This window comes from Kogia breviceps, chromosome 2 (assembly GCF_026419965.1).
Source record: "Kogia breviceps isolate mKogBre1 chromosome 2, mKogBre1 haplotype 1, whole genome shotgun sequence".
Lineage (NCBI taxonomy): Eukaryota > Metazoa > Chordata > Mammalia > Artiodactyla > Physeteridae > Kogia > Kogia breviceps.
The window spans coordinates 172,518,432-172,788,527 of NC_081311.1; the positions used below are offsets into that span (position 1 = coordinate 172,518,432).

At 38.8% G+C, this 270,096-nt stretch overlaps 3 protein-coding genes across 7 annotated transcripts; 2 read left to right on the forward strand and 1 right to left on the reverse strand.

Annotated features, from left to right (window-relative positions):
- Positions 1 to 18,063: 18,063 nt before the first annotated feature.
- ADAM23 (ADAM metallopeptidase domain 23) lies at positions 18,064 to 178,287 on the forward strand. 5 transcript variants are annotated; one of them, XM_067026671.1, is made up of 27 exons: positions 18,064 to 18,560; positions 19,674 to 19,891; positions 61,958 to 62,034; positions 99,032 to 99,095; positions 110,801 to 110,883; positions 111,930 to 111,993; positions 115,859 to 115,931; positions 116,739 to 116,815; positions 118,423 to 118,488; positions 126,540 to 126,611; positions 128,734 to 128,897; positions 129,907 to 129,991; positions 130,741 to 130,831; positions 133,388 to 133,436; positions 135,747 to 135,846; positions 138,923 to 138,994; positions 139,586 to 139,675; positions 140,983 to 141,063; positions 146,490 to 146,540; positions 147,177 to 147,240; positions 148,517 to 148,622; positions 151,618 to 151,737; positions 153,299 to 153,467; positions 155,457 to 155,568; positions 167,481 to 167,571; positions 174,805 to 174,898; positions 175,275 to 178,287. In XM_067026671.1, exons 1-26 carry the CDS (start codon positions 18,347 to 18,349, stop codon positions 174,851 to 174,853), a joined length of 2,502 nt encoding a protein of 833 aa, XP_066882772.1. In that variant the 5' UTR covers positions 18,064 to 18,346; the 3' UTR covers positions 174,854 to 174,898; positions 175,275 to 178,287. The 5 variants fall into 5 exon arrangements, with proteins under 5 accessions (XP_066882772.1, XP_066882775.1, XP_066882774.1 ...); XM_067026673.1 differs by lacking the exons at positions 167,481 to 167,571; positions 175,275 to 178,287 and adding an exon at positions 163,044 to 163,134 and having other exon boundaries at positions 18,249 to 18,560; positions 174,805 to 174,939; XM_067026674.1 differs by lacking the exons at positions 167,481 to 167,571; positions 174,805 to 174,898; positions 175,275 to 178,287 and adding an exon at positions 160,258 to 160,458 and having other exon boundaries at positions 18,118 to 18,560.
- A 23,312-nt stretch (positions 178,288 to 201,599) lies between these two features.
- FAM237A (family with sequence similarity 237 member A) lies at positions 201,600 to 206,167 on the forward strand. Its single transcript, XM_059054054.1, has 2 exons — positions 201,600 to 202,011; positions 206,028 to 206,167. The coding sequence occupies exons 1-2, from the start codon at positions 201,600 to 201,602 to the stop codon at positions 206,165 to 206,167; spliced, it is 552 nt and encodes a 183-aa protein (XP_058910037.1).
- Positions 206,168 to 208,096: 1,929 nt separating this feature from the next.
- DYTN (dystrotelin) lies at positions 208,097 to 261,284 on the reverse strand. Its single transcript, XM_059054050.2, has 12 exons — positions 261,227 to 261,284; positions 252,411 to 252,485; positions 249,258 to 249,459; positions 247,319 to 247,404; positions 246,706 to 246,806; positions 242,315 to 242,386; positions 241,892 to 242,055; positions 237,015 to 237,126; positions 235,435 to 235,583; positions 217,842 to 218,001; positions 215,542 to 216,049; positions 208,097 to 209,234 (listed from the first exon to the last, which is right to left on the reverse strand). The coding sequence occupies exons 1-12, from the start codon at positions 261,243 to 261,245 to the stop codon at positions 209,131 to 209,133; spliced, it is 1,752 nt and encodes a 583-aa protein (XP_058910033.1). The 5' UTR covers positions 261,246 to 261,284; the 3' UTR covers positions 208,097 to 209,130.
- Positions 261,285 to 270,096: the final 8,812 nt, after the last annotated feature.

Consider the following 270,096-nt stretch of genomic DNA (forward strand, 5'->3'; position numbering starts at 1 on the left):
AGTTTCAAATGTTATATTCATAGAACAAGTGATTTGCTAAATCAAACAGCAATTCAAAGTATTTAGCAATGGGCTGAAAACATCAACTTTGTCATTTTTAGTTTCTGTTTTTCATCATGAATATGAAAAATAGGTGAATTTCTCTATGTAGATGCCTCTTTTTATAGTTGCTTAAATTCATGTAATCATATCTTTTTTAGTCAGGGTAGACTAACTGCTAAAACAAACAATCCCAACATTTCAGTGGCTTAACATAATAAAAGTTTGGTTTTTGCTCATGCAATAATTCAACATAGGTGTTCCTGGACAAATAGTTCCTAGGCAGCTGTCCTCTTTCAGTCCTTATGTTCTTGGGGGCTTCTTCATTCTATTGGCGGGTGAGGTGAGAGAGAGAGAGAGGATTGCGAATGAGAGATCGTTATGGTCCGTGTCTGGAAGTGATGTTCTTTTTTTCTGCCTGCATTCCGTTGGCCAGAACTCAATCACATAGCTCCTCATAACTGCAGGGGAGGCTGGGAAATGTAGTTTTGCTATGTGCCCAGAAAAGAGAAAGATTAGATTGCTATGTGTTAGTTGGTGAGCAGCTAGCACCCTCTGTGCCAGTGTCCATATTTTACTGCATAGGCCTCTGACATTATTTATCTGTATGTGCTTTTATTTTTTACCTTAATATTAGAGACGTGTGAGTAGAGGGAATAGAGAGAAGTGTTTGGATGGGTTTCAAAGGATCTTATACTGTATCAATGAACCTTTGTGTTTATGGTAGAGTGACTGGGGTTATGGCCTCAGAGTGGGATGTGGAGAAGGAGGCTTCTTGGAGAATAGTTTCTCTGATTCACTAAATGCTCCATTAGAAAAAAAGTCTTAGTTTAAAACTGATAATTCATTACCAGCTAAAACACTGCTTTATAGTAATTCTTTTAATTCCCATCATTAAAATCCAAAGTGATTGGCGATTGTAGTCTGAAGAACAGAAAAAAAATAAATTTCACTGTTTGAATGATTTTGCGTCTTGAAAGCTCCCTTGGGTCCTTTCTGTTTTCACCCTAAACAGCCAGAGCCCTTAGAAACACAGAACTGCTCATTTTCTAGCCCACTAGAGGTAGTGCCAGCCAGTACTTTGATGATTGGGCTTCCTGAGGCTCACACTGTCAGATTTGTGAAGCGCAGGAAGGTATTTCAGTAACGGGGCAAAATTCACTTCCAAGGAGGGGAAGTGTCAGCCATGTTGCTAGTTCATGTCAGCATAGATCAGTGGAAAGATAGTCTCCCTGACCATGTGCAGAAGGCTGTGTCCTTTCTTTGGCTAGCTCTCCACATCTGTCACGAATATAAATGAATCTTAGTAGAACATGTTGAAGATGAAAAAGACAAAAAGGAGACATCATATTTTTAATTGTCTTTATGTTAAACAGTGTCTTGTTTCTAGAAATGCTTTCAATTTGAAAACTGACTTAGCTGGAGTTGTTTGGGATGGAGAGGGTACAGAAAATGTCAAAATTTAACTGCCGTCCTCAAGTCTACCAGTGACTGCAGACTAGGTTATGAAAACAGAGTTGAATGGGGTCTTTTTCAAGCTTACAATGAGTCTGTTTTAGTCTCACTGATATTTTTGCCAAAGATTTTTTTCCTTGCATGCTAATTAGATCCTTCTCCGACTTAGCCTTACTTAATCTTCTACTTTGAAAACTCTTATCAAGTATCGTCTAATGGTTGCATTTAGAATAAAAAAATAAGGAACTTTATTGCCGTTATCAACATAAAACTAATGCCTACTACTAACTAGCTAGTTTGGGGGCAAGTTACTGAAATTCTCCGGGACTTACTTTTTCTCCCTCTGATACATGGTGATTCTGAACTAAATATTCTCTGAGGTTCCTTTCAGTTTAATGATCTGTGGCATTTCCGAATCTTCTGAGGTGAGAAGGAATATGGTAGGTTATATTTTTCAGAGGGCCCAATTAATAGTTCCCCAGTTCTCTAAACAGATTCTGTACACATCGAAAGAAGGCTGGAGGCCAAAACGTCACTCTATTCTGATAGAGGACTTCTGTCCTCTATGGGCAGCTCAGTCCCAGTAGGAAAAAGGAAAGCTGATCTGCACATGCCCAGTTTACTCACCTCAAATTTACTCATCAGACAAATCAATTCTGTATCCCAGAGGTGGAGACAGGAAAGGACAGAGAGAAGCCAGGAGCAGAATGCAGTAGACTTCCACTCCCTTGGAAAGCAGCATCAGGAGTGGAAGAATCATTTGCTGCTAATGATATGTTAGAGCAGAAGATACAAGCTGGGTGATATATATCGGTAACTGTGGGTCAGATCATGGATGCTCTTGAAATAAAAGGCAATAGGGAGTCACTGTAGGTACTTGAGAAGGAGCAAGATGAAAACAATTTAAAGAAAAGTACAACTCAGTAATAAATTTATTTATTTTAAATTTTTATTTATTTATTTTTTTGCGGTATGCGGGCCTCTCACTGTTGTGGCCTCTCCCATTGCGGCGCACAGGCTCCGGACGCGCAGGCCTAGCGGCCGTGGCTCACGGGCTCAGTTGCTCCGCGGCATGTGGGATCTTCCCGGACCGGGGCACGAACCCGTGTCTCCTGCATCGGCAGGCGGATTCTCAACCACTGCGCCACCAGGGAAGCCCTTTTTTTTTTTTTTTTTTTTTTCAGTTTTTTTTTTCAGTAATAAATTTAAAAAAAAGTTTGGAGAGTAAAGAGGGACTGGATATTAGAAAAGGAAAGAAGTAATTAAGGCTTAGGCATTTTGGTTTTGGAAGACATACTTCAAGAATGAAAAAGAAATACAGGAACAGGGTTATCATGTGTTGATCCAGAGGATAGAGTTATATAATCTAAAGTGGAAGTTATGTTAATATTGAAAACTTTGGTTCAGTATAAGGAAGAGCTCAGGATTAGAGGTGTTGAAATGTGTATTAGGCTATCAGTCAGGTTTTTCATAGGGAAAACGTCACCACTGTGAGTCACATCTGGTCTACTTTCATGTTTTCTTTGACTTCAGGCAGTGTTTTAAAACATTTGAATAAGCAGTTACTATTTAGTAATTTTTAGAAGTCACCAAAAGTCTGGATTTCAGGTTCTTCTTGAACTAGCACTACTGGATGTACCTGAAGACAACAGTAGGACAGAGCTCTGTAAGGTCTTCCCCATGTAGACAAGGCATGTGCTTTACTGTTTGCCACGGTCCTCACCATTCCTTATTGTGTGGCATCTACTTTTCTCATTACCTGCCTGGTCCCTATGTAGGCATTTGAGTTTTCAACAATTGTTGTATTGGGAATTTCTACAGAGTGGGAAAATGAATTCAATAGCTCTTGACTCACAGATTCTCTGATTCCAAGTTCTTTGGCCATGTATGTATAACTTAATCTCATTTTAAATAAGACCAGTTTCCTTCTGTGATGTGCTATTTTCATTATCATTTTTTCATCCCTTTATTTCATTTTCATTGTTCTGGTAATATTTTTTTTTTTTTGCTTTAGAGCAACTATGTGAGGTTTTCAACTGGCATTAATCATAAAAATGGCGAACAGGATCTGTAGATAGGCCTGAGCCCACGCAAGTAAGAACATGGCCAAATTTGCTAGAGGCACTACTTCTCTCTCGCAGTGCTCCATCACTGAGAATGGGGGCTCCCTTGAATACTTGCTGTAGGTGTATTGTCCCAACTTGCCCTCCCAGGTCACTATTTAACAAGGCCTCACAGCACCCTACATGGTTCCTGGTTGGCCTATTGGACTGCTAAGCATGGCTTAATTTTTGAGAAGTGATTCCAAAGCCATGACAGAGTGGTTATATAGTCCATAGTCAGCACAAAGAAACCTGATCCACGAGGAAGTAGATAAGGCAGGGAATGATTCTAGAGAAGCTAGGAAGAGATGCAAAGGATGTCAGGGGATAGAAACAAGGGGAGGCCATATGGTCAAGGGGGCATCAGTAGGGCAGAGGAGGAACTGGCAGGAGAGGGACAGAGCAAAGTGTGGGTGCATTACAGAGTGGGTGCTGGATACACTTTGTCAAGTAGGGATTCTGATTACTGTTGTCACCTTTATGGATAATTTGGTACTGGGCTGGAGGTGGGTTAATTTTTTGTTTGCCTCATCTCGTTGGCTGACCATGGCTAGTATCTCATTTCTTTATAATTATTGGCAGAGAGCTGATAAGTTGATGAACACTTGATATTATGACAAAAGGAAAAGAAACCCTAGATACTAAGGAATATGTATATTAATAATGATAAAACCACTACAATACAGCATATATATGCAGCACTTTACCTCATAGGGTGGCTTTTCACTCACAAATGTTGCCCCATCTCTGGGATATGTCTCAGAAAATGAAATAAGAATATATATCCTTGGGTATCACCAAACTAAAGCCCATGATCTGTCCCAAGGCTCATGCTACAATAAAGCCTATTTTTCTTCCATGACATAAATATCAAATATCAGAGCCATATGTCAACCTGTTACTTCCCTTTAACCATTTTTAAAAAAATAAACATTATGTTCATGTTAGAGAAGAACTGGATTGTCAAACCTGCATCTTTATTTATTTATTTTTTGGCCACACCACGCGGCATGTGGGATATTAATTCCCCGACCAGGGATCAAACCTGTGCCCCCTGCACTGGAAGCGTGGAATCTTAACTACTGGATGACCAGGGAAGTCCCCTCGCTTTAATAATTTATATCAACCACAAACATTTAACTAAGTGTAAATTCCAAAATATGATAATTGACAAGTTTGCAGTATGTTAGTGTTTATCTAGTGATTGCCTGTATACGCCTTTTAAAATTCCTCATAACACTGTGATGAGACATGACTTCCAATCATAAATTGCATGCTCCTGCTACTGCACTGTACTGCCTTTCTGCTGCTCTTAGCAGTTCCTGGTTTTTGCTAAAATGCATTTTCTGTAAGCCCTTCAATGTAGCAAATCACCACAAAATGGATTGTGTACTCCCCAAAGAATAATGTTATAATTGAGGGTTGCCTTCTTCACTTGAAACATGAAATACTGTATTAAATAAATCAAAGATTAACTACAGTATTTCCTCTTTAAAAGATCATAAAGTTAAGTCCTATAAAATGGAAAGCAATGTCTATACGTGTTGATTACACAAGGGCTCAAATATAGTATAGTTTATATAAAGTTTGGAAAAATTCTAGCTCTCCTTTATCATAAATAACACCCACCTAAAGTGAATATGCTGGTTACAATAACCATCAATTAAGTGTGCAAGACAGACCTATGTATTTTAATGAAACAGAGTACAAAAATATTCAATGACAGGGTTTTAAGGTTCTACATTGCAACTAACCTTTCAGAAACCAACATTCGTGTAGTTTTAGTTTAGCATCAAAGACAAAAATCCATAATTATCTGAAAAGATTATTAAAAATACTCATATATGTTTGTGTGAGTCTGAATTTTTTCATATCCTTTAACCATAATAACAAATTAAATGCAGAAACAGACATGAAAATCCAACAATCTTCTCAAAAGACCGACAAGAATGCAACTTGCAAAAATGTAAAATGTAAAGAGATCTACTCCTCTCACTACACTATTTTATTTTGGAAATAGTTATTTTTATAAAAATATACTATTTCTTTTGACACGTAATGGGTTATTAATATTATTCTAAATGAATAAATAAATATTTTTTTAAACTTAAAAAATGTAACCATCAGTTAAACATTTACTTAATAATTATTTTCTTGTCATTTTAGACTTAGGAGAACTTTTGCAGTATTATTTTTATGATCTGTGTCTTTCAAAAGTTGGGCAGAAGAGTTGGTTGTTGTATTCTGTTGCAGGTTGGGGTCTCTGGGAAGCAGACTCGAAGATGGAGTTTGGCATACAGGATGTTTTTTATGGAAAGGCATTGAGATCAATGCCCTGTAGAAGGGTGGAGGAGGAGGGAGGCAAAGGGAGAAGGAGAGCTGACCTAAGAGCTGCGTTGGCACACCCCACAGGGGGCTGTGGACTGAAAATGGCTCATCAGAGTTTTACTGCGTTAGGGTAAATTATGACGGCCAGATAAAATACAGGACACACAGTTAGATTTGAATTTCAGATTCAAATTCGAATGGGACATACTTCTACTAAAAGATTATTCATTGTTTATCTGAAATTCAAATTTAGCTGGCTGTATTGTGTTTTCATCTGCTACAGCTGGCAGTGCGAGCCAAAATGGGCAGGCTTTTATATCCCTGCCTGTTATTACATGTGGATCACTCAGGGGATGGTGTGACCCTGAGCACCCCTGGGAATGGCATTACTCTCTGCTACTGAAGCAATCCCTAAAAGGGTTGACATCTAAGGGCTGTCTGCTGACACCACTCCCAGCAGCTGGGGCAACAAGTCCTTTCTTAAGTGGCATCTGGGCAGCCCAGCTCCATGTCAGTTGCACTACAGGCAGACCTCTGAGACCTTGCGGTTAGGTTTTAGATCATCGCAATAAAGCGAATGTTACGGTAAAGCGAGACACACGAAGTTTTTGGTTTTGAGTGCATGCTACATCTATTTAAATTACAAAATGTTAAGCAAAATTACAAAATGTTAAAAAGCACTTAAGTCCTCCCAGAACATTTAACTTTAACAGATATTACTGCGTACCTTTCAAAATAAAATGTTGTAAAAATACAGGCATACCTCCGAGATTTTGTGGGTTCGGTTCCAGACCACCACAACAAAGCGAGTATTGCAGTAAAGCAAGTCACATGAAATTTTTGGCTTCCCGGTGCATATAAAAATTATGTTTACACTACACTTCAGTCTATTAAGTGTACAAAAGCACTATGTCAAAAAAAACCATCCAACAGCATACACAACTTAATTAAAAAATACTTTATTGCTAAAAAAATGCTAACCCATCATACGAACCTTCAGCGAGTGGAAATCTTTTTGCTGGTGGAGACTTTTGCCTCGATGTTGATGGCTGCTGAATAATCAGGATGGTGGATGCTGAAGGCTGGGCTGGCTGTGGCAATTTCTTAAAATAAGGCAATAATGAAGTGTACCACATAGATGATCTCTTCTTTTCATGAACAATTTCTATGTAGCGTGCAGTGCTGTTTGATGTTATTTTACCCACAGTGGAAATTCTTTCAAAATTGGAGTCAGTCCTCTCAAATCCTGCTACTGCTTTATCATCTAAGTTTATGTAATATTCTAAATCCTTTGTTGTCATTTCAACAATCTTCACAGCACCTTCACCAGGAGTAGATTCCATCTCAAGAAACCACTTTCTTTGCTCATCCATAAGAAACAACTTTTCATCCATTAAAGTTTTATCAATGAGATTGCAGCAATTCAGTCACATCTTTAGACTCCACTTCTAATTCTAGTTCTCTTGCTATTTCCACCACATCTGCAATTACTTCCTCCAATGAAGTCTTGAACCCCTCAAAGTCATGCTTACAGGTTATAATCAACTTCTTCCAAACTCCTGTTAATGTTAATATTTTGACCTCTTCCCAGGAATCGCCAATACTCTTAATAACATCTAGAATGGTGAATCTCTTCCAGAAGGATTTCAACTGACTTTGCCCAGATCCATCAGAGGAATCATTGTCTCTAGCAGCTATGGCCTTATATTTCTCAAATAATAAGACTTGAAAGTCTAAATTACTCCCTGATCCATGGATTGCAGAATGGATGTTGTGTTAGCAGGTATGAAAGCAACATTAATCTGTAACGTTGTACATTCCCATAAGAGCTCTTGGTGACTAGGCACATTTCCAATGAGCTGTAAGGAATCTTTTTCTACTGAGCAGTAGGTCTCAACGGTGGGCCTAAAATATTCAGTAAACCGTGTTGTAAACAGATGTGCTGTCATCCTTTGTTCTCTCATTTAGAGAGCACAAGCAGAGTAGATTTAGGATAATTCTTAAGGAACCTAGGGTCTTTAGAATGGTAAATGGGCATTGGCTTCAGTTAAAGTCACCAGCTGCACCAGCCTCTAACAAGAGAGACAGCCTGTCTTTTGAAGCTAAGCATTGACTTCTCCTCTTTAGCTATGAAAGTCCTAGATGGCATATTCTTCCAATATAAAGCTGTTTCATCTACATTGAAAATCTGTTGTTTAGTGTAGCCACCTTCATTAATTATCTTCGTTAGATCTTCTGGATAACTTACTGCAGCTTCTACATCAGCACTTTAAAAAAATATTTATTTATTTATTTTGGGCTGTGTTGGGTCTTTGTTACTGCACGTGGGCTTTCTCTAGTTGCGGCTACTCTTTGTTGCGGTGTGTGGGCTTCTCATTGTGGTGACTTCTCTTGTTGTGCAGCACAGGCTATAGGTGTGTGGGCTTCAGTAGTTGTGGCAGGTGGGCTCAGAAGTTGTGGCTCACGGGCTCTAGAGCACAGGCTTGGTAGTTGTGGCACATGGGCTTAGTTGCTCCGAGGCATGTGGGATCTTCCCAGACCAGGACTCGAACCCGTGTCCCCTGCATTGGCAGGGGGATTTTTAACCACTGCGCCACCAGGGAAGTCCCTATGTCAGCACTTGCTGCTTCACCTTGCACTTTTATGTTATGGAGATATCTTCTTCCCTTAAAGCTTATGAACCAACCTCTGCTTGCTTCAAACTCTTCTGCAGCTTCCTTACATCTCTCAGCTTTCACAGAATTGAAGAGAGTAAGAGCCTTGCTCTGGCTTAAAGGAATGTGGCTCTTTTGACCCTCTATCCAGACCACTCAAACTTTCTCTGTATCAGCAACAAGGGCTGTTTCACTTTCTTATCATTCATGTGCTCCTGGAGTAGCACTTTTCATTTCCTTCAAGAACTTTTCCTTTGCATGCACAACTTGGCTAACTCTTTGGCACAAGAAGCTTAGCTCTCGGCTTATCTCAGCTTTCCATGTGCCTTCCTCATTAAACTTAATCATTTCTTGTTTTTGATTTAAAGTGAGAGATGTACGCCTCTTCCTTTCACTTGAACAAGTGTTCAATGGGCCATAGTAGGATTATTAACTGGCTTAGTTTCAATATGTTGTGTCTCTGGGATTAGGGAGACCCAAGGAGATGGACAGAGACAGAGGAATGGCCAGTTGGTGGAGAGTCAGAACACACACAACATTTATTCAGTTCCCTATCTTAAAAGGGCATGTTTTGTGGTACCCCCAAACAATTACGATAGTAACCTCAAAGATCACTGATCATAGATAACCATAAAAATTATAATAATAAAGAAAAAGTTTGAAATATTGTGAGAATTACCAAAACGTGGCACAGAGACGGGAAGTAAGCTAACGCTGGTGGAAAAATGGCACTGATAACTTGCGTGATGCGGAGTTGCCACAAACTTTCAATTTGTAAAAAAAATGCCACGTCTGTGAAGCACAATAAAGCAAAGTGCAGTAAAATGAGATATGCCTGTATCTTGTTGCTAGTGTTGTTGTTTTTAACATTTTGCCATAGCAAACAGAAATACTCCTGGATCATGTCCAATTTATTTATAGGGCTTGTGCATCACAATTTGGTGTAATTCTGATCATATTTTCTATCTGGTTATCAATATTGTTTCGTTGGCATTTTAAAATAAAGTTGTTTTGTTCAAGGACAGTCAACTCCACAGTCTGTTTCCCATGTTGGTGTGAAGGAGTGTGTGTGTGTGTGTGTGTGTGTGTGTGTGTGTGTATGTGTGTGTGTGTGTTATTGCCAGCTGTGATATGGATAATAAGCTACATGTGCCGTGACATTTGAAAGTGGGATGTATAGCTATTTAGATATACAAATAGTTTAGATTAGTTTTTCCAAAACTTACTTGTTGATATTGAAATTCTTTTCTTAGTTTCTTTGGCCAGGTCACACAGCTTCAAAACATTTTGTTTACAGTTTATCTCAGTTCAGCCAAACATTTTATTACATGGAAAAACTTCATGTTTTCTGCAAGGGCATTTTCAGCATGCAATCTATCTCTCGGATAATTTATCAGAATAACAAACACAAAGTCTTAGAATTGGATTCTGGAGAAGACTAGAGTTTATCTTTTTCTTCTAGAGAAGTGATTGTCTGTCTCTATCATTTGTTTTCTATCTCCAAGTCATGTCTATATCCATGACATGAATAGTCTAATACCATGACAGTCTAACAGGAATAATATAGCTAGTTCAGTTTTAATGTATGTGCTGCAACATAGTAAATGACAAAACTGTGCAAAAGCAAATTATATGATCTAAGGAGCTATGTGTTAGCCGTTCTTTTTGCTTCAGAACAACAAAAGGATAAAAATATTTAATGAATGCTGATCAGGGTTTAAGCTTTCTTTGTTATGTCATTAGAAATCTGAACATGCTAATATGCTGGCAAAAGCTAATATTAATTGATAAAGGTAGATTAATAAATGTTGCTAGTTATAATTATAATTAAACTAAATTGAATAGGTGGCTATGTTGGTTAATTTAAAATTTAGAAAATATTAAATTCTCTGGTAAGGGTGGATCTTGGCCCTCTCTTGTGGAATGCTATTTCAATGTAAGAAACAAATATCTGGACCATAATTAGGTTTTGTTTTAGAGTTATACAACTAATTGTATAGAATGGCTGTATTCGAAAATCTCTAATGTGAAGTAAGGAACATAATTCAGAACATTTTGTGCATGAGTCAATGTGTCTGTGGTTTTAAACAGACAGAAATAAAATTTAAAATTCTATTTATAGCCAAGTGCCATGATTTATTTCAAAATGCTTTTGAAGAAAATTTCAGATCGTTTTAAGTGTTTTGTTTTGGGGCTGTGGCCAAATAAATTATACAGCATCAGTGTTTTTCAGCTCCAGTTTCAAACAAAATTAATTTCTAATTAAATGTGGAATGGGTAGAGGATTGAATTTTAGTAATTTTTTGGTGAATTTTATTACTACACTTGATAAATTGATAGGGTTTGTGAGTCATGTTGTGGTTGGAAGTTTATTCTTTGGAGTTAGGCAAACATGCTTCCTCACCCAGTCCTGCTTCATATGACCCTGGATAAATTATTTGACTTCTACAAGCCTCAGTTCCCTCATCAGTCAAAATGGGATAGTGGCTCCTTCATAGAACTGCATGAGGATTAAACGAGATCATTCAGGTAAGGTGCTTAACATGGTATCTAGCACATCTTGCAGGTGCTGCATAAATAATCTTTTCTTCCTCCTCCTTCTCTTTGTTTTTACTTTTTTTGTTATTATTTCCTGTGTTCTGTTTTCTTTCTCACCAAATCTGGCACTACCTAAAACATGATTTAAGATGCTGCAGTTGTTGAATTCTTAGGATATACTGAGGGTATTACAAGAAACTCACTGGATGAGAAAATTGTCCCTTGGAAATATTTGAGACACAAAAGACAAGAGAAGTAGGAGAACAATAGGTATTTTATTTGAATGAATTACCTCCAAAGATGTGTGGCACCTCTTCCCGTAGTTATGCCGCCAAGCTTGGGAACTGAGCTTAGAGCAACTGTGCTGTTGGGACCTAGACCTCGTAGCTATGTCCTTCTTTATCTTTACATAGCAATGTCAAGTGGAAGACCGGAAATGAATTCCATTGCAGACTGACCAGGATTTTTGCAAGTCAATTTTTTTTTAAAACAAACTATATACAAAGTACAATGGAAAGTACTGGAAAGCCTGTAAAAGGGGACTCTGAATCTGGTCCCAAGTCACCACAGATTGGTGTGACCTTGGGCAATAAGGTCTGCATCTTTGTTTCTATAACAATGGGTTTGAACTCCTAGATGACTTCAAAGGTAACTTCTGGCTCAAATGTTTTCTAATTCTGTATTTTCTTAGATTTTGCGGCAATTGTACTACGCTAATTTTTTAAGCTTTCCTCGTTCAGGGTTAACTTGTTATAAAAGCAGAAATAGGGAAGAAGACCTTGGGAACAGCGCAGGACTTGAATTCAGGGTTCCAATTCGAGTTCTTGATGTCTTGTTCTGGTGTGTGATCTTGGGAAATCCCTCTACCTAGTGTATCTTAACTCTGCTTCACATTCAGTTAAGCTGGGAGGAATTGTAAAACACTGATGTTGGATTCCAGCCTTGAAGATTCTAAATACTCAGACATCAATAGATTGTTAAAGCTTTCCAGGTGATTAGAATGTGCAGCCAGGATTGAGGATCACTGCAAAAACCAGGGGGCCTTAGTGTCCTTGCATCCAAGATGGAGCTCCTAAAATGATTAGCAATAACTGTCTTCTCTGGGTGACAGAATTGAAGATCTAATAAAATAAGACAGATAAAAGCACTTTGTGATGTGTAAATGCATAGTAATGATATAAAGCAGGCTTTATTAAAGGGTTTAACTATTGTTATGCAAATGCTAGGGATTAGCACTAGTATATTAATTCTGCTGATGGGATTCTAACCTTTTATATAAAATTTACTTGCAGTCTCTAAAAGTAGTTGAGGACTTCCTTCCCCAATTAGTACATGGCAATTTACTTCCGCAGACACGCCAAGTGCTGCTCTTTAACCCAGAGAGGGTTTAATAATGACGTTGCCTCAGTGATTATTCTCAATAAACACAATTCTTCCAAGTTTTGCACAGCATAGATCATCGCCACAAGTCATCACGACACGCTTGTTTATCCCTTTGTACTACAGCTTGTAAGTGCACCAAACTGGGATAAACTAGCAGAATGTTTGCATAGTGGGGAGAAAAATCAGCTGTTTTAAAAATGTATCCTGTTCCTACTTAACTTTCGTTTAACATAATATCCCTTAAGAACTAAATTTTACGTGTCTCCAGTGGTTATCTTTCTTCAGATATTTTCACGCTTTGACACTATGACACATTATTGTCTGTTCAACTATTCTTTTAGAAATATGTCAGACTTCCCTGGTGGTGCAGTGGTTAAGAATCCTCCTGCCAATGCAAGGGACATGGGTTCGAGCCCCGGTCCGGGAAGATCCCACATTCCGTGGAGCAACTAAGCCCGTGCGCCACAACTATGAGCCTGTGCTCTAGAGCCCGCGAGCCACAACTACTGAGCCCGTGAGCCACAACTACTGAAGCCTGTGCACCTAGAGCCCGTGCTCCGCACCAAGAGAAGCCACTGCAATGAGAAGCCCGCGCACCGCAGTGAAGAGTAGCTGCCGCTCGCCGCAACCAGAGAAAGCCCGCGTGCAGCAACGAAGACCCAACGTGGCCAAAAAGAGAAAAGAAAAAGAAATATGTCTGTGACCATTGCAGTTTTGGTAATGAATACTTTTGCTTTGCCCAGTAGTGTTGAGTAAAGTCACACCTTGACTTCTGAAATTGGCCCACTGCGGTCTGTCCCTCAGAATGAGCAGGTGTATTTAACATAAGACTTGCAGACTTATTTTTCATGGACTTCAAGGCTGCCTGTTCAGCTCTGTATACTGGCTGCCTTGCGGCCACTCTTCAGGATTGAGTTGGAGGAACACAAACGCAGGGCGCTTATAGTGATGGACTCCAGGAAGGGCTGTCACTGGGTGTGTTACTCCATCCTCTGACCTGTCATGACTGTAGCCTTCATTCAGCATCTCTCTGCTCACCAGAAAATACATCTTGGCAAAAAAAAAAAAAAAAAAAAAAAAAAAAAAAAAAAAAAAAATCTGGAATCTTTTCTGTATCTGTATTTTTTTGGCGAATGATTTCTGACATTTCCCTCCGTTGTCTAAGTCTGGAAATGATCTCGAAATGGAAGAATGCTTCTTTCTTTAGGAATCTCTTCAAGTGCTGAATGTTATTAAGAAATATGCAATTACTGATTAAGCAAATAGTAAAGTTCAGTGAAGAGCTAGCTCTTTTGGAGTTAGAGCTATGTATACTGTTGCACATGCTTTTCTGCTCACAAGCATATTAATGCAGTTGATAAAAAAGTTTACCCTTAAATCAATATAAATATATATATAGTTAAAAATGGTAGGTTGACAAACTAGGGCCTGCAGGCTGCATGATTTTTACATTTTTTAAAGTGTTGTAAAAAAAAAATACCAAGAATATGCGTCAGAAACCATACGGCACACAAGGTCTAAAATATTTACTATATGACTCTTAAGAGAAAATGTTTGCTGACCCCAGAACAATGAAGAAAGTACAAATAATAGAGCTCACGTATTTTTGGCTTTTACCGAAAAGTACGCTGTCTTGTGTTGAGAAGCCGGAGCTGGGGGACCGAACTAAGAACATGCAGATTATGACCCTCTGAAAGGTCGGGGCGAGGGCAGCACAAGTCACCCACGTGGGCAGGCAGGTAGCTCTCTCAGCATCCGAGATCCCACTTTGGCGAAGTGTAATCCATAGGGTCATTTGGATTGAAGGCACAGTTTCAATACACCCACACAAAGGAAGCAGAGTCACAAGATTTATTACTTACAGATCCCAGAAGCTGGGGGTGGGAGGTAAGGAGCTGCGGGAAGGGCAGTCCTCTGTCCCAGGTCACCAGTGAGCAGGAGATAAAGAAGGCAGCAAGCAACTATCACTTATAGGAAGGTTGGGGTGGAGGTCACTGACTTTTCACAGGCTTAACTCTAAGTAGCTATGTGAAGAGGTGCCCAGGAAAAGCACAATGCACACTTAAGGCAGGAATCCTAAAGTCAAGCCCTTATCCAAATTGTTCAGACTCTGAGTGTGTGAGCGGGGGTTATCATACTGTAAAATGCCTGTGCAGCAAGTCAGAGAAACAAGAATTGTTTTTCTCATCACACTTTTTCCCTTGGAGGCATTAATTTTCACTTGTAAAATCAGTCTTCACAGCCAGTCTAAAAAGAGAATGAAGAACCTCCTCTAGCAGAGTCTGTAATGGAATTCTGTGCTCCCAGTGAGCTCTCTGGACGGAGCTGCCCTTGAATCAGAGCTGCTGCCCTTTGACCCTTGTTTGTGCAGTTGCTCTCACTCCCCCAGACCACTCCTCGGCATCCTCGCCATCCACCAATTGGCTGCACACTTTCTTTGACCTTGGCTTTTTGGTCAAATGATTTTTCCATTCTAATTGCTGTTGTGAATCTGCTTTGCTACATTGCCCTACTTTTTCACCTGCTTTCATCTTTCAAGGCCCCTCTTCTGTGATCCTTTTTTCTACCTTCTCTCCCAGAATTTCAGCCCTGTTGAGGCAGATGCCTTCCAAGTCTAATATTTCTACCCTTTTACTTGCTCTTGTGCAGGCCCAGTTTCCTCACTGGTTTCAAGGCAGGTCCGGTCTGCCCCCTGCAACAAATGAGAGCAAAGAGGGGACTTCCGGTGTCTTCCCTCACGGCCCAGCTGAACCACTTTTGGGAGCAGCGCAGCTACCCTTTGTGGATGCTGCTGGCACACATCCTTCCTTGTGTTCAGTTGGTATCCATGTTGCTTGCTGTAATTTTCTTCCCATGGACCTTCTGGCTGCTTGCTTTCACCTACGACTACAGCAGTTTTTCGCATCTACTAAGTTTACCAGGCCACTCCAATGGTCCCTGATGCTCTTGGGATCCAGCACACATGTCTAACCAGAGCTATTAGAGCACCCAAACTTCTGGTACATTCCTCCCTTCATTCCACTCCAGCTTGCTGAATCCCTCCCTCCTACCTGTGAGCGCCCCTCTACCCAATACACATTTATCAAATGCTGACTCCATTCTGGGTACTATGCTAGGCTCTACAGATCAGGGGTGAAGGAGACACAGCTTAAGTCTCAGTGTGTTTTGACAGGGGAAAGATGATATGCACAGACATGAATATAGAGCAAAGCAGTAGATAATGATGGACAAAATTACTAAATATTATAAGCACAGAGGAGACTATTTAGAACAGACTCTCTAACAATAAACATTCCAAGCTACCTAATGAGACTATTACTAAATCAAACAAATTAACTGCTTAAAGAATATTTGATTCTGTTCTTAACCTCCCCTTAAATATATGGTTTAAGGGACCAACTTCTAGTATATTCTTTTCTGAGTGATTTACTCCTTCTCTGACTCACTATCTCATTTACTAATACATAATCTAGTCTCCGGTCGAGTCTGTAAACATTAAAGTTCTGTAAATAAATGCAGTTTTTGGATTACAGTGCAAAAGACAACATCTTTTTTGCAAATACTTCTGTTCCTTATTAGAAATGGAATTCAGTCCTTATTCTGTTTCCCAAGTGCATGGGATGGTGGCTGCTGACTGGCTGGTATGCATGTGGTCTGGGTAACTCATGGCTTTATTTATTGGAAGAGGCTTTGAGAGGTTGCTACTCAATTGTAAGAGATGCCTTTTAAAGAACTTTGCATCTGGGCACCTTTTGCCTTTCATTTCCTTTTCCCTTCTCATTCTTGTCCACCTCCTTTGCCCCCAAGCCCTTTTCCAAGATTGTATCATTATATAAAATATAAATTGGGAAAACCTAGCCAGGACATGCTTGTCTTGAGGGAGACACCCCCAAGAGCACTGAGCTTCAAGTAGGAACTATGGGGAAGTGGGCATGCTCACCAGTTTGCCCCATGGGCCTCCTTCTACTGGTACTACTGCTGGTCTATTCATTCATGACATATTTTGAGAGACTTCTCTGTGCCACAAACACCACACTAGGTTCTAGAGACACAAACTGAGCCAAAAGGAAAACTGTTGCTGCCCACATTTGGGGGAGGTAGCATCAATGACAAGTTCACGTTAATAAATGTGTGATAACAAATTGATATCCTAGCTCTGATACAAAGAGGAAGAGCTCATATTAGTGTTTACTTCTCTAACAATTCTGAGATCTCTGGTCTGTGTGTGTGTGTGTGTGTGTGTGTGTGTGTGTGTCTCATCTCTCTCTCTCCCCCTTCCCTCTGTTAACTGGGGGTGGAGAAGACAGCTAACGACACCGAGTCCTATCATTGCTGTGGTGCATTATACCCACATCCTTTCTCTTTATTGTGAGATTCTTGATCCCCCAAAGTAGATGGTATTATCTCCATGTTAAATACACATAACGGAGAAAGACATCATTGTTATTACTCAGACTGTCATTGGGAGGGCGAACAAATGAATGCTTGCATTATGGGAGTTTGGGGGCAGAGATATGCCACAGGCCCTAATTTGAAACCATCGTATTTAGTTGCTGCTGATGCACCCAATTCAGGGATTTTTTTTTTTTCTTTTCATTTTTTACAGCAGCGAGAGAAAAATCTTTCTTTCTCTGCACAAGTCAGGACCAGATCTCAAACTCTGCAATGTGCCCTCTCCGATGCACGCCCGCCCACCGGCTTGACAAATGCTGGATTTCCCATGATGGCTGTCACACACTCGGTTTCTCATCTCCCTATTTCTTCCCCGCCAGAATTTCTAAATCCTTCCGGAACACGTCCAGTCATCCTTTCTGAACTTTTGAGCTCCATCTGCTTTCCACAAAGGCCCCGGGCACAAGCCCGGGAGACAGAGGCCCGGGCGAGAGAGGCCCGAGCGACAGAGTCCAGGGCGGAGGGCCCAGCTCGGGGATGCCTGCGCCTGAGCTCTGCAAGGCCGCAGGGCGTCATCTGGCCAGCGAGCCCGCCACGCGCCAAAGTGCTTCCCAGCCCTCGTTCCCCGCGCTGCCGGCGAACTGAATGAGGAGCTATTTTTACCTCCCCGGCTGCCATCCTTTATATATCAATATATTTGCAGGAAGGAAATAAATAAAGGATTAAGAGGGAAATGCTTGGCCTAAGTTTTCCCCGAGAAGGTGGCGGTTGGAACAGGAGGGGGTATGTAAGGTCTGGGGTGGTGGGAAAGGCAGGCCGATTTCTCTGGCTGGCCGTTTCCTCCAGATCATTCTGTCCTGGAAATCCCCACACTCTTCTTTCTTCCCCTCCGGCTAATCCCTGACTGCCAGCTTCCTCTCTCCCCCGCCCCCAACTCTGGAGGTGCCACCGTCACCTCTGATGCTGCATCACTCTGCTCCCTTTTTTTCCCTCTCTCCTTTCTCTTCCACAATAAAGCATGCGCAGTGCGTCCCGTGCCAGGCAACAGCATCAGCATCAGGACGCGAAGCCGCGCTCGGGCGCGCTCTCGAGGGCGGGGCGCACGCCCGCGCCGCTCGCTCCCGCTCGCCGCCTCAGCATCCTCAGCCCCAGCGGCAGCCCCCGCAGTCACTGGAGCTGCCGCGCCCGCCGCAGGGAGGGAGGAGCATCTGGGGAGGCTCCAAGTTGGCGGAGCGACTGGGACCCCCGGACTCTTCAGCAGCCACCCCGGGAGGGGCTGAGAGGCGAGCAGTGGAGGGGGCGCCGCCCAGCCCCTAGCCCTGAGCTCCGGCCCCCCTGTCCGCGGCCGCACCATGCGCGCCGAGCCGGCGTGACCGGCTCCGCCCGCAACCTTACCCGCAGCCTAGCCCGGCGCTCTCGCTGGCCACACCGAGCGGCGCCCGGGAGCTATGAGCCATGAAGCCACCCGGCAACAGCTCCGGGCGGCCGCCCGTGGAGGGCTGCAGCCTCCCCCGAGCCTCCAGCTGCTCCCGCGGCGGCCCCGCCGGCCCGGCGCCCATCCGCGCCCTGGCCCGCGCGCCGCCCTGCCGCCTGCTCCTCGTACTTCTCCTGCTGCCTCCACTCGCCGCCTCATCCCGGCCCCGCGCCTGGCGGGCTGCTGCACCCAGCGGTGGGTATGGCCCAGGTGCCCTTTGCATTGCCTTGCCCACGGGGCCCTGCAGAGGAGAGCGAAGGGCACGCGGGTCCGTGCGCTCCGGACACGTCCAGGGCTCGGCCTTTCCGAGGCTCTCTCTGCCTGTCCACCTCTCATTCCCAAACCGGCGTTCATTCCAGTTCACTTTTTGAAGTCCGTTTGTCTGTTGCATTCACTAAATCATTGCCGGTTCCACTGGAAGGTATTCAGTGGATGCGGGGTCCCTAACTGATCTCTGTGCAACTTGGGGAAACCGGTGGATGGGAAATGCAGCGAGGGAGCAAGTTTTTGCTTGGGTGGTGGAGCCTGAACGTGAGTGCGGGAAGATGTGACGAGAATAGTGGTAATGTGTTTCCTCAAATTGCCCAGTGGGTTTATTCACTGCTGTTGGAATTAAGGTGGGGGAGGGAAACTTCGGGGATATAAACCTTTGGCTTGTAGTTTCTCAAAATGCTTGTCATTATAATGAAGATACTGTGATGTTCAATACATTGATGATTGGACATCAGTGACAGCAGATAGCTGGCCATAGGCAGGAACATAAAAAGAAATTGGAAAGCTGCCAGCATCTGAATCCCTCTATGGCAAAAGATTTTTGCTCATCTCAAAGTTAAAAGAAAAGGGAATTGTCCATTTTGTTAAATGAATCGGTTAACATTCCGTGTTCATGAGTTCAGCGTTCAAGTTTTCTGTGGAGCGTTCTTAGCACTCAGGTGGGATACTCCTAAGTCCCAGTCCCGCTGAGCTTCTGTAGACTCCCAAGGTGGGGAGGTGAGGGCCAGAATCCCTGAGCATGTTCGTTTAATGACCCTTCCTTCAAGTCCATTCCCCCTCAGCCCCACCACCATACTTACAAGTATAGATTTAAGACTATAAACAGTACATTGTTGTATAAACCTTATTGGCTGATAACCTATCCAGGCCATTTCATTGCTGCAATAACTTGCTTTCCTGTGTCTCTACGCCTTACCTGCTTAAAAGTAGAAAACTTTGTTTTTGCGATTAATGGAAAAATGCATTTTAGTACTTATGTATTTATAGGGTATGTGTGTGTTTGTGTATGTTTGTGTCCCCCCCCCCACCCCCCAGCTCTGCATTGGAATGAAACTGCAGAAAACAATTTAGGAGTCCTGGCAGATGAAGACAACACATTGCAACAGAATAGCAGCAGTAATAGCAGTTACAGTAATGCAATGCAGAAGGAAATCACACTGCCTTCAAGACTCGTATATTACATCAACCAAGACTCGGAAAGCCCTTACCATGTTCTTGACACGAAGGCAAGACACCAGCAAAAACATAACAAGGTAGGCAGGGTCTGGGTATGCAAAAGTGGCTGCCATGAAGAGTCAGTTGTCCTTTGATTTGGTTTTCTGCCAGAATCTGATTTCACAAATGTTACTGCAGCATTTTATTAGGAAACCAATTAATACTATGATAGGGGAGAAACTGGAGGGAATTAACCTGGGATCTACTGGGATAGGGTTGCTGTTTGTCTTTCCTCTCTGACACTAAACTGGAATCGGAATTTTCTTATCGCCTTATAAGTTTAACAGTTGAAATGTGGTCCATTTTTCTTGTAGGTGCATTGAACACTGAACAGTAGTTAAGCGAATATGTTGATGGTCCTGACTTTTATCTGTGAGGCTTTATGTAAGGGTGCAGTAGTCTACCTCCCATGACGAAAACTGCTTTCAATCTGCGCCCAGAAAATTGCTATAAAAAGCTGTTGGGCTGCAGATTCCCCATCAGTCTTTCACTTAGAAATTGAGTGGTTAAGTTTAAACAACCTCTTTCTTTCTTTAGTTGGTCAGTAGGAAAAAAATACTTTTTTTTGGGTTATATTTTCAGTAGCTAAACAATATGGCATTTAAAAAGATTATGGTGAATATAAACAAACAATTTATATAATATAGAGACCAGTTTTGGCCAGCACAATCCTTCAAGACTTCATCTGCATTCATTGTGAGCAGTAGCTTTACTTGCAGATTGGTTCAGAAAGTGTCACTGATTTTTAAAAAGGCATTCAGTGGAAGATGAAGGTGCTTAATATCCAAAGAGTTCAAGGAACCTTTTTTCCTGCTTACTAGTTATTATTTGAGTTAATAAAATTTTGGACCCCAAGCAGATGTCCACAGTGGGTTACCAGCACCTCTTTTCTTTATTAGGAGCAGAAAATAGAGTCCGGATGTTAAATATTTTACTTTGGACTTGTAGGATAGGAAGAAAACTTTCCTCTACCCTTCTAGGTTCTTCTGGCTGGTCCAAGAATTAAATTGACATGAGACAGATTAACAGGAGAAAATCAAATTTAATTTCGTATGTATACATGTGAGGGTCAGAGGCCCCACATACCTGAGAGGTTCAGAGACAGAAAGGTAAGATGAGGCGTATATGCCATCCTGAGCTAAGGAATGGCATAGGGGCCTCGGGCTTCCAAGGACAGGAGGGTCATTCATAGGACAATAAAAAGAGCAGATGTTTGGTAATTAGATGTTTGCCTTGCCATATAGATGGGGCCACTTAGATAAAATTTATCTCTCGTAATAACTCTTTTCTGGGAAAAATCCTCAATTTAAGTTCTGCTGGGTAGTTGAGGGAGGGTCAGTAGTTTCTCTTGAACCTGCAGAGTCTTGATTGTGCCTTTAGTTCAAAATAGTCCTCATGCAAAAGTGACACATTTTGGGGGAGGCTCGTTCTGAACCCTTACAGATTATACCTGTTCAGTTGAGAAGAACAGTCATTGTCTAAACATCTAGAATTTAAGGAAAGTATCTATGGTTTGCATCATTGTTTTTATTAGTTTTCTAAAATATGGGTAAGTGGTAACAGTATTTATTCCTATTTTACAAATGGGGAATTAGAAATTTAAGGCCTTCAGGTGACTTTCCCAGGATTGTAAAACCGCTGATGTAAAATTCAAGAGGCCTGAATATTTAATATTTAGAAGTCAGGCTTCTGAGAAAATGCTTCCTTCATATCGGATGTTATTGGAGAACTTAACTTTGCTTCACCGTGCTGTGAAGCGGCTGCTACCCGCCTTGGCTGAGATGAAGGGATCTCTTTACTCATGGCCCTTTTCTGATCTGTTCATATGTAACTTGACGGCTTGACTCCTGGATCCTGTCTACCCGTTTGTCTTGTTTTTTTTTTTTTTTTTTTTTTTTAAACATCTTTATTTGAATATAACTGTTTTACAATAGTGTGTTAGTTTCTCCTTTACAACAAAGTGAATCAGTTATACATATACATATGTTCCCATATCTCTTCCCTCTTGCATCACCCTCCCTCCCACCCTCCCTATCCCACCCCTCTAGGTGGTCACACAGCACCGAGCTGATCTCCCTGTGCTATGCGGCTGCTTCCCACTAGCTATCTATTTTACATTTGGTAGTGTGTATATGTCCCTGCCACTCTCTCACAGCGTCACAGCTTACCCTTCCCCCTCCCCATATCCTCAAGTCCATGCCCTAGTAGGTCTGTGTTTCATTCCCATCCTACCACTAATCTCTTCATGATAGGAGGAGTGGGTGGTGTCTTTAAGGAGGAAGAATCCAAGGTCCTCTTGATAAAGGCATTGAGGCCCATTTTATGGTTTTTCTACTAATTAATAAGATCCTCTATGGTTAAGTGACAAGTTCTCAAATTCCAGTGCCTTTGCATAAGGTGCTGGAGGAAGAAAAAAAATGGCCTGAAAGCCTATTTTAGAGAATGCGCAAGCCCTCTCGAGTTTGGACTTGAAGGGAACTTTAGTGAAACTTCTCTAATAACTCAGCTGTCGGTGGCTATGGCTAACTCCTGTCTTCTAGTCTAACCTTATTTGGTTGCTTTGTTTGGTGGGACTTAGTTTGACTACAATATATCTGAATTTTTATGGTAGTAAGGTTGTTAAAACTTTACCCACCACTCATGTAGAGGAATAGATTTCTTAGTAGGGAGCACATACTTGCTGTTGGAATGATTTTACCTCTCCACTTCCACCCCCCCATAGTGGTTAGGTTTCTTTTATCTTCAAAAAAAAAAAGTTTATGTAGAAATTATATTTGAAAGCATTTTTCTTCTTCTTCTTATTTTTTTTTTGTGGTACGTGGGCCTCTCACTGCTACGGCCTCTCCCGTTGTGGAGCACAGGCTCCAGACGTGCAGGCCCATCGGCCATGGCTCATGGGCTCAGCTGCTCTGCGGCATGTGGGATCCTCCCGGACCGGGGCACGAACCCACGTCCCCCGCATCGGCAGGCGGACTCTCAACCACTGCGCCACCAGGGAAGTCCCTTCTTATTAGTTTGATTCAACAAGTATTTGTTGCACATTTCTCACGTGCAAAGTAGTATGCTGAAGATTCAGAGATAAGAGATAAGGGGTACAAGGATGAACAAGACAAGGTCTGTCCTCCAGGAGACACAAAAATGAGATAAGCAAGATTCTAAAAAGTGCTTTCATACAGGGATAAACGGTGTTCTTCCTGTATGGGTTCCCTGAAATTTCCCTCTGTGTTCTATGATTTCCCTTGCACTTCTGTTTTGAAGCATCTCTTGAACTAGTTGACAAAAAGTGTTGCATATGCTTTCTGCTGTATCTTTGGATGAGTTGCCTAATCATACTGATGGGAGATACTTGTCAATTCAGCTGCTTTCCAAATGTTTCAGTAAGAGAAAAAGTATGGAATTTCATTATTTTTTGCTTTTATAAAAGAAGTTTTGATTTTAATATCTGGGTATTATGTACCTTTCTTTCTCCCCTGATTTCATTGCACCCAAGCACATTTTAATGAATGCCTTAGAAATGCTGAATCACTGTGCCATTCTCCTGGAATCCTAGATTGGGGGGTAGAGGTGGAGAGGGAAATTCCCAGATATAGGTTATAGGGCAGAGCTCCCTATTTATTTCATAAGTTTTTAAAGTTGAGCAGGCCTTACTGCTTTACAGCTGTGAAAGTTAAGCTGTTTGTTAACTCTTTCAAAAATTGGTAAGTTTAAAAGCAGACTGTGCAAAGCAGGCTGTGATACTAGTGTTTCTTTGTCAAAGATTGTTTAGGAATCTTTTTATCTCCAGATAGGGTTATATATATAACTTATTGTCCAAACTGTGACATTTTTGAGAGTGAAAGTAGGCACGCCTAATAATTATGCCAGGATAATTGGCATAAACCTAGATGGTCCAGAGCAGACTGAGAACATGGTCATCTCAGATCTAAACAGTTATGTTCCTTGATTTTTGTCACTTAACCTCATTCAGGTTTCTTTATAGACAGCTTTATTTTCTGATGATTTATTGTAATTTTTCTCTTACTAACTAGGAGGTTAATTTACCACCATGTAGAAGTAATAGGGTCTGAAATGGAAACATTTTGTTTTGCTTTGTTGTCAAGACTTATCTTCTTCACCTGTAGAACTTTTACAAGCATAAATGGAATTTTATGATTGCTAAACATAAGCATTTTATCAACCTTTAATTCTATATTTTGATAAAATATACATTTAAAAAGAGGCAGAAACAATTTAGGTTAATTAATTCATTCATTCATTCATAGATAATCCTATGAGATCGATTCCTGAGAATGTTAATGAACCTGTGGAGGAAGAAAAATCATTTTTCTTCTAGCCTTCCAGGTTCTTGGCTGAGACACACCCTGTAATAAAAGACAGGTTAACAGGAGAAAATGAGAAGTTTAATGACATGTATGCCTCCTGTGTATATGGAAGAGGCTCAGGAAAACTGAGTAACTTTGAGATGGCCCAGCCATCAGCTTAAATAACTGTCCAGCTATAGACAAGATGTTTGGGAGCCAGTGATGGGAGGCTATCAGTAAAAGCACAGTAAATGAGGGTAAGGTTGTTACACAGATTTAAATCGTTGCCTTTTACACAGGTAATGTGTTTCTGGAGATTTCGAGTATCTTCCTCTTTCTGGTACAGAGAGGGAAACACCATTACAAATGGAGATTTCTGATAAATATAAATGTTTCTTACAGAAGAGTAACTTCTGCTTGGTTTACAGAGCTGCTCCTGTGTCCGCTGTTTCTTAAAAATAACCAGCTTAAAATAATGTTTAGGCCAAAGAGGCATATTTTGGGATAGTTTATTCTGCTGCCCTTCAAACCTTTTCCTGAACTTGACTATAGTCAAAAATTACTTGTCTTGAATCCTACTTATTTAGATTCTCTTCTCTTGCAGTTGGGAAGGGATAGAAGAGGTACATTATGTACAGCACAGGGTCTGGGGAAAGATGAAAGTCATCTCCTTGGACTTGAGATATGGCCCAGTCTTTTGTTACCTTCCCTACTATGTTGGGGAGTCAGACCTGGTGTATTGAATTAAGAACATACAGATTTTGACCTGCTGAATGAGGGGGCACAAACCACCCACACGGATCGGAAAGTAGCTCCCTCAGCATCCAAGCTTCCACTTTGGGGAAATGAAAACCACTGGGTCGTTTTGACTGAAGACACAGTTTCAATACACCCACACAAAAGAAGTAGAGTCACAAGAAAAGGTTGGGGGGCAATGAAGGAGGAGAGAGTGGAGAAGGACAGTCCTTTGTCCCAGGTCACCAATAAGCAGAAGATAGAGAGGGTAGCAAGCATCTATCACTTATAAGGTGGTTGGGTCAGAGGTCACTAACTTTTCACAGGCTTCACTCTAAGTGATTATTTTAAAAGGCATCTGGGGAAAGCACAGAGGGACTTATGGTAGGAATCCTAAAGTGCGGTCCTTATCTACATGTCCAGACTCTAGGTCTGAGCAGGGTTTCCAGTCTGTAAAATGTCTCGGCAGCAACTCAGAAAAACAAAAGTTGTTTTTTTCATCACACCTATTCCCACCGCCCCAGGCTGAAGCGAGAGAAGAGAGAAGTTTAAGTAAATTTAGATCACGATGATTATCATCACATCACTTCCTACTCTGCTTCAGGACAAAGCTGGTTCCACGTTTCTTGACCATCCAGAACCCAGCTGCTCCTCTGCTCTCGGTGTGGATCAGCAGAAAGAAATACTGGGTCCTTAGAACTGGTCGTGTGACAACTATTAGCTTATTTGGTAATGCAAACTTTGGTATTGGCCTCAGCAGCCTTCCCAAGTTTTCTAGGTCTTCCTAAGCAGTCATTACAGAATTGTAGTATGTAGAATTCAGGCTTGTAATGGTTTTCCTTGTAATGCCTGGCAGATAGTAGGCTGTCAGTAAATATCTGTTGAATGCATCGATGGTTGAACACTCCTATGTTAGAAAGAGTGTAGTGCTTTCTGTGAAATTTCATGTTGTAATCAAATTGACATTCAGAAGCGCCTTAAGTTACTGTTAAGCATTTTTGGCACCGTGACAGAGCGGCAGGAGAGAGAATTTTGGTCTCAAGTTATTCGCACTGCATACATCACACTTACACTACCTAAAATCATGAGAATACCTGTATTAACAATTCTTCGATTATGCCTATCACTGTCACCTACCATTAACATGGGTAATCACAAACTGACCACGTGGGAGATTTTGTTATTGCTACTGGTTAATTCTCAATGTTGGAGCCCAAGGTGTCCGCTCATAGAGTTTCCGGTCAATCAGATTGGCATCTGTGAGGCGTTCAGTTCTGTTTGGCAAATACCTGTTGTGAATCAGGCACTGTTGGATTTATTTTGTATCACATGGCTCACCTCCTGCTGCGTCCGGAGGTGAGCACATGACTGGTTGAGCATTGATTGAGTGCCAATTCTGTGGCTCCTCAGGGAGCTTACCTTCTAGTGGGAGGAGACAGGCCATAAACACAACAGCAACAGCAGCACAGAGATTTCAGGTATTGACGAGTGCTTGAAGAAGATAAAAGAGCGTACGTGGTGGAGAATGGTGGGTGGGAGGGTTGCTCTTGAAGAATTGGAAGATTGGGCCTACGGTCTTGGGTGGGAGTAACCTACCTACTGTGGTTCCTCTTTAGATGGGGTGGGCGCGTGCTGTGTCAGGGGCCCCCACCTGCACTCCTTGTTGCCGAACGCCACCCGTCCTCATTTCGGTTATTTGCCCAGCTCCTGTAGGCATTTGAGTTTGGACCCGAGTCTTTGATTCTTCTCTCCCACAAAGTCTGGACTATTTTTGGTCATTTCACCCAGCTGGATTGATTTGATGGCCGCCATGCTATCCAGCAGTACGTCGTGCTGTCCAAGGTCTTGCTTTAGCATGCATGTGTCCCTACATAATATTTTCTGCTCCTGGGTTGGCTCCTTCCTGCTAACTATATAACTACTTGTGTCATTCTGTCTTCACTTATTCTCAGGTTTTGTTAACAGATTGGGCCACTATCCTTCTCTCTATAGCCAGTCAAAAAATAACAAGAGCATTATTTGTTCAGTGGCTTTGCCTAGGGTTGGTGGCATCATGCAGGCTGAGGGTAAAGGCAGGCAGGAAGAGAGCTGTCCTGGCTGCCTTGCTCACTTTTCTCAGTGGTAGTGCTATTTTCCCAGCCACCTAAGAGTGAACCTTGGGAGTCATGGTTGACTCTTTTCTCTCCTTCATCTTCTGTCTAGAAATAGTCACATATTAAGTCCTGACGTTTCTCCCAAATCCGTCCTTCCCTCCTCCTCTGTATTGTGTTCTTGTCATCGCCTCTTGTCTCTCTCTCTCTTTCTCTGTCAATCCATCAGTCCCCCTGCTGACAGATTAATCTTCCTGGAACACTTAGTGCATCACGTGACTCCTTTTATCCACATGCAACAGGCATGATTTCAGCAGATGAATTTTCCTTGTGGAGTGAAGGGGAGAAAGTGAAATGCTCTGGAGGAGAGCTGTTGCCCCTGCCCCACTTCTGAATACTACACACTTGCTGGTCCATTCTCCTTTCAGCATTTTTTCCAGGCCTGTTTACCCAGGTCAGTGCATGGCAGGAGGTCATTTTATCTGGACAATTCCATTGATATCTGTCCAAATTCTGGGGCTAGTTATGGAAAACCTTTGTGATCAGTAGCAGTAACCCAAACTGTCAGTAATGTGTTCTCAGGCTTTTGTTTTAGGTTCAAATACTCTTAAATTCCTGCTTCAGAAGGTCCTTCCTCTCCATCTTTAGGATCTGAGTAATTAATTGTTCCTAGAGAATAAGTTTTCTGAATGAAAATATTTTATTCCTCTCAAATATGTACATAATCATAAAGCTTTATTCACACGAAGTATTCAATTCACAAATGATGTGGGTATCCATGGTCTTATGAAAGACTCATTCATTCACATAATTCATTCATTCATAATCCACCTAACATCTGAATTTTGTAATTTTACAAAGGAGTTTCTGTGTTTAGAATTTATATAAATTCAGTACAATTTTAATCAAATCCAATGCTAGGATTTCTATTATAGAAGGGTAGATCCAGTTATTTTAGTTAGAATAATGAGAAGTTAAAAACAATTATGTTCATTCACAGCAAATCAATATACAGTTTTTGCATTTCACAGAGTACGTGAGTGGTGCATCCTCCATCACTGGGTACCCAGTCTGGACAGAGCCAGACCTGTGAATTAGCTCCATGCTCCAAATAAGGTTTTGTTATATTGTTGTCTTCTCTGGTTAAAGAGTAGACAAAGGCTACTTTCCTCATCTGGAACATTACAAATTAGTGAATTCGAAATCTATGTTCAAGTCTGTTGTAAAAGCTGTTTACTTGTCAACAAGAACTACCTTAACGCTAAATGTTCTCAAAGCTTTCTATTTAGGCATGGAATGGATAGAAATTCAAATAAGTCTCCTCTACTGGTAGATACTAATTACAGAGAGTTAAGTTCAAACAAACCAATGAATAGCGAAGTGTAAATGGGAGCCTATAACCAGTGACTGTATTTCCCTTTAGCTTTCATCTATTATTAAATAGTTGAGGACATTCATCTCTTTCTTATTTGCATGGCAGTGTCCACATGAGGGAGTCATTCTGGCACATTTTAAATCCTAGGTGGGAGGGGGAACAAGATAATCACATGCCCTTGGACCACCTCCATCTGCCCTCAGTGGGGCTAAAGATTAATTTTAGAAGTCAAATCTAAGCACACCTAGAGGCATACCGTACGAAACATTTCAGAGCCATTCATTTTTGATTATGTACTGAATTCTAATATCTGTTCCAGTGCTTCCTTTCCCTTATTGTGGATGTTCAGAAATTTGCTATGTCAAGTTGTAGTCTGGATCACTTAATTGGGTGCTTTGTGCTATCTTTTAATTGCAAACAGCCTTGTGAATACCATGTACCATAATAGTTAATAGTCGTGTTGCAGGTGGCCTCCATTAATAATATAAATCAATCAACACTTAGAGGAGTCTTCCATCCTGCATGTGCCTTCTTGCCCTTTGCTTTTTCAGCTAAGAAGATAGAATGCATTAAACCAACCTGTACTCACTCAACAATACACTGGTAGTAACAAATACAATATTCACTTTGCAGTGAACCTAAACAGTTTTGTTGAGGCATTTTCCTATCTATAATCTCACACGATCCTCACAGCAATAAAACAAGTTTTTAAAATTCTTTTTATTGTGGTAAAATAGATATAACATAAAATTTATCATTTTAACCATTTAAGTGAAATTTTGGGCTTTGCCTCTTAACTGCCTTAACCAAGAGGAGTTCATACACTGACTCCCCTTCTCTTATAAATCATGGCTAAAAATAGTTAGTGAACTCTTGTTAATTACTATGGTCTGCCCTGTACAATGTAGTGGACTTTCATCTCTGTAGAATGTTCAGACCATAGTTAGAGGCATTTATCACTCCTGGGCAACATAAAAGCAATCACTTGTTCCCTTCAGAACCACTGGGACATTGGGATGATGCTGTCTTGTTATTTTTGGCTTTGCAACAGTGCATAAAACATTTTTTGGAAATAGTTAACTATTTTTGTTTCCCTTTCTACAGAAATATATCTGTATCTTTTAAAATTCTTTTAATTGGGACATTAATCCTTTTAAGATCTGCTGATACACTTTAGGATTATTACCCAAATAGTATATTTATAAACTATTCTGTCTGTTTATCAGATCTTAAATGGTTTTTCCATTTTAGTTTTCTAGAATTACTGGCTTTCCCCTGACATGTTTTTAACACCCTAATGTGTTAAAAGTTTGGGAACTTATTTGATTAATTTCTGTGAAACACTTCTTTGTCGTGTAACATTTAAAAATCTTGGTTCTAGCATATGACCCCGCAATCCCACTACTAGGCATATACCCTGAGAAAACCATAATTCAAAAAGAGTCATGTACCAAAATGTTTATTGCAGCTCTATTTACGATAGCCAGGACATGGAAGCAACCTAAGTGTCCATCAACAGATGAATGGATAAAGAAGATGTGGCACATATATACAATGGAATATTACTCAGCCATAAAAAGAAATGAAACTGAGTTATTTGTAATGAGGTGGATAGACCTGGAGTCTGTCATACAGAGTGAAGTAAGTCAGAAGGAGAAAAACAAATACCGTATGCTAACACATATATATGGAATCTAAGAAAAAAAAATGTCATGAAGAGATTAGTGGTAGGACGGGAATAAAACACAGACCTACTATAGCATGGACTTGAGGATATGGGGAGGGGGAAGGGTAAGCTGTGACGATGTGAGAGAGTGGCAGGGACATATACACACTACCAAATGTAAATTAGATAGCTAGTGGGAAGCTGCTGCATAGCACAGGGAGATCAGCTAAGTGCTTTGTGACCACCTAGAGGGGTGGGATAGGGAGGGTGGGAGGGAGGGTGACGCAAGAGGGAAGAGATATGGGAACATATGTATATGTATAACTGATTCACTTTGTTGTAAAGGAGAAACTAACACACTATTGTAAAACAGTTATACTCAAATAAAGATGTTAAAAAAAAAATCTTCGTTCTTTCACAGAGAGCATAATCTCTCCCTTGATACCCAGACTACATATCCAGCTATTTATCTTGTTTCTCCACTTGGATATCTAATAGGCAACTCACACTTAATACATCCAAAATGGAACTTTTGATTCTAATATCTCCTACCCCAACCTGCCCCTTCCACATTCTTCCCATTTGGGTAAATAGAAGATCCTTCTTCCAGCTAAGCTCAAGAGACTTAACCCTTCTATTTCTTTTAAGCATTACCCCAAGCCATGAAATCTTGTTGGTTCTCCCTTCAGAGCTGTTCAGAATCTGACCATTTCTCACTGTCTCCATTGCTGCCAACCTGATCTAATCTACCATTACCTCTCGCTTGTATTATTAAAATATCTTCCTACCTCTTATCCCTGCTTTTGTCCTATTCCTGTCAGTCTGGCTCTATAGTCTGTTTTACACACTTCAGGCAAAGTGATTCTTTTAAATACTAACTGGGATCATGCCACTCTTCAGCTCAATAACCTGCAAGAGCTTCCCATCTCACTCAGAGTGACTTCTTTTCTCTCCTAATCATAATGTAGTCACTGACGAAAGCTAAACTACTGTTAGTTGTTAACTTCATAGCAGGAAGTGCTCTTTAGGTTTGTGTGTTTAAACACACAACTTAGGAAAACTAATAAGATTTAAGCATCACTTTCACTCATGGCTTAAAAATATTATAAAAAATAGGTTTACCTACTTTGTCCCATTCACATTTTAATTAAAATTTTTTGATTTTTCCTATTTTCAAACCATAGACCATACAATTAAAATGGAATTTTTTTTTATTGTAACAATAAAACACAAAACAAGAATAACACCCAAACATATTTGTTGACCTTGTGACAAGTTCAAGATTACCTTGTACTGTGCAAAAATGCTTTTGATGTGTCAATGGCTTGTCAAAAGATTATACTTTATTATTTATTTGAAAAAAGATAGATGATGTTTCTGAGGTCAGTAGACAGTGGGCTGAATAAGAGAAGGGTTATTGCTGTTGTAGCAGTGCCACAGATTTTACTTCCATGAAGAGCAGTGCTTTCTTTGCTAGCTGGGGAAATTGCTTGAGGCCAAAGAAGACAAGCTTCATAGTGGGGACAGGAGTCTTCACAGAATTTTCAGAGGGAGCTCTTAATATCAGAGCTAAAGGAAACATTGTACTGTAACCATTGGATTTCACGGGGAGTGGATGATCACAGAAAGGTGGGTATAAGCTGAAGCTCTGAGAAGAAAATTGCTCAAAAGGAGTATTTGGAGATGTTTTGCTGGAAGCTGAGATTTGCTATTTGTTAGAGGAATAAAACAAATCTTATTAGTTTTAAATAATGTTTAAGAGAAAGAAAAATGAGTAGTTCAGGTTTTGCATGTTAATTCTTTTTATTGTGGTAAAATAGATGTAACATAAAATTTACCATTTTAAGCATTTAAGTGTACATTTCTGGGTATTAAGTATATTCACATTATTGTGCAGCTATCACCACCATCCATCTCCAGAATGCTTTTCATCTTCTCCAACTGAAACTGTACCTATTAAATATTTATTCCCCATTCCTCCCTCTCCCTGGCTTCTGTCAACCAACATTTTATTTTGTTGTCTCTGTGAATTTGACTATCTTAGATACTTAATATAACTAGAATCATAAAGTATTTGTCTTTTCTTGACTGGCTTATTTCACTTAGCATAATGGCTTCAGTATTCATCCATGTTGTAGCATGTATCAAAACTTCTTTCCTTTTTAAGGCTGAATAATATTCCATTTTATGTATATGCCACATTTTGTTTACCCATTCATTTGTTGATGGATACTTGGGCTGTTCCACCTTTGGCTGTTATGAATAATGCTGCTATGAACATGGATATATAAAATCTGTTTGAGTCTCTGCATTCATTTCTTTTGGGTATATACCCAGAAGTAGAATTGCTGGATTATATGGTAATTCTATTCTTAATATTTTGAGGAATGACCATAACATCTTCCACAGTAGCTGCATTATTTTACATTCCCACCAGCAATGCACAAGAGTTCCAATTTCTCCACATTCATATCAACACTTTTTAAAAAAAAAATAACAGCCATCCTAGTGGATGTGAAATAGTATCTTATTATGGTTTTGATTTGCATTTTTCTGATGGTTAGTGACATTGAACACCTTTTCATTTGCTTTTTGGCCATTAGTATATCTTTCTTGGAGACATGTCCATTCAATTCTTTCCCCATTTTAAAATCAGGTTGTTTATTTTCTAGTTGAGTTTTAGGAGTTCTTTATATATTCTGAATATCAGTCCCTATCAGATATGTTTTTCTCTTATTCTGTGAGTTGATATTTTACTCTTAAAATTTAGTTCTTAATTTTGATGAAGTTCAACTTATCTATTTTTTTCTTCTGTTGCCTGTGCTTTTGGTGTCATAGCCAAGAAATCATTGCAAAATCCAGCGTCATTGAGCTTTCCCCCTGTATTTTCTTCTAAGAGTTCTATAGTTTTAAGGCTTATGTTTAAGCACTTGATTCACTTTTAATTAATTTTTGTATATGGTGTAAGGGTCCAGTGTCATTTTTTTTTATGTGGATATATCCAGTTTTTCTTCCATCACCATTTGTTGAAAAGACTGTCCTTTTCCTGTTGAATGGTCTTGGCACCCTCATTGAAAATCATTTAACCATATATGTGAGGGTTTATTTCTGGGCTCTTTAGTCCATTGGTCTTTATGTCTATCTTTATGTCAGTATCATACTGTTTTGATTACTGTAGCTTGGTAGTAGAATTTGAAATCAGGAAGTGTGAGACCTTCACCTTTGTTCTTTTCCAAGATTGTTTTGACTATTCAGGGTCCCTTGAGATTCCATATGAATTTTAGGATGGATTTTTCAATTCATGCAAAAAATATCATTGGGATTTTAATTCAGGGATTGCACTGAATCTGTAGATTGCTTTGGGTAGTATTGACATCTTAGCAATATTGCTTTGGGTAGTACTGACATCTTCCAGTCCATGAATATGGGGTGTCTTTCCATTTATTTGTGTTTTATTTAATTTCTTTTATCAATGTTTTAGAGTTTCAGAGTTCAAGTCTTTTACCTGCTTGGTTAAGTTAATTCCTAAGTACTTTTTCTTTTTGATGCTATTGTAAATAGAATTGCTGTCTTTATTTCCTTTTACGATTTTGCATTGTTAGTGTATAAAAATGAAACTAAGTTTTCTATGTTGGTTTTTGTATCCTTCAACTTTGCTGAATTCATTTATTAGTTCTAATAGGATTTTTTTTTAGTGGAATCCTTAGGGTTTCTTTATATAAGATCCTGTCATCTATAAACCATGATAATTCCCCCGCCTCACCCCCCCACCCCAGTTTTCATGCCTTTTATTTCTTTTTCTTGCCTAATTATTCCGGCTAGGACTTCCAGTACTATGTTGAGTAGAAGTGGCAAAAGTGGGCATGTTTGTCTTGTTCCTGATCTTAGAGGAAAAGCTTTCAGTTTTTCTTAAATGAGTATGATGTTAGCTGTGGGTTTTTCTTATATGGCTTTTATTATGTTGAGGTAGTTTCTTTCTAGTGCATGTTTTATTTCACAGGTTCCTTTAAAAAGGTACCAGAATATGTATGACTAGAATGAAGAATTGGTTGTATATTGAGTGGGCAATTTTGGACAAGTCATTTACTCTCTGGATTTAACTTTCTTCATTTCAGAAATAATTAGATTGGGTTGATTTGGGGAATCTCAAACTTTTGTGTGCATGGGAACTACCTGGGGAGGTTGTTGAAAACATTTTGAGTTAGTAGGTCTGTATGGGGTCCAGTGGTTTACATTTTTATATCTCAGGCTATTTTGATGTGGGTGAGTTTTTTCTCTCCCACCCTTTATTGATCCTAAAATTCTGTGAACTATTCTCCATTGAGAGGTGATTGGGCCTTCATAAGAGGCAATGAAATACATATACTGGTGGTTGAATTAGGGATTATTTATTATTCCAAGCAATGCCTGTATTTTTGGAGTAGCTGCTTCCCGAGATTCTGGCATGTTGGAAAAAGACTAGGAATTATAAAGTGTAGACTCATTATTTGAAAGTGTGAGAAGAATAGCTGACTCCAGAAGTAGTTGGTGTGAGGTGATTCAGGGAGGAAAGAGCTTTTGGGAAATAGAGGCAGAAGAGGGCCTAGGGAACAATTTTCCACAGAGAGATTGCTAGTGGGGTCATAGTGCCCTTTGATTTATTAGCAAGAAGTCCTTGGTGGGACGGTTTCCGGTGGGGGAATTCTAAAGAACAGTGTTAGGAATCAGAGGGAAGAAATGTTACAATAGGTGAAAAACTGATGACCAATGTGCATATATAAACATGCACACCCTCATGGGTAAAATTAGTGTAAATATCTTTGCAAAATTAGTAGCTGCTTTACTATATTTATTTACATGGTCGAAGAACCTAGAGTTCATAAAAAAATAACATGAAAACTGTAAGTCTCTCTCTCATCATTCCCCAAAGGAATAAAAAAACTTTTATTTTTAGTTCTCTTAACATTAAATAATTTATCTGCACTATTTTTAGATCCATCAACCTAAGACATTATCCTTTGTCTGCCTGTTACGAAATGTGAGGAATATATCATACTGTGTTGTGCTCTTTCCTTTCTTCCCTCTATCTCTTGATTTTCATTTCTTATATATTTTAAATTTTCTGGTCGTTTTAGCAGGAATGTACAGTTAAAACAGACTTGGAGAAGGGGGACATAGGTTTAGAATTATGTGGTACTTTGCTGTCTTCTACATCTGGGGAGACCCGGAAGGACAGCTCAAACACATGTACCTCCCTTTGATGAGCTGCTAAGAGCTGCTGTCAGCATACAAGGCCGTGGAAGTGAGGGATGGAGAGAAATTTTGTGAAGGAAAAAAATTGCATTATTTCTTCTCTATTGTTTTTTAAAGGTGAGAAGGGACCAGAGGATGAAGTATCTATTAGAATTTTGTTCTGGTTATAGTGGGAAACCACTGATGAGTTTTAAACAAGGCAATGACATTATATGATTTATATTTTAAGAAGATCATTCTGGCAGTTTTATAGATGGACTGCAGAGGGGCAAGAGTGGCAGCAAGGGATCCAGTTAAGAGATGCTCACAGTTTTCCAGGGCAGAGTCTGTGTGGCCCTGCACTAAGATGGTAGCAGAGGAAGTAGTTGATTTGGTGTATATTTTAGGGGTGGAGCCTCCAGATTGTTGATGATGTGGTGGGATGGGTGAGCTAGAAAAGGAGAGGAATCATGGCAGACAGAATGATGGCCTCCCAAAGATGTCCACATCCTAATCCCAGAAACTGTGAATATGTTACCTTACGTGGTGGTAAAAGGTGGTTCTGATCACCAGGTTCTAATGTGTGGAGGAGGTTTCCCAAGGCAACAAGCAAACCTCAGGGCAACAGCAGGGTATGTGAGACTGCAACTCAGTTCTGACATTATTTACCTGGAGTTAGTGTCAGATCCCACAAGCTAAGGGCTCAGTCCTAAAAGACTGCCCCTCTCCCCGCCACTTCAGATGCCAGTTGCAAACCCAGGTTATCACCTGTGCTTCTGACTGACTGGCTATAAATAAGAGGTTCCCATGACCTCCTCCTTGGCTTCGATTAATTTGCTTAGAGCAACTCACAGAACTCAGAGAGACATTTTGCTTACTAGATCACTGGTTTATTATAAAAGCATACAGCTCAGTAACAGCTAGACGGAAGAGATACAGAGGGCAAGGTATGGGGAATGGGTGTGGAGCCTTTATGCCCTCTCCGTGCGCACCACTCTCCCCGAATCTCTGCGTTCGCCAACCCAGAAGGTCTCTGAACCTCCTTTTTTTGTTGTTTTTATGGAGGCTTCATTGCATAGGACTGGTTGATGAAATCATTGGCCATTGAACCTCCAGCCTCTCTCCCTTCCCCAGAGGTCAAAAGGTGGAACTGAAAGTTCCAACTCTCCCTTCAAGGTTGGTTCCCCAGCAGCCAACCCCCATCCTTAGGTACTTTCCAAAAGTCATCTCATTAACAAAAACTTAGTTGTGGTGAAAAAGGGCTTGTTATGAATAACAGGACACCTTTATGGCTCTGAAGTACTTTCAGGAACTACAGACAGAGACCAAATATTATGACAAAAGATTCTCCTGTTACTCTTATTGCCCAGGAAATTCCCAGGGAGATGTGAGCCAGGAACTGTGGATGAAGATCAAATATATATGAAAAAATATTTTTGTCAACTGATCAAATATACATATTTCTTATAAATCACAATATTTCTCATGGCAGAATAGACTTTGTAGATGTGATTAAGTTAAGGATCTTGAGATGGGGAGTTTATCCTGGAATATTTGAGTGGGCAGTGTCATCACAGGGTCCTTAGAGCAGTCAGAGTCAGAGAAGGAGATGTCATGACGGAAAGAGGTTGGAGAGATGCAAGGAAGGATTGTTACCAAGCCGGCTGCCCGACGTGTACAGAAGCCAGTACTATGGCGCTGGCTTTGGAGGAAAGAAAGAGCTTTATTGCGAGGTTGACCAGCAAGGGGACAGAAAGCAGGACTCAAATCTGTCTCTCCCATCCAGGGTTCAGGGCAAAGTTTAAGGGCGAACTTGGCAAAAGCTGATTGGCTAGTCTCAAATCAGTCCATCCGGAAGCCGATTTTCCTGATTGAAGGACTTCTCACTTTGTAAAGGGGTCCAGTGGCAACATTTCTATTCTTTGAGTTTTGCAAACTCAAGACTCTTGGTTCTGGGGTCATCCTGGAGCCGTGGGTTCCCGTCTTGCACTTGCACAGTGCTGTCTCTGTAAAATAACTACAGATTTAAACAATCAACAACCTGTTTTAAGGAAGCAAAGCCAGTTTAAGCTGGTCAATGTTTTATGTGCTGTTTCAATTTCTCCCTATTTCTTTATACATTCCTCAATCTTGAAGGAAATAGGGTGATATCACTCTAGGTGCTTGCTGCTGATTAGGAGCATGGATTTTTTTTTATTTTTTATTTTTTAATTAATTTTTTATTTTTGGCTATATTGGGTCTTCGTTGCTGCATGCGGGCTTTCTCTAGTTGTGGTGAACAGGGACTACTCTGTTGTGTGCGGGCTTCTCATTATGGTGGCTTCTTTTGTTGTGGAGCACAGACTCTAGGCACACGGGCTTCAGTAGTTGTGGCACGTGGGCTCAGTAGTTGTGGCTCGTGGGCTGTAGAGCACAGGCTCAGTAGTTGTGGCGCACGGGCTTAGTTGCTCCACGGCATGTGGGATCTTCCCGGACCAGGGCTCGAACCCGTGTCTCCTGCATTGGCAGGCAGATTCCCAACCGCTGCGCCACCAGGGAAGCCCAGGAGCATGGATTTTTATAAGAGGAATGAAATTGTTTTGCACTTAATTGTAAAGATTCACAAGTCCCACCTTGAACTCTTAAGTCTTAGGCAATCATCATGCGTGTGGGGAGGCCTTTTAAATATATGAAACAGACAAAAAATACAAAATTTGATGAGTCCTGTGAAGGTGTCTACAAATTCCAGCAAATATCTAATTTCTCATGGCTTTGGGCATAACAGTCAAGTCTATTTGCCAACCATCTCCTGGTTCTGCCCCTTGGTTTTGCACCCCTTTTATTATTGGGGGCGGCCTGGTTTTTGGATTGTTTCTGGCCAGATCAGACAATTTTGTATTACCCTTTCGTTGGTCCTTTGAATTTGTGGACCAAAAATAAACTTCTGTAGCCAGTGATTGGTTAGGTCACGCCCCTAATGGTTTCCTTGATGTAATGGGTAATAACTCTTTCCATTAAATGCTCGGGTATAAGCACTAGTCCCTGTTCATTATAAACCCAGCCTTCTTTGGTTGTTTGGTACTGAGCATCTAAGTCTCAAGTCAGCCCCCCTTCGTCTGCTTTCTCTAGATCCATTTCCCAATACTGAGGTTTAAACAGGGATAGGTCCACACTCGGAATGAGTGCTAGGGCCTTAGAATGGGGATTTTTGGTTCTGGCTGCCTGTTTTGTGCCCTGATCAGCCAAATTATTTCCTTTAGCTACATAACTATCAGTCTTTTGGGGGCCGAGGCAATGTACTATGGCTACTTCTTCCATCATTATAACAGGGTCTAATCAGGCCAGTATCTCCTCCGCGTGTTTAACTTCTTTTCTTCGTGATGTTAGTTAGACCCCTGTCTTCCCATATGGCCCCACGTGCATGCATGACAGAGAAGGCATACTTAGAATCAGTATAAATGGTGACCTTTTATTTAGCCCCAAGGCACAGGGCCCTCTTGAGGGCTATGAGCTCTGCCCCTTGGACAGATGTACCCGGAAGGAGGGCTTCCACTTCTAAGGCTTCCTGATGAGTTACTACTGCATACTCAGCCTTTTAGAGTCCCTGGTCTATGAAGCTTCTCCCGTCTGTAAACATTTCTATATCTGGATTTTCAGTCAGGTTGGGTCTGCTAGAATAGACGTCTTCAATATTTGTGTACAATCCACAAGCCACGGAGTACAGGCAGTCTCTAGAAGCTGGAAAAGGTAAGGAAACAGATTTTCTCCTAGATCCCTCCCAGAGAAACTGCCCTGCTGACACCTTCAGTTTAGGCTCTAGACTTTGATTTTGGACTTTTGACCTCCAGAAGTGTAAGAAAATTATTTGTATTGTCTTAAGTCACAAAATCATAGCAATCTGTTACAGCAGTAATAGGAAATTAATATAGGAGTCAAGAATGACAATAAGGCTTTTTCCTGGGGAATAGTGCTACAATTTCCCAATATGGGAAAGGCTGGGGAGGAAAGAAGGCTAAGAGAAGACTGAACCTGTCCCCTTCAAGTGGACAGTTGGTCATCATACAGATAAGTTGATGGGCGAGTTGGCCCTGGCCTCAGGGGCAGGTCAGGATATGATGGAAATGTGGGAGCCACCAACATATAAATGGTATTTAGAGACCTGGGGTTTACACCCCTGGAGAAAGCATATTACATTAAAATCATGGAGACACAGCTTAGTAACTTCCAAGCAGAGGCCACATACAGAATTATTCCCCCTCATCTCTTGCTGTTTAAATTACAGTTGTTTTCTTTTGAGTCACCAAATGATATTTCAAAAGATAATAAGAAGCTGCCACTTAGGAAGGAAAAAAATAACCCCAACATTAAGCCACCTTTTAAAAGATCAAATGTCTGGAGTGTGCAGATAGTTGCAGTATTTCTTTCTTCATTTTTTTTTTTTTTTTTTGAAGAATACATATGAGCTCATTTAACAGATTTAAGCCTATAGTTTAATTTGGGGGGATCTTTATGGGCATAAATTTTTAAGAATTTGCTTCTTAGGTGGATAACCTTTAACTTTTGAGAGAACCATACTCCCCTTTTCTGATGGTACTGGTTGTTTCCTGTTGTTTTGTTTCAAGGGCTTTGGTGACAATTGACAGTGAGCTTTGAAATTAAGGTTAAATTTTGTGTAAAGGCAACACATCTAGAGGAATCTATATATATTCATATATCTCCTGAACATATAGATTAAGGATTCTCAACCATGGACAGTTTTACATTCCCCAGGGGACATTTAACAATGTCGGGAGATATTTTTGGATGTCCAGATGGGGTTGGGATGCTACTGGCATCTTGTGGGTAGAGGCCAGGGATGTGGCCAAACATACCACAGTGTACAGGACAGCCCCCAACCCTGACCCACATCAAAGATGTGCTCAGCCTAAAATGTCAATAGTGCAGAGGTTGGCAGACCCTGTAATAGAACTTGTAAACCTACAGGTTAGGAAAATGGGAACTATTATCTTTCTGTCCCTTAACACGTATGCTCTTCCTACATAAATCTGGCTGCACACTGAGCTGGCAGACTTCATTTTGCTGCCCTGATGTAAGTACTACAACATTCTTGCAGATTCTATAATTTTTATTTTGTGAGAAACTGGCTAATTTAGTGTTAACTGGAATGGAAGGCACAAAGAAGGATTTGAAGTCAATTTATTTATTTATTTGCGGTACGCGGGCCTCTCACTGCTGTGGCCTCTCCCTTGCTGAGCACAGGCTCCGGACGCGCAGGCTCAGCGGCCATGGCTCACGGGCCCAGCCGCTCCGCGGCATGTGGGATCTTCCAGGACCGGGGCACGAACCCGTGTCCCCTGCATCGGCAGGCGGACTCTCAACCACTGCGCCACCAGGGAAGCCCCTGAAATCAATTTAAATGGCTTTTTGGGGGGCTAAAATGAAAGTGTTAAATTTATTATAGTCATATTTTAGGAAAAAATTTCATATTCTGTAAGCAGTTTTTATTTTGGACTACTTATAAAGTAGTACTAACATTGTGCCCTTGCTAGTCATGACTAATTAAATACTGCCCTGATGTAGTTATTTGCTTATTTCGGGTAAAAAAAAAGTCACTTGATATAACTATAATTGAAATAAAATAAAATTGTAAAAATTGCTTTGCTTCTTATTGTTTGGCACTATTGAAATAGAAACGTTGTGATTTTAAAAAAGTATGTTGAGGAAAAGTCTACTTCCTGTCATTTACTAACTTAAGTAGCAGCCCAAGGAACAGATGTAGGAATGAACAGATTTGTACAATGATCTTCAGTCTTTTCATTCCTAGATTTTGCAGTATGAACTTTAATTACTAAATTGGTTAGAGACTTTGAGAAACTTACATTATTTAGTAGGATGGGGGATATACCTTAATGTCTGCAACTTAAGATTAAACCCCTAAGTGTAAATTGGTGCAGTCACTATGGAACAGTATGGAGGTTCCTTTAAAAACTAAAAATAGTTACCATATGATCCTGCAATCCCACTCCTGGATACGTATCCAAAGAAAACTGTAATTCACAAAGATACGTGCAATGTATATGAACATACAATGTTTATAGCAGCACTATTTACAATAGCCAAGACATGGAAGCAACTTAAGTGTCCATTGACAGATGAATAAAGAAGATGTGGTACATATATACAGTGGAATATTAGCCATAGTAAATAATGAAATAATGCCATTTGCAGCAACATGGATGGACCTAGAGATTATTATATCAAGTGAAGTAAGTCAGAGAAAGACAAATATCACATAATATCACTTATATGTGAAATCTAAAAAAATGATATAAATGAACTTATTTACAAAACAGAAATAGACTCACAGACATAGAAAACAAACTTATGGTTACCAGAGGTGATAGTGAGGGTTGGTGAGGGGGACATAAAGTATGAGTTTGGGATTAACATATACACACTACTATGTATAAAATAGATAAACAACAAGGACCCTACTGTATAGCACAGGGAACTGTATTCAGTGTCTTGTAATAACCTATAATAGAAAAGAATCTGAAAAAGAATATATATACACACACACACATATTATAAGATATATATAAATAACTGAATCACTTTGCTGTACAGCTGAAGCTAACATAACTTTGTAAGTTAGCTATACTTCGATTGAAAAAATAAAAAAGAAATATTTAGAAGTTGTATGTTTTAATTCTCCAGGGGAATTAGGAAATTGAGAAAATGGGCTAAATGTTTCTTGTTAATAAAGAGAAGAAAAATCCAGTTAAAAAAAAGATTAGGCCCCTAAGATGGTAGATACAGTTAGAAAATTAAAATCACGAGGTGTATACCTTTAAAAATTCCTAAAATGAGGTATATGACAATGTATACCTAAAAGCAGTGACCAGTTTGAAATATTAAAAGTAGTTAAGATAGCACGACTTTCAGAATATGAAGATGACTTTTTGGAAATCAGTGATAAGCATCGTATTGTTTCTTAGGAATACTTAATAAGATACATTAAGGCATTTTTTTTTTTTTAATTTTTAATTTTTATTTTTTTTTGCGATACGGGGGCCTCTCACTGTTGTGGCCTCTCCCGTTCCGGAGCACAGGCTCCGGACGCGCAGGCTCAGCGGCCATGGCTCACGGGCCCAGCCGCTCCACGGCATGTGGGATCTTCCCGGACCAGGGCATGAACCCGTGTCTCCTGCATCGGCAGGCGGATTCTCAACCACTGCGCCACCAGGGAAGCCCCAACATTAAGGCTTTTAACCCATGTGATTTGTTAAAGAACTAACATCCTCATTTGCTAATCATTCTTTTGTAATTTTAACACATATATACAAGACATATGAAAATGATGTTCTTGGACTTGAATTCTTTTTTTTTTTTTAACATCTTTATTGGAGTATTATTGCTTTACAATGGTGTGTTAGTTTCTGCTGTATAACAAAGTGAATCAGCTATACATATACATACATCCCCATATACCCTGTCTCTTGCGTCTCCCTCCCACCTTCCCTATCCCATCCCTCTAGGTGGACACAAAGCACTGAGCTGATCTCCCTGTGCTATGCGGCTGCTTCCACTAGCTATCTATTTTACATTTGGTAGTGTATATATGTCCATGCCACGCTCTCACTTCGTCCCAGCTTACCCTTCCCCCTCCCTGTGTCCTCAAGTCCATTCTCTATGTCTGCATCTTTATTCCTGTCCTGCCCCTAGGTTCTTCAAAACCATTATTATTATTATTATTTTTAGATTCCGTATATATTTGTTAGCATATGGTATTTATTTTTCTCTTTCTGACTTGCTTCACTCTGTATGACAGACTCTAGGTCCATCCACCTCACTACAAATAACTCAATTTCGTTTCTTTTTATGGCTGGGTAGTAATATTCCATTGTATATACGTGCACATCTTCTTTATCCATTCATCTGTCGATGTACACTTACGTTGCTTCCATGTCCTGGCTATTGTAAATAGAGCTGCAATGAACATTGTTGTACATGACTCTTTTTGAATTATGGTTTTCTCAGGGTATATGCCCAGTAGTGGGATTGCTGGTAGTTCTATATGTTAGTTCTATTTTTAGTTTTTTGAGGAACCTCCATACTGTTCTCCATAGTGGCTGTATCAATTTACATTCCCACCAACAGTGCAAGAGGGTTCCCTTTTCTCCACACCCTCTCCAGCATTTATTGTTTGTAGATTGTTTGATGATGGCCATTCTGACCGGTGTGAGGTGATAACTCATTGTGGTTTTGATTTGCACTTCTCTAATGATTAGTGATGTTGAGCATCCTTTCACGTGTTTGTTGGCAACCTGTATATCTTCTTTGGAGAAATGTCTATTTAGGTCTTTGGCCCATTTTTGGATTTGGTTGTTTGTTTTTTTGATATTGAGCTGCATGAGCTGCTTGTATACTTTGGAGGTTAATCTTTTGTCAGTTGCTTCGTTTGCAAATATTTTCTCCCATTCTGAGGGTTGCCTTTTCATCTTGTTTATGGTTTCCTTTGCTGTGCAAAAGCATTTAAGTTTCATTATGTCCCATTTGTTTATTTTTGTTTTTATCTCCATTTCCCTAGGAGGTAGGTCAAAAAGGATCTTGCTGTGATTTATGTCATAGAGTGTTCTGCCTATGTTTTCCTCTTAGAGTTTGATAGTGTCTGGCCTTACATTTAGGTCTTTAATCCATTTTGAGTTTATTTTTGTGAATAGTGTTAGGGAGTGTTCTAATTTCATTCTTTTACATGTAGCTGTCCAGTTTTCCCAGCACCACTTATTGAAGAGGCTGTCTTTTCTCCATTGTATATTCTTACCTCCTTTATCAAAGATAAGGTGAGCATATGTACGTGGGTTTATCTCTGGGCTTTCTATCCTGTTCCACTGATCTATTGTCTTGATTACTGTAGCTTTGTAGTATAGTCTGAAGTCAGGGATCCTGATTCCTCCAACTCTGTTTTTCTTTCTCATGATTGCTTTGGCCATTTGGGGTCTTTTGTATTTCCATACAAATTGTGAAATTTTTTTGTTCTAGTTCTGTGAAAAACGTCATTAGTAGTATGATAGGGATTGCATTGAATGTGTAGATTGCTTTGGGTAGTGTAGTCATTTTCACAATGTTGATTCTTCCAATCCAAGAACATGGTATATCTCTCCATCTGTTTGTATCATCTTTAAGTTCTTTCATCAGTGTCTTATAGTTTTCTGCATACAGGTCTTTTGTCTCCTTAGGTAGGTTTATTCCTAGGTATTTTATTCTTTTTGTTGCAGTGGTAAATGGAAGTGTTTCCTTAATTTCTCTTTCAGATTTTTCATCACTAGTGTATAGGAATGCAAGAGATTTCTGTGCATTAATTTTGTATCCTGCTACTTTACCAAATTCATTGATTAGCTCTAGTAGTTTTCTGGTGGCATCTTTAGGATTCTCTATGTATAGTATCATGTCATCTGCAAACAGTGACAGTTTTACTTCTTCTTTTCCAATTTGGATTCCTTTTATTTCTTTTTCTTCTCTGATGGCTGTGGCTAAAACTTCCAAAACTATGTTGAATAATAGTAGTGAGAGTGGGCAGCCTTGTCTTGTTCCTGATCTTAGTGGAAATGCTTTCAGTTTTTCACCATTGAGAATGATGTTGGCTGTGGGTTTGTCATATATAGCTTCTATTATGTTGAGGTAAGTTCCCTCTATGCTTATTTTCTGGAGGGTTTTAATCATAAATGGGTGTTGAATTTTGTTGAATGCTTTTTCTTATCTATTGAGATTATCATATGGTTTTTCTCCTTCAATCTGTTAATATGGTGTATCACATTGATTGATTTGCATATATTGAAGAATTCTTGCATTCCTGGGATAAACCCCACTTGATCATGGTGTATGATCCTTTTAATGTGCTGTTGGATTCTGTTTGCTAGTATTTTGTTGAGGATTTTTGCATCTATGTTCATCAGTGATATTGGCCTATAGTTTTCTTTCTTTGTGACATCTTTGTCTGGTTTTGGTATCAGGGTGATGGTGTCCTCATAGAATGCGTTTGGGAGTGTTCCTCCCTCTGCTATATTTTGGAAGAGTTTGAGAATGATAGGTGTTAACTCTTCTCTAAATGTTTGATAGAATTCGCCTGTGAAGCCATCTGGTCCTGGACTTTTGTTTGTTGGAAGATTTTTAATCACAGTCTCAATTTCAGTGCTTGTAATTGATCTGTTTATATTTTCTATTTCTTCCTGGTTCAGTCTTGGAAGGTTGTGCTTTTCTAAGAATTTGTCCATTTCTTCCAGGTTGTCCATTTTATTGGCATATAGTTGCTTGTAGTAATCTCTCATGATCTTTTGTATATCTGCAGTGTAAGCTGTTAATTCTCCTTTTTCATTTCTAATTCTATTGATGTGAGTCTTCTCCCTTATTTTCTTGATGAGTCTAGCTAATGGTTTATCAATTTTGTTTATCTTCTCAAAGAATGTGTTTTTAGTTTTATTGATCTTTGCTATTGTTTCCTTCATTTCTTTTTCATTTATTTCTGATCTGATCTTTATGATTTATTTCCTTCTGCTAGCTTTGGGGTTTTTTTGTTCTTCTTTCTCTAATTGCTTTAGGTGTAAGATTAGGTTGTTTATTTGAGATGTTTCTTGTTTCTTGAGGTCGGACTGTATTGCTATAAACTTCCATCTTAGAACTGTTTTTGCTGCATTCCATAGGTTTTGGGCCGTGTTTTCATTGCCATTTGTTTCTAGGTATTTTTTGATTTCCTCTTTGGTTTCTTCAGTGATCTGTTGGTTATTTAGTAGTGTATTGTTTAGCCTCCATGTGTTTGTATTTTTTACATATTTTTTTCCTGTAATTGATGTCTAGTCTTATAGCATTGTGGTCAGAAAAATACTTGATATGATTTCAAGTTTCTTAAATTTACCAAGGCTTGCTTTGTGACCCCAAGATATGATCTATCCTGGAGAATGTTCCATGAGCACTTGAGAAGAAAGTGTAATCTTCTGTTTTCAGATGGAATGTCCTATAAATATCAATTAAGTCCATCTTGTTTAATGTATCATTTAAACTTGTGTTTCCATTTATTTCCGTTTTGGATGATATGTCCATTGGTGAAAGTGGGTGTTAAAGTCCCCTACTATCATTTTATTACTGTTGATTTCCCCTTTTATGACTGTTAGCATTTGCTTTATGTATTGAGCTGCTCCTATGTTGGGTGCATAAATATTTACAATTGTTATATCTTCTTCTTGGATTGATCCCTTGATCATTATGTAGTGTCCTTCTTTGTCTCGTGTAATAGTCTTTATTTTAAAGTCTATTTTTTCTGATATGAGAATTGCTACTCGAGATTTCTTTTGATTTCCATTTGCGTGGAATATCTTTTTCCATCCCCTCACTTTCAGTCTGTATGTGTCCCTAGGTCTGAAGTTGGTCTCTTATAGACAGCATATGTCTGGGTCTTGTTTTTGTATCCATTCAGCCAGTCTGTTTCTTTTGGTGGGAGCATTTAATCCATTTACATTTAAGGTAGTTATCGATATATATGTTCCTATTACCATTTTCTTAATTGTTTTGAGTTTGTTACTGTAAGTCTTTTCCTTCTCTTGTGTTTCCTGAAGTTCTTTTAGCATTCATTGTAGAGCTTGTTTGGTCGTGCTGAATTCTCTTAGCTTTTGCTTACCTGTAAATGTTTTAATTTCTCCATCGAATCTGAGTGAGATCCTTGCTGGCTAGATTAATCTTGGTTGTAGGTTTTTCCCTTTCATCACTTTAAATATGTCCTGCCACTCCCTTCTGGCTTGCAGAGTTTCTGCTGAAAAATCAGCTGTTAACCTTATGGGGATTCCCTTGTATGTTGATTGTTGCTTTTCCCTTGCTGCTTTTAATATTTTTTTCTTTGTATTTAATTTTTGATAGTTTGATTAATATGTGTCTTGGCGTGTTTCTCCTTGGACTTATCCTGTATGGGACTCTCTGCGCTTCCTGGACTTGATTGACTATTTCCTTACCCATATTAAGGAAGCTTTCCACTATAATCTCTTCAAACATTTTCTCAGTCCCTTTTTTTCTCTTCTTCTCCTGGGACCCCTATAATTCGAATGTTGGTGCATTTAATATTGTCCCAGAGGTCTCTGAGATTGTCCTCAATTCTTTTCATTCTTTTTTCTTTATTCTGCTCTGTGGTAGTTATTTCCACTATTTTATCTTCCAGGTCACTTATCTGTTCTTCTGCCTCAGTTATTCTGCTATTGATTCCTTCTAGAGAATTTTAAATTTCATTTACTGTGCTGTTCATCATTGTTTGTTTGCTCTTTAGTTCTTCTATGTCCTTGTTAAATGTTTCTCGTATTTTCTCCATTCTATTTCCAAGATTTTGGATCATCTTTACTATCATTACTCTGAATTGTTTTTCAGGTTGACTGACTATTTCCTCTTCATTTGCTTGGTCTGGTGGGATTTTACCTTGCTGCTTCATCTGCTGTGTATTTCTGTCTTCTCGTTTTGCCTAACTTATCGTGTTTTGGTGTCTCCATTTCACAAGCTGCAAGTTCATAGTTCCTGGTGTTTTTGGTGTCTGCTCCCAGTGGATAAGGTTGGTTAAGTGGGTTGTGTAGGCTTCCTGATGGAGGGGACTGGTGCCTGTGTTCTGGTGGATGAGGCTGGATCTTGTCTTTCTGGTGGGGAGGACCATGACCAGTGGTGTGTTTTTGGGTGTCTGTGAACTTATGATTTTAGGCAGCCTCTCTGCTAATGGGTGGGTTTGTGTTCCTGTCTTGTTAGTTGTTTGCCATAGGGTGTCCAGCACTGTAGCTTGCTGGTCATTGAGTGGAGCTGGGTCTTAGTGTGGAGATGGACATCTCTGGGAGAGCTTTCACCATTTGATGTTACATGGGGCCGGGAGGTCTCTGGTGGACCAATATCCTGAACTTGGCTGTCCCACCCCAGAAGCTCAAGCCTGACACTGGCCAGAGCACCAAGACCCTGTAAGCCACATGGCTCAGAAGAATAGTGAGAAAAAAAAGAAAGAATATAAAATAAAGTTATTAAAATAGAAAAAAATTATTAAAAATAAAAAGTAATAAAAAAGAGAAAGAAACAAGAGAGCAACCAAACCAAAAAATAAATCCTCCAGTGATAACAAGCACTAAAAACTATACTTAAAAAACCCCAAAACCAAAAACCAAAAACAGACAGTCAGAACCCTAGGACAAATAGCAAAAGAAAGCTATACAGACAAATCATACAAAGAAGCATACACATACACACTCACAAAATGAGCAAAAGGAAAAAAAAATGATAAAAATATGTATATAAAAAATTTAAAAAGGGAGAGAGCAACCAAATCAATAAACAAATCTCCCAATGATAATAAGCTCTAAATACTAAACTAAGATAAACATAAAACCAGAAACAAATTAGATGCAGAAAGCAAACCCCAACTCTACAGTTGATCCCAAAGTCCACTGCCTCAATTTTGGGACGATTCATTGTCTATTCAGGTATTCCACAGATGCAGGTACATCAAGTTGATTGTGGAGATTTAATCCACTGCTCCTCATGCTGCTGGGAGAGATTTCCCTTTCTCTTCTTTGTTTGCACAGCTTCTGGGGTTCAGCTTTGGATTTGACCCCGCTTCTGCCTGTAGGTCAACTGAGGGTGTCTGTTCTCTGCCCAGACAGGACGGGGTTAAAGGAGAAGCTGATTAGGGGGCTCTGGCTCACTCAGGCCGTGGGGGAGGGAGGGGTACGGAATGCATGGCAAGCCTGCGGTGGCAGAGGCTGATGTGACGTTGCAACAGCCTGAGGTGTGCCATGGGTTCTCCCAGGGGAGTTGTCCCTGGATCATGGGACTCTGGCAGTGTGGGCTGCACAGGCTCCCGGGAGTGGGAGGTGTGGATAGTGACCTGTGCTCGTACACAGGCTTCTTGGTAGCTGCAGTAGCAGCCTTAGTGTCTCATGCCCGTCTCTGGGGTCCATGCTGTTAGCCGCGGCTCATGACTGTCTCTGGAGCTAGTTTAGATGGTGCTCTGAATCCCCTCTCCTCGCGCACCCTGAGAAAATGGACTCTTGACTCTTAGGCAGTTCCAAACATTTTCCTGGACTCCTGCCCGGCTAGCTGTGGAGCACTAGCCCCTTCAGGCTGTGTTCACACAGCCAACCCCAGTCCTCTGGGATCCTACAGAAGCCCGAGCCTCAGCTCCCAGCCCCCACCCGCCCCAGTGGGTGAGCAGACAAGCCTCTCGCCCTGGTGAGTGCCGGTCCGCCCCGATCCTCTGTGCGGGAATCTCTCCGCTTTGCCCTCTGCACCTCTGTTGCTGCGCTCTCCTCCATGGCCCCAAAGCTCCCCGCTCCACCACCCGCAGTCTCCTCCCGCGAAGAGCCTTCCTAGTGTGTAGAAACTTTTCCTCCTTCACAGCTCCCTCCCACTGGTGCAGGTCCCATCCCTATTCTTTTGTCTCTGTTTTTTCTTTTTTCTTTTGTCCTACCCAGGTACGTGGGGGAGTTTCTTGCCTTTTAGGAAGTCTGAGGTCTTCTGCCAGAGTTCAGTAGGTGTTCTGTAGGAGTTGTTCCACATGTAGATGTATTTCTGATGTATTTGTGGGGAGGAAGGTGATCTCCACGTTTTACTCCTCCGTCACCTTGAAGGCTCCCCCTGGACTTGAATTCTTTTGGAGAAATTTATAGTGCGTATTATACCTCTTGGGTTGCAAAGTGATATTGTTTTAGTAGAAAATGTTATTGTAAAACCCAGTGAGTGGGTTGCTTTGTACTGATGTCTGTAGTCCCCTTCTCTCCCGCCCGCTTTCTCCCCAGTTATCTTAGCTTTCTCATTTAAGCCCAAGTTATTTCAGACAATAAGTTATCTGCTGAATGACACTTTCCTCATTAGTTCTTTTACTGGAATTTTTTTGTATCCCCAGCATTCATTCATTTATTCATTCATTCATATGCACAATCATTTATTTAATCGTCACTCAGTAAATGCTAATGAAAAGATATATCTATATGTTTATATCTAACTTCTAAATCCACATATCTATTTGGATATATAATGTACATATCAAACTTAATAGGTTTAAACAGAAGTTCTGGTTTCCCACTGCCACTTTGTCCTCCTGCAGCGTTCCCCATCTCAATATATTACTCGCTCCTTCTGGTTATTTAGGCTAAAAATTCTGGTCATTTCCTTGGTCCCCTTATTTCATTCATAACCAATATCTGATCTGTAAGCAACTCTGTTGACTCTGCTTTCACTGTCTACCCAGAATCTGACCACTTCTCATGAATTCCACCGTTACTACCGAAGTCCAACCCACCATCAGTTCCTGCCTGGATTATTGCAACAGCCTCTTAACTGGACTTTCTGCTTTCTCCCTTGGTCCCTCATCTTTAGTCTATTGTCAACGCAACAGCCTGAGTGAACTTTGAAAAATGGAAGGCAGATATGTCACTCTTTAGCTCAAAAACCTCAGTGACTTCCTATTTCATGAAGAGTAAAAGGCAGAGTTCTTACAGTGGCCTATAAGGTCCTATACATTTGACCCCCTGTTGCTTCCCTAACTTCAGTGCCTATGACACTCCCCTTGACTCACTCCACTTGACCCAAACTGGCCTTCTTGCAATTCTTTAACATACCAAGTATGCTCCTGCCTCAGAACTTTTGCAACCACTGTTCCTTCTGCCAGGAATTCTCTTTCCCCAGATATCCATGTGGCTTGTTCCTTCACCTCCCAATCTTTGCTCAAATGTCACCTTTTCAAAGAGTTCTTCTCTGTCCATTCTATTTAATTTTATCACCTCTTTATACTGTACACTCCCTTTGCCTCTTACTTACTTTATTCCTTTTACCTATAGCATTTATCACCATCCAACTTGCTTTAAATTTATTTGTTGATTCTATTTCTCCCCACTGCCCCTCAATACATACTAAAATGCAAACTCCAGAAAACCAAAGCTTCAGCTTGAAACATGGTAGACACAATAATTATTTGTTGAATGAGTAAATGATTTCATATGTGATGTAGAAGCCAATGAGGTCACATATAATCTGAGGAAGTAGATGTATTTTGAAGTACTATTTTTATTTTTGTATGTCTTCATGGTTCCATCTTATTATAGGTTCTCATGTAGAAATAAAAATGAGCTTTAATGAACCTAAAACATTCTGTAGACATAGTGATATCTATTGTTTGCTTACTAAAATAGTCAGGATATTCTGCATAGCAGTCAGTATTCTAAATTCTAGTTTTAAAAATTGTGTGACTACAGGCTGTGCAGTGGGCATTTTGAAGAATTCTATGGAAGAAGTCTTCTAACATGTTAGAAAAAATGAGATCACATCAATATTAGCTTTTCCACATCTAACTTTGAGTAAGGTATGTGTAGTGCACATAATATTTGTTTTGAGTAAAATTGTGTTACATGACAGTTGTGAGCCTCTATATCCGGAACACACTTTAATGGTGTGACTTAGGAAGCCTAATGGCACCTGCATGTTTGAAAAATGGGAAAATCCATTTTTGGCATGGCCCCCAGTTTGAAAGTTACTCTTTCCATCCAAAAGGGCAGAAGGCAACCGATCCATGGTCATAACTAAGATCAGAGCAAAGGACAGAGCCAGACACAGCTGAGAACCAGAAAACACAGAACTCTTTCTAATCCATAGATGTAGACAGAGCTGGGTTCCTGTGGACAAAAGGAGTTTCCACTCCAGTGACACAGAACTTGTGACCCACATCTTGCAGAGGGTAGTTAAGGGAGGCAGAGACCTCTTAGGAATACTGTTGTCAAACAGCTATGTATTTACCATGAATTCGTAAGCAGAGCCTGAAACATTTCTTCAAATAGAAATAACAGAGCTGGTCTAGAGATCCCAATACAAATCAGTTCTGGGCAAGAACAGTGTTAGATCCACCAGTGAAGATCAATAGAATCAAGGTAACTCAAGAGAAGAGAGATCTGGCCTGGACAGGTCTGCTTCACCTCCCTTGGTTATACATTTCCAGTTGTTTTTTAATGAGGGAGATCTGGAAATTAATATTTGAATTTACTCTGTGTCATTTATGGTTTGCTGTATGTAACAATGCTTAAGTGAACTGTGTAATTACTGTATCATAGTTCTCATTTTGTATTTCAGACTCATTCATTCTTAACTAATCTGTATGTGGTCATCATAAAGATCCAAGCGAAAGAACCTTCTTTTGCTCTAGATAGATATTTGAGTTGACTTGAGTCCACTGGGCTGTTGTACGTAGCATTCCAAGGACCAGAGTGGGCAGACCAAGAAAGTAGGGCTCATCATGGAGAGCTGCCTCTCAAAGGCTTTTTCCTTTCAGGAAAGTATTAAAGTTATATAAGCAAATTTAAAAAACCTGTCGGGTAATGAGTCAAAGCCATTAAGCATGGAGCTTGATGTTTTTTGTTTTCCAAACCTTATACCCTACTTCTGTTCTTTTATTTAAATTATTTAGTGGGTGTTCAATAATTCTGGCTAGAAAGACAGAATTTGTTCTTGCTTATGATGAAAGTGTCAGCAGTGAGAGACGCACTCCTTGGAGATGCACAGTTTGGTGATATAGAAACTGATGAGGAAAAAGAACAAGGTGAATCACACCTCAGCTACTAGATTAATGCATCATATTAAATGTTACTATTCAGGAAAGACAGCAGAAAGAAACCGCTTCCATGGTAACTGTTGTCAGAGTTGTATTTTTACTCATCTTTCGGAAAATATATGAAAGCCAAATAATATAGCTCTAGTGATACTTGTAATGATTTACTCATTTTCAAATAGCAAGAGCTCTGAAGGCTTGATTTCATCTCTCTCTTGAGTTGGCATTGCCAGTTTAATATCCAGCCAACATTAATCACTGAGGGTGAATATATAGAAGACAGTGCGTATAAATGTCCAAAGATGGTTTATCAGTGAAAGTGTATTGTTACAAAGTTCTCCTGGGTTGCTGAGTGATCACTAAGGAAGATTTTAGTGTGACTCCCTCCCCCACACTCAATAATATTAGATGTAGCTTCTCTCCTTTGGCTGGTCATGAGGAATTTTACAAATACATTTTCAGTAGAGAGAACTCATGATTTATTCACTGGACTATCTGTTTGGATTATCAATGCCTATTTTCTCTCTTTCTCTTCAGTGTCTATCTTTTGTCTGTATCAGACTTCGAGAGCACTTCAAACTGAGGGGTAGGGAAGAAAAGGGAGGAAGATGAAATTGGATTCTCTTTAAAACTGGTTTATTTAGAAAAGTGCTCTCGTAAAAGATTTGGTCAGAAATCAGAGTTCAACCCGCTATCCTTTTTTCTGTATTATCAGATTGGATAATTGAATGTTGGCTTGATTTCTTTCAGAGCAGACGTTCTATCTTTCTTGGCTAGGCTGGCCCAGAGAACAAGGTCATACAGTGACCTGCTTCCTTCAATGGGAGATGCTGATCTGCTGTGACCTGTGAGAAGACTCTGCTTTGCTGATGTTTTGGTATTGTTTCTGTAATATCCATCTAGGCTAGGACTTCAGCTTCCTAGTTTCAGGTTAAAGGATAGATTAATTAACAAAATACCTTAGTATTTGTTGGACTTGTATGTGTTCCCATAACTTACTGACCTCGTGCAATGCTTATTTTGTAATAAATTACCATGTGTTAATTCTCACAATTAAATTCTACAATCCAAACTATAGTTTAACCCTCCAGAGTGGAAGACTTCCTGTCTTTTACTTTAAAGGCATGTTTCTTAAGTCTCTATTTGTTAGCAAACACTTGGAAACACTTTGAAATATCATCCTATTAATTCAGTCCTAGAGCTATCTGAATTCTATCTTTAAATGCTGAGAAAGACCTCTCCAGCAAGCTTTTCTTAGCTCTCTCTAGCCCTCAGCATTCTCATTCCTCATATTTAAATGTACTTGCTACCCATACCGTACACTCGTTCATATTAAATTGAGTAGTCAATCATGGTTAAATAATATGTGACATCTTTACAAATAATATTTACTGTTATCATTTAATTGAAGTATTGTATTTCTCTTTGGTTTTTCATTTCATTTCCCTAACCAGATTATAGACTTTTTGATCTAAATACTAATTCTTCTATATCTGTATATCTGCCACAGTATATCACCCAAGGTAGGGAGGGATTCAATGCAAGTTTGTTAATGGGTTAACCAAACCAATGCAAGTTTGTTAATCCTGTGAAATGGAACATGCTAGAAGTAAACTTGATGATATTCTCTCCCACGAGCTACCTATTTAAATGCATCTTGGGAAGAACATTGAACAAATTAATTTGTAAAATTGCCTTCATGTAACATTTGCAGCTGTTCCACTTCTCAGGAAAATGATTCATATTATTTTAAATACACTACAACTTGAACAAGGTCAAAGCATAATACCTAATGGTATTTAGCAATGCAAATATAAAATTTGCAAATTTTGCAGAGTCTAAATGCACATTGGATTTTCTAGGAGGTGTCCAGCTATATTGGGAGGGAGTTTTTAAGGTAGAGCTTGACTGATAACCTTTCCAAAACATTAGTATAGTTTTCTTCTTCTGTTTTTCTCTTCCTCCTTTTACTTTACCCCCTCCTTTCTAAATTATTGAGCTCTTTCTATGTGGCCAACCTTTTCTAGGAACTTTTTGTTACGTTGTTATATAATTTAATCATCACATACATGCTGTTGGTAAGCTATTATTATATATATTTTAATGACCAGGAAACATTGAGGTTTGGAGGTTTAAGGACTTCTGGCATGAACTTGGCACTTTTTCTCACTGAACCTCATCTTTCTTTCTTTGATGTGTGGCCTTGGATAAAAATATCATTTAACCCCTCTGTGCCTTTTAAAAATATTTTTCTTCTATAAGAGGATAATAAAAAAGTCTGCCATACTAGCTTTATGTTATTCTAGATAATTGAGATAAAACACAAGAAATATACTTTAAGACTCCTAAAACATATTCCCATATTTGAGGTTTTGCATTATACAGAAAAAAGATCCACATGCTGGACTTTTATGTTTCTCTAGCTGTGGGATAGACCCAGATTGGTCATGTACAGAAAAGCCTGTATGAGCAAAGAAAGTAACATATTTTCTCATTTATTTATTTATTTATTTTTGCTGATAAATCTCAGCTACACGGCTTTATTCAATAGAATATTAGATCAGTTCGGTTCTCAAGTTGTGATTTTATAAGACTTATGAGAAAATCTGTTGATAGTGAGATTGCTTGACATTTTCTTTTACATTTTGCTCCTTTCTCACTTCTTCTTTTTCTTCTTTTTTTAATATTGGTGTATAGTTGATTTACAATGTTGTGTTAGCTTCAGGTGTACAACAAAGTGATTCAGTTATGCATATACATATATCTATTCTTAAGAAAGTGATGTATTTTCCTGAAACTGATTTCAATTTAAACTTGGCAGTTTATTTCTTATTGCAGTTTAATTATTTGGGTCACCGGATTCTGTATCTCCTGTTTTTCTATGAAGAGAAAAACATACTATGCAACCAAGATGGATGCAAGACTCCCTGGTGAAGGAACTCAACCCATTCTTTCTTCAGCAACTCAACCTGTTACAACAAAGCATGCTTCTAGTATCTGATTAGCTGGTTCTCTTCCTTCCTTCTTAGTTGGGGAATTTCCAAAGCTGTCTTCTCTGAAATACCATAAAATGTTCTGGAACTCAATAGAAGAAGGTCTTTGAAATTGTATGAACTTTTCCCACTGTATTTGAAGAAAAAAGGGTGGAAACTCTTGAAGGATCTAGATCTATTGAAAAATCATTGAGAGTAGGGGAAAAAACCATGAGCAAAAAGATAAAGGGAGGGAAAAAAATTTCCTGAAAATGTTATAGTTTATGCACATGTGCACACACAGACACACACACCATATATGTTTGATATTTTAATGAACATAGAATAAACAATATTATCATAGCAATGAGGGAAATAAAAACAAGAAAAGGGACTTCCCATATATATGGACATATTTTTCTTTCTTTAAGTAAAAACATTGTGTATTTCATCATTTTAATGAAAATCTTTTAAAGTGTTCAATACACCCTCCTGAATTCTTATATAGAGGACCCTCACTGTCATTGTGTACTTTCTAAGGAGGCAATGCTGGAAAGAATACTAAATCAGGAGACCTTGCCCTGGGCTCCAGCTCATTCTTCTACTCACCAGCCATGAGACTGTCCTGTTCATTTCCCCTGTTTGGTCTCAGCTGCTTCATGTGCAAAATTCAGGCAAAATTTAGAAATATATTTTGCCCAGGGGCAACCCGCTTCAAGCTCCCTGTCTGTGAGCCAATATTGTTCTGCATTTCCTCCAATTAACTCTGATGATGTAAAAAGATTAAAATGCATCCGCCATGGCAGAATGGCACCTTGAAATTTTAACATCTGTGACTCCATAGTTCTGTGATTTTCTGCTAATTATGTGGACCAAATTTGGTTAAGTGGGGAAAATTCTCTGATTTTTCTGACAAAAATAAGAAGAAAGAAAATTTTTTCTGCATTAAGATGTACTTTATAATGTGATGAATATAATAGTTACTTGATGGACATATTAATATTTTGCATATCTTTCTGTTATAAATATATTAGGGAACCTTATTTCCCAAAGGGATTGCAAAAAAAAAAAAAAAAAAAAAGGGACTTCCCTGGCAGTGCAGTGGTTAAGAAGCCACCTGCCAGTGCAGGGGACACGGGTTAGATCCCTGGTCCGGGAAGATCCCACATGCCGCAGAACAACTAAGACGGTGCACCACAGCTGCTGAGCCTATGAGCCACAACTACTTAGCCCGTGTGCCACAACTATTGAAGCCCATGCGCCTAGAGCCTGTGCTCCTCAATGAAGAGTAGCCCCCGCAATGAGAAGCCTGTGCACTGCAACAAAGAGTAGCCCCCGCTAGCTGCAACTAGAGAAAGCCTGCACACAGCAACAAAGACCCAATGCAGCCCCCCCCCCCCAAAAAAAAACCAAGAAAAAATTTACCTACAGTCTCATTAGTAATCAACTGTTTACCTGTTTTACATTTTCTATGATCCCTTCTGGCAGAGAAGACAGTTTTATTAATCTGGCTTCTAACTCTAATTATAGCATTTTTCTCTCTCAAGCACCTTCTTTCCTAGAAGCCCACAGCTCTCCTCTTTAGGAAGCAGAGCTTATATCATCCTCCTGGTGTCTGCTCAGGCTTGCTTGATACCTTCCAGGTCTTCTGCTCTCTGTTTGTAAAGCATTTTCTTGTCTTACTGCTATGCCACTCTGGATATGTTTCCTTTGTTACTTAAATGAGTGTCTCCCTAAATAAACTGAATATATCTTAAGAGCAGGGAAACTTCTTCTGAATTTTCCTCTGTTACCCAAACCATGTACCTTATAGAGCATAGTAAAGTAAAATACATGCTCAGTGGATGTTGTGATTGATAGTGTAGACATCTCAATTCAAGTTGCTCATTTTCTACTGAAATATGAAATTCAGTCTTGTAATATTTTCTGAATTCTGAGAAAGTGTAAACTGTTCATTTCCCATATTCAGTTATGCACACACTCTGTAGAATTTACAACTCCTTACAAGTAGTAAAGAATACTAAATGAATACTTCTTATGTATTCATTTTTGCATGAAAACATATATATCCTGGAAATACCTGCTTTTTATTTCCATAAGTAGATAGTCATCTTTTTCTCTTGTTTTCATGTCCATATTAATGTTAACTAGTCTAGACTGTAAGTCCCAAGAAAACATAACTGTGTCTTTCAGCTTATATAATGTACCTTACCCAAAGCCGAGCATTTATGATTGCTTAGTAGCATAACATTGCTGGATAAGATGCAAGGCCAATCTTAGGTGAGGAACCTAAAAGTCTTCTAAAGTTATTTAACATGATACCATGAGGTAAAAAAAACAGAGAAACAAAAGCACACTGTTAGGATGTATAAATTGTTCTTCAGTGAAGGAGGTTTGTGTATGTAATTGAGTTTCGTTGTTTCTGTTTATAGAGCTCCTGTAATTTCCCTGTGCCAGATCCTGAGTCAAAAGAAAAATCTCAAAGTGCTTAGGCAACAGCTGTTCTCAGTCTTTCAGGGTGGTAATTCTGAGCCCTGGCTTGTGCTTATTCTTGTCATGAAATGACGCTCTTTGACTTTAAAACCCTGCATTCTTCCACAGTGCTATTACAGTGACAGGTCTTGTAAAAACATGCGTTAATCTTTAAGTCTGTTTAGCAGATATCCCAATGGAGAAAATAGCCCATTATGACCTTACGTGTGGTTCATGAACTCTTCTCTGAAGTATTCTGTGATTTTGTATCATTGAACACATTCCTAAATCTCGCTGTGCAGGTCCTTCTTTGTAAAAGAAGAGCAACACTCTTTGAGGTAGTCTTTGTGTTTTCAGTGGGTTTCAGTGGTGCTGGTCAGTTAGTCAACTCCAAAATATTTAATAAACCATAAGTGATATGGCTGTATATTATAAAAACTTTCTACCCATCCCAGCCATTCTAATTTTTCTGTCATTTGGAAGAAGTGGGTTAATATGAAATAAAAACAAATAATATCAAAAAATGTAATTTGTAAAACAATAATGATGAGGACTCATTTCACCTGATTTGAAAACATATTTAAAATTGACAGTTATCAAAACTATATGCGTGGTATTTTGTTAAAGAAAAACGGATCAGTTGATATGGAATAACATAGAGATACCAGAAGTTAAAACTTACTTTAATCATTTCTAGGACAGAGCAGAAGTAACAGAATGATAGGGAAAAGTAGCATTTGTCAGGTATTTATTTTGGTCTAGAGAAGAATCTGTACTCTGTGTACAAATGCAGAATGTATAGCAAAGGAAAGAGAAACAGAATGTAAGAAAAATAACATACATCACTGGATTGAAATTACTTAAAATGGATACAGATATTTTAGATGAATATACGAATTCCATTTGCTAACTATGCAAGGAAGATGAATGTTTAAGGAAATCTTAAATCACTTTATAGGAAAATGTGCTACCTCTCAGCATTAAAGTGAATTCAAATGTTAAAACGGTCTTCCCGATAAAGGTAACAAAATCAGATTTCTTTTTTTCCTGTGGAGAAACAAGAATGCTGTTGATGACATTGCACTAATTGTTTCAGTTGGTGTGGAAAGTAATCTGTCAATATGTTTGAATCATAGTGTTGGTATTGATGATGATGATGATGATGACGACATATGCCAGACACTGTGCTGAGTAAGTGGGGGACATTTAAAGGAAAGCTCTGTGTCTTGGCCACACGTGTGTATATGTGAGCAGACACGTCATTGATCATGTCACACAAAGCCCCACAGTCTCCTGCCCACCTTTACAGATTCATTGTTTGACGTTTCCTCCAAAAGCCATTTCTACAGGCCATATTCATTAAATATTTTTTTAAAGTTTCTTTTCCATATTCATTTTTTACTCTATTTTTTATAGACGTTTCCTCCCAGGTCCTGAATGTCTTTTCTTCTCTTGGCAGGAAGATTCTTACTCATTTAAAAAAATTGTGTTCAGGGCTTCCCTGGTGGCGCAGTGGTTGAGAATCCGCCTGCCGATGCAGGGGACGCGGGTTCGTGCCCCGGTCCGGGAAGATCCCACATGCCGCGGAGCGGCTGGGCCTGTGAGCCATGGCCGCTGAGCCTGCGCGTCCGGAGCCTTTGCTCCGCAACGGGAGAGGCCACAACAGTGAGAGGCCCGCGTACCGCAAAAAAAACAAAAAAACCAGACCTACAGAGATTTGCCTAAATTTCAAAACGCTAAAATTCAAAACGCTTTTCTTTGGAATATTCATTTGGAAGTTTTGCTTCATTTGTTTTGCAAAGTGATAAATTATGTGTAGTTTTTTGTTTCGTGCGTACTCTTTTTACCACAATATATTCTTGTTTATAAAGATTCTCAAAGAAGTACATTTTTCACCTCTTTTAGGTCAGGGTGCCGTTAATGAACTCTTCTCTACTAATTAGTATTCCTAAGGGAAATATGCCTAAGGACCTATCTTATTTTCAGGAAGTAAGGTTGTTTGTTTTTTTTTTTTAACTTTTGGGACCCAGAGATGAAAAATTTCCCCTTGTACAAGTTATTCATCAAATAAAAATTTTCATGCAAAAATTAATGCTTTAAGACTTAAGAATGCTTAAGAATGAATTTAGATTAAAGACTCTGTGATATTTATAGTAGATAAATAGAGGTTCTGCTACAGATGACAGAGACCATACCTGACAAGATAGAAATTTCTTTCTCTCTCAAGGAGTTGTCTGAATACAGGAAGCTCACATCAGTGATGATGACCCGGTTCTACTGATACATGGTTGTTTGGGGTAGACATGGCGTCCCATGGTATTAGGGATTGAGGTGACTTCTCTCTCATTGCTCTGTCTTTAAAATTTAATATGTTAATTTCCTTTTAATTTTATTTATTTTACAGAGTGACTATCTGATCAGCAGTTATGCTTGACAAGAAGTAGAAGTCATGGTTCATTTATAGTATTTTATAGGTTTGGCATGGTAAAAGAGTCCTGACAATAAAAATTTGGTTAATTAATTGAAAGTTCATGTCTTTGGGGGAAGGGTTGTTAATGTACAACTGTTCGCAAGACCCTTGTGGTATGAGTTGTGGAGCAGACCATCCAGGGTGGGAAGCAATCATACTCATTGCAGAGGGAGGGACACATGCTGTGCTCCTGAAGTCCTGAGTTCGTTCCCAGCAGGCGTGCGAAGGAGGCTTCCTGGAAAGTAATGGTGTTGGGCTGCCCTTGAAGGAGGAGTAGGATGTCGACGAAGTGGAGGAGAAAGGCCAAGAGGAGCATGGGGTGGCATTGAGGGGAGGGGGAGTGGAAAGTGTCTGGTTGCCATACATGTAGCACTTCACATACGACACCCACTGTACCTCAGGAATGAGGTCTGGAGGAAGGAGGTTTGTGTGTGTGTAGGGGGTAGGTGTTGCATGTATCCTTGTCCTTTTTTTTTTTTTTCTCCCTGATTGGGTGACAAAAGAGAGTTTTATCTTGGATAATACTTTAACAAAACTTCATTGATTTGTTAATTTATGTTATGCAAGACGCTTCTGTGAGCTATACCAATCTTTAATACCTAGAACATATGATTCATGTTTAGATGAGATTATCTTTGTATTTGGATTAAATCACAATGAGGACAGTGTTTGTAAATATGTGACTTTCAAAGGGGGATATAAACTCTCGTTATCCACGAAGGGCCTGGTTTGAAGTGCTTTCTGAAGTTAATAGGTTGTGCTATCCCATTTTACTGGCACATTTTGCTGATACATCATTTAGAGAAAGTTCCAATTCCTGATGAAGAGCGGAGCACTGACGTGAGTTTTCACTTAGGTGTGCAGAAAGAATCGGTTAGCTTTGTGCACAGAATAGGCTGAAATCAAGCTTTAATTAGTCAGACTTTTGCATAATTCATCACGGTCCCTTTGAAAGTTCAGTTGAACCTGCTCTTAATCTTTGTCACGATGGGTCCCTTTTAAAGGACTTTTATTAGTTCCTTGCTGCACAGACATTTAGGTCTTCCAAGTAGGGCCATGACAATGCACCTGATCTCTTCTTAAAGAAATGAATTGTTACATAAGGATCCATAAAGAAATGAATCAGTCCATAAAATTTTCTTCTTATTAAATGTCATTCTTGATATCAATATAATCATCTTTAAAGATAGGAAAGTAAGCTAAGGTTCTTTCTGTCTTTTTGAATCCATAGGCTGTCCATCTGGCCCAGGCAAGCTTCCAGATTGAAGCCTTCGGCTCCAAATTCATTCTTGACCTCACACTGAACAAGTAAGTATTTAGTTATGATCCTGTTAAGAAGTAAGTGCAATAAAACTCTATTTCATGATAATATTTTAGTCAAAATAATGTCTGTTGTTGAAGCAACTGATATTTTCTAGCTGATTATATGTCATATAGCACTTAAAGAAAAATATAAAAGTCTGAAGTTAATTCTTTTAATAATAAAAATATCTTTTTATTACTGAAAGAAGAGGCATTTAACATTGAATTTGTTAAAAATCTCAAATACAGTACTTAGATATTGTGATTTTAAATGGAACAAATATTTAAAGTAATGCTAGTTAATTAAGTGCTAACTATAATCTTTACAATATATAGCAAGCATGATAAATTACTGACTCAAGTATAGTTAGACTTCAGTCTAGAAATTCCACTTTACCTTTCAGTATGCAATTCACACGACTTCTGTATGAAGAACAGAAGAACAGAAGAAAATGATGACTTACAAATACCTATTTTGAGAAGGTTCTTTGCTTCGTAATTTGCTCTAATACAGTTTCTTAGAAATTTTGGTCCTGATGAAGATTTACCCGATTTTTCTCTGAGCATGTGTTTATGTTGATATTTAAATGCTATTTCCCAAGTTGGAACCAATTGCACAGATGTCTTCGTACAAAGCACGAACAAGAGCTGTTGCCTTAAGCAGGGCTCTTCAGCCTCGAATTGAGCCAGCAGTGAGCCTTTCTTTGGTGAAAGAGCTTTCCTGCATGGTTTTCTTTAGTTTAAGAAGCTCCAGTCAATATTTTAAACTCTCATCAGTATTTTGACCAAGACTGCATTTTTGCCAGAAAAATACCACGTAATGCTATCAGACACTATAATGTGGGTGACCACAGTCAATATCTGAGAAATTACAGAAGACTATAAAGAACAACTATTAAATTTCTTGTGTGCCAAATTCTGTGAGCTCTGCAGAAAAAAAGATGCAGGGTCAGCTTGGGTGCTCCTTACTCAAGTGTAATTGCAGCTTTAAGTCAGAATGAATCAGCAGAACTCAGAATTTCCTGTGTTGAAGATATTGCAGGTTTTCCTCTTTGAGTCTGCTGAGCATTGGTTGAGTTCCTTTTCACCATGCTGGGTCAGCACTGTGCCTGCGAAAGGGTCATATGGGGACATCCAGGGTACTTAGAGGTCTGGAGACACATCAGAAAATTATTTACCACTAATATTTAACATGCAGAGGAATCAAATTGAGCACCTTCTATGAGCAGTCCTTGACTTAAGGAGCTTATAGTCTACTTGGGAGAGGTTAATAGATAAACATATAAATTTAGAGCAGTGTGAAATTGGTTGTGCTGGAGATAAACATGGAATGCTATGGTAGCACTAGAGAGAGGAAGCTCTCCAGGCTGGAGGAGTGTGAAAAGGCATCTTAGGAAAGGTGATGCTTGAGCTAAATCTTGGAGGGCAAGTGCTAGTGAGGAAGGGAAGTGTTGGGGATGGATGGAGAGAGAGAGAGAGAGAGAGAGAGAGAGAGAGAGAGAGAGAGAGAGAGAGAGAGAGAGAGAGAGAGAGAAAATGGAGAATTGTGTTCTAGGCAGAGGAGAGAGTGTGTGCTAAGGAGGCGGGCCATGTAGCAGTGTGGCATGTTAAAGGGAGAATGAGTCTTTTGTTGAATTTCTTGGTAAATTACAAGGTTGAGGGAGGTGAGTCAGAAGAGGTAGGCCCAGGGACAGCTCAACTCATGCAAGATCTTGTATGTCATGCTCAGTGCTGGGCTATTATCCCCTAGACTGTGAAAAATGAAGTAAGTAAGTAGATAAACAGAAGTTCTGTTCTCAGGAAGTGCTAAAAGTCATGGAGAGGGAATACTTTTAAGAAGTCTTAGATTGATAAAGCTCATTAGGATTGCTTTGATATGGGTGAAAAGGCAGAAAGAAGAGTTAAAGTTAACAGGTACCTTGATTGCATAGCTGGGTGGAAGGTGGTATCCAGGTGAAATGGGCAGCACAGGGAAAAAACAGGTTAAATGGTGAAGAGAAAAGAATGTGAAATCAGAGTAGGCATAATTGATTTGAGGGGCTTTGGGACATACATGAAGCCATGTCTAGGCAGTAAATGGATATAACAGTCTAAAGCTCAGGGAAGAGGTGGGGGCTAGAGATAGTAGAATATGAATGTTAATGACAAACGTGTTTGTGAATGAGACCATGTTCATTCAGGAAGGGTGGGTAAAATAAGGAGAGCATAAGCTGGGAAGATTGTTAAGGGTTGAGGAGAGGAAGAGGAGACAATGAAGGGACAGAGAATGAGTGATCAGAGTAGCGGGAGGAGAATCAGGAGCATGATTGAATAGAGAGTGTCAAAACAGAAAGTTGTGATATATAGCCTCACATGCAGTAGAATGATCTAGTGAGATAAAGGGCAAAGATTGCCTTTGTATTTACCTATTAAGTAATCACTGATGGTCTGAAGGCAGCAGTTTCCATAAAGTTTGGGGGCAGAAACCAGGTTACAGTGGGCTGGGAGTGATTGAGAGGAGATGGTTTGGAGACAGCATTGCTCATTGGGTAAATTTGGGTGAGAAGGAAAGAGAGCTAGAGTAGTAGCCAGAAGAAGACATTGGGGTCTAGGAAGGGGTTTTTAGGGATAACAGAGCAAGTGTTAGGCTGACAAATGGAGATGTTAAGAGTGAGAGATGAAGATACAGAAGAGAGGAGATAATTTATGGAGCAAGATCTGGGTGAAGATAGAAGGGAGTGAGAGCAAGAACACAAGGGCAACTTAGTTTTGAACCAGGAGAGACAGTTCATTCCTAACTTGTATGAAGGTATTAGGGCATATGCAGGTAGAGATAAGTTTTGCAGGAGAAGGGATGGAGTTCAGCGCATCTCTGAAGATTTCTATCTTCTTGGAGACTGCATTATCTACCATTGGGATGGAGAAGGAGGGTGGGTTGGGCTTGAGGAAAATGATGAAAGTTTAGGCTAACATGGTGAGAAATGGGTGAGGAAGCTCACCAAGGTCATGTTAAAGAATTTATGAGCCATCTGCATTAGAAGTCATATGTTATGTGTCGGTCTTTGTGTCATTGTGTCTGATGGTATTTTATTTTTTTAACCTGGAGTGCTCAGTAACTCCGTCACTGCACTGTGTGGGGGAGGAAAGGAGATTGTAGTGTGGAGCAGCGTTCATGTTTGCTGGTGGTGACTCAGAGGAAGAGCAGTGGAGACAGAGCTCTTTGAATACTGGTGAATAACTAGGGTAGTTTGCTATCAGGATCCAGTTTGGGTAAGAATGGAGATGAGGTCAAGAGGACAAGGAAAAAATGGAGGTCTCTGTAGGGACAAGTAAATGCAGTGAGAGGGAGACCATGAGACCTATAATCACATGGTATCTCCCCTGTTCAGAGTCCTGAGCCTTCCGAGCGCAGCCTGTGTGTGCAATGCTCACATGACCTCCGGAGACAAGGGAATTGGGTAAGAGTGTGACAAGTGTTGGCCAGGGTGGGTCTCTAGTTTAAATAACTTTCGATGGCTGTGATTCACTAACGTTCAATGGCTGCTCCATTAGAATGAACGTAAAGAGTCAAGAGAATTTTAAAAATCAGTCATGGGGAAAGAGCTTCTGAGCAAAGAGGAATCTCATTTTCACCAAAGGGTGGTCGTTGCCACACTATTTACAACAATTTTAAATTGTTAAGGTGGGGAAGGGCAAAAGGTGTATGATAGGTATACGAGCTCAGTGAAGGAAAGAAGGCATTAAGGTGTTAACATAAACTAATCAGAGTGATATCCGCAGAATCTAAATGGTTAATGACCTCACCAGGGCTGGACTGCCAGCTTGTGAAGACTACCCTGATGTGAGTTCCTGGGAGGAGAGCTTTCTGAGTCTGTGCTTTCATGGATTGAACAAGTGAGGCCTTGGCTTGCTGAAGCATCTCATGGCAGAGGTGCGTGTTTTAATTTAGCCAACAAATATCGAGTGAGCATCTGCTCTATGCCTGCAATTGCTGTAGGTGCTGATGCTGCTGGGAATGAAATAGACAAGTTCGCTGTCTCCCCTCATGGAGATTTGTTCTAGGGGAAGACAGACAGTGAATCACTAAATAAAGACAAGTGGATTGAGAAACATATAGCTGGGCTACGTGATGGAAAGAGACTTCAGCTGGGAGTGGCCAGGGTGGTTTAGATGTCACAGAAGCCAGAAGGTCTGTCTGAGGAGGGACATGAGACCTGATCATCCAAGATGAGATACCACATGAGGCTGGAAGGTGAGAAGGTTCCACTCAGCTGGGACTGTAGGTCCAGCTGACAGCAGGTGCTGAGGAGAATGTGGAATGTTCAAGAAGGACCGAGGCTGGCGTGACTGGAGTGCAGCGGGGGGCGGGGGATGGTGGGAGACTGAGGAGTTGAGGTCAGAGAGGAAGCCATGTAGCCAGACCATGAAGGGCCGTTGTCCACGGGGAGGCATTTGGGTAGGACGCCACTGGCGGGCAGGAAGCATGGGCATCACACCGTTCGGTTTACATTTTTTTTAGCCCAAAAAGTCCTAGTTGTGGCTTCAGGGGATCTTTTGTCATACTCCTTTCAGGATACTCCCCTTTTCAATTTTGTTTTGTTTTTTCTCTAGAATGACCATTGTTCCAAGTTACATAAGGTTTAAAAAGGATTACTAGGTTAACTATTCTTTTTTTTTTTTTTTGGCTGTACCCCATGGCATGTGCGATCTCCAGGGATCGGACCTGTGCCCTCTGCAGTGGAAGCACAGATTCTTAACCACTGGGCCGCCAGGGAAGTCCCCAGCAATTCTTAATGTGTATTGTTGATCCTTGGAAGTCCTCAGGGAGTCTGAAGATTATCTCTCCGATATGTGTGATTGGAATTATGCCATATTACCTATAGTTAAATTTGCTGGTGTCTTCAGCATATGTGAATTGGGAATAATTGTGATCAGAGTTACATGATGGTTGAGAGCATTGGTTCTGGAGTCAAACAGACCTGGGTTTGAATCTGGAGGCTGTCATTTACTAGCCGTGTGACCTTGGGCAAATTTCTTAACTTCTTTTTTAGTAATAGTTTGAGATACAATTCACACACCATGAAGTTCACTCCTTTCAAGTGTTCCCTTCAGTGGTTTTTATTATATTCACAGAGTCGTGCAGTTATTACCACCATCTAATTCCAGGGCATTTTTGTTGCCCCGGAAAGAAACCCTGTATCTATAGCAGTCACACCCCATCCCCCTCCTCCCAAGCTTCTGGTAACCACTCATCTACTTTCTGTTACTATGAATTTTCTTATTCTGGACATTTTATACGAATGGATTTATACAACTTGTGACCTTTTGTGATTGGCTTCTTTACGTAGTGTAATATTTTCAAGGTTCATTTATGTTGTAGCTGAATAATATGCCATTGTATGTATATATTCTTAGCTTCTTAAGCTTTAGTTTCCTTCTTAAGCTATAGGTTGTTGTAAGGACTAACTAAGATAATGTGTGGTACTTATACATGTCTGCTAATTGGAAAGGCATGCTCCATGCTGTGGACTGAATTCCCTCTAAAATTTCTATGTTTAAGCCTTAACCTGCAATGTGACTGTATTTGGAGATAGAGCCTCCAAGGAAGTAACTAAGGTTAAATGAGGTCATATGGTGGAGCCTTGATCTGATAGGATTAGTGTTATTATAAGATAGATACCAGAGAGTTTGCTCCCTCTCTCTCTGCCATGTGAGGACACAGCAAGAAGGCAGCCATCTGCAAGCCAGGAAGAGAGTCCTCACCAGGAACTGAATCAGCCAGCATCTTGTTCTTGGATTTCTAGTCTCCAGAAGTATGAGAAATAGATTTCTGTTGTTTAACCACCCAGTTTATGATATCTTTGTTCTGATTTTGGGCGATATTTGATTTAAGATGAATATCTAGAAAATGCTGATTTAAAGAAATATATGCACACAGTAGTTTGCTCATGAAATGTAGTTCATGCAATGCTTTTGAAAGAAGAAAACAGCCACATTGATGTAGTTTCAGCTAGATTAAATAAAGACCCTGGCTTTTGTGCTGATTAGCATGGTTATTTCATTCTTTATTCAGCCAACAGACATTTATTGAGCGTCTAGTTTGTGTAAGGTACTGTGCTGAGCAACCCAGGGAATTCAGAGCTGTGTAAAAGAATCCCTCCTCTCCAAGAGCCCATAGCAGAGAAAAGAGATTAAAATATATACAAATTATAGTAAACATGATAGGAAGTGACTTGGGAAGCCTTGGTGTTGGAAGGTTTTATGGGGAAGATGAGATTAATGTTTTTCTTAAAGGACACTGTCTTGGTTTTTGTTCCCCTGGTAGCAGATCCTGAAGCAAGGAAATACATTTAGGGAGCTGAGGAGTGACAAGTGGAAGGGAAGGGAGCTAAAAAAGGGTGATTTCCCACGTGCCCAACTGGGGCTCATTCCCACTGAGGAAACCCTGGGAGTCCATGTATTCATCCTCTAGAACATGCGAGAATATTATCGAACCGAGGGGTGAGGAAGCTGGAGGTTTGTTCACCAAGTGCCAGTCTGTTGTTGGTTGAGAGCTGTTTCTGGGGGCAATAACTTTTCAGTATGTTCCTCGTGCCTCCTCTCAGGTAGAAAAAAAGCCAGAAATCTTAGGTATTTCCTGTCACCTGTCTTCAGCGTGTTATGCTGAGGGCATGTTATGCTGAGGGCATGTTGGAGTCTGCTACAGATGCTTCGATTTGGAAAGATGTGGTAGGGAGAAAGGTGCATTTTACGTGGGGAAGTGGCAGAGCAAAGGTTTGAGAGCAGGAAAGCATTGAACCCCTGGTATGAGTGAAGACTAGTGAACCCCTTCTCTCAAAGAAGCCTGAACCACCAATCAGCAGATGGAAGGCAAGCTGCCTGTTTGTAGTCACTGGATTCAGAGGGGGAATTTCAGTCTTGTTCTGTTGACTGTTTTTCCAGCTCTGCAAATTTGGAGATTTGAACTGAAAATTTGGTTTGTAAGGAGAAGCATGTGGAGGAGAGACAGGCCTCCTGCCCCATTTTCCTCTTGTGAATGAATAGGAGCAGGAGGTGTGGCTGGAGAAGAGTGAGGCAGGTCCACCTGCAGTGCAGTCCAGGGCGGACTTGTGAGCTGGCTTGACTCCTGACCTAAGGTTGGCTGGCCAGACGTGTCAGTGCTGATCCCCTGCTTCTCTCCTGTTATCTGCCTATCAGTCTCGCTGCTGGAACTCCTCTCACACATCTGGGCGAGGGAAGGCACTGGCTTTGCGGAATTCAGGCTTTTGGTCTCAAACTTGCTGCTGAGGCTGCCAGCTGAGGCGTGTTTTCTGGGTTTGAGTCCAGAGGAGTCAGAAATGACGAGTAACCTTGCTTTCCATTTCAGAATTCTGTCTTTAAGATGCTGCTAACTCATAGGTAAATGCTTTATTTCTCAATTTCAGGGGTCTGTAGAAGGAAGGCTATCTACTGCAATAGTAATGATGGTAATAGATCCTGTGCTAAGCCCTTTACCCATATTCTCTAATTTAAATCCTGTCACCAACCCTGCAAGGAAGATGTGATAATTTCCAGCAACCTGAGACCTGGGGACATTCAGTCACATGCTGATGTGCAGCCTGGGCAGTCTCTGGAGTCTTCTTCTGTGGCTGCTTTGATCACAGCTCTGGACTATAAATTTACAAGGGAGCTGGGCATAATTCTAATGATTGCTCATCTGTTCACATCAGGTGAGAAAAAAAATGTAACTATTTCAGTCAATTTTTAACAGTATAAAGAAAATGCAGAAGGTCCAGATAGGATTTAAAATAGTCCTGTTTTTTTTAAAAAAAATTTATTAGGTAACATTGGTTTATAGCATTATGTAAGTTACTTGTGTACATTATATTTATACTCATGTATACACTACAGCATGCTTACTACCCAAAATTTAGTTATCATTCATCACTACAATTGATCCCCCTTACCCGTTTCATGCCTCCCCCCCTCATTCCTGCTCCTTCCTCTCTGATAACCCCTACTCTGTTCTCTGTATCTATGTGTTTGTTTTTGTTTGGTTTGGTTTATTTACTTAGTTAAGTTTGTTTTCAATATCCTACATATGAATGAAATCACATGGTATTTGTCTTTTTCCGTCTGACTTATTTCACTTAGCATAATACCCTCAAGGTCCATCCGTGTTGTCACAAATGGCAAGATTTCATCTTTCTTTAAAAAATATTTATTTATTTGGCTGCATTGTGTCTTAGTTGCGGCATGCAGGATCTTTGTTGCGGTGCGCGGGATCTTCGTTGTGGCACTCAGGCTTTTCTCTACTTGTGGCATGCGAGCTCTCTAGTTGTGGTGTGCGGGCTCCAGAGCACGTGGGCTTAGTTGCCCTGCGGCATGTGGGATCTTAGTTTCCCGACCAGGGATCGCACCCATGTCCTCTGCTTTGGAAGGAGGATTCTTAACCACTGGACCACCAGGGAAGTCCCAAGATTTCATCTTTTTTTATGACTAAGTAGTATTTCTTTGTTTGTATATATACCACATGTTCTTTATCCAGTCATCTGTTGATGGGCACTTAGGTTGTTCCAATATCTTGGTTACTGTAAATAATGCTGTAGTGAACATAGGGGTGCATATATCTTTTCAAATTAGTGTTTTCTTATTCTTTGGATAAATACCCAGAAGTAGAATAGCTGGATCATATGGTAGCTCTATTCTTATTTTTTTTAGGACTATCCATACTGGTTTCCACAGTGTTTGCTCCAATTTACACTCCCACCAACAGTATATGAGGGTTCCCTTTTCCTCCACATCCTTGCCAACACTTGTTATTTCTTGCTTTTTTGATAATAGCCATTCTAACAGGCAAGAAGTGATATCTTTTTGTGGTTTTTATTTGTGTTCATTAGTGATGTTGAACATCTTTTCATGTGCTTGTTGGCCATCTGTATGTCTTCTTTAGAAAAATGTCATTTAGCTCCTCTGCCTATTTTTAAATTGGGTTTTTAGTTTTTTTGTTGTTGAGTTGTTTAGGTATAAGGGCTATTAACCCCTTATCAAATATGTGATTTGCAAATATCTTTTCCCATTTGATATAGGTGTCTTTTTGTCTGGTTAATAGTTTCTTTTGCTGTGCAGAAGCTTTTTAGTTTGATGTAGTCCCATTTGTTTATTTTTCCTTTTGTTTCCCTTGCCTGAGCAGACATATCCAGAAAGATATAACTAAGACTGATGTCAAAGAGTGTACTGCTTATGTTTTCTTCTAGGAGTTTCATGGTTTCAGAAATTATGTTCAGGTCTTTAGTCCATTTTGAGTTGATTTTTGTATGTGGTGTGAGATAGTGGTCTAGTTTCATTTTTTTGCATGTGGCTGTCTAGTTTTCCCAACACCATTTATTGAAGAGATGATCCTTTCTCCATTGTATGTTCTTTGCTCCTTTGTTGTAAATTGACCATGTATGTGTGGGCCATCAATTCTGTTCCATTGACCTATGTATCTGTTTTCTGCCAATGCCATACTGTTTTGATTACTATAGCTTTGTAATATAGTTTGAAATAGATTGTTTTGGGTAAGATGAACATTTTAACACTGTTCATTCTTCCAGTCCATGAGCATGAAATATCTTTCCATTTATTTGTGTTTTCTTCAATTTTTTTCAACAGTGTCTTAATAGTTTCCAGAGTGCAGGTCTTTCACTTCCTTGGTTAAATTTATTACTACATGTTTTATTCTTTTTGTTGTGATTGTAAATGGCCTTGTTTTTTTAAAAATTTCTCTTTCTTCTAGTTCATTATTAGCATTAGAAATGCAAGGGATTTTTGTATATTGATTTTGTATCCTGCAACTTTACTGTATTCATTTATTATTTCTAATAGATTTTTTTGTGGTGTCTTTAGGGTTTTCTATGTATACAATCATGTCATCTGCAAATAGTGACAGTTTTACTTCTTCCTTTCCAGTTTGAATGCCTCTTATTTCTTTTTCTTGCCTAATTGCTCTTGCTAGGACTTCCAATACTATGTTGAATAAGCGTGGTGAGTGTGGGCATCCTTGTCTTGTTCCTAATTTTAGAGGGATAGCTTTCAGTTTTTCATCATTGAGTATGGTGTTAGCTGTGGGTTTGTCATGTATGGGCTTTATTATGCTGAGGTACACTCCCTCTATGCCCACTTTATTGAGAGTTTTTGGTGTTGAATCTTGTCATATATTTATTGGCCTGTAAATTTTTTGTGTTTTATTCTTGTCTGGTTTTGTTATTAGGGTAATATTGACCTCATAAAATGAGTTAGTAAAAATTCTTTCCTCTTCAATTTTTGAGAAGAGTTTGGGAAGGCTATGTATTAAATCTTCTTCAAATGTTTGGGAGAATTTACTTGTGAAGCCACCTGGTCCTGAACTTTTGTTTTTTGGTTACTCTCTTAATCTCTTTACTAGTGATTGGTCTATTCAGATTTTCTATTTCTTCATGATTCAGTCTTGGAAGTTTATATGATTTTAAGAATTTGTCCATTTCTTCCAGGTTGTCCAATGTGTTGGTGTATGTAGGTGTTTGTAATATTCTCTTATAATCCTTTGTATTTCTCTGGCATCCATTGTTATTTCTCCTTTCTCCTTTCTGATTTTATTTATCAGAGCCTTCTCTCTTTTTTTCTTAGTGAGTCCAGTTAAAGGTTTGTCCATTTTGTTTACCTTTTCAAAGATCCAGCTCTTAGTTTCAATGATATTTTCTGTTCTCTTTTTAGTCTCTTATTTTATTTAATCCACTTTGATCTTTATTATTTCCTTCCTTCTGTTGACTTTAGACTTCATTTGCCCTTCTTTTTCTAGTTCCTTTAGGTGTAAGGTTAGATTGTTTATTTGATATTTTTCTTGTTTCTGGAAAAAGGCGTGTATTGCTATAAACTTCCCTCTTAGTAAAAATAATCCTGTTTGTTGAGCAGACCAGACCATCTCTTATGGGCTGAATTTTGTCCCCCCACCAAACTTATATGTTGAAGAATTAACTTCCTAGTAACTCAGAATGTAACTGTATTTGGAGATAAGGACTTTAAAGAGGTAATTAAGTTACAATGAAAACTTTATGGTGGGCCCTAATCCCATATGACTGGTATCCTTTAAGAAGAGGAAATTTGGACACAGACTTGTGTGTGCACAGAGGAAAGCGCATGTGAGGACATAGTGAGAAGGAAGCCATCTGCAAGTCGAGGAGAGGCCTCAGAATGAAACCAGTGCTGCCCAGACCTTGCTCTTAGACTTCTAGCCTGCAGAACTATGAGGAAATAAATTTCTGTTGTTCTTTGTTATGGCAGCCCTAGCAAACAAATACACCAGCCTCATCCATTTATTGCTTATTGCAGTGGGACAGTCAGCATTAAGCTGCTGCTTGTTAATGGCTAAGTCTGTTTCTGGTAGCTAATTCTGCTGCTATAATTTCAAAATGTTGTTCTGAGAGATTATGGTCTCTTTTGCATTTATGTACTTTAGGGAGAGTAGAACTATTTATGCAATTTTGAAAAAGTTTCTGTGATAATAAGGAACCTTAAGAGGCACAGATCCCCAAAGTTGCGTGAGTATTGATTGCCACTGTGCCATGTGCAATATGATGAAGATAAATATTGCTTTTCCTATGTCCTAGAGGCCCAGTAGTGTTCTAAGGTTTCCAGTGCCGGCAGGAATGAGTTGCTGTGGGGTTTCTCTCCTTAAGTCATCCTTTCCTGTATATTTTAAAGCGTTTTGATTTCATAGTACAAGGTAGTTCTTTTTGCCTTACTTTCTCTGATCAGGTGAGTACCTATCAGGTCTCTCTTGGGCATTTTTGTTTGAAGAGTTAAACCTATATTGAATGCTTTGGATAATATCATTATCATTTGCTTTTGATGACCCATCTTTAAGCTGCTAGATCAGGTCCTGAAACTCTTGAAAAGATTTAAAATAAGTATTGCCTAAATGTTAGGAGGTTCTGGTTCTATTTTTTAGGATGTGTATCTGACCTACTTTCAAAATGGGTTGAGAATGACTTCCACAATTAAACATAATAGCAGAAGCATTAAAAGTAAAATCACAATTAAACCATTGGTATATTGTACTGATTCTTGATTTCCGTAGGTGGATGAGATCTAGTGTAAGTGGTGAAGGACAGTGGATGTTTGCCCTCTACCTGCAGTAAGAGACTTCATTACCCTCTCCCCTTCTTGCCTGTTGACAATAATTATTGTGGGTGAATGGGATCCAGGGAAATTAAACACCAGGCTGAGGAAATCATGAGGACTATCAGAGCTAGATTTAAATTCTCTTAAGTTCTAAGCAATGAGAAGACTGTGATTGCCCAGAAATGAGGAGCTATGGTGATAGCCTCTCACACAGAAAAGAAAAAAAAAATAGGCATCTAAGAATTTCTAGCAGAATCAAAGGGATCTAATTGTCAGTGGGATCACATGGCATTGTTTTTTTAATCTGGGATATATTGAATTAAGAGATTATTACTTTAAAAAATTATTTATTTATTTATTTATTTTTGGCTGCACTGGGTCTTCGTTGCTGTGCACTGGCTTTCTCTAGTTGCGGCGAGCAGGGGCTACTCTTCATTGTGGTGCATGGGCTTCTCATTGCGGTGTCTTCTCTTGTGGAGCACGGGCTCTAGGCACGCACGCTCAGCAGTTGTGGCTCATAGGCTTAGTTGCTCCGCAGCATGTGGGATCTTCCTGGACTAGGGCTCGAACCCGTGTCCCCTGCATTGGCAAGTGGATTCTTAATCACTGCGCCACCAGGGAAGCCCAAGAGACTATTTCTTGACTGATGGATTAAAGGAAACCCTTTGCAGGTGTCCACCCCCATGCAGAATATGGCCAAATTAAACTAGAACTTAGTTCATTTTTCAGACTACTTCTTGGTCTTTATGGTTACCAGGGTGGAGAGGATGGGGTGGGGGAGGGATAGACTGGGAGTTTGAGGTTGACATGTACACACTGCTATATTTAAAACAGATACCCAACAAGCATCTACTGTATAGCACAGAGAACTCTGCTCAATATTCTGTAATAACCTAAATGGGAAAAGAACTCAAGACAGATTAATGATTAGTGAAGAATTACAGCAGAAGTTAATTTTGACAAAAAAATTGAAAAGCACAGAGGATTAGCTGTTATAAGGCATCTGAGATGAGTTAATTGCATAAGCTACTGATTTTGGATCTTACTTTTCTGACAGTTAAGTGGGAAAGGCCAGGTGCTGGGGTGTATAATTTCCATTATCTGATAAAGGAAGTTTATCTGTCTGTCTAGAGATATAAATGTTTTCCTATCAGGGAGAAATTTATCCCTTTGGTGCTGATGTAGCAGAACATTTGGTAGCATAATGGTTAATGTCTGCAACCATGATTTTATGAATGACCAGAAAAGTTACATAAATGGACTTCTCATGTAGTAGCCAAGCATAACATACTTTCTAACCTCAGTGGATTGATGGATAGATTTCTATTGATTGAAGCCTTTTATGAACCATTTCAAACACCTTTTTCCAGAAATGTTTACTGAGTACCTGCTAAGTCCCAGACAGTGTTGAACCTGCCAGAGAGAAACTCTTCCCTCATGAAGCTTACAGAACAATGGAGGAGAAAGACAATCCTACAGGCATCTCAATTACATACAGTCTGAAAAGTGCCATGGTGGGGAAAATTGAGGATGCTTTTATCTCCTTAGGAGGGGTGCAATTGAATAGGAAGCTAAAGTTTATGGTACTAAATGTCTAAGCCCAGACCTAAAGTGTAAGAGTTGGCCAAAGGTTTGAGGGTCAGAGAGTGTGAGGGCCTGAAATGTAGGCAAGAGAGATGAGGCAATAACTAACCTGTATCAAGAGCCCATCACTTGTATACAGACCTTGAGTGTTCCATATCAAACATTGACTCTGCAGGCTTGGAGAAATTGATAAAATCACACAGCAAGTTGGAGAAAAAATAGAAACTTTGTCATGGCAGGGTGGTACGTCTGGGGCAGCTTTGTAAATACACACCTGAAAGTACCACCACTTGCTATTTTTTATATTGTATCTTTTAAGCAATAGGATTTTTTTCTCCTATAGGAGCTGTGGGCAGGAAGGTTAATGAATTCTACATTCTTCTCATCACCTGCTTAAATTGTTTTTTTGCTCTGAATAGACAGTAATTGCTGTTTTAGTACATCCAGCAGAATTTTGTCTCAACAAAGATGGTCCATGTTCCTCCCCATGTAACCTCCACAGAGGAATTGATAGACAATGGAAGCATGGTTGACCTGCCAACAGGTTAGATTTCTTACAACCTCCTTCTGATATAATGGCTATTCTCTGTATAGTTTTCATAATTAATGGAATATTATTTCATGTACTCTGTCCTGGCAGTTTATTTTATGCCATGTTCTGACTTTTAGTTCATTAAATAGTCTTTTTTCCTACTCTTAAAAAAAAAAAATCACACAGTAAGTGACAGAATTGGCATCAGAATTCACGGTCACCCACTGTCAAAGCCTTTGAGAGCTGAGATGTTTTTCAGCAATAAAGTAATCCCATTGAAGTTATGTTTCAAAAGCTCTACAAAGGTGAACCTTAGCTATAAATAAATAGACATAAATTTTATATCACTTGACTTTTTCATCTTGCTTCACTTTCACTACTCCTATATCTTGCATAAATCTAGTCCCAAACAGTAATTCATTAAATTTCCTTTAAGTACTGTAAAATCTATATGAAGTAATGGTTTGACATCAGATAAAAGAGCTCATTAAGATTCTTGGTCATCATCTGCTGCCAATAAGAATTATGTTGTTTTCTAGAACCAATTTTTTGGTGATTCATAGACTAGAATCATCATGTAGGATCATTTCCCCTAATCTTTAAAAATTATTTTAAGAGTAGAATCTCCAATATTAGAACCCAAACTATGGTTTATTATGATTTGTTTATAAAAGTGTTCTAAGTGGTCAGTTCTAACTCGTTTTCCATGATGATAACCATGAGCTTTCATATTTTGATTGTGTTTAAAGACAAAATCTATATAGGCTTTTTCATGTGACCATTTCTGCAAAGAGTTTCAAGTCTTTAATTCAATAAAAATAATTTTAAAATTAAAAAAGAATTATCTATCTTTCTTACAGGAATATTTTTCAAACAAGAGGGTGAAAATCTCTAATATATTGTAGAATGCACATTTCATTTCTTTTTCCTTTATTTTTTTGCCCAACACTTCATATATGTAATAAATCAGACTAAACTATGTGACAAGAAGGATCTCACAGCATAAGGACAAGACTATGTCTCTTATAACTCGGTAGAATTTCTTAGAGACTTAATTGCATCTGAGGCTCTTCCTCATGCTGTTAGTATTTATTCATTGAATTCTGACCGACCTGGTACTTGACCCTAAGGAGATGCTCTGCTCTTTAAAGCTATTCGGACAATGGTAAAGGGTTTCTTTATGTGACTACTGGCACTTGACCATCCTCCCCCGCTCCGTCCCTCTACACTGTCCTAGGTTAAGGGAAAATAAAGAAGAATAAGGTGCAGTCTCTTTATGGAGCCCACAAACTAGGGTGGAATCAGGGAAAGCTACACAGAGGAGGGGATGCTTGAGCTGAATTTTGAAGGATGAGTAATTCAAAGATGAGTGGTTTAATATTTTTGGATGGGCAAGGGGGCAGTAACTCTTTTGGGCACCCATTTATTTTTGCTGGTGAGTCAATGTTTGATATGGAATGCTCAATGGATGTATACCAGTGATGGGCTGTTGATACAGGATAGTTATTTTGCATTTTTCCCCCCACCAGTATCTCTACCTGATACAGCTTTAATAGTCAGGAGCAGTTTTATGGGCTGTGAAAATGAAGTATTGTTATTTTACTGAGGTTAAAAATTCATCTGTGCCCTTTTCTTTGGGGGAGGTTTAATTAACTTTGTTCCCGTGAAATCATTAATGTAATCATGATGGAATGCAAACATTTAGTGACAGCAGTGCTTTCAGAAGTAAATAATACATCTACCTTTTTTCATCCAGCTTTGAATACCTGGGTCCTTTGTGCGCTTTTGATTTGGTGAACTATAAAAAATGAGCAAACTGCAAGACACTATTAATTATTCTTTTTTCATAAGAATAGTTTGAGGCAAGGTTTCCAGGTCTGAGGATAAAAGGCGTCAAACTGTTTCTACACCCGGCACCATCAGCAAGACACCCATATTGCGTGTTCTTTGTTTTGACTGTATAGTTCTCCTCAAGATATGCTGTTTGGAAGTACTTTTTATAATTCAAATATTGCATCACTTATTTGAAAGTAATTTTTTTTCTGTTTTATATGCAGGGTGTTTTTCTTTCTCCCTGCAAGGCTCAGTAGATAAGGCTTGCTTAATATCTGGTGGTGTTGATCAGATACTGATGTCGATGTAGAGTATCTTATAGTATCGTCCCCATTGTCCTATAGTAAAGCTATGTAAAAAGCCAACAGAAAACCAATATTTTTGGCTCTTTCTTTGAAGGCCACTTCCCGGTAAGTAATAATTAAATTACATGGCCCCCAAAGTACAAGCTTCACAAATCCTTAGGTGTTACTCAGCATGTGTGTAGCACAGGTGTGTGGGTGGGTAGCCAGGATAATAGATGATACTACTACATTCATGAAAATTGGCCTTTAAGAAGGACACAAAACCTTTTATGTTACTAAGACTTATCTCTGTCATAGCAGAGGATGATATAGGACTCTGGAATCCAAGTGTTTTTCTTAGTAGAATTTCCCTAACAACTCTGTAGCAATGCTTTTTGTAGAGCAGCTTAGGTGCCTCTCTCCTCTCCTTTGTGCAAAATCCAGAGGGTCAGTGCTATCCTTGCTTTGCTCTTGGCATCAGGGTAAGTCCAAGAACGTGAGAGTGTGCGTCTTTGAGCTGGATGTACTTAGGTCTACTCTGATCTGCCTTCACATGTGAGAGGAGTCCGTGGTTAGCTGGGGGATGCTCTCCTGCCTCCATTAATCACTCTGCCATCTTCCACTTCTGATTTAGGGCTTTGAGTGTAGCAATCCCATATTTATTTTATTATTTTTTAAAAATAGAAAATGTTTTCTTACTTTTTAAAGAAAGCATGATCCAAATTATCTTTTGAGAGTTGGACTTAATTGCGTTATTTCCTACTCTGGTGTTTTTGAGAGTTAAAAGTCAACATATAAATGTCCTTTTTAAAGGTCTTGTTTCTTGTATTAGAAGAGGCTAAGAGCTAGGTGACCTTGCTTCCTCTTTTGATTTGGCTAAAGTGTATGATTTTTGAATCTCCACGTTGAAGGTGGCGGGATTTCCATAGACTGCTGAATTGATTAAAAGGGTTTTCACGGTGTATATGTATACCAAATCATCACATTGTATACTTTAAATATCTTACACTTTTGTCAGTTATACCTCAATGAAGGTGACATTGTTTTCACCTTTATTTGTGATCCCTGAATGAAAACTATTACAGGTATATTTGTGTATTTGGTTCCTGTTTCCAGGAACAAGTTACAGCTTCTTTTATGAGCTTCCTTTGAATCATGAGAAATTGAGGTTAGATAAATTCTTAAAAGTCAAGCAGTCCAGCTCCCTAGCTGATTCTCAAATCCTTTCTTATCCCCACTGAGTAGTCTTCTAGTGTATTCCAGAACACCTTCAGGCCTCAGGTAGCTGATTCTTAGACTGTGCTGATTTATCAAGTCCTTTGAAAAATATCTGTCTGAAATTTTTTACCTCCGAGTCTCAGATTTCGTATTTAAAATCCATTCATTCATGGAGACTAGATATTAATCTACTTCATTCAATTATCAGCACTTTCTAGAAATTGGTTCCCATTGTCCCCCCAAAATAGCCAAGACTCTATTCATAAGGTGTTCACCTAGAATACAAAGTAAGAATGCAGATCATTTTTCACATACTTGAAAAGTACTATTTTTTAAGCATGTAAGAAGTCATTTATGGTTTCTCCCTGCCAGTGTTCAGTATTATTAAACAGCAGGAGCTTTTTGCAGTCTAAAAAATGATATTTTGAAGTCTGTAAGAACTTTCTGCAAGGTGAAAGCAATTCAGGTTGAATTCTGCCAGATTTTTGCTATCTCAACATGTTTTACAGATGAGCTGAACTTAATACAGTCTATTAAGAGAGCAGTTAATAGCTAACTACCCATTAATCGATATACAACCCAATGTATTAAATATAATTTAGTTTTGTTTCTAAAATTGCAGTGAAATATGATAAAACATTTTAGCATTCTGGTTAGAGTTGAAATGCAGTAACCTAAATATGTTTTTAATGTCTTATTTGGAGAAAATATTAGGCTATTTAAAAAATCAAATTTCATGTCCAAAATGAATCTGTATCTGATCTGATTGTACTGGGAAGGATAATATAAAAAACACACTAACTTCCTTTGCCCTAGTTTGGAGAGTGAGGGTGGTGCATAGAAAAATAATCTAAAAACTGTCAGTGTGAAATAACATACTTTTAAATTTAGTATTTATTATGTTTATTATTCTTAACAAATCTACCATTCAAATCTGATTGAAAATTCTCTTTTTATATACACATAGCAGGCACCTGTATGTAAGGCTGTGCCCTTTAAATTGGCTAAGTGTTTGACCATCCTCTTTATTCAAAACAGATCACCTTCTGATGAGTTTATGTTAAAAGATTTCATAAATAACTGTAGTTATTTTCTCCTGTGTTATCTGTGAACCAGCAAAAACGTTTCCTCTGGGTTAAGGGATATAAAGTTTGTTTTTCTAAAGCATGTTCTTTTTCAATAGCATGCTGTTAATTGACTCTTTACCATGTAAAGCAAATATTAATGGTAAAAATCAGTATTTTCCATCAACTTTGAAGAACAGTAGAAAAGAAGTCAAGCACCTATAAATAGCATGTTTTGGTGATTTTGACTGATATCTTGCTAATTTCCACATGAACTTCAGGTGCAGAGGGTTAGTGTGACACAAACCCCAGACCATTAATCATCTTTCTCATTCATGTATTGGAAATACATACGACAATGACATAATATACTGCGTCATTGATCTGGGCAAAGCCCCAGTATTGTTTGCTGTTTTCATTTTGGTCTATCTCCAGTCCCCTTCTTATTCTCCCCACCCCTATCCAAATGAGGCAACCATTTTAAGGTAGCTTACATGATCTTTTATTTGTATGTGTTCTTATCAATATATGTATATTTCAGTTTTGTGGGCGTGTAATTTTATTTTATATAAATGGTGTTATGCTACTCAACACAATGTTTAAGGATTTATGCCTGTGACTATCTAGTCCATTATACCTAACTGTTGGAGAGTACCCTATGGAGTATGTCTAACACTCTTCCCTTCTCCCAAGGGAGAAGTCTAGATTCCCTTTGGCTCTCTACAACCACAAGCCAGGCTGTAATGGACCTGTGGACCCATTGCCCATGGACCTGTGTAAGAATTTCTCTGGTGCATGTACCCAGGAGGAGGATGCCGGATCATACATTGTAGACAGGTTTATACATAATTTGATGAAGTACCGCAGAGTTACCCTGAAGAAAGGCTACACTAGTCTACTCTTTAGCAAGGCACGATGTTCAGTAGAGCATCCTATTCATCTGTGGGATGGATCAAGTGATTTTTCTCCCTCCAGACATAGTTATTTTCTGTATGTTGGGAAACTGATTGCTTGTTTTTATGGGTTAATGATTTCAGAAGTATAAGATTAAACCTTATGAGGTACAGCAGTATCTCCTGTATAAATTAGTTCCCTTGGGATTCATGAATTTGGTCAGGTCACTGTGATCCTTCGGGAAACGGACTTTTACTCTTCCAGTGCACAGTGTTGTCTGATGTTGTCATGGTGTTAATTTGAAAAACTAGCATAATTAAAAAGGAGAAGCATATTCACTTTGTAGAACTGGAATCATATTTACTTAAAGTCAAGTGTCATACCATATGCCAAGAGAGCGCCTGTACCTGTGGCATAAGAAGAAAAGTTTGTGTATATGACTTCTTACAGTAGATGAGATAAAAAGGCACCTGTCTGAAAGTTGGACGAGAGGAGATAAGAGGTGAGAAAAGGAAGAGGGACGAAGGAATACATGGTCCATTAGCACCTAGAACCTTGCCTGGCATGCAGTAGAGATGCAGTCAATATTTGTGGGATTAGTGAATTAGTAGTGTGGTATGGTGGAAAGTATGCTTTAGATTTATAGCTAAATGTTTTGATTTGCATTCTGATTCTGCAACTTGGGGAAATCCCAGAACTATTCTGAGCCTCAGTTTATTAAACTGAACTGAAATTGATGGGAGGACTGACCAAGTTGCCGTCTGTGAAAGAGACCAGTGTATATAATAGACACTTAATTGATTTCCATCCTGAAGCAGGAGTTCATTAAAATGGCAGCTTGCCATGATGAAGCAATGGCTATCCCAAGTAATGGATCTCCCCTGTTACCTCTTAATCCTCCACACTGAAGCTACAGGTGTGCTGTTACCCAACTACCATATGAGAAGCAGCTAATGGTGAATGTTTCAGTTAGTTTCCACTTCACTGTCAGAAATCTTTGTACTTCTGAGACATAGAAGAGTAGCTGTTATATCAAAAGCAGTTTTCTGATGAAAATATTTTGTTGTTTTCATAAAATGATACTGCTCATTATAAAATTTAAAATCAGTACAAAATAAGTGCAAAGGAAAAGTTAAAAATTACCATTCAGAAGTAGCCATTACTATTATTTGTACACTCTATTTCGTGTATGCATACAGATAGAAGGTGTGATAGTTTGCAAAAATGGGGTTATAGTATAATAATATTTTAAATGTAAATGATTACACTTAACTCAATGCAAATATAATGCATACCAAATTTAACAAAAGAAAACAAGTGAAATTAAAGAGATGTATGAAGGTCAGATGAATATTTCTTCATGACAAGAAATGTTACTTGCTAAAAATGTCCTACCAAAGTTGTGAAGAACATTGTTTGGAGTCATCAAAAAAAAAAGAAAGAAAAGACTTATTTCAACTAGATTGTATATTTGAATGAAGATAAAATGAACACATTTATACTTTTTCCACTTTCCTTTCTCACCTGTTAGTTATAATACTTTTTACATCGTCGAGGTGTATAACATTTGCATTTTGCTCAGTAACCACAATTTCCATAATAAACATTCATTCTTTACTTAAGGGATTCAGCACCCACTGTGAGTCCTTTTACCATGGTTTCTGCATTCTTCCTGTATTATTTGTATTTTGCTTGACTGGAATTAACTGAAGAGTACAAGTGCAAGATAGATTTCATGAGTCCTTGAATGCTTAAAAATATTTATTAATCTTATACTTGAAGAGTAACTGGGCTGGTTATGAAATTTTTGCTCTGACATATTCAAATTCTGGGAAGAGGTATGTTGGCTCAGATTTTGCAGTATTTAGCTTCATAGTTTTTAGTAGCTTGAAATTAGGACCATTTCTCTTTATAGGGAAATGCAGTAGTTTTTTGTTCCTCTAATTTTTATTCTTCTGTTGTAATTTATGAGGAGTTTTTAATCCTTGTAAGGAATATGTACATGGAAAAAACATCATTGATAGTCTAAGATGGAAGATGGGAGGGAGGGGAACATTTTCAGTCTTCGGAAGTATTTTGACCATCATGTATTTCTCTTAGGTATTTATAGTGAATTTGTAGAATGGATTTATAGTGCATTTGTAGAATGGATGACTTAGTAACAGTGAGGGTCTATTAACTAGGAACTTCCACTGAGTTATCCAACACTAGGTGGAGATGACTGGGGTTTGGGGTTTGTTTCAGTGACACCTGTGGTAGAATTTAGGCAACTTCAGAAAATGATGCAATGCCTAGAATCCAGGTAAAAGAGCTAAAGAGAACTGAAATCCACATGCTTGTTATCTGAGCTTATGGGATAAAAAATGAGAATTATCTTTTAATTTTTTGTACAAGCTGTTTAATATCCTCTTAAAGGATAAGCAAACTAAAATTCTTTTCTAGTTAAGAATTATAGGAATGATTGCTCCTGAGGCATGGAAAAAAAGGGAAAAAGCCTCATTATGTTATTACTTCTCTCATCCTTTCTGATTTGGGGTTGAAGTTTAGTGTGGGTATTTAAGTTATTAGTCATCTCAAAACTGTTCTCTGGTTTTAGATATTCTTAGTCATCCAAAAAGGCTGTTAAGTGCCATTACATGGCCCTAGGATTTTAAAAATTGTGTATAAAAATAGAGGTACTGATTTGACCCTCAGAGCAGGCATGTGAAAACACTCCTCGAATAACCTTTTTTAGAATTATTGGAAGTTTTAAATGTCTAACACTGTCATACATTGTCTTTGATGAAAAATAGGAACTCTGGAGAAGATTTTTTTCTTGTTGAGCATAAAACATCTGGAAGTGGCTTGTACTGTGTAACATGAGTAGGCCTTCGTGTAGCTGTGACACAGGTCTTGCTTGTTCCTGGAACCACTGTTGGTGTTGTCATCCATAAATTCCACCTTCCTGTGTACAGATAAGTATTTTAAACAATAGGAGAATGTGGGAGTGAGAAAGGGAAGCTACTTGTTGGCATTACGAATTCATAAATGTGATTGTAAACGATTATCAAAACAACTGAGATTGATGTTTTCCAGCGATGTTAGTCTTGGTGATTGAAAATGAGGATCTTTTTAAAGTTAAATTTAAGTTTGAGTATTTCAGTGAAGGGTATAGGATGGTATCTTTTGCCACTTTATTTGGAAAGCAGTCATTTGCCATGGCAGTGCTCTCTATGAGGTTTACTTAACCTTATACCACACACACTCTTCACTTTTTAAGTGTAGTTCCGCAGAAAATCAGTGCATGGGAGGATTTTCTTTGCCTCTCATTTTCTGTTCCTTTAGCTCTTTAGTCTGAGAGTTAAATATTTTGATAATAAAGTCATATATAGTTCAAATTCTGTCTGGTCTATTACATTTTGTTACATTTCTGAACTTTTCTTTTCCATACTTTGGTATCCTCCAGGAACTTCTTTTCCCTTTCTAAGTTTTATTCTTTTAATAGAAATGGACTCCCACGTGAGCACTGGCTCTAAAAGTGGCCTAATAAGCCTGCTATTTTTAGAGAAGAAGAAAGTTGCCTTTTCTTCTCTCTGTGCTTTTCACCTCCCACTTGTTCTTTAAAGTCTTTTTCCCCTCCGGTGTTAGTAGTGATAACTTTCTAAATCCAGGTGCCTTTTCCTTGGTCCATTTCTGGCTCAAGTTGTCTCGTACTCAATTTTTTCAATGTCAGAATTGGACTAGGCTCTTCTGTTTTTATTACTTACAGATATTTTGGATTCCTTTTGCTTTATTTCACTAAAATTATAAAATGTACACATGAAGGAGTGGACATATATTTTTACAGTTTAAAGAAGAATAATAAAATGGATATTCGTATAATGCCCGCCATCTGGGTTGAAATAGAACATGGCTAGTATCTCAGAAGCTCTCTGTGTGTCCCTTCACCAAAACATTTCCTCCATCTCATCCCCCACCCAGGAAACTGCTCATCCTAAAGCCTGTGTAGGAGATTTGGGGTTTTTCTTACATACACAAAAAGCAAAATAGTAACAATGAATAATCACAATAGAGTTTTCAGAAGAAAATAAAGAAAATGTGGATGCATGTTTATTTCTTGCATTCTGTAAAAGAAAAATTAGTTTAAGAGTATGAGGAGAATTAACACTCTTGAAATGGTTCAGCTATTCATGCTGTCTTATTGAAATTAGAATTAGAGTAACATGAAAGGTTCAAACATATGTCATGAAAATATTCAGCGGACTGTTATGCAACATACCCTTGTCTGATGTTATAAAGAAGAATTAGAAATTTCCTATCTTGGCCTATCAAACTGAGAGTACACAACTTCTCCTTATCTTGTTGACTCTTGGTCCTTGAGGATATATATACTTGAGACATTTCCATGTCTTACTGTTTGTTATGGATAAGCCATTAAGAAATGACACACACACACACACACACACACACACACACACACCCCTTTCATAAAGCTCTAGATAGGTGTTGAAATAGTAAAGAATACTGCTCTTAGAGTAATCTTAACTATCACACCTGCTCTCATCCTTAATTCTTCGTTCAGCCATATATTTCCACTCTTCTTGGGCTGACTATCTGGGATTGGCTTTTGACTTCATGGATACTTAGCTATAAAAGATAGAGACATGGACTTCCCTGGTGGCACAGTGGTTAAGAATCTGCCTGCCAATGCAGGGGGCGCAGGTTCGAGCCCTGGTCTGGGAAGATCCCACATGCTGCGGAGCAACTAAGCCCGTGCACCACAACTACTGTAGCCTGTGCTCCACAACAAGAGAAGCCACTGCAATAAGTCCACACACTGCAATGAAGAGTAGCCCCTGCTCACTGAGACTAGAGAAAGCCGATGCACAGCAACAAAGACCCAATGCAGCCAAATAAATAAATAATAATGTAATTAATTAAAAAAAGAGAGAGAGAGACAGAAAGTAGCCTGAGTCTCAGTTTTCTTGTTGCTTCTGCCACGGACTGTCTCTGGCCTCACCTTGCCTACCTGGGGGGCTGAGCTCTGCTTGTAGGACCCTCGAGTTCCTGAGGATTCCTCTGACTAAAGTGTGACGTGCCATCTTGTCTTTTGTTTCTTCTGAGCTTCCTGGCTTGTGGACTCATCAGCCACAGAACTTGATTAGATGCTTCCTCTGTGTAGGTGGCAATACCAAGAGCTATGGATACAGCATGGTACCTGCCATTTCTGTGGGATGGTAGTTTGGAGAATCTCATTTGCTTATCCCTTGTTTACATGCTGGTGTGATCTCTAGATTCTATATGCATTTCAACTCCTGAATATGCTCTTGGCCCAGAGTTTTAACTCTACCAGACTATTAGCTTCTGGATTTTTCTCTGAAGGTAGTCCACTCCATTTTCTATCCCTGTCATGAATTACCAACCTTGGTATGGCTTATGGCTTTCTTGGATGTGAATCAGTTCACTTAGCATCTTTCTTCTTCCGCATCATCATCCCCAACCCTAAGTACTCATGATCCTTGAATATACTATTGATACTCAGTGAATTTGCCCCTATGGATCACATAGTTAATTGTTAGAATTTCCACCAGGGTTCTAAAAATGTCCAGTTTTAGGATTAAACTAAAAATAGTTTCTCTGAAAGAACCTAAATAGAATAGTTTCTCCTTTTTTCTGTGTCAGTCTCTCTGAGATTTGGCTGCTTCTAGAATCTTATAAAGGCTTTGCTGTTCCTCCGAACATTGAGAGGCACTTTAATGGTGACTTTGGGCAGAATTATCTACTTACTTGGACTTAAAATTTTAAAACAATTTAATGAAAGTTGTCTGGCTGGAGGAAAGGCCCATTTACAGAAATTGTCTTAAAACTCTGATTTATAGATTTGTTGTTCTGCTTTTTTCTACCACCACTGACTTGATTTTATTACTGGCACATTATATTTCTTAAAATAGAAGGAAGGTGTCTGTCTATACATTATTCAAAATGAATTTTAAGAGAGAATCAAGTGCAAATAACTAATGATCTGGATAGCTTTTGAAAGATGAAAATTCAGTTTTAGTATTAGGCAAAATGTCCAGATGATATAATAAAACTGGAATAGATTAAATTACACAGGTAGTCACTGTTGTATACATGTCTTTCAAAATGACATCAGATGTCATCAGATTTGCTTATCATAAGCAACTTACACAGGATAGGTCCTTATTCTTCCCTGTTTTGTTTGGTTTGCAATATCTTTATGATAAAGCATGATAGTTGATTTTAAGTTTTTGACTTATTTTTAGTTTCAATCAAGTAACAGTACTGTAATTGTGTTGTCTGATTTTCAACACACCCCTTAAATAGGTTGGTGTTAATACAATGTAGCTTTAGCAGATCTTGATCATGGCTCAGTTTAATTTCTATGTAAAAGTTTTTTGTTCTTTATTAACCTAATCATTAGGAAGAGTTTGTCACTTTCTTTCTTGGAAAATGAGGTGTTCTATTTTGGTTGAGGTACATAGAAATATGTAGAATTAGAAAAAAAAATTACAAAGCAGCTCTTTGCAGTATATATGGAACATGAATGCAACCATTCTTTTAGCACCATTCTGGAAAAGTTGGCCTGAAGTCATCCCAATATACAGACAGTTGATTATTTGATAAAGCAGGTACCAAATATTATAGACGAGATGTGTGTGTTAACAATCCCAAGTCCCAGCTTAGCATAGCTATACTTTTAGGGTAGGAGATGATGGCAGTCATGCATTCACTTTTTTAGACTTGGAAGTTTCCTTAGAGATCCTATAATCCAACAATCTTGGTTTTTGTAAGGGAGAAAACTTGTTCCACAATGTTAGGGACTTCTCGAAGGACTCAGAGACAATAAGAGTCAGGTTAGGAGTTGGATCTCCTGATTTCTGTTACCTGTTCATTCATTAATTCAACCAACAAATGGCTCCTGGGTGCCTGTTTAGTTCAGGCATTCTTCCTTGACTGAGGGTATAACAGTGAGCAGAGTGAAAAACGCCTAGTTAACACTCGAATGAACTATACTGAATCGGAAAGTCCATGCTAGTTGGAAGAAATCCCCTTTCCAAAGAAGCTACAAATTAATGGTAGTTTTTCCAATAAATTCTATAATTTTCAGGGGTCTGTTGTCATTATTTTGGGAGAAGACTGAAAAAAATCTCTTTGGTTAGAGAAATTAGGGAAATCATGACTTTTTAAAAAAATGATTAAAGGCCCATTGAATAATTTCTCAATGCCATGAAATGTGCTTAGAAGTTTGAAGATCATTTTTCTAAAGTGCTAATTTAAAAAATAGGTGTCACTTTGTATAAGAGTAATTTTGTAGTGTCTTGAAGAAACCGCAAAGAAGTTCTCTTTTTCCTTCCTCGTCTTCTTCTTGCTATGTGGTGGTCTTAGTTGCTGTACTGGTTTGATATTACTGCAAAACTGTGTTTCTAATTGCTACATTCTGATAATTTCATAAACATATCTAGTATTTAGAAGGACCACGGTTATCATCTCTAAAGTTCCCTGTGTTCTATGTATGAAGGATCCCACGATTGCACAGAATGTTGTTTTCTGATCAGTACAGAGAAATGACAACGTCAAATGCCTTTTCCTTTATAGGGCTGTGCAGGTTCTGTGGAGGCCTTGGGTCTCAGGTCAGCCAGCAGATACTGTACATGCTCAGACTGTGTCAACAAAAGAGGAAGAAATGGTTAGGCTCCTCCTTGGTAGGGTAAAAAGAGAGGAGGAGAGCACACAAAAGACAACTGTAATAGTTCTACAAAAATCTTACTCTTTACTAAAACAGCATAAAATCGCTGTTCACGCTAGTATTTGCATAACTAAATTTTAGGACAAATATCTATAATTCACAGTAAAAACACTTAAAGAAATTTTGCCATTTGCAGCAACGTGGACAGACTTGGAGGGCATTATGTAACGAAGGAAGTCAGACAAGGACAAATACTGCATGGTATCACTTATATGTGGAAGCTAAAAAATACAACAAACTCGTGAATACAGCACAAAAGAGGCAGGCTCACAGATACAGAGAGCAAACTAGTGGTTACCAGTGGGAAGGTGAGTCAACAAAGGGGTGGGGGAGTGGGAGGTACACAGTATTGGATATAAGATAGACTCAAGGATGTGTTGTACAACATGGGGAATATAGCCCATATTTTTAATAACTGTAAGTGGAAAGTAACCTTTAAAAATTGTATAGAAAGTAAAAAATAAAAAATAAAACTAACTGCATTAATACAAATTAAAAAAGAAATGGAAATTTTAAATAAAAATGAAACAATCTTTACTTTTTGTTAAAAATCATTTCTTTATCTAACCTTCATGTATATTTTTGTTTTTTGTTTGTTTTTTTTGCTTCTCATCCAGTCTTCAGCCATTAATTGAATGAGTGAAGGAAAGTTAAATCTACAGGTTTTCACATGTGGAAAGGCCTTTTCTTAGTGTCTTTGCTGGTCTCATGCCGTTCTCTCCTGCTGCTAACATTAATTACTTTGCAGATGGCTCTAATTGACCCAGTAAAAGAGCCAGTATCTGTGTTCAGTCCTTCTCAGGCCCTAAAGACTTTGCAGCTTCTGAAGACACAAATGCAGTGCTTACTCTCAGCTCTTCCAAGTGTGAGTTCATGGTCCTAGAGTGCCCTTTCCTTCAGAAGTTCCAACTCCTCTGCTTAAATCTGTGTACTGCCTGGTCCCAATCCTGCCTTTTAAACACCATCCACCTGTGATTTATACCCTGGCCACTGGACTTCTATCTGTACCCTGAATATCCTCCCCGGCTGCATACCCTGGTTCCTGTCTATGTGACCTGCTCTTTCCTGCCTGTATTACCCTGTCTATACTCTCTGTCCTGAACCTGCCCTGGCCCTGCTTTCCTGATCATCTTAGTTGAAATTAATTTTCCCTTTGGGGCGGCTTGATGGTTTACTATTTATGATATTAGGGTACATGCCGTCCTGTCTTGTTTTAGCTGTGAGATTATAGTCACCTTGAGGGTGGGGATTGCATTTTGTTTCTTTTTCTGTCCTCACCCCAACCTCCATGTGAGGGGACGGAGGCAGCCGGGCCTGACCACTGCTCTCAGTGAGGTTAGCGGTGCTCGTCAATGACTGTGACTCTTTTCTTTTCCTGGGCCTGAAATTAGTCATTAATTAATTAGTTAATTAATTCATCCCCTTCTGGGGGGATTAGCATCCTAAAGATTTAGGATTTAGCATCCTAAAGAGCTATGTTTCTCTTCCTTTAAAAAAATATAGCTTGTATTGTGGTTTCTCATTTTAAAAGGCAAAAGTATGTTCATTGTAAAAACTTTAGGAATTATGGGTAAACAAAAGAAAGAAAATAAAAACCTTTGAAAGTTCTACAGGAAGCAATAGCCTACTTTTATATTTGTGTGTATATCTTTGCAGATTTTTTTTCTATATGTGAATATACACGTATAAACATACTTTTAAAAAGTTACCAGACAACATCATAACATTCTCTCATTAGCTTTTTTCAATGAATGATGTGAACATCTTTCCCATGTTTCCAAGCATCTGTAACGTAAAAGCACATTTAAATCTACTCACATCTATATCACCTGCAGAGAATAGCTCTGTGTGTGTGTGTGTGTGTGTGTGTGTGTATGTTTATTTGCTCTTGTCTAGCTATTTCCTCAGGAAACCTTCATAAGTAGCTCTTATAAGATTATAAAAACTTATGGATTTAAGGTGAACATGCTTTCAGGGCTTGATGGCTATTGGTAAATTGTCCCCTAGAAAGACATATTAATTCATTTTCCCCACAGTAATGTGTGAAGTGCCAATTTTTCTACACTCTTGCTAAATGTAGCTACTATTACTCATTTTTTATTTTCTGAACTGATGGGGGAAAATGGTCTCGTATGGCTATTTTAATTTACAGGTGTTTTATTACTAATACAATTGTAGATTTGTAAATGATTGATCACCGTTAGTATTTCTGTTTTCTTTTTTCTGTGAATTGTGCTTTGTACATAATATTTTGTGAATCATCTGCCCATGTCCTTTGCCTACGTTCTGTTGGGTTGTTTGTTTTTATTTGTTTTTGGCTCCTTATGTCAAAAAATAGCAACCCTTTGTTTTTCATATACTTGTTTTTTCTCAGTTTGCCTTGCAATTGTTTATGATATTTTAAAATTTAACTTATGGAAATTAAAAAATTATATAGTCTTATCTGTTATTAAAAATTATTTCTGGGTTTAAGATCATGCATAAAATGGTCTCTGCTTCCTAACATTCAACCATATTTTTATAGTAAGTTTATTTTAAAGCATACATTCCTTTAAAGCATATATTATTATTTGGTGTAAGATCTGATGTAGGGATCTAACTTTCCCAAAATGTTTAGTCACTTGTCCCAAACCTACTTATACTCTTCTTTACCAATTTAAAATGTCATTATTTTCATATATTACATTTTTTATATGACCTTGAATCTCTGGACTTTCTGTTCTGTCCTTTGGGCTGTCCATCTAATCAGGCCAGTGCTCTGTATTTCATTTACTGTAGTAGTAATATGAGGTCCTATTGTTACTCCTCTTTTGAAAAACATGTTTGGGTTGTTATAAACATTTATTCTTTAAGATGAACTTTAGAATAATTTCATCAAGTTAAACAAACTTTCTGAGATTTTGTTTGGAATTACATTAATGTCACAGAGTACATGTACATCTATACATATATGTGTAAATATCCGCATGCATAATACGTATATAACCTTTGTTGCCACTGTTGTCATTGTTACTAGAAACTTTTCCCCTGGATTTCTTCTAGGTTATTTTTGCTTGTGCACATAGAAATGTATTTTGCTTTTGCATATATATCTTATAACTGGCTATCTTACTTAATTCTTATTATTTCTGGTAGTTTTCCCATTCATTTCCTTTTTTCACTTTTGACTATTTCATGTATACCTGGGAAGGATGGACACTGTATAAACAAATCTACACTTTTTCTCTATAGACTGAAAAATGAAAGAAGTAGGGAGCTCTTGTCCTGGGAGATGGCAAAAACTAGACTTGGAGGAGAGTTTTTTTCTTCGAGACAAAGTTACCAGAAGGCAGGGCTTATAATAGAGCCATATCTATTTCTCTACGATTTTACTGCATGTAAAGCCTGGTTTGATAATAGTATAAATAAATATTGGGTAGATCAGAAAAGAACCTATATTAGCAATATTCAACAAACTATAATATTCATTATTAGCTTTGAAAATGGTGCACCAAAGCATTTCAGTTATGCATAACTGTGTTCAAAAGGTATGCTGTCTTTATTTGGATTCAGTTTTCCCTGTGTTTAAAATTGTTTTTATTTCATGACATATGGGGGTAAAATTACCCATTTGTGTGAAAGTAACTACAATTCTATCATAGAGGAATCTCAAAATTACTGGTATACTTATAGAGATGCTGGCAGCCATGCTAGGAATGTGTTAGCCACTTCAAGTGGTATGGCTTAAAAGCTGGGGAGGAGAAATTAGACATTCTTTATTTTTGTGAAATTAAAAATGTCTCTGTTGATGCTACTTCCTCACAGGGGAACTCCTCATTGGCTCCTCTTATCAGCTGATCAGGTGGGGGTCCTCAGCTTTTACATCACCTCAAGTTCATCCCTTATTTCTCCCCTAATTCCTCTTCTCTCTACTGCCCTACCTATTAACTTGCAGCCCTGCCTATGTTTCCTATTCTTAATGTATTTGAGTGTTCTTCACTGTATTATGGTGCATGGGCCATCACTTATGAGTGCCTACACATTAAAGTACTGCAACCTCTTAGTGGTTTAGGAACTCATTAAATTCCTGTCGTGACCCTCAAAGAAGCTTACATCTCTACAAGCTGCTTGTGCTAGGAGTAGTCTCCACCTCCAGCTCTGTTCCTATGAAATATGCCCACATTCCCCAGCCCTTGCCTACCATGCCATCTTTGTTTGACTTAACACCAAGCCTCAATTCAACCTATAATTACTTTCACCCACTTAACGTATCATTTCTACTCTCTTAAATCTCAACCTCTCCATGTCTACAATCTTTGAACACAGCTTTAAAACTCTTATTGTATTGTCTACACTCAAAGGAGTGTATATTTCCTAGCTGAACTAACTTTTGGCATACAGATTATTTTAGGTGGGATGAGTCTAACTTTTTCTTAAGACTTGAGAGAAGTGGTGGTTGAAGAATCATCTTACTTTTTTTTTTTTTTTTTTTTTTTGGTGTGTGTGTGTGTGTGTGTGTGTGTGTGTGTGGTACGCGGGCCTCTCACTGTTGTGGCCTCTCCCGTTGCGGAGCACAGGCTCCGGATGCGCAGGCTCAGCGGCCATGGCTCACGGGCCCAGCCGCTCCGTGGCATGTGGGATCTTCCCAGACCGGGGCACGAACCCGTGTCCCCTGCATCGGCAGGCGGACTCTCAACCACTGTGCCACCAGGGAAACCCTAGAAGCATCTTACTTTTTAAGTCTTTTGTGTACAAAATGGAAAGCAGTATAAGGACAGTAGGATAATAGTAAAGTTACAAGCTTCTGCTTGTATGAATGTACTAGTTTAAATTCTGTGTTTCTCCTCATTACAACTTAGAGTGATTATTTAATGAATTAAAATAGTTATGTGTATAAAAGGAAAAATGTGAAGCTTCTAGTGGGAAGAGGGGGCAGGCATGGTGCTTCGTCGTCCAACGCTGTCGTCCTTGCTACCCCATGAAGCTGAGCATCTCCATAGTGCTCAGCATGTTTTGTCACTAACTGAATGAATGTGTTACCAAGCCAGATCCTTGGATCTTTAATCAACAGAAATTGGTAAGAGGGCAGATGACCACATCTTGTGGTCCAGTGTTTGCCATTCCTAGTAGTCTTCCTTAGAGCTCAAGGCCCTGTTCTCGATGTCATCTCATTCTGAACAATTTAGTTTGCTTGATTAACCCACTCGCAGCCTGCCATGACCAGGATTGTCCAAAAGAAGGCATATAGTTCTTTCTTTAAAGCAAGGGATTCAAGTTATCTTCCAAAAAACTAGAAGGCATTCACTCTTCTTGGTTAATGACTTTTCCAGGCACTAGGGATTCTTGGTAAGTTACTTTGCCAATTACTCAGATCCTTGGCTTTTCCATAATGAGCCTCCTTGGAGGAATGTAAGATATAAACTTTGGGAGTTTTGACCACCTGACTATTCATGTACCTTCTTTCATTAAACGCATAAATCTCAAACTCAAGGACTCCAACAAATATTTATATAGGCAAAACCTCTCTTTGTGTGATTTTCCAATGCCTAGCTCTTATAGAAGTTCTCTTTGTATATTGGCTGATGATTCTGAAATTCTTTGAACATAAATTTCTAAAACCTTTTTTGTGATAGATGCTGGAATTAGAATCATTTAGACCATGTTTCAATAGTAAAGATGAAATCTGAGAATTAACACTGTAATATTTTGTCTCTTACCCACATTATGGTCTAATGCAATTTGAGTGGCTTTCCTAAGAAGCTCTTCTCCAGTCAAGATGTAGGAACCTTGGCTGCATTCACCTTGTAGCTATGCCATCTAGGGCATGTGGCTTCCAGGGCATGTGACTGCCAGGGTTCCAGGGAAGAGAGAGCTTGGATAATCAAGCATGGGTTTTAATGGTCAAACTGGAAGAATAGACATTACTTCCCCCCATATCTCATGAGCCAAAAGTCAATCTCTTGACCCCAACCTAACTGCTCTGAAAGCTGTGAAATATAGTCTTACTGTTCTAGGAAGGGGAAGATGAAATGGGATTTGGTGGATACTCAACATTATTTCTGCCACTGTCCCCTTCATTGATCTGACTCTTGGCTCATTTGCCATGTTTTAATAGTCTTGCCATTCTCCTGCTCTTGGAGTTAAGCATCATTAAGGTGCTTATACTTGTTCTTCATATGCTGAGTAAAATCACATTGTCTAGTTTAAGTTCTTTTCCCTACCTTTGTGATGCAGATTCACCATGAAGGCGGTGAGCAAGAGGGTTCCATAACAATAATCAAAAGAGAATTTTCTTATTCCAATTCTTCCACTCTCTTTCACCTTGCTTTGAACTTCCATCCTACATTTATCTCCTTACTTCCCAAGGCCACTTCTCTTTCACCAGATAACCTGCATGAGAAGGACTGTAGTAGCTGGGGTGTATAGCTTTTCTGTAACTTAAATGACTAGAAGAAGGATGTTTATTTCAGAACTTAGAATGTTCAGAAATTCCTTTTCATCTGTCCCCCCAAGTTATCAGACAACTCAGAACCAAACACCCAACTGGCTGATCAAGAAAGTACAATGACTATTTATACTTGGGACCATAATTGCTAAACAGATCACTATTGGCATATTAGAACATTGTATTTTCAACAGGAAGTTCTACTAGGGAAACTACAGAGAGCAGAGGTGGAGGAAGGGCCTTGGAGAACATCTGCAGGTGGAGATTGCCAGATAACTCATCTTCAGGCCTAGAGAGATACAGATGACCTGTTCCTTCTCTGCAGGGTGGAGCTGGGGACATACCACCACACAATTAGCTATTCAGTTCTTCCTTTCTAGTGTTACTTGCCCCTCACTGAAAAGTCTCATTTCAAAATACATTAGGACTTTTGTAATTAGATTACATTTCAGTTGACATTAATTCACTTTCAGGAAGATTACAAATAATATTCTAGGATGAGATGGCGAATCTCATACATTTGTACTGATTTGCTTAGTTTCGGTTTCAGAGAGTTGCATTCTTCATCCTCACTTCCCAGCACGTGGTATGGGCCTGGCGTATAGTGGATGTTGGTAGATGTTTGCTCACTCAGCAAATGTTGATTAAGCATCTGCTATGCACTAGGCGTTATGCCAGGTGCTGTGGACACTGTGATAAGTGAAAGAAACAGTTTTAAGGGAAGAATGGTCAAACAGGAGGGAAGGGTGGTGCAAATGGGGATGCGCTGCTATTTATAGGAGGTGGGAGAGTAGAGTGTCTCTGTGAAAGGGAGGATATGGTCTTATGTCTATCTCTGTCTGTCCTAGAAAAGTAGCTATTTTTCTTCTTTAAGATTCTCAGGGCTTCCCTGGTGGTGCAGTGGTTAAGAATCCGCCTGCCAATGCAGGGAACACGGGTTCAAGCCCTGGTCCGGGAAGAGCCCACATGCCATGGAGCAACTAAGCCAGTGCACCATAACTACTGAGCCTGCGCTCTAGAGCCTGTGAGCCACAACTACTGAAGCCCGCGCACCACAACTACTGAAGCCCGCATGCCTAGAGCCCAGGCTCCGCAATGAGAGAAGCCACCACAATGAGAAGCCTGCTCACCGCAACGAAGAGTAGCCCCCGCTCGCCGCAACAAGACAAAGCCTGCGCGCAACAACGAAGACCCAACACAGCCAAAATAAATAAAATAAAATAAATAAGTTAAAAAAAAAAAAAAGCTTCTCAAATGTGGGAGATATTAGAAATACATATGTCCATGGTGGGGAAAAGGCCCGTGAAAAGAGAGAAATACGATAATTAAAGTGACCTTTATCCGTTTGGTGGTTAATGGTTAGAATGTTTTTATCTGCTTTTGTTATTACAAACAAAAGTAGGGGTCTAAAATAACCTTGTTTTCAACTGTTAGACATGCTCCAGTGATGGTGTGGTTGAGAATTTTGAAAATAATGAATTACCTGTAGAGAGAGGTAATTAAAATGCAGTTAGTGCCACCTCCCTGCCTCTTGGGGTTGTGGAAAGATTCCTCAGAGAAATGTTGTCAACAACAAGCCTGTTTATGTACATTCGCAGTGCTGACTTCATTAACTAGAACTGAGAGAAGTTTCTGTATCTTCTCAGGTATTCTCAAGTATAGAGAGCTAAGAACTCTCATCACTTTTACTATTATTGAGATTTTGAAAAGGGAATGAGTAGACGTCCCATCATTTAGTTTCAAATGTAGAATCATTAATAGACACACATTTGATTAGTCATTTCAATAGGAAAACCTGTCCAAGGTACAAGCACCTGCTTTATTTCCATGTTGTAAAGGTTGTCCCTCGGCTCACACAGGAAACCAGGCTGGACCAGGCACACACGTGGCTCGCAGTTATTCTGTTGACTGGCCCCAAGCCCCCTCCAGCCCTCTGCACTGGGTCATTATAGAACCACATCAGGTGCAGTTCTCAAAACGATGTGAAATCATTGGGTTCTCCCATCCTTATGTTAAAGAAGCAGTGTCAAGTTTTCCTAATAAGAAAACCTACTACTAGGCAGAATTATAGAAAATAGAATGTCAGAGCAAGAGGGACCTGAGGCATCATCTGCTCCAACCCTTTTGCAGATGAGGAAATGGAGGCCTAAATGCAGGGCACACACCCAGCTCATCGTAGAACCCACTGTTGTCCTTCAGTTACCATTAGGGTTAAATGAGTTCTACCTTTAGAGTCCTTAGAACAGTGGCTGGGATGTAGTAAGTGTTCAGTCAATGTGAGCGATCTCTTAGAATCATTATTTTTAGTGGCAGAGCCCAAACAGGAACCCGGATGCCCTAACCATCCAGAGCTGCCTCGGAGGCACATATTTCTTATTTCCCACATTGTATAGGGAGAAATGTGTTGGAAGAAGCTGAGTTAAAAATAGTGACAGCCGCAGTGCCCGTTACCGGGCACATAGTACTGAGTTCTCATGTGGATGCTTTCATTTAATCCTCTTGGTGTGTATGACATTTACACTCTTTGTGACTCATGTAAAGGCTGTAAAGGCTGAGTTGGGTAACTTGTCCACAGTCACACTACTAACAAGGAGCTGGGCTAGACTTTTAAACCCCACTCCGACTTCACAATCTATATTCTTAACTGTTATTCTTTATTCCAGGACTTAGCAAACTATGGCCCATGGGCCAAATCCAGCATTCCTGTCTTTGTACAGACCTCAAGCTAAGGATGTGTTTTACACTTTCAAATGGTTGAAAAAAATTAAAGAAGACAAATTTCCTGACCGATGAAAATTATGTGAAATTCAGATTTCAGTGTCCCTAAATGAGGTGTTGTTGGAACACAACCGTACTGCCTGTGGCTACTTATGTGATAATACAGCAGAGTTGAGTAGTTGTTACAGAGACCCTGTGGCTTGAAAAGCCTAACATATTTTCTATCTGGTCTTTTCTCTGTACTCTTCCTCAATGATTGTTTTGAGATTCCAATTGTTTAGAGAGTAACTGTGGGATTTATATACAGCCTGTCTTCTCCTGTTACCTGCCTTTTGTTTGTTCCATATGAACATCAATCAAATGATGAATGTGTGTATAAAAGGAGCTCATCTTTAAATTATTTGTATTTTATCTTTTTTAACAGACAGAGGAATGATTTGTTGCTGGATAACATTTGAGACTCTTGATGATAACCTGTTCTGTCCTTACTGTGTACTGGAGCTCTTTGTGGTTTACAAGGCTCTCACATCCATTTATTGAGCTGGTTATTTTTAAACCTCCAAGTGTCTTAGATGTGGAAATCACTCTATTTTCTTTCCTTTGTAGTGGTTTGCTGTCTTCTGATTATGTGGAGATTCACTACGAAAATGGAAAACCACAGTACTCTAAGGTATGGTCAATAGCACATGGACATCCTGTAGTATAAATATACTTAATCATAGAACTGTTCATTGCACACTTCATTGCTTTGTTGTCTATCTCACTAAAAATCTCTGGCCTCTTATACAAGGCTATTATTTTTAAATTTAAAATAAGTTTAGGAGAAATTGATTAAAATTTACAAATGTTTGAGGTAACATTAGAGACTCCAGCCAATAAAGAAATGATCATTGTTTTGGTGATACATACAGTATCTTATGTAAGTGAACGGTATCAAGAGCTCTCCAGTTCCATGGCAGCACTAGGCTCATGCGCAGAGAAATTGAATGATCAGACTGGGTGGGCTGTTAGAGTGACTGTTTAGTCCAAGGGACTTTGGTACCCAAGAAGGACAGAGGACAGATGGGGAAAGGAAGATGTCGGGGAACGTTCTCCCTCTCAGTCTTCACAACAATTCTCTGAGGTGGGTATTATTATTCCTGCTGCGCAAAGGAAGAAATTGAAGTGGAAAGAGGACACATAAGCCTTCTCAAGGCTACCAAGCATTGTCATATAAATACAGTGGGGTGCTTGATTTCCTTCATTTGGAACAGGTTAACTGTTCTCTTCCTGGAAGATCAATAAGGAAAAGTGGGTTTCGATTAAAACGAGAGAGAGATTACTTGTGTGTAAGGAACACAGTTGATCTCCACCAGCCCGGGTGAAAATCCCTGGAATGGCTGCATCCGGAGACTCTGATTTGTAAGAAGGCCACAGAGTGCCATGGAGCCTAAGCAGCGTCCATCGGTGCCATGGGAATGGGACACAAACAGGGAAACAAAAAAAGGGGGGAAACATTACTGGGTTTTTTCCTTGATTGCTAATGAGCACTGGCACAAAAGTGGACCTTTCATGTGTGGGTTTGTTGGGTTGTACAGTGTGGAGACCTGGGCTTGTCAGTCTGATAACCTCTTAACAAGTATTTATAGGTGGTGTGAACTGAGATTACTGCCATGAGGAGTCATGGCATTTCTCAGGATTTATAACTGTCCAACTAACAGCTGGGACGTTTGTAGTTTGATGTGCGTTCCAAACCTTTGAATTTTATGCCCTAGATTAAGAACTTCCATATATTATTCTTACTAGTCTGTCAGTTCTCACCTTAGGCTGCATCTGGGGGGGTTGTTGAATCTCCCTAAAAGTTAATGCTGTGGAAAGTGAACAGAAATGCTAAATCAAGCACGGGAACAGTGCTGCCTGGCATTTGTACGAAACAAAGCTTCTGTCAGCTGTGCCAGTGCTGTGAGCACTGCAGATGCTGAATCATGAGTCTGGAGAAGAGAAGATTGCATGAGACCTTTACAGACTCAGCAAATGAACCACCTTTGCAGGCTGCGGTAACCTGATCCAAACTTTTCACAAGAAGGTCTTTTTTTAAAAAAAGAAATGAAATAGCTAATTGGCCTTCAGAGGTCATTTGAGGTCCCAAATGGAGGCCTTATCATGAATAAGACACGTCAAATCTTGCATCAGCTGTAACTAAAACTTAAAACAAAGGGTATTTTAACTCTGACAAAAGAAGTGTTCATTGCAGTTTGTTTTTGTAGTCATTGCTTTTTTTCTTATTTATGACCCGTTTTCTCCAGACAGTTTATATACCCAAACTTACTTGCTTTATATATAATGAATGAATGAATGGTAACAGTCTGTTTTTTATGTGTATGTATCTATACAAACACTCCAAAACCTGAGATGATAAGGTACACATTATCTTGTGGGAGAATTTTTTTTAAAAATAAATTTATTTATTCATTTTTGGCTGTGTTGGGTCTTCATTTCCGTGTGAGGGCTTTCTCTAGTTGCAGCGAGCGGGGGCCGCTCTTCATCGCAGTGCGCGGGCCTCTCACCGTCGCGGTCTCTCTTGTTGCGGAGCACGGGCTCTAGACGCGCAGCCTCAGTAGTTGTGGCTCACAGGCTTAGTTGCTCCGCGGCATGTGGGATCTTCCCAGACCAGGGCTTCCCAGACCACTGCACCACCAGGGAAGCCCCGTGGGAGCATTTTTTAACCTAACAATATTATAGACATTTTAGCATTCATTAAAAATTCTTCTAAACTTTTATTTTAAAAAAATGTATTCGGCTTCCCTGGTGGCGCAGTGGTTGAGAATCCGCCTGCCGATGCAGGAGACACGGGTTCGTGCCCTGGTCCGGGAAGATCCCACATGCCACGGAGCGGCTGGGCCCGTGAGCCATGGCCGCTGAGCCTGCGCGTCCGCAGCCTGCGCTCCGCAACGGGAGAGGCCACAACAGTGAGAGGCCCGCATACCGCAAAAAAAAAAAAAAAAAAAAAATGTATCATATTGTTTCCAATTCATTTGCTATAATTTGTTTAATCCCATAGTGATAGACATTTAGATTGCTTCTACTCTTTCACTGTACAAATAACTTTAAGGAAACACTTCTTTAATAATTGATTAAGGTTTAATTTTAACCCAGAGAATGGAATTTTCTGGGTTAAAGAGTTGGTATATTTTTAAGGCTTTTGCTACATATCGACAGTTGTTTTTTTCTGAAAGTTTGTATAAATTCATGCTCCTACTACCATTACATACACGTTTTTAAAAGCATGTTTTTAAACTTCACATTGCCTTCCATGTTGTTTAAGAAAATCTTGGGCTTCCCTGGTAGCGCAGTGGTTGAGAGTCCGCCTGCCAATTCAGGGAACACGGGTTCGTGCCGCGGTCCGGGAAGATCCCACATGCCGCGGAGCGGCTGGGCCCGTGAGCCGTGGCCGCTGCGCCTGCGCGTCCGGAGCCTGTGCTCCGCAACGGGAGAGGCCACAACGGTGAGAGGAAGAAAATCTTTGTATCAAGTACCAGAAAAGAAAATCAGTATGTAAGAATGGCTAGATTAAATGAGCCTGTTTTTACACCTGTGCAACCTTTCTTCCAAAGATCTCAAACTATTTAGACAAAAGTACATGTGCGTGCACGCGCACTCACACGCACACACACCATTATTCACATGACTAGGGAGGAACAGAATCGCTAAGAGGCAGCTTGGCTTTGAAGTGAAATCTAAATGTGGACGTTTAAAATATTCTGGGAATGAGAGTCGAACAAAATGATGAGCCACACTTTGGAGGAACCTGTCTAGGTCTTCCCATATCACAGCTATGGAGCCCCTACCTAGTTCCGACTTCTAGTTAAGAAGAGGCTAAAGTCTTAGGCTTTTACTTTTATTGGATGAAAGTGGGCTAAGTGGGCTTCTTTCCTTGTGAAGCAAATATAGGAACTGGAGAGATCAACAGATTAAGTAGGCAGTATAGAATAGGTGCCAGGTATTAGCAAACGCACGTGGAAGAACTTCCCTTCTGCACCAACAGAGCGATAGCTTTTGTTAGAGTTCCCAGCACAGTGCTTTGCACACAGTATGTGACAAAACAACTTTGTCGATTTGTTGGTCAACTTTGTTGATGAACCTCTTAAAAATAAGTTAATTTTTAGTATGTCAGTTCTTCTAAAGGAGTTAGGCATCAGTATGATGGTATAATAGTTATTTTCAAATTTAATATATTTCTATTAAATCCCTTTTAGGTGAACCATTAACTTTAAATGCTTACTAATACTTTGGTAAGAACTGCCACCTGGCCAACAGTGTAAGACTGAATAGATGGATACAGTACTTCTGTTCCTACTTCCCTTTATTACTCTTCATCCTTATGGGGTGGGGAAATTGTCCTTTCCTAGCTCTATTTTCTCACCCTGGCTTCTTTCTGTCCCCTTGCTCCCTCTTGCCCAGGGAAAGAAGAACGACTTAACTGGTGGGAAGGAGCTGGGCACGGCTACATAGTCCTTTCCTCCCTTTTTTGGGTGAGATCCACCTCCCTACAGGAAGAGCACATTTTCTCTACCTGTTCTCAGTTGTGCAGTGGCAGCCCTTGTGGGTGTGGGTGGGTTGGGGGAGGGTGTCGGTTATCCCATGTTGTCTGTGCCTTGGTGGGTAAGTCTGGCTAACTTAGGGGGCAGCATTAGTAGACCCACTGGATTCTCAGCTGATCCTCTCCTCCAATGTAGCAACACTAAAATTGAAGGTGATATTTTGATCCCTATTTCACCTGTGTCACTCTCTCTTTTGATTTTAAACTTGGATGGGTACCACTTCACACCCTCTAGGATGGCTATCACCAAAAACATGGACAGGGCTTCCCTGGTGGCGCAGTGGTTGAGAGTCCGCCTGCCGATGCAGGGAACACGGGTTCGTGCCGCGGTCCGGGAAGATCCCACATGCCGCGGAGCGGCTGGGCCCGTGAGCCATGGCCGCTGAGCCTGTGCGTCCGGAGCCTGTGCTCCGCAACGGGAGAGGCCACAACAGTGAGAGGCCCGCATATCACAAAACAAAAGAAAACAAAACACACAAAAAAAACCATGGACAATAGCAAGTGCAGACAAGGATTTGGAGAACTGGAGCCCTCTTATACTGTTGATGGGAATGGAAAATGGTGGATCTGCTTTGGAAAAGAGTTCGGCAGTTCCTCAAAAAATGAAGCATAGAATTATCTTGTGACCCAGCAATTCTACATCTCGGTATATATCCAAGTGAATTGAAAATGTATGTCCAAAAAAAAAAATTTGTACATGGATGTTTATAGCAGTGTTATTCATAATAGCAAAAAAATGAAAACAAACCAAATGTCCATCAGTTGGTGAATAAATAAACAAAACATGGTATATTATTCAGCTATAAAAAGGAATGAAGTACTGATTGATACATGCTGCAACATGGATGAATCTTATAAACATTACGCTAAATGAAAGAAATTAGTTGCAAAGGACCACATATTATGTGGTTCCATTTATTTGAACTGTCCAGAGTAGGGAAATTCATAGAGGCTGAAAGTATATTAGTGGTTGCCACGGCCTGGGGGAGGTTAGGGAGGTATAAGGAGTAATGGGGAATGACTGCTAATGGGCAAAGGATTTCCTTTTGAGGTGATAAAAATATCCTGGAATTAGAAAGTGGGGATTGTTACACAACCCTGTTTTAATATACTAAAAATCACTGAATTATACTCTATAAAAGAGCATCTTAAAATAAAAAACTTCTCAGGTAGGTAATGGGAGTTTATTTACCCACTGTCACAACAAACATAAATCCTCTGGTCCTTTCAGATTGGTCTTGTCACTTAGGCTCATGAAGAAGCCATTCTTATTTATCTATTAAACAGATACTGATTTAACTCACTCTGATCTAGTCACTGATCTAGGAGCTGGATGTGCATTAGTGAACCAAGAAGATAAAAATCCCTGTCCTTGTGGGTTGTATATTCTATTCTCGCCTTTGTTCTTTTGTCATTTTAATCACGTCGCCCTCCTAGAATGTTTTTATGCTTTCCTTATCAAATCATTACCATGGTTCATCTCAAGCTCACTTTGTCCATGAAGGCTTCTTGGCAGAGACTATAGTCAGAGGGGATGGGCTTCTGTGGGCAAGGCTCCTGACTGGGAGGCTAAAAAAATTCCCCAGGAAATTAAGAGAGCAGACCACACTGGCTCCTTACAAAGCTATTTTAAATTTGAATAGTATGATTTGTGTGAACTATTAAAAATGTATACAGCATTAAAATATATATAGTACAGCCAAACTGTTCTCATACCTGAACATGTTTTTCCCCTTGAGTTTAATGAAGGTAAATAATTAAAAGGGTGTTGAATTCTCAAGTTGTCCAATTCTCTGAAATGTTTTTTGTGTCCTTATTCTGTAGTATTCAAATTCAGGTACATGTGTCCCATTATAGATTTTTAAAAAAATTTATTTATTTATTTTTGGCTACGCTGGGTCTTTGTTGATGCACGTGGGCTTTCTCTAGTTGTGGTGAGCGGGGGGCTACTCTTCGTTGCAGTGCACGGACTTCTCATTACGGTGGCTTCTCTTGTTGTGGAGCGTGGGCTCTAGGCACGTGGGCTTCAGTAGTTGTGGCACGTGGGCTCAGTAGTTGTGGCTTGCGGGCTGTAGAGCGCAGGCTCAGTAGTTGTGGTGCATGGGCTTAGTTGCTCCGCGGCATGTGGGCTCTTCCTGGACCAGGGCTCAAACCCATGTCCCCTGCACTGGCAGGCGGATTCCTAACCACTGCACCACCAAGGAAGCCCATAGATTTTTAAAAACATTTCTTTTTTTGTAACCTGCCCAATGATTTATTAAGTAGATTGATATATCATGCTAGCTGACAAGTTTGAAGTATTTAAAGATATGCATATAGAATAATCACTTGAGTATAGTGTCAGAGTTTTTAATGACCATATTCAGAACCTGGAATATCATAATATACACATTTGTGAGATGTGGCCTGTGGAGTTTCTTTTCAAATGTTTATCCAGATGTACAGGAGTTGATTGAAAACATCAGTGCCTGGTCACCATGAATGACCAGGTTTATGAGGGTTTCTTAAGCAATGAAGATAATAAGAATTGGCTGCTTGAACTTTACTGAAGCAGATGAGATAATTAAACAGACACAAAGGTGGGGCAATTTTAAAATAAATTATATTGAAACGATAGGTTCTGTTTCCAATAGGTTCTATTTAAAATGAGTAGGGCTTCCCTGGTGGCGCAGTGGTTGAGAATCTGCCTGCCGATGCAGGAGACACGGGTTCGTGCCCTGGTCCGGGAAGATCCCACATGCCGCGGAGCAACTAAGCCCGTGAGCCATGGCCGCTAGGCCTGCGCGTCCGGAGCCTGTGCTCCGCAACGGGAGAGGCCACAACAGTGAGAAGCCCGCATACCGCAAAAAAAATAAAAAATAAAAATAAAAAAAAAATAAATAAAATAAAATGAGTAAAATCAAAGGGGAAGGTGGGGGAGGGATAAATTAGGAGTATGGGGTTAAAATATACACCCTACTCTAGATAAAATAGATAACCAACAAGGACCTACTGTATTGTAGCACAAGGAACTATACTCAATATCTTGTAATAACCTATAATGTAAAAGAATCTAAAAAAGTATATAGATAGATAGATAAACTGAATCACTTTGCTGTATACCTGAAACTAACACAACATTGTAAGTCAGCTATATTCCAATTTTAAACAAAGAACAAAAGAAAGTGAAAAAAAATAAAGTGAGTAGAATCAAATCATTCCTGTCATTCAGTCAATAATACCAGGGAGCCAAATCTTTTTTTTTCCCCTCGCCAAGTTATCACTAGACTCACAGAGCTGTTATACATCTGATTAGGAAATGTGTTAAAGGAGGCACATGACTTCGGTATTTTATTATTTGCGGGAGTTGCCTGATGGTTTCCAATGGGGTTGTTTGAGCATTATCTGGCTTGTGGGATTTTATGTGGAAGTGGTGGGCTGAGAAAGTTGGGGAGCACACTTACTAGGAATTTTAAGTTCCTTTGACTACCCAGTAATCTTCATTTCTTAGATGTTCCATTTTTGTTGAATATAAGTAACTGACTGACAGTTTTTAATCTGAAAATGCTGATGCCCATGGAGGCACACATAGACTTGTGTCATGTGCTGAATGAGCCCGTTTTGGTTCTCCTGTCTGCTGTTTGCCTAGTCACAGATCTGTGATCCACTCATAAGTGGTGACCTCGAAGGGTCTGGCCAGCGCTCTTGAACTGTCTGAGGCCTTCCTGATTGGAGAAAGAAACACTGGAGCCTGAAGTTGTGGGATTTAGTTTGGCTTTTTGCTGTCTTTGGCAGAGCCTTTTAGCACTTTTTGAGTGTCTTCCTATTTGTACATAGAGATAGCAGTTACAGTGAGACAGTGAGTGTTCCAGATAGCTAGTTCCTTGGGTGGAGGCACCCACAGAGCTGACTACTCAGTGTCTTTGTTAACGAGGCCCTCTGCAAGGGGCCCCTCTGCAGTGACCCGCTCCTGTCATCCTGATATCCAAGAGGGAATACGTCTTCTTAACGGGGATTTATTTAATATGAAATATCCGAAGATGTTACTTTGTAGTGGTGTTAACAAAATGCTGCATAATCTGGAGAGTTGCCAAACAGTATTTTTCTGGTAATGCTTTCTCAAAAACTTGGTATAAATTTAGCAATAAGAAACTCAGAAAATCCTCTAATGCTACTAATACTAACACTAAATTAGAACCTGCCAAATTGCTTATAGTGCTTAATATAATTCCACAATTTAGATATTAAAGCTTTCTTATGATGATAAACATCAGGGATTAGATGTTACCACAAATATCATTTAAAGTCGAGAAAATATGGTGATCCACATCCAGACATACAGGGAACCAAACAGTTCCCTTCAGATAATATTCTGCCTTAATTAAAACAGGTACCAATGACCTTTATATTGAGAGAGCATCAACCTTCAGCAAGTGAATGAAACTGAAATCTAAGAAAGGACTTGGACATATTTTTTGGGGGGAAAAAGATTGTTTGTAGGAAAATCTAAAAAACAGAGCTCTTCTTAGAAAGGTCAAGTAAATATGACAGTGTTTGCTGTGTACTTCTAACAATCACCTGACTTAAGATAGCCTTTTGGTGTGACACAAAGTGCTAAATAACTGGTTTGATGGAATTTACAGTTACCTATGGTTGTCTTTAGAATAATGGGAAGAGTCTGAAATTTAATTGCCAAATATCAACCTGGATTCTCAAATTACTGAAATGTGTGATACCATTTGTGCTTATAAGTTCCAGAGTTGAAAATGCAGATAGAACTTGACATATTATATAGAAGTCAATATTTATATATAGAGTTGCTCTTTGAGAACGGAAAAGCAATCCTTCACAAAATAGTAAAAATACTAGAATACCAATTTTAGAAACCAACATTGAAAGTGTATATTATAGTTACTAAAAGGAAACAAACAGTTCGTTGGGGAGTGGTGATTTGATGTGTGGGTGAAGCCCTTTAGGCACTTAAGTAGCCTCTGAGGCTATTGTAATACACTTTAGTAAGCAGTGATCAAGATGAATGTAAATCATTAATAAAAAGTCATAGTCAGTATTCTCTTTAAGGAATTTGTGATTAACATATACACAGTACTGTATATAAAATAGGTAACCAACAAGGGCCTGCTGTATAGCACAGGGAACTATATTCAATATTTTGTAATTACCTATATGGGAAAAGAATCTGAAAAAAATGAGATATATATGTATGTATAACTGAATCCCTTTGTGATACACCTGAAACTAACACAACATTGTAAATCAACTCTACTTCAATATAAAATAAATAAATAAAAGAAGACAAATAGGAAGCTTCTGGTTAGGCAATGTGGATTCAGTGCTTATATTTATCTCAATTTCCTGGTAATAAGACACTCAAATAACAGTTAAGGAATTTTTTAAAAGGGTGTAAGGGTTTCCCTGGTGGCGCAGTGGTTGAGAGTCCGCCTGCCGATGCAGGGGACGCGGGTTCGTGCCCCGGTCCGGGAAGATCCCACGTGCCGCGGAGCGGCTGGGCCCGTGAGCCATGGCCGCTGAGCCTGCGCGTCCGGAGCTTGTGCTCTGCAACGGGAGAGGCCACAGAAGCGAGAGGCCCGCGTACCAAAAAAAAAAAAAAAAAAAAAGGGTGTAAACTCACAAGGATAAAGACAAGAGAAGAAAAGACAGCTGATCAGAAGTGTCCGTAAAATTGTAGGTGATAGAAAGCAGACGAATGAGGAGTAGTTGTCTTAGGTTTGAGTTTTTTCTTGCTTTGCTAAGTTCCGCTGGGACAAAACCAAGCCAAACAAAGCCAACTTGTGTCCCTGCACCCAGAAAGCCCCAGGAATTGAAGGTTCCAGAAAACAGAAAGATTGGTTGAAAGTCTACATGGAGAGGATACTAAACTCCTGATCTACTCCCTACCCCAGATAGACAGGCAGCCATTCCTTCTCTACTCTGGTAGAAAAGCTCGGCTTGTAGAGAAAAATGGAAAGGAGGGGTGTTATCAGAGAAGTAATAGAAGTTTCCCAGAACTGAAGTGCATGCATTTTCTTTTTAAAAATATTTTAATGGATATATTATTTATTACCTGCGCTGCCACAAGCTCAAATATGTTTCATGAGGAGTCTGAGTTTTTTTTTTTTAATTTTTATTTTATATTGGACTATAGTTGATTTACAATGTTGTGTTACTTTCCGGTGTACAGCAAAGTGATTCAGTTACATATATTATACATATATCCATTCTTTTTCAGGTTCTTTTCCCATATAGATTATTACAGCATATTGGGTAGAGTGCATTTTCTTGATTCAAAGATGCCACAGAGTGCCCAGTGCAATCAGTAAGCAAAGTCCCCACTGAGGCACATCCTGAGATTTCGTGAAAATGGGTGTGAATAGAATTTCCTACAGTCTTCTTGAAAGGGGAAAAATAGATTGTATAGACAGTGTCAACAATTAGAATAATTTTCAGTTCTCAACAGCAGCATTAGAAGCTTTAAGACCGTGCACAATGCCTTTGAAATGCTGAGAGAAAATAATTTCCTGTCTAGAATTCTCTACCCACCCACAAGATCAATCTAGTGTGAAGAGAGAAAAAGGGGTTTTCAAACATGCAAGTTCTCATCAAATTTATCTTCTACAAACACTTTTTCAACAAATTACCAGGGGATGTATACCTCCAGGAAAGGGGACCTTGAATGGAGAAGACATGGGATCTAGGATTCAATACAGAAAGGGGACAGAGGAGTGCCCAGGATGAGGCTACAGACAAGTCCTGTAAAGCGGCTGTGCATCAGGCCCAGCAGGAGGGTGAAGCAAGAGGGGTGTCTCCAGGAACAAAACGGATGTGATAAATTACCTGATGTGTTGGACCATACTAGAAGAGTTGTAGATAATGTTTTAGATAATAGGGTCTATGTACGTGCTAAATACAGGGAAAAGCAAAGAAGAAAATAAAAGTTCTCGAAAACATTTAAAATGGAGCAAAAAAGACAAGGTAGTCAGAGTGGCACAGCTATGAACAATATGTGTATAGTCATAATACAAACACTAAATAACGATTGAACCAAAAGCCTGTGATGTGTGTTGGAATGTATGGGGGGTGAGAGGGGATTTCAAGATTCTATATTAGATTTTTATCTAATATTTTTATCTAATATTCTATATTAGATTCTATATTATCTATTCTATATTCTAATTTCGAAAGTGAAATAAATCAGGACATAACAGTATAAATATTCCATTCAGAAATACATTGGTAAACAACAGAAGAAACAGCTAAGTGTTCAAAATGTGTCGGTGGTGAGAGAAAGCGACAGGAAACTGCTGTGTTTTTTAAAACAGTCCTCGCAGTTACTATTTGCCTTTGAAAACTGAGTTCATATATTATTACTAAAAAAATTTAAAAACTGATTTTAAAAGGTAAGAAAGCAAATCCTCAAGCTTTGTGTAGTTTTCCGTAAAAAATGGTTCTAATCAGCACCTTTGGGGGCTTCTCCTCAGTGACGTAGAAGACTTTATTCCCTAACAATATCTGGTAAGTGTCTACTCCCTCACATGCTTAAGAAAGGTATATAAGTTGTTCCAGTTGCACTGGTGTCTTAGTCCTCTGTTAAAGGCTTTTCTCCTTCATTACATTGAATATACACCTGCTTCTTATAGAAAAGTTGAAAAATCTCCTAGTGCTCTTTGAGATTTCCTATCAAACAGAAGGAGTTTCTAGGATCATCCTTGCCTTTCTTTTTGCTTTACAGAATCATCCCAAAGAGTGAATCGTGATGGAGAAAGCATAATTTATCAATGACATCTTCTTCTGCATTGCAGGGTGGAGAGCACTGTTATTACCATGGAAACATCAGAGGTATCAAGGACTCCAGGGTGGCTCTGTCGACCTGCAATGGACTTCAGTATGTGGGACTGTCATTGGGCGAATGAACTTGGTTTCATCCATTCACCCTTTCCATCTTGTCTTTCATAGTTATTTTAGTGACTCTTCTGTACCAGTCTTGGGTTAGAGAGTGGATGTGGAGTCATGAACAAGGAAGGCAAAGTCCCTGCTCTCTTAACACAGAGTTTGCCGGTGATTTAGAGATTAAACAAATGATTATACAGATAATTATTTAGTTGCCATTTTGGTGGGTACTGTGAAGGGGAAGGACAGGGACTTTTGGGATGACCGACCCTACTCCAGAAAGGTTTCCCAGAGGTATCCCCCAGAGGAAATATCACTCAGCGTAACCTAAGGATAAGCAGGAGGTGGCCAGGCAAGGGTGGGGTTTGAAAGAGAGGAGAACATGCTTCGGCTTTCAGGCAGGCTCTTAAAAACCATCTGTAGGTGCCTTTTAGACTCGAACACAGTAACACTTCATGTAAAGGTCTGTTGTGGCCATGTGATGAAAGGGATCTTGAAAATCCTATCTCCACGCTTTATAAAAAAAATCCTATGTCTCTCAAAATTAAATGCGATTTTCAACACAGAGTCTTAATGGAAATTCGCAACTTGCAAGCATAAAGATACTTCTTTTTTGCCTCTTCAGAATCAGATGGTTTTAGCTTTTCCTTATACATGAAGAACCTGTCTATTTTCTCACAGATGATATTGGATTTGCATAACAAATTTGTGCTAGCTGTACACGGTTCTATAATAATAACTTGAGATACTGGAACAGCATGAATAGTTCTATCCCAGTTTAATCTTCTTATCTGTCCATTTAATTTCAAAAATTAATTATGCCAGGTATAATGTGTATGCACTTGGTGTACACTTTTTACACTCTCTGTAGCCTATATGTTGTCTAGTGCAGTGGTGGGACCACAGTGTGATTCCATGCAGGTATGTGAATTTGATTTGGGACAGTATAAAGGTATTTATTCAGATACAGTCTTTATTTTTAAAGACATACTATGTTTGCTATATTTGTTAACTCTCTGCTCCTGTGGTTTATTTTCATAGTGGTATGTTTGAAGATAATACCTTTGTGTATATGATAGAACCACTGGAGCTGGTTTATGATGAGGTGAGTCTGACTGTGACATCAATTTCCTTATGGTTTCCTTTTCCTTACTTTCCCAGCATCTTTGTTTTTGAGCAATAAAGAGGCAATCTGGTAGATTTCAAAGTGCATTAATCTATAGCACCTTATTTCACACTTGGACTCATACCATGAGTTTTGAAGCCTAAGTTGTACATCCCAGGTCACATACCCGTAAGGCATAGTAAGAGGCATCAAACCTAGGTTTTCTAAAGCTAAGACCAGTTCTTCCCAGTCTACTGAAAGAGCAGAGAGGATGCTTTGTTTTGTACTGACCACCTTATTTTCCTTTAAGCTAGCTTTTATTCTCACGGTCTTTAGATAATTGTATGCTGTAAGCAAGTACATAACTTTTGTGAGTCTAAGAATCTTCAGTGGGGAAATCTGTGGGTTGAACTATGATTACATTATACAATATTTAGTTTTCTTTTGAGATAGGGCAGAAAATAATGTTAGGAGTCATGTATAGGCCAGCAACCTAGATAAGAAATCAAGAAGGCATTATGCTGAGTGAAATAAATCAGCCAGGGAAAAACAAATACTGTATAATTTCACTTACATGTGGAATCTAAAAAAACTGAACTCGTAAACAGAGAATAGATTAGTGGTTACCAGAGGCCAGTGGGAGAAATGAATGAAAATGGTCAAAAGGTACAAACTTCCAGTTATAAGACAAATTCTGGGGATGTAATGTACAGAATGCAACTATCGTTAACAATACAGTATTGTATATTTGAAAGCTGCTAAGAGAATAGATTTTAAAAGTTCTCATCACAAGAAAAAAATGTGTAACTATGTGAGGTGATGGATGTTAGCTAAACTTATTGTGGTGATCGTTCTTTAATATATACATATATCAAATGATTATGTTGTACACTTTAAACTTATCCAATGCTATATTTCAATAAGATCTCAATAAAACTGGAAAAAAGGTAAATCATGTACTCTAATCATGTTGCTCACTAATAGAAGGCAACCAAATTTAATATTTTATATATATATTAAAAAATATTGTAATGAAGGCTTTCTACATACTGGGTAGTATTTTAGGAGCTGGAGATACAGTGGTGAACAAAATAGGCACAGAGCCTGAGCCCAGTAGGGCTTGTAATCTACAGGGGCAGAGACAGGAATAAATAGGTTAATAAGTAATTGCATATGGTATGTTAGATAATGCATGCTAAGGAGAAAAAATGAAGCCAGGAAAGTGGAGAGGAGAGTTAAAATTTATATTTTAACACACAATGAGGTGGTGAGTTTTGAATGAAAACCCTCAGGAAATTAGGGGGCTGGAAAAGCATTGCAGGAGAAGAGCAAATGCAAAGGCCCTGAGGCAGGAGTATTCCCAGCGTGTTCTAGGAACTGTGAGGAACCCAACTAGGTAGGAGAGGAGCAGACAGGGGAGAATGGTAGGAGGTGAAGGCACTAAGAGGTAACAGTAGGGGAGTCATATCAGTGAAAAGAACTGCTAATGGGAAAAGAATAGTTTGAAAGTGATAGAGTCAGGATATTGCAATCATTGATGGGGAACAGAAAAAAAATTTTTTTTAATCTTTAGAGATTTCAAATGTAGACAAAATAATTTTGAGACAGGAAATAGTCATTCAGGCTATTGACAAGAACAGTTGACAAATGTTTATTTTCTTTATGTTGCTGTGTATGTATGAATATGGGATAATTTCAAATTTGAGGCAGAAAAGTCATTAAGTTTTAAATGTTTTATGTTTGAATAAACCAGTATTATTTTTCAACTAGTAATTATAAAAATGACCAGATAATGAAGACCATCCCACCTAGATAAAGACATTTTGATTAAGTAAAATATTTTTCCCCTACTCCAATTGTAGGTAGATAACCTGTACAGAGCAAAATTATTTGACTCATCAAGCAAAAAATTGACTTTGATTTCTGGCATTGATTAATAACCCTGACTCTAAAACAAAACAAAACAAAACAAAAACAAAAACAAAGAGCAAAACAAAAAACCCAAAATAACAACTCCCTAAGCCTTGAGTTTTTAAATAGGTAAAATGAGATAATTTCTCATTACATCCCTAGTAGGGCAATTTTACACATTTGATGAATTAATAAATATATGTGACTATGTCCATTAAACTCTTGAAGAAATTTATAAACTGTTATTATCATAATGTTTAAAGTGTTGCTTTTGCATTGTTAAACCCATAATCATATTCTTTAGGAGCTGATTGTTATATACTTCATGCCTTTTCTTTTTTGCCTTCCTTTTTTACTGCCTGCCTTTCATTCATGATGTAATGATTACATAATCATGTAATGATTTATCCTCATTTTCATCATGGGTAGAGGGAAAGGAACAGTGCTTGAAACTTTAAATTAGTCAGTTTTAAAAATTATGTTGCTGGTTGTGAGTTTCATCACTCTATATCTTTCTTTTCACCTGATACCGGAATTAAGAGTTTAGTCTACTTGAATTTAGATTTAAAAAAAATACAGTCCATTAAAAAAAAAAATTAATTATTTATTTATTTAGACTGCGTTGGGTCTTCGTTGCTGCGCGCGAGTTTTCTCTAGTTGCGGCGAGCGGGGGCTACTCTTCGTTGCGGTGCGCGGGCTTCTCATTGCGGTGGCTTCTCTTGTTGCGGAACACGGGCTCCAGGTGCATGGGCTTCAGTAGTTGTGGTGCACGGGCTTAGTTGCTCTACAGCATGTGGAATCTTCCCGGTCCAGGGCTTGAACCTGTGTCTCCTGCATTGGCAGGTGGATTCGTAACCACTGTGTCACCAGGGAAGTCTGAATTTAGATTTTTGATGTTTAGTTTATTATTATTATTAATTTTAATATGCTTTATAATAAGTCCAGTAATATGGATCAAGTATTTATAGTAAGAATTCATGTTATTTCTCAAGTAATAAAGAGCAAGACCTTTCATTATTGTAAGTCTTTTATGTAATCTATTAAGAACACTTTTAAAAATAACTTTTCTGATTATAAAACACTGTAAGGAATTTGGAAAAGCAAATTAAGCAAATACTTAACCAAATAGTAATTATCCATTATCCCCCAGAGATAACTTCTCCTCACCTTTCAGTGTACATTCTTCCAGTTTTTCAATGCTCCCATATTTTCAAAAATAAATTAGATCATTATTTTGTAATATAATTTTAACTCAACAATGTATCTCTCTGAGCCTCAATATTTTAATTTGTAAAATGGGGATAAAATATGCACTGTATGGAGTTCTTGTGAGGATTAAATTGGCTGACACATACTATGCACTCAGTAATGGAAGCTAATAGTAGTGATGGAAATAAGACTTTGCTAAAAGTATATTATCTAGGGCAAAGGATATGAATATTTTCCAGATTGTTGATAGAACTGCTAAATTTCTCTCTGAACTATGCTACCAATTTCTCCTACCAGCAGTGTGAAAGTGTTTTGCCTTGCAACTATAATTGACTAGAGTTATCATAATTTTTAAACCTTTGCCAACTTGAAGTCAGTAATTGGTATAGCTTTTTATATGCATTTTGAAGGAGTGTTCAAGTAGTATTCACCTTTTAAAAAATATATTCATTGTCCATTTGTGTTTTTTTCTTGTGAATTTCCTATTCATGGCTTTGAAGAAAGCCAAGGTTTAAGAGAAGCTAATGAAACTATGGTTTTATCTAAACTGGGGCAATTGGATGATGCTCTATTTTCTTGAAAATTCAAGTTTCAATAAACCATCTACTTTTCATTTTTGATAACTAACACATCAGCATATAAATGTTTCCATTTTAGGAAAGATATTAGAGAAAGTGCTAACACTGTTGCGTAGAGGTGTGATCACATCTTGCTTTTTAATTGACTACAGTTGTTTTTCTTTCAGAAAAGCACAGGTCGACCACACAAAATCGAGAAAACCTTGGCAGGACAATATTCTAAGCAAATGAAGAATCTCAGTAAGTTTTAATTAAAGAAGCCATTCTATTTTATGTACTAGGAGCCTTGACTTGGAGCTCAGTGGACATGCAGGCTTGTTGGGAAATGGAGTAGGTTTGAGATCTGGAGTGAACAGTTTGGGTGCGCAGTGGAGTGAACTGTGGCTTTCATGTAATGAAGCATGGAGAGTCATTTCTGATGGAAAGACTGAAATACGAAGCCCAGAAGTAAAGCTGTGTTAGGAACTGGAGAGTGTGGCCAGATTTAACAGAGTGATTTACAGGGAGGTTCATCCTTAGATATTCCTGGAAGTTTGCTGCTCTTTAACCAACTTTTAGTGTCTTATGGTCTTGTCCTGTGGCATCTCAAGCATGCTGATTTGGCAAAAGCTTCTTTTGGATTATTGGAGTATGTGATGTTACTTCTATAGATTAATACCCAAAATCTTTAGTAATTTATGCAAAAGCTTATGCAACACATTATTTTTAATTCTAAAATGAATTAAGCATAGTAGAATTCTTCTAAATTTTCAGATATCCAGGGTCAGGTGTTTGTAGATGAAATATGCATGTTCCAAGGAGTCTTGAATAGCTCATATTTTTTCATGAGGTTTGGAAGAAAATTATACCTTTGAATTATATTGATATTTGTGACTATGAAAATGTGAAATATTTAATGATTGGCGTGCTTTTTTCACCTTAGTTTATTTTGATTTTGAGATGACAAATGCTATCAGTGCTACTATTCCTTCATATAATATTTTCAAAACATTCTCCCATCGAAATGCAGTCAAACATAAATTTTGGTATTCTTTTTCTTTTGCACAGGTATGGAAAGCAGTGACCAGTGGCCCTTCCTATCTGAATTACAGTGGTTGAAAAGGAGAAGGAAGAGAGCAGTGAATGTGAGTGTGCGTTGAGTCGTAGGCAGGGCTCTTTCATTCAAATTGTGGGCCTGTCATCAGACTGTGGCTAAGTGTACCTAAAACGGTTTAGATTTGGGCAATTTCCTCTTACAAACAAAACCCCAAACCAAAATACCCTATGATTTGAGTCTTATGGGCATGGTGCTTTTTATTCAGCTTTCCCTGTAAGTGATATAAACTGATTTTGATGTTCTATGAACCCTGAAGGCATCTGAAGAATGTATTGTTTTAGCTCTGTTTTCAAAGCATTTTTCTTATGAAAATTGCAGTGCATTTTTTCTATTGAAAGTAGAGCAGGCTTTTTATTTGTTTATTTTTTTCTGGTATGACTTATCATATAAAATAATCTACTAACAAAAAAGTAGGGGAAGAGTTAGGTTTTGAAATGTTGACTAATCATGCTTATTTGTATTTCTTTTCAAATTAAAAACAGTTATACCACACTTTGAAGCTGGATGTATTTTTCTGAACAGAATAAATCTCTTTGACCGTTAGTATCATGATAGTTACTAAATAAGAATCATGTAATTATATAATCAACAACTGTCATAGAGCTCCCATGTATTGATAAATGTATAGGGGCTTTGTAACTGAAATTATCTTCCTAGTCTATTTCATAATAGATTAGAAAGCTGTAATGATGGGGACTGTTTAGTAATTACATGGTGAATGCTATGTAACCAAAAATTAATTCCATGGCATATAGATTGCATGGTAATTTGCTAGATAACTTAATGAGTAATTATACTGAAAATTGCACACTTTAGATAATGTTTTGCTGAATGTACTTTTGTGAAAAAATTAGACCACCAGCCATCAAAAACTTGGTTGTAGGTCAAATCATCCTCTTTTATGAGTCTGTCTTTGTATTATGGTGATTATGGAAACAATTTTTTTTAACTTAGAGATCTCTTTTTGCTTACTCTTGAAGATGCAGTTGGTAATAAGTTTTATATAGGCTATTGATGTTTCACTACAGCTCGCCCCTATCAAATACAACTGATCAATGATCATGTACTCTTCCAACTATGAAAAAGAAATAAAAGTCCAAACGACAGCTAAAATCCTTAGCCCTTGCTCTTAAAGGATTATCTAGTAGTAATCATGAGAATTTCACTCCACTGAATTAAGGTTTCTATATGATTACATTGGTACCTGTTCCAGATGTACTGTGCTATTCTTATTAAAGTTTTGTACAGTTTTTCTTTGAAGTTTTGAGTAGATGTGAATATTTTTATCATATCTTAATGCCAAAGAAATTGAGATTTATTTTAACAGAATTACACTGAACATTTTTCTCTAGAATATTTTTACATATAAAAATCAAATAAAAGCAACATGAGCTCTATCTGGATGAATACTTTAATGATAATTAAATACAGTTCTTTTCTGAATACTTGTATGTTTGCCCACACTTTACAGTCACTTTTTTTTTCATTTCCCTGACCAAGTTTCTTTGAGGATGTTCGTAAAGTGAGCAGCAAAGAGTTCTTCTGAAATTCAAAGTCAGTCTACCACTTAACAGTCAGCATCAGAGATATTTTCTATCAACCACCATTCTGACCACATATTTTTATTTTCCACAGCCATCTCGTGGTGTGTTTGAAGAAATGAAATATTTGGAACTTATGATTGTTAATGATCACAAAACGGTAAGAATATAGAATCAATGAATTTTAGATCTGACAGCTTACTTAAGAAAGAATAATAATCTTCTGTTAACTTGTGTCAAAATAAAATGTGATTCAGTGCTTAAAAGATATATGAAAACAATTATTGTCGTCCATTGGCCCTTCTTGAAGATAAAATAGGAACTTTCTTAACCATACTCTGCTTAACCATTTCCCTTATAAAATATCTTGGTTGATACCATATGACCCAGCAATCCCACTATTGGGCATATACCCAGAAAAACCATAATTCAAAAAAACACATGCACCCCAATGTTCATAGCAGCACTATTTACAATAGCCAGGACATGGAAGCAACCTAAATGTCCATTGACAGAGGAATGGATAAAGAAGATGTGGTACATATATACAATGGAATATTACTCAGCCATAAAAAGGAATGAAATTGGGTCATTTGTAGAGATGTGGATGGACCTAGAGAGTGTCATAAAGAATGAAGTAAGGGCTTCCCTGGTGGTGCAGTGGTTGAGAATCTGCCTGCTAATGCAGGGGACACGGGTTTGAGCCCTGGTCTGGGAAGATCCCACATGCCACGGAGCAACTAGGCCTGTGAGCCACAACTACTGAGCCTGTGCATCTGGAGCCTGTGCTCCGCAACAAGAGAGGCCAAGATGGTGAGAGGCCCGTGCACCGCGATGAAGAGTGGCCCCCGCTTGCCACAACTAGAGAAAGCCCTTGCACAGAAACAAAGACCCAACACAGCCGAAAATAAATACATAAATAAATTAATTTTTAAAAAATGGGTGAAGTAAGTCAGAAAGAGAAAAGCAAATATCATATAACAACGCATATATGTGGAATCTAGAAAAATGGTGTAGATGATCTTAGTTGCAAAGCAGAAGTAGAGATACAGACTTAGAGAACAAATGTATGGATACCAAGGGGGAAAGCGGTGGGTTGGGAGGAATTGGGAGACTTGGGTTGACACATATATATTATTGATACTATGTATAAAATGGACAACTGATGCGAACATGCTGTATAGCACAGGGAACTCACCTAGAGCACTGTGGTAACCTAAATTGGAGGGAAGTCCAAAAGGGAGGGGATATCTGTATGTGTATCACTGATACATTTTGTTGTGCAGTGGAGACTAACACAACATTCTAAAGCAACCATACTCCAACAAAAATTAATTAAAAAATAATAGAGTTAAAAAAATAATTTGGTTGAAGCCTAGAGCATTCTGAAGGGTCTTGGTCAGTATGCTATTTGCTAATATAGTTGTCTACAGAGGCAGATGGCCGACTGAATCCATTGTAATGTACTGCACCAGATTATATAAGGCTCTTGAGCGTCAGTGGATTTTGGCATCTTTGGGGCTCCTGAAACAAATCCTCTTCGGATACTGAGGGACAGCTGTATACTCACTACTTGTGCTGTGCTGGTAAATGTTTAATACCTGACTCTCTGAAAAAAAGCCTTGATTTATAATGTTTGTTTATATCTATGGTGTAAATACTCCCACCGTGGGTAATTTCATGCTACCAAAGTGAGGTCATTAAATGAGGACTTGGGAAAAGATGCATCCAGTTGAATCCTGAACTGGTGGGAGCTGGCTCCAGCAGCCCACTGCCCCACTTTCCAAACTGTTTAGGCCACTTGTAATTTTTGTTGTAATTACATAATTTGTTTTTTTTTAATTATATAAACTAAGACAAAGAGTAATTTGCTTTATGAAAACTAAGTTACATTTCTGGAGAGACTTTATAAAGGTGAGACTCTTAAGACATACCTAAGAGTCAGGTATAGGTGAAAAACTTGTGAAAGATTGCAGCATAAATTCTGATTGCTTTGCAAATATGTTGAAGTCCTTATTTTTCTTTAAGGAAATCAAAATTAGATTAGTAGACTATAGAATAAGGTTGTGTTTCATACAAAAATGAAAAAGTGAAATTCTAATCAGTAGAAAAGACCTTGAAACCATACATTTCTTAAAATGATGATTTAATTTATATTTAAACTTTTGAGTCTCTACTTTAACAGGTGTTTTCTATTAATTACCAAGCACTGGCTCAATTATGCTGAACATGAAGTTATGCAATAGCATTCCTCTAAGTATGGTATGCAGATTTATTTTCTGTACCAGTAGCTTTTAAGTACATTGCTTGAGATATGTCAGTAAGAACCAGAATTAGTGGAATTACATACAATTTTAAAAAAAATAATTACGTACAACTTAGGACAAATCTTCCCTGATAGGAAAGAAAACCAAATGGGTGGGTAGCTGTTTTAGATAATGAAGGCTAAAATATGAGTTTTTTTTTTTTTTCGGTACGCGGGCCTCCTGCTGCTGTGGCCTCTCGCGCTGTGGAGCACAGGCTCTGGACGCGCAGGCTCAGTGGCCATGGCTCACGGGCCCAGCCACTCTGTGGCATGTGGGATCTTCCCGGACCGGGGCACGAACCTGTGTCCCCTGAATTGGCAGGCGGACTCTCAACCACTGCGCCACCAGGGAAGCCCTAAAATATGAGTTTCTGATGGACATTAATTTCCTTGAAACCCCAAGATAATTTTTTCATCTGAATTATTTTTGTTGATTGGGGACATTGAGATTTTGTCCAGCTACTTCTCAATCCTTAACACTGTGGCATGTTGTGAAATTATGCATTTAGAAGGTTAAACTTTTTCCAACATCCAATATGTACTTTTAAAGTAGTGAAAATAGTTAAGATATATACAGTGCCTTTAAATTCACAAAGTGCATTCACATACAGCTGGTAATTGATAGAAGAATTCTCCAACCCATGACTTGTAATTCCAAATCTCTTGTTCTACCAAATCTCTATTAGGAAAATACATGAAGCCATTAATCAGAGAGCAGATCTCAGTAACTATACAAATAGGAAATGATAATTTTTTAAACATTATATATATTTTGAATTTATTTGTAAATCTTTTAAAATGGGAAGCATTTAAATAATCTTGTCTTTATCTTAGGAATAGTAAAATAATGCCCTCCTTTAAAATATTGTTTGTTTTTTTTTTTTTTTTTGCGGTACGCGGGCCTCTCCCGTTGCGGAGCACAGGCTCCGGACGCGCAGGCTCAGCGGCCATGGCTCATGGGCCCAGCTGCTCCGCGGCATGTGGGATCTTCCCGGACTGGGGCACGAACCCGTGTCCCCTGCATCGGCAGGCGGACTCTCAACCACTGCGCCACCAGGGAAGCCCAAAATATTGTTTTTGTAAATAGAAAATTTCTAATATTATACCGTATAGTCTGTGATAAAGTTACGTTATTTAGGCTACCAGATCTTTTAATGGTAAATTTTGGTAATTTGTTTTATTATTATTATTAAAATAATTGTTATTATTAAACAATTATTGTTTTATTATTATTAATTATTTATTATTATTATTAAATTATTATTATTATTATTTATTATTATGAGTGAGAACTAAGAATGTATACATCTATCTTTGAAACCAGAAAAAAACCCTGTGATTTGTCCTGATAAGTTTGGAGGGAATACATGTTAGGAAATGAAAAAAGAAAGAAAGCCTTTATTATTGAGTGATAATAATGCCTAAAGTAGAAAGAAATTACCTAAGAAGACTTCCATTGTTTTTTTTTAATTGAAGTGTAGTTGATTTACAGTATTTCAGGTGTACAGAAAAGTGATACAGTTACACAGATTCTTTTCCATTATAGGTTATTACAAGGTATTAAATATAGTTCCCTGTGCTAGACAGTAAGTCTTTGTTAGATTTCTACTATTTAAATAAATATTGCAATAGAACTAAATAGATTCCTTTTCCTTTAAGACCAGGTTATAATCTAGTCCATAATAGTCCCAAATAAGTGTGTCATTTTATAGAAATTTTTTTTCTTTTGAGAGTTGAGAAAAGTTCTTTTTTAAAGGTGTGTTTTGTATGAGATGAAGATTGTTTTTGAATTAGAATGCTTCAAAGAAGGGATGGATCAGAGTACTTAAATTCACGTGTTGAAAGTAAAACTAAACTAGAATAATTGACATCTATTCTTTAATAACTGGAGATTTGCTATTGGATTTTTAAATGTCATCCCACTAACAGTACTATTTTATAATCTTTGTGCTAGATGAGGCAGCACACTTATTTTGATAACTATCACCCTCAGGTTGAAAGTCAAGCTCTAATTTTAATTTTTTTCAAAATAAAAATACCTTAAGGATTGTGTTTATTCAGACAGGAAAAGCAAATTTGGCACGTTAAATGTAAATTATTTTCAGTGATCGGAAAATGTGGAAATAAATTCTATCATAAATGGAGATTTCACGTTTTTCTTTGTAAAATTAATTCTCATTCATGAAGAAAGTAGAAACATTTTGCCTATATTTACATTCACACTTACCTCTTTAATTCAGAGTAACCTTTCTGAAAAAATGCAGATATCTTAGTTTGAACAAGCATCATATATTATCAGTAGCTTTCAATTAGAAAAGAAAAATCCCTCAATTTTGTATAAAGCATTTTAGTAGCAGGCTGGCAGAGTCCAATTTGTGAGCCAATTAAAGCCTTATAGAGGTCTGCCAAACATTTCTTTGAGCTACTTCGGCTCAATATAAATATTAAAAACCTTATTCTATTAGAAAATTAGTTGAAATATTTAAAAGTGCATGTAAAACAAATGTTTTTCTGACATTGTTGCTATATCCTTATGTATATAGGTGCAAATATGAAAGGATAGCTCATATATTTTTAATTTAAACCTCATTTGGTTTTCCTTATTTAAAAGCCACTATATTTTATAGGAACCCAGTATATTATGATTTCTCATCAATAATCATGATTTACTAGGAGCATACATAAACTATTTTATATGACTTGTTAACTGAACAAGTTTATCTCCTATGTCAACCCAGGGTAAGCATTGAATTTCAGCTTTGTGATCTTGGATAAGTTATTTGTCCTCTCTGAGCCTCACTTTCCACATTTATAAAAATGGGGATAATAAAACATACCTCACTGAGTTGTGAGGAGCAAATACTTGTTGTAGGAGAAACACTAATGATAGACCCTAATAAATCCTAGGTACTCAATTATATGGAATTTCAAGTGAATAAATCTAGTGGTTATTCTTTGTCCTTATCATACTTGCCTTCTCAGTAGCATGGGACACAGTTGATTACTCTTTCCTGTTTGAAACATTTTCTTAATCTTTCAGCTTCTATGACACAATAGCTTTCTCACCTCACTGGCCATTTCTTCTTAGTCTTTTAGTCTGACCTCTAGAGTTATGGGAGTGCTCCATAGCTTGATTTGGGGCTCTCTTTTCTTTCTATAACTCTTCCTCAAGTGATCACTTCCAGTCTTAAGTCTTTAAAATATATCATGACTTAAATTCATCACTCTCAACTTTATACTCTAGCCTTCTGTGTTCCATAGTTCTATATTCAACTGCCTACTTGCATATTCAATATTGAATAGGCATCCCACGTTTAACATTTCTAAATCAGAACTCTTGGTTCCCTAGTTCTAAACTTCCCTCCCCCAGTCTTCCTCATTATTTTAAATGGCACCTCCCCCACCCCCAGTTATTCAAGTTCAAAACTGAGGAGTCATCTCTTTTTCTTCTCCTTCCTTACCTTCCAACATCCTATAATGATGCCCAGCCTTCATTATTTTTTAACCTGGACTATTGCAGCAGTTTCCCAACAGGTCTCTCTGCATGCATTCTTGACCCTTTCTAATTTACTCACCTCAGCAGGCAGTGATCTTTCTAAAAAGAAAACCAGAGGGAATTCTCTGGCGGTCCAGTGGTTAGGACTCTGCACTTCCACTGCATTGGGCACGGGTTTGATCCCTGGTCAAGGAATTAAAAAATCCTGCAAGCCACGTGGCCAAAAATAAAGAAAATCAGAGAATTGGAAGTTATAAATATGAAATAAATGGAAAATATCAATTTTAATAGATTTAAAAATCCTCATTGTTTTTAACTTGCATGTCATGTTTTCCATGACCATTATACTACAAAAAGACATATCCCAAAAGGACAAATAAATGTTCAGAAGCAAAATAAAATTCATTTGAACAGATATGTAACACCACTGCATTAGAATAGGTGTCAGCTAATATTTTCCCTTTCTTTTTGTGATAAGTGCTTCTTCATGTCAGGACTTTTTTTTTTTTTTTTTTTTTTTTTTTTTTAGTGTACAATTCAGTGACATTTAGTACCTTCACTACGTGGTGCAATCATTACCTCTGTCTAGTCTCAAAACATTTCGTCACCCAAAGAGACTTAATGTTGAGACTTTTGCTTTTACTATGTTGGCCAAAAAGTAAGATGTTACGGAAAGACCCAAATGAACTTTTTGGCCAACCCAATAGTTTAAAAGATATCTTTGAAGTTTTTCAGCTTGTGGAATTTGCTAGGCAACTTAAAATTCTGAGCTCTTTACAACAACTTCTTTATGTTAAGTTTAAAAAAAAACTGTTAAAATGTCTCACTGTGTCCTCAGATAGTGGAAGGGACTAGGGATCTCTCTGGAGCCTCTTTTATAAGGCACTAATCCCATTCATGATGGCTCCACCCTCATAACCTAAGTACCGCTCAAAGGTCCCAGGTCCTAATACCATCATTTTGAGGGTTGGGATTTCAGCATGAATTTTGAGGGCACACAAATATTCACACCATTGCAAATATTATAAATAGTCATAAATTAATGAATGCTACTAATAACACAATACTAAGTTATTGCACACTTATCATAGGTTGTCAGTATGCTCAGTATTATTAAAAATATATATATCAGGGGCTTCCCTGGTGGTGCAGTGGTTGAGAGTCCGCCTGCCGATGCAGGGGACGTGGGTTCGTGCCCCGGTCCAGGAAGATCCCACATGCCGCGGAGCGGCTGGGCCCATGAGCCATGGCCTCTGAGCCTGCGCGTCCGGAGCCTCTCCTCCGGGAGAGGCCACAATGGTGAGAGGCCCACGTACCGAAAAAAAAAAAAAAAAAAAAAAAAAAAAAAAAAAAAATATATATATATATATATATATATATATATATCAGATCTATAAGCATTAAGACATATTCTTCATTTAAAAAACATAGTAACAGGGTTAAAGAGAATGAAGTGAAGGGGGTCTGACAAATTTATAATGTGAAAATGGGCAAAGGAGAAGAAAAGAATATCATGATATTCCAATGTGGAAGTATTTTTAATCTTTATGAAGATGCATTATTTTTATAATTATAAATGAAGTCAAATTTTAAAGACATGGTGCAAACCTGATTCAGTAGTTTTGAGGATGTTTTTCTTTTCCCTCAGCAGAGGGCATGATCCCCCAGTGGTAAACTTTAGTTTTTAAATGTCCTCTCAAAGTTATATTAATTGCAGTACTCCTTGCTAAAACTGTAGCCCCTCAGATGTTATGTAATTATTCTATTAATTTACTTTATTTTCCTAAGTAATCATAAATAACCATAAGCAACTATACACTATTGGCACACTTCAGTTTTACTTTTTGTCTCTTCTTTGTTTTGACTTCTGAGCCGTCAAAAGCAAAAGGCTTCGTTTGGAGAAGGCACTCTTCTGAAAGTATATACTAAAATGTACGACAGACGCGTTCCATATCATGGACTGAATCTGAAGTGCTGCCTAAGAAATGTTCTTGATCTTTGTATGCGCTTGAATTCAAGTGAGGAGGGTATCCAGTTGGGATTAAATTTCTTGATCTAAGCTCTTTATAAACTGGTAAAGTTCATTTCCATGAAACAAACGAATAAAAAAAAAAGGATTGCATTTGTTAGACATTGAGACTGACTTAACAGCTTACTTCTCAAGTGTAAAGTTTCTCACTCAGCATCACTAGGCCGTCTCCATTATCTGGAACATCATGGGTATTTTAGACAGTTATAGTTTTACTGTCTAACAGAGAAATAAAATAAGAACACCGCTATATCCAAACACAGCACAAACTAAATTCTGTATTTTTAATCCCCATTTCTGCTATTGCTGTCAGATTTCTGTTTTTACAGAATTTTGAAATTTATGGTTTGACAGTGACTGATATTTCTTTCCCCCTTCCAGTATAAGAAATGTCGCTCTTCTCATGCGCATACAAACAACTTTGCAAAGTCTGTGGTCAACCTTGTGGATTCTGTAAGTATCTTGGTTTTCTTGAACCTCTTTTCCAAGATGGAATGGTTTATATCTCTATTTGCTTACTTGCTGCTTTGGTTCTTTCTGAGACAAAAGTAAAAATGCTATCCTTATCTCATCTGGCTAATAAGAAATTATAGAGTGGTCTGCTTCACAAAGGGCAGTGTTATCAGAGTTTCAGGGGACTGTTGAGTTATTCTTGGGATCCCAGAGATGCATTGATTTTGCTTCTAAGTGATGTCTAGATATTTATTGTCACAAGAGTCTAGTTCGGACAAAAATACTGGAGAAAATTAGCTACCGAAAAGAGTGTAAATTAAACTTGGCAAATGAGACTTCATTAATAATAATCAGTTGAGCTTATCATCTTAAATATAAGGCAGAAGAACTAATAGATTGAGGTGGATTATGTTTGGAGGATATAGGCAATACAAAAAAAATTTTTTTTAAAAGAACCCAAATTTATTTTCTTCGTGTCCCCATAAGAATGCTTCAGACTTTATTTTTAGATGACAGAATTAAGTGCAGTCCCAAAATAAAGCTAATTTAAAAAACAGTAAAATGTATATCTTCTTAAAAAGACTTCTATAAATCTTTCTTATTGAGTTTTTTGCCTCCTCTCATTCTGTCAGTTACAGAGAATGATGGTTAAGATTTTATTTCTTTTTCCTTTAGATAGGCAATCCGTAAATGTGAATATTATTCATTATGTTCCAATAAATAATTCAATTTGACTAGTCATAAATATAGCATAGTATTTTGTGTATTCTAATGTAAAGTGCTGTTTTGCTCAGCTAAATGTATGTTTATCTGATATTTATTGTATGTTCCCTCTTAACTGGGAAAAAAAAACCTTTATAAATTGCTTAATATCTAAATGCTACTTATTTTCTCTAAAGAACTGCCTTCTTTTCTGCCTTTTAAACAGTCCAAAAGTCTCCAATCATGTAAACACTCATAGCATATAATACCTGGTAGGCACAGCCGAGCAGTATAAAATGGGTGCAGGGTAATAGAGTAGCATGTAGTGTTAGGATTGAAATTCTGAAAGCCAGTTATCACCTGCTTTGTTAATTTTCTTTAATTTCAGCCCTTGTCTGTCTTCTCAGAGGAAAACTATAAGTGGATATGAAAAAGAGAATATTAAACACACTTCCCCTCTGCCCCAGCTGTTTACTTGGTAGAATCTCTGTGTTTGTCATTTCACCATGATTGAACAGAATCACGTCTTGCAAAGTGTCATTTTTATTTTGATTTACCATACAAGGTTCTGAAGCTGACCAACTAATTTTTTTTTAAAGACATTACACTTAACTCACTCCCTGTTGTAAAATCATTCTAGCTTCACGTTGCTTTAGGCATGATAATATTTCCTTTCCTCAGTATGTACTAAGATCATCCATTATTTTCTTAATTAGCTTGAAAATAGGACAAAATGACAACATTCATCAAAATTGCTTACATGTGTGAATTATTTAGCTACTGGGCCAAAAGCAGAAAAAGAGAGCAGAAAATTACAATTTAAATATTGCGAGTGATGTCACCCTGTGGTGAGGGTGACATAGGTAATGTAAGTCTGCTTTTCCCTCTTTTGGCCTCAGATCGTGATTCTCTTCCACTGTTATTTTACTTTTCATACAACAAGGCTTCCAAGGGCAAGCCAGCCATGGTGTTAGTGCTTGTCCAAGGATTTAGTGATCTGTTCCAATCCTGCAGGAGTAACTGGTCATATCACACTTAACTCAGAACCAGTATATCAGGCTCCAACCTGTTATCTCCTATGAGGTTTGGAAGGGTGATTTTACTGAACCCCGTTTTGAACTTATGTCCAGACTTTAGAATCGTGATACTCCTAGTATAGATCCCCTAGTGAGATGCCTGGCTGCTAAAGGTGCTGATTTGGGATTGAAGTAACTTTGTAGGAGAGGCTGAGTTGTACGATTGTTCTTTCTTCTTGCTCTTGGAAAAGAGAAAGGAAAGAAGATTCTCTCTGATGAGCTAATTCTGACGTCGTGTTCTCCTCTCACCTCCCCCTCCTGTCCTTCCACTGACTCTGAAACACTGATTGTGCATGTTTGACCTAGTGTTTTCCTCCTGCACCTGTCCTGTTGTATAACTTCAGATTTACAAGGAGCAGCTTAATACCAGGGTTGTCCTGGTGGCTGTAGAGACCTGGACTGAGAAGGATCATATTGACATCACCACCAACCCTGTGCAGATGCTCCACGAATTCTCCAAATACCGGCAGCGTATCAGGCAGCACGCTGATGCTGTGCATCTCATCTCGTACGTATCCCCAGCCCTTGGCTTGACATTGATCTTTATCCCTTTATTGTATCCGTTAGGTTATATATCAATAAATCAATCCTGAACAAGTTTGAGGTTGATTCCTCTGTTACATAAGAAGCACAGAAGTAGGCTGCCCAGTGCTGGAATGGTGGTTCCACAGTCATGAGATTTACTTTCAGAGCACATCTCTACCTTCAGCCCTTCCATCCTCAGGGTCAACTCATGATTCAAGACAGCTGCTGACACTCCAGCCTTCATCACAGACAGCAGGAATGCCAGGGAGGGGGGATTGCGAAAGGACCCTCCTTCCAGCTACTTAGCTCCTTTAAAGCAGATTTCCTGAAAGCTTGCACACATCACTTTCACCAACGAATCATTTGCTAGATCTTTTTTAAAAAAAATTTTATTGGGGTATAGTTGGTTTACAATGTTGTGTTAGTTTCAGGTGAACAGCAAAGTGAAAATGAACTATTGACTAAAATTGACGTTTCATCTCTAAGGAAAAGAGGTGCTTTTTTTGATAGCATAAGTTGCTCCCTTCCCCCCCTGGTGGCTAAGCTGTTTTCAGACAGTCCTCTAAGGTTCTGTCCTGGGATCAAACCAACCAAAGTCCTCCTTCCTGTCTTTTCACCTGTTACTCTTTGCTTTTCTCTCAGTGTTTAATCACCAATTTACAATCATCAATATTTTATATAACTACTCTATAGTCTCTACTAGAAAAAAGTCAAGGACTGCGGTCTATTTATCTTTGTGTCCTCAGTTCCTGTGCCAGTACGTGATGCTTAGTTAGGTGCTCTATTGATGTTTGCTCAACTGAGATTATTTAACATAACAATCTAAAGGTATTTATGATAACATACATTTAAAGGTATTTAAAATACAGTTTTTGGTTTTCTAAAGGAGGGTTGGTTTGGGGTATTCAATGTAGGACAATAGACATATTTGCGGAGAGTTGAAATATAATGGTCACTACATTGGTTTCCTAATAGCACGTATTTTTCCTAAGGCGTGTGACATTCCACTATAAGAGAAGCAGCCTGAGTTACTTTGGAGGTGTCTGTTCTCGCACAAGGGGAGTTGGTGTGAATGAGGTAAATGTTATCAATTTTACGAAAGTAGAGCTTTATCTGTGCATCTAGTCTCTTTCTTCCCCATGGCCTAGTTTACTTCCCTTTTCAGGCATGTTTAGAATGATAATGACATTGAGACTATAGTACGAGTGGTTCGTATTAGTAAATAGAACCCTTTGGTGTTAGAAAAGAGGTATTGTTTCATATCATAATGATAGTTTTTCAGATTTATCAGGCAGATGCAAACCAAAGATTGGCCCAGAAATTTCTTGGCCTCTATAGATAAGTTTTTATAAGCTTGTTTATCCTTCTTTTATGACTTTTAAAAAAAGTTATTTGCTCTTCTGCCTATGTTAGGTTTAACACATCCCAAAAGTCGAACCAATCAAATCTAAACCTTGGTCAGTACCTGAATCTATTATACCATGTTATCCCAGTAGCCATCATTCAGTGGAGACCTCTCTTGACAGATTTGTAGTAAGTTGAATTTATTCTTGGTTTGGTATGAATTGAAATGGGGCACAGCCTTTTAAGATTTTATGTTTCCATGTGAGAACATCAAGTTCTGAGAGATGCCACATAGTAAGAGAGGCTTTCTGCTTCTTGGGCCCCGTTGCAAGGAAGAAATGATAAGGAACGTAAGCCGTCTTTTGATGCTGTGAGCCTCTACTTAGGGGACTGAGATGAAATGTGGTGATGATTAAGAAATAATAACTAGCTTTGTGCCCTCTCTCAAATGTTTCCCACACACTTTCAACTCTGAAAAACAGTATGGTCTTCCAATGGCAGTGGCACAAGTATTATCGCAGAGCCTGGCTCAAAACCTTGGAATCCAATGGGAACCTTCTAGCAGAAAGCCAAGTATGTACATTGACCTTCTTACTTTCATGTGCCATTCTGTCTGTATAATGCATGTCCTGTCAATAAAGAAATATTTTTCATTCCTAAGTCATAATACCTTAACTGTAATGTATCTCCTTCCTCTAAACAATGATAAGATGAGCAATTTAAGGTAATTCTTAATCTGTGTGGGTTGGAGAAAAGTCCCTTTCAAAGTCCATAAAATCATACTTTCTCAGGGCATGATCAGCTCTTTCTCACACTGCAGAATGTTGGGGTGGGTGGTGGTTAATACTCACCCTCCGGATTCTAACCAGTTGAGTATAGACACAAGATGTCAGTGAAGCTCCACCATAAGTACAGTTGGATCAGAAAATAGCTTAGGCCTAGAGTTAAAAGGAGCTCAAACTCTAATTAAACTTCCCCATCTACTTACCTCTAATTAAACTTACCCATCTCGAACCATCAGAAACATTGGAGAAGCTTCTTGTACAGGCAGTCCCGTCCTGGACCTTTTAAACATGGGGGCAGGTGATAGAGGATAACTCTCCTCTACTGGGTGGGCAGGGCCAAGAGAAGCAGCCACAAATCCCATCCAGGAGGAAAACACAGCTGGTGACTGCTGGGTGTCACTCTCCTCTTGAACCAGAGGAGATGCAGATGGAAAGACAGGGCTGAGATTCTAGTGGCGAAGTGTTGAAGGCCCACAATAATTTTAGGGAGCCCTTGAACGTTTTTAACTTCTTTTAAAATCGATATAAAATCCAACTTGGATTATATTCCTCTTGATATCAAGACACTAGTAAAATATAATTTTGAACACACTTTTGTGGCAGAAGGCAAAAGTGCCTAGGGCACACACAATGAGATCCTGTGGAAAGAAAAACCTGAGGTATTCACTCCTAACCTGTTAGTAGGAATTAAGTGGAAATCTACTCCCCTCAGTGAAAATATCAGATTCTAGGAATAAAGGTCCCCCTCTCTACCACAGCCTCCCTAAAGAAGAAGAGGACAAAAATCTACCTTAACATTGTCCTATATTTTATACTTTTTGACTACTATCAAATAATTGTCATTAATACATAGTGTTATGGAAACTTGAAGCCAAATATATATCCAGGGTGTCTTGATTCCCTTTAAGGGCATATTAAGTCATCACTTTATGGGTACATTAAGTCTAGTGGCATTGAGCAAATCTCCACAAACTTTCATCTATTAATTTCTTGCTCAGAGTATTTGCTTTCCCAGGGAAACACATAGTACACATTAAAGGAAGTGATTCAGGTTTCACTGGCTGGCATCAATACATAAAAACCAGAAAGGAGTAGAACCAGGTTTATGTCCTTGTTTGAAAAGCCTGGAGCCAGGAAAAGGCCAGCGCTGGGGGCAGCTGAGAGATATTGCTGAGTCAGATGATGGAGTAGGGTGCGCAATAAGCTTCATTACTAATGCTGGGCATAATTCCTTCCCCCAATTTTTTATTCCTTTGTGAATTGTTTGTTTAGGTAGATTCGTTCTGTACTTTGAATTTATTAAAGATCCATTTGGAAGTCTTTCTTTAAAAATATCTTTGTCTATCATAGGAAAGAGAATAGGAAAAAATAAATGAAAAGGACAGCCCATCACAATACCCATATGTCCATCTATGTTAAGTTTATGGTTGTTATTTAAATTAGATGATTTTACATTTCTATTTTAGATTTCTCTCTTTTGCTGAACCTTTTAGCTTAGTGTTCTTCAAGTCTCTGGCTGATTCTTGCTTTGACTCCAGCAAATTGAATTCTCTCCTCTAACGTCCGGTGTGGTCTGTTAGCAGGACTTCATTGAGGACTCATTGCATTTGTGCAGTAGAGCTTTGTAGTTCCCAGAGAGCACACAGACTACCATCTCATGTGAGCCCCAGAACCACTCTGGGAGACAGAGAGATGCATTCGCATTTTAGAGGTGGAAACACTGAGACCCAAGAAATGCTAAGTCACTTGCCTATGAGACTCTCTCATCAGACAGAACTTGGACTAGAACTCAGGCTTTACAATCTCTAGACCAGGTACTTTTCATTGAACATTGGCACTAGGAACTTAATTGAATTCTCTGAGTTACAAAAATGAAGAGAGGCACAATTTTATTTCTTGCAGCTGTTGTCTTAGGAAGCAAGCTATACTGTTGGAAAGGAAAAAGAAATATTGATTTTAAAGAAATAGGTTTTGGGCTTCCCTGGTGGCACAGTGGTTGAGAGTCCACCTGCCGATGCAGGGGACACGGGTTCGTGCCCCGGTCCGGGAAGATCCCACATGCCGCGGAGTGGCTAGGCCCGTGAGCCATGGCCGCTGAGCCTGCGCGTCCGGAGCCTGTGCTCCGCGATAGGAGAGGCCACAACAGTGAGAGGCCCGCGTAACGCAAAAAAAAAAAAAAAAAAAAAAAAGAAATAGGTTTTGTTTGGTGAGACTTCACATTCTGTACCTGTCTGACATGGAATTGGTAATAAGGAACTATTTCAAGAGCTGTGATGCAAATTAAAGATGTGACTTTTGTTGTTTCCCTTTTCTTTTGTTGCTTTTTATTGTTTCATTGGACTAGAATGTGACTGCACAGAATCCTGGGGTGGCTGCATCATGGAGGAGACGGGGTAAATTTTCATTGTATATGCATTTGTTATATACCTTTTACTGAAATTGTTACCTATAATTAGATACACAGTCTCTCAGGTACTGGTCTTTTAGGCTAAGTCTTAGAATAAATTCAATAACTCATTATCTGATATTTTAAAAAATGAAATGGCTAGTTTACTTTATACTTTAATTTTTTATTTAAAGTTGGGAATAAAAGTAAAATAAAGTAACCACTTCTACATCTATTAACCCTTAAAGGAAGCACATGATTAAATGCTTCTAAGTTTAGTGGATGCATTAATTTTTTAGTACAGTTAGGATAAAAGCTGGTTGTCTAAACTGTCAGTGAAAACCAATTTAGTCAACAATTTATATTTTAAGGAACTCGTAAATAGACATGTTTACTGTAATAAAATTGTACTGTATTCCTTATATAATCAATAAAGCTTTTTTAAACAAATTAAGACAGATTTATCATGTTTAGGTGGTCTTCTACTGATAGACATTTGAATAGTTGCTCACCTAATTCCTGTCTCCTATTGTGGATAATTTGGAAACTAGAGGGTTGCTGTTGCATCGGTGGACCAAGGCCTAGAAACATTGCCCTCTTTCCCAGGAACCCCTGCCCCATGGGAGCCACTGCCACAAGGCCTCCTAAGCTAGAGCCCACTCCTAATAGATAGGTTTCCTCACTCATGTGTCTCTCCCACTTCCTTTGCCCATGCCAGACATCTGCTCAACACATCACCATTTCTGGTCCTACCCCCTCCCTGTGATCCCCAGTTGCCAGAAGCCCTGACCTACTTTTACAGAGTCCCTTCTTATTTGTGCACCAGGAGTCCAGGGAACAAGAGGTGTGTGAGCATGAAGGCTTGAAGAGAGAGTCAGCCATTATGCTTGCTACTTTAGAACACATGTTTCTAGAAATGTAGTTTAAGCTTGAAACCTTTAGCATTCATGCTCCCCCCTCCCCTGAGGCCTCCTACAGAATGGTAACACCATTCATAATACTGGTTCTATCGGGAGAGGTCTTCTGTCTTCTAAACTTCCAATTTCTAAATGGGATTTTAGACTGACTACCCATAGGATATAATAAAATTATTTAAGCTTAATTTGTATTTTCTCAAGTATATGTGTCTACATAGTTCTTGTAAGAGATCACTGTCAACAGTGGTAGATTTTTACCTACTTCCATACACTACCCTCATACATAAGGAAATATAAATCTATTGGATCACATCCTAGAATAAGTGACCTAGTACTCTCAAATCAAGTACTATGACAAATATGTCCAAGGAATCAATGTGTATGACTCAGTTTAACCTTGATCATATGTATAATATTCCCCTATGTACTGACATAGTGATAGTAATTTGATTAACTCACAAAGAGGTTCACTATATTCCTGCAAAATCATGAATATTACCAAATAGTATTTGAAGTTGAGAATAAGGAGCTATTACCTAATTCTAATTCAGAAGGCACTTACCCTAATTCTGTTTTGACTGTGTGTATATACACATAAAAACATATATATTCTAACACATCTCTTTTAGGGTTTCCTTGTTTACCTCAACTGTGTCGCTGAAGCCTGCAATACATAATCTTTAATCAGTTGAACCTCACAACTTCCTTCTCCAAAGTAAAATCTAGTAGGTTCCCAAGTTCCTTTTATTCAGGACAGAGGCCAAAAAAAAAAAAAAAAAACCACCCCTGCTTATCTTTACTGAGACAGAGCGAATAAAAGTGACTACCTTTTTTTTTAAACATCTTTATTAGAGTATAATTGCTTTACAATGTTGTGTTAGTTTCTGCTGTATAACAAAGTGCATCAGCTATATGTATACCTATGTCCCCATATCTCCTCCCTCTTGCGTCTCCCTCCCACCCTCCCTATCCCACCCCTCTAGGTGGTCACAAAGCACCGAGCTGATCTCCCTGTGCTATGCGGCTGCTTCCCACTAGCTATCTATCTTACATTTGGTAGTGTATATATATCAGTGCTAGTAACCACATTTTAATATACAGCCTAGGTGAAGTTGGGGGATGAACTTTTCAAAAACTTTCAAGCCTGAGCACAAAGGGGCTTGACTGCTAAGGAGATTGTAAACTAGCCCCCAAATCTGTGATTTTCTTTGAATTTCTATTTTTACAGACTCTACCACACATACTTACTTAGCAGTTTGAACATAAGAGCCTTGTCAAAGTTTGTATAGAATCATCTGGATCTAGAGTGATGATTTTATTCTAATTCAAGTGTTTTAATTTTCTTCTCTGATGACTGCTTTTGGTAAATTTTTTACATAATTGATTCTTTATTTCCTCAGGGTATCCCATTCCAGAAAGTTCTCAAAGTGCAGCATTTTGGAGTATAGAGATTTTTTACACAGAGGTGGTGGAGCCTGTCTTTTCAACAGGCCAACAAAGGTTAGTAATTTAGATAGTGTAATTATTTCTCCAATTTTTTTACAATGGAACTATGCCAAATATCAGATACTTGGCTTGCAAAGCAGGTTTCTTTCCAATCAGATTAATATTTAGTTATAAAAGGCTTTATCACGTTAAAGATTAAGTCTCATTTAAATGAATTACAAGACCATAGTTTCACTGTGCTGAAGCTCTGGTGTTTCAGTGCTAGCTGTACCTCCTCTTGGCCCTCCCCTCCAAAAAACAAACAGACAATCCTTCAATTAAAATATCTTTGAAATTTTCATGTTGGGGTCTTCACTTGCTGCTAAGAGATAGTGGGTTAGATTAAGATACATTACTTTAGTCCATTTCTCTGACAAAAATTCTATTTCCCCTTGACATTTTCTCTAGGGGTATAACTAATTTCTAGGCCTTTCTTACTTTCTTTTTTTTTTTTTTTGGCAGGGGTTGGTATGTGTGGTCCATTCTCCCAGATAGAAAGCATTACTAATATCAGCCAGCCAAAAAAATGACCCAAAGTATTTATGGACCCCATAAATACAGGATATATATATATATATATATATATATATATATATCTTTACTTGGGAAGGTCCACATTGTCAATTGGTATTTCATTAAAATTTATATACACAATGTCATATTCTCTTATCCACAATTCTTTAATTCAAAAATTCTGAAAATTGGAAGTATATTTTATGAGTTTGCAGAAAACATAGTGGATGGTAAAACTTTTCCTGAACTGAAAATCTTTATTTATCCCTCATAGTGTAAGTATTCATAAGTCTTACTGCACAAATGTTACTGCACAAATGTTAATGTGTTTGATTATAGGGTGTATACCAGACCCCTCAGGGCCGTCATATAGAACAGGGTAAATGCATCATACTTTTCTAAAATACAGCAAAGCCAGAATTCTTAAACTCACAGGCTATAGAGCTTTTGGATATGGGACTGTCGACCAATGACATGTTTAGAAACGGAGTTGCTTAACAGGCAAAAGGACAGGATTGATGCGAATTAGCAGGTGGCATAGACATTCTAACATTTCACATTTCATATTTCTTTTTAAGATACTACATCATAAGTCAAATATAGTCCATTGCTATACAAAATGTTTAATAACTCTGCAAATTGAGAGCAGTGAAATCATGTTAGCCTTTTTTTTTAAAAAAAATCAGTGTCTGATGTCGATAACTGTCAGAATAATTTATTCCTATCCCCATAATTAAGTGATACTGCTAAGTTAAGGATGATACTTTGAAGCCTGACAGCTGTATAAAATCTCAGTAAGGCTGCAGGAATTTTAAAGTGACCTTGCATCATTAAACTCAGCTTCCTGCGTTTCATGGCATCGATCTCAATGCAACAGAAATCTGAAAGCTTCAGAGTGTTTAAAATGGGTGCAGTGAGTAATAATGAATTAATGTGAGCTGTTGGCATTTCTGAATTGCAAAGTACATGGCTAATTTTACCTGCCTTGCAGCTCACCAGCTAATTATAAGCATCATGCCTGAGGAAACAACACTGAGTTGTTTGAAAATACTAAGATCTCTAGTGTGTGTATAAGGATCCATCATTAGATTTCTGAAATTGCCTATGAGTAGAAAGCAAGTTATTCAGATAATGTGGAAACTAAATAAAAATACACATACATCTTCAATTTTAAAAATTAGTAAATATGGCATTCTTTCTTTTTAAACAACATATATAGAATAATTTTTAAAAAGCTGCTATGGATTACAGTGGAATAATTTATATGTATGTGTGAAAGAACTGACTTTCTTCTAAGTATTGTAGTCAATGGATGTATGTATGCAGGTTTTATGTGTTATTTACACATTATCTAAGTGCATCTTTTCTGTGCTCCGGGAACCTTCTCAACTGCCATGTTTGCCATATGGTTTGTGATAGTGACCTGTCTCAGGATGGAAGAAGAGTCCTAAGAATGAAATCGAACAGTGGGTTACGTGGGAGTCCTGATATAAAGCACTACTCGGGTTCCAGTCTGCCTTTCCCTTTTCCATTTTTTCCTCCCTGCTGATCAAAATATCACAGAGATGAGGACTGTTGATTTTAGTCATTGGATTTTCCCATGGGGAAGTCCCACCCAAGTATCGTGGAAAACTTCCTTGCTCCTTATAACCATTTTCCTTTCCTGGGAGTGGAAGGAGGGTCAGATCTTTCTTTGGTGGACTCAGGGGAAGGCAGCTGCTCCTTGGGTGTGTGCTACTCCCTCTCATATATACGGCTCTGAGCATTTGGGTTGGGATGTCCCGTTCTAATCTGCACCTGAGTATAGTAGATGTACACAGAAAAATCTTGCCCCAGCTGATGGGAAATAGGAACGTTTCTTATAAATAATCAGCTGCCTCAGCAACTGGTCTGTAGTACAGTTTATTTGGCAAGCAAGTTCATAGCACCAGTAGGATGGATTATTCTAGAAATTTGACTCTCCCATTGCTCCAGGAATGATTGAGAAATTTCTATACATCTGTGCATATGTCTGCACATTTACTTAATATGGTTCAGACAGTGCAGATTTCTTTTCACTGAGAATGATGGGCATGGATTTCCAGCAACATTATTTTTTTTCCTAAGTTTATTTGCATTTACTTGATGGCATATATCACATTTAGCTGTGAATGAAGCATTTTTATCTTCTTGACAGTTTTTATATCTTCTCAGCTGCCTGGTTATAAGTCAACAAATTAGGTATCTGTGAGTCTTATTAGCAGTGCATTTAAACTCTATTAGCAAATATGAAAAGTGATCTATTCCTCTTGACAGCTTATTTCTCTGAAAAGTAGCTCTAATGGTAGAGGTCATCTCTGGAGCCCACTACCGGAGAATCCTCCAAGAGATATTACCCCATTTAAAATATGTTTTTTAGAAGTGTTATTAATAAATTAACAATGATTCTCACCCAGACACATTTGTAAGATGCCATAACAGCAGATCATAGAATACCACATGATAGCTGATTATAGGGCCATGTATGTAGCCTCATTGGAGTGTTGATTTTCTGTGATGAATTAAAATGGTTTCCCTTTATCTTTCTAATCTCTTTCAGTTATTTGAGCCCACAGAATGTGGAAATGGATATGTGGAAGCTGGGGAAGAGTGTGATTGTGGAATCCATGTGGTAGGTATAAGAGATCTTTTCTACCTTCAGCACATCTACCCAGAGTGCAGAAGAATAGCATTAGTGGGAAGTCTGCCCCATCATTCATTGTGGTCTTACTGCCTTTATTTCTGAGCTTTCTCATCAATGCTTAATCCTAGCTCAGACACGTTAGAATTAATCATTGGCTCTGTCTGAAGAAACCTAATGGATTCTTCTAATCAAATTCGTATCTCTTAAAAATTCATAACTCATATTCATCTCAGACAAGTTTTACTAACTCATGAAAATTCTTTCTGTGTTGTATATTAGTTTTGTCTTTGTAAAACTAGATTATTAAGAATACAACAGAGCTAACCAAGGGTTGGGTGCCTGCTAAAAAATAAGCTTGCTTTTTGGTAGAGAAGCCCCTTCTTAGAAGATCGTACTTTGCTGAGAAGTATAGCCAGAAGGAATCTATCATTGCTTAAAGTGGTTCATTCTTTCCTAAAAGATTTGCTTACTATTATATACATCTCCTCACGTGGATTACGCATAAGTTGTATGTGGAGAGAATGTTGAATGACCAGTGGGTAGGTTTCCTCACTTACTCACATGAAGTGTTTTCTCTAGGAATGCTATGGATTGTGCTGTAAGAAATGCTCTCTCTCCAATGGGGCCCACTGCAGCGACGGGCCCTGCTGTAATAATACCTCATGTCTTGTGAGTTCTCTGACAGTTTCATCTTTCTTATCGTTAACATATTAGTCAAATATCTCAATGTGTACATTGAGTATTTGTACAACTTGTCACACACTTGTTGACTGACACTGTGCATATTAGCCTGGTGATTTTGTAGAATCAATAAATCTATCCAAATTCTGTGGGTTACAACGATTATCTTTACTATGATTCACTACTGACCATTCTATTCTCTGGTACCTCCCTAAGAAAATATATCTATAACCCTTCCAAAATAAACATTGAGAATTGCTCTACTATCATGAGTGAAAACCAAATTAAATAGTTGAATAGAAGAGGGACAATTCTTGTGGTCTTTTTCTAATAAGCCCTACTTATAACCTTTTTCTTTAAAACTCATCCTAATTTATTTTAGACCCTGAGCAGAAAACCTAGTGCTCGTATTTTTACATTTGATATTTAAAATCACTTATAAAGGTAAGAAAGCTAGATAAGGAAGTAATATATGTATGTATGTATGTTTATATGTGTATATGCACAACTTGTGTATGTGTGGACACACAGTTACTTCCATCTTTAGAGACCTCTGGTTAATTTTTTAAAAAACCGTTTTGTAAATTTTCCTTTTTCTCATCTATAAAATCTCTAATATCCTTTAAAACCATAAAAGTATATGATTTAATTTTATCCAACACCAAAGGGATATTATGCATGTGGTAATCTAGGCGATTCTAGCTTAATTTGTACTTGCTTATGTCCCCAACCAGATTATAAATTGCTTGAAGATGATGGACTCTTTCCTTCATCTTTTACCCACCCACCACCCAGAGAAACAAAATGCCTTGTATTCAGTAGGCATTCACTGGCATCACTGAAGGAAATTCATATGAATTAATTGAAATCTGCTTGTGTATATTTAGCTAAAGCAAGACTAATATCCAAGCTAGTTGGGAAATCAGTGCAGGTTGGGTGTGCATATCAGTCTTCAGAGAGATCCTGAATGTTTATATTTTAGTGTTTTGTTCTTTTATCTTAAGCCACACCAGTGATTCTTCTTTGCATAATTGTCATTACAATGTTTTCCAAAAATAATACTCTGAGATAGTGGATTTTGAAATCTGAACACGTAATGCCTTGGTTAATGATTCATATTTACTACACAGAGTGATATTTGGGCATTATCTCTATCCGGGAACTATCTTGCTGATTCATAAAAAGAGTTTGGCGGTGTTTATGAAAGGATGTCATGATTGTTGGTGAATATAAGAATGTTAACTCTTTGAAGTATGAATTAATACTGGTTCCTAATATTGAGTTTTGATTTGCAGTTTCAGCCGCGAGGGTATGAATGTCGGGATGCTGTGAATGGGTGTGATATTACCGAATATTGTACTGGAGACTCTGGCCAGGTATGGCAAACTGAGTTTTAGGTAATGCATCTTACTTGCAAATACATATTGTAAAGCTTTCAGTTTGGATTACGTGTGTGAATATGATTTGATTCTTTTGTTTTCTGTTTTGTTTTGCTCTGTTTTCTAGTAATTTCTAGCTCCTACCATGCCTTTATTTTAGGAACGTTCATTGTGGTTTTTTTGGATCTAAAAAAGCTCTTTTCTTCCAAATTTCCCCTTCGTAATTAGTTCCCTTTCTATTGCTTATATCCAATGAATTGATTTTTCTTTCCTTGTCCCCACATCTAAAACAGTACCCTCACACTGATAAAGCACTAATAGTACTACTTCCAAGCATTTTTAAGCAACAAAACCCTTTCTTTTTTTTTTTTTACATCTTTATTGGAGTATAATTGCTTTACAATGGTGTGTTAGTTTCTGCTGTATAACAAAGTGAATCAGCTATATATATACACATATATCCCCGTATCTCCTCCCTCTGGCGTCTCCCTCCCACCCTCCCTATCCCATCCCTCTAGGTGATCACAGAGCACCGAGCTGATCTCCCTGTGCTATGCGGCTGCTTCCCACTAGCTATCTGTTTTACGTTTAGTAGTGTATATATGTCCATGCCACTCTCTCACTTCGTCCCAGATTACCAACAAAATTTTGGATGGAAGCCCAATGTAGAAATCTGGGCAGAGTAGCACTGCTGTGGTTGCAATGGGACTGGGAGAAGAAGTCTGCCTTCCTCAGCTCTGTCGCCGTCTCGCTCCACTTATGAAGCCCTGGCTTCATGGCCCACACACTTGGCATGATATTCTTCACATTAAAATGATCACATTATCATTAAGGTTGCTTTCCGGCATTCCTTCTTTAATTTTTACATTTTTAAACATTTATATTGTGTTGCTTTATGTCTTTATTTGTCATTCAAATGAACAGTTGTGGAGCCCCTGCTCTGTGACAAGCACTCTATGAATTCTGGGATACGGGAGGAATTGAAATAGAAAAGTCCTTGCTTTTACGGGGCTTGCATTCTGCTGGATGGAGAAAGGCAAATAAATGAACAAAAAACCCAGTGGGTACAGAAGCATGGCTTCTTCAAGAGATGGAATGAAAGCAGGGATAGCTGGGGGATAGTGGAGACAATTCAGAGAGGAAGTCAGGAATCAGGCAGGTAGGGGCTTGGTACGAATTTTTGACTTCATTCTACCTTCATTTCTTTCTAACGTTATTTCAAGAGCATTTTCCCATGCTATGACACAGTTTCCATAAATATCCTCTCTACAGTTGCATGAAAGTCTGCCATGTGGATTTACCAGTCACTTCTACATCCAGTGGTGGTAGATATTTAGATTGTTGGCAGTATTTCATTATTATGATTAATACGGTCGTGAATCTCTATGCATTTTTAGGAGTGTTTCTTGTTTGGAGTTAGCACCTTAGAACAAGTTCTCAGGAGTGGAGTTACCTATTGCCAGGTAGGGCTCCTGATAGAGTACAGTTAGAAGCCAAAATATCATTTTTGCTATTGCAAATAGCCAAGCTGAAAGCCATAGCTTAGTGTGAGGGCTAAATGGGCCTCTTTATAGATCCCAGATTCAGGCTATAGCAACACGTTATTGACAAAATTGGGCCTGGAATGACCTGTCGGTGCAGAGCCAGCCCTTGCCTTGTATGCCATGGAGGAAGAGAGAGGATGATTTATGTGAGTAGGCAAGAGAAGGATGGCAGGACCGGGCCAGAATGCCAAGTTACTCTTCTCAAGTTTATCAAATCAGCCAGCCAACCAACCCAACCATTCACTCTACCTGCCTGGAGAATCGAGTACAGCAGCAGAGAGTAACTGGAGTTACACTGAGTTCCCCTCCCTGGAAGGAAACATGAGGAGAGGAAAACAAAGTTTCCTAATTAACCTTTTTGAAAGGTTTTGATTTGTATCATCTGAGGCTCGATTCATGTGGATATGGTACAAAGGAATGGTACAGTGAACTCTATTCAGGCTATTATTCTTTTGTGAATTTTATGCGTATCTATTTTTATATATAGATATGTAAATAGGTTTCTCTGCAATTTTTAAATAATATAGTGGCAGAATGTAAGAATTGTGGATTCAGTGTTTTATGACAAGTGTACTGACACTCTTGATATACTGTTTCACTGAGTTATATTTTTAGTTTTGTAGAATAATGCTATTTTTATACTCATCATATATGGTTTTGGTTCTGTGTATTCAGTTCTTTTAAAAGTATAGTTTTTTCATTTCAACCTTTAACTCTTGAATTGCCATAGACTTTACTGGAAATAAGGTTTTTATAATGAGGGCTCTGTGTTCAACTTAATATTCTACTGTCCAAATTTTTAAAATGTTCTTCTTACCTCATGTGTCCAAGGTGAAAATTGTACTGTTAAATTCTCAGTGGCATAGTAGAAAAGCATGTTCCTTTAGTAACAGTTTCCTTATATGACCAGAATGAACCTGAACTAGATAAGTGGAATAGAGGGAGTTAAACACCCACCGCAAATTCTTTTGCTTTGTAAGAGGCAGTGAACTGTGAATTTAATTGATGCTAATAATGATTAAGAAAATAGGATCTCTGAGAATCTCTGCATCTCTGAAAATCAGTATCGTTGGCAACATTATGACTTGATCTCTTTTATTTTATTGTATATTTGTGCTTAATTTTGATACTAGCATTTACTGATGCTTCTGAGCTGCTTTTAAAATTTACAATTTATAAGAGAATAAGTAATACATGTGGAACCGAGAGAAATCCTGGGCAAACAGTCTGGATGATCTAATAAAGATATTTTTTAAAGATGTGGGAAATGTGTTTTGTTAGTACTATGAAATATGTCATCCAAATGGGAGTATAGCACAATTTAAAATAAGTGCATTTAAAGGCTATTGCACTGTGAAAGCTGGCCTCAACTGGACCTTCCTGCACAGTATAAAACTGGGGGCTCAAATGGCATTTAGAGACCGAATCCAGAGCTCTGCTCACAGGAAGAAAAACGTACACAGATTTATGGTCCCTCTGCTTTAAATATCTCCAGACAACGAGAGATGTCCAAAATTCCCTTTGTTAAACATTTCAGTGGTAAGCAACTGGCTTTTATTAGCCTAAACGAAAAATAGATTGATTAGAAAACTTCTTCGGTGTAGCTGTGACAGTTTATAACAAGAGCTTTTTTTTTTCTAATTAGTGACTCCTACTACTTTTTTCCTCTTGAAACATCGCAGAAGTCAAATCTGAAAATTGTTTAGCCCCTGATGTACCTATTCTAGTAGCAACATTTCTTTTGCATTTTTGTCCAGTGTGGTTGTGTTAATCTTGGAGAAAGTGAATAATTAATGTGGTATTTTGAGTGGATTTGGATGAAAGAGGCCCAGGGATCTCTGTTTTTGGGGCAGTTGGTCCAGTAAACCAACTTCTCATGCTGATAATTACATCTCTTGAAGAGTTACCATTAGGTTGAATGAAAGCTTGTATGAGAGTCAGTTGTTCTTTAGAAAGATGTAGAACCAAAGCATTTAATCTCAATGTGTTCCTTCATAAGTTACTGCTTCTTCACACTTCTAAATTAGTTCTGTTACCTTTCTGTAGTGACCATGATAAACACCTTGGTGTTGCAGAATAGAATAACTTAATTGTATCTGTGTGGGTCATTTATTTATTTTCTCAGTCAGTCAATAGTCATTGAGCACCATCTCAATAATAATTGAGCCAGTTTTGTTCTAGGTGCTGGGGAGGCAGCAGGGACAGAAAATCCATGCCTGCATGGTGCTCGCATTAGGATGCAGACAAAAGACAAGCAAACACATAAAATATACGGATCCTCAGTTGGTGATACATGTTATGGAGAAGAAAAAAAATAGGGAATGGGGAACAGAGGATGCCAGCATGGGGAAGGAGGTTATGGTTTTGAAGAGCATGGTTAGAGAAGGCTTCTCTGAGATGCTGATATTTGAGCAACGTCCTAAAGAAGGTGAGAGAGCAAGCCAGGCAGAAATCTGGGGGAAAGATTGGAGGAAGAGCAAGGACAAAGGCCTTGGGGTGGCAGCATGGCTGGTACATTCACGTAGAGTCAGGTATTTGTGGCAGAGAGTAGGAATGAGGTCAGAGAGATGAAGATGAGGATGGGGCCGGCATAGCAGCAGATCATGATGAACTTGGAAGGCCAGTGAGTAGATGGGGAAGCCATCAACAGAGGAGCAACATGAGGTGGTTTAGGTTTTTCAAGGGACACTCTGGTAGCTCTATAGCCTATATGGAGAGTAGAGTGGAAGCAGGGGAATCAGTGGGAGGCTGTTGCATGATGAGAGAGATGAGAGATGGTGCTGAGAGATGGTGGTGGTGTGGACCCAGCATTAGCGGTGGAAATAGAGAAAAGTCAGATTGCAATTATATTTTAAAGGTAGAAGCTACCAAGATTTGTTGACGGAATAGAAGGAGAGTGTGAGAAAAAGAGAGGAACATAGGATGACTCCATGGTCTCGGCCTTGAACAGTTGGAAGAGTGGGACTGTCATTTACTGAGAAGGTGAAAACTAAGGGAGGACCTCAGTGGGTATTGCTATGTTTCTTATTCACTTGCCACACCCATGTATTTTTTTTTTTCCTTTTTGTATTTGTTTTGAATGCTGTAGCAGAGCCTTGACTTAATTTTTTTAGCTCTCTTAAATGTGGTAAATGAGACGTACAGAAAGTAAAAATTTTAATTTACTCAGGGTAATGTTGGGGGAAAATGAAATTTTCCTTATTTTTACTTATAAAAAATGATTTGATAAATAGACCTGGAAAAAGAAAGACTTGTCACATCATGATTGTTCTAGTAACAAATCTGTAGTTCAAGAGGTCAGAAATGTAATGGAGATACAGCACTTATATTGAGTTGAAGGATAGTGTATTTCTTCTTTCTCAGTAATGTGGCCTAGAGGTGAGTGTCATGGGTGTCACATGCAAATTTGACATTTTCACAGGGCTGAGTGAAGTCTTGTAAATTAGTTCCTGAACGTGTCCACTCCTGCATAACAAGCTGATTTTTTCCCTTCATTATCCATTTTAATCCCTTCTACTTTTAACTCCCCAGGCAAGTGAACATAAATTATTATTTTAGCACATCTCATGGAAAACAGAGAAACATAAAAAGCACCCACTGCGTGGACCTAATTGATTGATTCATTTTTATCAATAATTGCAGAATAAATTTAGATAACCTACTCAAAGAGTTACTCATGTTTTCCTAATTATAGAGTCACCATGCTTGCATTTTTAAAATACTTTTTGTAACTTTTACTGATATGAATGATCTGTAACACACAATTCACAAGTAATAATAAAATCATGCTTACATTTGTTTTGCATTTTAATATATTGTACACATAGTCTGAAGATACTTCACATGCTGAATGTTAACTAAGAAGGTTATATTTTTCAGTGCCCACCAAATCTTCATAAGCAAGATGGATATGCATGCAATCAAAATCAGGTATGCTGGGCTCTAGGTTTTAAATGGGACTTTATAAAAAGATTAGATTTCAAGGTGTTTTTTTTGGATAAATGTAATTTTGATGGGGAATTGCAATTCAAACAACAGTAAATTATTGCAGTGGTCTTCTAATTCAGAGTTGCTTTATGTCATATAAGATACAAATATGTTATATTTATCTCTGGGTACAAACTGTCCAGATTGAGGGTGAGGAAAAAAATGTAATGGCTGAAGAATTAGAAATCTAATTTATTGAGTTGTGACTATTTTTTAATCATTTCAGCCTGTCCCTGATGGGAAAATAGGGTAATCTGTTGTAATCTGGTGGGTTTTTTTTCCTGAAGCTATGTTATAACCTAACCATTCACATGCAAAAAAAGCTAAAAATCATATTGGCATCACCCAAAGAAATGTCTCAATTTTTTTTCCATAAAATTAAAAAATTTGGACAGTTAGTGGATTCTTATGCTTCTCTTAAGATGTTTACGGTTTTTATTTTCACTGTGAAAGTAGTAGTGTACCGAATGAAAAAGAAAACAATTTTGTCTGAGACAATGAAAAGGAGACGTTGCAGTGAGAGTTTGGGGGAAAATGGAACTGGCTGCATGTGCCTCATAACATATGTTCTGTCCTCAGGGCCGCTGCTACAACGGGGAGTGCAAGACACGGGATAACCAGTGTCAGTACATCTGGGGAACAAGTAGGTCATGTTTCCTGCTTCCTGGTCACACACAGGTTTCTCTTAATATTCTTCACTGCCAGTCTTGCTGAAAGAGATATACAGCTTAGGGCGATTAAAAAACAAACAAACAAACAAACAACTAGAAAAGGCTGAAGAGAATGGTGAATCTTAGTCACAAAACCACAGCAAACAACTGCTAAAGTTGGGAACTTGTCATCTGAACCAAAAAGTGCCACTCAGTGATTGTGGCTGTGACAGAAGGGATGCCACACCCACCTGCAAAGACTGGGTTGAGTGCAGTGGTCATGCTTATTATCCAGCCACTTGGCTGATTTTCTTTGTACCTTGGATTTAACATTCACCCCCTCAAGTTAACTTTCTGTTCTTTTACCCCAGGATAGAAGCAGACTTTTGTTGTTGTTTTTTTAAATTCTATAATTGATGATCTCAGTTTGAAGTGAAGAAACACAAGTACTTCGTGAGACGCAGATAATAGAGATTTGGGTACATGGTCATGCTTCTCAGTACATTCCCTACGTGTCAGTACACAGATTCTCTTCCTGACATTTGCAGTGCCTCGCCAGTGAACTTCAGTTCATGAGGGCCAGGCTGGAAGAGAGAGAAATGGCTCTGCCTTGCTGGCAGAGGCTGGGTCACCCACCAGGAAAGGAAAGCGCGCAAAAGGAGACTAGGACCCATGCACAAGTGATTTCAGTGTTTGGCAAATGTCATTTAACTGAAAGGTTTACTTTCAGTGCTTCAGTTTTGACAAGGGAAAGATAATGGAGGCATTTTTGTCTTTTAAAAAGGTTTAAATATCAAAATCCATGTGCCAATGTAAAATCTCAATGAGCTCAGACTTTATAATGCCTACTGATATTAATAGAAAGCAGGATTAGGAATGATATATGTTTTCTCTGTGTCACTTCACTAGTTCCTGCTGATGATTAATCCTACGTCTCACCCTCAAACCCACCAACAAGAATTGGGAATAAATTTGTCTCCCAAGTTAAAAAGAATGGTGTGTTGGAGCTGTCCTGTCTTAGCTTATAAGAGCCATTGGTTAAATTTTCAGGAATTTTAGAAGCCAGTTGACATCATATTCTTAGTTTGAAATTAGCCATGTATTACACCGTGGAAATTTACACCATGGAAATTGGCAAGTGCTACAAATTAGGAATTTTTTTTTCCTTTTTCTGAAACACCAGTTATTAAAATATTTACTGGCACACTACCAGTTATGGATAGCAAAGAGAACTAAAATTAATTCTCTTTTCTTGCTCATCTCCAAAAGAGGCTTCGGGGTCTGACAAATTCTGTTATGAAAAACTGAATACAGAAGGTACAGAGAAAGGCAACTGCGGGAAGGATGGAGACCGATGGATCCAGTGCAGCAAACAGTGAGTGGTCAGCTCTGGGAGCATAGTGAGTGGACTTGGAAACCCTGGTCCAAATGTAAAATGAGCACAAAATAAATGTTACTGATTTTTAAATAAATATTTGACTACTTAAACTTTTAAAGTATGGATTTAAAAAATACATTAGTATAGCTAGAGGCAAATGGCTATGAACTAAACTATTTCTATGGTACAGACTCACACCATTTCTGTAAAATTCAGAAAAGTTCTTGCATGGTATATTTTACTTGAAGCTTGTTTTGAAGAGATACTTTGCCAAGGTATTTTAAATTAATAGTGGGTTTTAATTCTCTACTTTTGCTAGCAGAAAAGGCCTATGGATGTACTAGTATACATGGACTTCTACAAGCAAAAGATATAGACTGTATATATAATTTGAGGGACCATTTAAAGTGAAGTAATATATATACTTAATTATTTCTCGAACATAACATCATTTGATTTAATTAAACATCTAATGTCTATATTAAAGTTTTGTTTTCCCTTCTAAAAAGTAGCTAGTCAGTGCATATTGGAGGCACCTTTACTCAGGAAATGAGATACTTTCAGAGCACGTTGGTAATATTTTCCCTTGATTTGGTGAGGAAAGTTAAAATTGTGATTTAATAGTTTATTAAGGTTAACTCAATGACTTGGATCTATGGGACCACTAAGTGATACACCAAAGCTCCTCCGTTCTCCTTCCATAACAGTGAGGATTCTTCTTCCATTTTGAAGCAGAGCAAGGATTTAAGGGAAGTTTTATTCCTCTAGTTAATGGTCTCTAATGTACTTTAGGAAACTTTGCCATTCTATGTAGTCTTTGATGGTAGATGAGGCCTTAGGAGGCAACAAATCTTGGACTTCTTTAAAGTTAAACCAAAATAACGGAACAGAACTTCCCATCTGATGTCTCATGAGTGAATTATAGATGTTCTGAGCTGTTCAGTCCTCGAGGTGCCAGGGAGGAAGTGGGGACTAAAATAGTCAAAATCCATGGGGTTGGATGCCTCTGGATTTGATTAGCTTCATTCATTAAATCAATGTCATAGACAAATCTGATCATTTCTCTGTGCCTCTGTGACTTCAGAAAGTTGGGAGGCATTGTATCAGATCATTGTAGAAGATAGCTTTTGAATATTTGTCAGTAGAATAGCCAACCACCAATGAGTTAAAGAAAATAAATGCATGTTTTTTAAACTTTAAAAAACTGGAAATATAACATAGAAAAGTGATTAATATACAAATATACATTTTGCAAAATAATGCGAAGTGAACTCTCATGTAACCCCTATGTGGATCAAGACGTAGAACATTCCAGAAATGTATTCTTCCCCCTCACAGTGCCTGTGTCTCTCTGCTGGAGGTATTGTCATCCTGACTTTTCTGGCAATTGCTTTCTTTCTTTTCTTTAGAGATTTACTGCCCAAGTTTTCAGCCCTAAACAGTATATTTTGCCTAAAGTTTTGGTAACTTTATATAAAAGGAATCATATCTCAGGTATTATTTTGCATTTGCTTCTTAAGTTCATTATTTTAAGAGTTTTCCATGGTATGTGTGGCTGTTGGTTCATATTTATTGTTCATTTGTTTCATTTTCATTCATATTTATATATCTTGATTTGTTTCTCCATTCTATGTTTTATTATTTATTTATTTATACTGTGTTGGGTCTTAGTTTCTGTGTGTGGGCTTTCTTCTAGCTGCGGCAAGCGGGGTCCACTCTTCATTGCGGTGCATGGACCTCTCACTGTCGCAGCCTCTCTTGTTGCAGAGCACAGGCTCCAGACGCGCAGGCCCAGTAGTTGTGGCTCATGGGCCTAGTTGCTCCGCGTCATGTGGGATCTTCCCAGACCAGGGCTCGAACCTGTGTCCCCTGCATTGGCAGGCAGATTCTCAACCACTGTGCCACCAGGGAAGCCCTGTTTCTCCATTCTATGTTGATAGATATTTAGATTTTTCCATGTTTTGTCTATTAGGAACCATGCTGCTGTGAACATTCCGATACATGTAACTTAGCACACATTTGCACATACTTTTCTAAGGCCTTTCCTGGAAGAAAAATTGCTAAGTCATAGGGGACGTATATTTTCAGTGCTACCAGATGATGTGACACTGTTTTCTAAAATGGTTGTACTAGTAAACCCTACCATCGAGAATTTGTATATGAGAATTTTGTTGTACTGCATTCTCACCAATACTTGGTATTATCAGACATTTTACTTTTATATATTCTGCTGGGTGTGAACTGCTGTATTATTGTGGTTTTAATTTGTATTTTCCTGATTACAAATGGAAGTTAGTACATTTTCATGCATTTCTTGGACATGGATGTCCCTTTTTGTGATGTGCCACTTTAATTCTTTGCACATATTTTAAGGAGTTCATTGTTTACTTCGCTGGAGGTAGGTGCCCTCATGGTGGGTGAGTCTTTTAACAATGTCGCCAAGGACCCAGATGATTTCTTTCCCTCTTCTTTGTAATGCTCAGCATGTTCAATTTGTGTCTTTACATTTGTGAATTCACGATTGCAAGGCGAATGCACAGGCTTCACACTCAAAGGCAGGAAGCAGGGGTAGGAGCAAAAGGTCTTCTCCCTGTCAGGCTCTAACCTTTTATCCAGAGCACAGAATTCTCCCCAGCAATCCCTAGCTGGCTTTTCCTCACATCTCAAAACCCAGGGACTGCTCTTAGCTCCAGGAGGGTGGGAAGGAGGGATGGCTAGGAAAGTGGGTGTAGCAAATGGAGGTGCCATGATGAACTCAGACACCAGTCATGAGCCATCTCTCAGGGCTGGGCACTTTGCTACCCCGAAGAAACTGTGATCCTGTTAGCAAGGAAGGAGGGAGTCCTTGCCAACCAACAATATCTGAACAAATGCTTTTATTTAGAAGAAAAGGGAATATTTCCCATTTTAAAATATTTGTAGACTGAATAGTTTCGATTTTTTTCAGTTTGATTCCTCCTGTCTTGTTCTTTTTTTGTTTTAATATGTTCAGCGATGTGTTCTGTGGATTTTTACTCTGTACCAATCTTACTCGAGCGCCACGTATTGGTCAACTTCAGGGTGAGATCATCCCAACTTCCTTTTACCACCAAGGCCGGGTGATTGACTGCAGGTAACACATTAAATGTTGGAAAACCTAATGAATTGCGAGAATTACAAATTTAGAAAAATCAAGGGAAATGGTAACTTAGATTTTATTATCACCTTGCATGTTGAAAGTCATTTAAAAAAACAAAGTTGTATACTGATTTGCAAATTATATTTGCTTAAAAATTATACCAGTTATTAATAGGGAGACATTCCTTCTAATTATAATCTTAAAGTAGAATTTTATGGTATTCATTTTGACACATGATTAAAGTTTTTAGCATTGAAATATGTCACTCTCTGAACACTGTGTGTTTTATTTTTTGTGACAAAAAATAAAGAATTTAAGCTATACTCTGTGTAGCATGTGTCTGGTTTAGAAGATGGCTTAACTAATGCCTAATCACATATAGAAAATATACACTAAAATATTATTTATAACGGTAGTCAGACATTTGATGTCCAGTTATCTGTGAGTACAAGGCACAGAAGATATGAGTCTTATTTTTGAACACTGGGAGTCATATTATATTTTAAATAAATATTGTTCCCGTTAAAGTAATCGTAATTCTAAGATGCTATGCCCTCATTCAGATGATAACTGTCGTTGCCCAAAACACTTTTGGGATTTCCCCCTACAGAATTGCCTTCAGGGTCTGCAATGTTTATCCCTAGTATTCCCCAAATAGCAAACCTTCATCTTATATGAGTGAATGAAAGATTTGGAACCATCCCCAAGTAATTTTGAATAGAATTTAGTAAATTGATTGGGTAACCAAATTGGATATTGCTGTCTTGGTCAAATGGTTGCTGATTTTCTGTCTTTTAAATGGCTCTAAAGGCTATTCTAACAGTGTCTTAGACAATAAGATCCTTCCTGGAATAAATTTGTAGTCCTCAGATCTAGTTACTTTGATGCACAGAAGCTTCCTTTGAACGTGTAAATTTTTGCACGTCTTTAGATACAACAACCTTGTTAAATTATATTGTTTTATTCTAAACTAGTATATTTTAAAAATATTCAGCAAGGTACTTAATTAGTAATTATAACATTGATTATTATTCAAATTCAAGCTGTCCTTCATTTTGAGGTTTTAGAATTATATGTATCAATAGAGAGGAACCGGCTTATTTTTTTCAGTCATGAATAGTCCAATCCTCTAAAGTAATAATTTAAAAAATATTTTCATTTGCTGTTTATGCTCAACATCTGCCTTTGTGCATCATGAAACAGCTGAAAGTCTTGAAGAGCTAATGATAAGATTGCTTGTCTTGTTCTTACGCACACCTCTCCCCTAGTTTTAATGTTGGTCTTGAAAACAAGGGAAGATTTAGAACACGCTTTGTGCAAATGACATTTTTTTGGTTCTGATGAACTGCAGTGTAATAATGACAGTGAAAGACAGTTTCTTTTATTTAGGGGAGGTGGGGAAAGGGGGAAAGAAAGAGAAAAGTGGAGAAATGCTAGAAGAAATCCGTGGCCTCTGACAGCCTCTTCAGTTTCCTAAAGAGCAAACCTCATTCATGTTGATGTTGTATTTCTAAGTCTGGTGCTAATGGTTGTATGACTATTTTTCTCTTTTTAGTGGTGCTCATGTGGTTTTAGATGATGATACAGATGTGGGCTACGTAGAAGATGGAACACCATGTGGCCCATCTATGATGTGTTTAGATCGGAAGTGCCTACAGATTCAGGCTCTAAATATGAGCAGCTGCCCTCTCGATTCCAAGGGTAAAGTCTGTTCTGGCCATGGGGTAAGTAGGCATCAGTGTCCAGCCCAAATCTGAAGTTGGAGGATACCAAACATTGTCTGGCATCCTCCAGCTTCACGGTGGTTGGACTTCCAGTTCATCCATTCTCCTTCCATGACTGTTGTTAATATCTATGCACTGACCATGATTATTTCCTTAGTATCCTTATCTGCTAAGAATGACTCCTATATGTGTTGATATGGTTTTATTTTTGTTGTTTCTTTTACCACTGGCTATTTGTATTCACTGCAGTCTCTAGAGATAGCTTGGCATCCAAAGAGTTGGAAGAAAATTGATGTGGTTCCTAAAGAAACTGTAGACCCCATGTGACTGCTTTGTACCATTCACAATAATTTACACCCTCTCAGTAACTGCCTTCCGGCTACTCAACATGCATACTGAGTATCTGTGTGTGCAAGATCACACTAGACTAGAGGTTGGATCACTGATATAATTCACATGTTTAAAGTTGTACGGTTATGCTTGGACCATTGGTGGCCAAAGAGAAGATGTACTCTCTGCTCACAACTGCATGTAGCTTTAATTCTATGCACAAAGGGTTTGGGCAGATGCTTCCTGGCAAACCGAGGTTTAAAACCTAAAAGCACATTTTAATAAATATTTAAATTGGGTTTAGTAAAAGAAAAGTAGTTCAGAATTTAAATAGCCTTCTGAAATGAAAAAAACACATGAAGAAACTCAGAGTGATCATCTCAAAGGAAGTTGCTGCAATGAAGGTAAAAATAATCCAAAATATAGATAGCTAAACAGGTGGTATGTCATAGAACAAGGTAGAAAGACATAAGAAGCTTGTGCCCAATGACTATGATTTCATGTTTGGTTGACATCATAGTCTCACTGGGAGGCAGTACAGCCTAGTGATCAAGAGCATGGATTTTGTGGCTAGAAAGAATCCTGGGTTTGAATCCTGGCTCTGCTTCTTTCTATCCCAGTGACTTTGGGCAAGTCACTCAACCTCTCTCAGCCATCAGCATGCTAGTGTGAGTATTAAATGAGATGCTATACACAAAGCGCTGAGCATAAGTACCCAGCACATAGTAAATGTAGTAAGTATTCAATAATTGCTACAGTAAAGTACAAGCACTGGGCAGACCCCTCAGGTATTCAGTTATTGTTCTGAAAGCATTATAAAATTTAATGCATTTAAAAGGCCCATGAGTCTCCACTACTCCCACTTTTCCATCTTGTTAAAAAAAAGGGTTAAATTCAGCCTGTTAATCATAATCATGGTGTTATGTCATTTCAGATTAAAAAGCTCTTATACCAATAAGTCTAAATGCGATTTTATCACCTCTAAATAATCTATCTCCGAATGTATTTCACAGGCAGATGAGGATTTAACCTACTCTGTCTCTAGTTTGTGGATGATTATTTATTTCATCTAAATTACACATCCATTCCAACATGCTGCTTGGTCCCCAGAGGAAGAGAAAGGGACAAAGATCGCTCTAGGAGGGTCTTCAGCCTGGCTGACTGGGAGAGGAGTGATACCACGGGGAGGCAGGGAAGGTGGGAGGGTGTGTGTTTGGCTGGCAGAGTGCCACCTAATGACTTTTGTGTTGAGCATGGTGAGATAATGCAGTGCATTGGTGATTTATGCCTCCAGGTATTTAATCTCTGGCAATGCCTCTTAAACCCAGTATCACTTAATTTCTTGAATTAAGCATATATGTTTCTACATTGTCAGACACTTGTGTGCTTAAATAATCTCAACACGAGTAATTAACATTTAATTTAAAAATTTCTTCCTTTTATTCTTGATTTTTCTATAATTAACTGAAAAAAACATCATCCAACTATTGGATCTATACATTGTTTCCCCTTGTCTAGTATTCAAAACCATGGGATAGTTTTAAAAATTCCCAATGGGTTTTAAAGCCTCTGCCTTGTTCCATGTCCCTTTTACATTTATCACCATTATTCCACCAAGTGCAGTGAAAAGGGCGCATCTCTGTTCTTCGTTCTTCACAGGTGTGTAGTAATGAAGCCACCTGCATCTGTGATTTCACCTGGGCAGGGACAGACTGCAGTATCCGGGATCCAGTTAGGAGCCTGCACCCCCCGAAGGATGAAGGACCCAAGGGTTTGTGTGATTTCGGTTTCAATTCCTTGCATACTGAATTCATTGGTACTCTTCCAATGGCGCCAATATAACAACTTCATAGATTTGACAGGAGACACATAAGAATATCTCTTTTTGCCATTAAAATGTATGATTCATATTCCTGCAGAATTAAGGGTTCTTGTAGTATAACATTGAAAAAAAAATGTTTAAGTTACCCCTTAGCCTAGAACTGAGATTGGGAAGAAGTAAATATACCGATTTCCTTTCTTTCCTTTAAACCTCATTCTTCTTCCATAATCACAAATGTTAATCATTCTATAGTTTGTCTAAGCTATGCCAGTTTTTTAATAGATAAACTCTTTTTCACTGACATGAGACTCTGGTCATTCCTCACTACTTGAGTCCTTCCAGAAGGAAGTTGGAGTCTTCCATGCTCTGTTTAAGCACACTTTTGATTAGGAAGAAATTGGAATTCTTCACAGACCTTTAATACTTCAAAGAGAAAACATGAAAGATCTGGACCTTTGTTTTAAACAACCATTAAAAGGAGTTTAGAGTTAGAAGGAGTCTCAGTGGCCATCTAGAACCACCCTCATTTTTTTTTTACATCTTTATTGGAGTATAATTGCTTTACAATGGTGTGTTAGTTTCTGCTTTATAACCAAGTGAATCAGCTATACATATACATATATCCCCATATCCCCTCCCTCTTGCATATCCCTCCCTCCCACCCTCCCTATCCCACCCCTCTAGGTGGTCACAAAGCACCAAGCTGATCTCCCTGTGCTATGCGGCTGCTTCCCACTAGCTATCTATTTTACATTTGGTAGTATATATATGTCCATGCCACTCTCTCACTTTGTCCCAGCTTACCCTTCCCCCTTCCCGTGTCCTCAAGTACATTCTCTACGTCTGCGTCTTTATTCCTGTCCTGCCCCTAGGTTCTTCAGAACCTTTTTTTTTTTTTTTTTTTAGATTCCATATATATATGTTAGCATATGGTATTTGTTTTTGTCTTTCTGGCTTACTTCACTCCGTATGACAGTCTCTAGATCCATCCACCTCACTACAAATAACTCAGTTTTGTTTCTTTTTATGGCTGAGTATATTCCATTGTATATATGTGCCACATCTTCTTTATCCATTCATCTGTCGATGGACACTTAGGTTGCTTCCATGACATGGCTATTGTAAATAGTGCTGCAGTGAACATTGGGGTGCATGTCTTTTTGAATTATGGTTTTCTCAGGGTATATGCCCAGTAGTGGGATTGCTGGGTCATATGGTAGTTCTATTTTTAGTTTTTTAAGGAACCTCCATACTGTTCTCCATAGTGGCTGTATCAATTTACATTCCCACCAACAATGCAAGAGGGTTCCCTTTTCTCCATACCCTCTCCAGCATTTATTGTTTGTAGATTTTTTGATGATGGCCATTCTGACTGGAACCACCCACATTTTGTAGATGGGAACTCTTAGCCCCTGAGGTCAGGTGACATACTATGGTTACTCAGGTAACCAGAGGCAGGGCTGGGACCAGGACCCAAGTGCCCAATCTCAGGCCTATTCTCTTTTTTTACATTGTGTTATAATGTAGCCTATGTCATCATAAATATGATAGTCACTTTCTCACTATTCTTCCCATTCCCAACCCATTTTATGATTTTCAAAGATCTAGAAAAGTCATCAGTTACAGTAGGCTTACTATAGCATCTATAGCATTGTACCTGAGAAACCAAAAAATTACTAGAACAAATGTTGTACACCAATGGGCATTGTATATCAGGTTCTTCTTTTTCATGGTACTGCTAACAGTATTTTATAAATAACTATCATGCTTTTTTTTTTCCTAAGGTAGGAAAAATACATATAGAAATAGTGTCATTTTGATCTGCTTAGTTTTGGATGAAAGTGCCTTTAAACTCTCAGAGCTTCAGTAGTGTCCATATAGGAAACTATAACTTCGAAAGCATATGAAGTTCCATAGTCCTCAATTCCTGAAGAGATTTAGGCTGATTTGGGTGCATGTGTAATGTTCAGTAGGAGTGGGTGTGTTAAAACACTTCTCATGAGTTTGCTTAATATGCCATGATATTAAGATTCTATAAGAATCACAAGCACACCCTCACAGTCTATTTCTGTTCTCCTTCTATTTCTGAAAAGGAACCAGTTCCACTTTTACATTTAGTCTTTTGTTACTTTAAAATTAGTACAAAAAAATTCTTGGATCCACCTTCAGAACTTAGAGAAGATTTAGACTCTGACAAGAAGGAGAGATTCATTTTTTCCAAATTTTCTCACCATAAAATGTCTGTGATTCTCTTAAAGATCTAGATGCTGTTTCCTCAAGTGATGTATAAGGATGCCTGAACAGATGAGCAGAGCTAAAGTGGCTTAACCTTTGTCCTTTTTCATTATGTAGGATAGGGGATTATTAGTTGTCTGGTTCTCTCTATTCCCAGTTCCTTCACTCACCTGTGCCTAGAAAACTTATTTAGAAGCATAAAGTAATCTTTTTGATCATTCAAGTTTATTGTATACAGGAAAGATTAAAAAGAGGATAAAAAATCACTCTTAATCTGGCAACTCAGAGGTAATCAATGTTAGCATTCTGGTAAATTTCTTTCCTATTGCATATTTTCTTTTTTTAAAAATTCTTAATGAAGACAGTGGAATCATTTGAGTAAACCTACCAATTGGCTCTAAAATTTCTAAAATCCTCATGAATCTCTAATAATCTTGATTCATTTGAAAAAAAGCCATGAATTGATATAAACAAAGAGCAGTTATTGTTGTAAATTATCAGATTTACAGAAAAGTCGAGCAATTTTAGAACAACTAAATAATGGCTCTATCTATAACGGTCATTTATATCTTTTCAGCCTCTATAGGAAACTCCAGTAATACACTAGGAAAATGGGAAACAACAGAAATAAAAATTTAAACACTTGGCTATAGATTTTTGATATTCTGGTTAAAAGAAGATGGTAAAAGAGAAACTAGGTACTTTACTTCTATTTTTAAATCCAGATAGCAAATATTTATTGATTCTGTACTAGTTAAAAGTCAGCACATCCTTGCACATAGTAGGCACTCAATAAATACCACATCCCTTCTCTCTGGGAATATATAAAATATATATATTTATATATATATATTTATTTATATATATATATTTATATATATTTTCCATTTATCAGAATCCATTTGTTGTATTGCCTTGCTGAAGAGTAACAAGTAATGACCTCAAGGTATTGAAACAATCAGTACTTCCTTGACTGTAGGTTCAGCAGCTGTATGAGGTGCCAAAGTTTTTCTGTATAACTTTGTGCTCTACATTCTTTCTCATGATTGAATTGGTCTGGTGTTGGATCAAGACCAAATTAGTAAGAAAGAAAGGTGAATTCTGTGACTCTGTTTCCATTGATTTGAGGAAGTCAGAAATGAACCAATGTGTTTTGGGTATTCCTTTCATTTTAACTGTAGGTTCCCGGAAGAATAAAAATTCAACTTCTCCGTCTAGGTAGGGATGCAAAACACACATGAAAGTATTGCCATTGAAGTCACTCTGTACTCGCTAAAGTTGTCCACTGTTAACCCACTGTTTAGAGCATGCTAGACTATTTGCTCCAACTCTCAAATCAAAATTACTAAAAGACAAGAAATAGGATCTCAATGCAAAAACCATGTGGGTGAGGATTTTTTTTTAAAGATTTTCTATCACATATTACTTCATTCATGTTTTCTACATTGTCATTCATTTTACATATGAAGACTTTTCTGGGTCCCTCTTCTCCCAACCTGTTTCCACTGAACTCCCTGAAAGAAATTATTTTGGTTTGTTCTACAAGGGTAAAATATGTTTGAACTCTGTTTAGAAGACCTAGAATTTCCACCTGCTGTAAGGAGAGCCACGTCAAGTACCCGTAATTTTTGTAATGTGTAGGCATCGGTGCGCAGTGCTTATTATGAAATACAGTGGAACTTTTCTCACTGGTTGGTTTGCAGCACCACAGTAGGAGGGAAGAGAAGAAGCTGGAACATATCACATGTTTTCCTTGATATATATAAGGGCAAAGAACGGTCCTGGGAAGCTTTGGTCAGACCCTTTCATCATGACAATAGTCATCGGATCAGAGATGGGAGGGCCTTAGTGGCAATTCAGTTCAGACCCATTGTTTGAAAAATGAGAAAACTAAATTAACAAGGTTAACAGCTCGTTAGGTGCAGAGCCAACAATAAAATGTAGATCAACGGATCTTCAGCCCAATGTTTTGTTTCTGTGATTGCACACAGCCTGAGGTAAAGCTGGGTGTTAAATTATGCTGCTAGTTTTCATAGCAGTACTAAGTAGAAAGGGTGAAAAAATAAACAGGTAATGATTAAGCTTATTAGCTGATCTACTGCTTGTCAAAGGAAGCATGATATTATTAACGTTCAGCAGTATGTTTTCATTTTTGTTTTCCTCTTTCTGTTGGTTGCTGGATTATTATTATTATTTTTAATCTTGGTCCCTGCTATCATATGTGATAAGAGGTAGAATTTTTGAGATGTATATAATATCAAGATACGAACTATGAAATTTTTCCCTTTCTTGGGAATTTCTATTTTATACGTAGAATTCTTCCACAGACTAGTCATGCTTCAGACACTTTGAAATTGGGTTTTTGAAACTGAGTGATTGGCTTTTTTCTTTTCTTACTTTTAGAGACTTTCTGAAACAAAAACTGCATTATTTCATCTATGTGATTCCAATGAACCAAAAGGGGCTATAATCCTGCATCCTTTAATACTTCAAAGGCAGGAGGCATCAAAGCCATCACTTGTACTCTATGCACCAACGTTCTTTCTGCAGAGATTTATTATCTTGTTAAAATTTAAGACTAGAAATAAATACCATACTTAATCTTTAACCAAACTGTGTTCTTTGCTCCCTTACTCTTACACCGTATTTTCTGGAACCAAAAAAAAGGCATTTGGTAGATAACAAATGAGTGAGTGAATGAACAAATACAATTACATAATAAATAATTACAAAAGTGAAACTAGATCATAGGCCCCTAAAGATCCAAGGAATTTTTTTTTCAATGAGAAGATAAATTATTTGTAGCTGTGAAGAGCAGCTGAGACCTTGGTTTCTGAATATTTTCCCCTGTACAGATCCACCCAACTGTGAACCACTTAGTGAATTCATGCCAGTTTGAAAACACATTGAGTTGCTACCTACTGAAAGAGATAACCCTTTCAAGTATCATGATAAAGAGTCAAATGGATTTTACATATATTTTTAGTACACCACCGTTAAAAGTAGTGGGAGGGAGGGAGAGCAAAGACAGGAGAGAATACCTTTGAAAAAGCTATTTTTCCACTTACTTTTTGGTACGCGGGCCTGTCACTGTTGTGGCCTCTCGCGTTGCGGAGCACAGGCTCCGGACGCGCAGGCTCAGTGGCCATGGCTCACGGGCCCAGCCGCTCCGCGGCATGTGGGATCTTCCAGGACCGGGGCACGAACCCGTGTCCCCTGCATCGGCAGGCGGATTCTCAACCACTGCGCCACCAGGGAGGCCCCTCCGCTTACTTTTATGTTGCTTTGGTGTTGACTACTCATCAGTTAAGAATTGGAGATAATTGTTCTTGCTCAGGGGAGATTACAGACTATATCTGTTTATCTTGAATACATATTTGAAGCATCTGTAGCAGTCTTGCTCCCCTGGTTGTTTCTAACACCTGCATGATTGATTGCCTAATTCTCTCGGTTCTGCAGTGAGAAATTACATCCGTAGCAAATACAAAAAGCCTTTTAAAATAGCTATTTTTAGTCATCATTCATACAGTTACTATAAAGATAACAAACATTCATTTATCATTATGTTTTACAGAGATGTGTGCGTTTCCTGTAATTTAGTGCATAGAGCTTATATAACAGTTAACGAGGTAATAGTACTCTCATGTACTTCGGGTCTGAGGGCCAATGCCTAAAACTTAAGCAAAAAAAAAAAAAAAAAAATGATAACATGATGTATCCTGGTTAATTTAGTTTTCTGCAAGCAATGATTTTCTAAGGACTCAAAGAGAGAAAAAATAAGGCACTCGATCTAGAATACCTTTCATCCCAATATTTACCTCCACACTTTGGAAATCTGAGCCATCAGTTAGGTTATTTTGAATTATAATGTACTGTCATATTTCGAAAACATTGCCACCACCTTATATGTTGGTCTTCTTTCTTTTCCCCTCAATGCTCTCCGTAGACTTTCTCTGTTTTCTGTTGTGTCCCCCATCTTTTTCGTTATTTTAAGAACAACTCAGGTTGTGCTTAGTTAATGATAAAACTAGAATCTCTCACTCAGATTATTTGCTCTGTGATAAAATGAAGCAATTGTACACTTGCTCACCAAGGTCCTCTCTCTTCTTTGGGAGAATATTTAGCTCAAAATGTTAACAAGCCCAATATTAAGCCTTAAAAAATTGTGACTTCCAGTCATAGTTCTTTGTTTCCCATAACACACAATCTGTGTGAATGCAGCCTTGTGGAAGCTAATTTCGGTCTTAATTGATAAAGTGACTGAAGCCAGTACTTTTGATTCACATAGAGATGTGAGTTAAAGTGCGTTTTTGTCCACAGGTTTGCATGTATAGTCACAGCCGCACAGACACGTTCAACCCTGAATAACCTGCCTTCCTCCTTCAACGCTAAACTTCATCTTGCCCATGCAGAGAACGCTGGGGACCTGTGCTCATTCCAGGCCCATTCTGCAACATGCCAAAGCTATTTACAGACGTCGTGATGTGCGGGGATGGAGTGTCTCCACTCAGCCATCCGCTACTGCATGGTTTGAAGCAATTAAGACAGTTGCCCAGAGACCCTAACTTTCTCTCAGTGCGTAGTTTATACACTGGAGACTATAAACGAAAACTAAATGTCCCAATGCAATGTGTGTCCCAAACATTGCAGGTTATTTGAGATACACTTTTCCAGATAAAGTAACTTTCCAGGTAAAAATGCGGCTCATTTGAAATATATTCTGTTTTAAATTTGTAAGGGTTTTCACAAAATTTGAATAAGATCAGAACTTTTTAAAAGATATAGCTTCTTAGGCATATTTCACAGTTTGAGAAGTTTATAAAAAGCATAGTAATGGTTTATTACTTTCATAACCAAAATACAGATTTGCTGTTATGCAATTAAAATTACATTTTAATTTTATCTCACTCCATGTAGGACCTGTAACTCAAAGTGGATTATTTACATGTTTAAAGTATTCATAAAAGATTATGTTTTTAAGTAGCATTTGTGGAATTGGAACATAAATTCAAAATCATCCTCAAATATTTGCCATGTGTATGTAGATCTTAATTTCAAATCTTAAAGCAAAGATCTCAATCTTTAACTGACTTTCAAAGCATTTCCTGGACGGATTATATGTATGTTAGTGAAATCAGTGTGTAATTAATTTCCTTTGTTAAAAAACTCTCCGTTTTCCCTCCACACAGTGAACATGGCCACAAGCAGGCTAATAGGTGCCGTGGCGGGCACCATTCTGGCCCTGGGGGTGATTTTTGGAGGCACAGGGTGGGGAATAGAGTAAGCATCTTTCTGCGTTTCAGAGTGTTTCTGTTTGGTTTCTGGCGTGTGAGCTGACCCTTGGCATCCGACTCTCCATGTGTTGTCTCATTGCTGTGTTCGTTCCCCCGTGGTAGTGCCCCTTGTGGTGTGATTTGGATGTGTTTGTGTCCTGTGGTTTTCTCGTGCAGTGGAGAACCTTCTCCTGTCTGGAACAATGTGGGGCATAAAATAATACTGGGGTGCTTATGATGTCTTCACAATTAAGGCAATGGTCCAAAAGCTTCCATTGCTCCTCCATTTGTAAAAGTAATTTTAAGATACAGACTTTTTTGGACAAACTATTGACAAAAATGCCTTTCTATGGGAGTTTGTTAGGATTCTTATAACAAGTTTAATCTTCACCAGTCAAACAGATCCACGTATACAGCTAGGAATTATCAACAGTTGTAGCTCCTTTTAAAGATAATCCAAATGTAGCCACTAATAATTCCTCCATTTATTTAGAGTGATATAGGAGGCTTCAGCTCAATTTTTTTTAAAAAAGAAGATATTCAGGATACTGCCTTTATTTTCTTCTTATAGAATAGGTTAATCATTCAAATCAGAAGCTTACATAAATATTTGGAAACAAAGAGCCTTAAGAAAGGGAAGATATTTAGTGCAAACCTTAAGTTGCAAATTATCTGGTGGGTTTGTCTTAAAAATAACCAGTGTATAAATAAATATATTGTGTGCCACTTGCCCTACACAGAAATACAGCTCTCCTCATTGGTGCTTTAATTTAGGTTGTTTTGTACTTGATCCACCTCCTCACAATAGCTGTCATTTCTCCATGGGATATTGCTTTTATGAGATTGCCAATCTGTAGACTAAAAGACTATCCTGATTTTTTTCCCCCTCTAATTACAGAGAGAGCATTTACAAATAACAGAAATACCCCACACATGCTGTCTTTTCTATTCAGTGTAGTGGTGGTAACACTCCCCAGTGGCTCAGGAATGATTTCCTGGTATCTTAAGGAAACACCAGATAAACTCTATTCAACCTCCCCAAACCACGGGCGTGTTGCTAACATCACACATGTTCCTCCTTAGTCGCACTAGTTGCTGCACACAGTACAGTACGGGCCTGGGAGACCTAGGCACCAAAATAGCATTAAGAGAGGAGGGAGTCCAGAGGTCTCACTTTGGGTTGAAGATTACCTAAGCTTTCTCTCCCCTTGACTGAAGGGCTTTGACTGGACTGGGATCTTCAAACTCACATCCCATCTGTATGGACTGTGAAGCTAATTAACCCAAGGGAAGCTAAAATACTGGAAAAGATATTTTATTTCTCTTTACTTGTTAGAAAATAAATATTTTATTTTTCCTTACTTACTTGTATATGACAGAGGTAAAATATTTAGAGAAAACAAGAACTTTGTCCTGTAAAATTTCACTTTGGGTCTGTTAACTAGATTATATACAGAAGCAACATTCCTTTTCCAGGAGAAATTCTATACACATTTATGTGAAATTCCTCCTTGAAGAAAGGTAGTTTGCTAAAAAATCATCCCAATTCCATTTTGTATATTATTTTATAGTATATAAATTCCATTTTTACATCATTTTATATTATTTATTGGCCATAACTGCAATGTACTAACAGAAGGGATGAATTTTAATAAATTTCCCTTGGAAATGGGCAAAATCCAAGGCCTTTGCTGTAAAGCATAGTCTTTGTTACCAACCTTTGTTTCATCGACCCTTCCACTGTTGTTAGTTTGTGGCTATTTCTGGTTGTGACAGGTAAGTCTGCATAAGCATATATATATATATTTAAAATAGGTTTATTTATCTAACTTGGTTTCTGCACTCTTTATGTCTATTAGTTTACTGATTTTTTCCTTCAAATTCTAAATTTTGCCAAAATTGCTAAAAACAGAAATATAGCTTTTTAAAAATAAAATCTACATAGTATGATATAGATGGTTTTAACACTTTTTGGTTCAACTGATACCATTAATGTTCATTTAGTCACTGGGGATTCCACAGAGCTTTTTTTTTTTTTTGGTTTTGTTTGGGATTTTTGCCTTTACTTCTACTCCTTAGTTTATAATTGTAAATCAGGAGTCATTTCTCATGGATTATGTATTGATTCTAATCCCAACCTATGCTTTCTGAGCTGGTAAAGTACAAATCATTTCTAAAGCATACAGAATGTAGATGGCAATACAAATTTTTTGAAAGTTTGTATCAAATCAAAATTTGATTCCTTATTAAAATGTGGGAGTTTGGGATTTACATATACACACTGCTATATTTAAAATAGATAACCAACAAGGACCTACTGTATAGCCCAAGGACCTCTGCTCAATATTCTGTAACAACCTAACTGGGAAAAGAATTTGAAAAGGAATAGATACATGTATATGTATAACTGAATCACTTTGCTGTACACCTGAAACTAATACAACATTGTTAATCAACCATACTCCAATATAAAATAAAAATGTAAAAGAAAAAGAACAAAAGCAGAAAAAAATGTGAGGAGGAAATACAGCTAAATGGGATAATGTTTAGCAACCTTAAAGATAGTAAATTGTTTTGGCTTTGCAGGCTGCAGGGTGTCTGTCATAGCCTTGTGCGTACCTCTGCTGTCTCTGCATGAAAGCAGCCATAAACAGTACGTAAACCAATGAACGTGGCTGTGTTCCAATAAAATTTCTTTGCCAAAAAATGCATCGGGGGCATATTTGGTCTCTGTTCTGTAGTTCGCTGACCCTCAATTTGTAGCATAAGCTTGAGAGTCAGACGAATTTGTGTTCAGATTTTGCCTCTGTCACTTATTAACTTCTAGAAGCCTCTGTTTCTTCATCTATTAAGCAGGGATAATCATAGTTCCTATCTCCTAAGGTTTTTGTGAGGATCAAATGAAATAATGTTGGTCAAGAGCTTAGAACTGCACCCGGCCTGTAGTAAGTGCTCAGTATACAGTAGGTCATCTGCTTTTCCTGCACTCATTATTATTTATTATTTTCAGTGTGTCTCTACAGGCCACTGAGATTTGTGTTCTGTAGAACCTCAGTGGTTAGTCTTAAGAGCGTGTCACAGCCCAGGAGCCTGTGAAGCCCGCATCCCCCAGCCTCCCATTGTCTCCCAGACTCACTCATCCTCCACCTCCCCACTCATGCCCAGAGCACTGGGTGGTCTCCGAGTAAAAACATATAGTGCACACAATTTTGGTGCTGCCAAAAGTGGCATCCATTTATGTACACAGTTGAGGGCACTGATGTGAGCAGAAAAGAGAATTTTTTACACAGAAATGAATGTATACACAAACTCAGGATTTTAGGGGAACTATGAAAATTGGCCTTGTGACTTCTGGAACAGAGATGTAGGGTTAGGACTGGAAGTGGCTTGCTGTTAGGAGCACTGGACCTGCATATTAGCATCCTGGAGGCTGTGATACTTAGAATAATTCATGTGCTGAAGTTAGCGTTTCTTACGTTTAAAAATAGTGAGCTAAAGTGTTTTCCATGTGGGTGGAGAGGATTTACTGTATGTTTCAACTCTTAAACAACTGAAAGAAGCTCCACCTTGCATTTTCTTTCTTGCTATCTGCTATCTTTCCGACTCTCTCTCTCTCTCTCTTTTTTTTTTTCTTTTACTATCTCTAAGCCTCAGATTTCTCTTAGCAATAACTGGAAAATTGAAGATAGATTCAGTCGAACCTAAGGAATCTTTTTCCCATTTCTACAGAATTACCCAAATGAATGTTATGCTTCCTTTATATCTTGTCTTTGGAACCCCATGTAGCTGTGTAAACACTGTATAGGTCTGTACAGTGAAGCTCTTTGAGAGCTTCAAAGTTTCTATTTATTGATTGATACCCTCCTTCCGACTTCTAAATTTTAACTGTCTCCAGTGGGGGATAAAAAATTTAGCATTCAGACAACTTTGTGTGCTGCTTGAAAGAGCATTTCAGTGGAATAGTTTTCCTTCTTTTCATGCCCTCATTTGCCATTCAGATTGAATGAATTCTAACGCAGTCGTGTTCTTTATTTGCTCTTTTACTTGTTTGATTCGTGATACTGGGAAAGGGGAGGAGAAGGAAGATGGGCCACAGCAGCAATTGGGCATCCATAATTTGCTTCAAATTCTGAAAAAGGTGAATGGAATGAATTATTCTGTCAGTGGTGCAGAAACTTTAGATTTCCAGGTAGATGAATCCAAGCAGTAGCTGTCTATAAATAAAGGTGATTTAAGTGTTTAGTGATCTTTTATGCAGGGGACTTACTTCCTGAAACCGCTTACCTGCCTGTCCCTGGTGGTAATGAAAGTGGTCGGCTCATATGACTTTCTTCCCATGATCCTTTGTCACAGGTCCTAGTGCCACCAATCTCATAATAGGCTCCATCGCTGGTGCCATCCTGGTAGCAGCTATTGTCCTTGGGGGCACAGGATGGGGATTTAAGTAAGCAATGCCGCATGTCTTCTTCTCAGTGGCTCTGGCACTTCTCTTTTCTGCTTACATAACTAAGTTTTGAGTTCCTGCTACCAGATTTCGAGTTTTAACAGTAAAACTGCTAAAAATAAATATTTTTGTTCAGAAATGGGTCAGAAAAGAGGAAACATGGAACCTCAAATATCATCTTCAGGCAAGTGGGAAAACATGAAATGTAGAAGGCATTCACATGCACTGCTTAAAGGAGAAGTTCTTTGATCAAAGAACTTTTAGGAGCAAGCATCCTGAGAAACATTTATTTATATGCAGATAAGCGAGGAAACTATGTCATTGGAAATAAGTGGATATAAGTTCCTTGTATCTGTTTAAAACTGGTGTGTATGCCATTGACATTTTGAAATTTTTCACAACCTAAGTAACCATTTGGATCTTATTTTTCACATGTAACATGTATAGCTTTGTGATTTGAAAAGCTTCATTATTTTATAAAAACAGATTTTTTAAAAAATAGTTTTATTAATTCCCTAACCTACTGAATTGGTTTCTCATTGGAATTTGAAGTCTGTGGCTTTGTGACACTGACTTTTCTAATGAACTGTTAATATTGACATGACTGGTAGGCCTTTGTGTTTTCATATGACCTTTCAGTTTGGATTGTACATTGATCACTGAAGTAAGTTTGTTTAAATAGACACACCAGATAATCACAAACAAACCTTAATTGTGGTCCAAATTTTTGGACCTAATTTATCCAGTTTGGATGTTTCCATACCTTGGATTCATTGGATAATTGCCTTTTATACCTTTTCGTGCTGTGATGACTTGATTATTGTGGTTTTAGATAAGACCTCCTGTGCCAAACACTCCCTGTGATCAATTCAGTTTCAATTAGATCTAGGGAAACAAATTTAAGCAGGAAATAAGACCGTTACCCAAATTCAAAACCCACTTTGCCTCCATCTGGTTATTTAACAGAGGAAGTTTTTGACCTAAATTGAAACTGAAAGTTTCAATTGAAATTGAAAGTTTCTGACCTTGAATTATCTGAATAATTGCCTTAATTATGAACTTTATTCTATTTTATGTTTGGAATTCTGAATTCAATGTTTTTAAACCAGGTAAAATGTTATTATTAGAAACTAATTATGAAAGAAAAACAAACCAATAGATGATTTAAATAAATTCAACATTTTCTGCTAATTTTGTTATTATATTAAGATTTAATGCATAAGCCTACAAGGTTTTGAGTGGCTTCAAGTTGGAAAGATGTTATCAGATGGGACTTCTTTTCTACAGAGATATTTATAAACTCGAACTTGTTTGGTGAAACAGTAATTTTGGCATCAAAATGCTTTGAAAAACACACGCACACAAAGTAAGCAAGTCCTGTTTAAATTTCTTGTATGGTATTAACAAAATATTGCCCAGATGGTGAGTCTCTCACATGGTACCTAACAAAAGAATGTATGTTTGTTTGGGCTGACCTAATTCCAGCAAAAACTATTCAGTGTCTCATTACTGTACAAATGTCATTGTACGTTGCAAGTAGTTCCATGATCTGTTATCATTCTAGAATGCTCCTTTGAACTTTTTCATAAATATGCCTCAAGAAAAATAAATTTGGCTCATGCCCAGGCTTCTGCCTCCTTAGTGTTAGGAAACCTCAGTTTCAAAGGCCTGGAGAAGAGTCTCTTGGGCATCTTTGCCATGCAGCCACATGCAGTGACAGATGTACCACTTCAGCATTTGGAGATAAGAGCACTGTTCTGTAGCAGGACCTCAAAACAGTGGCCTGGCCTAGCTCACAGCTTGAATTGCATGTTTCTTTGGGGAAAAACAAAAAAGCCTTTATCACTGTGTATATAAGTGGATTAGGCCCGTACAGTTGATTTATATCTGAGAGAGATGTCTACTCATCAGAAGAACACACACACACACACACACACACACACACACACACACACACACACACAAGAGGGGGAGAAATGGATACTTAGTGAGGTGAGAAAAACAGCCTTTGTGGGGATGCTGTGCAGACATGTGTACAGTTGGGCTGTGTCAATACCCCTTCCCATCCCTATGACCCTTATAGGAAAACATCGTAGGAGGTACACAATAGTGCGAAGTAAATATTTGTATGCCCTGAAACAAAGAAAAAAATGAAGGCAGAATTCTCGAACATGTCACTTTAGCCTTTTAAATTTGGAGAAGCTGCTACTCTTTGTGCTATTTGTTGCTCCGTGAGGAGCTTTATATTTTCAGAGTTTAGATCTTTACATTTTAATAGTAACCATGTGGTTTGTATTAAACTTTAAATAACTGCTTCCACCTTGCAATAAAAAGCTCTGGGTGCTAATGATAAAGCTTAGGTTTTCCCACCATTTGGACAGTTTTGGAGAGGATTAGTCTAGAGGTGATTTGGAAGTGTAATTATTTGCTAGTTGAACTGAAACTTCGAGTTTTTTCATTGAGTTCAGTGTAGATACCAAAGAGCTTTCTTTAGAATCAGAAGTTGAAAACAGTTTTTAAAAAGGATTGCTCTAAATACCTTTATTGGAAATCCCTCCTGAAATGGGTTTTTATTACTAGACGGGAAATTGGCAAAGTAGCCTGAAGAATCTGAGGGTACATAAACTTTTAGATTAAAGGAAAATATATTAACTGCTCAGGGGAAGTACTGCTGTTTCCTAATGTCACATTTCTTTAGGTATAACACTGAGTAACATAGATGTGGAGGAAGTATCATACCAAACATAATCTGTTAGAGTATGCATGAGAAATACAGCTGTGCTCTGACTCCTGACACTGTCTGCCATTCTTTATGGTTCCTTTTTTAAACCATATTTCCCCTGAAATAGATGGTAAAAGCATAAGCATATGTGATTGTACATGCATGTGTGAATGTGTACATATCTGTGTGTGTGTAAAGTGATAATGAAGCTTTTTCAAGATTGTTGTGGTCAAAAAAATAATATGAATTTAGATTACTTCTTTCTAGCAGAATAGTAGAGTCTGAAAGTTTTGGTTAACGTAAGTAATACTTGCATGAGCAAGGCTGTGAAACTCTTATAAAGAAAAAAAATGCTTCATTTGGTAGGATTTTTTTAAAAAATATTCTGATGTATTGGATAATGTGGTAGGCATACCTTAGTAACTTCAGTTAATTGCATATTGCAAGTATGAAGATGGCTAAGGGATAATTCAATCTATGAACTCGAACTCTCAGTCTTTGGGGGTGTCAGGATTTTTCTTCTCTGAGAAATCCTGTGAAAACTGAACACAGGCCCTTGGCACACCAATTTGTCCAACTTTCCACCACATCTGCATCGATTTACACTCACCCCATGCTCTTTTTTTCTCTCCATCCCTACGCACACTAAATAAAGCTACGAGTTGTGATGCAGAAGATTGCAAACCTCTGTCCTGGTTGACTCATGGAGACTCATGGCCCCTATCCAGTGATGAATAATAAAGCTGCTCCGCTAGGTTATTAGAGCTGTTGCTTTCCCTGGACTTTGGAAAAAAATCGAGAAAATGAAGGATCGTTTTAGTAGCATTTAGGATCATTCTCTAAAGCTTAGGAAAAGTGACAAATATATAAAAAGAAAATTGCATCTCTCCATCTAAAAATGAACAGAATTGCTGTTATTTACCTCGATATGGCTTTTTAGCTGAATTCCTTAAATCTGAAGACAGGAATTTTGATGTGAACAATATGGTCATTTATATGCACATGAAGTATATCAACATCATAGGCAATGGTAGTAGAAAAGAGGAATTCTAGGTGATGGTAGGAAAAGAACTTGAAGGTAATAAATGATGCCATAGTTTGTTGACAATTCATATCACAAGACTTTAGGATGAATATTGAGTTCTTCCAACCATATTATAATCTCAGTCTGTGGAAGACTGTTGCCATGTCCCATTATTCTTCTGCTTGGCTCTCTGCATGGGATTTGGTGGCAGGAGTGGCCGTCCTAGCCTGGCAGAGCTCCTCCTGACATTAAACGTGTTAATTTAATAAGTCTGTGGAATTACATATGTGGTTTCCTCTCTATGAGAAGTTACTTGAGATACAAGTCCTTACTGAGCCTGACTTGAACTCTGTTTGGCTTATGTTCCTTGTCATTGGAAGTGCTAAAGAAAAGACTGTTTAGGTGCTTGCAATAAATGAAATGTAAAGGGCCGTGTCTGGATTATCACAAGGAAAGTTAACTGAATTGTTTGAATGTCACATTGGATGAAATTTGAAAGGAACTTAATATTGCTTATTATATTTTCTCAAAAAAGCAAATGTCCTTTTTTCGTTTTTCTGCTTTTCATTTTTATAGAGTCAGGAAATGGGATGAATTTTAGGTAGTCTTTCCATGAGGAGGATAACCAGATTGCCGCTTATCGGAATTCCATGACCATATCCCAGTGCAAAATAAGGAGCCTGATTCCTCTAGTACCTGCGACTCCTGGGTTAGGCACTTTCTCACTCAGACCTCACAGGTGGTGGTGGTGGTGTTGGGTTGGCCAGAAAGACCCAGTTCAGCTCCCTGGGAAAGGGAACTCAGTCTAAGGTGCCCAAGGAGGCGGGGTTGGGCAAAGGGTTCTTGGTGGGCAGGTGCTAACTCATGGAAAGAAAAGGTCTTAGTGGTGGATAGACATACCCTTAAAAGAAGACCTAAGACTTTGCAATTCCAAGATGGTTATTGTTACCTGAAGTGCTTTTTAAAAATTTTGTATAGATGTATATGTAGTATAATATATAGTAGACAAAAGTACAGGTGTTTCAGAAGTAGTGAAAATGGATGAAAACTGGGTCAATGCAGGGTTTATGGATTACACTAATATTTTATAATGATCCAGAAATGCCTTGCAGGTTATGATGAAAAAGTGAGCTGCCTTCAGAATCTAATGAGCAGAGGTACTCAGAGGAAACACTTGTGGAAGCAAAGCAGCAAAAGCACCTACACATGACAGCTGTGCTTTCACATTAAAATAGAACAAAAAGACTTGACAGGCAGTTCTCAACATACAGTAGCCCATAGTGGTTTTACAGTTTACCCCTGAGGAGCCCTCAAAGTCAGCCTGCTGCAGGAGTATCCCTCTCTGTCTTCATCACAGGGCTCCACTTTCTCCCTGCTGGGACATCAGTGGAGGAAACGTGGTCCTGGAATTCCCCATTAGTTTCTAGAGTCCATTTTCCCATGGACAGGAGGGTGGCTTGGCCTCCTGGTCTGCCCTGGGAGTCCAGTCATACTGTAGAACATTTTTTGTATAAAAAAAATGCAATCTAAGCTTCAAGAACTGACTTTTAAAAGGAGCACAAGCTTTTGGACACTAGAGGTTGCCTGTATGCCAGGCTGAAATGGAATTTCATATGTCCATTCAAAAATGAACCAGGGAATTCCTGGTTAGGACTCAGTGCTTTCACTGCCGTGGGCCCGGGTTCGATCCTTGGTCAGGGAACTAAGATGCTGCAAGCTGCACGGTGCAGCCAAAAAAAGAAAAAAGAACCAGATTGCCATTATGACCGTAAACGTGGCTATTTATCTGACGTTCCCTGAATTTGAATGAGGGCGATATAGTCACTTACATGGGTAGCATGAGCACACTTGATCTTTCCTCCACATCCGCTTTTAACTGGGGAGACATTAGTTTAACATTTCTCATGAGTTCCAGCAATACATATCTAAATAGGTTGGGGCTCCTAGTCCTTCAGGGTCATTTCACAAGGTCAAGCAGTCCCTGTTTTTCCCCACCTGATTCGCAGGATGTGTGGTTCCTTATACATCTACCTTCAAGGGCAGTGAACATAGGTAGAGACACAGGTCCTGTGCTCTGAAGGAAACTAGCTCACTGACAGATAGATACATCACGGGAGACTTCCTGTTTGTTCTCACCTCTCTTTACTGGGCAGCTTCAGTAATGGCTGCTTTTAAGAATACTGACCCAATAGAGGGTTGAAGGGGTGGGAAATGGTGAAGAGAAAAAAATAGCACTGTTGGACATAGTGTTTGCACTACACGTTAGCCAGTGATCCACATGCTTAAGCCATGAATGAAGATGCCATAATGAAAACGTTAAAAAAGAGAAGGGAGATTTTCTTTAAAGATTTTTATTTTTGCTATTTCAAAAGAGAAGCATAAAAGTGGTCATCTTGGAAAAAAATAAGAACTTTGCAGGATGTCTTTCTACATATTTTGAGCTTTGGTATTGTTTTTTATTTTGAATTACCTATGGGCGAGGAGGAATATACTGTAATCCTTTTGGTACTTAGGGCTGTAAGGGTATCCAACTGGCCCCAAATGAGTGGGCAGGGAGATGAGAGATCCTGGGGGCTCCTTGGTCTCCAGTTTTGCATGATGCCGCGGTGGCAGCTGCGTTGCACTCGCTCAGTGTGCAGACTGAATGCATGAGCCCCCTTGCTTGATGGCCCACATGAAGCCAGACCACGGGGAGGTTGCAACTAACTTTGGTTGTTGCCTTGTAGTGTCTTGCTGGTTCTTTCTTTTCTCTTTTTAAACATAGGAACCTCTTTTTAGGAGACCGGACACCGTGAGCAAGGCATTTTAACTTGCTTACTTCAAACTAAGCTAAGCTGCTGCATTTGCTTAACTAACCCAAGCCTGTGTCCATTCTCCCTTGAGTGTACTGTCTTACTGTGCACTCAGGTTTTCAACTCTCTAGGTAAGAAAAATGCTGGTTCCAGAGTAGGGTAAGAGCTCACACCACCAAGGCAGCAAGATAACTGAGTAGAGCAAAGTTTTTTTGTTTGTTTTTGTTTTTTCCACTTTGACAAAGGCTGATCCAATGATAGAGAACTCTCAAGTTCTGGAAGGAAGTAGCTATAAGACTTGAAGAATTTTTCTTAGTTTTGCTAATAGCCCCCTAAGTGGGAGAGACTCCCTGGAATAATTTACATCCAGTTAAAATTAGCCATGTCATTTACTTCTGAAATAGACAAATTGGGCTGCTGAGGCTTTCTGTGATTTACAATGAACAACTTGAAGCTTCTTTTGGTATTCATAAATGAATATACACTGGGAGGGAGGTTGTAACAACATCCAAAAGTGTGAGCTGTTCTGTGTTTCAATTTCAAGTTATTTGGGAAAATCTGCCTCGGGGCCAGTCGATTACTTTGCTCTGGAACTAGCATTGTTGTCATTATCATTACCCTTCTCTCGTCACGATCCGATTAATATTGTGAATTTTCCCCCTCTGTTTGCATCTTCTTTTGACGCACTCTGGAAGAAATGTCAAGAAGAGGAGGTTTGATCCTACTCAGCAAGGCCCCATCTGATTCAGAGGCACTGGATGAACGGCATCTTGCACTGCTGGATTCTGGGTATGACATACTTGCAGCATCGTTGCCAGAACTATTAAGTCTGTAAACAAAAACACTGGGTGGTAATGACTACAGAACTGAAGTTGGGATGACAGGGATGGGGTAAAAGAAAACTGTCCTTTTTGGAAATAATTTCCAAGAACCCCCTTCCACCACCTGTCAATAAAAGGGAGCAAAAGACAATGTTATAAAAAGAACGATTTCAGAATCTTTTTTTTTTTTCCAATGAAAGGAACAACAACAAAAATTAAGTGCAATAAAAGAACCATTAAAAAATAGCAAATGTTTTTTTCTTTCCTCAGCCTGTTGGCACTTAATATCTTCTAAATGGTTTGGCATGATTTTTTTTTCTCTTCCTACCAATGACACACTCCAGTGGCATGAAGGTCAAAGGGTAAAATCTGCATGGCATATACAACAAGCAGCTAGCAAGCCAATCCACAGCAAAACCTGCAACTGAATTCCTAAGGTGAAGGTGACAGATGAGCCCATGGAAGCTGCCTGACCCCCAACCCCCTAGTCTAGACCAGGCCACGAGGAGCTCCACACAGCCCTGCTCTTGTTGATTCACTTTCCTGTTGTCTTTTCTCCTGGACCGAGCATCCTTTGGAAATGGGAGCTGGATTTTGAACAATGAAGCTATTGTATAGTTCTTTTATAAATGTAAATATGGAAATAAGAGATTTTGACACATCATTTTCACTTGTCTATACTGAAATATTTCTCTTGTAAAGGTTCTCTGTAAATTTGAGTTTATTGTTTGCTCCCCATCTTTTTGGGTTCTTTTCTCTCTTTCTGTCTCTGTCCTTCTCTCTTGTAACATGTTGTACAGGGATTCTTAGGTTTGCTTAAAAAAAGACAGATGTGGCCACAGATTTGGGGATTTGGGGCACAAAACAGGTGCAATTAAAAAATGAAATGCTTGAATGAGATGAAATGCTTGAAACCAAAAATAAAGGGTGGGGGACACGAAGAACAAAATAACCCATATGAAAAATATAAAAATGATGTAAATGCAAATATATGTACTAAGTCTCTAAATTTTTTTTGATGTCATTATAAACATATGTATATAATGTAAGAAAGTAGACACCCTCTCAAATTAATCACAAAAGTGCCAAGCTCATGATTTTAGTTTTTGGTTCTGACAATTTTCTTTCCCTGTCTTTAATGTGAAAGGAGGATAAACTTAAAGCCTTAAATTAAAAAATAATTTTTAAATGTTGAAAGCTTGAGGAAGAAGTTAAGCTTTCCATTTTTTTCATATCTGTTGTTGTCAATATTTCATTCATGCTTTCAACTTCCTGCCTCAAAATATATATGGTAGTTATTACCCACTGTAAAGCTGGTAATGGGGACAGAAACAACAATTACCTTCTTGTGAGCATTGTTAAAATAGGCTTTACTTCTGTGTGTTGTATTTTCAACAAACCTTGTCTGGCCCACAATGTATGGACGGTCCGTGGAATGTTGCGCTGGATTACAACGGGATTCTACTATATACAAATTCACATCCTTCTTTGCCCTCCCGGCAGATTTGCAGATGTAACCTGGGTTCCCAGGTCCCTCTAAATTTAATTCACTGTCATTGAATTCTTCTTCCATTTAGGGTCAAGATAGCTTTTGTTCAAGTGTTAAGTATATACGTTCATAAAGAAATTTGGTCCCAGCTTTGTTTTGAATGTAAAAACTTGTACATGATCCTTTCAGCAAGCATCCTTCTAGAGATGAGTTTTACTGAAGGCCCCCAAAGAGCCCACGCTTCTTTCATGTCCTGTTTTTAGAAACAGGACATCCAATTGTACTACTCACTTCTTCATGACAACCAAATTAGTTGCTAGATTGAGCTTTAAATTCCTCTTCAACGAGATTCATGACAGTAGCCTCACCACTCTTGCTTGGACTTTGCAAAGGATTAAGTCCTAAAAATGTACTGCCTAAACAGTGGGGTTTTTCCCAAGTTATCTTTAATTGTGGAAATATCGCAATCATAGAACAGAAACCTTAATTTCTATACGCTACAATAAACCATAACCTAACATCTTAATCCTGTTACTGCTTTCTGAGTCCTAGGTGCTACCCAGGTATGCAGTCTTTCTCTAGAACTAGCTGTATGTTTATATCGTACTCACAGGGCTACCTAAAAGGTTTATCAGCCTTACCCTTGGCTTCGTAAGACACAGGGTGTATCCCTCTACCAAGCGGCATTGGCTTTTAGGGGAAGCTTGGAGGAAACTCAGATTACTCGGCATCTCTTCCTGTCACCACATTGTCTATATCTCTCTGTTGCTGGGTCCTATTCATTAGTGGATACTTAGCTGCTGCTGAGTCCACCGTACACATTTCACTGCTGTTCCAGAGGCACCACGGTGACTTAATAGATACAAACCATGGTAGTGCAAACGAGTTAAATCTATTGTTAACTTTTGAGCATTTCACAAACAACATTGTAAATGTGCGATGTTATGTTTTAAATCAGACCACAGTGGTCCCCAAATATTATGTACATATGGCAAATGTCAGTGTAACTTTTTGTTACGCTGGCAATTTCATAGGTAACGGAACCTATGCTCCAGTGTTAAATTATTTGTGTGTATATGTAAAATACACAAGCTTTAAGCTATCTGTGTATGACTATGAAAGATAATGCAACCATACCAGTTGTGAACAGTGGATTATAGTTATTTTTGATGGTATTAGGTTATGTAGTTTCAAACTCTGTTGTATTTTCTCTTGCATATGCCATTCATTTGCTGATTCTTGTGATGTGAATATGCCTTTTTATTCATTTGAGCTCAAAACACAAGCATATCACTGTTTAATGTTACCCAACAAGAGTTAGTGTTAAGTGATGACAAGTTCCCATTTCACCTGCTTACTTTTGCTACGTTAATTAATAACACATGGATGAGGAGATGTGCGCTGACTTCATTGCTCACCCTGGGATACTGCATGAGCCCATCAAGTTAGAGCGACTCCTATTAGATAAATGAGCAGTACACATAAGTGCATGTTATAAAACATGAATCACGTAGAGCTGTGGAGTTTTACCAAGTGGTATGTGTGTGAGTTTAGTTTCTGTTTTTCTTTATTTTACTATGCAAAGATGGGAAATGCACAAACTTCTCAAAGACTAGTGTCTGAAGAACTTTCCAAACAGTACTTGAACCCTTTCTTTAAAGTAATCCCATCATATTTTATAGCCATTGTTGCTTCCATTGTTAATTTTTATTTTTAAATAGTTTCCAGTATTTTTAAGTGCACAACCTGAAGTTTTGTTGGAAGTTAATAAATTCATTCATACCTTGCTGGCTGTCTATGGATGGAGATTCAGTAGTCGTTGTATGCATCTGTAATCAAGTGTATATTAAAACTTTTGTTAACACTGAGTGTTGTAGCTTTTTACTTTGATCATTTTTCTTAAACCCTTTTTCTGTGTTCTCTTGTATTGTTGATTAAGTGGCTGTGCGCCTGACACGATCAAGAGTTTTAGCACTGGTCTCTTAATCAAAGGCTCACTAAAAATTTAATCAGTCAATGGAGCAAAATAAAATCTCTGATTAATGATAAATATATTGCTGATTAGGATTCAGTTTCAGTGGATTTATTGGAAATGCTTTGCTTTTTATAAGTCAGGGGAAAAAAACCACCTTAGGATTATACCATTACCATTGTTTTTTCTTTAGTGTCTCTCTTCTGGGTTTAAAGAGGGGATGGCTAGTCATAGCGTCCACACTTTTGAGCTGGTACCATTAGAATCAAACTTAAAAGAAAATAGAAGTATTTGGTTATCTAAATTGTATGATCAGAAACATTCAAAGAAGGAAGGTATTTCCTCACACCTTGCATGGGATTGGTCATCAAATAATATTCATTCTTTTTTTTTTTTTGCGATACGGGGGCCTCTCACTGCTGTGGCCTCTCCCGTTGCGGAGCACAGGCTCCGGACGCGCAGGCCCAGCGGCCATGGCTCACGGGCTTAGTCGCTCCGCGGCATGTGGGATCTTCCCGGACCAGGGCACGAACCCGTGACCCCTGCATCGGCAGGCGGACTCCCAACCACTGCGCCACCAGGGAAGCCCAATATTCATTCTTCATGAAGGTCTCTCAGTGTTTCCTCTCCCTTCCTACTGCCATGCTTTGGTGTGTGCTCAACAGCCACATGTATCTCACATGTACCTCACGTGTACCTCACATGTATGTAATGCACTAACACGGAAAGAGCCTAATCTGACCACATCATTCCTCTGGTAGAGTTTGCAGGAGCTCTTCATTTCCTATAGGATAAAGTCCAAACTTAATAATGTGACTTAAAGTGCTGGCTGCCTTTCATGGCCTCACCCTTGTTTATTTTTCTAGTCTTCATCAATTCTTATCCTCCCATAGTCACCCTACTTACAGTTCCCCTCAAAGAGCCTCTCTGCCCAGGTCTGAACAGCCTTATGTAAATTTTATGTCCACTCACCATAGTTCATTTGTTTCTATGTCATTTCATGTAATGAAAGAAATATGAAACACTTAAAATAACATGAATATTATACTTTAAATAAGAAAGAACATTAGAGTACAATTCATATTTGACTTTTAAAGGAATTATCTGATTTTTATATGTTTTCCTTTCTCATTCTTTTTTTTTTTTTTTTTTTTTGTTTTGTTTTTTGGGTTTTTTTTTTTTTTGGTCTTACGTGGGCCTCTCACTGTTGTGGCCTCTCCCGTTGCAGAGCACGGGCTCCGGACGCACAGGCTCAGTGGCCATGGCTCACAGGCCCAGCCGCTCTGCAGCATGTGGGATCTTCCCGGACCGGGGCACGAACCCGTGTCCCCTGCATCGGCAGGCGGACTCTCAACCACTGCGCCACCAGGGAAGCCCTCCTTTCTCATTCTTTTTTTGAGTTTGACATTGTATTGAATTCTCCTTGCTCCCTTGGTAACTGACTGTGAAAGGTGACCCAGAAACCAAAAACTTCCTAGAAAATCGAACAGCAGCCCTCAAGTCAAAACTTTGATATGAATAAATAGGTAGATAATTCATATGCTCACAATGGGATCCTAAGTAACTTTTCAAATTTAATGTAGGCCCCCTTTAGGTTAATGTATGAAAGTTAGGGATTTCTACTCATTAATTTATTCATTCGACATGCATTTAGGAAGCCTCTATGCCAGGAACTCTTCCTGGGAATTGAAGGAACAAAAGAAAATTCTTGGCCTAAAGTTGTTCACAATTTAGCAGGGAGAGACATGTGTTGAAAATCACAAAATCAAAAACCTCTGAGCCCAAGGTGCTAAGTAGACTAAATCATGTAGGAAGTGAATAGAAGAGAACTGATGTGGGGAGAGGGTTGCAGGAAGGCTTTCCAAAAAGAGTGTTGAACTATCTTGAAAGATGACAAGTTCACCAGTCTAATAAAGTGGGAAACACTCAAGGCACGGGAAGCAGCATGCTTCAAGACCCAAGAAGAAGAGCTCAGACACTTCGGGTTAGTAGTGCTAAATGTCTGTTTCCTTCCATTTTGCTAGCCCGCCAACACCCCTCTCCCATCCCAGCCCGCCCACCTTCTTCTCTCCTTCCTACATTTCCTGAACTTGATCTATAAAAATTCTACAGTACTGTGCCAGGTCTCAAGGACACAATGACTCTGAGCTCTCAATCTTTTAAATGTAACATTTAGATTCGATGTGATAAGTGCCCCAATAGACATTAAGTAATTAAGTGCCTCAGAAGAGGGGAGGGAGACTCTATCCCTGTCCTTGAGATCAAGGAGGGTTTCACAGAGGAGGTGGCACTTGAGCGAAAGGCCGTGTGGTTGGACCTTCAAACCATGATCACGTATTGTTATGTTTAACCAGGGCTCATTTTGGTTGACAGAAGGAAGTCCATCTACAAATGCCATGGGAGTAGAATAACCTGTAATATTCAGATCTAGTTTTCTGTTTCAGATATCTGAATTTCTTTTGCTTGAGTGATGATGACGATTATGAGGTTCTCCATCAAAACCTTATATTTTTAGATATTTTTCCACTGATGAACTCATCATGGATCAGTCTTTAGTATTTGGGGTTGTCATTAATGACATAGAGGGCTTCTTGACCCGACCTGTAAACCTCTAATATTTTCTTAGAATAAAAATCCCTGGCTAATCTCAGTCTGGCGTGAGGGGGTGGATAAGAACCATAAATGCTTTTAAAGCAACATTTTAGTAAGTCCTTCAGTTAATGAGGGGTCAAAATCATTTTCCAAGTTCAGCTGCACTTCCGGTCCACCAAAGTTAGTGTTTATCTATCTTTTATGCCTTGGAGAGAAGGTTAGCCTTCCTCAATCTTTTCAAAAACCTATTAGCCTCTCTGGCTCCTTGACTAGAACAAGTTATTGGTCACGTACCTGACTTCCGGAGAGAAAGGAAATGCCATGATCACTCGTTACCTGAACACAGTTGTCCCGCTGGGATCTGCTGATGCACCTTTGCCAGCTGATTTTTGTGAGCACACACACTTGGCCTGGTGTGGCTGTCAAGGCTGCACTTGTGACCCCATAGAGTTCACTCATGAGAACATTTATCTGACTGTGATGATCACTGAAAGCCAAATCGGCCCAGTAAATTGAATGGTCCTACAAAAACAAGGCAAAACAAAACAAAACAGAAAAATCTTCATCCTGAATGATCAGGAGGGTATCAAGAGTTCTTCAGATCTCTTTGGAGCTTTAAATAGCTTCCAGCCTCAGGAGGTAAATGAGCTTACAGCAAAGCTCCCTGCTTCTCAGACCCAGGTGTCAGGGAGAAAACCGAAAACGGTAAATGACATCAGGGAGGCCTCTGCCCTGCAGCAAGAGACAGCGCTACCACTACCGCTACGGAGCCAATGTCACTCCCATAGAGAAAGTGAATGGACGATACTCAGTAGGTTTAAACTGCTTTTCCTACATAGGTGAAATGGCTGTGAAGCAAGGGTGAACCGTTTAACATCTGCAGGAGCCAGATCCCCAGATGAGTAGGACAACTCAGTCTAGGAGATGAGAGCGTGAAGGAGGCTGAGCTGAGCAGGAGAGCACACAACCTGTCTCTGTTCAGCTCCAGCCAATGGTCACCGTGTGGAAAATTGGACCCTTGGTTGCCCCTCCCATTTATCTTTCTAGAGAAGCCCTAAGTCCAGATATGTATCTAAAATTTCCTACTTTTAAAATCATGCAGCCAATTCATATTTCAAAAACACTGTGTGGATAAAGACAGTGCAAACAGAACTTGTCTTTGCACAGGATTGAGCCTATGGCCCCTAGTGGGCCCAAGTTCTGCAACAAATAATGAGACGTTTTCACGTGTGGCCCCTGCAATCGTCCGATAGTTCCAGTGAATGCACAGATGTGGCCTTGACCCCAGTCAGGGCTGCAGGTGGCTGTGTGAAAGGTCACAGAGGCGTTCTCATGAGTTGCCACTTAGATGTCAACTTACTGCTGTTGCATGTGGGTGTGAAAGCCACAGAGGAGCAAAGACAGCCTGCCTGAAGCTACTTCCTTTTGGTGGTGCTTTGTGTGCTAAGCTTATTCAGATGTGCTCATCTGTGGGAGGTGAACTGGTCCAGTGTTGGCAAATAGGCGTGCCTCAATGCTTGCTAAAGCAGCTTAGTGGCTGCCTGGCTCCTAAGCCATATCTACCATTGGTTAGAGAGAGTGCTGAGGTTTCTGCCTATGTTTGTGGGCTGATTCTGCGGGCAACCGCTACTGGAACCCCTGCTGCCGCCACTAGAAGAGAGTGGGAGTGTCCCAGTTTAGAGGATCTGTATTGTAATAACTTCACTCTCTAAATGTACATTCTGGCCATTTGTTAGAGCGAGAGAGAGAGAGAGAGAGAGAGAGAGAGAGAGAGAGAGAGAGAGAGAGAGAGAGAAAGAGAGGATAGCAAGACCAAAGGAAAAGGTTAAAAACATATTCCTACAAAATTGACTCCACCTGAGAAGGAATGTGTTAATCAGCTTGCAAATCTGCAGGATGTCAAGTGACAGAAGAAATGGGATTTTTCTGTTACCTCGGTTGAGTTAAACCATTTTCTGTTACAAAACTAAGTGAAAATTGACATGAATGTCCCTTTTCATCCTATATTTTAAAAAACATCATTGAGTCAACAAATAATACAAAAGTCTACTAAATAAAAGATCTTTGCTAGATGCTGGGTCAGAAAATGTGACACCCAGATGCTGGACATTATAATTTACTACAGGAGCTGAGAATAGGGAAAGAATGAGCATTTTTTTTCTTTTCTTTTCTTTTTTTATTGAAGTATAGTTGATTTATAATGTTTCAGCTGTACAGCAAAATGATTCAGTTATACATATATATGTATCTATTCTTTTTCAGATTCTTTTCCATTATAGGTTATTACAAGATATTGAGTAGAGTTCCCTGTGCTATACAGTAGGTCCTGTTGTTTATCTATTTTATATATAGTTGTGTGTATATGTTAATCCCAAACTCCTAATTTAAACCTCCCCACCCTTTCCCCTTTGGTAACCATTAAGTTTTTTTCTATGTCTGTGAGTCTATTTCTGTTTTGTAAATAAGTTCATTTGTATCTTTTTTTTTTTTTTTTTTTCGGTATGCGGGCCTCTCACTGTTGTGGCCTCTCCCGTTGCGGAGCACAGGCTCCGGACGCGCAGGCTCAGGGGTCATGGCTCATGGACCCAGCCACTCCGCGGCATGTGGGATCTTCCCTGACCGGGGCACGAACCCGTGTCCCCTGCATCGGCAGGCGGACTCTCAACCACTGCGCCACCAGGGAAGCCCTGTATCATTTTTTTAAGATTCCACATATAAGTGATACCATATGGTGTTTATCATTCTCTGTTTTACTTAGTATGATAAGCTGTAGGTCCATCTGTGTTGCTACAAATGACATTATTTCAAGAGTGACCATTTATGATAAAAGTGTCACACTAGGTAAAGGAAAAATAGATAAACTACCATGGGAGATCAGCAGAGGAAAATACTACTTCCTGCTTTGGGGTGTAGGGAGATCAACAAGATTCTCTGGATGAGGAAACGTCTGAACTGGTATCTGAATAACTGGTGAACTATGGACATATGGAAATGGGGAGAAAAGTGTTGCAAATTGAACTAGGTAGATGTACAATTTCAGCTGAAATAACAAAGACCAAAAGGGCAGTAGCTTAAACAAGATAGAAGTTTTTGTCTCTCGCATGAGCCATCCAGAGCTAGGAGATGGCTCCACACACCCTCCATCTTCTTGCTGTGAAATCCTTAGCACACATCTTCCGTCTCATGGAACCAATACTCTGCTTCAGCTCCCATCAGCCTGTCTATCTTGCAGGAAGCAAAGGAAAGGAGGAGACTTGGAAGGCCTATCAGTTCCTCTGGATACCAATCTGGCAGTTGCATATATCACCTTCACTTTTCAGTTCCCATTTCCAAGCGGCCATTTTATTTGCTTGTTGTAACAAATTCAGTATTTATGAGAGTCTGGCCAGAAAAAGGAATATTCGTTTTTTTTCAGTCTACCATGCAAGATGAGGGAAACCAAGTAAAAGTGCTGAAAAGAACACTGGGCTTCGTGGTGACAAACTAGTCACTAATTAGCCAAGTAATTGTGAATAGCTTTCCTAACTTATTTTTAAGGTCAGAAAGTCCAAGTATAAACCTGTAGTTACAAATCAGCCTGATAAATACCCAGGTGTCTGTGAAAACAGAGAATTGAGAGTTGAAAAGTACGCTATGAGAAATTGGAACTTAGTCACACCTAGTTGCAAAGGAGACTAGAAATTTAACAGGGGTGGAGGCATATTGTTACTAAAGAAAAAGTTTAGAAATGGGCACTGAGACACAGCTCTCAGCCTCCCGCTGAGCTTATAGAAAAGTGCCCTCGGGCAGGTACGTGATGCACTGCTCAGATCTGCTTTGAGAAATAAAGAGATTATATAAAGTGTTTATTCCTCTATCTGCTGGGAGTGCTGCTGGAAGGCAGACATCAGCTGTTAGCCCTTTTGGAGGTTTCCCCTAATGAAGAAAACTGCCCTCAAAGTAGGCTACGTACAGAGATGAATCAGTGTGGGTTCCTCAAGGCCCAGCCTTCTCACCCCAACTCAGGACCAGACAGGCTCCAAAAGCTCCTCCTGTGTTGGGCCTTCATGGAAGCTCATCTTCCTCTGTCCAGTGCTACTTCTTTTTTGCGATACGCGGGCCTCTCACTGTTGTGGCCTCTCCCGTTGCGGAGCACAGGCTCCGGACGCGCAGGCTCAGCGGCCATGGCTCACGGGCCCAGCCGCTCCGCGGCACGTGGGATCTTCCCGGACCGGGGCACGAACCCGTGTCCCTTGGATCGGCAGGCGGATTCTCAACCACTGCACCACCAGGGAAGCCCTGTCCAGTCCTACTTCTTTCTGTCCCCTTTCACAGCTGTAGAGAAACACTCCCTAATAAACATTCTGTCCACTAACCTCCACCTCGGAGTCTGCTTCCCAGGGAACCCCATCTGGGACAGTCACCAAGCGACTGGTTTGATTTGGAGCATAGAGTATATAAAGGGGACAGCAGGAAGAGAGGAAGGACCTACAGCTCCAGGTAAAGTTGTAGAGATCTTGAGCTGTCGTGCATGGACTTTGCTGCTGCAACCAGGTTTCTGAGGCTTGGAGGAATGGAAGCTGTCCGGCAGCAGTATATACGATGGACAGTGGATAAGAGAGGCAGGAGGTGGGCAGACCAGTTAGGATACCAGGGTCACACCACAGATCCAGGATAATGAAGAACTGAAACAGGGCTGTGGAAATGCAGAAAGGAATGGAACAGATCACACAGGTAGAATCAACAGAACTGGGCAGCTGGTTGTGGAACGTATGAAAGAGAGAAGAGTAGATGCTAAAAGCCAGGTTTGATACTTGGTGATTAGGGGACCATTTTTCCTCAAAAAAAATTTTGAGTAGGGACTTCCCTGGTGACTCAGTGGTTAAGAATCCACCTGCCAATGCAGGCGACATGGGTACGAGCCCTGGTCCGGGAAGATCCCATATGCCGCGGAGCAACTAAGCCCGTGCGCCACAACTACTGAGCCCGTGTGCCACAACTACTGATCCTGCGCTCTAGAGCCTGTGAGCCACAACTACTGAGCCCACACACCACAACTACTGAAGCCTGTGTGCCTAGAGCTTGTGCTCTGCAACAAGAGAAGCCACCACAGTGAGAAGCTCCCCACCCCCTCCGCCACAGAAACTAGAGAAAGCCTGCGTGCAGCAACGAAGATCTAACGCAGACAAAAAAAAAATTTTCCTCCTCAGGTTAATAAAACTACCTTTAAAATTTTTTTGAGGAAAATTGGGATGGTTACACTTAAACTTTTGATCATATCTCTGTGTAGCAAAAAATGAATTAACAAAAAACCTCTTACTTCCATGACCATAACCATAACTATACTATTTTTGGCTGAAACTGAAATTGTAAGCATTCAGCATTTCAGAAACAAGAGATGAGAACGACAGTCCCATACATATTAGGAGCAGAATATTGATTTGTCAGCAGAGTAGCTATTTATTAATAACATCATGGTAGCTCTCCGCAGAAAAATATTATTCCTGAGCCATTATGACCTAAGGTGGAACACAAGAAAGGTAGAAACTGTTCTTGAGTCTCAAAACTACATTTTCAATGCCACGCAGAAAGATAAGATGCTTAAGGCATTTTATCAGGCATTTGGTGTTTTGAGAAATGTGAGTTGAACCTAAGAAATAAAAGGAGCCAATCCAAGTAGAAACTCATGGTTACAGGTAATCAAAATGGCTCTATACTTCACTGAGTTCTCAGAAAGTTGTATAACCTCTCCTTTCTTGGTGATGTGTTGCCTGGAGCCACATTTCATTAGTTATGGTTAGAAACAAAGAAATAATTTTTTCTTTATTAAAGTTAAAAAAAACTCTGAGAAAGCCTTATACTCAAATATTTATATGGACCAAACACTCAGATGAAAGGAGAAAAATGTAGACATTTAGTCCATTTTTGCTTTGTTCTCAGGATCTATACCGACTAGGTAGCTGCCCATATGAAATAAAAAGCCTTTGACTTTTTACAGACAAATGAACTACAGATGAATGTTTGTGGAAGAAATCCTTTGACTATCAAAGTTTGTAGGATTTCTGGTTAGTTACCCAGAGAGGCAAACAATTCATATGTCCACATATCACTTATGTTAGCAAACTATTATAAATATTTTGTGACTTAAATCATCTCTCTGTTTGGGTGACTTTCCTGCAATAATTTGAGAGTTAGCTAAATAGCTTTGCAATTAGTTTGGTTAAAAAGCTTTATATATATTTACTTTTATTATAGTGAAAGAGAAGTTTAAGTATTGAATGCCTTGCACAAAAAAGTGATTGCTATCTAAAACTGAACTTCTTGCACAAAAAGTGGTTGACAGCTAAAAATGATGTTGACATCTTGCTTTGGAAACAAGAGATTTTGTTTCTACCATGGAAAAATTAAACCCTGAAAGCATCCCTAGCGGAATAATCCCAACCCCTATAATCTCTTTTATAGATTCTCTGAGGGCCTGAGAACGCATTAACATTTCTATTCAATGTGAGAGAGACTGTTCTATACAATGTGTTAAATGGGGCTAACCCTTGTTCTGGGAACCATTTCAGAGAAAGGGAGAAGCGTGGTATCAGAAACCTACTGACCTCCTGGTTCTGGACACTGGTTGAACTACGGTGATTTAGAAATGAAGTGGGTCATATTTGTAAATATGAGTTTTCAAAAGTGGTGAGAGACAGAGTTTGGGTCTATTAGCAGATGAGCATGACTTTATTTCTTTTGCTTGGATTCTCTCCCGTGGTCTAAGGTTTTCTGTCTGAAACATTTGTAACTGGGGAAGGTAAGGTAAGGGTTCAACAGTCTTTACAACCAGCAGGACACTAGAGCGTTTCCAGACCAGCTGGGCATTCAATAAATTGTTTAATGCAAATGCTTCCGGTGTGTGGTTTGTTGCTTGATCTTTCTGGTCTTGAACTGGATCGATGCAATGGTTGTATAATAGATCTTTTGGACAATTCTCTCACTTATGCCTGTTACCTAGTGAGGAAGAGGTATTGAACTGGAAACTCAAGAAATCTGTTCCAAAATCAGATTTCTTGTTCTGCTGGTGATGACAACCTATGTTCGGTATTAAGGGCAGATGTCATGTTTGAGAGCAGAGGGCATCAACTTTCTGATAGAAGCTCTGGATCAGGCTTACAAGCTGAAAAAAATCATGAACTTATATACGAGAATTTGTAAACTTCTCACTAAGATTTAATCAATGACTTTGCTGATGTCGCACATTTGTTGGAGTCGAGATATTTTCTTGCATGATTATTAATTCAAAGCCATGTGTAAATGGATGTCCCAAGATGTGTGTTAGGTATGAAACTTCATCAAATTGTGGGATCCCAAGATAGGATGGATATACATATACATACATACAAACATAGGTATGTGTATATATATTTGAATATGTAATATGCTCTTCTAAATCTATGCCTATAAAAATTATGTATAAATTTAAATTCCCCTAGGATATCACCCTCAGATATGTCAGAAGCATGGGGCCTGTTAAAAGAAAGTTACTCTGCTTCAGGAGCTGCTGGTCATTACAGGAGGAGTGGTCACCTCAATTTCTGAAGGTTTTTAAGGAAGGGGTGAGGGGAGGGTTAAAAAGGAGCCTGATTGCAGAGTGGCTGAATGGTGAAGCAGTGTGTGCTCCCCACATATTTTAGTAGGTTGTTCAGTAGCTTCAGATATGTGTGACTAATGACACTTGAATCTGGTCGATACAAGTCAATTTTATAAGCATAAGGGGCTGCAGTTTTGTTCTAATGAGTTGATGCAATCTCAAAGCTTGCAAGGATTGAAGATCACAAAAAGTTAGAAGTCATTTGTGCTTTAAAGCAATGTTTTTTTCCCCTCAGTCTCTATTATAATACATGATTTTATTTCCTTCATTTCACTTTTCCTCTTTTAAATTATCTTGTTTATTGATTTGTTTACTTAAATATTGTTAGTATTTTCCAGTAGAATATAAGTTCTAAAGAGCAAAGACTTCACTTATTTTGTTCATTAATGTATACCCCCCATGCCTATAACAGTAAATGTCACAGTTGTGTGTGTGTGTGTGTGTGTGTAATATAGAACAAATGAATTGCTTTGGTTTGGGTATCTGTGTCAGTACATTTCAATGTCTTGTTCTTTGCCTGTCTTCATCTGCTGTGTTCCTCATTATTTGGGGATTCATGGTGGTTTAAATCATATCTTGATAATCTCTCATTTCACCCAGTAGAGGACATGCTTTGAAATACCGAGTACTGGGTCATTTCAAAAACCTCCTCTCTGCTCAGGAAGATGCCGCGGATGGACCCTCATATCTCACTGTCCTGACCTCACTCCAGAGAAGGAGCACAGAGATGAGACTGGTGATAAAAGAGAATAGTGACAGCTGTCATCCTTAGAGGGACTGGATTTCAGGGTAGGGTGTGGTATATTTGTGATTTCCTTCCTTGTTTTATTGGCACTGATTAAATCTCTAGGTGGTCTAACAGAAGACATCCTAAATAACCAAAAAATTCTACTATTTTTGGTGAGTGAATTTTTGCGTCATTTGTTTTCTATACAGAATGAAAACATGAGCTTAAGGTCTTTTCTAAAATAACTTCCATAGATGATATGGACTTATAATTTTTTTTACTTGAAATTTAAGTAAACAGAATGGGATTAAGCGTAATCCTTTGTTCTTGATATAATCTATCAGTCAGTTGGCCTTTTGTATGCAAGTATGTATTTATTTATTCACCTACTTATTTATTTAACATCCTATAAAAATATCTATGAATCTACTACTCAGTGTGATAATTAGCATATTGACAGTAATTAACATTATCTGTGAAACTTTCCATCTTATCCATTAGACTCTTCACTCTTCCCTTCTAATGTAATTACTACCTTGACTCTTATAATAATCATTTCATTGCCATTTGAAAACATACCTAGTTTTATATTTTTACATATTTCTAATACATGTGTTGTTTGGTTTTAGTTATTTTAACTTTATAAAAAGGGTACTGAAATTTTATATATAATCTTTGGAGACTAATTTTTTCTTTTCAATATTATATTTATAATGTGTTCCAACTAGCTGTACTTCATTTTAACTCCTGTGATAGCCAATTGGGTGAACATACTACAACTTATTTATTTATTTATTCCCTACTTTTTTGGCATTTGAATAGTTTCTGGGTATTTTCCATACAAATGGTGTCTCTGTAAACATTCTTAGATATATTTATTAGTGTACAAGTGAAAGAATTTCTCTGGTGTTTATACTGAGGGGTGTAATTGCTTACTCATGGGGTATATCAATGTTTAAGTCCCTTCTACAGTGATTTACCACTTTTAATTCTTAATTTCAATAATTTTCTAAACTCCAGGATTTTAAGACATTTATTCAATTAATAGATTATTACCACAAATCATAGAATAATAAATTGGTAAAGCAGAAAAGAATTTTTGAGATTATCCATTTGGACCCATTTAATTTGCAGAGAACATTCATATGTAGGGGAGTTGAAATTATTTGCTCAAAGTTCTAGAAAGAAGGGGCTTTCAGATCTATCACCAAGTTGATGATGCAACCATCATTGTATTATTTTTTTAACATCTTTATTAGAGTATAATTGCTTTACAATGGTGTGTCAGTTTCTGCTTTATAACAAAGTGAATCAGTTATACATATACATATGTCCCCATATCTCTTCCCTCTTGCATCTCCCTCCCTCCCACCCTCCCTATCCCACCCCTCTAGGTGGTCACAAAGCACCGAGCTGATCTCCCTGTGCTATGCGGCTGCTTCCCACTAGCTATCTATTTTACATTTGGTAGTGTATCATTGTATTCTTATCAGCATTTTCTGTTTCTCAAGTATGCAATGTTTGGTGAATAATATTTAAACTTCTATTTTTAAGGTAAAGAAGTTAAGATCTAAGAAAATAAACAGCAGTGGAGTTATGCCAATTTAGCATTAAAGTTGAATTTATTCAGTGCACAGGTTTCCATCAGGTCACGTTGCCTTATGGGATTGACTTTGCTGATTGCTTCCCCAACAGCCATTCCCAACTCCCTAGACAAAGTACTTTACTGTCTTACACTGGAGCTCTTTCCCTCAGACCTACTTGTATCTATAAATGACCATGTAACATCTTTGTAGTCCATGAATTAAGATTTAGTCCACTGATGAAGGTCATAGAAATGCTTTTACTTTCTTGATTAAAAAATAACAGATGTGTGGGGACTTCCCTGGTGGTGCAGTGGTTAAGAATCCGCCTGCCAATGCAGGGGACACGGGTTCGAGCCCTGGCCTGGGAAGATCCCACATGCTATGGAATAGCTAAGCCTGTGTGTGACAACTTCTGAGCCTGTGCTCTAGAGCCTGCGAGCCGCAACTACTGAGCCTGCGTGCCACAGCTACTGAAGCTTGCATGCCTAGAGCCTGTGCTCCACAAGAGAAGCCACCGCAATGAGAAGCCCGTGCACTGCAACGAAGAGTAGCCCCCACTCTCCGCAACTAGAGAAAGTCTGTGCGCAGCAATGAAGACCCAACACAGCCTAAATAAATAAATGAATAAACTAACAAATAAATTAATTAATAGAAAAATATAACAGACGTGTCTGGGCTGAAACAACCCTTTCACCTACTTCCTGCCTTGAATGTAGATGTAATGTCTGGAGCTGCGGCAACTAACCTGTGAGTCCAAGGAAAGGTTAAGGGAATCATAGAAACATGGTCCTGATATCCTTGGGCCACTGAACTAACATCAGAAGCCACATGTTTCCAGGTTTCTTATTAGGTAAGAAAAGTAAACCCCTTTTCATTTAAGCTAATATATATATATATGTATATATCTGTATATACATATATATGTATATATGTATATACATATATCCTTAGGTGTTCTTTTACTGGTAGCTTAATGAATTCCTAGTTAATACACCATGTTACAAAAATGATCTCAAACTAGATTTCGAATATTTCCCTTTTTCCAACGACTGAACATGAAAATCCTGTCATTGGATGAGCATTGTTTTTTCCGTCAGGGGAAATGATTTTATACTTTTATGCTTAACTTCTACTTTTAGATTATAGTCTTTCAATCAAAAACCCCATTTCAGAGGATGTGTCCATAATCACATCAAAGCAATATTTCCATTCAGCAAAAGCATGATTTAAAAAAAAAAGGGGAGGCACCAAATAAAGGAAAAAAAAACAAACCTCTAAATTGGCTGACAGACATTTTGATTTCTTTTTCCAGACATGAAAAAGAAATTTCATAAGTGCAAAGTTACTAATGACACTCACTACTCCAGCCTTGGATTCAAAATGAGACTATTCTCATAAATAAATTCAACCAATATTAATTAAGCAGTTATATGTGTGTTGGGCTCTAAAGCTGAGAGTAGTCAGACATGATTACGAGTCTGAAAGAGCTTGCTGCTGGTTAGGGTAGGAGGGGGATGGTGAGGAGAGACAGATAAGCATACATAACAAATAGAATATAGTAAGCATATAATGAAAGTATGCACAAAATTGTGTAGGAATCTAGAGCAGAGTAGCGCTAACTCCCCTAGACACACACAAGTCAAGGAAAAGTTTCTCATCCCAGGAGCCCTTCTCATACTGTAAGATGTTTTATGCCTTCAACATATAGGTCTATGTCTTTATTTGTCCTTTCACAGATGTTTTCTTCTTGGCAGAAGTCCTTAATTGTCAGTAGACCTCTGGCTTTCTGAGCTGTAAATCCCTCAGCTCCACCTATTATGTTGAAGTAGAGATTATATGTTGTTTTTTGATACTCCATCATAACTGAAGCCTTAGGGAAAAAAACTTACTATTGCTAAAAGCTTAGATCTTGTCATTGTTGCCGTGATATGTAAAACAAATAGAAAACAAATCACTTGTAGTCTCCTCTGGAAATGAGTAGCCCAAAAGATGGGACAATTCTGAAAAGCCAATACTTATAGTAGTCACTCTTAAAGTGCTGGGGTTATTGCAAAGACATACACTCATGTCTTGACAAAGCCACAGGAATCCCTATGGGCTTTGCAGCCTACTGGAAAGAATGGGTGAAAGAAGAATGTATCTTGAGAAGTACCCTAGAAAGAACCCACCACTAAACCTGTTATCATAACCATAGTATTTTCACTTGTATAAGTATGAAAAATATGAATGAACCATTCTTGTATTCCCGAGTAGCTTTCCTTTTCTGCACATTTTAGAATCAATGTCCAATATCATCTGACTACTTACTTCAACTTGTCCTTATGAATCTGATGACACTTAAAGACTGACTAATCCATTTATCCCAATGGGCATTCCAGGAAATTGTCCTTGTTTATTGCCATCTTCAAATGATGGAAAAGCATAAAAAAATAAGAGAAAGTAATTATTTTTACTATCTGATCCTAAATGTTAAAGAAGCACCCTTTTCTTAAAGGCTGGCCCCATCACTTGCAAATTAATGCACTGCTGAAGATGCAAACCATCTATATAACTGCTCTCGAATTTCATTAAAATTAATCGGAAGTCCTTTTTAATGTCTTTGAGAATTGCTTCAAGTGGCAAAAATCAGAAAATCTACCCATGGGTCACATCAGCTACTTGTGATTTACTTCTCCACTAGTCAGTCTTTCAGCCTAGGCTGCAACCGCACAAAACTGAAACAACTCTCCAGATGACAAATGCCAGTCAAACCAGTTATTTAACATCATGTCATTTTAAATGACCCATTGGTTTCCTGAATATTTTTTAACAAGTCAGAATGATGATATAATGGATTGATTCCAGATGTAACTTGTTAAAATTATTCTATCAGTAATTTGTACCTGCCATATGCTCCCTCCCACTTGGTATTGGGGAGCCAATAGGGGAATAAGGATAGACTACTGTGAAGAGAATAGAGAGTGATAGTCAGTGTATGTGTTTGTACAAGCACACTGTTTAGGACAGATAAATGACAATGTGTAAAGCTAAGTTTTGGAAAAAGAACCCTGTTCTAATTCTTACCAACTAACTTATTCAAGAAAAATCCCTTAGCAGCAAACTGGGGGGGAAAGAGGAGAATAAATGTGAGACCATATATATGAAAATAATGTTTGGTAAAATGTAGGTGCTAATCAAATGTGTGTCATTGTTAGAGAGAGGCTAGTCTGTGGAAATGAAACCACAGGGATAAGATATCAAACTAAGCAAACTTATATGTTTAACAGAGTATTAAATGTTTCATTAAAATGATTTGATGGTGGCTTTCTTTTTATCGAAATGCAAGAATTAGTGTGCCATTTTCCTCCTGCAATTATTAGTAAGGTTCAGATTAAAGATACGTATTTCTTTCCAAGAATCTCTCCAAATTGGCCCAAGCAAGGAATTCTAAATGTATGTTACAACAGAATATATAGTTATTAAGATCTTCTAAATAAAAATATTCATAAGATGACTAAAATTTCAAGTGCAAGTTGGTAAATTTTATTTAAGAGAAATGTTGAATCAAAACATTATTTTCTAGACTGGCACTATAAAAAGTTTTACTAAAGGTCAAAACTTCCAGTCCCAAGTAATTATATTGAAAAGAAAAGAAAAAAAGTATATAAGCAGACCCTAGCTAGGCTTTAAAATATATATATATATATTTTTAATCTTTTTACATATTTTATTACAATATATAAATACATACATTTCACTTTGCTTTCTTCCAAATCTTTTTCATTTCCAGTCTTCCTGAATATCATTTGGAATAGTTAAAAGAAAATTCCAATTTTATCTCTCAATTGTTGGCCACCTACATTCTTTCTAATTTTTCACCATCAGAAATAACAATACAATAAGTGGGTTTTTTTTCTTATAGCTTTTTTCTTCTTTAGCAGTTTGTCTTTATTTTTATTTATTTATGACTTTTACTTAAAAACATTTTTTTATTGAGAGAAGTGAGAGAGTGGCATGGACATATATACATTACCAAACGTGAAATAGATCGCTAGTGGGAAGCAGCCGCATAGCACAGGGAGATCAGCTCGGTGCTTTGTGACCTCCTAGAGGGGTGGGATAGGGAGGGTGGGAGGGAAGGTGACGCAAGAGGGGAGAGATATGGGGACATATGTATATGTATAGCTGATTCACTTTGTTGTAAAGCAGAAACGAACACACCATTGTAAAACAGTTATACTCCAATAAAGATGTTTTATATATATATATATGTATATATATATATTTAAAAGTCTTAGCTCCCATTGGCAAGAGTTGTCCTAGGATTTCTGGTTGGGACGGCAATGTCACACACCCTCAGCGGCTATAAAGCTGGGGTGACCATTTCAATTTATTCTCTTATTATAAGTATAATAGACTTATATCTTATTATTACTTATTATAGTACAGCTGGAGCCCAACTACAGAGGTCTTTACCTTCACTTCGCTTGAGCCACTCACTTCCGAGGCTGTGCTCAGAATACAGAGCTGCTCCACCTCTGAAATCTGAAGCCTGAATATCCCTCTTCCTGACTAGTACCTTTCAGTGTCCCCTTTTTTACTCCTCTTACACGTGTTTTTTCCCTTCAACGGGGCTTCAGTTTTCTTCATTTCCAACTAGTCTTTCATATCTCTACCCCTCGTCTCTTCTTTTTTTCTAACCTGTGTATACCCTTGATTCCTTCGCACCTACATTCAGTCAGATGAGCACTGAAGGAGAAAAAAAATAACTAGCATTTAACAAAACACTTTGCTACATGCAGCACCATTCTAAGCGCTTTGCATGTCTGAACTCATTTAATCCTCACTAGCCATAGGGAGATTTTTGCCCATTTTAGACGCAAGAAAACTGTTTCATAAGGGTTAAGTAACTTGTACAAAGTATTACATCAAATAGAAGACACCGTCAATTGTAGACATCTCATTATCTGAAAAAAGCAAAAGAAAAGATTGCAATTCTGATTGTAAGGTGCCTTCGGTTGACAGATAAAACCTGATTTCAGTGGTGTTAAGTGTGAAAATCTGCATCTAAGAATCGATCAAATAAGACACATGAGCGAGAAATGGTGCAAACCCAGGCAGTTCGGAGCTTCATCCATATGCCATTCTGCCTCATAAAAACCAAACAAGCATGCAAAATGGTCTGTGACAAATTCATGGTCTCAAATTTTGCCTGGGCATTTAGTACTTCCTTTAGTCTCTTTCTCTCCCTTCTCTTATCTCCTCTCTTCTTTCTCTTCTTTTCAAAGATTATTCAAAGCCTTTTCACTCTCCTTAAATTCCTTACTTAATACCTCTTCTCATTCACTTTTTGTGAATGACTACGGACCTTAGTCCATTAAGAGATTGAGAGCATGGGTCACCGTCTCTCTCAACTCCTGCTCTGCATCCAACATACCATACACAGATGTATCCATACCCAGAGGGAGGCTTTCTTTCTCCTTGTTCAGAGAGCAAAGCTATCCCTTCTGTGTAATGCTGACTCTTCCTTATTCCCTTATCCCTATTGCTTGTGTCTTCTGAGGTTGTTAATTATCCTCCTATCTTGAATTTAAACTCCTCCCTGTCTGTTGGTTTCTCTCCCTCAGCTTGTAAACATGACAAAGACCCAAGCCCTAACCCCCTGTGCCAATTCTTCCCCTCTTCTTTTCTAAACTTCATAGAAAGTTCTTCTCAGGGGCTGTCTGCATTTCCTTGACTTCCATTTCTGCCTCAGCTCACCATTTCTCCCCCAACACTCAGTCAAAATTGTTCTTAATAAGCAATTTGGTGACGTACTATTTTATAGAGCCAATGGAAAATTCTTTGTCTTCATTGTATGGACTCTCTTTTCTGAATCTGTGTGCTGTAGTTTATTTCTTCCCTCTGTGAAAATCTTTATCTCATTGGTTTCCGAGGAACCACACTCTCCTGGTTCCTCTTAACTCTACTTTTTAATCACTTAGATATTGGCATTTCCCAGAGTCTATCCTGAGGTTACTATTGTACCCACTTTACATACTTTCCTATGAGGTTTTTAAACTATTGCCCACAGGTTGACAAAATCCCGAATTTAGACTTCTTTCTTGAGCGCTATGTATGTGTTTATCTTTAGTCCACTCCTCTTCCTTGACTATTCAGTTTCTCCATTGGGATGTCAGTCATCTCAAACTTGACGTGTTGAAAAGCAAATTTTTTAAAATTAGTTTCAGGTGTACAACATGGTGATTTAAAATTTTATCTATTGTAGTCTGTTTGAAGTTATTATAAAATATTGGCTATATTCCCTATGCTGTACAATATATCCTTGTAGAAAAGCATATTCTTGAGTTCCCTTTCCCAAACCTAATCCTCAAACCATTTTTTCCTCTCTCAGCTGATGGTTCCAAACCTCCATTTGCTTAGCCCCCAAAACTTGAAGTAATCTTGAATTTTTCTCTTGTTCTTGCACAATACGTCCAGTCTATCAATAAATCCTGTCCTTTCTACCATCAAAATATATTCAGAATCTGATCACTTTCACCAACTGTACTGCTACCACCCTTATCTAAGCCACTATTTCATCTCATCTGGATTATTGCAGTAGCTCCTAACTGGACTCCCTGCCTCTGCCCTTCCTTCCCTCTAGTCTGTGCTCTACTGAGCAACCAGAGTGGATTTCTGACCACCTTTCTGACCTTATCTCTTACCACAATGCCCAGAAAACACTCTTATCACACCACATATGTTCCAAGGCAATTATGCTTCCCCTATGCTCTATCTGGAGCATTCTCTCACATACATATGCGTGACTCACTCTTTCACATTAATAAATCTTTACTTAAATATCTCTTCCTCAGGAAGGACTTCTCAGTATTCCATATAAAATAGCTCTTCCCCCATTATCCTTTCCTAGTCCCACTTTACTTTTTCTTGGTGATCCTTTGTTTTTTTCTTACCATAACTGACACATTACACATATACTTTTCCTTGGGCTTCAGAATTATAAACACTCATTATTGACCCATGATACTATTTGTTTATTTAATTAACTAGTTGAGTGTTTGTTTTTGATACACAGCTGTAAACTCATCATTTAACACAGAAACTAGAAAGACAAATCATTATACATATATAATTTTTAAATTAAAATATAAATTTTCTTCTCCCACCCCCACTACAGTATAAACTCCATGAGTACAGGGACTTTGTTTTATTCCTTCTGTGTGCACAGCATCTAGAATAGTGCCTGACACACAGGCACTTGAAAATAAAGACCAATATTTTCAAGGGTAATGTAACTTTCAACATGTCTAAAACCAGAATTAAATCCCCACATCTTTACCTCTGTTCTCCTTTCTCTCTCAGCACTCCTTCCCTTGACTTCCCTTCTTCCTATCACTTGACTCTTTCCCCCAGAAGCACAGGACTGCTTGGATGCTCGCTCCCTGCCTTTGATCATCTTAACTTCTCTGCCTGAAGGAGACCATTCCCTCCCCTTTGGCTCCAGGAAAACTGTGTAACTTTTTCTTCAAGAAGGTCACCAGTCACCTCCTCATACACACTGTCTCTGCCCCCTCCTTCCCCTTTCCCTTTCTCAGAGTTCTCCCACCCCAATCTCTATCCTTTGTGCTCACACACTATGCTTCTGTAATTATCTTCTCCAAGAGGCTGAGAGCTCCTTGAAGTTCAGGAAGCAAGTTGAAGCCCTCATTCATGATCTTTCCCCACTTGCTCAGAAGATAAATAGAAGCAGACATTAGTATGTTCAGTTCACAGATTGAGAAGCTGATTTCAGAGGAAGAGAAAAAGCCCAGAACCCCTAGGAATCCTCTCGAGATCTCTTTCTTCCTACCACTTGGGTACAAGGAATGTTCCTCATGTCTTCGATAAACCTTGCTATAAGCCTGGGTTCCTCTCTGTGCCCCCCTGGAAGGTAACCATGGATACTATTGGACTGGCACAAAAACCTTCAGTTAGTGGAGACTACCAGTGGTTTTCAGGATGCTTAGAGGGTTTTGAGGTGAGGGGGAAAAACCTGGAAACCGTGGCAAAGGTAAGACTTCTGTCTTAGGCTCTTGGTCTGGGTGTATTTCAGTTAGGGTGGGCCCTAATTCTCAGCAGAGCCCCCCCAAAGGTGACAGGACAGACTAGGATATTAACTAGCTTTGAGTTGAGAACCAGAGAGAATCCCAGACGTCTCCTCTTCTTGGAAAGCAGGAACCCCTCTGTGAAATCTTGAGCAGTGGTATGACGCAAGCAATGTTAGCAGCAGCTCGGGCTCCTGTGGTGATGATCCAAGCCACAGAACCTGGAGATGATGGGGTCTCATGTCCCCAGTCAAGGGCAGCTTCCAGTGGTGCCTTGTCCCTACCCACATTCTTGCCTCAAAGGTGTGTTTCTTTTCGGAGCCCAGGACCACAGGCAGGCAGGAGAAATTCACAGCCAGGATGTCACTGGGATGCACCTTCATTTCCTTACTGACCACTGTGAGGGCACCCACGTGCATTCTCCGACCCTAGGAGTCCTGGGTCTTCCCTGCTATCACTTGATTCTCAAACAAGGAACGTCTGGAGAGTAGAGATCTAGGGAGCCCTACTTGCTCCTTGAAGGGCGCGGGACTGGGCCCCAACTTTCCAGTTCCCGCCAGCAGTGTCACGCCTCCCAAGGTAGGACCGGGAAGCCAACCACACAAAGGCTCAGTTCCGCTGGTGGAGGAGGTGGGGGGGGGTATGGGTCAGTGTCAATGAGGTGTGTGCGGCTAAGGCTCCTCGTTTTCTGAAACGAAATCTTCAGGGGAGGGAGGGAAGAGGAGGGTGCGGGAGATGGACTTGGGGGCGAGAGGTGGCAGCCTTTTCCCGGCGTTTTGACGTAGACTTGAAGAGGCGCCGAGCACTCCCACTGCTTAAGCAGAGGCACCGTAACCTTCAGGGCGCTGAAGGTGGGGGCCGTCGCTTGCTCAGGGAGCAAGCTGAGCGTTTTCTCTCCACGCACTCCAAGGAACCCGGAGAGGGCTGCGCAGGTAAGTGCGGAGGGGCTCCCTTCTGTGACCTGGGAGTAAAGCCGCGGAGTAAGGAGGCTACTGGGGCACGAAGGACACAGGGTGTCCCAGGCAGCTCCGCCCTGAGGACGGAGAGGCGGTGGAACCAGGTGCGGGATCGAGACGTAGGGAGCACAGCGCGGGGCTTGTGGCAGGACACACGCAGGATCCCAGGGCTGAGCAACTTCCAGGCTTGGAGAAGACTCTCCGAAGGGAAGGGAACCGGACGGAGCCCACGTGAGCGCTGCGGCGCGAGCAGGCAGCGAGTCCCAGACTCGCCCACTTCAGCACCCTGGACAGTATCCGGCCCCTGGTCTTCTAATAAACTTAGCACGGACAGCTTCGCCTTGTCCCCTAAGGAAAAACAACTTTTGCGGCCCCTCGACTTTGATATTTTAGTTCAGAAGAGGACATATTACATTTGATTTTGTTCAGGTAGGTGTCCTGTGTAAATAATCTGAAATAGAGAGGAAATATTTGTGAATAACTTTGTATCCCAACATGCCTCTTCAGGAATGTGCCTGTTCAAAGACAGTTTCTGAAATACCGATTGAAGGGAGACTCAATATGTTTTGCTGCTGTACAGACGAGAAAGATTCCATCTTATGGTGTTATCATGAAATGTTTCCAATATAGACATATTCTCATGAGAATTCCCATGGGCTGTGCCTTGCTTGCCTTCATGATACTAACATCTAAAAGATTTGGAAATATGAAACTGAAAGTCAGCTGTATATGCCCTCCTGCTTTTTCTTTACACTAGAGTTGTTTAAGTGTAGTATACATTTTGTATCTCATATACATTTGTGAAGATTCAGGTACACCTTTTTTTTCTGGGAAAAAAATTGGTTTGTTATTATATTAAGTACATCATTTCTCATTGGACATGTCTGAAGTGTAACATAATAATTTCAAAGTGTATATGGATGTCTTGGTTTTATTGCAACCGGCTGTGAAAGCCAGAGAAGCTGAATGAGAGGCAAATAACTTTTGTTCAAATTCTGGAGATTTATAGCAAGGTGAGAAAAATGAGAAAAGATCATCTTTATGAAAATTGTGTCAGAATTGCAGAACATTTTAGGTGTTTGTAAAATGTTTATTAATTCTACTCTAATGGGTTGGATATACCTTGGTTCCCATACTTTTATCATGCTGTCTTGTGTTTATTTTTATTTATAACATTTTACAATTCTTATGCCTTTTTTTAATAATAAAAGGAACCATAATAGGAAAGCATCCAAGGGTAAAATATGTTCAAATTCTTAATTGCATGGGAGTCCTGGTTTAGGATAGCTAGGCTAAATTATGCAATTATAGAATAATAAAAGCCATGTAGCAAGACTGAAAAATTTCACTTAATACCCTTTTAAACTATATTTCTCTGTACTAGGGAAAAACAAGTTTACTTATTTATCTTACAAAAGAGCACATCTTAGGAATAAATCTTTCTTAATCTAAACATCTTGGTTTTGTACTATCTGGCTTGACAATGCATCATTTTAGATAGAATGGGGCTTGTGAGATGGGAGGTAGGATAAGACTTTTCCCAGAGATGATGGTATGTTTCCTTTGCCGGCACCAAGGTTCTTAAAGGCATAATTATTTTCTTTACTGAGTGGAGTACAAGCAGGCACTCATACGAAATATTTCCATCTTGCACAGTTTCAAGGCCATGGCTGATCCTGGGAACAGAGGAGGGATCTACCGCCCCTTGAGTCTCACCTGCTCCCTGCTCATTGTGGGAATGTGCTGCGTGTCTCCTTTCTTCTGTCACAGCCAGACAGACCTGCTGGCTCTTAACCAACCTGACCCTCAGTGCTGGGAATCTTCTTCAGTACTCCTCCTAGAAATGCGGAAGCCTCGAATTTCCAACACTGTTTCAGGCTTCTGGGATTTTATGATCTACCTGAAGTCATCGGAGAACTTGCAGCATGGGGCGTTGTTTTGGGATCTGGCCCAACTCTTCTGGGACATCTATGTGGACTGTGTCCTCTCCAGAAACCATGGCTTAGGAAGGAGGCAATTGGCTGGAGAGGAAGAGAAGATCTCAGCAGTGCATCCACAGAACACAGGGAGAAAAAAAGGTGGTCAACCCCAGGTCCCATGTCTTTTGAAAGGATCATTCAAGTATGAATGTGCTGAATTGTGAGGAAGAGGGAAATGGCTTTAGGGGAATCCTTTGCCACACATAGCCTCCTCAGGGGTGAGCCCAAAGAGCACGCAAGTGATAGGAAGATAGATAGCACTTCCTTTTGTAATTTGCAGTAGCTGTTTTTCTCAACATATTGTTGTCATCTTCATACTTCAACAGCAGCAAAGAAGAATCAGAAAGACAAGTAGGAAAAGACATGATCCCTAAAATACAATATCAAGGTATAAAGGGATGCCCCCAAATCAACATTATTTTTTTCATTTAGGCTGAACATTGGTAGTCATAACCTGTGTTCACTTGCTATGGAATTGGGAAGATTTGAATATAAGCCTGGGGAAGGCTCACAGCACTCAAGCTCTTGCCCCTTTTAAATAGAAAAACAAAAACAGAAACAAAAACTAATTGCTTTCATGTAAATGAGAAGGACTCCTTGAGATGTACTTACTTAGTTGATGGATAAATGGTAGAAAAATCAGCTGGCTTGCAAATTCACTCTTCCTTGTTTTTTTTGAACAAATTGCAAATAAGTAATTAACTTCCAGCAAGCTGAGTAATTAATTTTTAGAAATCTGGAACTTCCTACAAATTTAGAGATTTTTCACTGAAGTAAATATGGTATTCAAATGCAGTCTTCTCCAGGGGCACTAGAAAAAATATCCTTTATAGAATTAGAAGGAGGGTGAATAAATCACTGTAAGCTGAGAGTAACAGCCTTATTCATACTGTTTTTGTTCCTTTTTTGGTGTTGTTTCAACGAATGTGCTTCTAAAGCTTGCAGCAAGGGCTGTTTGGGTGGTAGTAACTATTTATGCACTAGTGGAAAACTGAAGCATGAATAATATTTTTTGCAATTGTACATTTGATTGTGAGAACTATGTTCCTGTAAAAAATCTATTAAAATAGCAATTAACAGTAATAGTTATAGATCAATCTTTTCCCGATATTGTAGAACCTTTAAATATCTAGTTTGTTTTAACCTCAGTAACAAAAAATATTAGCTGATCCATAAAGCCAGATAATCCACCGCAATTTTTTTTTTTTATTTTTCGCGGTACGTGGGCCTCTCACTGTTGTGGCCTCTCCCGTTGCGGAGCACAGGCTCCGGACGCGCAGGCTCAGCGGCCATGGCTCACGGGCCCAGCCGCTCCGCGGCATGTGGGATCCTCCCGGACCGGGGCACGAACCCGTGTCTCCTGCATCGGCAGGTGGACTCTCAACCACTGTGCCACCAGGGAAGCCCCGCCGCAACTATTTATAGATAAATTTATTATTTTGGCAAGTGTTATTGTCACTTAAACCAATTTCCTTTTTTAGAGGAAATACTCTTTTAGCAGCTTAGCTACTAAAGCAGAAATACAAAATGACTATCTTTAAATGTTGGTTACCAATATTTTAAAAATATTTTGAACAGAGGCTTCCCAGGCATCAGCATCAGTAAGGACTGTATATTTTCTTCATCTGTACTGTAGGCTCTTTTTCCATTCTTACTCTACTTAACAGTGGTACTCAAATTACTACCACTATTTCTTGTTTTTGTATTTTGCACTCACTTTGAATTACTTTAAGTATCGATAGAATAAATGAAAATAATATTTGTGTTCAACTTAACAGGAAAATAATTATATATTATAACTAATTAAATTAATTATATTATATAATTTAATTGTATATTAAAATTACATATATATATAATCTCAAAAACAGCTTTCAGTTTGCTTGCTTGCGACAGGCTACTATAATAGTCTAAGACTACATGTAATTTTCTGAGCATACTTCAACATGGCATTTCTATCTTCTTTTTTTTAAAAAGAAAAGTAGATTTGTCTTCAGCTTTGGAAGTCACTTCCTTCATCTTGCTACAGAGTTGCTATTGACCCAGCTGGTCTTCAAACTTTACTAGGAGTTGTTTTGCAAATATTAGGGGTAAACATTTCACTTTATAGAAGCTATTTTAATTGTTTGACATAAACAATTGTTGCAGACCAGGAAATAAGACTTTCCATTTGTATTGTCTAATCAGTCAAAGAGGGTCTTGGGTCAAGAAGACACCCTGTCTGAAAGTTAGTTTCAGGAACATCGAGATTTCATCTCAAGAGGCTTGATTAAATCTCTAGTGGCTCAACTGGGCTCTGGATGTACCTGCACAGATTCTTCACTAATTTTTTCTTTTGTCCCTGAGGAATTAATATTCTACTAGGTTGGGATGGGGGGGAGGGTGGAGAGGTGTTTGTTTCCATAGTTCTTAGGGAAATCACATCATCAGAGCAGAAGGGAAAAACTAATATGTGTCTACATAATACCTGGAAAGGTTCTTGCTATTTTGTTGTCTTCAAGTTAAATAGTTTAAATTCACTTGAGAAATGTTGCAATGAATCATGCCTTATTAAAAACACAAAACTCCTATATAATTTTGTATGTTAATATATTTGTTAATATTGAGTCAGCAAATATGACAACAAGAGATATCAAATAGCTACATAACCTTGGGCAAGTTAATTGACTTATTTAGCTCTCAGTTTCTTCATCTGAAAACGAGGGATATGGGAAGAATTAGAAGGCCCTTAAAGTCTCTTCACATTCTGTGTTCTGAAGTTCTGTGATTCTATAAACAATAAATGTATGAAAAGTGTGGATTTAACTACAGAAAGAATCTGGAAGAGCTTTACTCCAAGGACAGCCTACCGAGCTGAGGATGACCTAGACGTTGTGGTGGTTTATAACTTTAATAAGCAGAAACAGAGGCGATCCAGAAATGAGAATTACAAAAATTCTGAGGGCCAAAGATATCATCGTTTGAGAAGACTCAAAAGAGCATTGTTATTTTGTCTAGAAAGATACAAACTAACAGCTGAATGCTGAAATAGTCAGAAGGCTGAAGAGGGTATACCCAGGCTTCACTACTAAAGTATGATGGATTCTGTGAAGGCAGAGAGAGAGAGAGAGAGAGAGAGAGAGAGAGAAATTGATTTAGGAAAAGAGTAGGCTGATAATATCTCCCAAATAGAAAATAACAGAGTTGAGGTTAACACAAGGGTTAGTAAAGACTTCAATACAAATGAAAGGATTTTGAAGTATATCCTTTTTTGTGTCAAAAATGATGATCTCTTCCTTCAACAAATCTTGATCTGTCCCTGAGAGGAACAGAAAAACTTGCCTGCCTGAGCCTGGCAGTTTGGATTGTCTAGAAAAATTGTGAGTCTCTGCTTTCCTCCGTGACGTGAAAGTTAAGATTTAGATTTATAATTTGATGATGTTTGCAGTCAGTGTCTAACTAGCTGGCAAATGTTCATAATGCTTATTTTTAAACATTAAGCAGAAGAGAAAACAATGCTTCCAAAATATAAGTTAGATTCACAAGTGCTTGATTTTCTACTATACTCACTCTGAGAAATTTTGTAAGCAACATATTCAGAAATTACCGATCTAGAAATCTATTCTAAAGAATCATTCAGAGCTGTAGCCAATTTTGCAGTATAAGGTTCTTCACTGCAATATTATTTATAGCAACAGAAAATTGGAAATAATCTAAATGTCCCATAATAGGGTAATGGTAAACTAAATTATGGTATAAAGTATGTATGTGTAAAACTATGGTTCTCTCTGGAAGATTATATTATGGGTGGTTTAAACATTTTTCTTTATATTTTTATATTAAAATTATATGATGGCAATTTTTAGTCAGAAAAATATATTTTAATACATATTAATTAAATAGGGAATGTATTTATTATAATCTACTTAATTCATATTATATAATTAAACCTCATAGGACACAAAGTTTTGCATAAATAAAAATTTCAAATACAACTCTGCAATAAATTTATACAGAATATTAATAGCCAAGTGGCAGAAACAGCAAACATTCTTCTAAAAACCAAGTCATTGATACTTAATTAGCCTGAAAATAATTTGGTGACCTAATGACTAGTTGCTTTTCTCTACTTTCAGGTGTATATCCTCAGCAACCAAGAATCCCTTCCCTAAAGAAGAAAGAGTTGATTGAAGACTTGATAAGCATGCATGCACATAGGAGTGGGTCTAAGTTCATTGGAAAAGTGACCAGTAGCCTGGAAATAAAGAGAAAATAAATCGAAACTCAGAGCTAATGCACATCTTGGAATTTAAATATACATATATATTTTTCTTGACTACTGATCATTTATTTACTTGAAATGGTGGGAGCATTCAGAGACAACTCTTAAGCCACATTCTCTCAGAGTACTTAGTTTCATTCTTCTAGGCTGCTAGCATGTTCCTTCAAATGGTGACATTACTGCCAGATCATCCCACTGTCTGAAACAGTTAAAATAGCTTCCAAAGATGAGTAGTGGATCGTGCTACTCAGATTCTTTGTATTCGTCTTGATCACTGTTTTGGGATGCTTGACATTGTTAATGAACTAGAATGCCACACATTTAACTTGAATACATTGCATGACTTTGAATTATTAACCACTGGATTGTTTATGCACAGGAATATAAGAGACTATATTTATTAATGACCAGTTATTGGTGGTAGTTACCTGAAGTTTGTTTGAAAGAATATTTTGAACTGAGTGAAGCAAAAAACAAAACACAAAACTGGTGAATAAAGCATTCTTCTAATAGAAACAAAATTAATAAAGGCTCTCGACCCCAAGTATTGTTATTGGAGTCTTTTAATTTCAATATTTAATGTTACCATTAGTGATAATCCAAACTCTAATAAAATAGCAGTAGGTATAAGTTTTTTCTCAGTTAGCGTATTTTCTATTGGATTAAGTATTAAGATGATAACTGGTTACACTTTACAGTGAAAAGAAAACTAAAAATCAAATGAACAGCATTATGAGAAAAGAACCCATAAAAATATTTGCTCTCAAAATGACCAGGCTTGAATGAGGTTCATAGCAAAGAAGTCCAATTAACAAATATATTTGAGTTCCAGAGACAGTGTTATTTTTATCTCTAATTACGCTCATCTCTCCAATCATTCTATTATAACTGACCGTTGACAACCAGTTTGAATTTCAGATATGTTAGCCTTTCACTTGCTTTTCCCAGGTCCAAAGGAAGCCTCAGTAAGTGTTTTCACTGAAGGTTTATGGCCCTCCTTAAGCAAAAAATCTTATCCAAAGGGTTATTAGAAGACACAGCTGCATCTGAAGATTAGCCAAATCTTCCCAATAGGGGAAGCAAGTCTAGGGAAGGAACTGGGGAGGGGGTCCAGCCTCAGCTTTAACTTGATTAGAAGAATAAGTGCATTAAAAGCTGCCACTCTTTGACTCCCATTTCTACAGAGGCTCATGGCTTTGCTTCTGTGCTACTTTCTCTAATGTCTTGCATTATATTCTTACAAACCATTATATAAACTCATTACCTCTTATAAATCGCTGAAGAGATGCCTGCCCCTTGCTCCTCCCACAATTTGGTATTACACAACAGGGGCTGCCAATTTTTTCTGATCCTTTGTGGGCCATCCAGTCTCTGGCGCAACTAATCAGTTCTGTCTTTGTAGAATTAAAGCAGCTGTAGATAATATGTAAATACATGAGCATGGCAGTGTTACAATTTTAAAACTTTGCTCGTGGACACTGAAATTTGACTCCATGTCATTTTCAACTGTTACAAAATATTACTCCTCATCTGATTTTTTTCAATTATTTTTTAAAAAATGTAATAATTTCACAGCCTGCACAAAAGGGGCAGTGGGCAGATTTGGCCTGTGGGCTGTAGTTTGCTCACCAGTGCTCTGGGGGCATACTTACCAAACTTGTAAGGAACAAGCTGGAATGAAGTAAGAAGGAGAATGAATATGTTGAACAACAAAACCAAAATAAAAAATTCATGACAGGCTGAAAAGCAAATTCAAACAGATTAGGATGAGATTGAACAGGGGTAACCAAGTCTTAATCCTACCCAGTTGGACATTATTTCACCCCGGAAACATTACTAGAAGTTATGGATCATATAAATAAGAGCCCAGAGCCTCTCTGAATGTAATATGGACTGCACATCAAGAAAACAGGTGAAACAATGGAACCATAACAATATTTATTTAGAGAAAGTGCAAGCAGTGGTTAGAGTACAGGCTTAGGAGCTGGGTTCAAATCTCAACTTTGTCAATTAGTGACCAAACGACTTTGGACAAGTTACCGACACTCTTTGTGCCTCAGTTGTCTCATAAAAAGAGATATCTACTTACCAGGTTTGTTGTGAGGTTTAAATTAGTATTAATACATACATGGTGCTTAGAAGCTAAGTGCTCTCACAGTCAAAAAATGTTAGCTACTACTTTGGACATGATTAAGTTTAGCATCTATACCCTAATCACACATACAGAGGATGGAGGCACACAAGTACTTTGGCCAAATTCAATGAACGTGGCGTTTTAGTGAGAAACATTCATGTTTTAAAAATAAATTTATTTTGAGATCATTGCTGATTCATATATGTTGTAAGAGCTAATACAGAGACATCCTGTATACCCTTCATCCAGTTTCCCTCCATAGTAACATCTTACATAACTATAGTACAATAACACAACCAGAAGATTGACATTGGTACAATCCACAGAGTTCATTCAGATCTCACCAGATCTGCATGCACTCAAGTGTGTGTCTGGTACACACACACGTGTGTGTGTGTGTGTGTGTGTATGTGTGTGTATGTATTTAGTTCTTTGCCAAGCCAATTCTCCAGCAGGAGCATCTAGATAGAAAATTAGGTCATCAATTCAGTAATTCAGCTATTGAAGAAGACAGTTGCAATGAATTCCTGTAGATCACACACTTAAATATTACTACCAGTATATTCAAAGAAAGGGCCTCTATTGGAAATGCAGCACATCTCGATCTGACTCGGCTCCTTTCCATTTTCCTCTATCACTCCTCACTCCCAAGGCTTTACTCTGAAGAACTAAGACACACGAGTAGAGACATTAAAAAATAAAATTTCCTTCATGATTCATGCCAGACTATTGAGAAAGAGGTAGAAGGTTTAGTTCTTTTAGTACAGATTTTGAAAACACGTTTCGTCATCACCATAAGGGGCCTTTGAGCCCGGACTCTTTCTCACTTCAAGTTGGGCAAAGTGATCTGATCAACAAGGGCAGAGAAGGCCCTGCATACTCGCTCAGCTCCACAATACAGGTCCATATTTACTGAAGACGGCAGGTCTGAAAACAACAAACAGGAAAGTCCTTCAGAGAAAGCACCTGTAGGTTCTCAAGCTGATCTTAATAAAGCTCTAGCATAGAGAAGAAATAAAATCCGTCTCTCTGCAGTTCCTGATGGCAATACCCTTTCTCTAAGCTAGCTTGCAAATGAGATGGGTATCATTTACCATGATCAATTACTAATTCAACCAAGTTGTGGGTTCTTTTTTTTTTTTTTTTTTTTTCCAGTATGCGGGCCTCTCACTGTTGTGGCCTCTCCCGTTGCGGAGCACAGGCTCCGGACGCGCAGGCTCAGCGGCCATGGCTCACGGGCCCAGCCGCTCCGCGGCATGTGGGATCTTCCCGGACCGGGGCACGAACCCGAGTCCCCTGCATCGGCAGGCGGACTCTCAACCACTGCGCCACCAGGGAAGCCCATGTTGTGCGTTCTTAAAGAGCATTTTCCCATAACTTCAAGCACGAATCTGAGTAGCCAGAAAGCCCAGTCTAGAGCAGTGGTTTTCAAACTCTGGTGTATGTTAAAATCATCTGGACAGTGTTAAAATAGATTGCTAGGTCCCACCCTCAGAGTTCTGATTCAGTATACATGATGGTTAATTTTATGTGTCAATTTGATTAGACTGTGGTGTCCAGGTATTTGATCAAACATTATGCTTGGTGTGTCTGTGAAGGTGTTTCTGGATGAGGTTAACATTTGAATTGGTAGACAGAGTAAAAGCAGATTGCCCTCCCTACTGTGGATGGACCTTGTCCAATCAACTGAAGGCTTGAATAGAACAAAAAGTCTGAGTAAGAGAATTCCTTCTGCCTTACTGTATTCCAGGCGAGACATCAGTTTCCTTCTGCCTTTGGACTCAAAAGGAAATATCAGCTCTTTCTAAGGCTTGAGCCTGCCTGCTTTTGCATTGGAACTACACATTGGCTCTTCTGGGTCTCCAGCTTGCTGACTACTGATCTTTAGACTTGCTAGCCTCCATAATTGTGTGGGCCAGTTCCTTAAAACAAATCTCATTCTATATCTATATATACATCCTGTTTGTTCGGTTGCTCTGGAGAACTCTGACTACCATAGTACATCAGGGATGGGGCCCAAGAAATTGTGCTTCTAATAAGTTCCCAGGTGATACGGATGCTGCTGGCCTAGGGAAGATGCTTTGGGACCTCTGCTCTGTAGTTACTGATTAAAGGTTTGAGTGGTCCCCTATGACCTATTGTAATAGGAATTGTGTTGTAGAAAGCGCTACAATTCGGCAGTTACTAACCAAAAGTTGGATATGCATAATTTTTAAGCTAAAAGTTCCATTTCTAAGAATTGATCCTACAAAGATATTTACATATGAGAACAAAGATATATGCTATAAGAATACTCACCAAAACATTCTTATGATAATAAAAAATTTGGAGCAACTTAATTACACACCAGTAAATAAATTATGGTATATTTATACCCTGGGATATTATGCAGCACTTAAAAAATAACACTGCCCAATAAGATATTTTGTCAAGTGAAAAAAGCAAAACAAGTACAACCTAACTTATGTTGATAAAGTGACACATATATGCAAAGAAAAAAGTCTGAAGGAAAAACTCGCTAGACTGCCAACATTTTTTACCTCTGAGAAACAGGTGGCAGGGAGTGAAGGACATGATGATGAATTCATTTTTGAAAAACATGTACACTTAAGCATTTTAATTTTACAATGAGCATGCTGTATAATATTGTTTGTATAATTAAAAAAATAAGATCACAGGAAATAAAAACATGTAAAGGCTTAGTTTGTTATACACTTTAGTTACATGATTTATTATGGCTCCACCTGTGCTGTTTTTTGTTGAACATAAGAGGAGAGGGTTCATGTCTTTTTTACTGTCTATTCTCTAACACTGCCCCAGAACCACAAGGACCTTGAATAAATAATATTTTATTGCCTGAATAAAAAACTTTGTCCAGGGGCAAACTTATTTTAGGATATTCTATCCCTCAGCCCACAGTTATAAAAACTTTAAATACAATAAAGAAATAGAGAAGCAATAATTCATTTCCTACATCAGTTCTTTTTTCTTGTTTGGTTGTTTTATTTTTAAGCTCTAGTCCCTTGAAATGTTAAAAGTAGCCAAAGATATGCACCTAACACCAAGCATGTTGCTTGGCATAAACTTGGAATTCCATACATATAGGGACTGAATTAATATAGCATATAGTCAGAGGCCTAGTGAGATGTTAGATAGACAAACCTGTGAAATCAACAGTCCAGCGGAAATCACAATGGGAGAATAATTCACTTGCATGTAGTTAACAATCTATCTGGTCTCTGAATGAGTTTGGGATGTGAGAGAAGGCTATCAGAATGATGGGTATAGAGGTTTAAAAGTATTAGATTATCTACTCTATGATTACTCTTCTGGCAATTGAAATACTGAGCCCAGGTCTTCCTTACAATAATAATTAATGAAGCAAACCAACATGTATTGACTATCTACTCTGGACTAAGACCTTGAGCTCCAGATTGTACATGTTGACTGCCACTCTGATATTTCCAGCTGGATGTCTTTAAGCAATTCACACTTAATGTGTTCAAAACAGAATTCTTGATTTGCTGACCTCCATCTCAGCTTTCCCAGCTTTCCTTATAGCAATAAGTGTATGACGATCTGATCTACCAAATCCAAGCCGCCACCACCTGCCCTTCTCCAAGCCCCTTTCTACACAATGACAAAGTGTTTTAAAAGCATAAATTTACCCCTTTCAAAATGAATGCCCAGCATCAAGCACAGCTCTTGGCACATAATTAAATCTTGATGACTGTTTGTTGAATGAATGAGTGAATGAAGGGTGAACCAACTAGACATTTTTTTCTACCTTCATGGAGCTTAATGCTGGAACTCTTGTGTATCTTTTCCCATCAAGAAAAATTACTTCTATTTTTTCATATATCTATATATGTACATATATATATATATCAGAGAGAGAAAGATTCACTAAGCGTTCAGTATATATCCTTAGGATTCCCAGGCAGCATTTGAGAAGTCTACCTTCTAAATAAGTGAGATAAAGATCCAGTGTTGAACTTCTCTTACCTGTGGTTGCTAAAGCACTGCTCTTTATTTTTCTACAACCTGCTAAAGCCCAAACTTTATCTTCTGATTATTTAAAATAATAGTTTAGATGATGGTTGCAGGTGGGGAAGAAAAGAACAAGAATAATTCTTCCACATCCCCACCCTTAACCATGCCCTCCTAATCCCATGATCACTCCCTCACCTTCCCTTCTCATCCTTGCAACCTACTGTAGTAAACAGATGGCAGAGAGGGATGGAAGAGAAGCTGGGGAAAGAATTTCAGAGATGTAAGTAGGAAATTTCGCTCAGAAAGGGAAAGAAAATAATTTAATGAGAAAGTAAGACTAGAGCATTAAGTGTTTTTTTTTTTTTTTGTCACCACAGAAGCAAGTAGTGTTAAATGCTCTTTCAAATCTAATTCCTTTACTGCATATTTGAACAAAATGTTTGCTACTGATTTTCAGTCCAACATGTGGAATTTAAAGAGGTTTGGGGAATCCCTTCTACACACTTTCTCTTTTCCATTAAGCTCTCAGGGTCTCCTGAAATCCTATTATCTTAGATCTTAATACTGAAAGACTCTATTCAGTTAATGTCAACAGCTGCCCCCAAACTGACCATCACGCTTGCCATTTTCGTCTTATTAAGTCTTAAGTCATATAAAGTTCATCTTAATTTCCAAAATGTGTTGACTCCTTAGCTTTAATTCAAAAGGCTAGTCAGCTACTAGGACAATCACACACTGGGTGAATATGTTGACAGTCTGAGCAAATCTTAGTATATTACAAACAATAGATCTTTCTAATTTTTCCAACAATTCTCAAATTAAAAAATAAAAAACAGGGGCAATAAAATGCTTAGAAACTTCCTGCTGTTATCTGATGCATCTGTAACAGAGATAGAAATGAAACCAAAGTGACCAATACCTTAATTTAGTTTATTTGCCTTTTCACATCTTCATATGTGTGGTTATCACATTTCTGTCTCTGATTACTATGTTTGCTGTGATTTTGATAAGCATGCATAAATTATGGGGTATATTTTTATAATCCATATTGCCAGTGGCTAAGTAGAGTTTACAAACAGAATCATATTCAATACCTGATTGAATAAGGATACAAACTTAGTAAGAAATATTTGAGTGAAGAATGGCAATGTTTAATAAATGTAGATATTAGCCATGAAGATTAACATAGATCCTATGCTTTAAAACCTCAAAGAAATAAAACTGATATAAAAGAAATGACTATAAATTTAAATCTTGTCAATTAGTACTCACTGAATTATCACAAAGTATACAATGCAGCATAATAACAAAAAGGGAAAGATGTACTTCCCTGCTAATATCATAAGCACTTTTGTATAATAACGCATACTACCTACAGAAGCATCTCAATGCTTCTATTTAAATTGTAAATGGAAGCAGAGGTAAATTTTTTGAGAATATATTGTTTATATTGTCTAACTGCATCTTTATACATTATTGCATTATCTGAATTTAAAAATAAACTTTGCTTTTTCATGATTTCCCTTTAAATGATATAATGATAGGTGTATATATAGATACAGATACATTTATATGTATAGACCTTGATAAAGTTACTTAAAATATGCATGGATCTTTTAGGTATCAAACTGCATGCAGTGCTGGGATATTGTCTCCCAAATATGTGTAGTAGACCTAGTCTATTAGGAATCTGAAATGTACAATATAGATTACTACATTTGTGAGGGCTGACCCAATACAATATTTTAAAAATCAACAGCTTTCATAAACTCAATTGGAGAAACAAAAACAAAAAAAGAGATGAATATGTAAAATTCTAAAATAGTTTTTAAAATAAAAGTCAAAGTTTTATGTGAAATTTTCCTTAAAAGGTCAAGTAGATATTGACTTTGCTTTGAATACTCATCATGACCCCACTGATGTTTAGATGGAAATAAGTGGGTGGAATCTTGTGTTGGCCTAAGAATCAGGCACAAGGAGTTCTCATCCAGTCTTTGTCTCAGGCAGCCTGAGCATGACTCTGGTATCTTTGTGATCTTGTTTTCTCTAATACAGGATTATAATTCCAACTCTCTTCACAGTAGATATTTTGCGAATCACCAAGTAATTACTTCATTGACTTGGCTCTACCAAGTTCAATATATAACTGACATTATCATGTTCCCATTTTATAGCTCACCAACTATTATGGGCTGAATTGTGTCTCCCTCCCCAAATTCATATACTGAAGTTCCACTCCCAGTATCTCCAAATGTGACTATATTTGGAGATAGAGTCTTTAAAGAGTTAATTAAATGAAATGGAGTTTATGTGGCTGGATCCTAAACCAATATGAGTAGTGTCCTTATAAGAAGAGGAAATTGGATAGGGACATGCACAGAGGGAAAATGGTATGAAAACACAAGAAGACAGCCATCTACAGCCCAAGGAGAGAGGCCTCAGAAGACACCAACACTGCTGACGCCTTGATCTCAGACTTCCAGCCTCCAGGAGCAGGAGAAAAAAATTTTTTTTAATTGTTTAAACCACCCGATCTGTGAGACTTCATTATGGCAGTCCTAGCAAACTAATACACCAACTCAGAAATATTTTGGGAAGGCCTTCTTTGATGCAGAAACGCATGAGAATGTTATCCTTGTTTTATCACCAGTCTCTATATGATCACTCCAACATAAAAGATCTTATACTTTCTTAAAAAGAAATGGATACAGATATAGATATATTAAGATGACAAAATACTCTATAAATAAGACAATGTCACTGTAAAACAGAAGAAATAGCTATAATAAAGAAGTATTAATAAAAAGAGCCTTTAGATTTAACAATGAGACATAGCTTATGAAGGTGATGATGATGATGGTATCTAGAAAGAGAGCATCATTCTTACTCCCATTTTTAAATGGTAACATCAGGCTGCCCAGTTATATATGTTTTAGTACTATTGATAATAACAATTGCAATAACAAAATAATAGGTATTTATTGAATTCTTGCTATGTGCCAGGTGCTATACTAAAACTTCATATGGCTTATCACTTTTAATTCTCACAATAACCCCATCAATTAGGCAACACTAGAAATCAAGTTCAGAGAGATTACTAATGTCCAAAAGACTCACAACTCTGTTACTCACTAGATGAATCGTAGCTATAGGGCTAATACAGGGCTATAGAATCAAGTGTTTTAAAAGGCAGCCTGACTCCCTGGCCATCACTATCTCTAGTGATTGTGGAAAGTCTTACCTGAAGGCATTTCTAGAGTGAAGGCATCCGTGAGTTTTGACAACAATTTTTGCAGTTCCTCTTCCTCCAGCTCATCCTTTCCCTCCTGGATGTTAACTGCCCCTTTCCTTTCCACAGGTGCCAGGGCAGGACTGTTCATTTCAGCAGGAGCAATTTGGGAGGTGTCCTGCAGCAGTCCTTCCTGGGAACTGGGTAGGGAACTAAAGACTTCTTTCGAGGTCTTTTGTGCTTGGTTTCGTGCCCTGGTGTTTTGCATTGACCTTGGCTGCAAAATGGCCTCTGGTGATTCTGAGTTTGGTAGAACATGTTCTGCATGTGCTGGACCTTGATAACTTCCGTCAATCACAGTGGACTTAGGAAGTGTTTCCTCTTCTGAGCCATCCTCAGTGGCTCCCTTGATCTGGGAAGACTCTCCTCCCCTCTGAAAACTTCCTTCACCATTTCCATGGTCACGCTTGGCAACCATATTTTGCCAGGAAGATGAAGGATGAAGGGGCTGCAACACTGCCTGGATAAAAAAAAACTTTATTTATGAAGAAATGAACATTTATCTTACTTTTTCATTATGCATTAAATTTTAATATTCCAATAGGAAATTTTAATGTAAGATTTTCTTTTTTGTCTCTAAATACATTGCTATTAATTTTATTTTATGCTGTTAATTCAATGTCAACCTAAAGGTAGAACAGCTCAGATTCTAAAACATCACAGAGAATAATCACAAGGAATTTGGGAAAATGCTAGGTTCTGAAAGCTCAGGTTCTAAAAATATCATAAGGAATATCTGAAAATGTCAGGATATCTTGGATTGATAGATGAAAAGTATTACAATAAAACATTCATAATGATCCATTTAGGTAGATATGTTGTGAGGGGTTTCATAATAAGCCCTAGGAATAAAATCTGGGGGGTGTGCTCTCTACAAAGCACAGCCCTCAAAATGTGGTCCACAGACTCCTGGAGGTCCCCGAGACCCTTTCAGGGGTCCATGAGGTCAAAATTATTTTCAAAATAACACTTAGAGGTTATTTGCGTCTTCATTGTGTTGACATTTGCACTGATGGTGCAAAATCAAAAGTAAGTAAAGCTAAAGTTGTTGGTGTTTACCGCACATCAAGACAGCATCATCAAGCAGTGCTAGAAGGGATGGTATTCTTACCATCGTGCACTTGCAGTTAAAAAAAAGGCAGCTCCTCTTAAGAATATCCTTGATGCAGATGAATGGATAAAGAAGATGTGGTATATATACACAGTGGAATATTACTCAGCCATCAAAAGAATGAAATAATGCCATTTGCAGCAACATGGATGGACCTAGGGATGATTATGCTAAGTGAAGTCAGAGAAAGACAAATGTCATGTGACATCATTTATATGTGGAATCTAAAAAAATTGATACAAACGAACTTATTTACAAAACAGAAACAGGGTCTTCCCTGGTGGCACAGTGGTTGAGAGTCTGCCTGCTGATGCAGGGGACGCGGGTTCGTGCCCCGGTCCGGGAGGATCCCACATGCCGCGGAGCGGCTGGGCCCGTAAGCCGTGGCCGCTGAGCCTGCGCGTCCGGAGCCTGTGTGAGAGGCCATGGCAGTGAGAGGCCCGGGTACCGCAAAAAAAAAAAAAAAAAAAACTCCTCTCTTTTTTAACTGCAAATCTGTGTGAGGCCATATTTTTTCACATTCTTCAGCCAGAACATCTTGCAACAGATCAAATGCCGAAGCAGTTAGGAAAAAATGCAGCTGTCTTTTCTGAAGCCAGCCATTAAAGAGATTTGTAAAAAACGTAAAACAATGCCAGTCTTCTAATTAAATATATATAAATATATATAATTACTATTTAAAAATGTTCCATATATAATGGGTTTATTATTTTCATTTTCAAATTAGTTAATAAATTTATTTTAAAACCACTTATCAGTTTTAATTTTGATTAGGGTAAACAGCAATAGATATAAACCCACAGAAGCTCCTTGGGATCCTCAAAAAATTGTAAGTCTCTAAAAGGGATGCTGAGACTAAAGGTTTAAGAATCAATGCTATAAAGAACCCCTTTGCCCCAGGTCTATTGTTTCTAAATGGTATCAATGCTGTTCTCTCCCAATGGCACTTCCTTTGCAAAAGTGGAAGACATCGTCTGGCTGATGAACAGGGGAGTCGGTCAGGGTACGGAGAGAAGAGGGAAAGGGAAGAGGCTGATGAGAGTGAGGTGCAAAGCCTCAGGCTGCAGCCGACCCTCAGCCAGAAGATTCTAGGTCAGACCTCCAGATGGCCCAGATGGCCAGTGTCTCCCACGTTCTATACCTGTAGATTCTGTCCCATTAGCTGTAGCTTCGTCCACAGACTGTCCTGGTTGGTTGTGAGTTCGTGAATCTTTGTTTCAAATCTGCAACTTTTTTCTTCCTGGCAGGCATATATGGCTTGCAACTTGTCTTTGTATTGGTTTAACTGTTTTTTTAGGAGCCTGCAAAGAGGACAGGTCTGAGTGGGTTGGAAGGGCAAGAGGTCAGCACCGCAAGATACAAGAGCACTAGCGAGATGTGCTCCGGGTCCTCTCTGGGAGAAGATGCCGGAGTAGCCTGCTCCTCGACTCTTACCTAGCATTGGTCAGTCCTGCTTTAAACTGTTTGTTCACCATGTACAGCTGTCCTTCGTGTCTATTATATACACAATTCCCCCAAGAATTTCATTGGTTTTAGAGGTGTTTTCAAAAACTCATCATGCATGTTATGGATTACTTTTGACAGCATACCTTCAGCAGCTCCTTAGATGCGAGTATTGACTTTATTCATTATCCTTTTGTCCAGAAACACTCCATTTAGAACGATAGCATACATGTCATGGCTAAATACCTAACACCTGACCAAGACCACAGGGAGGGAACAATGATGCAATTTGTGAATTGTGGGTCTTGGCTTCTCTTCCTAAGTCTAGTTGTTCATCGGTTTCAGAATGAACCAAGTAGTCAGGGTAATTCTTTTAAGACATAAGGCAGGGGACTTCCCTGGCGGTCCAGTGGTTAAGACTTCACCTTCCAATGCAGAGTTCGATCCCTGGTCAGGGAGCTAAGATCCCACATGCCTCGCAGCCAAAAAACCAAAACATAAAGCAAGCAATATTGTAACAAATTCAATAAAGACTTTAAAAATGTTCCACATCCAAAAAAAAAATCTTTAAAAATTTAAAGAAGATAACAACAAAGAAAACCCATAAATCAGATAATGTTACTCCTCTGCTCAAAGCCTCCAATGTTCCCTTTCTTATTTAGAATAAACCAAAGTCCTTATAGAGGCAGCCAAAGCTGAACAGGATGGCCAAGATCCTCTGCTTCCCTCCCTGACCTCATCTCTGCTTTCTCTTACTCACTGTCTGTCCTTCAGCCACGCAGAACTTCTGGCAACTCTTCGAACACACTGGGCATATTCTCCCCTCAGAGTTGGCTCTTTGGGCCCCCAATGCCTCCTTTCCCCAGGTTCTTGCTCAGCTCATCCCCTCATCTTTAAGTCTTTGGTCACCATCATACTCTCAGTGAGGCTCTCCCTCACTGCTCTACTTGAAACTGCAAACCAGAACTCACAACCTCGCCTCCATCACTTCCCATCTCCTTCCCTAGTCCTTCGCATCTCCTTGTCTCCATGAATTTTTGCCATGTCTAATTGCTACAGAACATGATGCGATCTTAGATTTTGACTTAGTCTCGAGCCTTCAGACTTCTGCACAGTCACTTTATATGACATGCTACCTGTTTTACTTGTTATTTTATTTATATCTTACTTACTCTATTACTAATTGTTTATTGTCTCTTTATTCTGGCAACTTTTCTTCTGTTTTGCTTCTTGCCACATCCCCAGGCCCAGGCCTAAAATAGCTCCTGTTACAGTGTATGTATACAGTGAAAATTGGCTTTCTAAAGTACAGTCTTATTCTTTGACCAGTGCTGTTGTCATATTTGTGGAAGTTGTAGAAATTGGCTCCCTGGTAGGAAATGCAACAACATTTCTCAGTGTTAGAGACTTCGAAATTCTTAATTGCCACAGATCTTGAGAGGTCTTGGAATTTAGTTGGGGCTCCTATCCAAAGCAGGCATCTCTAAAAGATGGCCCTCAAACTTCCAGGCAGTCACACAGGTGAAAGAGGAGTCTGATTCTAAAATCCTTGATTTTAATTGGAGTTTCGAGTACTTCTTAATGATGGACTTTTCAGAAAGGAGTCAGCCCAGGGATTTTATATAGCAGACAACAAAGAAACATTCTCAGAAGGCCTCTCTAAACAATATTTTCTATACTTAGAGTGTTGTGCTTGTTATGAACAGTAGTGACATCAGTTTATCTTTCTGCCATGCTGTCTATCACCCACATCCCCTTTCTCCTTTCTGGCCCATCCACCATGTTTGAACATCTAGAAGACATGCGTTCCCATCCTTCCACAATCCAGGTGAAAGTAGGGAAAGCCCTATCAGACGTGCAGCTCTTTTCTACGCTGTTTTTGTTTGTTTGTTTGTTTATTTTAATGGAGAAATTCTCAGAGAGTGTCCAGTGAATATGATTTACCCAATGCCAATATTTCCAGCAACTGGGAGCCCCATACTTTCAAGGTAAATATCCACTGTTAACAAAACAGTTCAGATTATATGAGAAATAATTCCTCTCAAATGATCTGAAATCTTTCCAAACTTTTACATCTTTATATGTAGTTCTGCTTCCTGGAGCTAAGGAGCTTGAATCTCCCATGTACCAGGTCTTCAAATACAACACAAAGGCAAGTTAATTCACCAGGCAAGTTAATCATGCACAGAGCAGTGGAACATTACTTTTCTTGATCAGCACCTAGCATAGAGTAATAAATAGATAACTAATAGTTGAATGATACTCTTTCTTGTAATGTAGTCTGAGACTACATTGTTTTTTAAATCATCAGTTACAAATTGTGGGCTGTTACTGAACTTACAGTTGACTATATATCTCAGGTCTTTCCAGCTATTTGTTGTGAACCTGGGCCTATAATTGTAGGATTTGCATTTAATCTTTTAAAATTTGGTCTTTATTAATTGTCTCACTATTCCAGACTATGATATCTTAGTGATTTAAGACTGTCATTTAGTTTATTATCTATGCCTTTGGTATCATGTCACACACATTTGAGAAGCATGCTGTCTACTATTTTATCCAAATCATTGATAAAAATAATTGGACAGACAGGAACAAGGATAAAAGCTTCACATAGATTTTACTCACTAATCAGGCTCACGCTGGTATTTTTTGTGTTGATAAACACCTTACTAGGAGACCAATGGTGTATGTAGTGGGTATGAATTATATAAAAGGGAATCTCATCTAGTTTAAAATAATTGTTTGAGGTAATTATTTTAAGAATTAATTTTTAAACAATTAAATTTCAAAATTTCCTTTTTATTTCTACATTTTAAGTTTCAAAATTGCCTTTTTATTCCTACACTATTTTCCTTAATTTTATTTCTAAATTTATTTTTCTTATACCATGAAAAAGATCAAAATTGTTTTTAACATTTAAATTATTATTAAATTACTTTAAAAGTGATATTAAGCTTCTTTTCATGAGTTATCACAGAATTTTAAAATGTTCGTTATCTTTCATACATTTGCATTATGAAGCACATCTCATCATATATATATACATAAATATATACATACACATATATATTAGATGCTCAATAAATTTATTGATGACATATTTTTATTTTAATACATATTTATTAATATATATTTACTCATTAATTTATTGAGCATCTACTAGATACCAAGCATTGTGCCTGCAAACAAAGGTCTTCCCTCAGGGGGACCTTCTTATTGAGGAGCCAAGAATTTTGTCTTCTAAAGGAATGACAACATGATACAGGAGCTCAAGGGATGATTAGTCCTGGGACTTCCCTGGTGGTCCAGCGGTTAAGACTCTGCGCTCCCAATGCAGGGGGTCTGGGTTCCATCCCTGGTCAGGGAACTAGATCCTGCATGTTGCAACTAAAAGATCCTGCATACCACAACTAAAGATCCCACTTGCTGCAACTAAGACCTGGCACAGCCAAATAAATAAATATATATATTTTTTAAAGGAATAATTAGTCCTTTGAGACACAATAAGATGGTACACAGTTTCGAGCCAGCCTAGTAAATCTTCGAGAAAGTTAGATACTGTTGGAGAAATGTACTGATTTATTTTAGAAACTGTAAGACACACACAAGACACACACAATACTTCATTGAAAATGCTTAACCAAATTTCAAGGAAAAAAATCACTCAATCAAAACCCCAAACTTAATGTAATTATCTGGGTGGTTTTAGTTATACTTAACTACTCAGAGTCAAAACCCCCTTTTACCTTCATCCTGAAATCATAGCATTTCTCTGTTTAAGGAATGTCTTCCAAATTAAAGAGAAAAAAAGAGCACTGTAAAAACTTTGTAGAATTTCTTCCTCTAAAAGCGAAGCAAAATGCTATTGATGTGTCTCTGCTGTTTGTATTTGCCCACACGTGGTTCCTACCTTCTGTCCCTATGGAGAGCATTAATGGATTCGTGAGTCCTCCACAGTTCATTCCTAATGCTGACTATGGTCTAGAGAAGCGAGAAATAGAGAAAATAAGTTTGGGGGTTGAATTTAACCCATATTCCTAAAAATTCATAATGACATGATAATCATATTTCAAAAAAATTGCTTTTTCAAAAAGTGACTGGTGTTCATATGCTCAAAGTGCAGTCACACCATCTTATTTTTACGAGACACTTTTCTTAAAGATACGTAAACATGAACAAGATTTTTACGTTTTAAAAGTAAGTCACACTAGTCTTTTGCCCGATTTAGGCTGCTGCTCAGAACGTCTCCTTCTCTAAAGGCATCTGCAAAAAGCAATTGGGTTATTTTATTTCTCTTGGCTCAAGAAATCTTTCACTTCTACCTTCCACCTTCTACTGAGAGTTTCTTATCTTTCCATTGCTTATGTACTGGGACTCATCACTACTCTTTGCATTCACCAAGTCTCTTTGAGCTAATAATGATCAACCCAGTTCTCATCTAGGATTTTCTCACCAAACCTTATCTCTCAAATCACAGTCTGGTTCCTGAACTGCACCCCAAGAGCAAGTCCTGACCTGACCCAGCCTGGCCCACGCTCCTGGGGCACCATGTACCAGCCCATGGCACCCACTCATCTGAATGGGAGGTTGGATTTCATTACTCTACATTTATAAGCAGCTGTGGCTATACTTTGTGGCCTTTTCTCCTCCCTACAAATGATCTGAAGAGGGGCTGGCCACCTTGAGAACATTTTCCCATAGGAACAGCCTACAAGAGGAAGAGACTAGGGAAGAGAGAAAAAGTGAGCTACAGACTTGAAGTCACATTCTCTGGTTGTTACCTGCTCTTTGTGGCCCTTCTGAGTGACCGGTGCCTGTCTGCCTCTTCAAATATTCAAACAGTTTCTACATGCCTAGCATAGATCACTTTGAATCAGTGAGCTTTACATCATTAATATCAATGTTACCATATGGTACATATCGTTATGCAACTGAGAAGCATTTCAGGTTAGCACATATGGACCTACCATGGTATATGCAGAGAATAGATACCATGGTTTATTTAGTCACTTGCAATGGAAGGACATTAGGCTGTTTTCAACTTTTCAGAATTATAAGCAATGTTGCAATGAACAAAGTGGTACATGCCTCCTTGTGTATACCTGTGCAAGGTTCCCAGGTTTTAAGTTTAATAGATACTAACAATTTGCCCTCTTTGGGCACACACACACACAGGTACAAATATTTAAATATTTTGGGCTTCCCTGGTGGCGCAGTGGTTGAGAATCCGCCTGCCGATGCAGGAGACACGGGTTCGTGCCCCGGTCCGGGAAGATCCCACATGCCGCGGAGCAACTAAGCCCGTGAGCCATGGCCGCTGAGCCTGTGCGTCCGGAGCCTGTGCTCCGCAACGGGAGAGGCCACAACAGTGAGAGGCCCGCATACCGCAAAAAAAATAAATAAATAAAATAAAAAAAAAATATTTAAATATTTGGATGCATAGTATAAGGTCTGCAAAGATATACCCCAAAGAGACTACCTCTGGAAAACTCGGGACCAAGTGTGGGCTGGGAATTATGGCTGAAATGGACTTTACCCTTATCTGTAATATTTTAACTTTCTATAAGGCAAATAGATTCAGGTCTTATTTGTATAATTAAAAATGTATTTTTTTAATCAAAGAAAGAAATGTGTTACATACAAAAGATAGGCGGTAGCAACTTTAAAAATGAGAAAGAGGTGACAAGGAGTAAAAAGAAAGTGAAACAAGACCAAAAGACAACCCTCAGAATGGGAGAAAATATTTGCAAATGAAGCAACTGAAAAAGGATTAATATCCAAAATTTATAAGCAACTCAGGCAGCTCAATAACAAAAAACAAACAACCCAATCCAAAAATGTGCAGAAGAACTAAATAGACATTTCTCCAAAGAAAATATACAGATTGCCAACAAACACATGAAAGAATGCTCAACATCACTAATCATTAGAGAAATGCAAATCAAAACTACAATGAGATATCATCTCACACCAGTCAGATTGGCCATCATCAAAAACTCTAGAAACAGTAAATGCTGGAGAGGGTGTGGAGAAAAGGGAACACTCGTGCACTGCTGGTGGGAATGTAAATTGATACAGCCACTATGGAGAACTGTATGGAGGTTCCTTAAAAAACTACAAATAGAACTACCATACGACCTCGCAATCCCACTACTGGGCATATACCCTGAGAAAACCATAATTCAAAAAGAGTCATGTACCAAAATGTTTATTGCAGCTCTATTTATGATAGCCAGGACATGGAAGCAACCTAAGTGTCCATCAACAGATGAATGGATAAGGAAGATGTGGCACATATATACAATGGAATATTACTCAGCCATAAAAAGAAATGAAACTGAGTTATTTGTAATGAGGTGGATAGACCTGGAGTCTGTCATACAGAGTGAAGTGAGTCAGAAGGAGAAAAACAAATACCGTATGCTAACACATATATATGGAATCTAAGGGAAAAAAATGTCATGAAGAGATTAGTGGTAGGACGGGAATAAAACACAGACCTACTAGAGCATGGACTTGAGGATATGGGGAGGGGGAAGGGTAAGCTGTGACGAAGTGAGAGGGTGGCAGGAACATATACACACTACCAAATATAAATTAGATAGCTAGTGGGAAGCAGCCGAATAGCACAGGGAGATCAGCTAAGTGCTTTGTGACCACCTAGAGGGGTGGGATAGGGAGGGTGGGAGGGAGGGTGACGCAAGAGGGAAGAGATATGGGAACATATGTATATGTATAACTGATTCACTTTGTTGTAAAGGAGAAACTAACACACTATTGTAAAACAGTTATACTCCAATAAAGATGTTAAAAAAATAAATTAATTAATTTAGAAAAAAAGAAAGTGAAATAAAGGAGGGAAAGCAAAACCTCTTTTAAATTTCTTGCCTCAGAACAAAGCAATGTTAAAGTGAAACAAACTGTCTCATTGTGAAAATGGCTTTTTTCTTCTTTTATTCGAAGCAGGAAATGGGGCAGCTCTTCATTTGGCCCCGCACATGTAAGTCCTGCTCCCTGCCCCGCACTCCAGCCAGAGGCATTCTTGGATGTGCAGTGAGGGGTGTCTGAGTGGTGCAGCTGCATGAGCTGCTGATGAAAACACACACAGACCTGAAATACCTCACCCAGAGGCAGCGCACAGGCTGCTCATTCCTGGGTGGTCACAAGACTTACTCTCCTCTTCACACTTCCTCCAGGAACAACTGTAATAAGAGAACTCTAATTTCTCTTTGATGATTGAAAAACATCACAGATGATCATAGTTTGAAGACCTCCCTTAGGATCTGACTGTACTGATTACCATGATGAAGGGACACCTACAAGTGCAGTTGCACATGGGAGGGCAAGTCAACAACTGATTGAAAACATGATAAAGGAGTTGCAGACTGTACGTTTAAAAAAAACAATAAGACACATTTCTAATTCCTTTGATGAAAAATATTTCACTGGGATTTTTTTTTTAAGTTTCTTCCCTCTTATGTTTCTTTCACTTTCCTCTCTCATCTCTTCCCTTTGAAAATTCCTGAACATTTTCTTTATGTACGGATGAACTAATTTTCCCTTTTTCCCTACTTTTTAATTACATCGAATCTTAGGATACTGAATAGTCAAGTTAAGGTATTGTGGGCAGAAGAAAGCCTGGTCTGTAAGTAAAGCTACACTTAGAAGTTTCGGGCAGAGACTGAATATCTATGGACACTGGAGTAATTTAAAAATATCAAAGTTGAATACAGCTTCCCTTTAGGATGTAGACTTGGGAAGAGTCCCCTCAAAGCTAAACTTTATCCATTAATGTGCCTTAATTGTTCTTTTCCCCTTCCGACTCACCTGACGATGTGCGCTACTGCCGTTGGTTTGTTGAGCCAGAGATAGTCTTTGAGGTATTTGTTGGAAGGCCTCTGTGGCTGCTGTTTCTACTGGTCTAGTTGGACTTACATACCTTGGTGCTTCAGATCTATTGTACTGAATGGAGAGCCTGTTATAAAAGTAGAATTTTGTGAGAGGTTGTGATAATTTTTAATGATCAGGTATGACATTGAAGAGAGTCTTTTTAGAAAATATCAAATCAGCTATTCAATTTAATATCCAAAAATAACAATAAAGTAGTTCAACGTTTTCCTCTGTGCTCTTTTCCAACTACTTAGTTGATATAGAGCTAAATAGCTAATAATAGGAACAAAAATTCCATTTCCTTTCTTCTTGATAATCTAGAAATGAGAATGCAGAGAATCTCAGGGATGACTACAGAAAATTCCCCAGGTCATCTTGTCCAGGTCAGATACCAGGCGTGCTAAGTGCAGATGTGTGTTTATTACGTCATATCTAAAAGAGCGTAGAATAGAGTATACTAGTTTAAGGTCAGGCATATTCCATTTGATACAATTCCATTTAATTTCGTTCCCTTATTCAAAAACTATTTGAAGCATCTTACCATCTTGAGTTATTGCAGATAAAAAGACTTGTTTTAAAAAAAGCAGAGAACTCCCTGCTCACAGAGACTTTATATGTAATGAACAGACAAATAATCATGTCTGACATAGTGCGATTATTTCTACAGAAAGCAATGAGAGTATAGAGAAAGAAGCGATTACTCTGGTACACTTTAATTATGTGTTTAAGGAGTGGGCACTTTGGGGGTAGAGAAAAGCGTAACCCATGACTTCTTTGTCCCACAGCTTCTGAGTAACACACTCTATTCCTACCCCATCTCAAATCATTTTAACACCTTGGGGTTTTTCAACACCATTTTCTGCATTCATACAGATGCTTACAAACAGCAAAATACATATTGAATTTGTTTTTGAAACAAAAATGGCATCATTCCATACACGTGATTCTGCCACTTGCCTTTTTCTCTTAATGTATGATGATGAATGACCTCTAGTATAGTAGATAGGTGCTAAAATTTGTCCTTAAGTAGATTCACGATGTTCTCTTGTACGTTGTATCGTATATAATCGACCATTTTTCTACCAGTGGATCTTCAGTTTGTCTGTTTAGTGCCCCACCCTCCAATGCTACAATGTTTATCATCTTATTTTCTATGTAGTAGTGCTCTTATTCCTATAGGACAGAGTTCCAAAAATGGATCAAGGGCCAAATCTTGTGTACATTTTTATGTTTAGTAAGTACCATTCTTCTAAAACCAACCTCTCCACACGTGCATAGATTCCATCCTCCCTTGGCTGCCGAATGACATTGCTCCAACAATTCCCCTCTCTTGCACCAGATCATCAAGTTTTCCCGCTACAAACCCATTCCCTTCAGTATACTAACATGCCGTTATTTTCCCCATCATAACCAAACATTTCTCTTAACTTCAGATACTCTACTACCTACACTATCTCTTTGTTTCCTCTATAGTAAAAAAAAAAAAAAAATCCTGGGAAGAATTTTCTTGTTTGGTATCTTGAATTCCTCAACGCCCATTTTCTCTTAAACTGCCTCCGGTCTGATTTTTTTCTACAACCACTGTCCTACAATACTCTTTTTGAGGTCATCAATGAGTTCCTCAGTGCTAAATCCAAAGGTCAATTCTTTCTTGACCCAGCAGCAGCATTGGACACTGTAGACCATGCCCTCCTCCCTGAAACACTCTCTTTACCTGTCTCCCAGTATTCCTCATTCCTGGTTTTCCTCTTGCCTCATCCATCACTCTTTCTCAGCCTCCCTTGCTGGTTTTTCACCTTCTCCCCAACTGTGTCATGTGCAGTGTCCCATGGTTTTCCTCTCTTCTCCATCTACACTGTCTATTTGGTGATCTCATACAATCCCATGGCTTTAAAAACCATGTATGTCAGGGGCTTCCCTGGTGGCGCAGTGGTTGAGAATCCGCCTGCCGATGCAGGGGATACGGGTTCGTGCCCCGGTCCGGGAAGATCCCACATGCGCGGAGCGGCTGGGCCCGTGAGCCATGGCCGCTGGGCCTGCGCGTCCGGAGCCTGTGCCCCGCAACGGGAGAGGCCACAACAGTGAGAGGCCCGCGTACCACAAAAAAAAAAAAAAAAAAAACCATGTATGTCAAAAATTCACAAATTTGATCTGCAATAGACTTTCTCCCAAATTCCAGATACGAATAGAAAACTGCCTGCTCAACATCTCCATGTGGATGTCTAAGAGACATCTCAATCTTAACCACAAAAAAAAAAAAAAAAAAAACCATGTATGTCAAAAATTCACAAATTTGATCTGCAATAGACTTTCTCCCAAATTCCAGATACGAATAGAAAACTGCCTGCTCAACATCTCCATGTGGATGTCTAAGAGACATCTCAATCTTAACATGTTCCAAATTGAACTCCTGATCTTCCCCTATGATCCTGCCCCACCGACAGCCTCCCCCATTTCAGAGGATAGCAACTTTATCCTTCTACTTAATATAGCACCACCATGACCATACATCTAGTATATGCACAAGAATTGACCTCTAGATCTGAGGAAGAGAATACAAATTGTATTAATTGATTCAAGTATATAAGGAAACCTAATATGTGACAAAGTTGGTATCTCATTTAAGTGGAATACGATAGATTGGCTATCCATCTGAAAGAAAGCAAGCTGGACCTTTGCTAAAATAAATTTCAAATAGGTTGAACATTTAAATTAAAATTCAAAATAGAAACCTTAAAAAAGAATTTAGGAAAATATTTATATAGCCTTGCTTCTACACTGCCCCCTTTAGACTATTGTCAATACTTCCTCCTTCGTTCCATTCAGCCACACTAGCCTCCTTGCTGTTCTTTGGAGCTGCCAGGCACACTCCCGCTTTGAGCTGGCTGTCTCAGTTAGCAGTATGCTTTCGCAGGTACCTGTGAGATTCACTCCCTCACCTCCTTCAAGGCTTTGTTCAAATGTCACCTCTCACTGAGGACCACTAAGACCCCTCAATTTAAATTTGCTGCGCTTCCCTGGTGGCGCAGTGGATGAGAGCCCACCTGCCGATGCAGGGGACACGGGTTCGTGTCCCGGTCCGGGAGGATCCCACGTGCCGCGGAGCGGCTGGGCCCGTGAGCTATGGCCGCTGCGCCTGCGCGTCCGGAGACTGTGCTCCGCAACGGGAGAGGCCACAGCAGTGAGAGACCCGCGTACCACAAAAAAAAAAAAAAAAAAAAAAAAAAGATTTAAATTTGCTACCAGCACTCTCTCTAAGTCTTGCTCTCTCTTACCTAGCTCTTCTTTTTTCTTTTAGTTTAGTACTTTTAACTTCTAATATAATATTATAATTCATGTGTATGCCTATTTTTAATTGTCTACTTTCCCCAGTAGAATGAAAGCTCCATGAGATCTTCATCTCTTTTGTTCCCCGATATATCCCAAGTGCCTAGAAGAGTGTTCACTAAAGATTTATTGAATGAATTACTTTTCAGATTATTTTCTGAAAAGTCTATAGCCATTTGTACTTCAACCAAATGTCAAGAGCACCTAATTTCTTCCATGTTCACCAGCACTGGACGTTATTCATTTACTCTTTGCCATTCTGATAAAGAAAGTGATAATATCTCATTGCTCCTTTAATTGGCATTTTTCTAACCGCTAGTTAAGATGAGCATATTTTTGTGTGTTTAATGGCCATTTGGAATTCCTCTTCTGTGATTGCCTATTTATATATTTGGAGTATTTTCCTCCTCGCCCTCGCTCTCCTCTCCCTCATTTTCTTCTTCCTTATTTCCGTTTCCCTCTCCTCTTCCCTCCTCCCCCTCCTCTTCCTTCTTTTCCTCTTCCTCTTCTTTGTCTTCTCCTTCTCCTTCTTCTTCTTTTTCAGTTTTTCCTATCAATTTGTAGGGACCTTTCCATAGCATAGTTTATCCTCTTAGTGAAAATATTTTTCCAAGTCTGAGACGTATTTTTGATTTTGTTTATAATATCATTTACCATGAGAAAATGCCTACATTTGCATGTTGTCATATATATGTGTGTTTCTATTACTTCATGATTCTTATTTTGTTGTCTTCCTTAGAAAGGTCTCCTCCAACCCCAGGTGTCCTAAATTTTTTCTAATATTTTTATTTTAAACTACTTTTACATTTAAACTTCAATCAGTTTGGAATTTATTTTCATTTATGGGGCAAAACAATCGATACCTGATGGATAGCCAGTTATGCATCTTTTTCCACTGAACTGAAATACCACCTTTCTCATATGTTAGGCTCTCATTTATGCTTGGATCATTAATCAAATTTTGTATTCTTGTCTTCAGATCAATATACCCATTTCTGATTTATACTATATTATTTGGTCATGGTAGCTCTAGAGTAAGTTTTAACGTCTGTTGAAGAACAACCCTTCTCACTATTTTTGTAACATCTTTATTGGAGTATAACTGCTTTACAATGGTGTGTTCGTTTCTGCGGTATAACAAAATGAATGAGCTATATGTATACATACATCCCCATATCCCCTCCCTCTTGCGTCTTCCTCCCACCCTCCCTATCCCACCCCTCTAGGTGGTCACAAAGCACTGAGCTGATCTCCCTGTGCTATGCGGCTGCTTCCCACTAGCTATCTGTTTTACATTTGGGAGTGTGTATATGTCCATGTCACTCTCTCACTTCGTCCCAGCTTACCCTTCCCCCTCCCCGTGTCCTCAAGTCCATTCTCTATGTCTGTGTCTTTACTCCTGTCCTGCCCCTCTCACTATTTTTTATTTCCACAATTTTAAATATTCTTGTACCTTTATTCTTTCAACATGTCTTCACAATTATTTTATCTTATTTAAAAAACATCATGACTCTATTTGGAAATGCATTTAATTTAAATGCAGTTCATTCTTATTATCCATGGTAGTTATGCTCTTTGAAGTCATGTGAATAATGAATTAGTGGAAACTAAACGATGGCTCCTGCGGGAAACACAGGGTTAGGATCTTGGAAGTCTCTGGTCAGAACATTTTCATCAACCTATCAATATATAACCTTGTTTTTCGTATGTTTCTTTTCTTTTTTTTAATTAGTTATCTATTTTATACATATTAGTGTACATATGTCAATCCCAGTCTCCCAATTCATCCCCCCCCGTGTGTTTCTATTTAAAGATATATGTATACTGTTTAATGTTTACTGTTGATTCATTAACATTGAACACATGTAACCCGTGTCTGAACGAAGCTTATTTCATACACGTGTTTTTTTGTTAAGACATATCATAGCCTTCTCGCGCCTAGGAACGCTAGCCAGCACTTCAGCACCATGTTTGGAGGCTATTTGCAACAGTGAAATCACCAACAAAAAGCACAAAAATGTGAAAAACATGGCACAAGATAGACTGTGTAAAGGACATGTGTTTAGACCACAAGGGCAGAAACCAGAAGGCAGGGTGTCACTCAGTTCTACCTCAGCTGTGCGTCACGCAACTCACATTTTTTTGCTACTCTCTGCATGTCTGCAAATGACCTAAGAAGCATCGTGAGTACTCATTTTAAGGTTAATTTTTGAATCGTGTACATTGTTACGTTAGTGTCTTCTCTTTTAGGAATTTGGTATGCTTCTCCCTTTTGCTCAGGTCTTGTTTTTGTATATTCAATCCAATATTACAGCTTTCCTTATATGGGTTTTGTATCTTTTTTGTTAAGTTTTTTCTAGTTTCTTTAAAAAACAATCTTACAGGTATTGTAAATGGGATTTTTATAAAATTTCTAGCTAGCTATTGCTGATATAGTGAAGAGCTATTTGTGCATACTTATTTTCCACCACTCAAAACCAATTAATTCTACTAGTTTTTGCTAGAGTTACTTGTGGTTTCTTGGGGATTCACAATCATATTAGCTGTAAATGGAAGTAATTTTGTGTGTTCTTTTTCACAGTTTTTATATTCTTTTTTAGTATATTTGTAAGAATGTCCCCAAATATATAATAATAGTGGTGATATTTGGTACCTGGATTTCAGTTAAGTTTTTGTAAGTGAAAATATTATCAGTGTAAACTATTGCATGGAATCCACATTAAAAGGAAGTAGGCTTATTAGGATGAAGAATGTTTGCTGAATCAATGAATGAATTCAATATTACCATTTGACAATAACCATGAATCTCTTAGAAGATGGTCAGTACCAATGTGCCAACTTAATAGATAGCAAGGATATGATTTTGCCTATTATCACAATGTAAAATAGTAATATTCCACATTAATTTCTCCTTGACCGATCACTAATCAGAATTTTTGAATTCATCAGTATCGAGGCTAAAGTGGAAATTATTACATTAGAATTTTACTTTGGTGAACAACTCAATTGTACTCTGGTGAACAGAATATAACACACCAACATTTAAAGAACGTTTAGCTTTGCGTAGGACTTGCAGTTCCCTTTCATCATCTTGTCTCCACAAATATTACTCTGGGAATAGGAAGGATGGGTTATCCCTATTATCAGGTGAAGAAACCAAGTCCTAGAAACAGTCCCCGAGGCCACAGACAGAGTTGGCTGAGAACAAGACTTCTGTGTCTCTCTGTCCCAGGTTCAAACTTCACTAACGTCTTCCAACACTGGGTAATTACTCCTTGAGACACTTTCATACCCCATTCTAAAAGACCCACTTTATCAATCAATCCATTAATCCCTCCATCATGCATCCATCCATTTTATTACTCGGTCTGTCAGTCATTCAACAAACACTCATTGAGCATTTATCATATTCAGACATTTTAACAGATTCTGGAACTACAACTGGAAACAATAAAAGTTTCCACCCCCGATGGAGCTTACATTATTGAAAAAAAAATTAAAAATAAAAGTGAAATTTGTATCATGTCAGATGCTGATGAAGTGCTTTGAAGAAAAATAAAGCAAGGGAGGAGGATTGGGAGTGCCAGAGTGGGGACAGGGGCTAAAATAATAAATGGGTGGTCAGGAAAGGCCGTAAGGATGAGATGACATTTGAGCAGAACTTTTGCAAGTATTTAGGAGGTAGGCGTCAAGTCATATAGAGAAGTGGTCTAGGAATATGAATTCTTTAAAGTAAAGGTTTACGTCTTAAGAGTGGAGGGATCTGGCTTAGTCTTATGGGGAGGAGGGAGGAATCAGGGTTGGAGCACAGAGGTTGGTGGGGAGATGACACTGGAGAGGTTCCCAGGGTAGCTCAAACATGCAGGAGTTTTCTAAGTCATCTTACAACTTTTAGATTTTAGATTAAAAACAATGGGAAGCTAATGGAGGGGTTTAAGGCACAGAAGTTTGGGAAAAATGAGTGTGTGAGGAATGCCATCATATTCTGAATCTGTAAAAGATCAGTCAGGCTTCTGTGGCCAAAAGAAATGCACATAAGAGCATGGATCTTTGTGTTCTAACTATGAGAATGGAGGAATTTAGACAAGATCTCAAGTATTCAATAAATCCAGCTGATTAATTGTCCTTGTTTACTGTCACTCTGTCAGGGAAAGGTGAAATAAATGGCTTGAAGAAGACAGATGAATTGGCATCTGATATCTTTGTTTCTATTTTTAAATTTAAATTATTTGTACTCTATTAAAGCTATACATCAAGATGATATCCAAATTCTCTAACTTTAAGAATACATTGGGGCTTCCCTGGTGGCACAGTGGTTAAGAATCTGCCTGACAATGCAGCGGACACGGGTTCGAGCCCTGTTCCGGGAAGATCCCACATGCCGCGGAGCAACTAAGCCGGTGAGCTACAACTGCTGACCCTGCGCGCTAGAGCCCGCAAGCCACAACTACTGAGCCCACCTGCTACAACTACTGAAGCTGGCGTGCCTAGAGCCCGTGCTCTGCAACAAGAGAAGCCACCGCGATGAGAAACCCGCGCACCGAAGATCAGCCCCCGCTCGCCGCAACTAGAGAAAAGCCCACACGCAGCAACGAAGACCCAAGGCAGCCAAAAATTAAAACAAAACAAAACAAAACATTGATAACCACCTGCTAGGAAAATGTGGTACAGGTATAAGGCGTGGCATCTAATGCGAAGTCAACATGTATTTTTTCCCTTTAAAGAGCTGTAAAAATACATTAAGTTATACCAAACTGTAAAAAGTGACAAAATGACCACAGAAATAGGGTCTGGGGTCGAGATGGAAATATCCTGGTAGATGTCTGAGAGAAGTTTAGAGAATCACAAAAGAAATTAATCAATGAATACCAATTTGATTAAAGTGATCTATTCTTATACTTCTGGTAGATAAGAGTGAATGAATTATTCTGGTTTTTTTTCTCCCAAAAGTCTGATGATCATAAGCCCATGGAAACAGTACCTCTTTCCTTTATCTTCTGAAATTTTAAATTGTAAAGAAGTAGTTACTTTGGTAGTTAAGGTAATGAAGACTTTAAAAAAGTCATCTTTAGGCTGATGCTCAGGTATGTGATGGGTGATCTCAGATACCAGTGGTGCTGGGATATCCTTTGAGATAACCCCCTGGAGCATAGTTTAGCATTCTGAATTTTGAGGATTAACAAAATTCACAACTTTTGATGCAATGGTTTTACTTGAGAGAATTTATCTTAAGAAAATGTAAGAAAATGCGTGTGTAGGGATGTTGACTACAGAATTTTGGTGGGGGGGCAAAATTTGAAAATAACCAAAATGTTAAGGGATTGCTTGTGAATTATGGCACTTCCTTATAAGGACAAGAGTGAGGTCATTGAAATGATATTTTGGAAGCTAATGATAGGGAAAATGCTCTCCATTTAATGTAAATGGAGAAAAGCATGAAAAGTTGTATCTATAGCATAATTCCTGATCTGGTAATACTGAAATGTGAATAGCACTCACCTGTGGGTGATGGAATGTGTCTTTTTCCCCCTTTTTAAAAAAATAAGTATTAATTCTGAATTAGGCTTTCAAAAGTAACCCAACAAAAAAGAAAGATGTTGGAGAAAGTTACTCAGATACTCTAATATTAAAAATCTTCTGGGGCTTCCCTGGTGGCGCAGTGGTTGAGAATCCGCCTGCCAATGCAGGGGATACGGGTTCGTGCCCCGGTCCGGGAAGATCCCACATGCCGCGGAGCGGCTGGGCCCGTGAGCCGTGGCCGCTGAGCCTGCGCATCCGGAGCCTGTGCCCCGCAACAGGAGAGGCCACAACAGTGAGAGGCCCGCATACCACAAAAAAAAAAAAAAAAAAAAAAAAAATCTTCTGTGTCTGTCTGAGGTCTTTAGTTGGGATAACTCTAAATGATTGGATGGAGCACTTAAAGGTATTTTTGTCTTGCGTTCTACTTTAAAATTAAAGGTCGCTTCTAGAGGGGAACAGCATCTTTACCCCTCCCCTGCTTGCTGGCTTCATAACCCAGTACCCAGGCTCTGGGCTGCCAACTTGCAGGACTGTTACTCAGAGACACTCACCTGGCCTGTTCATGTTTAGCCACATCTCTTGGATTCACTTGGTCCAGCAGCCACTGCCTTCTCGCAGCTTCTTTCCTCCTACAGCGCCCTTGGAGCAGGTTGTTTCTGAGGGTCCTGAGGAAGAGTTTTGTATTGTCTTTTGCCGACATCTGCTGGAATGGCCAACAGAACAAATGGCATCAGATCAGTCTTAAAGTGGTCTTCTTTCGTTACTTGGGTGCATTGGCCACCATGGAAGTTTCTGAAATTATTTCACTTACCGTTATGTCCACAGAAAAATCATCTTATTTCCTTACTACCTGAATTTCTTCACATCCTCTCTCTATACACATACATATAGTATATGTTTCCAAATTAAATAACTCCCCAACTTCGGCAAAAACTCCTCTTCCTTAGAGCAACCCAGGAACGGGGAATGTTAAAGCTAGAAGAAGGTATGAAAGAGGACTAAGCCTGTGGTTATTAATTTGGAGGACTCCTCTGAGATTTTATTTCCAGAAAAATCCTATACACTTAGTCTTGAATAAAATATCAGTGGATTCTCAGACCACCTGAAGTCTACCCCACGTGTAAGGCAAAAGGAAACAAAGCAACGAGACCTTTAATTAAAAATATTCAGCCCTTGAAATCTGAAGTGTAATAACAAAATGACCACATGGTGTCAGTCTAATATCGATAAGCCCTATTCTCCCCAGACTTTTAGAAACAAGAGGGTCATGGGCCAATAATCTGAGGATCTGGGTTAATAAAATTTAGTAAAGCAATATCCATTGAAAATTATTTGGCAAGATTGAGGCACATGACTTTGTGGACCATTCATGGTAAAGAGAGAATGAGGGGAGAACTGCCCTCATTAAAGGTAATTAATCAATATTTTTCACTATTGTGAAATTTGGGGATGAGGTCATCTGCATGGAGAAACTGATTCATACTCAGTGATGAAAAGAGAGTGTTCTTTCTGGAAAAATTGAAATGCTCTCTGCTTTAAAATTATCCTGTTTCTCTTTCTTCTTAGCAAGAGATGAATTCTCTTGCAGAATATTATAATTTTCTTTAAAAAATATTGAAAGTCAGCTATGAAGTCTTAGTTTTACACTTTTCCAGTCAAAACTGAGATAGAAATCTTTCTCTTTTGTTTTTCCTAAGGAAAAAATTACTTGAATTTTAGTGCTCAGGAAAAGACATGTTAGAAAAGAAAATTCCCAAAATGTACTAGCAACTAGAGGCCTTGATGCATCATTTTACCAAACCAGGGCTTTTTCTTTTTAATCTGTATCCATTTCCAATGCCTCTCCCCTCTTACTGCTCAGATATTTCCTAGTACACAGTAGGAGTCAATGGCTTCAGATTAGACTCTGGCCTTTTCTTATCCCCAAAAGGTTTATTAAAATCTACAGTGTAAAGAAAGTATATGTATATTGAGAGATATTTCAGGTTGAGTTTGCCATTTCCTTAGTCTTAAATATTATATGTATGAAAGGAGCAGAACCTGTGGTTTTCCAGGAGGAAAAGTATTTTAATTGCTGTAGCTTTCACTGATAAGATTCATGAATAGTTTGGTACATGGCATTAGATGTTACCTGGATGCAGTTCTCAATCACAGGATGAGACTTCTGGTGGGACTTGCTCTGAAGACCAGATAAGAAACACACCTGACAGATGTCAAAGTTGAGACACTTCAGACAGCGGTATCTGCCAATTAAAATGGGAGTGTGACTTACATCACTACTAGTGGGTGAGCAAAGAAAGTATTATTCAGGTAGAGAATGAGCATCCTAAAATATACAGGAGGGCTTCCCTGGTGGCGCAGTGGTTGAGAGTCCGCCTGCCGATGCAGGGAACACGGGTTCGTGCCCTGGTCTGGGAGGATCCCACATGCCACGAAGCAGCTGGGCCCGTGAGCCATGGCCTCTGAGCCTGCACTCTGCAACGGGAGAGGCCACAGCGGTGAGAGGCCCGCGTACCGCAAAAAAAAAAAAAAAAAAAAAAAAAAAGTTAAAATATACAGGAGGTGTCTGAGCTATCGAGTGAGTATAAAGTTGTCTTCTTTTGTTGGCATTTTTATAACATGACATTAAATTAATATAGTCTTGTCAACAAACTATCATATAGAGGCCTGATTCCTCCTCTCCACCCCGCCCCCCAAATACCAAGTGTCTTTTATATGCAAGGTATTATGTGCTACAGCCTTTAGGACAGATCCTTAAGTCTGCAGCCACATTTGTGTAGCTGCATAATTCATTCAGGTAATTTGAATTTAACTGCCAACTTAAAGAAAACTGGGAGATTTCCAAAAAGTTTGAATTCTAGCTTCTCTGGAAAATGTGTGAGATATGATGATATTGGACCTGTATTCTTGTGTGGTGTTGGGGAAAATAAAACCATAGATAAAGAACCTAAAATAAATGTGCCATTTATCAGAAATCTGTATGTAGGAAAGAATAATGTGGAAGAGAGGGAGTTCCTCACCAGCCAAGACTGAGTGACCACCACACCTAAGTTTCTTAACCCATCAGTGTTGCAGACTTTTTGTTATGGACAGTTACAATCTTAAATCTCCTGTAATCAGAAGGACAGGCGGAAATCTTGAGACACTCTGGTAGGGAAGGGTGTCTCTGGGCACTCAGGGAACATGTGATATTGGGGAGGGCTGGTGAGACCTCATAGTCATGAATTAGTAACTTTTGAGGATGAGTGGGATCCTATTATTTGTCTGCAAAACATCAGAGATCTATATATTTTTTCCTGCTATTTTAACTCCCTTCTTCAACTACAGAGGATGCGGCATAAAGTAGGGTCTTCCCCATCGATGGCATCAATGGGCGAGGGCAAGGGGGCAGCTACACCTTGAAGACAGTCCCTCCCCAGACTACTGCCCTCATTTATACTACTTGCCTTGCCCCCAGTAGCATTTGAGTTTTCAACCCCGGTCTTCAAAGTTATAAAAATTAAACTATGACAAGATTCCTATGCTCTTCAAATTTCATATCTGGCTGCAAAGACATGATATGGAAGCTTGAGGTACTTAACTAGCAAAGTTAGGTACTGTGTGATGAAGCGCCGAGTAAGAGGCATGGAAAATACATGCTGTAGGAGAGACAGGGGAGATCCCTGGGAGCGGGTATGGTCTGATAACTTTTTCTGGAAGAGCTGAGACTCATGCTAGGCATAGAATGCTGGGTGGGAGATTAAAGTAGAGGAAATCCCAGGTAGAAAGATGAGGAGGAGTAAGGTAATGCAGACTGGGGTGAAGAAGAAGGGTTTAGAGCTTTTCAGACCTATCAGACCTACAGGTAACTGTGGAGAATGGAGGAATAAAAACTTGCAATGTTCCTGAGGCCAGATGGCAGAAGGGCTTCTGACCAAAGTCACTGGAAGGCAGAGCAGGAGGATGCAAATGCCATGAGACCAACTCCACGGTCCTTGTTCATTGCCGTCCCCGACACCTAGCCCCAGGGTAGGATATTAATACAGAGTGTTGAAGGGCTATCACAGTAGCAAACATTTTTGAGCCCTTACTATGTAGCAGGCAGTGGACGTGCATTGACATAGTTAATCCCCATGAAAGTTCTTTAAGACAAGGCATTCTTATCATCCTCATTTGAAGAAGCTGATTCAAAGAGAGTTTAAGCAATTGCACAAAGTTACACAACTACGAAGTAAGTGGTAGAATTAGGTTTTGAGCCCAGGGATACCATCTAAATGGAGAGCCAGCTATTTTAACCCCTGTTAATAGACCACCAAGGCAGGAGACTTGAGTTTGAGTCACATGCCACTGTTACTAGGTGACCTTGAAATGGAAAATTAAGCTCATTGTTTTGAAGATACCTGGAACAATGCAGGTTTTCAAAGAACATTAGCTGAATGAAATTAAATGCATGACAGTTTCTTCAATGAAGAAAATGGGGCTAGTAAACCTTGCCCTCTTGCTCGGCCTTGCAAAGTTTTTACAAAGCTTTGAAAACTATTCAACATGCTTAACTGGGGAGACATGAAGTCTATAACATAAAGTATTTTTTATAAAGATGATTTGATGACCCACCTGTACTGGCTGCTTTATTTAGCATTACTGTATGGTTACAGTTGACTCGTTAGGACAATACACTGACCCTAATCTTGGCTTATTTCCTCCATGCTCTGAAACTACCGACAGGTGTGTGAGAAAGGGTGCAGTGTGGATAATGAGGTTGGTCTGTTGTTGATGGCTTTACTCATAGAGAACCAACTTTTTTCCCCTAATTTCATTTCAAACTTACATGGCTATTACAGAGCATAAATGTGACACATTCTGCTAAAATTGAACACTTGGCTTGAGCTCTGGTCTTTGTAGCTTCTCTTCCTATAGGAGGTCAAGTCTTTGCCCTCTTCCTGCTATACCTTCAGATCTGCAAACACTTCTGCTCTAAAATGTCTTTTTGAATCTCACTGAAACTAAAAGCCTTGAGGCTATTGCTGGAGTTTTCTGAGAGCCAAAAACACACGTTTAAGGTTAGAACTGTAATACATTCAAGCAATTTCTAATAGACTCAGAAGGTTACAGCTAAAAGAAGCCTAAGTCATCATTTGACCCACTTCTTCTCTTGCTTACAAAGAAACCAAGGTTTAGAAAGGTTAAAGGCCATGCCCAGATCATGCAGCTGTCTGCATATATGAGAACTCTTCATTGCCTTAGATTTCTAGGAGGAAGAATGGGTCACACAGCGGCATTTCTAAGAGGAAGCTTACTCTCACTCTCAATAGATAGGGACGTAATCTAAAACTTAAAGTATGGCACTTCTAGCCCTCTGCCTTTGCTTTTTTTTTTTTTTTTTTTGAGTGACCTGAGCAAGTCATTCAAATTCTGTGAGACTCCTTTATAAAATAAAAATAATACATGCTTTGTGTTATACATAATGCTTTTGAAAAAATATTTCAACATAAAAGTTGTACTTTATATAATTGCAAAGTGAATTCTGTACCTAACCCATTGCAGGACACATAGGAACTGCTTAAATAATATTTGTTTATTGAGTAAGTCAGTATGTTATACATATAACATGGAAAATAATATTCATGTTTGCACACTGTCCAATAAAAAAGGTTTATTTTTCATTGTAGTATGCAGATTTCTTTGGTTTGGCTTACTTGGTCTCCAACAGTTGGGGCCATTTGTATGTTTTATTGTTTCAACTTGAGTTATTTGCCATGGGTTTGTCCTGAGTGAAGTTTCACCGTGTCCTCAGAATTCTCGGCAAATCCAATTCATTTTCTCAGCAAAATTAAAACCTGATTTCCAATTTCTTAGTGGACCCAAAAGACCTATTTTATATCACTCCTCCTGCCCCTCCTGGGCATCCCCATTTTTACCTGTTTTGAGCTCCTTAATCGCCCCAGCTCTTCAATCCTACCACATCTCCAGCCCCTGTTACACCCATGTTCGTCTGCCATGGTGGCCCCCTTGCCTGGCCCACACCTATACGCTTCCTTCTCTTCTCCCCATCTTTAATAATAACTCGAATTTCACTTCTTTATTGTTTTATTGACAAGAGAACTACAACACCCTTTCCCTAATACGGGATTTTGACTGTCATCCTCAAAGCCGTGGAAAGGTCTGAATCTCCAATGTCCAAACCTAGCTTTCAAATCTGCCATTTCCTCGAGGCCAGAGAAGCTCTGGCGTGAGCTGCTCCCACAAAGCCTCATCATTCCTTTGGGTTCAAGGAATGTTCTCAGTTGTCTGCACCAGGCGGCAGCAGAGCATCACGGTTGCAGAGCAGGCACTCTGGATTCAGTCAGTTGCTTCTGCCACTTGCTTAACCATGTGAGATTAAGGTTAAGGTATTTAGTGTCTCTGCAAATTAGGCATAATAATACCACATTCATACAGAGTTGTAACAGGCTTTACATGAAATGATCCATGTGAACTACACAACCTAACACTTGTTCAACATTTAACAAATGTAACAAGGTCCTACTATATAGCACGAAGAACTATAGTCAATATCCTGTGATAAACCGTAATGGAAAAGAACATGAAAAAGAATATATATATATGTTTAACTGAACCACTTTGCTGCACAGCAGAAATTAACACAACATTGTAAATCAACTGTACTTCAATAAAATTTAAAAAAAAGCAAAGAATGTAAACTATTGTTATTGCCATTATTATGGATGGTTCCAAAGTATTTAACAGCATTTTTTGGTAACAAAAGACAAAAAAAATTTCCCTTTAAGGAACAAAAATATCTAGCGGTCAGAGTATGTGTCAATAGAACTTAATATTCCATTAATTATAGAAGGTAAAATAAAATTTATTATAAGCAGGATCACTCATACAGGAAATTATTGACCGCCCAAAATCAACTGAGCTCTAGATGTGTGAGAAGGACCACAAAACAAATCTGGAGAGATGCAGCTCCAACTCCAGACCCATTTGGAGAGTGAGGGTCTGTGTAATAGTGATGAATGACTCTACCTCAGTCCTGTGATGGGGAAGTTCCTGCAGATTCTACATCGAACAGGGTGAGTGACCATTTCAGTGGCTGACAGGCGGTAGCAGGTCGGGAGCCACAGGAGGATGGGAGGCTCAGATTGTAACCAAGATAGGAATTTCTCTTCTTTAATTGCTGAACTCAACACCTGGAAAACAATGGCACACTCAGATGTGTTTCTCTGCAGAACTTTGGTCTCTTGTAGAGATGAAAATGTATTTTCATCTTCTCTTCTGGCTCTGTTTCTGTAGGCTCTGCTTAAGAAATTTATCACATGCAAAGTCGGGGCAAGTCTACCTCTAAATTAGGTTGTCTAGGATGCGGTGTAGAGTAGTAGGTCTGAGATTTAAATGGGTCAGCAGTGGTGTCTGCCCCCCAGGTCCAAGGGACATGTGCATGGCACTCACCCCTTGGAAACAGCTGCGTGTAGCACTCTCCACGGAGCCCAGAGCTCGACTTTCCCCCATGATAGTCGGGATCTACAAGAGACAAGAAACCCCACGTCAGCGATCAAGAAACGGAGATATAGGTGGCCACCAGTCATGCCTGAGCGGTGGTGTTTATGGCCATAGCATCACAAGTATCTGGTGTCTGAGACTGGATGAGCCATCTCAGTCTAGGCAAACAGGACATGTGTGGGTTTTGTGCAGTGTATGAATAGAGATAATGAATGAACAAGTGGGAAGAAGTGGATCTGGGGGAAGGAGTGAGAAGAAAGTCTGGCAGTGGGGGAAATACAGGGAGGGCTTGCATTGTTTCTCTTCTTTTGACCCCAGTCAAATATTTAATCTTTCTTTGCCCTTGTGCACCTATGAATTACAAGTAACGACGATACTGTATTAAAGTTCAGGGCAGTTTTAAGGAAACCTTTTCAAACACTTTCACATCGTCTCATTTTAACAAATCCCAATTTCTGAGGTAGGGCAGTCATTATCCTTGTCTAAAGCAAGGAGTAATTGAGATCTGATATTTTGTCCAAGGTAAAACAAGCAAGCAAGCAAACAAACAAACAAATGCAAGTTAGCTGCAGAATTGAGATCTCACTCTAAGACTCCTTACTCTGTTGAGGGGTTCTCCCAAAGCTTTGTCACACCCAGACCTGATGTGTATTCCAATGGCTTGATTTATACTACCTCACTCAATGGTTTCCATCTTTCAATCAGTCACATTAAGGAGTTTAACTAAGGGACTAAGAACCCCTTGTGACTGCTGAGATGGCCGGGGACTTGGTCCTGACATTATCTATACGCACAGATACATGTACCTGTCACCTCCATTTATGCCCATTTGGTTGTGGGTCCCAGTTTCACATCTGATGTCTTCTACAGCACAGTCTGTCAGCAGGCATTGCTCCCAAGCTCAGAAGTAATTTCAAAGACCCCCCTGCTGAGTCCATCAACTCGAATAAACATTCTTCTAATCAGGAAAGTGGCACTTAGAGCCACTTTGCTGACAATTAGCCAGACAGAAGTCAACAAACATTTGGGTAATCCTGACAAGATGGCTTGTACTTTAAATTGATAATAACTCCATCAGCAGCTGAACTAAGTACTATGCGTTATTTGGCTTTTGTCTGAAAAAATAACTCACTAACCATACTTTGGCCTGAGAGTGCTGATGAGCTAACTGGAGCACTTATTTGGACTGCGTCCTTGAGCCCTGAGAAAGGGGTTGAGCCTCATTTGTAAAATAAGGAATGTGGATCAGATAGGACCCACTTGCCAGCTCTGTGATTCTGACACCAGTCAAAAGAAAATTCACTTCTGTAGTGGGTTCGAACCTACACTTTTGGCTTTTAAGTGTGTGCACAAAGATTTTGTGGATTAATTCCCCATTTGACTAATTTCTTGCAGGTGTTCTAAGGAAGGATGCAGTGTGGCTGGATAGCATATGCCAGCACAGGCAGAACACCACTTGAAACAATAATTACGATTCTTGGGGGAGGGGTTGGGATTACACAGTAGGGCCTGGAATTTTCTAGGGAAACCCATCTCAGTGTTCTTAATGGTAGTAAATGGGATGATAATTTGCTATGCAAATCTCCACCTTCCTAACAGCTTTCTCAGGAGCTTACTAATGCATTGAGGGGTAGACAGCACTGCAGGAGCTGCCATTTCAGCAGCTCATTGACCTCAGTTGAGCCTGAAACAAGGGCAGATTTTTAGGGCCTCTTGGATGGGGAGCCCGCCTGGGGTCAGCTGTAGTAGTGAGGAAGCAGCTCGGGATTTCAGGAGGAGAAAAATGCCCCTCTGTCCATCTTCTTTCATTACACCCACCTCAACACCTTAGTAAAACAAGCCTGGTTGCACAAATGGATGGACAGATTTTCCCAGTCTCCCTGGCTCCCCGCAGCTTGAGTCCTAAGATGTTGGGGTTGTTGGGGAAGTAGCTCCTTAATATATGCCTGGAGTCAGCAGAAAACAGGGCCCATGTGCTGCTGCAACCACCAGAATGGCTCTTAAATAACTACATATGATGTTTGAACCTTAGGAATTAAAAAAAAAAATCATTGCTCCACTTAAAAAATAGGAACATCTTACATATTATTTGGAATTTACAGAATACATTCAACACTAATTATTACAATCAATAGGAACATAAACTATTACTATTAAGGCCAAATCAAAGCAAAGGTAATTTTGGATAGGTTTTTCTAAATCATGTTCCCTGTCTGATCATCTCTTTCCTTTACCCACTCCCACCTGTATCATAATTATCCCCAGTTCAGAATCCTCGGTTCTGAAGGATACCAGAATACGTCATCCCCAAATCTGAGCCCTTGGCATATGTATTATTTTGAACTAAAGGCCATTGAGAACCAGTAGATGCAGAAAAAACTCTAAAAACAGGGCACAGGTTTTCCTTTTGTAAAGGAAATTTACATTTATAAAGGAAATTTCTTTTTACCAATAGTATCTCCCTCTCCCTATCAGGAAGAGGAGGACTCTTAACAACACTTATTAATGGAGAAATCACAGACTTAAATCTGCATAAGAAACCTTATTAAACAACCCTTGTTCACCATCTATTTCCCAGTCACTTTCTCATAACTTGCCTCCCCGCCCCCAGAAGCCCAGAGCCCCTTTCCCTTTGTTTAGTGTAAAATAATTTACAAGCCTGAGTTCCATCCACCTCTTTGAGTTACTCATCACTGGGTGTTCCCATGTGTATGCATCATACACATTTAAACTTTGGTTTGTTTTTCTCTTGTTAATTCTGTCTTTTGCCAGTCCAATTTATAGGGCCCCAGTCACAGAACTTAAGATGGTTCAAGGAAAAAGAAATTTTTTTCTCCCCTACAGTCCAGACCCAGGGGAAAAAATGACAGAAAATTACTATGGCTTCACTGTGAGGAAAACCTAGTTTGGGGATTTTACAGGGGCTTGAAGAAGAATAGACACATCCTTGAAATAGGGGTAAAAGATACAGAGGGACAGCAACCACTGTACACAAGATAATCCAGAGCCTGCTTAACCCATTTGCAGAAGATCTTGCTTGGTTACATGATTTTACATCATTTTAATATTTAAGAAACATATTTACTTTAAGGAGGTTAAATTCCCTTGCCTAGTATGGATAAAAACAACACATTTGCACATTCTTAAAGAATAGGAAATGATGGAAAGCAACTATTTGAGTATTTGGGGTTGCATTTCATCTATGTTTCCATTAAGCACTGTTGAAGGCTTTAGTATCAAGAAATTTTCAAGCCATAAAGATAAATGAGATAAAATTCTTGCCCTTGAGAAGCAGCCTAGTGGGAAAAGCATATATCTAGGACATAATTGCAACAAAATTTGACAAGTGCTATAACAGAGTTATGTACAAGAGTTAAAGAAGCTTTCAGTGAGGAGGTGACTAATATTGAGTGATCTTGAAAGACAAACAGTATTTGTCAAGTGAAAGGAGAGGCAGTGGTGTTGCAGACAGATTGCACCTGCACAAGTCAGGCATGGAGAACTTGGTGCATGTCAGGTACAGTAACAATTTTGATATGCAAGAGTGACAATGATGGAAGGAAAAATTAAACCCTGTGGAATACGCAAAAGAAACCACTGGATATTTTTTCAATGGGGATTATCTGAACCTATAGAGATATGCATCACTGTCTTTGACTAAGCTATTTTATAATTTTGTAGACATTAACGTTAACTTGTAGACAACTGATCTCAGTGCAAATAATTCTTATCTATAGACATGCAAATAAATTCTGTCCTGGTTGAGGGACAGCCCTCCCCTTCAGCCCAAAGCCAGTCTTGGGTCCACCTGCAAATTCATTGTAACATTCTTAATCTATCAGCTTGTCTGTTCTTTGGTTATTTCTTTCAACTAGTTGTAACTTACTGGAGCCCTCTTTTAATTAACAAATTAAATAAAATTTTGAATACATGTTCATTTTATATTTGTGTAAGTATCATGATTTACCTCTTCCTGAAGAGAGAAGGATTGAGTCAAATCATGAAAGCTTTGCCTGTGATGCTGAGTTCAGGTTTTATTCTATGACAGAATATGGCCAACGAAGAATTTTAGGCATTTACACTTACATCTTGGAAGAGTCACTGGCTGCTGTGTGGAGGAAGAGTTGCAGAGAGGAGAAGCTTGAGTTGGGCAAACCAGTTAGGGAGCAATTGCAATAGATCAGCCTATATTCAGATAATACCAGGGGCTAAAGAGGAGAGACGTTGCATGGAGAACTATATTAAGGTAGAATTGACACTGTAAAAATCAGATTCTTTAATAATAAATGTGACTAATATAACTCGAACAAATTTAGAATTCTTAAGTATTAGAGATTTACCTGTTGTAGATCTGTTAGTAGGTTTCTCAAAATCCTTCGAGTCATGCGTGCCCCAGAATCATAACCTCCCCTGTTATTTTCTGCATAGAGCTGAAAAAGAGCTAGACACATAAGGGGGGAAAGAAATCTTTAAACTGAATACTTGTTATATATCTTCGAAGAATATGTGCTTTGAATTCTTAACAGTTTATTTGTGGGTATAAAGGCGAAAGTTATAATTCTTGGTTATTTGCTCGCTGTTTGGAAGGCTTTGCAAACTAAATAATTTGATAACTAATGAAGATCCATTCACATTTCAACTTTTTGATAATTTAGCACATCAATGACAAAGACCACAAGGTTGGTAAATGGCGACGTGAGCAGAGTCTGTCTTTAAAGGAATAATAACTACTGGTGTCTGAATAATCCCTATACAAATAAATATCAAGGATAACCAAATTATGAATAGTTAGAAAGCATAGATCAACATCTTGAAAAATTCTAAGTCTTGCTGAGTACTTGCCGAACCAGAGCAGTGGGGCAGGGATACAGGAGTGAGTGAAGAAGATAAAACGTGTTGGAGAGATTTGGTGGTCACTGCACTTCAGACATTCAAAACTCCTACATAGGTTACCTCTGTATTTTGTAAGAGGACTGTCCCCTGAGAGGGCAATCAGGGCAGCGGCTGCAGGTCCAAGCTTGAGAAAACCCGTTCCCGAGCTGCATGGCAACAAAACAGGGGTAAGAATGGGAAAGGCAGGGTTATTCTTGGTGAAGTGGTTTATAAAAACCATGACTATGAATGGACATTTCTTTCTTTCTTTCTTTTTTTTTTGGCCGCACTGTGCAGCATGTGGGATCTTAGTTCCCCAACCAGGAATGGAACCTGCGCCCCCTGCAGTGGTAGCTCAGAGTCTTAACCACTGGACCTCCAGGGAAGTCCCTGAATGGACATTTCTGACACCGTGTTACAAGTTCATGCTTTTCATGGTCGGTTTTCCTATATCTAGAATTTGACAGAACTAAGAATTGAATGAATATATTTCATCCTTCATTTATTCATTCATTCATGTGTCCAACATATGTTTATTGGGTGCTTCCTCTGTACTAAGCAATGTCCTAGGCACTGGAGACACAGGCATCTTCCTGGGTCTTCCTGGCTCCTCCTGGACCAGGCAGTCTCACTTCCTTTAGGGCTCACATGCTGGGAAACCAGACAACAGAGAAAAGGACCAAAAGGCAGAGGCAGGAGTCAACCTTTATATTTAAAAATATCCCCCCGTTCTCAGGCCCTCACTTAGAGCCTCATCGCCCTGTGCCCACTGGCTGTGCAGTTTCCAAACCTATAAACTACAACGTATCAAACACAGGAGGACTGTTAGAGGCAGGCACTGATACAAGAAAGGACAGCCAAAATCATAATGCTTAAGGAGACTGAAATCATGAAAAAATAACTTGAGAACATGCTCATATACTATTTGTACAACAACAAAAATAAATAATAAACTAGTAAGGAATTTGCCGAGGGGTTAACCTGTGCTTGCCTTCGGGAGGCAGGCTTTGGGGTGGTATTTCTCCTTCTTCACTCTTTTCTGCACTTTCCAAATGTTTTATATTTACCGTGAACTTTTAAAACTCCATTCTACAGGATGAAGGCTACTGGGTCAGGACCACGTAAGATAAACACACCTGAAGTGGGGCAAAAAAGTGGTAAACACACACACACATACACACACACACCCGACACCACTGCCTTAGAGCATGCCTAATCAAGCCTTTGACAGGGTGTAAACTGTTTTATGTGTGCCTCTCCACGTCATATGTTGAAATCCTAAGCCCCCAATGTGATGGTATTTAGCGATGGGGCTTGGGAAGATGATTATTAGGTCACAAAGGTAGAACTCTTATGAATTGGATTGCTATTACTACAAAAGAGACCCCAGAGAGGTCCCTAGCCCCTTTCACCATGTGAGGACACAGCCAAAAGATGGCCCTTTATGTACCAGGAAGTGGGTTCTCACCAGACCCATCTGTCTGCCCTTGCCTTGACCTTAGACTTCCCAGCCTCCGGAACTGTGAGAAATAAATGTTTGCTAAGTCACCCAGTCTACGGTAGTTTGGCATAGCAGCCCAGACTAAGACAATAGGTTGGTCATTTATGCACACATTATTCAACTTTATCCCACAAAGAGAAACTGACAACTGGTTATAAAGGAATAAGCAAAGACATATACTACCGGGGACTCAAGAGAAAAGTGTAATTTATATATATACATAGATGCATAATTGCCCTCGCACAAGGTGTGCGTGCTTCTCTAGAGTGGACATGAATCTGTATGAAAATGTGGATTTTCCCCCGTTTCGCTGTCCATGAGTCATTCCTATTAGTGAGGTTGGTAAGCATGTACTTTTTTGTTCCCCTCCTGAATAATACATTTGAGGAAAACAAACAAACAAAGAAGCCTTCTTAGATATCTAACCTGGAACAAATATTAGACAACCCCAACTGCTCAATGACCAGAGGCACCTAAACACCCCCTGTGAGGTCACAGCATGGTCCCCCTCAGCCTCACCTGTCATACATTGTTGTGAGAAGGCTCAGAGTGAGTTCCGAAGCTCTGGGGTGCACCTGTCCTGGTTTTTCCACCCTGACTCTCTGAAACAGCTCCTGCAGAGCCTGAAAAAGCTGCTGCACAGAGACAGCACTTTCTCTTGCCTCCCAGAGACTCTGACGTAGTAGGACATGCAGAATCAGAGAACTGTCAATCAAGTCCACTGCAGGAAGCAAAGGAAACACTGCATCACTTCTGATCTGAACAAAAGGCTTCCAAAAAGTAAACATCGGCTAGTCTTTAATGAAGACTGTTTTTTTATGGCAGCTGTTTTTTTCAAGGGAATTACATATGGCCACTATCTGGATGCATCTCTCTTGTGTATAATTCAGGCGTTCCTATTCTAACAGTCGATTTGATTTTGGAAAAGTGCATCTGTTTGTAAAGCATATTTAGAACATTATTCCCAGTATAACCTCTAGGATGTGGCTTTATAAAAGGAAATTAAAAGGGAAAGAAGTGAGAAACTTGAAAACAGCTTTCCGAGGAAGTTAGGACACTGGTGAAAAGTTGGGAAAAACATTTTTATACTGTTTATTAAGTGGATTGAGAAAATTCATCTTTCATGTTCATATATCATTTTTTTCTTGTCTGCAGCCTAGCTCGAGAAGGAATATTGTGTATAAAAATGCAGGGCTTCCCTGGTGGCGCAGTGGTTGAGAGTCCGCCTGCCGATGCAAGGAACACGGGTTCGTGCCCCGGTCCGGGAGGATCCCACATGCCGCGGAGCGGCTGGGCCCGTGAGCCATGGCAGCTGAGCCTGCGCGTCCGGAGCCTGTGCTCCGCAACGGGAGAGGCCACAGCAGTGAGAGGCCCGCATACCGAAGAAAAAAAAATGTAAATGCATTACTTTAAAAACTCAGTGATCTTTATAAAAGAGCAGTTGCTGAATTAGACTCCTTAGGTCTCACCCTTGCATTAGTAATGTTTATTTTTTTGATCTTGGTCTCATCAGTATTATTATCCAGAAAGGCACTTAAGAAAACCAAAGTTGCTTACAAAAAATAAGGGTTTATTTCTTACATATTTTTTTTTATCACCTTCTCCTAAAAATGTTACAAGGCAATAAATATAAGGAAGAATGAAATAGAACTAACCCTACGGTTTCTTGCAGGAGGATGACAGACAAAATGAATAAACACCCACTTGTGACATCTGAGATGGGGATGTCAGTGGCACCAAGAGCTGCTGGCATTTAAAATGCTTCAGACTGTGAAGTGATAAAACCCTGCACTTCTGTCTACTTCATAAATCAACCTCACATACACAAATCTAGCACGTACAATAAAAATTTTTATTTGTTCTCTGATACTGCATTTAAAAGGAGAGTCTAAGAAAGTGAGGGGTATGTTTTGGGATGTGACTGTGATAAAAACGTGGCTGCATGTGGTAGAGACTGCAAACTCTTTTATCGTTATTCAATCACAAAACCTATCGCCTCGGCCTGGCGTGCTGTACACAGGATGCTGCGTCTTCTGCTGAGAGTTCTGTATTACAGCAAAACAGATAATAGTGGTGTCCATTAATCTCACCACCAGATTTGTGCAGGTACGCTCTCCGGCTCTCCAGATCCTGCTGCCTGGAGCTCATGATATGTTTATCTCAGTGTTAGGGACTTTTGTTTTCCAATTTTTGTTTGGTTATCTGTTATAGGTAGAACTTTTCAATTTCTGATTTCACGTACTGTTACTATTTCCCATGAATATTATTTATATTCACTGTTTCTGATGCAGGCATAATAAAAAATTCAGAAAGGTACACCCTCAAATTACACTGTTTGTACACACCCAGGCTCATATGAACAATGATAGAGGCTCCTGTAAGCATTGGCTGCTAACTTTCTTTAATAGGAGACATTCTCCAGGAAAATAGCATGACTGAGGGTAAATTTTTAGTGAGCATCTTCTGCCTTCTGTTGATTTCTGGAATAATATAAGTAATTTGTCTATATCAGTGATTAAAAAAAATTTTTTTAAGCCAAGAATCCCTTCTTCAAAGGACACTTTCACAGAAATGCAATATGGAAGATAGAGCAAAACAGAGTTGTTCTGGTAGAGGAGATAGCCTTTTGGGTTTTCTCTACTTGCCTATTCTTCCTTTTCCCACCTTGCTGGCCCTTTGGGTTTTCTCGACTTGCTTCTACTTCCTTTTCCCACCTCGCTGGCCCTTTCTTACCCTACTTCACACCCATGTCCACTTTGTGAAACACAGTTTGAAAACCACTGGTCTATCTAACATTAGGCAGATGCAAAATATTTAAAAAATTTCAACCTTTAGGAAAATTGACATATATATATGTGTGTGTGTGTATATATATATATATATAAAATACAATATATATGTAAAACACAATTTTTTAGGTCTGCTGTAATAAATGTCATAAATTACACAAAGTGATTTTTCTTAAATGCAATACAGAACTTATTAGAAATCAGTAACTTCAGATACGCTGAATGCCTGTCATTTTCAAAGCTAGGACCCAAGTCATTTCATTTTGGTGAATTTTTACAGGATAAAAATTTTTACTGTATTTTACCTAGATAACAGTATAGGAAAAGAAACCATGGCATTCAATCAGATAAAATTTAATGCAAAAGAGTAGTTCTCATGAAATTCTCAAGCGATTTTTATACTTTATGGCCTGAGGATTATTCATCTGAACTTACTTTTGCAGGTTCAGAAAGAGATGGGGGTACAACTTAAAAATGCAAGTCTTAAGTAGTAGAAGGAATTTAGAAATGTTTATATTTGAATCTACAAGTTATATTAAACTAACTTATTTTGTGATTTTATTTTGCGTCAATATTGGTATCCTGAAAAGGAAATAAACAAACAAAAAATGTGCAGAAACCAAGTAGGAGCATTTTTTTAAAGAATTAAAATCCTCATCCATGAATTATTTTCTGTTGTCACTCAGCGAAGCTACATGTGGGTGGAACACACAGGTGTATCTTCCACACTCCATCTTCTCTGTTACAAGTAGGGTAGGTGCACAGGTCCAACCTTCCAGATCCAGCAGTCAATCACATGGGGGGAGTTTTTGGTTTTCTATGAATTTTACATTACACATCAGGGTAAGATTATTTCAAGTGTTTCAAGAAGACCTGTACTTACATTGGCACAAGGTTTGCACTGATCGTAATTTGAAGGCTGTTCTATAAATGGAATTCTCAATACTATTAAGAGCATCTGTAAAGAAAACATGAAATATCATAGATAAAGGACTGTCTCATTAGATAAATCCCATATCCTAGAAGGAAATCCTAGAGAGCATGTAGCCCTACTTTATTTTGCAGGTGAGGAAATCAAGGTCTAGAGCTCTCTTTCCTACCTGGGAACAAATAATAATGGACTACGCTATCCTAGGCTGCAGGTGACCATAGAGAGCCTCCTCTGAGCCCACCAAACTAAGGAATACCCCAGTGAGGAGGACTCCTCCATGAAGCTGTCCACTTTTTTTTTAAAAATGAAATAGCCTATGAAACAATAAGACAAAAAACTATCTGTAGAATATAAATTCAGTTTGTTAATACATTCTGGTCATATGTACACACATATTTATGCACCTATGAAAATGACTATCCATCCATTCATTTGGCAGATTTTTATTGAGCTCTTACTATATGGCCCTGGCATGATTCCAGGCTCTTGAAATATAGCAACTAACAAAACAGATAAAAATTCTTGCCCCGTGGAGCTTAATTTCTAGTGTCATTCATCAGATTGTTATCAGTGGATATCTTTGAGTGCTCGAATTCTTAGTTATTTTCTTCCTGCTTGTCAATATTACCTAAATTTTCTATAAAGAGCACACGTTATTTTTATAATCAGAAAAGAATTATTAATATACCTTCTTTTACCCACCACCAACAACACTACATCAGTGGCTAGCATTTCTGAGCACTTACCAGGCACTGAGTATATATTCACCCCTTTCACAGAGTGGAGGACAAAAGAAAGCTCTGGAGCCATATCTAAGTAATAGAAAATGTATATGTAATATACAAATGCCCTGTACATTTGTATATGTAATAGAAAATAGAAATGATCAAAACATATGAAAAAAAAGTTGAAAGACTAATTACTATAGAAGACTTTTTGACGAGGAAAAACAGTCATCAAAGGTAAACAACCATAAGCAGAGATAGTTTTGCAGGCAAATTCCTTTAAACTTTCAAGGGATAGGGGAATCCCTGTTACGCAACTCTTCTAAAAACTGGAAAAACTCAGAAAACTTCCCAATTTATTTTAGGAGGCTAACATAACTGTAATACCAACATTTGATAAAGTTTTATAGAAAATATTGTTATTACTGAGAGAAACTACTTAAATTCTGATTTGAGACTTTGAAGGAAATTGGTCTAATTGGCCAAGGAAAATTGTCCAATATGGGACGGTTTCAGCATTAACTCAAAAGTCTAAAGTTTGAAGTCTCATCTAAATACCATCTAAATCAGATAGATAAAAAAGAATCAAATCTTATTTAAGATGAAAGCAAAGATAAAACATAATATATTAGCAAACATTTTCAAGAACATATTAAAGAATTATGTTCCATGATATGGAAAGATTTATTTCAGGAATTTAAAATTTGTTCAACAGTTAATTAATATATTAAGAGAAGGAAAAAAGTTACTGAACCAGTGGATTCTCAAAATACATTGGTAAAATTCATCAGCCATTCTGATTTTTTAAAAACTGGTACATGATCTAGGAAGAGAGGAAACATCCTTAAAATGTCAGAAATAAAAGGCAAATTTCATATAAAAGTGAGATAGACAAAAGACACCCTTGTTAAAGTCAGGAAAAAATCACCCCCATCCCCCTTTTCACCACTGTAATCCAACTCTAGTCTGAAGCAGAGAAATAAAATATAGGGCATCAGGACCACCCCTGTCCCCTCCATACTGTGCTAGATAGGGCGGAATCTCCTTGATAGACCTTGAAGGATAGCCCTCCAGGATGTTAGTATGAGTCCATTGGAGCTGGAATATAATAATAGAATTGGAACTTATTTGCTGTTCCTGTTTTTGAATTTTAATCTACAAAAACAAATAAAAATAAGAGTTATAAGTTTTAGGAAGGAAGAGATGTACAGATGTTCTGATTGCCTCTCTATCCAGATAATTCATGAGGATCATCTGCAAGTTGGCTGGATTTAGGACAATTGTATGAGAATCAATAACTTTCCTTTATATCAGAGGTTTTCAAACTTTATCTTGCATCAGATTGCAGAGCTTACCCCCAGAGTCTGGGTGGGGGGGCCTGGGTATTGCATTTCTAATCCCAGGAGATGCTCATGCTTTTGGTCCAGGAACTATGCTCTGAGTACCACAGCTTTATACCAAGAATAATCAGTTAGAACAGGTAATTTTTAACATCTAAAAAATGCCTAAAGTAAACAAAACAATGTATAAAGCTTTATTGAAAGACATTAAAGATAATATGAATAAATGGAGAGATCTATTTCCTCCATTCCTGGATATTCCTGGATTAGGAATGTTCAATAGCATAAAGATGTGAATTCTCCCCTATAAATTTAAAGCAATTCCAACCCAAATTCCAACTACCATTTTGAACTTGACAAAATAATATAAAATTAATCTGTAAGAATAAATGCAATGTGTGCTTATTTCAGGAACAGATAGAGTAATGGAACAGGACAAAATCAGAAAATGACCTATGTATACATAGGGTTTTAGCATATGATAAAGATGATGTTTTAACTCAGTGAGAATCAACAACTTCCCTTTCTATCGGTGGTTTATATAAATGAGGAAATTATAGATTATTTAATAAATAGTGTTGGGGCCATTGGATGGATAACTATTTAGAAAAATATAATATAGTTGCTTTAGTTCAGATCATAAACAAAAATAACACCAGGATGTATTACAGAGTTAAACATGAATTCTTAAAACTCTAAGACAATTAAAAGAAGGAATTTTTGGCAATCTTGAGGTTGAAAGATGTTTTAAAGCATGATTATAAGCCCAGATCCACAGCAATGTGTCTATAACTTAGTATGGTCCTATTTTTGTAAATGATAAAAACTAATAGCAAGAAAGAACACAATAAACACAGTAGGAAAGGTTATATATCAAACTTCTAACTGTTTATCTGGGGACAGGAGTACATTATGGGAGGGGTTTAAGTTTTTACTTTCTATAACATGACAGCGATCTGAATGGTACTGGGGAGAGAAAATTGAGGGGGAGATACGAGGCACAATTTTCTAGTGAAATTGACAGGGATTGGTGGCTTATTGGACGTGGGAGGGAGACCAAGTGTAGGAAATAATGGGGGAGGATAAAGTTTGTGCATAGAGGTGGAATGGAAATTCATTTTCAACATCTGAGTTCGAGGTTTCTGTAAGACATCTGAATGGAGATGTCCAATAGGCAGTTGAAACTACCTCCCAGACACTTGGGAGTCCAGGATTCTGGAACTGGGACTTGTCCCCAGAGACTTGGGCTTGGAGTACAGGGAGTTGGAGGGCATGGTCCTTGGACTGCAAATCCTGGAGCTAAGGTGACCTGAGAGAATAGGCAGACATTGGTCAAGGTATCTTTCTGAGAAGGCTTGTGGATCAAGCAGAGTCCAGGTGAAAGGCAACAGGTCAGAAACTGGGAATGCTGGACTAGAGCCAGAGGGTTCCACATGGTGATGAAAAGGAGAAGCTTAAAGAGATTTCCCAGCATGGAGGGAGTAGCCATGAGAAATTTTTAGAGTACTGCTGTCCAATAGGAGAAATACAGTATGATTCAAATATGTCACCTTAAATTTCTAGCAGCTACATTTTAAAAAGTAAGAAGAAACAGGTGAAATTAATTTTAATGATTTATTTCATTTAATCTCTCAGAATATTATTTAACATGTAACCAACATAAAAATTATTAATAAAACATTTCTTGTTCTTACTGTCTTCAAAATTTAATATATTTTTTACACTTGCAGCACATCTCAATTTGGACTAGCCGTATTTCAAGTGCTCCATAGCCATATGTGGCTAGTGTCTACGAGACTGAGAGCTCAGTTTTAAAGAATACTGGTTGGGATGGGGAGCTGTTCAGGGTGCTGAACAGGACTCATTTTGTGATTCTGTATCTGGGGGTCAGGGTTGCTATTTAGGATGGGATAGAGATTTAGGAGTCATTAGTGTTGACTGTGGGCAAAACCATGTCCATCTACTAGGTTGCCTAAGAAGAGTGCTTTAAGTGAAGAAAAAATTAGGCTAAGTAACAGTACGCTTGAGAAACATAATCATTTAAGTACCAGAGGAGAAAGAGAAACCTAAGAAGAAGAAGAAGAAGAAGAAGGGAAAGCCAAAGAAACCAGGAGAAAGTGATGGTACAAAGGCCAAGGAAGGTGAGTTTCAGAAACTAGAGACAAGCCAATAATTCAATATCTGGAAGCTACAAGGAGATCAACTATGTGCTAAAAATTAGTCTCTGTTTTTGATTAACTTGACTATTAAAGGCTTCATAAGAGCACTTTTATGGGGATATGGAGGCTGAAATCAAATTACACAGGATTGATCGATGAATGTGAGGTGAAGAAAAAAACATAAAAGCAGACAACTCTTTCAAGATCCTTAATCTGAAGGGAAGACGAGAGGGCCATCGTTAGAAAAGCACACAAAATCAAAACTGATTTTCAAAGGCAGGAGAGATTCCAAAATGTATGTATGGGCCATGGAGGAGGGGTCAGGAGAGAGGATGAGATTGAGGGTCCAGGAAGTAGGGTTCCAGGAGGTACTTGATATAGGAAAGTCTGTCTCAGAGGACAACATGTTCCCGTAGCCACCCAACATCCATTCACCTTTCTTTTGGTGAACCACCTTCCCCTGATCTTAGCCCATGAAATTCTAGTTGGGTTCATTCCAATGCTCCTATTTCCATGGAGGACATGTGGCCCAGGCCTACCCGATCAATGAGAGCATCATTGCCCTCCCCAGATGTGGATTCATAACCAAAGTCAGGCAAAGAATATACCAATGAAATTTGGATCAAGGACTCTATGCTCAAGTTATCAGGGAAGAAGACTTATTTTTTCCTGTTGGACTTGAAATTGGAACCATAGATGGGAGCAGCTGTTACTCTCCTGTTGGGATGTGTAGCTTGAGCATGAAACCAACACACCAAGGAGAGTAGAGATGAACTTGGAGATGGAGAGAAACCACGTCCTACTGACATTGTCTGGGCTCAGAGCAAGCTAGTCCTCCCTAGGGTACTTAATTAAATAAGGTAATAAAGCCTCTTTGAGCTGAGTTCTCTCTTACAAATAACTGAAATGTAGCTAACTGATACAATCTCTGAGGTAGAGACAATGGATGGGGGAAGATGTACAGGTGAAGGAATTAGCTTTGGCAAGAAGCTTTGGAGAGGACTTCCCCTCATTCCCTGAGAAGAAGAATAAAAGTGTATGATGGTGGGTGTGGGAAAGAAGGCATGTCTGAGGGTTTCTTTTTTCTTTATGAAGTTGGGGACAAGTTCACTCAGAATTAGAATGAGTTGGTAGAGCAGAAAACTTGAGGAATGGTAAAGATATGGTATTGTTACAGCAGGCGGTGAGAGAGGAAACCAGTCACACGCTTTGGAAAGAACTGCCAAGCAACGTTGCATCTCTAATATTTCTTGTGATAACAAATTTCAATTAAATAGACTTTATACCCATAATGCTCACTTGGAAGCAAGGTTTCACATGCAAACAAGCTTTGAGCCCAGGACTTACTTGTATTTATTATGCTGAAGGGAAGACGCCTTGAGGAAAATAAAGCTATTTTCAGATTTATTGTCAGCTGATTACCATAAAACTCAGGCAATTGGGAGTAAACGGTTTGTGTGCTGGAGAAGTGTTTGTGACTAGAAACACAGCAGGCTCCTTAGCCTTTGCTAAGCAGGCCCTGAACAAAACGAAACAAGGTATTGATGGGAGGATTTCATTGATTCAAACATATGTGGCAGGATAATTTATGGTGATATTAATTTCTTACTTGTTCTTGCAGCAGTGGGAGAATTTAAAGAATGAAAAGGCGACGTTTCCAGGTCCATTTCTGTGTGTGTTCCAAAGTCTAAGCTCTTTTTACTCCTTTGGGAGACTTACCACCTTTTAAGGGGTCAGTGTTTCAGGGGCCACCCTGAAGTCAACCCACTCGGGCTTTAGTATGAAAGGCCCATGAAAGAATCAATGCCATGCATGGAAATGGGAGAGCTGGGATCAACATGGACTAAAATCAGGGGGAAGTTGTTCTTCCAAAGCAGGTGCACTGGTTCAGCAGAAGAAACGCGACCAGATGCTGGATGGGCAAAAGAGCAGGTCCCCTCTGAGAGGGGCTTTGCTGTGGCAAATATCACCCGAATCCCTCACTGCCTGAACCTCAACTTCATCATCTGTCCCGGCCCCTCCTCCCTGACCCATATACATACAGACATTCTGGATTCTCAGTTGCCTTTGAAAACCAATCTTGATTTTAGTGTAGTTCTAGCTCTGACTCTCTTTTCCCTAGAGCGGGAGAGACGCTGATACCTTGACAGGAAAGTGGGAGATGCCTAACCGGGGTTCAAGTTTGCGGGGTTAATTCCGGGGCTTCCCTTACTAGCAGTTCCCCGGGTGGAGGGAATGGCTGCGTTGTGTAACCAGGGAAACCAGACCCTAGGCTTGGCAAGGATTTCTGTGTCCAGTCTTGACAAGGAGTCCCCTGTCTTCAAGTGGACCCCAAAGCCAAAGGCAAAGAGCACAGTGAGTGGTGGCCGCGATGGTACTTCAGACCAGATGTTCTGAACGCTTCAGACCAGATGTTCAGGAAAAACCTGAAATGGTTTCTGTCTGTGTCAGGATGGCTGCTTCCCAAACTTAACTTAGTCTAAATTTCATACCAAGTGACAGTGACTAGCTTTTGGTTTGGAAAAGGCTGTTTCTTGCCCTTGAGCGTTGTGGCGTGAAGTCCTGGCTGTTCCACATATGGATATTGAGTGCCAGGCACTGTGCTAAGCCACTCGGGGCGTTATGGCCCTGAACCAGGTCAGACCCACCCTTGAGACCTTAGAGCACACCTCTGGCCTCTCCCTAAATTATACCTTGATTCGATGATCAATATCTGATCATGAGTCAAAGACACCTACCTTAGGGGAATGTGGGCTGTGCCTGAAAGTGTCATTAAACAAGACAGCTTATTTTAAAACCCTCTATATTTTGTTATTCTTTTTTGAACAGGTATAACCACATCAGAGACCTACAGTTTACTCTCTTTTGTCGTTTACCATTTCCTTACGTTTTAAAAATGCTTAGTTTTCAGATAAGAGGCCAATGTTAGAGTAGGGGAAAAGTCATACCTCTGCCCTAAGTCTGGAGAAGGAGAGCACATGGAGAGTAGCCACAATAGTGTGGAAATGATTTACAAAAATGTAATGCCCAATATTGTTTTTCCTTCTGGAAACTGGCCAATTTGTGTGCCCTGGTTCCTCTCAGATGCACCAAATGAACACAGAGTCAGCAAGCTAGGGAGTCTGCGGGTTCTCGGATGCTGCTGTTGGTGGAGGAGAGACTCTATGGCGGCTCTACCATCTGGGCCATCACACTCCTGTCAAGTTATGTTTTGCAGTGTCATCTGATGAAGTTATGCAGCATAACATGGCAAGCTGTGATATAGTACTTGGGGAAAATGAATGGGTATCCCAGGTGATTCACCAGCAGCCCTGCTTCCTCAAGGCTTCTTTTTTTTTCTTTTTCTCCTGCTGATAAGAGAAGACTCAAGGAAGGAAGAAATTGCTGGATGTATCAGACCCAAAGCTATAAACAAAGTAATATGAGATGTTCAAAAAAATAATAATGTAAGCTACAAAGCTACATATGGTCTTGTTCATGGAAGCAATTTAACTGGGAACCTTGTTTTGCTTTAAACGGTTCATATTTTTACTTAGCCAAATCAATATGTGTCATTTTCTACAGATACTAAGAATGTAATAAAATTTCTTTCAAGAGCCCATCATCTAGTTCGATGATCCAGAAAGAGATTTTTTAGTCCAGTCGTCCTAAGTGGGCAGCATCGGCATGGCCTGGGAACTTGTTAGAAATTCATGTTCTTGGCGGGGACCCTGGACCTACTGTCACAAACCCTGGAGGAGGAGCCCAGCATTTTAACAAACGCTCTAAATGATTCTGACGCACACACACTACACTTAAGAAACACTCCTTAGGGAGAGAAAAGTGGGCTTTGAATGGATTATTTACTGCTTTGTGTTAAGCTTACTAATATGAAGGCCCAATACTGGGAAACCCAAAGATAATTTGAATCATTCAGAATGTTGTTTTAGATAAATAACTTGAGATAGTACAGAATTTTATATAAAACAAGCCAAGTTAACAATCTAGATCTTAGCTAGGGGAATACGGCTGCCACTAGGTCCAACAATAAAAATATCACAAGCCAGTCCTGGGCCTGCCCTGGCATTCAGAGATGCTGGAGGAAAAGGGAATTAGTTTCCCTCTATCCATTTATCAAATAGTCATATAGTAACAGCTGTGAGACTTTGCTCTCAACTTTGGCCTCAAATAGTACAGTGAACTTACCCCTGACATTAAAATATCTACAGTGATGTCATTTTAATAGTAAACTATGAAGATATATATAAATAAGATAAGCCACATTTTGTATATTTGAATAGCAATTTAAAGTGCAATTATATTGAGATCAAGCCTCTTGCTAAATTACTTTTTGGTGCTTTGGGGACAACAGACCAAATACTCGTCAATATGTTATGAATTTCTGTTTAGAAAATGGAGAAAGTCTTTTCAATCATCCAATAGTTTCTTTTTCAGCCAGGCATTTACCAAATGTCACTCCTCTGCAACTCGGAAGTCTGAAAATACATCTGTGCCTGAGTTTTTTGTTTGCAAACTGTGCTCAAAAACTTAACAATAATACATACCTTGTTTATCTGGGTCCATTTTAGGAATTTCTTGGAATAACAGATGGCAAGAAGGTCCTTGTAACTGGAAATGAATGAATATTTTAAGCAGGAGCTTTTGCAGTGGAATTGCTGGACGTATCAGAGATATTTTAGGCCAGTGGTCCTAATTGCTGGGTGGGGGGCAAAAAGGAAACTAAGCAAAGTCATTTCACCTGTGGGATGATGACTACAAGGTGTTCAGGGTGACTAAAAACTCCTGGGAGGGTAAAAAATAAGGAAAGCAGGGAGAAGCTTCTTATACCGGTCACTTCTCTAGGGAAGCTGGAAACAAACTCCTGAAACTAATACAGTGAATACTTAGAACTTCTGAGGCATTATAATTTTAAGAGTGGACTGAATTCTCACTTCAAGAAAATGAAAATTTACTTGAATTTTGAAGGACAAAATTTGAAGCTCTCAATGCTTGAATTTCTAATAGCACTATAGTGAATCGTTCTACATACTAAGTATCTGAAAAATACTATCCATTTGAACACCTTATCACATATATCTGTGTATTTATGTGTGTCTGTGTGTGTATACAATTCAGTTTGCTTTCAACAAAAAGAATGGGTTATGCTATAATAAAACCTTACACATTTCTAAGAATGACATTTCTTAATATGGGTAGTTGAAAACTGTTTTAAAAAATTACATGGTAATTAAGTTTAGGTAGGACTTTTCCTCATCTTCTAATGAGTATATTAATTAAGGCACAAATTGTTGGGCAGATAAGCAACATTTTACAAAGAGAGAAATGAAAACAAAATTGATTACATTAGTTCTTTAAAAATATGATAGCAATAGTGAAAATACCAGACTTGCCCCAAACCAGGAAGATTCCAAATATATTCAGGTAAGATTTGATTTGAAAAGTTGTAGCAAGGGCAATCAGGTTAGAATTCTTCTTGGTGTAGAACCACTTCCCCAAGCCCTTCCTGAAGTCCCCAGGTAGGTGCAGAAGGGTCCAGTCTCCCATCCTGTCAACAGTGCACCTGGAGATACAACCTATCTGCCTCCACTCCAGGTCCTTACCTTTCTTAGTTTCCTTGGGGAAGCAGTTTAGTCACATTCTGTAGAGGTTACTCAGCAGTTTTGGAAGAAGGAGAAGTTGAGTACTAACAGATTTCCAGATGTGGCATTCCTATGGAGAGTTGATGTCTTGCTCTGACTGTCCAGCAACTACATACAAAACTGATATCGAGGCTGCACTGTTTTTAAGGGCTCACAGAAGTGCATTCATTAGTAATAGAGATGCTGCATAATTTAAGACTACTCCTACATCTCCGTTTCAAAGGGCTATTTCAGTATTGATTTCGTGTGTGGGAGAGACAAGTAAAACTTCTGGGTGCTGTTGAGAACAAGGGTTACCATAGAGATTAAGAAACAGTATGAAGAACTCCACATCCCAGGGAACAGCTACCTTACTAACCATCCCAGATAAGAGTGACCTAGGGATGGAATCTAATTCATTTGACTATTAATTCTTTTAGAAATACAGGGTACAGATTTTTTAAAGCAACCAAATATAATACAAGTCTTCAAAAGGATAATAATTTGTTATGAATGCACATTTCCTCTTAAGTTCTGAGTATAATCTGAAAATGTATTTTTTAAAGTTCAAATTAAAAATAAATCTGTTGTAATTCTAACAGACTTCTTTTTTCTAGTTACCATCTTTTAAAAAAATATATATTTATTTTTGGCTGTGTTGGCGTCTTCGTTGCTGCGCGCGGGCTTTCTCTAGTTGCGGTGAGCAGGGGCTTCCTCGACCAGGGCTCGAACCCTTGTCCCCTGCATTGGCAGGCAGATTCTTAACCACTGCATCACCAGGGAAGTCCCACGTTTTTATTTTTAAAAAATGAAGTCATATCAACCAAATGTATTAGAACTTTACCATCAACGTCTTCAGGTGGCTGGAGACAGGTCTTTCAAAAGGGCTGGAACCCAAAGCATAAGTATATTACTCCATGAGCAGTACCTGGAGAGCCAGAATATCTGGGTCCATGCTCCCAATTGATGCTCCTAAAACAATTATGATAAGTGGTCACTAATCCACTCCAGAATGTGTCATGAGAAAAATCAGTATGATCTCCAATGACAACCAATTTATCCCTTTCTTTTTGAAAAGTATTAGTATCACACTACTGGTTTCTTAAAAACAGAAACTTGGGACATTTTTTAAAATGAAAGTTGATTAGTAACGGGGCAAGAATGGGATCAAGTGGAGGGAGGAAAATGTATCATTTGTTTTTCTCTGTATGAATTTTGTTGATATTCTGGGAGGAGATAAGACAATGTAGGAAGAGAGAATGTCTATCTCACAGGAAATCTGTATCTGTTTGAGTGCTACAGACTCAAAGTTGAGAACATATTTAGAAGTTTTGTATTTCATTATATCTGCATCAAGACATAACATATTATCTGAGGTATTGGCAATAGAGGGAGGTTGGAACATTTTCCTGAATGCTGCCATGTTGAGATTCGAGCATATCTCTGGCATTGATTAATTACATGGATCAAAAACTTTGCATCAAAAAAAAAAGTTGTCTGAAGTTCCAGGCAAAATGATATAATTAAGTAGACAAATGTTTAAGTACCTGAGAATGAACTAGGGGATGTTGGAAAGTAATTTAAGCAAATGGGCAATTGATAGTCCTGAGCTCTCAGCCTGGCTGATTTTGGACAGCTGAGATGAAAGATCGAGGACAGTTTTGGTTTCACTTACTTCTGTTAACCGGAAAATTTTAATTACTGTTGCACCTCCTGGTTCAAGCTCAGATAGACTTAACCACATTAAGACTTTCTTTTCTTTTTCGTAGTATGTTTTGGGTTATAAATCAAAGCAAGTTATTACAATTTTACAATATTATAAGTAACTGACAAGGGGACATTTTTTACTGGTATGGCAGTAGTTTCTGTAGATCAAAATTTTGTAATTGACACTGTCTTTACCTTCTGAAACAGAGTAGCTCCACCCTGAGGAAGCAGGTGAGAAGAGGGTTCAATCTCCCTATACAATCACACCTTGCTCTGGTTTAGACAGATTCCACACCAACCAGAAACTGGGTGACTCTTCCTTATCGTGCATGGGTACTGTATTTTGAGGCAGCCGTTTTCTGTTCAGTATCTGATAGCTCTTTACACATGCATCTGAAGACTAACTTCCAACAGAGAAAGAAGAGTCTTGACACATCATACCCTAAAATGTCTAGGTAGTCCCTTACATAAAGTACAGGATAATTTTACATACATATTTACATACATGATGAACAATTTTAACAAATCAAGTTACTAAAACTGACTCAAGAAGAAATAGAGAAAAGAGAACCTTTGTGAACTGTTGGTGGGAATGTAAATTTGTACTGCCGTTATGGAAAACAATATGGAGATTGATCAAAAATTTAAAAATAGAACTATCATGTCATCCAGCAATCCTACTGCTGGCTATATAGCCAAAGGAAATAAAATCAGTATCTCAAAGATATATCTGCACTCCTATGTTCATTCCAACATTATTCACAGTAGTCAAGATATGGAAGCAACCTAACTGTCTGACAGTGGATGAATGGATAAAGAAAATGTGATGTATATATATAATGGAATATTACTCAGCCTTACAAAAGAAGGAAATCCTGCCATTTGTGACAACATGGATGAGCCTGGAGGATATTATGCTAATTTGAAATAAGCCAGACACAGAAAGACAAATAGCACATGATCTCACTTACACATGGAATTCAAAAAGAAAAGAAAGAAAAAGTCTACCTCAAAGCAACAGAGAGTAGAATGGTCATTCCCCATTACCAGAGGCAGAGGAGGGTGAAGGACATGCAGAGAAGGAGGTAGACATTGATCTAAGGGTACAAACTCATTCTTAGGGCTTCCCCGAGGTCTTCCATGACCACACTATCTGAAGTAGCTTCAACACATAACTCCATTTTATTCATAACTATTAGCACAACCTGTGGTCATCTTGGTTCTTTATTTGTTTACTGATTTATCATTGTTTTCTCTACTAGAAAGCAAGCTCCTCCGGGGCAGGAATAAGAGCTCTTTTGTCTTATTTGTTCATGTGTGAGACTCTGATTCGTAATAAGAAATATATATTTGGATTTTGTCCCTTTGTCCCCTTTCTGGCACTGAGCTCCTAAAACCCTTGGAATTTCCTAAGGGATGAAAGTGATAAATTGTCTTTTATTATGTTAATGAGGTGACTTTTGGAAGCACTTAAGGATAGGAGGCTGGTTACCAGAGGAACAAACCACCTGTTTAGCGGGTTAGAACTTTAAGTCTCACCCCTTTGACCTCTGGAGAGGGGAGAGGGGCTAGAGGTTGAAGCAATTGCCAATGACCAATGATTTAATCAATCATTCCTACAATGAAGCTTCCATAAAACCCCAAAAGGATGGGGTTCAGAGAGCTTCCAGGTTGGTGAACACATGGACATTTGGGAAGAGTGGCATGCTTGGGAGGGCATGGAAGCTTTGCAACATTTCCCCATATATTTCCCTGTGCATCTCTTCCATCTGGCTCTTAAGTTATATCCTTTTTAAAACAAACTGTTAATTTGTTAAGGAAAATGCTTCCCTGAGTTCTGTGAGTTGGCCTAGGAAATTAATCTAACCCAAGGAGGGGATCTGATCTATAGCCATTGGTCAGAAGCACAGGTGACAACCTGGCCTTTTGATTGGTGTCTGAAATAGTGTGTGTGTGGTGTGTGTGTGTGTATGTGTACCAGGGGGCAGTCTTATAGGACTGAGCTCTTAGCCTGTGGGATCTGACCCTATCTCCAGGTAGATTGTATTAGAATTGAGTTGGATTGCAGGGCATGCAGCTGATGTCAGAAAATAGTTTAGTGGTGGGAAAGACCCCTGCACTTCAGAATTAGGAGCAGAATTATACTCTGTCTCCTCAGTGTTTGCTTCCCATACTGTATGAGCCATTGTAAGCATCCAAGAAATGTGTTGAATAAAATCAATCAGGAGAGACTCATTAGCATTGTGCATGGAAGGGTGCCCTGCCTATGATCTATGCTGCATATTGCTTTCCTGTGGAGATGAAAGTTAATTATAGTCTGAGGCTCTCCGATTTCCAAATTATTTAAATACTTCTCCTTGTTCTGACTCCAAACCTTCTGATTATAATCTGTGTCTCCACGTAGCTTGCACAGGAAGTGAAGTCACTCTCAGGGCTGTGGACATCTGCTCTCCTTGGTGGGTTCTATTTTAAATCTAAGACTTATAAATTGGCATTCTTGTTCTATCATTAGTCTTGGTTGGTTTTGTGAGGATCGTTAATAGTGCCCACACACTATACTTCTGATTGTGCAAGGATGAAGAATAGGCTTTGGTGGTGGATTCTACCAAGGTAATATCACCCTAGGAGATAACCTACTCACTTCCTTGGAGACTTACTGGTTTTCCTTTATAGATACTTCAAAAAATAATAACGAGTACTGTCAGAATTTAGAAGAGAGGGACAAAAACATACATTGATTGATCACAATTATGTGTCAGGCATTATTCCAGGTGCTTAGAAAACATTAGAGAACAGATGACGATCCTGCCATTTTAGAATGGGAGATGGACAATATGATAAGTAATAACATATGAACAAACAATAATAATGATGATTGTAAGTGCTATGGAATAAAATGAAAAGTAGAGCAGGATAAGGGGGTTTAGATATTGCTGAATATTACAGTCTTTCATAGTATGGCATGTGTAAACTCCATTAAGAAAGTGAAATTTGAGCAAAGATGTGAAGGAAGTGAAGGTGTTCACTAAGTACCACTTAGAGAAAGAGTGTTCCAGGTAGAAGCTCTGAGGTGGGAGTCTGCCTGGCAGATGTAAATTGTAGCTAAGAGGCTAGTGTGGCTAGAGCAGAGTGGGGTGAGCAGGGAGGAGAGGAGTAGGAAAGATCAGAGGGATGCAAAGGTGGGGTGGGAACAGCCAATGTAAGGACTTGACCTTTACCCCGTAGTAAACTGAGAGCCTCTACAGGCTTTTAAACATCGATGAGATACTATCTGATTTACAGGAGAATATTTTGAAGTTAGCACCAACAGGACTTCCTAAGAGATTGGGTGTAGAATGTGAGGGAAAGAAAAGTAAAGGGCGACTCCAAAGGTTTTCGTTTGAGCAGCTGGGAGCATGAAGCTCCCGTTCACTGAGATTTTGTGGGAGGAGCAAGTTTGAGGTGTGAGATGTTGGAATAAAAGGGAAATTTGGGGCTTGTTAACTTATTTGCCTATTTGAAATTTAACTAGGAATCTCAAGTAGAACAGAGGAGTATCAAGTTTGGAAGAGATGACAGCCTGGAGATATAAATTTGGGAGTTACCTACACACAGATGGTAGGTAAAGCCATGCAACTAGATGGAATTTTAACAGATGAGTGTAGATAGAGAAGATAACCAAGGATAGACCCTTGGGGCACTCCAATCTTATGAGAGGACAAGAGGAGGAACCAGCAAAGGAAACAGAAAAAGTGGGACACCTCATGGGGATGAATTAGGAAGAAAACCATGAGAGTGCTGTGCACTGGAAGGTAAGTGTGACCGAGAGAAGGAAATGATCCATCATGTCAAACACTGCTGGTAGGTCAAGTCTGTATGAGAACTACGGACACATCCTGGGATTTTTCAGTCATCACAGTAACTTCTGGGGGCTGTGGGTGTAAACTTGACTTGATGGCATTACTCAAGTGTGACTACTGCATGCTGTTCTTGGACAAGAGACACTCGGGCCTGGGGCCACTTTCCCTGAGATTGAGATAGGTAGTGTACCTACACGGAAGGAGGAAACTGTGGCTCTGCAAAACCCTTGCTTACGGTGCCTTTGTACAGAAACCATGCTTCCTTGGACCAAATGAGAAACTTGTGATTAGAGATCCCTGAGGGCTTATAATTTCTGCCCAGAAGAAATTAATCTAAGGCGCAGAGCAGCTGCTCAGGCTTGGGAGGGTTATGGGTTTTGCTTCCAGCAGCTCAGCTGTAAGCTTGGGTAACCTTTCTGTGTCCTCTGCAGAATGAGTAAGCATGCAGCTCTGGGCCAGGACCATTTAAAGATGCTCATGTTAAGGCCAACAAAGGAGCAAATGAAGGTTATATACAACATTTCCCACCTGGTAGGAGTAGAGGGAGGAAAAGGCTCTTTAACCTATTTCTGTCTGTTGGAATCCCATAATTTTCATCTCTCTGATATAAAAAGAAATGATTTGGCCAACAGAGGGAAGGTCACCCCACTGTTTCAGACCTAAAGTAGCTTCAGTGAGATAAGATTCTAGGCGGAGCAAATGGTCTATGCAAATGTGGTGGGGCAGCAAACCTAAGGCTCACAGGATTATGGTGAGCCAGTTTGGATGACATTAAGAAGTCCTAAAATAACATGCTGGTAAGTGTGGAGAGGAATCCTGCAGTCAGAAAGTGAAATTCAGACTAAAGTACCAAGACTGTAGATACGGATAAAGTGAATTGGGGAGGTAGCTGACTTAGGAGGTGACTGCCTATTGGCTGGAGCAGTGGTTGTGAAAGTGTGGTCCTCAGATCAGCAGCATCAGTGTCCCCTGGGAACTTGTGAAGAATGCAAGTTCTCAGGCCCCACATAAGACCTGCTGAATCAGAAACTCTGGAGATGGGGCACAGCAATCTGTTTTTAACAAGTGATTCCGATTCATGCTAATGCTGAAAACCACTTGTCCATTGAGCTAGGCTGATGACATTCACTCACTGGAATTGAGAATATTAAAAACATGATAGCCTATACACACCATAATACATAAAACAGAAAACCAACAAGGACTTACTGTATAGCACAGAGAACTATACTCAATATTTTGTAATAACCTCTAAGGGAAAAGAATCTGAAAAAGAATATATATGCATATATGTATAACTGAATCACTTTGCTGTACACCTGAAACTAACACATTGTAAATCAACTCTACTTCAATAAAAATAAAAAATAAAAAAGAAATTAAAATATAAAAAAATATGAAAGTCAATATGGGTTTTGAACCTGAGTGAGTGGGAGAATTGTCTAAATTATCTAAATATATTTCTTATTCATTCCCCTAGAACAAATGACAATAACAAAGTAAGAGATATTTCTCTATCAAGTTATGTAGCTTTTGGCTGTAAGTATATATAGCCATATATATAAGTATATATTTGTTGGATGTAAGTAACAGAAACCACAACTCACAGGGGCTTAAACCATAAAGTTATTTGTTGTTTATTCGACAGGAATTCTGAAGTTGGTCCAGGGTTGACTCAGAGGCTCTTTGAAGTCATTGAGGCCTTGGGCTCAGGCACCAGGCTTTTTCTATCCTTCTACACTGCCACTCTCCTGGTGGCACCCTGCTGGTGATGTCTCACCTCATGGCCACAAAATGGCTGCCCAAGCTGCAAGCATTAGGTCCTGGTAGAGTAGCATTTTAAGCAGGAAGGAAGTGGGTGGAAGTCAAAGTGCTTTCTCCTTGCATACCATTCATTCATTCATTCATTCATTCATTCATTCCCTCTTTCTCTCTGCCTTCCACACCCTCTCTCTCACACATACACACAACCCCACTGGAAGACGATTTCTCCTTAGGTATCACTGTACAAAACTGGGTCACATGCCTGCCCCTAGACCAATCACTGGCAAATGGGACTAGCTAAGATCTATCAAAATTCATGGCCTAGAGTTGGGCCCATTGCCTATCCCAACAAAATCAGAGTTCTGTTAGTCAAGAGAATGGGAGCAGGGCTGTAGGAGGGCAACTAAGAGTGCCTGCTACAGTTACAGGATATGTACACTTAACCTATATTTCAGTGACCAATGAAGTAATTACTTTATTCATATA

Excerpts from the sequence above, each read along its gene's own strand:
- ADAM23 (XM_067026671.1), top strand. The coding sequence starts at position 18,347 with ATGAAGCCACCCGGCAACAGCTCCGGGCGGCCGCCCGTGGAGGGCTGC. Across the intron at positions 130,832-133,387 it reads ACCTTCTAGCAGAAAGCCAA|AATGTGACTGCACAGAATCC; the intron begins GTATGTACATTG and ends TCATTGGACTAG. Across the intron at positions 141,064-146,489 it reads GTACTGGAGACTCTGGCCAG|TGCCCACCAAATCTTCATAA; the intron begins GTATGGCAAACT and ends TATATTTTTCAG.
- FAM237A (XM_059054054.1), top strand. The coding sequence starts at position 201,600 with ATGGCTGATCCTGGGAACAGAGGAGGGATCTACCGCCCCTTGAGTCTC. Across the intron at positions 202,012-206,027 it reads GAACACAGGGAGAAAAAAAG|GTGTATATCCTCAGCAACCA; the intron begins GTGGTCAACCCC and ends CTCTACTTTCAG.
- DYTN (XM_059054050.2), bottom strand. Across the intron at positions 247,405-249,257 it reads CTCACAACAATGTATGACAG|CTCGGGAACGGGTTTTCTCA; the intron begins GTGAGGCTGAGG and ends GTTGCCATGCAG. Across the intron at positions 242,056-242,314 it reads CACGCAGCTGTTTCCAAGGG|GTGTTGAGTTCAGCAATTAA; the intron begins GTGAGTGCCATG and ends ATTGTTTTCCAG.